We start from the raw sequence: 288,358 nt of genomic DNA, 5'->3' as shown, positions 1-288,358 counted from the left end.
CCTGTGTGTGTGCACTGTATTCATGTGTTCCTTCTGTCCACAGGTCAGCCCTGGCAGTGCTCCTCGCAGCCTCCTGTGTCTGTCTGGCTCAGGTCAGACTCAAAATCAAAGTCAAAACCCAAGAATCACATGCAATTGATGAGATCTCAGGCGATTCAGGTAACTATCTATCTAACGGACACATAACCAACTCCCTGCTTTATGCCAGTACAGGCTTACTTCTTCTGATTTACATTGAAATGTCAACAAAGTGAGAGGGATTAAATGTTCTGAATGGAGAGAGGAAACGCTTTCAAACAAAAACAAGATCAAGGAGCATTGACGCCCTTTCTTATCCCATGTCTATGTTAAGGTGGGTATTGGATACACCACTGATGCAGAATATCGCCAAAAAATATTGGACATGCATGTGCAATTCTTCTATATCCAAAACATATTATATTTGCTGGCACATTCTGACTGGTTCGTGTAAGGATATCACTCACATTTCAATTACACTGTCACTCTAATCGGATGTTCTGAAGCCAATCTTCACTATGGCTCCCCTCAGGCTACTCTGAGCTGAGCAGTCACAAGCTGTTCCTATTCAGCCTGTTGGCCTCTGTAAGAGGAAGAGAATACAGTAGCTGTTCCTATTCAGCCTGTTGGCCTCTGTAAGAGGAAGAGAATACAGTAGCTGTTCCTATTCAGCCTGTTGGCCTCTGTAAGAGGAAGAGAATACAGTAGCTGTTCCTATTCAGCCTGTTGGCCTCTGTAAGAGGAAGAGAATACAGTAGCTGTTCCTATTCAGCCTGTTGGCCTCTGTAAGAGGAAGAGAATACAGTAGCTGTTCCTATTCAGCCTGTTGGCCTCTGTAAGAGGAAGAGAATACAGTAGCTGTTCCTATTCAGCCTGTTGGCCTCTGTAAGAGGAAGAGAATACAGTAGCTGTTTCTATTCAGCCTGTTGGCCTCTGTAAGAGGAAGATAATACAGTAGCTGTTCCTATTCAGCCTGTTGGCCTCTGTAAGAGGAAGAGAATACAGTAGCTGTGGCCAAAATGAGGATGTCACCATCACTTTCAAGTGAGAACCTTGTTAAGTCTCACGGCTCACAGCTATTATCCCGATTATCTTAGAAATCGATTCAGCAGCGACACACATGAGATGACAGGGATCAAAGAGAAGGCAAGCAGGGAAGAAAGAAAGGAGAGATCCTCAGTCTCAGCTTCCTCCAAGCTGAATGGTAAGATATGTCATTAGGAAAATCTACAGAGCATGAAAGCCTTTAAAAGTAAAATACCTCGAAAAATCCACCTCTCATCAAGCGTTTCAAGAAAAATGTTTGAGAAGAGAAACGACACTAATTCCATCCTCATTTAGGTTTCTGCGTATTGTGACCCCCCCAAGGTAATTCTGTGAAAGCTAGCCTTGTCTGGCTCAAGTCATGACAACAGTCATTTTTTCAGATAATAGTAGATGATTTGTTACAATGCCTCCTAGTAGGAGGGAGGTGCAGGAATCAGGAGCAGGAGAGCAAGGAAGTTCCAGTGGCACAAACGTTTATTATAGTAGTCCCTACTCAAAATACAATATGAGGGAAAAACACGCACAAAACGAAGTCGCCACACACAGGGAAACTAATTGCACACGCGGAGGAGAAACCTCGACTCCTAAAACAAAATCTCGAAAACGGTAACACTACCGAATAAAACGAAAACCCCATGGTGCAGACACTCACCCCTAACGTAGAACAAATGCAAACAATCCCGCACAAAGACTAGCAGGCAGCGGGGTGTAAATAAACCCACCGAAATCAACTAAATGAACACAGGTGTGAAAAAACAGACAAACACAAACGAAAAGGAAAAATGGATCCGTGGCAGCTAGTAGGCCGGCGACGACGACCGCCGAGCACCGCCCGAACAGGGAGAGGAGCCACCTTCGGTGGAAGTTGTGACAGATGTATGAATTTACTTAGCATTTGTCAGGTCAAGGTTCCACAAAGCTATTACCAAATTCTGTGTGTATTCAAGTAAATAGTGCTGATTTTAGCAAACTCAAACTCAAACTGAAACTACGGCTGAAATTGTATTGAGACACATTTAATTTTTCTGCAATAATCTTTTACAGTTGTGTTTGAGTTGCACAGCAGTATGTGCTAGGTGGTGCGAGGGAGATGGGGATGTTTTACATATATAGAGATTGTATAGATTGTATACAAATAATGTTGTTGTGTTTCTTGCCCAGACCTGCGCTTCAGGCGTATGGTTGGGGGCACCCTGGCCCCTCATGTCCCCTGGCAGGCCATGGTCTACCTGAGTGAAAACGTCATGAACGGGGGCTTTGCTGGGGAGCTCTAATCTCTGACTGCTGGGTCCTGACCGCTGGCAGGAACTTGTTTGTCAGGAAGAGTAGGCAGGACACCCAGGGGAGAAAACCAATCATCCCCAAGGTGTACCTAGGCATCACGCGATGCTCCCAAGCCAATGCCGCCAAAGAAGTTGCTGTAGAAAAGGTGAGCTAGTATGTCATTACCATCTCTTTCAAACAATATTCAGACAATTCAGTATTTTCAGCAAGCAGAACTGCACTGGGCTCTCTCACCTACATCATCCTTTTCAGTCTTACAGGTAGTTAGAGCACAAAAACAGTAGATCATCAAAAAGAGGTCCTATGAATTATTCCCTTTACCCTTCTAGGTGGTTCTGCACCCAGGCTTCCAGAACGTGTCAGACTGGGACAATGACCTGGCTCTGATTCAGCTGAAGGAGCCATTCACCCATCCCTCTGCCTGAGAGGGGTGAGGACCTGGCTGAGGCAGCCCAGGAGAAAGGCATCATCACAGGCTGGGGCTGGGGGGTCCACTTCACCCCCACTGAGTCACTGAAACACCTGGTGTTGCCTGTGGTATCGCACGGCTTCTGTAAGGCAGAGTACAACCCCAGTGGCCAAATGCTGAACGGGACTCCAACCATAGACAACAACATGTTCTGTACTGGAGCCAGCAAGTACCAGGAGAATGTGTGCTTCGGGGATGCAGGCGGTGCCCTGGCAGTCCAGGACCCCAAAGACGGCAGAGTGTATGCTGCAGGGATCCTGTCCTTCGATAAGGCCTGTGCCAGGGAGAAATACGCTGTCTACATGAAGCTCTCTGCCTACATGCCTTGGATCAACAGTGTCCTCAGGGGTGACAGTGAGACATCAGCCAGTCTCCGCTCCAGTGTAATGTCTGAGATGTATTCGAGGCAGTTGTAGCCTCCACTCAGCACAGTTTCAGATATGAGAGCCGGGGCTCATAATCTCCATTATGCCTTTGCAAACAGTCATTTTCTGCCTTGATCTTGTAAAACTCTCTCAAGTTATGACTTTCATCGAGTGTGTGTCCCCGCCTGATTGAGTATGTCTTCCGATGTTGATTTCAAAGGATTTCCAATAAATTCACCTCTCTTAAGAAGTTTGGTTTCCAATGTTTCACCTTACAACTTTTATTCACATTTTCTTCAACTCATATTAGAATGCTGGGAAACATGTTTTAGGTAATCTCACAAGCTGTAAGATGAGTGCATGTTAGAGCCATTAAAAGAAGTAGCCTACAGCTAGGACATGAGACGATTTTAAAGTTCATTTAAGTGATGGCATTATTAAGGACAAGATGTTATCTGGTCAAGGAGGATATTGTGAGGAGATTCTAGCCACAAATTTTCTACGGCCTTTGTCAACCAGGAAGGATTTTTAAGTGGAATTTTCATGAAAACCGGCCAAGAAGGAAATAACTTGTTCTAAAATAGAGCTGCATAAACGAGGAACTCCATTCCCCTCCCAGCAGGGGAATGGAGGTCCTGTCACTCCTGGTTAGTGACTCATTTAAATACAGATGACAAAAGGCTTGTCATCATAGCCCAACACTAGTTAATAGCTCTCTTGCTTTGGAGCAGCCTGCTGTACCGCAATTTGTTCAGTTTCAACAAGATATATCTCAGATGTTACATGCATAACGTGATGATAACCATATACATTTCATTTCAATGAAGGAAGTGAATTGAAATTCCATTTCGAAAATGGAAAAATCCTCTTAGATGATAAATGGTACCTTATGGTACTTTCCCCATCCCTGATCTCTTGAGTTGTAGAGGTGCCAGCTTGACATAGCATAGCCCTGACATAGCATAGCCTTGACATAGCATAGCCTTGACATAACATATTCCATTATACGTATAGGCTATGCTATCTAGCCCCCATAAAAAACTGAAAGTGAAAATGTTTCAAACTCCTTGTCAAACCTGAAGTGCATAATAACACACATATAGAGTTCCATGAAAGATTCTAGCTTCTGCCAGTCACGAGAAACTGCTTTCATGTGTGTGCATGTGTTGCACAGAAGAAGGGACAGAGAGCGTGAGAGGGAGAAGAAGAAGAGAGAGAGAATCGATTGTTGCACAATTGCTATCCCTTCTGTCTGGAAGTCCAAGAACCTGAGAGTGTTTGTATCGTTTCTGCATTACATCGGAGGGACAGACAGATTGAGCTATCCACTAAACAGTGGGAGCTCTTTGTCATGTCGTTTGTCGCTGTGAAGTTAGTGAGCGGTGGTTCCTCAGAGTATGTGAGGATGGCTGGGGGGTGGTCCGGAGTGGGGCTATGCCCCCCCATCCGGAAGTTGGAACATTTGGGATTTTTTAAACACCTGAAACAGCCTTTACCTGCAATCTAGAGTCAAAATGATTATGCTTAATTCTACAGGTATGTAAAAAATATTTCAGCATATCTGAGCATACCTTCTTGAGCTGTCTGTACCCTGCTGGTTCCTTTTTTTAAGAAACTAAATATGCTTCTCTGCATTTCTGTTCAAATCTGAGTAAAGGATTTAAATGAATGTCTGATTCAGTATATTTAGTTATTGCTTTTTTTTTGAAAGTCTACCAGCCTTGCCAGAAGGCATGCCAGCTAAGATAGTTAGACAAGCTAGCTACTCTAACTTGATTGACAGCCTGAAATGGCTTCTTGGTAGCTAGTTGTGAGGTTGGGAGATTAGGAACCTATCTGGGCTAGCTAAAGCCAACTTCATAATTATTATTATTATTAAACAGGATAAATCTGAGGAGGCATGTGCCCCTGTGCCCCCTATGTGCCTCTGGTTCTGCCCTGGTATCATGTCAGTCTGTCTGTCCATCTTCAGAGCCACAGTTAGAGGCAACAGTTGATAGATACAGATCTTCAACCCTCAACCAATATACTGTAAATTGTACTGTAAGGATATGATTAATTATATTTGTTCTTCATATAAAAAAACTGCTGTGTAGTAACAGGTCCCAGAAAAGAGAACATTGTCACTCAACTGGTATGTTCAGTTTTCCACCAAAATGTCTCAAAAGCCTAGCTTGATAGGAGCAATACCTCTTCCTTGTTTAACAATATACAAGTGACAGCATTTAGGCTATTATTGTGAGATATCAAATTCTGAACTAAATTGAGCTTCTTGATGTTAGTCTAGTGGGATCTGATAAGCAAGACACAGTAGGTGTCACCTTCCCCCCCTACTCACAAGGCAGGCAATACGCTTGACCTCATCTTTACTAGATGCTGTTCTTCCACTAATCTCATTGCAACTCCCCTCCAAGTCTCCGACCACTACCTTGTATCCTTTTCCCTCTCGCTCTCATCCAACACTTCTCACTCTGCCCCTACTCGGATGGTATTGCGCCGTCCCAACCTTCGCTCTCTCTCTCCCGCTACTCTCTCCTCTTCCATCCTATCATCTCTTCCCTCTGCTCAAACCTTCTCCAACCTATCTCCTGATTCTGCCTCCTCAACCCTCCTCTCCTCCCTCTCTGCATCCTTTGATTTCCTCTGTCCCCTATCCTCCAGGCCGGCTCGGTCCTCCCCTCCTGCTCCGTGGCTCGACGACTCACTGCGAGCTCACAGAACAGGGCTCCGGGCAGCCGAGCGGAAATGGAGGAAAACTCGCCTCCCTGCGGACCTGGCATCCTTTCACTCCCTCCTCTCTACATTTTCCTCTTCTGTCTCTGCTGCTAAAGCCACTTTCTACCACTCTAAACTCCAAGCATCTGCCTCTAACCCTAGGAAGCTCTTTGCTACCTTCTCCTCCCTCCTGAATCCTCCTCCCCCTCCCCCCCCCTCCTCCCTCTCTGCGGATGACTTCGTCAACCATTTTGAAAAGAAGGTTGACGACATCCGATCCTCGTTTGCTAAGTCAAACGACACTGCTGGTCCTGCTCACACTGCCCTACCCTGTGCTTTGACCTCTTTCTCCCCTCTCTCTCCAGATGAAATCTCGCGTCTTGTGACGGCCGGCCGCCCAACAACCTGCCCACTCGACCCTATCCCCTCCTCTCTTCTCCAGACCATTTCCGGAGACCTTCTCCCCTACCTCACCTCGCTCATCAACTCATCCTTGACCGCTGGCTACGTCCCTTCCGTCTTCAAGAGAGCGAGAGTTGCACCCCTTCTGAAAAAACCTACACTCGATCCCTCCGATGTCAACAACTACAGACCAGTATCCCTTCTTTCCTTTCTCTCCAAAACTCTTGAACGTGCCGTCCTTGGCCAGCTCTCTTGCTATCTCTCTCAGAATGACCTTCTTGATCCTAATCAGTCAGGTTTCAAGACTGGGCATTCAACTGAGACTGCTCTTCTCTGTGTCACGGAGGCTCTCCGCACTGCTAAAGCTAACTCTCTCTCCTCTGCTCTCATCCTTCTAGACCTATCTGCTGCCTTTGATACCGTGAACCATCAGATCCTCCTCTCCACCCTCTCCGAGCTGGGCATCTCCGGCGCCGCCCACGCTTGGATTGCGTCCTACCTGACAGGTCGCTCCTACCAGGTGGCGTGGCGAGAATCTGTCTCCGCACCACGTGCTCTCACCACTGGTGTCCCCCAGGGCTCTGTTCTTGGCCCACTCCTATTCTCGCTATACACCAAGTCACTTGGCTCTGTCATATCCTCACATGGTCTCTCATATCATTGCTATGCAGATGACACACAAGTAATCTTCTCCTTTCCCCCTTCTGACAACCAGGTGGCGAATCGCATCTCTGCATGTCTGGCAGACATATCAGTGTGGATGACGGATCACCACCTCAAGCTGAACCTCGGCAAGACGGAGCTGCTCTTCCTCCCGGGGAAGGACTGCCCGTTCCATGATCTCGCCATCACGGTTGACAACTCCCTTGTGTCCTCCTCCCAGAGTGCTAAGAGCCTTGGCGTGACCCTGGACAACACCCTGTCGTTCTCCACCAACATCAAGGCGGTGACCTGATCCTGTAGGTTCATGCTCTACAACATTCGCAGAGTACGACCCTGCCTCACACAGGAAGCGGCGCAGGTCCTAATCCAGGCACTTGTCATCTCCCGTCTGGATTATTGCAACTCACTGTTGGCTGGGCTCCCTGCCTGTGCCATTAAACCCCTACAACTCATCCAGAACGCCGCAGCCCGTCTGGTGTTCAACCTTCCCAAGTTCTCTCACGTCACCCCGCTCCTCCGCTCTCTCCACTGGCTTCCAGTCGAAGCTCGCATCCGCTACAAGACCATGGTGCTTGCCTACGGAGCTGTGAGGGGAACGGCACCTCCGTACCTTCAGGCTCTGATCAGGCCCTACACCCAAACAAGGGCACTCCGTTCATCCACCTCTGGCCTGCTCGCCTCCCTACCTCTGAGGAAGCACAGTTCCCGCTCAGCCCAGTCAAAACTGTTCGCTGCTCTGGCACCCCAATGGTGGAACAAGCTCCCTCACGACGCCAGGACAGCGGAGTCAATCACCACCTTCCGGAGACACCTGAAACCCCACCTCTTCAAGGAATACCTGGGATAGGATAAAGTAATCCTTCTAACCCCCCCCCCTTAAAAGATTTAGATGCACTATTGTAAAGTGGTTGTTCCACTGGATATTATAAGGTGAATGCACCAATTTGTAAGTCGCTCTGGATAAGAGCGTCTGCTAAATGACTTAAATGTAAATGTAAATGTAGGTGCAATATGAAGATGTCCATGTGACTACACAGTAGGACATAACATTCTGTAAACTCATCACCACCTAGTGTTGAGAACTGAGGAGAACAGAGGAGAGGGCCATTTTGAGGTAATGAAATTCCAAGAATGAGGAGCGCTCTTCCGTTGCCACATGTACAAAGATGACGCGCTGTGGTTCTTGGTACTTCAACACCCACCTCTGTTGACAGCAGGTTGTCCAATTCCCTAAATAAAACAGTGTGGGGGAAGGGGGGGGGCAGGGCAGAACCATTGAGTTCAGCAGAATAGAGTAGATTACCTAAGATAATAACCCAGTGGCTGTTATGACGTGGGAAGATTCAATTCCTACTTGATCATTGAAAATGTACTCTAGTCACTCTTCTATAATGTAGCTATTTCATTACAAGTGAGTGAGCATAGCAACAGGAAATGGTTAACCAATCCTATTACACTACCAGAATGACTCAACACGATTTCTACACCCTTTTTCGATGAAAACACGACCTTCGTATTTGAGGATTAAGTAGACATTTTTTAAACAATCGGTAAGAGTGAAGTAGTGGGTGCACCTCTGTCAAGTTAAAATATTAATGTCCCTGTCAGGGGTCATTATACTCTGCTAGTCTCAGTGTGTGCACCCTCGCTAAGACTGGTCTTCCTGCTGTGCAGACAGAGTTACATAAATTCCCTCACCCCCGTATCGAGGGGAGGTATCGAGGGCTAGGCCTCATGGTTTCTTGCAGCACATTGGCGCTTACCATTAGGCAGAAGAGGCAATTGCCTCAGGCCTCATATACTGTACCATCAGGGGTGAGCTGGGCATAATTGAAAAAATGATAACTAGTAATAAATAAATAAATAAAACATCTGCTGACCTAAGTTAACTAATTTCTTCATTAAAAAGACAGGTGCTGCTGATAATACTGCCATCGTCGTCGAGGCAGAGGCCATGTGTCTGATGATGCCACCTATCTGATGCTGTCTGATGGTGTCTGGCCAAAAGGAGCATGGCACGTCAGACCTCAGACTGGACTCTGCCTGGAGCCTTCAAATCACTAAGTCTTTGAGGAAGGTTTACAGTTCCATGCATTACATTTCATGCACTATTGCCCTCTTGCACACAGTTGAAAGCACTTCCTCCTACACCTCTGATCCGCTAACTGACCTCTATAACCTTACACAACCTAGAGGGACCAAGATGAGAGAAAGATTAGAGTGGGTATAAAGTGTACTGACACTCTCACTAGTTTCAGTACGGCAGGTAGCCTAGTGGTTAGAGCGTTGGGCCAGTAACCGAAAGGTTGCTGGATGGAATCCACAAACTGACAAGGTAAAAATCTGTCGTTCTGCCCCTGAACAAGGCAGTTAACCCACTGATCCCAGGTAGGCTGTCATTGTAAATAAGAATTTGTTCTTAACTGACTTGCCTAGTTCAATAAAGGTTATAATACCAGCGTATCCCCACTTGTACAATCAGAGGCTAAGCAACCAAGAAAATTCCTCTGTGTTAAGCCACTGACAATTTGGCAATGACATTTTTTTGACATCCTTTAAAAAAATGTTTTACCCTGAACGGTGAGTTTTGAGGGTTGAGAATAGTTTACCAAGTTTATATACAGTGCCTTCAGAAAGTATTCATACACCTTAACTTATAGCAATTTTTTTTTCAAAATGAATAACAAAAATGATAATTCTCCCCCATCTACACACAATACCCGTAATGACAAAGTGAATGCATGTTTTTAGAAATGTTTGCAAATTTATTGAGAATGAAGTACAGAAATATTTCATTTACATAGTACTCTGAGTCAATACATGTTAGAATCACCTTTGGCAGCAATTACAGCTGTTAGCCTCTAAGAGCTTTGCACACCTGGACTGTGCAACATTCGCACATTATTCTTAAAAAATTCTTCAACCTCTGTCAAGTTGGTTGTTGATCATTGCTAGACAGCCATTTTCAATTCTTGGCATAGATTTTCAATCCGATTTATGTCAAAACTGTGACTAGGCCACTCAGGAACATTCAATGCCGTCTTGGTAAGCAACTCCAGTCTATATTTGGCCTTGTGTTTTAGGTTATTGTCACTTTTCTTTTCATCCTAAAAAAATCCCTAGTCCTTCGATGACAAGCATACCCAAAACATGATGCACCCACCACCATGCTTGAAAATATGAAGAGTGGTACTAAGTGGTGTGCTGGATTTGCCCCAAACATAATGCTTTGTATTCAGGACATAAAGTTAATTTCTTTGCCACATTTTTTGCAGTTTAAGTTTTAATTGTATTTTTTATAAGTGCCCTTTTTTGTGAGACATTGGAAAACCTCCCTGTTTTTGTGGTTGAATCTGTGTTTGAAATTCACTGCTCGACAGAGGGACCTTACAGATCATTTGTATGTGTGGGATACAGAGATGAGGTAGTCATTCAAAAATCATGTTAATCACTATTATTGCAGAGTGAGTCCATGCAAATTACACTACAGTATATATATATAGAAGTATGTGGACACCCTTTCAACTGAGTGTATTTGGCTAATTTTGCCACACCCGTAGCTGAAAGGTGTTTAAAATCGAGCACACAGCAATGCAATCTCCATAGACAAACACTGGCAGTAGTATGGCCTTACTGAAGAGCTCAGTGACTTTCAATGTGGCACCGTCAAAGGATGCCACCTTTCCAACAAGTCAAATATCTGCCCTGCTAGAGCTTCCCCAGTCAACTGTAAGTGCTGTTACTGTGAAGTGGAAACGTCAAGGAGCAACAATGACTCAGCCGCGAAGATGTAGGCCACACAAGCTCACTGAACGGGACCGCTGAATGCTGAAGCACGTAGCGTGTAAAAATAGTCTGTCCTCGGTTGCAACACTTACTCCTAAGTTCCAAACTGCCTCTGGAAGCAACGTCAGCACAATAACTGTTTGACAGGAGCTTCATGAAATGGGTTTCAATGGCCGAGCAGCGGCACACAAGCCTAATAATCTGGGTTTGGAGGATGCCAGGAGAACACTACCTGCCCCAATGCATAGTGCCAACTGTAAAGTTTGGTGGAGGAGGAATAGTGGTCTGGGGCTGTTTTTCATGGTCCTGGCTACAGCATACAATGGCATTCTATACGAATATGTGCTTCCAACTTTGTGTCAAGTTTGAGGAAGGCCCTTTCCTATTTCAGCATGACAATGCCCCGTGTACAAAGCGAGGTCCATACAGAAATGCTTTGTCAAGATCGGTTTGGAAGAACTTCACTGGCCTGCACAGAAACCTGAGCCCCGACCTAATCAGCCTAGTCAGGCCTAATCGCCTAACATCCGTGCCCGACCTCACTAATGCTCTTGTGGCTGAGTGGAAGCAAATTCCCACAGGAATGTTCCAACTTCTAGTGGAAAGCCTTCCCATAAGAGTGGGCTGTTATAGCAGCAAACTCCATATTAATGCCCATGATTTTGGAATGAGATGTTCCACGTGCAGGTGTCCACATACCTTTGTTCATGTAATGTATTGTGTGACTTGTTAAGCAAATTTTTACTCCTGAACTTATTTAGACTTGCCATAACAAAGAGGTTGAATACTTATTGACTCAAGACATTTCAGGGCTTTTTTACATTTTAGTAATTTAACAGACGCTCTTATCCAGAGCAACTTACAGTAGTGAATGCATATATTTCATACATTTTTTTGAACCCACAACCCTGGTATTGCAAACACCATGCTCTACCAACTGAGCAACACGGGACTTTACACACAGGACTGTTTTATTAATTTAATAAAATGTAATAAAAATGTAAAAAAATATAATTCTACTTTGACATTATGGGTTATTGTGGACATTATGTGTGTAGGCCAGTGAAATCTCAATTTAATCCATTTAAATTCAGGATGTAACACAACAAAATGTGGAAAAAGTCAAGGGGTGTGAATACTTTCTGAAGGCACTTTACTTCCTCAAAACACAGACAGTAGCAAACATTATTATACCATAGGCAGGAAAATTAAATTGGTTAACCAGTGGAGGATTGTAGGAGGAGCTATAGGAGGACGGTCTCATTGTAATGGCTTGAGTGGAATAAATGGAACGGTATCAAACACATCAAACATATGGGAACCATGTTTGACTCCGTTCCATTGACACCATTCCAGCCATTACAATGAGCCCTTTCTCCTATAGCTCCACCCACCAACCTACACTGTGGTCAACATGCTATGTAAAAACATTAAAAACAACAAACCCCATGTACAAAAATACACTTAAGACACACGTATCCTGTCCAGTGTTTAGGGAAAGGAATGTGCCGCTACCTCGCTCTACAACCAAAGATGATTAATTGAGGCGCAAACTGAAGTGAAGAGGAAATATTGTTCAAACGGGCCTATTGCAACCACAATTGGCCACCGATTTAACACAGGGTCATCCATTGTTAAACCATACATTTGCGCTAAAATCACCCGCACATCTTATCTCCATTGCAACCATTATTGGTCACTGAATGACCGTTCCCTAAACCTGATGTCAGTGTTAACTTTTAGTAGTCTACTGCTTGCCTTTAACATCTTTGAAGAAATGTTCTCCCTCTGGTGTGTATTATCAGCGGTGTAAATTAAACATTTAAACGTGCGTTCGACACTCAGTCTCTCTCTCTCTGTTCTCACAGTCTCACCTGTGTCCTTTAGAAGAGACTTGAGACTTGTATGCAACTTCTGGGGCTATGTGTCCAACACAGAGAGAGAGAGAGAGAGAGAGAGAGAGAGAGAGAGAGAGAGAGAGAGAGAGAGAGAGAGAGAGAGAGAGGAGAGAGAGAGAGAGAGAGACACACACACACACACACACACACACACACACACACACACACACACACACACACACACACACACACACACACACACACACACACACACACACACACACACCACACACACACACACACACACACACACACACACACACACACACACACACACACGCAGCTCATCCCCCAGACATTTGTCTCGTGTTTATGAAATGTGAGGCGCTTTGTACTTTTATGTTGATATTGGGTGATCCCAATGTGTTCTGAGGTCTGATTGGGAGGCTGACTTTAATTTCCTGTCTTCCTGTTTCCCTTCTCATCTGCATCCCCATGTGTTCATACGGGCGTGTTCGTGTGTGTGCGTGCGTGTGTGTGTGTGCAGGTGTGTTTCTGAGAACGTGTATGTGAATAAAATACATTTTATTTCCCATAGGGCCTGTTATCATCGCATTATTAGACGAGTAGAATGTGGCTTTAGAAGGAGCCTTATCGGAAAGCCTTTGATGTTGCTGAACTGACAAATAAAAGTCAAACAGCCATTCAGAGTAAAAGCCATGAATAATATTTGTTTTCAATCGCTCTGATGTTGTGGAGAGCACACTGTATAAACAGCAGTTTGGCTTTGTCTCATGTCCTCCACTGTATCTGGGAAACTAATATCTGCCAAGCTGTAAAGGAAACATTCACAGCTTTTCAACAAGCAACAATATCAGAGATACTGTAGATCCACAGAAGCCTGTGAACTCTACCATAGCAACCCCGTCTTCCACAGAAAATTCACATTGAACTAGTCCGATATTTAATTGTTATAGATATGGCCGGTATACAAGCATTTGATAACGCTAGTACACACTTAGAAAAGAGGGTTCGTCAAGTGTTCTTTGGTAAGGCTAATGGTGTTATGTGGAATCGTAATGACTCAACGAACCCGTCAAGTCCTTCAATGCTTATTGTCCTCCACCCACACCTGAGAAGCTGGGACAGTTCTGACTGGTTGTGGTGACTGTGGCTAACTCTCCCATGACTTAACTACTAGACTAAATGGTGTTGTATGAGTGACAGCCCCTCACTCCAGGTGGGAGCTGAGGGGTAATGTTTTCCCACTGGACAGAATAAAGAGAAAGTAGAAAAGAGAGCTGTATATGGAGTTGAGAGGACTGTATGACAGGATGCCACCAGCAGGCAGAGATCAAGTCACCGAGAGATATGATGTAAGAGAGTACTTTATCATACGGGGCACCAGAAAACTATAACTAGTGAACATTAAATATTGCCCCTTTTGACAATTCTTCCATGTGTCCAAACCCCCTGCAACCTCAATCCCCACCTGTTGAACGTAGCGTTTTATATCACACGTGGTGGGGATAATTGAATCAAGTCACTAATAGAGACAGGGAGTTATCACTGTCTCCAAAAACAGATGCTTATATGTGCATAAGGCCTGAGCAAACCTTCACTCTGAAAGGTAATGGATTTAAATAGATTACCATTCAGTGTTGCAGACAGCACTGCGTATGTGTGACGTATTTCATCTGTCCCTTCTGTGGTTTCTCTGCCTTTGTCATCCATTCTGATTGAGTTTGCAGATTAGGTTATATAACATTACATGTTAAAAACATAGATAAGAAAGATAAGCAGCAAAAAAATGTCATCAAATCACATCAAATAATAACAAGCATTCACTATTAGTTTTGTCTGTACCTGTCGGAATAATGTATTAAGGATAAACGCTTTGTTTAGCTATTATTAGCAGAATCCACAAATGACTTTCCCTTCTGACTTTCAGCCCCCTGATTATGTTTGAGAATCCATTTTACATTCAGATGAAGAACATGATTAGTTATTGACCCATGAGATGGCATTTCAGAGTTGTTACTTAGTTCGCTGCTTCTTAGTTCCTGTACGTCAACATGCTGCCCAGACAAGCTCTGAAGATAATAAGAAAAGAGTTCAAAAACAAGTTCAAATATGATTTTGAAGCCAATTGGCTGAAAAGATCAGGCATGAAATTATGTTTTTGACGGTCTGAATGGCTTAGGGGAAACGTTGTGGTTCTGTTTCAACTGACCAGCAGCCACTGTGCACAAACTCAACTGCTTCACTCTTCATTCGTTTGTATTTTTTCTTCTTGGGGCAGAAAGGCGGTGCTCATTGGCTTTGATGTCATTTGGGAATGCATTCTCGATTAACAAGGTTCCGGCTGACAGAGTTTGATTGCACAAAAAGGCCAAGGCTTAACTTTCTGAGAAGTGGTTGAGATGAGGTTGTAATTGGGCACAGAGGGGAAAGGCAACTTACATGCGACACTCATCTCTAGTCCCTTTGTATGCTGAAGTGAGTAGCACAGTGAACGAGGTTGACTTTTTTTAGGGAAGATCAAAATACTCATTATTCTGCCGGTCTCCCCTTCACCACTATTCCTGATAAGTTTTAGAGATTCAAATGAATAATTCCCCTAATTCACTTTTTTTAAATGTTCCAGGCATCCCATCTTACCTCTTACGGAATATTTTCAATAAATTGATGCAATTTACAGGAACTTCATTCAGAATTGGAAACAGCTGATGATTCATATTACTACACTAGAGCATCCCAAACCTCAGGGTGGTCTGTTTTTACCCAATTGTAAATTATATATTTTTCATACTGAGGTCCTCATAGAAAGCTTTCAAAATGTGCATAGTCATTTTATTTAAACATGTTTCTCTGGCTAAAAGCTCTGGTGTGTGATGATGATAATCATTTGGACAAACAGACAGGGATGCAGACAGGCAGACGTTGTTCCCAGATGGCACAGGAAGCCTGGTTGTCTCAGTGGCTCTTCCAAGACACCCCCTCCACTCAGGAATGAAAGGCTCATTGCTGCCTCAGGCCAGGCTCTAAACAGCTGCCCCATTACAACCAGGGTGTGCCGGACAGAGACACGGTGTGTGTGTATGTGTGTGTGTGTGTGTCTTTCTCCTGGTCATCAGCGTTGAGACAGACTATGGAGTAAGGAGCTGCTGTGACACACACGGTACCCACTCACACTCCATTGCAGAGGAAACTCATTCTGTTGCATGGCCTTTTAAGGGTCCTCTGTCTCTGAGGCTGAACGTCATGGACCAGCAGCTAATTCTAACCATATGTTCTATTCAGTATTCCAGAGACACTCAACACCGTGTGTGCGTGTTAGCGCATGCGTATAATATGCATGTACACATGCATGTGTGCTTTAAAGTACAAAAGGGAAAATAAATAAACATAAAACCTGATTTTGATAAACTCTCCTATCTACTGTGTCTCTAGTATGTATTTACAATGGTGCTTGTTCTTCACTGGTTGCTCTTTTCTTGTGGCAACAGGTCACAAATATTGCTGCTGTGATGGCACACTGGTATTTCATCCAGTAGATAGGAGAGTTTATCAAAATCAGGTTTGTTTTCAAATTCTTTGTGGATCTGGTAATCTGAGGGAAATACGTATGTGTCTCTAATATGGTCATACATTTGGCAGGAGGTTAGGATGTTGCAGCTCAGTTTCCACCTCATTTTGTGGGCAGTGTGCACATAGCCTGTCTACTCTTGAGAGCCAGGTCTGCCTATGGCGGCCTTTCTCAATAGCAAGGCTATGCTCATTGAGTCTGTACATAGTCAAAGCTTTCCTTAAGTTTGGGTCAGTCACAGTGGTCAGGTATTCTGCCACTGTGTACTCTCTGTTTAGGGCCAAATAGCATTCTAGTTTGCTCTGTTTTTTGTTAATTCTTTCCAATGTGTCAAGTAATTATCTTTTTGTTTTCTCATGACTTGGTTGGGTCTAATTGTGTTGCTGTCTTGGGGCTCTGTGGGGTCTGTTTGTGGTTGTGAACAGAGCCCCAGGACCAGCTTGCTTAGGGGACTCTTCTCCAGGTTCATCTCTCTGTAGGTAATGGCTTTGTTATGGAATGTTTGGGAATCACTTCCTTTTAGGTGGTTGTAGAATTTAACAGCTCTTTTCTGGATTTTGATAATTAGCGGGTATCGGCCTAATTCTGCTCTGCATTATTTGTTGTTTAACGTTGTACACGGAAGATATTTTTGCAGAATTCTGCATGCAGAACCTCAATTTGGTGTTTGTACCATTTTGTGAATTCTTGGTTGGTGAGCTGACCCCAGACCTCACAACCATAAAGGGCAATTGATTCAAGTACTTTTAGACAGATCCTAATTGGTATGTCTAATTTTATGTTCCTTTTGATGGCAGTCACTATAGGTAATGGTCTGCTCTGAAGTTTTACAGCTTTAACTGTATGAGACTACACTGAGTCACTTTCTGTCTCTGTCTCTGTCTCTGTCTCTCTCTCTCTGTCTCTCTCTCTCTGTCTGTCTGTCTGTCTGTCTGTCTGTCTGTCTGTCTGTCTGTCTGTCTGTCTGTCTGTCTGTCTGTCTGTCTGTCTGTCTGTCTGTCTGTCTGTCTGTCTGTCTGTCTGTCTGTCTGTCTGTCTGTCTGTCTGTCTGTCTGTCTGTCTGTCTGTCTGTCTGTCTGTCTGTGTCTGTCTGTCTGTTTGTTTGTCTGTCTGTCTCTCTCTCTCATGTTGTTCATACTCAATTTCTGTCATATATTATATATTGCTCTCCCTTCAATAGTGACTGTTCTATAGTTCCTCACTTCTTCACCCCCACCTCTATATCCACTCCCCACCCCTCCAGCAGAAAGATTTCACATGTCATCAGTCTCTCTTTCCCCCTGCTCAGCTTGATATACAACATTCCATTTCTCGCATTCTCTCTATAGTTTTCTTCATCACCTCTCTCCCTCTCTTTGACACACACACACACGTGCGCGCACACACACACACACACACACACACACACACACACACACACACACACACGCACACGCACACGCACACGCACACGGTCATCACCCAGGGCACTGTGGGGACGTTGAGGCTGGATGCCAGGGTATTGTGTTGGCTTCACACCCCAGAGCATGTCACACATTTCCTCTGACACCCCTCCCCCATGTCCCCAGAAGGGTGCAGCTCTGTGTCCTTATGTCACCGTGTCTCTGACACCACAGTCTGGCTTGAGCCACAGCCATGTGTTGCTGCTGGATTTGAAGGAGGAATGATTATGTGACTCACACAACTGTAATCATTTAGCACATATAATTGCTCAAAATCCATGTGAAATGTTGATATTAAGATGGCTGGAGCCAGGTCTGGTCTATAATGGCATGGGTGACATGTGGACCTCAGTAGGGCATATAGGGCTCTTGGATGTGAGAAATATGCTCTTGATTCAACCATGATGAATAATTATAATGGATTGCATATACAGTATAGTGCACAGTGACTAAACACCTTGGTCACACAACAACCAGTGTCATGCTAGTCTCTGAAACCGAGGAGGTTTCACACAAATCACGAGGTTCTACTTCTACAGACGCGTATGCAGGAAAGTTGGTACATTGTGGGAGGCAACCCGTCTGTCTAGAGAGACTATTGTCATGCTACACATTGAAATGTTTTCTCATCTAAAGGTCTGCTGAGATTTGTCTGACTTCACTCTGTTACTTAATCAAATAAGAAAGTGACTCAGTGGAGTCTCATACAGCGAAAGCTGTAAAACTTCAGAGCAGACCAGTACCTATATACACCAAATGTTGCGACAGATATTCCCAGTGACAATTATTTCTCCTCTTAGCCCAGTGCACAGGTGGAGCGGTATGAAGAGGATCCCCACGAGCGCTGTGGGTGTCTCAGTCAGAGCCTAGTAAAACTAAGGTGGTCTCTGGACAACAGGACTCCAGAGTACCTTATCACCTGTGTTTCCAGATCATTGTTTCACTCCGGATAACTTAATTAGCAGTTGTTACAATAACACATGCACTGCACAGTGTGCATTAGCATAGCGATGATAATTCTATGAAGTGAATGTGAGGACGGCTATTGTGATGATTTTAGGCTCACTCAGTTCTACCTGTTTGCTAGATGCAATTCCACGACAGGTTGGCCCAAAGATATTTATGATGTTTTGGATTTTCCTGAAATACAACCATATAAAGTCCCTTTGGGGGAAGGATGTTTTGAATACCTATTGAGAAATAATTGCTTAAAATGTTGAAATTTGTGACACTACAACGATGAGTCTGTAGATACTACAAAGACAGTTTTGGTGTCATTTAAAATATGAGTAGTGTTTAGATTTTTATTTAGATTCTCCACCCTCTCCGAGTTAGGCATCTCCGGCGCGGCCCACGCTTGGATTGCGTCCTACCTGACAGGTCGCTCCTACCAGGTGGCGTGGCGAGAATCTGTCTCCGCACCATGCGCTCTCACCACTGGTGTCCCCCAGGGCTCTGTTCTAGGCCCTCTCCTATTCTCGCTATACACCAAGTCACTTGGCTCTGTCATATCCTCACATGGTCTCTCCTATCATTGCTATGCAGACGACACACAATTAATCTTCTCCTTTCCCCCTTCTGATAACCAGGCGGCGAATCGCATCTCTGCATGTCTGTCAGACATATCAGTGTGGATGACGGATCACCAGCTCAAGCTGAACCTCGGCAAGACGGAGCTGCTCTTCCTCCCGGGGAAGGACTGCCCGTTCCATGATCTCGCCATCACGGTTGACAACTCCCTTGTGTCCTCCTCCCAGAGTGCTAAGAACCTTGGCGTGATCCTGGACAACACCCTGTCGTTCTCCACTAACATCAAGGCGGTGACCCGATCCTGTAGGTTCATGCTCTACAACATTCGCAGAGTACGACCCTGCCTCACACAGGAAGCGGCGCAGGTCCTAATCCAGGCACTTGTCATCTCCCGTCTGGATTACTGCAACTCGCTGTTGGCTGGGCTCCCTGCCTGTGCCATTAAACCCCTACAACTCATCCAGAACGCCGCAGCCCGTCTGGTGTTCAACCTTCCCAAGTTCTCTCACGTCACCCCGCTCCTCCGCTCTCTCCACTGGCTTCCAGTTGAAGCTCGCATCCGCTACAAGACCATGGTGATTGCCTACGGAGCTGTGAAGGGAACGGCACCTCCATACCTTCAGGCTCTGATCAGGCCCTACACCCAAACAAGGGCACTGCGTTCATCCACCACTGGCCTGCTGGCCCCCCTACCTCTGAGGAAGCACAGTTCCCGCTCAGCCCAGTCAAAACTGTTCGCTGCTCTGGCACCCCAATGGTGGAACAAGCTCCCTCACGACGCCAGGACAGCGGAGTCAATCACCACCTTCCGGAGACACCTGAAACCCCACCTCTTTAAGGAATACCTAGGATAGGATAAAGTAATCTTTCTAACCCCCCCCCCCCCCCCCCTTAAAAGATTTAGATGCACTATTGTAAAGTGGTTGTTCCACTGGATATCATAAGGTGAATGCACCATTTTGTAAGTCGCTCTGGATAAGAGCGTCTGCTAAATGACTTAAATGTAATGTAATGTAATGTAGATTAAGAATAGCTAAATGTCTTCACATTCTTTCATCCAAAACATCATAATTATCTCTGGTGTGGAAATGCAAATTCAACATACACTATATACGTAAGTATGTGGACACCCCTTCAAATTAGTGGATTCGGCTAATTTCAGCCACACCCTTTGCTGACAGGTGTATAAAACCAAGCACACAGCCATGCAATCTCCATGGACAAACACTGGCAGTACAATGGCCTTACTGAAGAGCTCAGTGACTTTCAACGTGGCACCGTCATAGGATGCCACCTTTCCAATAAGTCAGTTAGTAAAAATTTCTGCCCTACCAGACCTGCCCCGGTCAACTGTAAGTGCTGTTATTGTGAAGTGGAAATGTCTAGGAGCAACAACGGCTCAGCTGCAAAGTGGTAGAACACACAAGCTCACAGAACGGGACCATCAGGGCTGAATCGCGTAGCGCATAAAAATGAAGTGTATACTCATCCAAAGACCCATCACCATGCCCTATTCTGAAATATGGAATCATAGAGTTATATTTGGGTGGTGTATGAGGGCGGTAGCAGGTCTCCACAGTGGAGTCTGTCTGGCAACACAACCACGTGCCACCCTCCTGGTGGCCAGGTGCAGTACTCTAGCTCTTGCCCCTTCCCCTAATAAACAGCACTTCCCCTGATAAACAACACTTCTCATCAAAGAAACATTCCTGCCAGATATACGCTCTCTGAAGCACCACTTGTCTTGCCGTGTAAGTACTAATCAAGCAGCCGGAGTCTGAGAGCAGCAGATGAAGATCGAAGTCATTAGTTGCTGAGGGGACACTCATTGGATCAGCTTGACACACTGCCTCTCATTGATATAAACTGTGATCAGGAGGATTATGACCTTTGTTAGTGTTCGCATAACTTCACCATAATGTTTCCACTAGAGCTGACAACTTCACAGGCCCAAAGGGTATGGGGACACATGTGACTTGGGACTTACCACCAGTGAAATAATAGACCACTTCCTCTTTGACTAAACCACTTCCGTTTTTACTGTTTTATTTCACCTTTATTTAACCAGGTAGGCCAGTTGACAACAAGTTCTCATTTACAACTGCGACCTGGCCAAGATAAAGCAAAGCAGTGTGACAAGAACAGCAAAATAAATGAAAAATAGAAAAATCTATGTACAGTGTGTGCAAATGAAGAGTAGGGAGGTAGGCAATAAATAGGCCCTAGAGGCAAAAATAATTACAATTTAGCATTAATACTGGAGTGATAGATGTGAAGATGATGATGTGCAAGTAGAGATACTGGGGTGCAAAAGAGCAAAAGGGTAAGTAATAATATGGGGAGAGGTAGTTGGGTGTGCTATTTACAGATTGTCTGTGTACAGGTACAGCGATCGGTAAGCTGCTCAGACAGCTGATGCTTAAAGTCAGAGAGGGAGATATAAGACTCCATCTTCAGTGATTTTTGCAGTTCGTTCCAGTCATTGGTAGCAGAGAACTGGAAGGAAAGGCGCCCAAAGGAAGTGTTGGCTTTGGGGATGACCTGTAAAATATACCTGCTGGAGTGCGTGCTACGGGTGGGTGTTGTTATGGTGACCAGTGAGCTGAGATAAGGCGGGGCTTTACCTAGCAAAGATTACCTTGAGCCAGTGGGTTTGGCGACGAATATGTAGTGAGGGCCAGCCAACGAGAGCGTACAGGTCACAGTGGTGGGTAGTATATGGGGCTTTGGTGATAAAACGGATGGCACTGTGATAGACTGCATCCAATTTGCTGAGTAGAGTGTTGGGAGCTATTTTGTAAATGACATCGCCGAAGTCAAGGATCGGTAGGATAGTCAGTTTTACAAGGGTATGTTTGGCAGCATGAGTGATGGAGGCTTTGTTGCGAAATAGGAAGCCAATTCTGGATTTAATTTTGGATTGGAGTTGCTTAATGTGAGTCTGGAAGGAGAGCTTACAGTCTAACCAGACACCTAGGTATTTGTAGTTGTCCACATATTCTAGGTCAGAACCGTCGATAGTAGTGATGCTAGTCGGGCGGGAGGGTGCGGGCAGCAATCGGTTGAAGAGCATGCACTTAGTTTTACTAGCATTTAAAGCAGTTGGAGGCCACGGAAGGAGTGCTGTATGGCGTTGAAGCTCGATTGGAGGTTTGTTAGCACAGTGTCCAAAGAAGGGCCAGATGTATACAGAATGGTGTCGTCTGCGTAGAGGTGGATCAGAGAATCACCAGCAGCAAGAGAGACATCATTGATGTATACAGAGAAAAGAGTCGGCCCGAGAATTGAACCCTGTGACACCCCCATAGAGACTGCCAGAGATCCGGACAACAGGCCCTCCGATTTGACACACTGAACTCTATCTTAGAAGTAGTTGATGAACCAGGCGAGGCAGTCATTTGAGAAGCCAAGGCTATTGAGTCTGCTGATAAGAATGTGGTGATTGACAGAGTTGAAAGCCTTGGCCAGGTCGATAAAGACAGCTGCACAGTTCTGTCTTTTATCGATGGCGGTTATGATATCGTTTAGGACCTTGAGCGTGGCTGAGGTGCACCCATGACCAGCTCGGAAACCAGATTGCATAGTGGAGAAGGTACGGTGGGTTTTGAAATGGTCGGTGATCTGTTTATTAACTTGGCTTTCGAAGATTTTAGAAAGGCAGGGCAGGATGGATATAGGTCTATAACAGTTTGGGTCTAGAGTGTCTCCCCCTTTGAAGAGGGGGATGACCGCGGCAGCTTTCCAATCTTTGGGGATCTCAGACGATACGAAAGAGAGGTTGAATACATGTCACACAGGGACAGAGTTCATGCTGACCCCCAGAAATAGCTCTGGCACACCACTTTGTAATGGAATCCAGTGGTGAATCCTGACGTCACTGACAGCTGAACACAGGACCCTTGACACACAAGCCTCGCAAGGACAACTTCAACAACCAACCCAGACTGAATAACATGACATGCACTAGGTGGACATTTAGTATGTGGGTGTACATTTTAGCAGCATCAACGAGACAACCGCCGCACTATGATAAAGACACATGACCACAGTCTCTGGTGGATGAGACAGTATCCTTACTGTCACAAATGCTTTCAATACACAACTCACCATCCTTCACATTATTTTAGATGAGCAGCACATGGAATCTGCGATTAGGTAGGCCTAACGATAATATCCGCCTATATGTTAGCATCTGTCACATCGTTTTCCAACAACCTTACTGATGGAAGTACAGTACGTAGCTATGAGCTCTAGATGGGAAATCCAGGTTGTTCGGAGTCAAGCTATGTGACTGACGTAACAATAGCTTTTAATGAACCTGTTAGTCTGTCTGGAGTTAATATATGAGCCCTTCTGCTTGATGCACTGGGAGGTTTTCTAATGCGCCAGTATCAGGAAGTTAAATGTGTCCCTCTCGGATCCCATCAGCAGGCTAATGAGAGGGACAGGCTGACAGCGCTAGCTAGGGAGGAGACATGGTTTGTTCATCTAGCTATTGCAGCACAAGCCAAGATGCAGGAGAAACCTCACTCTCATTCAGTTAACTGTAACATTTAGATTGCTTTAGAGGTGGAGAAACCAAACTACAACAGCAAATAGGCCACACACAATATTTGTTTATATTAGCATATCTATTTTATTATATTATTTTACTATATTGGCTTATGTACGTTATATTTACATTCACAAAAACACAGAGAACATCAGTGGGAGAATCCCAGGGCTTGTATGAAGCGTATCCATCAATCTCCGGCGGCATGGAGGATATGGGCCCTCCCCTGACCCCCAGAGGCCTGTCCTCCTACTCCTCCTCCTCCTCAGGACACTCCCACAGAAAGGTCAGCGGACAGCCTTGCATCTGCTGGCTGTAGACGGTGTCGAAAAAACAAATCTGGTCCTCTGTGAAAGTGTTTCTCCAGTCACCGATTTTACCTGCAAACAGAACAAGGTCTTCATTGTTATGGCCAATCTCTCTCCACAACACTGTGAGTGCAGGGGAGGTCTATGGTACTGTTCTATCCTTCTGGCACTGACTGACACATATCTCTAGTCAGGATTGTACTCCTGTTGAGCAAGGGAGCCTCACCTTTCCTCATGAATTTGCCTTTGCTGTGGTCCATGATCTCCTGTGGGACCAGGGTGTAGTTCACCATGGTGTTGTCTCTCATGCTGCTGAAGCTGCAGTGTCTCAGGGAGCTGGTTAACTCCTCGCCCACTAGGGGGCACTGCAGGAAAGCGCTGATCTTCTCCATCGAGCCTCGCAGGTCCTGAGAAAAGTCAACGCTCTTATTATAGATACAGACAAAGAGGGTTGTTTTCACAAGAGGCTGAATTGATCCTCCATGTCTAGTCTATCAACAACATTTGTGACATACTAAGAGATCAAACGCTCATTAGGGTGGATACAGTGAATATTAATAATGCAAGCAATTCTTTTTCCTAAAACAATGTTCATGTGGTATTTTATGTGCACCTGTTCTCCAAGAATAAATCATAATGTCACTTAAAATAGCATCTCACAATGGTCTATTTATAATCTATGACTAATATTTTCATGTCTGAAGAATAGCCTATTTCTGTAGTTAACACAACCTCAGAAGCTCATGAGACTATAATACAACTGCTGTGATACAAGTGTTGTGTTTTGATGCCCTTAAATTGACATGTCTACAATATGGTTAGGGGTGACACAACTGCCATGAGGAAGAGAGAATGTAATGGGGTGTTTGCAAGTTATGACAACCTCAACAAATAGCAGACAGTAATAGACAAGAGTTCTCCTACCAGCCACATCTCCTCATAAGAGATATAAAGAACATTTGCCAAGACTTCTGCTTGTCTCGTCCAGCCTTTCACATGATCGAACCAGGACCCATAACTCACTGTAAAAAGGGTAAACGTTGGATTAGATCTGACTGTTAACAGGATGATTAAATCCCAGAATTGCTTGAGGTACAAATCATTAGTGTCCACTCACCTGTACCCTCTAGAAAACCATCCAGAAACTCATCAAATGAGTTGGGTTCTGGGAGGAACTTGGCCATTTTATGGAAGTGGTAATATGACACAACAACATCTTTGGGGTTTCTGGCGACATAGATGACCTGAGAGACGGGGTGGAGATAGTGTCACTAACTATCAATATATTATGTCCATGGAGTGGCTTTACAAAATAGGAAATGTCTCACAGCTTTGAGAATAGTCTCTTCAACATAACCACATCCTACCTTAGCTTTGGAACCCTGGAGGGCAGAGGCCAGCAGGTTGTAGGGCAGGTGAGTGGTGATGATTCGGGGCCCTTGGGTGGCCCCCAGCACCTTTTCACTGTAATACTGTTCCAGCCAGGGGGCTCGGGCCCAGTTGGGAACAGTTTTGGAGAGTTGTGGGTCCCCTCTGTTTTTCACAAGAGTGACCACCTCCTGCATCCAGGTAGTCCCTTTAACCAGAGATCATAGACGGAAAGAAAGAATTAAGAAAGAGAGAGAGATAAGAGAGAACTGTACACCTAATACCCCTGTCCTCATTGAATCCCTCCCTAAACCACTACTTCCATAAAGACAGGTGGTCTGAGAGAAGTGGATCTTGAAAGCAATTAATCAATGACAAGTAAAACCAACCGTGACAATACAATAACCTACTGTAGTCTGTACATATACAGTTATTAAAGCCCTGACCGTTTTCTTCAACTGCAAAGTGTGTGAAAGAGGGAGAAGTACTATAGTTGGTTAGTGTTGCAGCATGTCTAATGTGTTGTGACAACGAGCAGAGGTGTGACAGAGCTGTCCTGTCCTTACCTGATTTGGGGTAGGTGGCGATGACAGTGTCCCTGTCCTGGAACTTGAAGTGGAGGGCATAGTTCAGGGAGTCCTGGGTATGAATATGCCCAGGGAATGAGATGTGATGGAAGGTTTCTGTCACGTCCAGCCTGGCCATGTCTGTCTGTCTGCCTGCCTGTCTGACTGCTTGTCTACTTAACTACCTGTCTACCTTTTGGTCTGCCTGTGCCTGTGTCTCTGTCTGTTTGTCTGACTGACAATCTGTGAGGAAGTATGAGATGATCTGGCTTGCTACAGACCTTAAATAGCGAAGCAGTAAGATACAACAGGAACTGTAAGAGGAACTCATTGGAGAAAAGCTGAGTGGGTGTAGCTGTAGAAATTGTTAATCTTGTCTGGATGGAAGGGGATTTCCCAGGAGGAAATGTACTGTATGGTAGGTACTGTAGCTATGGGAATTACCATTTGTATAGAGATTTTTTAATTTTCTTTTGTACAGATGAAGTTGGGGCTGAGTAAAATGATCCGCACTGCCTGTACATAGAAATTGTCTCTGAGCCTGTTGGTCAGGGTCATAAAGCTGGAATCCTTAGCTGCTACATCAATTTTTTGGACTTAGAAATTAATGATATATACTCATTGATGCTTAAGGAATATAACTTTATAAATGCCTCATGAGCTTAGTTCAACTGTCCTACTCCATCAGAACCCAAAATAAAAATTTGATTTACTCCAATGATTGTAAACAATGTAAATGTAAACACTGCATAGCCTCAAAACATGGTTAAAGGCCCAGTGCAGAAATATGTTTTTCACCCATGTTTTATATATATTTCCACACTATGAGGTTGGAATAATACTGTGAAATTGTAAAAATGATGATAATGTTCTTTTAGTGTAAGTGCTGTTTGAAAAGACCACCTGAAATCTCAGCCTGTTCTGACCTGCCTGGTGACATCGCCAGGTGGTAAAATAGTAAGAAAGAGAGTTCCAAACCTCTCTACCAATAACAATTTTCCCCTCCCCACTCAGACCACTCCCAGAAAGTCCTAGCAAAATTCTTGCCTGAGAAATTGCTATTTGCTACGAAGCTATTTTTGTTTCTTTTTGACCATTTTAATTGAAAGCAATCACAGTAAGGTATTTATTTACCCAGGACTTTATATAAATAATTTTGACAAAAATGTCCAAAATGCGCAACTTCATTTTTATGCTGATGATACTGTTATTTACTGTTGTGCCTCATCTCTTACAAAAGCTTTCCAGAACTTGCAAACTGCTTTTTATACTGTTCAACATACCTTGTGTCAATTGAAGCTTATCCTCAATACTGACAAAACTAAACTAATGGTGTTTTCTAAAGCAAGAAATAGACCTCTGAACCTTTCACCTATTACTACCTGTCAGGGAAAGGAGATTGAGGATGTAACCTCATATAAATATCTTGGAATTTTGATTGATGATGGCCTCTCTTTTAAAATGCATATTCAACAACTTACAAAAAAATTGAAGCTGAAATTGGGTGTTGCTATGGTGACCAGTGAGCTGAGATAAGGCGGGGCTTTACCTAGCAAAGACTTATAGATGACCTTGAGCCAGTTGGTTTGGCGATGAATATGTAGTGAGGTCCAGCCAATGAGAGCATACAGGTCACAGTATATGGGGCTTTGGTGACAAAACGGATGGCACTGTGATAGACTACATCCAGTTTGCTGAGTAGAGTGTTGGGGGATATTTTGTAAATGACATTGCCGAAGTCAAGGATCGGTAGGATGGTCAGTTTTACGAGGGTATGTTTGGCAGCATGAGTGACAGAGGCTTTGTTGCGAAATAGGAAGCAGATTCTAGATTTAATTTTGGATTGGAGATGCTTAATGTGAGTCTGGAAGGAGAGTTTACAGTCTAACCACACGCCTAGGTATTTGTAGTTGTCCACAAATTCTAGGTCTGAACCGTCCAGAGTAGTGATGCTAGTCGGATGGGAGGGTGCGGGCAGCAATCAGTTGAAGAGCATGCACTTAGTTTTACTAGCATTTAAAAGCAGTTGGAGGCCACGGAAGGAGTGTTGTATGGCATTGAAGCTATGGGATGGTCCTCACAATAGTCAGGAAGATAAGCTAATGGTACCCATAAAACGATGAATTCAGTCATAAATGAATAAACCAACACTGTGGCCTTGTGTTAGAGTGTCTGCACTGAGATTGGAAGATTGGGGTTCTATCTCTGGTCGAGTCATACCAGGGATTGAACATCATGCCTCTCTGCTTGGCACTCTGCATTAAGGAAATGGATTGGGGTTGAGGTCCTGTGACCGACTAGTGTCATGTCCATGGGGTGTTCTTGCTCCTGCCCCTATGTGTCGTTCTGGCTTGGACAAGGCTTACTTGTCTAAGGCTTTACTATTTATGATTATTAGGAATACCTGTAATGTATTATATGCTATTTAGCAGCAAAAGTTTCCAGGTGTAAACTCAACATGTCTGAATGTTCCTGATCTGAACCCCCTATCTTCCAGATCCCATATAGGCCTGACAACGTAGAACAGTGAGAGGATGAGAGAAAAGGTCTCGAAAATACCACGGAAAAGCCTGGATCAGCTGAGTCAACCGTTCATTATGCCTTAATTCAGAGTGGGGCTCCAGAAACATGAACGTACACAGAACACTGCTCAACACGTGAGCGGGCCACAGTCATTTGTGAACACGAGTGGTCTAGATGAGCACTTATACAGCCAAGGATCCACAAGGGACTTGCGATAGGGTACAGATAAAGGATCTTAATTTGACAAGTTTCTCACAGTGGGAAAATAATCCTGCAGCAACAGGAAATGTGAATTATTATATAGACTATAATTAATGGACATTTTTGTAGGGGTTGATAAAGTTTTAGTAAGGACAAATCAAGTCTGACATTTTTAAGTGGAAATTAAAAACTTCATAAGCCTTTTTAAACCTTGAATACAGTAGAAGTTTGAATTTCCTGCTGTGCTGGACATTTCCTGCAACAACAGGGTGGTTAAATTAAACTGTAGGCAGCTGTAGGCAGCTATAGTCTATGTAAATCTTGGTGAGGCAAACAAAAAAAGTGTTGGCGGATGCATGCCAGCAAAGCCACTACACAACACAACACAACACTAAACAGTACATTAATTGCACTTTAACGGTGACAAAGTTTGACCACAAACTGTTAGGGTCTACATAAAGCTGTCCCAACAGCAGAGTCCCAACAGCAGTCCCAACAAATTACCACTGCTACACCTGGATATCAGCGGAGCATTGTCTGGCAGCGAAACAGTTCATTCAGCCTTTAAAAAAAACATAGCTTATATGGCTGACTTGCTTAAACAAATGTGGTTTCTACTGACAAATGAGATGTACAAACTATGGCATAAGGGGACGACAAGGGTATAAGAGGTAATCAGTAATTTCAATTTAGACATTAATGAGTAAGCTAGGACAGATGTGGTCTATATAACTATTTGTTCAGCACTTTTGAAATGTACAGCAACAGAATTCAGAACATGGGCCGTTCTTAGAGTATTCTCTCTGTACACCAAGTCAGAACCGAAGCATAAATAAAGGGCACATATAAGCAGACAATGAAAGCTCTTACAATATTTCAATGATTACATTTCTCTAAAACAAGTTATAGGCTACATGTGCACCACCAAGTCAGAACACTAGGCAAAATTAAGAGGGGAAAACAGGGCAAATTATTAGGGTGAGTCACATAGGCTACTAACAGCTTACTACATAACATACACTTAGTATTACTTGCTTAGCTCCAGTATACATATCTTCCCTGGCACATTACATCATTTATGCAACAGCGTACAAGACATTTTTGGACTCTTGTTGTGTGGTCCTCACTTGAACAGGAAGGGGTGCGGCAGTCCTTCATGGGCGAATTTTGTCATCAAAATCTGTCATTCTCTGGATTTATGCTGCTTTCAAGACAAATGGGAACTCAGAAAAAACACGGTCAAATCATGATGACTTCAGGGATCTTCAGGTCGTAGAGGCCCGAGTGCCGACTTACAATTCCAAGTTGGATGATCGTTCAAAATGTATTTTCCCAGTCAGAGCTAATTCTTTTTACCAACTTCCCAGTTGTCTTGAACTCACTGAAGTCAGATTTCCCAGTTCTGAGTTAACAGTTGTTTTGAGTGTGGCAGAAATCATGCTGGATTGACAGCATGGCCAATGTTGAATGTTTATCATTTTAAACTTGTTATGGGCAGGTGGGACGGTAGTGTCCCACCTGGCCAACATCCGGTGAAATTGCAGAAAACATTCTTGAAAATATATGTCTTATTCATCAAAATAAAGCTTAATTTCTTGTTAATCCAGCCACGGTGTCAGATTTCAAAAAGGCTTTACAGCGAAAGCAAACCATGCGATTATCTGAGGACAGCGCCCCGCATACAAACACATGAAAATCATATTTCAACCAGGCAGGTGCGCCACAAAAGTCAGAAATAGCGATATAATTAATGCCTTACCTTTGAAGATCTTCTTCTGTTGGCACTCCAAAATGTCCCAGAAACATCACAAATGGTCCTTTTGTTCAATAATGTCCTTCTTTATGTCCCAAAAATGTCCATTTATTTGGCGCATTTGATTCAGAAATACACAGGTTTCAACTCGCCCAACATGCCTACAAAGTATCTAATAAGTTATCTGTAAACTTGGTCCAAACATTTCAAACAACGTTCCTAATCCAACCTCAGGTACACTAAAATGTAAATAAACAATAAAATTTAAGATGGAATAAACTGTTTCTAATACCGGATAAAAATAACGTGAAGCACGGTCAAGTACACGCGCACCAAAACAGTAGAGTCCACCTGGAGTGAAACTCACAATGAATAGGACTACTTTGTCATTTCTCAAAAGAAAAACATCGAACAATTTCTAAAGACTGTTGACATCTAGTGGAAGCCATAGGAACTGCAACCAGGTTCCTAATAATAAGCGTATCTCATAGAAAACAATTGGAAAATCCTTTGATCTCAATTGTTTTGTGGGGGGGATGGTTTGTCCTCGGGGTTTCGCCTGCCATATCAGTTCTGTTATACTCACAGACATTATTTTAACAGTTTTAGAAACTTTTGGGTGTTTTCTATCCAAATCTACCAATTATATGCTTATCCTAGCTTCTGGGCCTGAGTAACAGGCAGTTTACTTTGGGCACACTTTTCATCCGGAGGTGAAAATACTGCCCCCTACCCAAGAGAGGTTAAGCTTGGAAAAGCCCTTAAACCTAGAATTGGGACCACACATATATTCCACTGAATAGCAGGCTAGTGATTGCTTTTCTGTCACAACGTCCACAGAAGGTGGCGCCTCTCCCCGGTCGAGCGGCGCTCGGCGGTCGTCGTCGCCGGCCTACTAGCTGCCACCGATCCATGTTTCAGTGTCTGTTGGTTATGTCTGTTTTAGTCTGCACCTGTTCCTTGTTTGTCATTAGTGGGGGGGTATTTAGTTTGTCTGTTTTCGTTTGGGATTCGTGCGGGATTGTTTCGTGTTACGTTTATTGTAGTAGGCAGGATTTATGTATGTATTTGATTACGCAACGTATTTGGATAGGCATTGGGGTTGCCGGGCTGCGCCCCGTCTATTTGCAGTTTGGAGCTATTCTCCTTCCTTTTGTTGACTGTGCACCCTGCCTTGTCGCCGTATTTGCTCTGGGATGTATTAAACGTTTGTTCAACGGACCTCAGTCTCCTGCGCCTGACTTACCCCTTTCCTGCTATCTTCGATAACGTGACATTTGCAATGCTTGCAGTTCGTCACTGATTCCTTCCAAACCCCTCATTGTTGAATTTGTGATTTCCAACTTGTTGTGTAATGTTTGTCCAATGGCCGATGAGCATGATACGTTTTATCTATAATTTATCTTCATTATTTCTCTTCATAATGACAAGGATTGAGAAGGATTTGCCAGTAGATTGTTGACTTGATTCATGATGATGACTGCTAGCTAAGATTTAGAAAGTATGATGACATGATCAGTCCAATCAAAGCTACTGTACATATAACGTGATTTGACGTAATTTTATCTGTGGCCAATGACCTTGAGCCTTCTTGGATGTGCTCTTCTAATGTAACTCTATGGCAGCACCCAAGGGACTTCAATTTTCAAGCTCTACCCTTAGGTTTGGCAGTGACGTAGAGTCCCCATGAGTGACAGAACACTGAGCCAATCACGTTTATATTTTTACCGGTGTTTATTTTTTATATATTTTGCAATTTAGCAGATGCTCCTGTCTAGACCAATTAGGGTTAAGTGCCTTGCTAAAGTGCACATTGACCGATTTTTCACCTAGTTGGCTCAGGGATTCAAACCAGCAACCTTTTGGTTACTGGCCCAACACTCTTAACCGCTAGGCTACTGTACCTGTTGCCTTGTGTCGTGGAAATTCATACTGAGAAAGACTTTGTCATTTCTTCAAACAATCATCTTTATTTAATATTGATTAATTATTGAAATAATGAGACTAGTCAACCCAACAGTCTTGACCTTTGGGCCCAGTAGCCTAACCGTTACAGACAATGCAGAGTTGTTATATAGCTGACACTAAAGATGCTTAGTCATTGCTGGTTCCACCCCTCCCACATAGATTTAGGGGCAGCATAAGCCACTTTGGGTGTTGTTTCTCAGATGCAAGATGATTGGAAACAATAAGGGTTTTATTCTATTCTTCCAGGCTCTCTTTATCTCAGTTACACCCACCACATCTTATCTATGGAATGCCAGCTGTAGTTTTTAGGCTCCTCTCAGTTCACACAGACATTTAATAGAACATAAATGTCTTACTATTAGTTAAGTATATAATCGTTAACTATTAATATCAAACAAATCAGGTAAATATGTAACTGTTCTATGACATTCTCCCATTTTGAGATTTCTCTCAATTTAAAATATAAATTCCAAGGTTTAAAAAGACATCATTAAGAAATTCTCAGCAATTTAAATCAGAGGACATTTTTTGTCAGTACGAAACAACTCATCATGTTAATACTGATCATACCAATTGGTCAGCATGGTAGAAATAACCATTTCCATCCCCATAGCACCATCTGTAGAAACTCAAATTAGCATATCTTGTTGGACAAATCCAGGTAGTGACTCCCTGTTTAAGTAACATTTCTTCCATTTAGAGGAAGAGGAAAAACCAGTTAGCACTGTTATTTTAATTTTAAACCCTGTCTATATGAACAGGGAAACCCATATCATTATCAAGATATTGCCTAATTAGTGGTCCCACAACGGGGTGTTGTATCCACACTGGGATATTGCCTACTGCGATTACTATGGTATAGATTCTCTTATGTCTATCCAAATGTGCAAAACTACCTACAGAGTACCCATGTCTCCTATCTAAATATGTAACACGGTCCCAAAAAAATCCAACAAAACACTCAAAATAACACTTTACAATAGTAACCCAGTGCATACCGGTTTACCTCATTTATCAAATATTTTATCAAAACATTACACATTATAATTTGAACTTCACTAAGCCAGATGCCCACGCAAGGCATGTTTATATAGCTGACACTAAAGATGCTTAAACATGACTGGTTCCACCCCTCCCATATAGATTGGGGGGACCATAAGCCACTTTGGGTTCACCCTGTGATCATCTGCCTCTGGTGTTGTTTCTCAGATGCAAGATGATTAGAAACAATAAGGGTTTTATTCTATTCTTCCAGGCTCTCTTTATCTCAGTTACACCCACCACATCTTATCTATGGAATGCCAGCTGTAGATTTTTAGGCTCCTCTCAGTTCACACAGACATTTAATAGAACATAAATGTCTTACAATTAGTTAAGTATATAATCGTTAACTATTAATATCAAACAAATCAGGTAAATATGTAATTGTTCTATCACACCTGGCATATGCAGGTACTGTGACTCAAATTTAGATGTATTTATATTTTTAGACATAAAACAGTGACTCCACTCCGAGTAGAGCAAAAGGTTAACCCTTTAGATAGATCTGATTAAACTTCCCCTGACCCCTGATAGACTTCGACCCTCAGCACATATTGTTGATGAGGTGCTATCTACGGTTGAAGTCGGAAGTTTACATACACCTTAGCCAAATACATTTAAACTCAGTTTTCACAATTCCTGACATTTAATCCTAGTAAAAATTCCATGTCTTAGGTCAGTTAGGATCACCACTTTATTTTAAGAATGTGAAATGTCAGAATAAAAGCAGACAGAATGATTTATTTCAGCTTTTATTTCTTTCATCACATTCCCAGTGGGTCAGAAGTTTGCATACACTCAATTAGTATTTGGTAGCATTGCCTTTAAATTGTTTAACTTGAGTCAAACGTTTCGGGTAGCCTTCCACAAGCTTCCCACAATAAGTTGGGTGAATTTTGGCCCATTCCTCCTGACAGAGCTGGTGTAACTGAGTCAGGTTTGTAGGCCTCTTTGCTCACACACGCTTTTTCAGTTCTGCCCACAAATCTTCCACAGGATTGAGGTCAGGGCTTTGTGATGGCCACTCCAATACCTTGACTTTGTTGTCCTTAAGCCATTTTGCCACAACTTTGGAAGTGTGCTTGGGGTCATTGTCCAATTGGAAGACCCATTTGCGACCAAGCTTTAACTTCCTGACTGACGTCTTGAGATGTTGCTTCAATATAGCCACATAATGTTCCTTCCTCATGATGCCATCTATTTTGTGAAGTGCACCAGTCCCTCCTGCAGCAAAGCACCCCCACAACATGATGCTGCCACCCCCGTGCTTCATGGTTGGGATGGTGTTCTTCAGCTTGTAAGCCTCCACCTTTTTTCTCCAAACATAACGGTGGTCATTATGGCCAAACAGTTCTATTTTTGTTTCATCAGACCAGAGGACATTTCTCCAAAAAGTACGATATTTGTCCCCATCTGCAGTTGCAAGCCGTAGTCTGGCTTTTTTATGGTGGTTTTGGAGCAGTGTCTTCTTCCTTGCTGAGCGGCCTTTCAGGTTATGTCGATATAGGACTCGTTTTACTGTGGATATAGATACTTTTGTACCTGTTTCCTCCAGCATCTTCACAAGGTCCTTTGCTGTTGTTCTGGGATTGATTTGCACTTTTCGCACCAAAGTACGTTCATCTCTAGGAGACAGAACGCATCTCCTTCCTGAGCGGTTTGTCGGCTGCGTGGTCCCATGGTGTTTATACTTGCGTACTATTGTTTGTACAGATGAACATGGTACCTTCAGGCGTTTGGAAATTGCTCCCAAGGATGAACCATACTTGTGGGGGTCTACATTTTTCGGTCTTAGCTGATTTCTTTTGATTTTCCCGATGATGTCAAGCAAAGAGGCACTGAGTTTGAAGGTATGCCTTGAAATACATCCACAGGTACACCTCCAATTGACTCAAATTATGTCAATTAGCCTATCAGACGCTTCTAAAGCAATGCCATCATTTTCTGGAATATTCCAAGCTGTTTAAAGGCACAGTCAACTTAGTGTATGTAAACTTCTGACCCACTGGAATTGTGATACAGTGAATTATAAGTGAAATAATCTGTCTGTAAACAATTGTTGTAAAAATGACTTGTGTCATGCACAAAGTAGATGTCCTAACCGACTTGCCAAAACCATAGTTTGTTAACAAGAAATTTGTGGAGTGGTTGACAAACGAGTTTTAATGACTCCAACATAAGTGTATGTAAACTTCCGACTTCAACTGTAAGTGTATGTAAACTTCTGACTTCAACTGTACATATATTTATAACACGTTTTAATATAATTTCTTATTTGAGTGGTCATGCCATCATTGGGTATAGGGCAGTGTCCAACGTTAATCCACATCTATATCATTACTGGGGTTGTCTTGCATATGGATTTCAAACTTGAGGGAGTTGTACTGAACATTACACATTAACCAATATGCTTAACTTCATGTGTTTACTTTACAACCAAAGTGATAATGACAGAGGAACTGAGGAGACATAATAAACTCTCTTTATTTGAGCCTGACCCACAAAGAGACACTTTGGGGACAGAGGAAGAGTGTGGAGGGAACACAGTGAACTGTGAAATCTGAAGAGGCACAAGAGACACCAAAGATGACCTGCCCTGGCAGATGAGGATGAAGTTTAACAACCGGCTGAATACAGTGGATCTGTACACCCTCAACAATACACACACCAACATCCCCAAGATCAGAGAGGGACGACTGGCAGCACAGGTACACGCATGCATGCACCCACGCACGCACGAACGCACACACACAAAACCGACAAGGACTCACAAAAAGACGTATGTGAGGGTGGTTGATAATAATGCATGTATTACATCAGGGATCATCAACTTGATTCAGCCTCGGGACAATTTATTTTCTTGAGCGGATGGTTGGGGGTCCGGAACATAATTACAAATAATTTGTAGACTGCAAATTGACTGCAAGAAGCCCAGATATAAAACATAATATTTGACTAAAATATAATAATTTCAAACCTTGCTTACATCTGTATATGATCACGTGCCTCTCTCTATTATGCGTGGGAATACTTGGGAACAGATTTCCCAGATTAAAATCACTTGGAGCTGATTTCATGGTGCTTTTACAGTTTATGTCCAACAATGAAAATTCAACTAAATTTGTATTTTCTTTGCTCAGAAAACTTGGGGTGGTCAAATAAAACTGCCAGTTGGGGAACTCTGTATTACATGATAACAATAATAATAAACTGATAAGAGAATAATCTAATAAGGGTAAATGAATCAATAATCCATCATTAATTAGTAGTTATGGAGCATGGATGTCACGGTTGTCGTTGGGAAAGGAGGACCAAAATGCAGCAGGTGTGTGGTTGCTCATCTTGAACTTTTATTAACTCAAAATGAACACCAAAATAACAAAAACGAACTCACAATCACTGAACAGTCTTCTCAGGCTCATACACGCTAGACAAGAAACAATCTCCCACAAAACCTACACCAAACAATTACCCATATATAGGACTCTCAATCAGAGGCAACGAGGAAGCACCTGCCTCCAATTGAGAGTCCCAACCCCCCAATTAACCTAACATAGAAATACACTCACTCGACTAAACATAGAAATACCTAAACATAGAACATAAACCAAACCCCGGAAATAATAAATCAAACGCCCTTCAACAAACACACCACCCGAAACCACATAAAACAAATACCCTCTGCCACGTCCTGACCAAACTACAATAACAATTAACCCTTATACTGGCCAGGACGTGACAGTACCCCCCCCCCCCCCCCCCCCTAAAGGTGCAGACCCCGGAAGCACCTCAAGAATAACGAAAACCCCAAACAACAACAACAAAAAATCCCCCTAAACTAAAGGGAGGGAAGGGAGGGTGGCTGCCGTCACCGACGGCACTTGTGCTACACCCCCCCTCCCCAACCCACCTATGCAGGTGGTGGTTCAGGCTCCGGCCTATTGTCCTCCAGAGTGCCGACCGACCCGATCAGCCTCGGACCGTAGGCAGACTCCCCCTGCTCCGGATCATGGGCAGACCTCTTCCTCTCCATCCTGTAGGCAGACTCATTAATTAAACAGTTAATCACTTTAAGTTCTGAATTGTCAGGCTTACTCAGTTCAGGGTTGCTGCTAGACTCCCTTGGTCTTTGGTCATCGGCAGACTCTGGGCAGATGGGCCGCTCTGGCTGATCCTGGCCGATGGGCCGCTCTGGCTGATCCTGGCCGATGGGCAGGTCTGGCGACTCCTGACTGACGGGCAGGTCTGGCGACTCCTGACTGACGGGCAGCTCTGGCGACTCCTGACTGACGGGCAGCTCTGGCGACTCCTGACTGACGGGCAGCTCTGGCGACTCCTGACTGACGGGCAGCTCTGGCGACTCCTGACTGACGGGCAGCTCTGGCGACTCCTGACTGACGGGCAGCTCTGGCGACTCCTGACTGACGGGCAGCTCTGGCGACTCCTGACTGACGGGCAGCTCTGGCGACCCCTGACTGACGGGCAGCTCTGGCGACCCCTGACTGACGGGCAGCTCTGGCGACTCCTGACTGTGCCGACGCACTGGAAGCCTGGTGCGTGGTGCTGGTACTGGGGTTATGAGCCTGGGAACATGCACCTCCAGGCTAGTGCGGGGAGCGGGAACAGGACGCGTCGGACTGGGCTGACGCACTGGAAGCCTGGTGCGTGGTGCTGGTACTGGACGTGCCAGACTGGGAACACGCACCTCCAGGCTAGTGCGGGGAGCGGGAACAGGACGAGTCGGACTGGGCTGACGCACTTCCGGGTCCGCACGAGAGACAGGAACTGGAAACACCGGGCCATGGAGGCGCACAGGCGGTCTTGATCTTACCTCCTGCACAACCCGTCCTGGCTGGATGGAACTAGTAGCCCTGTACGAGCGGGGTGCTCGTGCAGGGGCCTGATGGTTGCCGTGCGTAGAGCGGGAGTTGGGTAGCCTGGTCCTAGGAGGCGTACAGGCGACCAGATGCGCTGCGCAGGCATCCTCCTACCAGGCTGGATGCCCACTCTAGCACGGCACCTGCGATGGGCTGGAATAACTCGCACTGGACTGTTCGTGCGTATGGGCGAGATTGTGCGCTCTTCCGCGAAACATGGCGCCCTCCACTCCATACGCTCCTCCATATAATCACGGGTAGCTGGCTTCTGGCTCTTCCTTGGCCTAGCCAAACTACCCGTGTGCCCCCCCAACATTTTTTATTGGGGGTGCCTCTCGTGCTTCAACGCTAGTCGTGTTCCTCGGTAATGTTCCCGGTCCTCACCCCATTTTCTCCATGGGCCCTCTCCGGCCATAATCTGTTCCCATGTCCATCTTTCTCGTTGGTCCAACTCAATTTCCCACTGCTCCTTACAATCCACCTGTTGCTCTTTCCTCTGCTGCTTGGTCCTTTTGTGGTGGGAGATTCTGTCACGGTTGTCATTGGGAAAGGAGGACCAAAATGCAGCAGGTGTGCGGTTGCTCATCTTGAACTTTTATTAACTCAAAATGAACATCAAAATAACAAAAACGAACTCACGATCACCGAACAGTCTTCTCAGGCTCATACACGCTAGACAAGTAACAATCTCCCACAAAACCTACACCAAACAATTACCCATATATAGGACTCTCAGTCAGAGTCAACGAGGAAGCACCTGCCTCCAATTGAGAGTCCCAACCCCCCCATTAACCTAACATAGAAATACACTCACTCGACTAAACATAGAAATACCTAAACATAGAACATAAACCAAACCCCGGAAATAATAAATCAATCGCCCTTCAACAAACACACCACCCCGAACCACATAAAACAAATACCCTCTGCCACGTCCTGACCAAACTACAATAACAATTAACCCTTATACTGGCCAGGACGTGACAATGGATAATTAATAATTAATGTAATGAACATCTCATAAAGGTCTAGTAGAGGCTGGAAAGGGAGAGAAATGTGTGTGTGTATTTAGAGATACCGGGAGGAGCCTTCAAGGTTCTCCTAATCTATGGGGAAAGGAACAGGCAGTGCTGGAACAGTGGTGGGAGGTCAAGGAAGAGATACTGTTCACCTACTGTCTGTGCGTAAGTGTGTGCATAGGTTATCTACTTTTGGGTGTGGATGTGTGTAAGTAGCGGAGAGAGAGGATAAAATGAACATCTTTGTTATTTGTACCGGAGAACATTATCTGAATAAAATGAACAGACCTTTTGCAGAAAGCTGAGTCCTTGCCTAATTATGATCCCAGTGTCTTACAAACCCTGGGGATTAGTCAAGGCTTATTGATTGTTAATTTATAGCATTAGGATATAAAATTCCATTATCATAAACTGATCAAATGTTTATTGTACCCTTGCAGTTCTGGGCAGCATATGTACCATGTGAGACTCAGTACAAAGATGCCGCCAGACAAATTCTTGAGCAGATTGACGTCATCCACAGAATGTGTATGAAATACCCAGAAGCCTTCATGTTTGCTACCAGCAGCAAAGGTGAGAGTCATCTACAAAAAATGTGATCAAAAGTTAAACAGTAAGGGCTCTATTCAATATTTAAAGCGGAAGTGTTTTAGATTCCGCAATATACATTTAAAGGTCATTTCCGATTGATCCAAACATATGCAGCATTTACCGTGAATGCAGTCTCCGCTAAATTTCAATCATACTGTAGAGCTGAACTTCCGCGATACGGATTAAATGGAGCCATACATTTGTTTATGAGAATGAAACCCCTTTAGAACTCTCCACTGTGAAATACCATAGATAACAAAGTTGTATTCACTTCCCACCTGTATTATCAAGAAATTATTTTATCACAGATATCATGGACAGGACGGCCAGTCTGATCGGGGTGGACGGAGGACACTCTTTGGACAGCAGCCTGGGCACCCTGCGCACCATGTACCACCCGGGGGTCCGCTACATCACCCTCACCCACGGCTGCAACACACCATAGTGAGTAGGCTCTGCTACCCTGCTGACGACAGGGCCACCCTGGTCTGGGGACTAGGTGCCACAGATTATACTTAGTAAGTGACAAGGTGCTCAACATTTTTTTTGTAGTACTTTATAGTTGAGATTCCTAAGTATATCAACACTTTACACACCATATGATGCTCTCTCAAAGAGCACATACAGCTATGATAGAAATGACAAGAATGTAAATGAATGAGACACAACAGGTAACAGCTGAAACTGCTTATTAATAGACAAATTATACTGTATTTCACTGAATTCTGTGGTGGGGAAAAAAGGGGATTCCTGTTGCCACCTGTTTCAGAGGTATCATATTCTGGGAAAGTCGTCTAAACAGATTGGCTAGCTAATCAAACCATGGCCCTGGACAGACTACAGGGCCTAGTGAATCCCCCAGTCCCTCACTGACTCATATCATATTAGCAGGATATAGGAAAGTGGAAGAGAAAGATCACTTCCAGAAGCTGGCCTGGTGTTTTACTGTGGTTGTGTGTGTTTTCCCCCCAGGGCAGATAATTGGCTAGTGGATTCGGGAGCCAAGCCATCGCAGCACAATGGACTGTCTGAGTTTGGAAAGGTTGGTCACACACACACACACACACACATTGGAAATACCCACTCATATCATTGGTCAAATCTACTATACTATTTGGCGCAGCTTGTACAACTTCTGCTTTTGAGTTTACTTGGAAATCAGGTGTAAATGCCTGTCATAAACATAGGGAGCATTCCAAGTAAATTTTTTAATCAAATGGGCAATTCCTCAGAAACTGTTGTCTTACCCTCAAATACTTATTTTCACCTACAGCTTGTTATAGCAGTATTTTATCACTTGTATAAAACACACTGGATGAAAACATATTCATTCTCTTGACAGACTATCCAAGCTACAAACCATATCATTAGGTTTGATAGGCTGAATGAATCACATATAATCGTCTCTATAACACCAGTAGGGTGACACAGTAAGAGGGTCATTTCCCCCAGTCCTGGCAGAAACATTCATAATTGTTTTTCACCCGACAGCAACTTATATTTGAGATGAACCGCATTGGGATGTTGATTGACTTGGCCCACGTGTCAGAGAAAGTGATGAACCAGGTTCTAGACCTGTCCAAAGCGCCAGTCATCTTCAGTCACTCCTCTGCCTACACTGTGTGCCCACACAAGAGGAACGTGCCTGACGACGTCCTGAGGAAGGTGGTGAGTGATGGGCGAGAGGGGCAAGGGGATAGTGGATTACAGAATACATATGAGGAACTTAGTCATTCCTTCTCCTTAGACCTCATCCTTTCCCTGAGGAGGGTGATGAGTCAGGAGAGAAGGGTGAGAGACGAGGGAATAGAGAATTGGGAGTCTGGTAGTGAGAGGAGAAGTACTAGGGGAGTAGGCAGAGTGAGGGGATTGGATGCTGAGGAGGGTGAGGTGTATAAAGGAATTGGACCTGAGAGTGGTGGTGAGTGGACATGTGATAGGATGAAGGGTTATGTGACAGGCGGGATAAGGGGAGGAACATGGATTGAGAAAACAGACAGGGAACAGAAAAGGGGTTTAAGAGTGAAAAGGAGGTGTCTGGGAATATAGGCTGAGGGGAGGATGAGAAAGGGTTTAGAGGAAGGTTGAGACAGGTTGTTTTAGGCAAAGAAAAGTAAGCAATAAGACTGCAAAAGAAACGTGGTAATGTATACAGTGAAATTAAAACTACAATGATATCAAAAGGAAGTTAGAAAAGCCATCAGATCTTTCCAATACTTTTGAAAACAGACACAAACTAAAAGCAGGTTTTCATCAAGGATCTCTACTTTGCTCCGTTCATCTTTGCCTCATTCCTGACTAGTCTCCTAGTCCCTGCCGCTGAAAAACATCCACACAGCATGATGCTGCCACCACCATGCTTCACCGTAGGGTTGGTGCCAGGTTTCCTCCAGACGTGACGCTTGGAATTAACACCAAAGAGTTCAATCTTGTTTCTCATGGTCTGAGTCCTTTAGTTGCCTTTTGGCAAATTCCTAGTGGGGTTTCATGTGCCTTTTACCGAGGAGGGGCTTCTGTCTGGCCACTCTACCATAAAGACCTGATTGGTGGAGTGCTGCAGAGATGGTTGTCCTTCTGGAAGGTTCTCTCATCTCCACAGAGGAACTCTGGAGCTCTGTCAGAGTGACCACTGGATTCTTGGTCACCTCCCTGACCAAGGCCCTTCTCAACACAATCCTGTCTATGAGCTCTACGGACAATTCCTTCGGCCTCATGGCTTGGTTTTTGCTCTGACATGCACTGTCAACTGTGGGACCTTATATAGACAGGTGTGTGCCTTTCCAAATCATGTCCACAATCAATTGAATTTACCACAGGTGGACTCCAATCAAGTTGTAGAAACATCTCAAGGATGATCAATGGAAACAGGATGCACCTGAACTCAATTTCGAGTCTGAGAGCAAAGAGTCTGAATACTTATGTAAATAATGTATTTCTGTTTTTATTTTTTATAAATTAGCATTTAATTTTTTTTTTTTAGAATAAGGCTGTAACGTAACAAAATGCGGAAAAAGGGAAGGGGTCTGAATACTTTCCGAATTCACTGTATATTCACCTTTCTTTTCATATTTAATCTAGATCACTTTGACCACATAAAGACCGTGGCTGGACACAGTATCGTTGGTTTTGGTGGAGATTATGATGGAGTGGGCAGGTGAGTAGAGTGAATTGACCTAGGAGTTATTCACCTAGTTACAATAAAACACCACTGAACTTGATTGAGCAAAGTGTATTATCTTAAAAGTTGCTCATTGTAATATACCAGTAAAAAAGTCTAAAGTCATATGTCTGAGTAGTAATGCATTTCTTTTTTAAAGTAATGTCTGAGTACTAGTAGTAAAACATTTGATAAAAAGTCAAGTAATGTCTGAGTAGTAATAGTAGTAAAACATTTTATAAATGTTTTACGTGGAAAGAAACCCATTCTGTTGGGGGAGGAGTGCAGAAGAATGAGATAATATTGGCTTCAGTTTGACACACACACACCCCTCTGTACCTGTGCTGTCTGTCAGGGTCTCGGAGTTTCTGGAGGACGTGTCTAAGACCCTGCTCTGGTGGCAGAGCTGCTGAGCAGAGGCTGGACAGATACTGAGGTGAAAGTTGCTCTGGTGGCAGAGCTGCTGAGCAGAGGATGGACAGATGCTGAGGTGAAAGCTGCTCTGGTGGCAGAGCTGCTGAGCAGAGGATGGACAGATGCTGAGGTGAAAGCTGCTCTGGTGGCAGAGCTGCTGAGCAGAGGATGGACAGATGTTGAGGTGAAAGCTGCTCTGGTGGCAGAGCTGCTGAGCAGAGGATGGACAGATGCTGAGGTGAAAGCTGCTCTGGTGGCAGAGCTGCTGAGCAGAGGATGGACAGATGCTGAGGTGAAAGCTGCTCTGGTGGCAGAGCTGCTGAGCAGAGGATGGACAGATGCTGAGGTGAAAGCTGCTCTGGTGGCAGAGCTGCTGAGCAGAGGATGGACAGATGCTGAGGTGAAAGCTGCTCTGGTGGCAGAGCTGCTGAGCAGAGGATGGACAGATGCTGAGGTGAAAGCTGCTCTGGTGGCAGAGCTGCTGAGCAGAGGATGGACAGATGCTGAGGTGAAAGCTGCTCTGGTGGCAGAGCTGCTGAGCAGAGGATGGACAGATGTTGAGGTGAAAGCTGCTCTGGTGGCAGAGCTGCTGAGCAGAGGATGGACAGATGCTGAGGTGAAAGCTGCTCTGGGGGACAACCTGCTAAGTGTGTTCAGAGAGGTGGAGCATGTGAGTACTACAGTAAAGGTTACACACTATTTCCACAAGATTGATAAACACACAAGCCTCCATAGATCTATTTAAAAAGGGCTGATGCAATACAAAATACAGTGGCATACACAGAAATTACAGGCATTTTTAATGCACCATTTGTTCCAGTGCTTTGTTACCCTCCCTGACTCCGAACTCCTATCTTCCAGGTATGAGACAGCCTGAGGGGTACGGCTGCAGATGATCTTCCCATCCCTTATGAAGAAGTGAAAAACGACTGCAGGACCAGCTATGGCTACCCTGTCCCCAACCCAGACAGTGCTGGGACAGTTCTCTCCCTCAGCTCTCTGGCCCTGGTACTAACACTGACTCTGAGCAGCCTGCTGTCCTGGTCTCTATAAGCCCCCTCTACATAGACTATGCTGGGTGTGATGGTATTATCACCCCTCGTCTATGGCAGTAGGCTGCCCAAGGCATAGTACCCTACTACTTGAGTTCTGTGTTCACATCTTTCACAAGTTCTATTGGTGATGGAGTCCATGAACTGTGATTGAAGGAAGGAATTGTACATAGAAATGTTAACATTACTAAACCAGTAAGTTATTCTGAAACGGTGTTATACACATCACTGTTGACCTTATACCAAGTAAATCCATGACCAGGCTACTTTACATTTTAGAGTTTAAATTGAATGGTTAATAAATAATCAGGAAAATTGTGTAATCATTAGATTTTTGGGGGATATAATAAGCATCTACTAACTTTACCATGCTGTCTTACACCCTTCACTGCATTACTGCCGTTTTTATTTTAGTGTTGTACCATGAGCCATGTGACAAAGGAAATACTAAACTGACTGAAAAGCTTTCGGAGGCAAGTTAATGGTTGAGACATGGATGAGAGACAACAGTGAGCATCCCAAATGATTGACAGGATGTTCCAGATGTGATTTCCTCAGGCCCTGGCTGAGACGACTGCTGAACTTCAGTCATCTTTTCCCTGTTCCTATACAGCCCTAGAACATTCATGAAACACTGTCCAATGAGCACAATTGAGTTTATTTTGTATATGTCAAAATGAAGTTAATGCCAGGCTAGAACAGTGTGCTTCATTCAACAACAGTGTCTATTATCCCATCTGGCTCAATCATTTTGAGAATGCAGTACAAAAAGACATGAACTAGGCTGTTCGGCAATGGTGTGTTGGGACTAACTCCTAGCACCTGGCCATTCTTATCATTTTATTTACACTCATAACATTTCCAATTCTTCAAAATACAAAAATCAGACTTCGTTGATAATCAAACATAACACCCAGTTAAGAAAGACAAATGGTGGATTTTGTACATTCAATACATAAGAGAACAGCACCATCTTGTGGTAAGCATTGTATCAGACATGAAGAACAGGGCAGAACTCAATACATTTTCAGTTTAGGCCATTCAAAATTGATGAACTGTTTAACGGATTTCATTTTTGAAAAGTGAGGCGAGCAAGCAAATAAAAGTTCAAAATAGAAGTGGATCAGCTTCATAAAAATACTACAGCAACCTTAGTTCAACACCCAGTGACCTCGTTTAAGACCCCGTTGATGTCAAAAGTGTAATAGCATTGTTGAAATTCTATTGGGCGGGTCTGAGGGACATTTCGTTTTCCAAATGATCTGAAAGGAAATACATCTCTTTACTTGAGGACATTTTTATTCTAGTTTTCTATGAGACGTGAAGATGGGCAAACAGTGAATTAACATTGTATGGCCTCAGCTTCCAAATAAATCAAAATGTAACTTTTGTGAGTTAGACAACTTATTCATAGCTGAAAATAATATACTTTGAATATAGAATTATATACAAAGTATCTTCTGAAGGACAGAATATTGTCAGCTGTGGGGTAAAGTTTTTCCAAATAAACTTCCTGTATGGGGGGCTGTTCCCACGCAAGCAGAAGAGAGGGGGATAAAACATTAAAAGAGAATGAGCCGGGATAATAAGAGTAAACATCCTATCCAACAATATAATGTAAAACAGTTCCACAGCCAGGCCAAGAAGGACAACAACGCAAACCTCAAACCACAGTCAAATATCAAAGAGAGCAGTGAAAAGTGGTTTAATAGTTGATAAAATGTATTTTCAGTTAAATTACATAGAATGTTAAGTATAATGTCCTAGCAACTGCCTTTTTTTAAACAGGAAAGTTCACAGTTTAAGGCAGAGAAATGGATGTGACAACTAATATAAGGTAAAGTCTCACTTGAAAGGTTATAATTAAGTAATGGGGGGGGGGGGGGGGGAACTGTTCATAAGCTCGACGCAACGCGGAGTGCCTGGATACAGACCTTAGCCGTAGTATATTGGCCATATACCACCAACCCCCGAGGTGTCTTATTTCTATTATAAATTGGTTACCAATGTAACTAGAGCAGTAAAAATACATGTTTTGTCATACCCGTGGTATATTGTCTGATATGCCACAGCTGTCAGCATTCAGGGCTCGAACCACCCAGTATATAATGACTCAGAGTAGAGGTTCATGACCTAATCACATTTCAATAATCTAAAACAACTCTTTATCTAAGAACTCTGTTCCGGGAGCAAATCATCATGTGACAACACCTCATGTTCTTAACACATGTCCAACAAGTGGACAGGATGGAATGACCTTTCATTGCTAAGGTCATAGCTTCGGTGATATTATCAGTGACTGATACTTCATTGAGTTCCCCACCAAAAATCAAACAATTGGCTACACCACATTCCAGTTTGAGCCAAACGGACGTTTATCTGTGAGTTCCCCTCGTTGAGTCACCAGTGAATGAGATTAAGTAACAGGGCCCTGCTCTCTCTTTCTCTCTGCAGTAATGAAAAGCACAAGTCACCAGTTAAGTGGACAAGCAACGCTTCTCAAGTGAGCCTTTAGCCTTAGTGGTTAATAAAGTCATAGCTCCTTGCTGCACGACCTGGAGAAGAGAGGGTGTTAACACTGTCTTAGAAACAGCAGATCTCCATCAGTACAAAAACAAAGGACTAGCACACAGTCTTTCAGCAGAGTCTGTGCAAGCACACACACACACATCGTTTTTTTGTATTGTTTTTTTGTATTGTTTGAAACATTTGGCACAACAACAAAAAACTGACACAGTAAATACACACCTCATCTCAAACTCCCCTCCCCTTCAAAATATCCAAGAAGACCCGTCGTTCAGAGCGATACGAGTCTGGATCAAACTGTCTCAGTGTGGTGGGGAGAGATATTCAGTGGGTTTGAGGCGAGGTCTCTCTGTGGGAGAGGAGATTGGATGATTGTAGTTAGAGGCTGTTAAGACAAGTCCTCTCTTAGTGCCTCATCCTCCAGTATGCAGTGCACCTCGCTGTTGGAAGGCAGCAGCGGGGACTGGGAAGGCACAACGATCTTATAGGGTAAATTGTCTTTGATGAGCATCTTCCTGGTGGCGGTGACCAAGCGGGAGTAGTTATCAGGGTTGTACTCGGAGGCTCCACGCCGGGTATAGAGCAGGGGCAGGTTGTCTTCACGGGACAGGAAGAGAGGGGGCCGTCGCTGGCTCTCGCCGTCCTTCAGAGAGTCGGGTAGCGGCTTGCGCTTGCTCTCCGGCAGCAGCATGATGGACAGCACCGAGAGGACGGCGAAGGAGGCGAAGATGACGTGGTGGAGGAAGTAACCCCTGTTGTTCTGGAGCTCCATCATAGAGGAAGCAGCCATCCCCATACAGCCAGACGCTAGCACCAGCCCCAGACAACCACCACTGAGACAGAGGGAGAAAGAGGGTCAGGAGATATATAGAGCTCACTGACATTGTCAAGGGCACCTGACCCAGCATTTGGTCCAGACACACAACCCACATTTCATATGCCTCCCTCAGACAGAGATGTCCACATACATGGAAAAACAAGCACAGACAAACTAACGGCAGTTTAGTGTGATCAGGACAGTAGATAGATAATACTTACCGGACTACGGTGGGCATGACCTCGCTGGCAAAGAATGCACTGAGCATGGCCAGGGCCTGGGAGAAGAGGAGCCCCAGCACAGACAGCAACAACACCAGCACTCCACGCAGATCTAGAGAAGGACACGTCTTTCTGATGACTCAATAAAAACGAAGCAAACTAGGAAACGGGCACTTAAAAAAACAAAAATGGACCTGAAATCACCTGAAAAAATGTAATGGCCAATCAGAATCATAACAGTGACATCATTATGAATGGGGTCAACATGGCAAATCTATGGCTACTGTATGAGGAGAATAGTTACTAATGAACCATGTACAGGGGAGAGAAGACTGTATGAGAGCCAGTATAGAGGCATTTAAAGAAAATGTGTGTATAGAAATAGTATCGCAAAATAGTATCATCATAGCACATATATAAAGCAGGTTAAACCTACACTGTGTGAGGGCCAGCAGCAGCAGCGAGGACAGGCCGGTGATAATGGCAGACAGAAGCAGGATACCACGGCGACCAAAGCGGTTGACGGACAGGCAGAGGAAGATGCATCCCAGAGCTCCAGTCAGCACACGCAGGAAGTAACTAAAGTAGAAGTTGTGGGAGTAGCTGTGGAGGTTCCTGATGAAACAGTACTGGATGCCTGTGCCTATGAACCTGGAGGAGGAGGAGAGTTAGGAAAGGTTAGGTCCTTGGCCCAAAACATGAAACTTACTCTGTCCAAACAGTACTGTTAAAAGCAGCTGCGGTAAATGGTGACATTACCATTCCTCGTGGCTGTATTGTTCAGTGGAGGGAGTCATATAGAAGGTCATACAAGCTATGTTAGATACTAACTCACATAGTAAAGCTAAGGATGAGGCAGTTCCTCCAGATCACTCGGGTGGAATGCAACTCCAGGACTGAGTGGTAGCAAGGCTGAGTATCATCTGGGTACTCCGCATCCATCTCTACCGAGAAGAAAAGGAGAGGGAGAGATATGAGCCTACATTCACACTGGAAATACCAAAGCCAAAGGGCACTTGACCCCAACGCTGTTCACTTGGTACAAACATATAACCCACATTCCATAGGGAATTTCTCTCCTCAGAACCAGTGGCTACTATTAAATCACACTAAATGGAACCATTCAGTCAGCCAAGAGGATAAGAGCGTTGGGCCAGTAACCGAAAGGTCTCTGGTTCGAATCCCACAGCCGACAAGGTGAAACATCTGTCAGTGTGCTCTTGAGCAAGGCACTTAACCCTGACTGCTCCTGTAAGTCACTCTGGATAAGAGCGTCCGATAAATTACCAAAACATAAATGTAACGCTTCTTGATTTGGACTAAGGTAATTCCAGTTTGCGATTTAGTACACTACGGTCGCATTGAAACAAAGAGCTCTTATGGTGTCTACCACAGGAGAGGTCATGTGTTGGGTGTGCTCACTCATTAAGTGACTGGCTGCCTGTGAAAGGTGGAGCTGTGAGAGAGCTCAGTTGTCTAGCTGGTACAGGTAACCAGGAACCATAGAAACGTCCTATGCCATGTGTACCTCAAACAAAGTTCACTAATATTGGATATGAGGGAATGCTGTGAGTGGACTGGATGGGTTGTTTGTTATGTGTTGCTGTGCTGATTGTGGATGAGTGAAAACCAATAACATAAAATATGTGGAAACCTGGTCATTTGGATGTATTGCCCAAAGCATTAATTAACCTTGTAGCTTTATTGTTAGAGAGGTAAAGATTAAGATTTTTGTTCGGGCTGCAGGCAGAGAGAGTACCGCTACTATACACACACACACACACACACACACACACACACACACACACACACACACACACACACACACACACACACACACACACACACACACACACACACACACACACACACACACACACACACACACACACACACACACACACACACACACACACACACACACACACACACACACACACACACCACACACACAACCTAGAATGTAGCCTGTTTGCCAGATATCCTTTCTCTCCACTGGCACACCACAGGGGTAATCCAACCAATAATAGGCCTACCTCATACAATAAGGATTAGAGCGACTCATAGGCAATCTACAATAGAAAACCCAGTCATTAACAAATGATTTGAAATACTCTGTATTAATTCCCAGGGGGAAAAGTGCATGGGTGTATGAAATTCTGTGGGTGCAAACACATATCCTAAGTCTCTCAGGCCAGAAAACCATAAGAACCAAAATAAATCACTAGTTCAATCAATAATCCCAAATAATACATCTCAAATGCACACTCCGTTGAACACCACTGTCAAAAATAAGTCCTGAAAGCAATAACAGTCCAACAGCAATGAACATACAATGGCATGCAGCGCAACAAAGAGAAAGTTAGCTCCAGTGTCAAGCACTGAGGGCTACGTTCTTAGCTATAAACTCCAGGCTTTCAGTCGTCTGTCAGTCTGATACACCTGTTGGTTTGTTGGTTTATTTGTCAACGCTTCGCAACAATGTTGCTGCTAATCCATGCGATTAATGACAAGAGCGGTCCAAACATGACATAGAGCGGTAACACCAGCGATCGACTTAAAAACTTTACAAACTAAGCACGCTGAAAATAAACACGACTTCTGCAAAGAGTAACACACAGTCAAAACTGCCACGCCAACCGAGAGTTCTCACACACATGACCCACCACTGCGACCTGTACTCACTCGTTGGTTGGCCCTCGCTTCATACTCGTCGCCAAACCCACTGGCTCCAGGTCATCTACAAGTCTTTGCTAGGTAAAGCCCCGCCTTATCTCAGCTCACTGGTCACCATAGCAGCACCCACTCGTAGCACTCGCTCCAGCATGTATATCTCACTGGTCACCCCCAAAGCCAATTCCTCCTTTGGTCGTCTTTCCTTCCAGTTCTCTGCTGCCAATGACTGGAACGAACTACAAAAATCTCTGAAGCTGAAGACTCATATCTCCCTCACTAGCTTTAAGCACCAGCTGTCAGAGCAGCTCACAGATCACTGCACCTGTACATAGCCCATCTGTAAACAGCCCATCTATCTACCTACCTTATCCCCATACCGTATTTATCTTGCTCCTTTGCACCCCAGTATCTTTACTTGCACATTCATCTTCTGCACATCTACCATTCCAGTGTTTAATTGCTATATTGTAATTACTTCGCCACCATGGCCTATTTATTGCCTTAACTTACCTCATTTGCACTCACTGTATATAGACTTTTTGTTTTCTTTTGTTCTACTGTATTATTGACTGTATGTTTTGTTTATTCCATGTGTAACTCTGTGTTGTTGCATGTGTCGAATTGCTATGCCTTATCTTGGCCAGGTCGCAGTTGCAAATGAGAACTTGTTCTCAACTAGCCTACCTGGTTTGATAAAGGTGAAGAAAAAAAAAATGCAATAATTAAAAAAAAACACAGAGCTGGAAGAGTCATCTTCATTTCCTTCTTCCTGACTGCTGATGCGCTCATAAAGTGGCAGCGCATGATAAAGGCTCCGTGCAGGATTTCGTCGCAACCAATTACACTACCCCAAGCAGCAGACATTATTCATTGACACAGACTAGCTAAAAGGGCCAGGATAGGGTGGGGGATGATGATACCTGAGAGCAGGTTCTCAGCAGGGTAGATGTCCTCACTGAGACACACTCTGTTCCTGGTGGAGAAGCTCTGGAAACACCTCTTAGCCTGGTCGATCTGACCTGTGGCCAGAAGCCAGCGTGGAGACTCGGGAAACACTGATGGACAGCTGAGGTGGATACAACAAAACAAGAATAGAAAACACACCTCTCTCTTTCTCCATCCATGACACTTTCTCTAGTTTCTGCCCTTCCACAAAAATATATAAAAATACATAATAATAATAATAACACATCCCTCTTTCTCTATCCATGCCTCTGTACTTTCTGTCCCACGACATAAACAATATACACTATACTGTGTATCCACAAAATAATGCTTATGACAGACTCACCACCAATAGGAGAGCAGCAGGAGCAGTGGCAAGGTAGCCACTGCTTGAAGAACTGGCCAATCACGACACAGCACCGCCAGCCCTGGTAACAAGAGCTCTGCAGCGATGGCAAAAAAACCACTGACCATTTCAACCATCAGACGATGGGGAGGATCACACAGCTCCAGTCCTGGAGAACACAAAGGGAGATGAAGAGAGGATGAAGAAAGGAGATAAAGGACAGAGAGAAGAAAAATGCAACTAGTAGCCTGAATGACCATATGGCTATTTGTGACCGTTGGTGAAATCCACTCTACCTTGACCTAAACTCCAATGCCCTACTTCTCCTCCTTCAAAACCCCTCAGAGAAAACAAAGGAAAAAAAATATACTCATTTCCTTCTAGTATGTTCTGTCCTGCTATTGTTCCCCCACTCCCCCTTTTAAGAACTCTGGCAGTAGATCACTGAGAGGCAGTCCTCCAGAATTCAGCCTAAAACCAAAAGTCTGGACTCAATTCACCAGTGATCTTAGAGGAATGTAAGAAGAGCAAATATGTATGTGGGTGTGTTAAAGACAGCCTGCAAGGGAGGCCCACCGCAGTCTGTCTCTAGCACCATTACTCCCACACACAGAAGGGTCTGAAAAACACTGAGCACGCCTTGACTGCCTTCACTCAGCAAAGAATTGTCAACAAACAAACACCAGTTCACACAATCACCTCACAATCACAGGAAGGTTACAGCAAGAAAACCCAGACCCCCCCAACAATGGAACAACATCGGGGAGGGGACGACTCTTGGTTCAGGGGTGGCCTAGATATCCTAGCCCACAGAGCCTTGTGTTACCTCACACTCAAGCTATCTCTGAGAGGGAGAGGGGTGTAAAGGGGGGGAAGGTGGGAGTCAGTGAATGAGTAATGCTCAGCTTGGTTCAAGGGTGTGATTCCAACCAGTGCCCTTTGAACCCTAACATGTACAGCAGTGCAACAAGATGGCACCCGGTGACCCAGGTATCCGACCACAGCCCCGACACGCAGTCAATCTCTAACCTGTCGCCTCCCCCTATCCCTTTAACTTCCCCTATTGCTTTTCCCTTCAGTGATCCTTGATGTTTGTTGGCAACAGAGGGAAGCCCCCAAGTGAGTAATCCAGAGGCTAGGGGTTGGTGTGGGATCATGGGGCATAAGCTAAGGACTTTCTAAGCAATAGAGGGCTATGGGCAACCTGGAAGTAACATAAACATAAATCCAGGACACTCCAAATAGTATGACATGTTATGTTTTGTAGGTATTCATTTGTGGTTGTCCATCATCCATTTCATTCGATACGTTACGAATTTGCTGAACTTATGATATGTTACAGATTCCAATTTGTTGTGGCTAATGTTAGCTAGGTGGCTAACGTTTGCTGGGTTAGGGGTTAAGAGTTAGGTTAAAGTCATGCTAAGTAGTTGCAAAATAGCTTAAAATGTAGAAAGTAGTAGCAAATTAGATAAAATTTCAAATTCTGTGATGAATCAAAACACACAACCTTTGGGTTGCTAGATGTTCGGCGTTCACATTATATGCCCACCCATCCACCCTGATTTATTTTGCCTTAAGTAACCATACAAACGTAACATATCATATGAGTGTCTCGGATTTACATTTACTATGTTAAGTCTAGTCTATGAGACCACGTTGCTATGGGAAGTATGGGGGAATACCATGTCAATATGTATTTGTTCTCAATGTTTTGACGTGAAACTGGTGAAAGTTGTGAAAAAAGTTAATTGAAAATAATGCCATTGTTGATTAGATGCTTTTTTAAATTAATTAGGCTATTTTCTCTTGAACCATATGGTGTATCTGCTAGAAAGTCATGGAGAATATGGACACATAAATGAAAAATATGAATTTTTTAAAATAGTTATCCAAGTATAAATTACCAGAGCAATGATTGCCATATATTTTCTATCTATTAATTATCAAAATTACTGAAGATTCCCGTAACTTCGGAAAAACTACCAGTAGCTTTGCCCTACTTCTAGAAGAGTGCAAATGACATGTAGTGGCAGCGAATTGTCCCAGTTCCATTGATTTCCATACAATATTGACGCGATTGATTAATCTGCTCACGCTATTGACTAAAGTAGAACAAGCTAATCAATTTCAGTCTGGAGTGCCACTTGGTAAATGTTGATGCGTGAGCAGTTAAGGTACTAATTTAGCAAAATACACTGAACAAAAATTTAAAACGCAACATGTAACTTCAAAGATTTTACTGAGTTACAGTTAATAAGGAAAATCAGTAAATAAAAATAATTAGGCCCTAATCTATGAATTTCACATGATTGGGAATACAGATATGCATTTGTTGGTCACAGATACAGTACCCCCCCCAAAAAACAAAAAATAAATAAAAGTAGGGGCGTGGATCAGAATACCAGTCAGTATCTGGTGTGACCATAATTTGCCTCATGCAGCATGACACATCTCCTTCGCAAAGAGTTGATCAGGCAGTCTATTGTGGCCTGTGGTATGTTGTCCCTGTGAAGTTTCTGGATATTGGCGGGAACTGGAACAAGCTATCACACATGTTGATCCAGGGCATCCCAAACGTGCTCAATGGGTGATGTCTGGTGAGCATGCAGGACATGGAAGAACTGGGACATTTTCAGCTTCCAGGCATTGTGTACAGATCCTAGCGACATGGGGCCGTGCATTACATTCTGAAATATGAGGTGATGGCGGCGGATAAATGGCACGACAATGGGCCTCAGGATCTCATCACGGTACCTCTGTGCATTCAAATTGCCATTGATAAAATGCAATAGTTTGTTGTCTGTAGCTTATGCCTGCCCATACCATAACCCCACCATGGGGCACTCTGGTCACAACGTTGACAATAGCAAACCGCTCGCCCACGCAACACCATCTGTCCAGCATAGTTGAAACCAGGATTCATATGTGAAGAGCACACTTCTCCAGCGTGCCTGTGGCCATCGAAGGTGAGCATTTGCCCTCTGAAGTCGGTTACGACGGCAAACTGCAGTCAGGTGAAGACCCTGGTGATGACGAAGAGCACGCAGAGGAGCTTCACTGAGACGGTTTCTGACAGTTGCAGAGATTCTTCAGTTGTGCAAACCCAGTCTCATCAGCTGTCCGGGTGGCTGGTCTCAGACCATCCCGCGGGTGAAGAAGCCGGATGCTAGACGGGGCATCATATATTGTTAGCTTTCTTCCGTGTTTGAGAAGTCAAAGCCCTTTTGATGAGTTCTGTACAGCTGCCATCTTGATTTCCTAGCATTTTTTTCTCCTCTTCGTTCTCGTACTGTCTGCTATTACTTTTACTAATTTAGTTAGCATTCTGGTAATAGACGCCTAACGGGCTTTTTTGCATTTTTTGGGGGTACTAAACCAGTAATACCGTTAATCCCGGGATGAGAGAAGGACGGTATGACGATATGAAAATCTGGATCCCGCCCAACCCTAAACTGCCCCATTAAGTGTGTACTCTGGAGTGAGCGGTATTAGTAGGGTAAGTCAAGTGTACTTACTGGCGAGGTAAGAGGAGAGGAAGACCCCAGCCAACATGGCGCCCTGAGACAGGCGTAGCAGCAGAAACACTACAGGGCTGTTGGACAGACACACAGCTACTCCTAACAGACCGGACAGAGACACAGACAGCAGGAAGCCCTGTCGACGACCCAACCTGAACATAGAGAAAATACAGTTAGAGGTACATAGCTTCTCATGCATACATATTAAACACTCATAATAGCCTAATAACAGAAACATGAAATATGTATGGTGAAATTAATACAATTGTAGTTTACAATTATACAAACACAACGGGGGGGGGCGGGGGGGAAGAGTTACCAGTCACACACTGTGCCCAGGAGGACATATCCCACAATCCACCCTGTCATGAAGCAGATGTGCTGCAGAGGAATCTTCCAGTAGTCCCTACACACTAGGTTCCACTGTGGAGCAGAGAGACAGAGCGAGATGTTGAGTCATTCCACCTCAAAAAGAACAATAAAGAGGATTGACACCCACCATCTCAGATTGTTCTGAAATCGTTTCTGTAGTTAGAAAAATATAAGATTGTGGCCTCCCGAGTGGCACAATGGTCTAAGGGACTGCATCGCATCACTACAGATCCGGGTTCGATCCCGGGGTGTGTCGCAGACGGCCACGATCGGGAGACCCATGAGGCGGCGCATAATTGGCCTAGCGTCGTCTGGGTTAGGGGAGGGTTTGGCTGGCTGGGATGTCCTTGTCCCATCGTGCTCTAGCAATTCCTTGTGGCGGCCGGGCGCATGCATTTCCTCCGACACATTGGTGCGGCTGGCTTCTTGGTTAAGCAAGCAGTGTGCCAAGAAGCAATGCAGCTTGGGGCGGGGTTGTGTTTTGGAGGACACATGTCTCTTGACCTTCGCCTCTCCCGAGTCTGTACGGGAGTTGCAACGATGGAACAAGACTAACTACCAATTGGATATCACAACATTTGGGAGAAAAAGGGGTAAAGAGTACCAAAAAAAATGTAATAATAAAGATTAGCATTCCTTAAACATTATTTGATCTCTGAGGAATTAAGCTAAATTATTTAACCTAAATTGGCAATTTTAAATGTATAGGATTAATTTACTGTAGTAACTACTTGGGTGCAATCAATTAGCTTAATTTCTCAGAGATAAAATGTTGTTTCAACAAAATAATGTTTCAGGAAGGCTAATCTCATCTGTTTCTAACTACAGAAATGATTTCAGAACAATCTGAGATGGCGGGTGTCATGGCTTTCTGACATGACACAGAAAGACCCTTTTGCCACATAGTCAGGAATGGAGTTCAAGAGCCAAGTCAATGGAGCCACTGAAATAATGTGAAGGAGGAATTCAGCTGTGTGATAGATATCATCTCCTGAGTGAATAAGAGTGACTGCAGATAGGTTTATGACATTAGAGCCACTGCACTTTGGTTTCCAGTACCTTCCACCATTCCTTACCCTACTCCAATGCTTTCTTCCTCCCTCCCTCCCCCATCTATTCATTTCATTTGCTCTCTTTCCCTCCCTTGATCTGTACCCGTCATCCCACCCCTTAAAATCAGGGCCAGAAGGACCTCCATTCCTGCTGTATGATGTTTATACCCCACTAGGAACAGGAACAAATGTCCTGTGACATCATGGAGAAGGGAAGCCAGGAGTGTGGGGGGGGGGGGGGGGGGGGGCAGGGCTGGTTGCTTCCTATCGCCAGGGAAACATGTGAGAGTAAATACTCCACATCAGGGCCACTGCCTCCCTTGTTGATTTCCTGTACAGCCCGCACACACTGTCTCTCTCTCACACACACCAGTATTTGCTTTGTGTCTAAACATTTCAGTAACTGCTGATACTTTTGTTTACCAAGATCCCTTTCCAGTATTTGCACAGTGGGATGGGCCTGCCCATTTTTTGATATTATAATGGCCTGGTGAAATTAGTCCAAGTGCAATAAGTCAACATTTAGTTAACTTTTCCCTAGAAGCAAAACAGGACAACTTTAGAGAGGCATTGATTGTGCTGGTCTGAAATAAGAATATAAGCCTGGTAGTAAGAAATAAGAAAAAGGGTTCCCTTAGAGCCAAATAAATTCAGTTTATGAGATGGCTAAAGGTCAGTACAGAAAGATGAATGCTCATCCTAAGAGTGACCCTCTCATGTGCTCTGTTGAGGACAGATCGTCCCTGGAACTCCATCAGGGTGGAAGAACACTGTTGTCCCTGCATTTCCTGTTGTGCTGCTTTCATCACATAAACACCCATATTGCATGGCTCTGCACAGCAGTCACGTAATGTAATTATTATATAAACAGACTAATGTGATCTGATAAAAAAAAATATCAGCACTGTTTATCTGGTAATCAAATTCAGCACATAACCAAAACAACATGTATCCTAAAAACTCCAAAGCATGTTTACCAACGACAGATTTGAGCAGTGAGTAGGCCTAACAGGGCATCCCGTGTCATCTATTGATGTTATCTTGTAGGCCTATTGATGACCAGCCCCAGCAGTCTGTCTGGGACAATATCAATTAACACACGGGAATTTAAAAATTAAAAGTTACAAACCCCGAAATTATAAACTAAACCCAAATCTCCTCTGAGTAGCCTACGCTGAATGGATGAAGAACATTTGACAGGGCTTGGCAAAGATATTCACACATTAGCCTGAAAAACGGCTCCTTGTAAACCAAATTAGGTAAGGTAAATGCGTCGTCACAAAAACATCCCTTGCACATGAATGATTGCTAATCTGGCAAAAACACAAACTCTCCAAAAACAACCACAAACCATCGAATCCAAGTATATATATAAATCCGTTTACCTCTGTAACGTAGTTGCTTTGAAGCGCTGCAGCTTGGTCGTACTCCCATCCACTCGTACATGGCACTATCTCCTTTGGAATGCTGTCTATGAAGTTGGAGACGTTTCTAGGGTACTTATAAAGTTCACAGTGACTCAGTCCAGAGCCATTCACCCACGGTATGGTAAAATTGAGATACCCTTGTCTGGAATAATTACTGAAAAGAAAACCTGAAGGTAAAAGAGTCGGGTCGGGTTTACAGTGGTACGACCCGGGAATCAGAGTGTAAAAAACGTCGCAAAAAAGGTTCAGCATCACAGCAAAGTTCGGAAACCAGCTGAATATGGAAATAATTCTGTTATATCGTCCATATCCACCGATTCTGGAATAAATCTTCGTTTCAAAGTCCATTGTTAGAGACCGTGCCGAAACCGCTGTTGTCAGTGGTGCGGGACATCCACACACACCGCAGGGCATGGCAGGATAGGCTAGATAAGGAAGCACAACTCCAGTCAAGTGGGCAGGTCGGTAAGTAACCGAAATGTCATTGGTGGGAAGTCTATCTGCTCGTAGATCTGTGTTCGTACGCACTGTAGCCTAGGCCTACTTCGCACTGACAGATCGCCATATTTATTAACTTAATTCAGAGGATGGCAGAAGGGATCAATCAGGTTGTCAAATCTATTTTTACTGTGTCATTCACTTAACATGGTCACCAAACACTGCTCGGGAAGTCAGGTAACAGGGGAGGTGAATAGAGGTCTACTGGAATTAGATTTTGGAGTGGACGTGTCACTGTCAATGGAAACGCTTGTATGATTTCAAATGGTTACCTCATCATACCTGGTTCATGCGTAGCCTACTATAAATACTTGTGTCAACAAATATAATGGCCTCCCTCATGATCATAGATCTAAATATCAGCCAAAAACATTCACTTTTCCAGGCGTCATCCTGCTGGCAAAGCAAGAGATAGCCGCCAGTGTTCTCCTACCTCTGTACAGACAGTTTTCTAATTGGTTTCAGTTGACCACTTTGGTGCCACAGAAGCCTGGATGTTGCCTTGAGGGCCTTTGGGACAAGTTAGGTATTAAATATAGGGATGAAATTAAAATGTAAATTAGCGGTCAGCGAAATCTGGTGCAACACATCCCTTCTCATACTGAGACTGATGATTTGTTGTACATTGTCCCTGTCAAATAAAGTATACATAGGTGTAAAGTGTTACACATGTGTATACTGATTGGTATTCTATCAATTTAACTTGCCTGTGATAAATGTGCTAATCAATCTTAATTCATAAAAATGAACTGTTGTTAAAATTCCTCATTTAGCTCGGAAACTGTACGTGCGTGTTGGCATGGTGCTAAAATAGATGTGCCCATCTCCCGAATGACAAGGCATATTTAAGAGTGCATGAATGAGAACAAAGTAAAAGCAGAAAACAATAAATATTTCAAAATTTTATTTACGAACATAATCTCTGAGGAACAACAGCAGTTCTCGCGCTCTCTGTACATGCAACTGTAGAAAATAACAATTTAGAATTTTTACTTCTCCGTTTAGTATTTTTTATTTTCTCGCCTTTGTTTTTGCAGGAAATCAACACAGCTAGAGGTGAAAGTACTGGATCTTTTACAGCACTGACGATAGCATCAACAAACCCCTTCCCCCATAGCTGCTCCAACAATATGTACACAATTCAACTACATTGTACAAATAAAAAAAGTTACATTGTTACATCACCTGCAGCGAACGCACTGTCTCGTTGCTGTTAGAACCCCACATTCTACGCAAGTTTAGACTAGTACAAAGAGGAGGGTGCAAAACGTCCTGGGATATTTATTTACAACTATGTACAATGTCTCTAACGCATTACAGGAGGAAAATTTACACAGCGGAGACCTTTAACTGAAACATACCACAGGTGTCAGAAAGATAATAAATATGTTATTTGTTACCATTTAAAGAGTAGTTCTCCATGCTTTATTAGTCATTTCCCATTCTAAAGAATCAGCTACTGTCTTGTTCAATAAAGGAGAAAAAGAAAAGTAGAAAAAGGCTTGAAATTGTGATTCTATTGTGTAAAATAGCAGTATGTCCAGTTAAAATGAATATTAAATGAACACTCAGATGGACACAGTAGAAGTAACTTGTTGCAGACTGATGAGAGGTCACAGGGTAATCTAGGGCATGGCCAAGTGGTTCACTGTAGGGGGGAGATGGGTACGAGACAGTTTGTTACATTTCCTAATAGAAAGGATTCTTCACTGGTGTGTCTTGGAAAGAACATTTGGACATGTGTAAGAGACACCAGTGTCTGGACAAAAATCACAGGGGATGTCGTCTTTATCAACCAAATGTATATATATAAAAAAAAATGCTAATGAAAAATACCAATTTTAAAAGGTTAAAACTATTGCTCTGGATGTTTGCTGCAAGCTTTGAATACCGAGGTTGGATTTGACACTGTAATTAGCCATCACAATTTCAAGCCTTTGTGGTTCAATAAATGATGAAATAAAGAAATCAAGGCAGGGCTCAAACCGTTAAGGTGAGAGAGACGAAACCGAAACACACTTGATGTCTTGTAAACAATATTGAGGGTGTGAGGGTGTAGTAACGGTATACATTCTGCCCATAAGAAGTGATTGACATGCCACTGTTTTTTTTCTTATGTACGAACCATAAAACACAAGACAAAAAGACAACACCCAACACTACATACACGGATCTAAAACACACAAGGATTCTGTTGACAAAACTCCCTCTTCCCCCTCAGAAAAAAAGCTAAAAAATATATATATATAAATAAAAATAAACAATTGAGGGCTTTAATCAAACTGCTGAAGTCTACACGACCCTGACTACCTGTGCTATGACATTTATTTATCCTTTTACTGCCTTATGACTAGATTTTCCGCTTTCAAAATGTCCAGGACTACAACTAGTCAACTGCCTGTACACTGGAGTAGCAACACCCATTGCACTTGAATAGACACATCATACACAGCTATGTTGAACGTGTGTACATAACGCCACAAAATGTCACTTAATATTGCCATTAGGATGAATGTGCAGATCAGACTGACAGGCATCCTAATGTGGTAGGTCAAAAAATATTTGTAAAATCAGAAACATCCTTAACTATCACTTTTGCACCATTCTTCCCCCCTTTGTGTACGAGTTAACTAAGTCTGCTTTTTGGTTCATGAAATTGAGGAGGTCAAAGTTTAATAATTGTCTAGTCTAGGCCTTACTCTTAGCATGGTAAACAACACAATAGAGAAAAGTATGATGTTCTACTGAATATGAATCAAACAAAACATTAAAACTCCCAGAAACCCCTGACAAATACATACACCTACACTTGGTACAGTTGAGAAGCTATAGTGAAACAAACTACCTGCCTGTTAATATCTGTCCACTAAATAGTTCTGAATAAACTATGATGTAACTCGCTTTTAGGGTGATTGGTCATAGAAAGGATTTCCGAGTTGAATAAAAAAGGATTTTGATTAAAAGGAAAATTAAAAAAAGATCTCATTCATGGGCATGTAAGTCAAACCTAGTTCTTTTAAATCAAAAGGAACAATTTACTTATGTTATGCAGAGGAGTATCATCTTTACTTTGGCTCCACCCTTTGAGTATTTGAAGAGCAGCACCTTCTACTACTGTAAACTTATCTCCACTACTGTACAAAACTAGATAAATAGAGGGGGTCCATACTTGCGAACATTAGAAAAAGTTTGCGTTTAAACTCTGAAAATGTGCATCAGCCAATTCAAATCATGACATAGTTGAATGTGACAATGTTACGTTAGCTGTTCCACATTGCATAACCTGGCACATTTAGCCCTATGCTAACCTGATCAGTTGGCAGTGATTATTTCCTGTAACAAATTCCACATCAGCCTATCAAAGATCTCAGACTTTACATCCACCAAGCAATGGCATTTCTTAATATAGGTCAACTAAGCCACCAGAGGGATATTGTAAGCCTCCAAATTCAAGGTTTACTTTTGTTCCACTTGGTCTGTAAAGTATAACATCCCAACATTGCATGACGCATCCTTGACTATGCTTCTACTAGCTACTAACGAGACAAAATTCACAAGGCATGTTTTTGCATATATGGCAAAGTTTTTGCTTATCCGTTTCACACACATCCATGTGCTTTTACGGGAAAAAGATAAAGGTCATTTAAGTTAATCGTACATTGCTAAAAAAAAAGTTGAAGAGCCTTATGGTCTTGTCAAATAGCCGTCATGTACCCCTATTACCATCGCTGCGAGGAGTCATATAGTCAAATAGCCGTCATGTACCCCTATTACCATCGCTGCGAGGAGTCATATAGTCAAATAGCCGTCATGTACCCCTATTACCATCGCTGCGAGGAGTCATATAGTCAAATAGCCGTCATGTACCCCTATTACCATCGCTGCGAGGAGTCATATAGTCAAATAGCCGTCATGTACCCCTATTACCATCGCTGCGAGGAGTCATATAGTCAAATAGCCGTCATGTACCCCTATTACCATCGCTGCGAGGAGTCATATGCCGCTAAGGCGGTTAGAGGCCCCTTCATGTCAAGCTTTTTTGTTAAAGGTCCAATGCCAATATTTTTATCTCAATATCTAGGTAACAATTAAGTACCTTACTTTGATTGTTTTCAATTAAAATTGTCAAAAATACAGTAGCTTCTAAAAAAAAAAGTTGCTTCTCCAGCAAGAACTTTGCTAGGACTGTCTGGGAGTGGTCAGAGGGGCCTAATTGGAGGAACCTAATGGGAGGGATGTGTAACCTGAAAACTAAATTATTGGCCTATTAAACTTATACTGCTTGGTGATGTCACCAGGCAGTCCAAAAACCCCACCCAGCTAAACAAGCTGAAATTTCAAGCAGCTCTTACACCTAAAGTGCATTATCAAAATTTTCATATCCGTATTATTTCAACCTCAGTGTGGAAATATATATAAAACACAGGAAAGTGATGTTTAACTGCACTGCCCCTTTAAGGAAATCACTTCACCAGTGGTCCTCAAAGCTCGACTCAAATAATCAATTTGTGACCAAGTGGATGATTCTTATAATGCATATAAAATGTTGTAGCCTACATAAGAAAATAAGTGGTGATTTTGGTCTAACAGTAGAGTTATACTATGCTATTATATTCAGTATGTTAGGCCTATGTAGAATACTAATTAATTATTAAGTGATCTTGCGAGACATTGACTCCGCTTTGATCTAAACTTTATTCAAATCCTTAAGTCTATTGACGTACCTGTGCGACAATCTAATTAACATTAAAAAAAAATCACCATAAAAATCTGTCAGTTTAAGTTTGAGATATGTTGTTTTGCATGGGATGCATGTCAATCCACTGCATCCGCCCATGTTGGCCTTCCGCATCTGCGGTGGAAAGTGGCAGAGCTACAGCACTGTTTGTCAGACCAGGAGACATTTTGAAAATCAGTCTTCTCACGAAACTGTCTATAGCGTCCAAACGGTTGGCCTACTAACTAATATGACCATTCTATGGAAAGATGAGACTATCAAGAACACAATGGGGTTTTGGTTTTGCTCTATGACCCCCACAACTGTCACGGGACATATAACCCTGGTACCGGTTTTAAAACAAATGAAAGGAAGTATGGAGGTAGTTTTGTGCCAGAAAAAGGGGTTAAATATGTGTCCAAATATATATATATACACATTTCCTGATCTCCTAGATATAGGACAGACACTTCAAAACCTTATTCCTTATGATTACATTTTTTGAACTGTCTGTTTTTCCATTTATGAATGTGTTATTCAATTTGTTTCTATGGGCTATAGTAGTAAAGCCAAAATTCACAATTTTATCCCCAAAAATGTGTATATTTTTTCATACCTAGAGGGGTCCTAAAATTCTAAATCAAATAGCTAAATGATCCATGGTATGACCATATTAAAACAATTCCATATGTCAGCTTAGGAGAACCCCCACCCCACCTACCTCCAAAGGCTTTTAGAGGTTCAACAAGCACCATTCTGAGAAGTGGCAGACAGTTGCAAATGGAAAGAATGACCAGGAGCCAGGCTCGCTACATTGAGCTATTGGTCCAGTTGAAACTTCATGTGTGTTTTTATAACTTTGATTAGCAGATGGTGCCGGTTGACTTCTGTTAAGGATGCTCTCATGGAAAAGGGTTCTATTATGTCCATCTTAAGTCAAGATTTGAAATTGACTGATGCAGAATTTGTAACCCGACAATCACTGCCGTCGGGTCAGGTTAGCATAGGGCTATGTGTGTCAGGTTATGTAATGGGAACAGCTAACATGTAGCATTTTATCACATGCAACTATGTCAACGATTTGAATTGGCTGATGTGCATTTTGAGACCAGAATTTTTTTTACCTTAAAAAAATATATCTTATGTTCACAAGTATGGACCCAGGGAGTTTGGAAGCTAACACATTCCATAATTAAAGCAAGAATACATTTTTAAAACCAATATGGAATGTGGCCTGTATCTTTGCTAAAAAGGAGTAGTTTAGGTGGTATACAGAAGAGATCAGGAACATTCATGTCAATCTGATGCGGCCTGAAAAACGGTTAACCCGTATATGATGCCTATGACAGTGACATTCAAAAAGGGAAGTTAAGGATTTAAAATATTCAGCTGGCTATCAGATCCCTAGTCTTGTGGCCTGAAAATTCTCTAACATGATGAATATTATTCATAAAGACCCACACATACAATTAAAGTCAAAATAATGGGTAGATTAAAGAAAGAAAAAGGCAAAAAGAAAATCCCATCCAGAATTATAAATGAATGTGATGCTTTTTCTTGTTAGTGGCATTTCTTTCTTGACCAATCCAGATGAACCCTTGTTTGAATTGCCCAACACTGAGTAAATTAAAAATATTCACTGTAAAAAGGCATTTTCTTGGTTTAGATTTTTTTCAGATATAATTGTGTAATAAAGCAATGACTAATATAACTATTCTATTCTTTAAATCATTTTATAACCATTTTGCTACATCTGAGGACTATAGTTGTGGCCCTTAATTTGGGCATTGTTCAAAACGGTGGGGTTTTGTACTACCTATGTACGTTGTGGTGATTCCAACACAGGTAACTCATTTTGACCAGCCCTGGACAGAATCTATAGATGGGAACATTACAACTGTGCACTGGAGTCTTTAAAATACTGACAACGTGTACACATTTTGGCCCATGGGTATGAGGGGGAAAGTGCTGCCCGAAAGTGAACTGTACATACAAAGATAATTTTTATTCATTTATTTTTTTACACTTAACTGAGTGATGTTACAGTACATACGTTATTTACAACTGTGCAGTAATGTGTGGCAAAATAAATTATCTAGAAGGCAGCAAGAATACATTGGTTAACGAATATAAAAACTGTACATCATTTACGGAATACAATTTTTTTTTTCAGTTTTCTTTTTTCCCATTAAACTAATATTGGCTCTGTAGTGTTTCAAGTCACTTCCTCAGAAACAATTAAATGCCCAAGTAAAGAAACAGACAAAAAGAAGAATATTCTCCTCTAAACCACCATCAGTTTAGTCTTGAATCTTTGAATCGCAACATTCTTGTATTATTCTTTTGTCCTGTTTTTCCATTTGCAGTCATAGTTGCAGGTGAACAGGTGTGTGTGTGTTCTACCTAGCTTGGCAGAGTGTCAGAGGCTGGTTCTTCCTGCATGCAGAGCCAGGTGACCAGACTCTGGTGGGGATGCTCCGGTTCATCCCCATTCTCTGCCTCACTCCTCTGCCCAGGCCATGAGGCGGAAGATGCCGTCTCTGCCCCTCCGACATTAACCCCCTGACACACTCTATGGACCCATGGCTGTACTCTGCTCTGCTCCGGGGCAGGATGCTGGTTCTACCGGGTGTGGTGGTGGGCTGTGGACAGAGAGGACTGAGGCTCTCTGACTGAGTGTGGCCTTATGGTCCCGACCAGAGAGACAGCGTCCACACAGACTCTCCTGTCCTTTCAACAGGAAGAGGCTGGAGGTCCCGCAGATGCCACATGTTGCACCACCACATCGCGCATGCATGCCCTTCTGGCCATGTGCTGCTTTCTCCTCTTTAAGGCTCACCTGGAGCTTTGTGTCCACTGTGGTGCCTCATCCCCATCCACCAGAGATGATCCAGAATGGTGGGAAGGCTCCTCTCCAGCGTTCCTTTGTGGTTTCATTTACGGGGACCAAAAAATTCAGAAAAATATTTCTCCCCTATTCTCTGTCCAAACATCACCTAAAAGGGAGGTGGTGTTGGGTGCTTCAAAGCAAAGCCGTTTTTGCTTTTTATATTCTGAACAAAAGCATAAAAACTTGAGGGATGAAAGTGCAAGTTGTGTTTTTCCCCGGTAAAAAGATGCTTCCTCCTCTCATGGAAGGGAATCATTAGCAAGTTTTTTTTTCTTTGAATTTTTTCTATATAATATATAGGTTTTATTCCTCTTCAAACCGGCTAGCCCTTACCATACGTTCTGTTTGATGTCTCTTTGAAAAGTGATGATATTTGACCTCTAACTCTGTGAACGAGTGCATGTTTCTGTCACGCGGGCAACAGCACAAAGTCATCGTTGACGTCAACCATTGGCACGTAGAAGGAGGGGACCTCGTTGACGCACAGAGACTTGTGTACAGCAGGGTCCAGCTCCTGCACCTTCAGTTGCCACTCCATCCTCTGCACTGCGTTCAGGGCAGCTGCCTCATGCTGCTGCCGCATTAACAGACACGTCTGAGAAGAGAAGAGAGGCCATTATGCTACCGCCATACACAAATACTACTGCCATACACAGATACCCCGCATATCAACCAAATAGCAAATGTGCCATAAAAGATGTATAGTCCTTCATGCGGTCATATTTACCTTCATGCGGTCATATTTGTCATCCACATCCTGGATCCAGGAAATGAACTGGCGAGCGTTGAAGCGATCTCTCACTGACTTGTTCTCATCACCCTGAGTTAAAGATGACAAGAGTTAAAGCATGTCAGATGTTATTTTTATATGTATATAAAATATTAAGAGTAATTGGAAGAGCTGGCTAAATAAAATCCCATGTGAATGGCCCTGTCTGTCAACTTTTTGCCCACCTTTTTTACCACCCACAGACGCACCTGACTCTCTGTTGGCATGTTGTACACCTCAGAGTCCAGTAACATTGTGCAGGCACTGAATGGGACGGCCTGATTGGCTATCGTCCTTGCCGCTCTGCAATGGACCCGCAGTACTTCTTGCTCACACGAGACAATAAGCTTTTCCTGGAAGGAAAGTCAATACAATAACATTGGAGAGAGAGAGAGAAGACAGACTGGAGTTTCAACTTCACTTCAAAATCTGATAAGTTTAATGTGAAACGTCACATTTTTTACAATGCTTGGTTGGAGAAATGCATATTGCAGTTGCATTTCTATTACATAGCAGCTTTGAACATTCATCAAAGGATCGTTCAAAGCACTCCTTCTCAGTGCGACTTCAGAAGTGAGATGGATAGATATTAGGGAGGGTACAGTGAGCCTGTGTTCTTACCCTCTCTATGCTGTGCTGCAGTCTCAGCTTCCCCCTCACTGCCTCCTGCTGTCGAAAGAGCTCCTTCAGGGGCTCCGATAACGATGGAGGTGGAGCAATCTGCGAAACCAGGGCAATGATTATTTGAGGTCATGATGTAACAAATCTTTCCATTGCAACAAATTTCAAACTTTTGTGGTAAATGTGCTGGTGCGGTTATTATAGGTCACAGAATGCAGTTAATTGACGTTTATCACTAACGAAATAAAATCTAGGAATCAACAGAAGTGTGAACATTTGGAGGGGAAGGGAGGTACTCACCACTGGGATGTGCAGCTTGCTGAGAGGCTTGCCATCCAGCAGGTAGGAGCCTGTATAGGTCACGTACTCAGCGTAGCACTGAGGGGCCTGTGGTGTGATGTAGCACAAGATCTTCCTCTTCTCCTCTATTTTCTTCCGTATCTGCAGGTATTCGAAGTAAGGGTTGGAGCGGTCACTGTGGTAGGGTTCTATGTCATCCAGTTTGATGGCGTTGACAATGACAGCCAGCGTCTGTTGAATCATCTCCCTGGTCTGCTGCATGGCTGTGTTGACCAGCTGAACCTGCGGTTTCGGGAACTTCCTCTTGCGTGGATGCTGCGTCTGGGATTCCTCTTCCTCCACAGGCCGCCCTTTAGTTTTGCTGACCACTACAGGAGGCGGCGGCGGGGGAGCCGGGGTAATGGTTGGTGTGGTGGAGATGGTGGTGACAAGTTCCTTTTCTTTCTCCAGAACAACAAAGGGGGCAAAGGTAGGGGTGGGAATAGGGGTGGTTGTGGTTACAGCCATGCTCATGGTGACAGGGGTAGGGACAGGTGGAAGTATCACACTAGCAGGTATAGTGGTGGTGGTTGTACTCTCTGCTACTACTCTACTACTCTGCTTTTTTGTGGTGGTGGTGGTAGTATTCTCCTGTTTTGCCAGCATCTGGGCTCTGTTTCTGGTCATCCTCTGTGGGATCTCCTCCACCTTCTTGGGAAGGTCAGTTGACAATGTTGTCAGAGTGACCGTGAGCTTAGACGTTGTCTCAAGAGCCTCCGAAACATGGACTGTGCCTGAAATCGTGACAGCAACTGGCAGAGGAACTGAGGGGACTGGACTGCAAGTTGGCCCAACAAAGGGATCTGATATCTGCCCACTTTGTTCTGGTTTAACAGTTGTCAAGGAGTCCATACATGGAGTAATTACAACTGATAAAGACTCGGTCAGTGACATCTGCCTGTGATGCTGAGTATTGTTTGTATCAACAGCTGAGAACATCATGTTTCCATCGCTCTCATCAGTCTCTTCATATGTGGCTCTGTTTTCGAAGACCTGTGGTTTCACAAAGTTATTTTCAGGGACATTCTGAGGTTCAGACTCAAATTCTGGTTGGAAATTGTGTTTTGGTGAGGGCACAACCAAATCCTGCAAAGAATCATTGAGTGGTAGGACCGCGGCAGGGCACAGGGGTTTGGCCAGGATAGGCAGGTCAACTTCCATAAGCTCTTCGCCCGCTATTGTTTCAATAGCAGGAGGCCTTATATGAGCAGGTGGAGGCTTGTAGTCGGCAGGCTCTGCATCTCTGACATCAAGCTCTGGCATCTCTTTGTCTGGCAGAGAGGTTGGGAGGGAGAGAGAAGGGAGGTCAGGTAGAGAGAAAGGGCCAAGATCATCCAGCTCATCCACTGTAGCTGAGAACGGGTCTGTCCAGGGCACCACTGGCTCGTTGCTTACTGCTAGAGGCATATGGCTCTCAGAAATAAAGCCATGGGAGTTGTGTCTGCTGTCTTGTACTGCACAAGAAAGCTCTGAGTCCATCTGGTGATTATCCTCCAAGTTTGGCTTGCAGTCTGTGAAGAAAGACTCTAACCTTGTGGAGGATGAGGTGGTTGTCAAGTAGTTTGGTTCCATTTCCATGGGTGTCATTTCAGGTCTTGCTGGAGAAATTGGAATGTCCTCCACAGCCTCTTTTTGCTCGTCAAAGTCAGGGTCAGGTACATAAGACCTGTAAGCAGCATATGGAGGGGTCACTGATGGATGGCCAGGTATGGCAGTAATGTGCTGCAAATCACTGTCTGAATGCGAGAAGGGGCTGGTTATCTTGGAGACAGCTGCCTCTATTTCCCCATAAGTCCTTTGAGGAGATTTCAAGATCATCTCAGAGTTCCAGCTGATGGTATGATCACTGGAGTTCTCCACCAGGTTGGGTGGTGGATGTGGGGGAGTCAACTGATGCACCTCTGCAACCCTTCTCTCAGGAGATTCAGCCCAGCTCTTCCTCAAAGGCTCTTCAACCCTTGGAGGAGAGAATGAGCAGACATCCCTCGTCTCCTCAGCAGCATGATGATCAGCATCTGTTGGTTCTTCAAGATCCCCTTCCTCCTCTTCTTCGTCTTCCTCCTCCTCCTCTTCGTAATCCTCTTCTTCCTCCTCCTCCTCCTCCTCTTCCTCAACAACAGGGGGCAGATACTCACTGCCACTGACTGGGTCAGATGGAACAAGACTGGGCTCACTTTGATGAGGCTCAGAAAGGTCATCAATATCCAAGGGAGGAAGAGCAGCAGGTGCAGGGGTGGGTGGAGCAGCAATGTCCAGACACGGCTCCTGGGGGTCAGGTCTGTGGACTGGTGTTGAGGGCTTCATCAGGAAGTTATTGTAGACACTCTCAGGTAGGTGTTCACAGGACTCTGTGCCAGCCATTGCTGTGGTGGCCCCATCTAGTGCAGGCTGGGCAAGTTCCAGCCCGGGAGACAGCATTCTAATAGGTGAGAAGTAAGGAGGAGACAGGCATTCAAGTCTCTCCACTGATGCTGCCTTGTCTTCTGGAGGCTGGGAGGCTGCCAAGTCAAACTCAGAGGCGTCTGGCAAAATGTGTTGTAGAAACTTGCCAGCTTCAGCTTTGAACTCATCTTCCAGGGGTCTTCTGACATCAGACGAAGCCGATCGACTGACAAGGGGCAACTGGAGATTCTTAGCCGGAGTTACACAAGTCCCTTCTTGGAAGGTGTGTGATGAGTTGGAGTACCTGTCAAAGAAGGATGGGGAGCAGGCATTCATAGACATGGCCATGGCTGATGAGTTCTGACAATCTAACCCATCAAACATTATATCAGGGTAGTCCTCTGCACTGCAGGATGGAGTCCGTGGCGTCTGCATGATTTCCTCATAGCTGGGACAAGAGATTACAGATGTGGGGGTGGGAACACCCGTTGGTCTATTCTGATCTTGCCTAGGTGAGGCAGGGAGATTCTCTTTCATCTGATGGCCTCCAAGCCAGTCCTTTGAATTTTGAGTGTCAATGGGTTGTGGCTTTCTTTCCGGAGACATAATTTGGGCTGGGAGACCAACATCTTTGAGCTTCTTCTCTTTCAATGCAGATTCTAAACTATTCGATTTTTTGGATGATAGTTCATTGCGATTTTTCTTTATTTCCTCAGTGGACTTCGTTTTATCCCTAAGTTTGGGATCCCCTGATCTGTGTCTTAGTTTCTCCATCTGCTTCATCCTCTCCTTATGCTTCTTATGGCGTTCTTCAATCTCCTGGTCTTTTAAACCTAACATTTGCCCAAAGCTGGTTAGTTTGAGATCTCCATCAACCAGAAGCTTTGAACGTGGACGGTTGTCTTTGCGAGCTGTGTCTTTAGATTGAATTACTTTTTCATTTTCTTCTTTCACCTTGGACTTAACATGGTCCGCCCTACTGTCTTTGTCCAAAGAGTCTCGGTTTCTCTCTTTTTTCACATCAAATTTGGGACTGTCTTCCTTTGATCTTTCCTTCAGATTGGTAATTTGAGGGCTCTCTTTCAATCCACATTTGATATCCTCCTTGGAGTGTTTAAGTGATCCAAAGCCATCCGTGTACTTGTGCTTCTCCTCTTTGACTTTCTCCTTATGTTTCTCTTTTTTCTTTTTGTCCTTGATCTTATCACTGATGACAGTACTCAATTTGTCCTTGTCAGCTTTTTTAGACATCTCCTTTTCAAACTCCAATGTCTTCTCAAAATCATCTTTATCACCCTTAGACCCAAATGGAAATGTGTAAGGGTCCGCTTCTAACGGCATAGGCTCTTTCTCGAAGGGCAGACTTTCTCTGCGTCCATAGGATTCTCTTATTTCCTCTATCTTGTCTTGTTTATCCCCCTTTTCCTTCTTGACTTTGTCCTTCTCCTTGTCATGACTCTTTTTGGAGGATGATGAAGATGAATGCCGGTGCCTCTCTTTCTCTCTGAACTTGTCTTGAGGATTAGATATGGAGAGTGAGTCTCGTCTCTCATCAGTAATGTCTGGCAGGCTGATGTTGGAGGAATCATAGTAGCTGCTGAGCACTGGCTCATGACCCTGATCAGTGAAGCTGTCTGAGGATAACTCACTGTTCTTATCATTGGAGTCATCCTTGTAGTCATTCATGGCCTCTTCTTCCAGTTTCTCCAAGAGCGACTTCTCATTTTCCCCACTCCCCTTTGAGGGCTTTCTGTCGTTAACATGATCTTGCTTGTCTTTATATTTACTCTTGGTCTTTTCCTCACTGGCTTCCCTCTTGTCCAACAGCTTCTGCTTGTTTTTCTTCTCTTGGTTTGAGTCCACAGACATTCTGTCTTTGCGTTCTTTGTGTTTTGCATCAACAGAATCCTTTACTTTCTTATCTTTGTTGTGTTTCTCTAAGGAACCCTTCCTCTCTTTCCCCATATCAAATGTGGTCTTGTCTTTTTTCTTGTGGTCTTTTTCTTTCTGTTTTTCTGTTGTGTGTTTGGCCTCAGCAGAATATTTTCTGTTTTTTTCCATTTGGAAGTGATCAAGCTCATCCCTGTCAGGTGTGGAGTCTTTCCTGTGAGAATCGGACAACCCAAGGGAATCACTTAACTTGGCCACACCCCCATTGTAATTGTCTTCTTCATCCTCACTTTCATCTGTGAAAATGTCTGCGATCTTGTACCATGTTTTCTCAGGTTTAACTTTCTCAGGTTTTCGCTCCTCCTTCTTCACCTCAAGGAGATCTTTATCCCGGTCAGCATGCTTGTCCTGTGAAGCCTTTTCTTTCTTGTCCTTAGTTTGTTCTGAAGACATCTTCCTTTCCTTGTCTTTGCTGTGTGTGTCTTTGTGTTTGTCTTTAGCGCCCTCCTTCTTGTCTTTAGAGCCTCTATCTGTGTCTTTTTCCTTCAAAAGCTTCTCAGTTGAGGTCCTCTCAGGCTTCTCCTTATCCTGTTCTATGGATCGGTCTTTAGGCTTTTCCTTGTGTTTGTCAGCTTTTGTCTTTTCTCTCTTTTCCACTCCATCTCCCTTTTTCTCCTTCTCTTTTCCAGAGTGGTTCCTTTCTCTAATTTCACATGGTTTGCTGACAGTTTCAATTTCTTTGAAGGAGGCATCGTTCCCATAATCGTCTCTTATGGACTCCTGTTTGATTTTCAAGTCCTTTCTTTCTTTAGTGAATTCATATGAATCTTTTCGGTCTCTGCTGCTGTCCGTGGAGTCCTTCTCTTTCTTCTCTTTGACAGTATCTGCAGATTCCTTTCGCTTCTTCTCCTTTTCTACAGAGTGGCTGGAGTTGAGTTTCTGTTTTTCGGTCAAATCCTTTTTCTTGTCACAGATTCTTTCTGAAGAGTCTTTCTCTTTCTTCTTGGAGGTAGGCTCTTTCTCTGACCGTTTGTCATTATGATCTAGTTTCTTGTCTTTGATTTTGTTCTCCTTCCTCCGGTCTCTGCTCTCAATTTTTTCAGTTTCAACGATCAGCTTTACAGTGTTGTTTGCTTTATATTCTTTGTAGTCCTTCACAGGAGGAGCATCCCAGCTGTCATCTCCATATAGGTCGCAGTCAGAGGAAAGGTCTGACGCCCATCGGTCATGGTGGTCGTCTGAGGCACTGAGCTTGGTGTCTTCTAGGTTTAAGAAACGGTTACTGACATCATAGACTTCATAATCAGGATCTTCCTTCTGAACCTTTTCTTTCTTAGATTTTTCCTTCTCCTCCCTGGCATTTTTCTCCTTATCCACCTTTATATGTTTTTCTTCTTTTTGCTCACTGCTCTTCCTGTCTGGTTTAGATGTCTTGTCCTTTGACTTTTTCTTCTTCTCCTCTTTATGAGTCTTTTGTTGTTTCTCCTCCTTGGGCTTCTCTTTTTCCTTGAGGCTCCTTTCTTTTTCAGTTTTCAAGGGCTTTTCCCTCTCCTCCTTGCTAGGCTTCTCCTTGGTGGACTCTTTTGTTTTCTTGGATTTCTCCTCCTTAGCAGTTCTTTGCACTTCTTTTCCAGAAGACCAGTCTCTGTCCTCAGATTTGCCCTTCGACAACCTGTCCTCCTTTTTCAAATGCTCCTTTTCATGTTTAGACAGCTTGACCTTGCTTTCAGCTGGGGACTCAGTCTCAACAAGGAGTGACTTCTGCCTTGAATCATCAAAATCAAATGAGAAGCTTTTAACAAATTTCTCGTTCATGTCTTGATTGAGCACTAAACTGGGAGCCTTTTCTTTCTCTTTGTTTTTGTGCTTGTGTTTTACTTTATGCTTTTTCAACACTTTGCCATCTTTATCCGTTTTGGAGACCGTACTGTCTGTGTTGGAGTTCTTGTGAAAGTCAGAGTTCTTTTTGTCTAGTGCATTGGTGTGCACATTGTTTTTCTTTCTGTTTTCCTGTGCTTTCTTTCTCACCTGTTTCACTGACTCGACACTTGAGTCTGCAGAGGAGTAGTCCGACTCACTGGAAAGCCTTGTTCTAACCGAGTCAGAGAGGGAGCTTACATCTGACCACACAGGAGATGATACAGTCTTCCAGCCGTCTGTTCTCCACTGTTTTGGGTTATGCTCTGTCAACGAGGGTGTCAGTTTCTGAGAGCTCATGCTTCCATGAGAAGAGGAGGAAGAGGATGCAGAGTGAGTACTGAACACAGAGGATTCTTTTAGGCTCATTGTGGAGTCCTTTATACAGTTCGAGCTCTTCATAGAGCATTCATCATCCTCACTCCCTATGTCCCCACAATCAGAGTCAGAAGTGCAGAATTTGTCATTGACTTTACCAAATCTGACCTCCTTACTGACATTATTTTTTGTTTCCTTCTTCCTCTTCTTCTTAACTTTAGTCTTCTCTTTCTGCTGTTTAGAGCTCAGTGTAGCAGAGTCCCGGGCCTTGGTATTAGTAGGTGGCGCTGGTTGCCGTGGTGTGGGCATAGGTGTGAAACACAACGTCCCACCATCCTCGTCTGAGCTGTCAGAGAGAATCCGTCTAACAGCCTTCTTTGGTGTGAGCGAGTTGCTTTTGGAATAGGTTTTGACCACCTCCCCCTTCGGTACTGAAATTAAGCCGCTAGCCTTAGTGACACTGGGAGACTCCTTGCGGAACTCTTTCTTGAGCAAGTGCTTGTCGTCCACCGGAGGGACGCGCTCTTCCTCATCATCCTCGTCAAACTCATACTCGTCCTTGACGGGGGTAGTTGTTGTGGACAGGGGCTGATCCAGCCCTTTCTTCCCTTTCAGCTTCAGGCCCTTCTCAAACTCTGAGTCTGTGTTATTGCCATCAACAGAACTGGATGGGGCAAACGATGGGGCATCTTCTTCCTCTGAGGATTCTGAAAAATAGATAAATAAATAACAGTTAAAGAACAGCAAAAATCTGTCACACCCAGTGGTTAAAAGAAAAGCAAGGAAGTTAAAATACAAGTAACAAATGGCAGAGTGAAGGTGTTCAGAGCTACTCATGGTATAAAATGCCACACACCTGACGAGCTCTCCTCACTGGAGGTATACGTGCCTTTTCCAAGCAACAGATTGAGCATCGTTGGGGAGTTAGCAACCTTCAACGCGGTTTCACCCCTTCTGTTGCTTTGTCGAGGGTCCCCTCCATACCTTAAAAGCAACTTTACCACCTACAAAGAAACATAAACATTGGTCTCAGACCTAAACACGGCAATTGACTATATCCATGAGCAATCACAAACGTAACGCTGAAGTTACCTTGAAGTGCCCGTTGTTTGATGCGTCATGCAGAGGGGTGTCATCGTCCAGGCCCTTGGTGTTGACCTCTGCACCGGCTGCCAGCAGCTGCTTGGCCACGTCGTAGTAGCCTCGGTTGCATGCTTCATGCAGTGCAGTCCAGCCTGTGAATCCCAAACACAGTTAAATAACGGCTCTAATGTTTCTCAAATGTCGGATTCAAAATTATTATAGCACCCAATTCTGAACATTTTAGATTGCTAGAGAAGCAAAGAAATGGGCAACTATTTACATAAATATAAAAAGTAATACAGAGGTATGGAGATATGAGGTGAAAGGCAGGAGCATGCACTAGCGGGGGGGGGGGGGGGGGGGGGGGCAGTGCCCCTGTGACAACAATTTTGGACCCCCTTGTGGCCCCCCTAAATGTGGAGTATGAAATAATTTTTACATAACAAATTTTTGCTATCGTACTTTTTTTTACATCCGTTATTAGACAGTGGCAACGCAGAACATGGTCTTTTGCCTACAATGCAGTGAAGAAAACGATATGACAACAATAACGTCTAATGTAACTGGCCCCTCTAACAGTACAACTGGCCCCAGCTTGGCCCCCCCAGTTGAAATGGTCTAGAACCACCACTGGGAGCATGGAGGAGGAGAAGAGGAGAGAAGAGAAGAGAAGAGAAGAGAAGAGAAGAGAAGAGAAGAGAAGAGAAGAGAAGAGAAGAGAAGAGAAGAGAAGAGAAGAGAAGAGAAGAGAAGAGAAGAGAAGAGAAGAGAAGAGAAGAGAAGAGGAGAGGAGAGGAGAGGAGAGGAGAGGAGAGGAGAGGAGAGGAGAGGAGAGGAGAGGAGAGGAGAGGAGAGGAGAGAGAGAGAGAGAGAGAGAGAGAGAGAGAGAGAGAGAGAGAGAGAGAAGGAGCAGAGAGGAAGAGAGAGGAGGAGCAGAGAGGGAGAGAGAGGAGGAGGAGCAGAGAGAGAGAGGAGGAGGAGCAGAGAGAGGAGGAGCAGAGAGAAAGAGAAGGAGGAGCAGAGAGAGAGAGGAGGAGGAGCAGAGAGAGGAGGAGCAGAGAGAAAGAGAAGGAGGAGCAGAGAGAAAGAGAGAGAGAGGAGGAGCAGAGAGAGTAAGATGACCACCAGCCTGCAGTGGCAGCGACGCTCACCTGCAAAGTCTTTTACATTCACGTCAGCTCCCTCACTGATGAGCTCCTTGATGCGGCGTGCCTCTCCGCGGATGGCTGACCGGTGCAGCCTCGTCTCGCCCCTCTCATTTCTCTTGTTTACTTTGTCTTTGGTTTTAGATGCAGAGTTTGGCGTTCCCTTCTGGCCCAGACTTGACTGTGACTGATGCTTTGGTGTTGTGTCTACAAAAACAGGACAAAAACAGAGTTTTAATAGAATTGGCATGATTCATTTCTATAGTAAAAACATGAGCCAAATGAGCATATGGCTACATATTACAGTACCATTACGTAACAGTGCAGAATATTTAATTGAAAAACAACTGTTACAACTCCATCGCCTGTAGGTGGCGCTCTTGCTCAAAACATCAAAAGAAGAACTCCAAGACTCCCACTTGCTTGAGTTCATTTCATCACATTTAGTGGATTAAACCAAAGCCTTAACCACGTGTACATTATTGAGTTTGCAGAGCGTGGTCCTGAATGCTATTTGAAACTCACTTCATCTGGGTTCTGTCTTTAAGGAACAAAACTCAGGCACGGATGTTTTTAACAGTAGCAACCCGCCAAATAATACTAACAGGAAACATATAACCCAAATCAGAAGCACGACATAATTACCAACACACAGATCAGAGCTATTACTTAATAAGAGGAAATAGCCTACTAAAGCCTACGTTTCCTAAACGTTTAATCGCAATGTTTTAACGACAGAACATAAGTACAGCACTTGAAGAGGAAATGCTAGATCCGACTAATCTAAATACAGATAACAGATATGAAATGAACAAAAAGCCTGGGTCTGGATATTCTGTGGTTTGGCCCAGATCTGATATGGCACTATTAGTCCCCTCAGACTCAATCCCTGGGGTAAACGACTTTCATTTCCCTCATGGTTGAACGCTACATCCTAAAACAAAGCAGCAACAATTGACCGTACAGGAATGTGACACCAACTTCTAGAGCCCAAAAATCTCCCCACAACCAGCCAGGCCCAGAAAAGAACAGTGGACTAAGACAGCAGAGGTCCATTTCACTGCAGTAATGGAAATTGATGAGGGTTATCTTGTATAATTGAATTCTAATTAAGCAGTGTGGTCTGTTCTTTAATGAAGCATGGAGCAAAAGTGTGGCTGGGACGCTAAGCACCAGGGACACAGCACCCCCATCCCCCCCCCTCCCCCCGAACCCTCAGAGACGTGGCACCCATGACAAACACGCACCTGGACTGTTGACTGACTCTTCAGCCGTCATCTGCATGAGAAGAGCCACCTGCTGCCGCTCAGAGAGGGGGTACCCGGCCCGGATCCCTGGCATGCCCATCCCAAACGGCAGGCCTGACTTCCTGGTGTTGGTGGGCTCCTTTTTAATGCGCTTCCGTTCCGGACCTTGCTTTTCTGCGAGGAGAGAGGGAAACGGACAATGTGAGGCCTATGGGTAGCACAGACACGCATACAAACACAGGATAGCACATTGCTCAGGTTATATCGGCGTCTACTTCAGCATGTCAAATTGAAGTGATCTCCTTTCTGACCACAACAAGTCATTGATAACACTCATTCAACATCTCCATGGCAACAGGTCAGATAAGTGTCCTCGGTGACGTTCTAAGGAACCCCCCCCCCCCCCAGGTAAAACCCCTACGAACTTCTAGTCTAGTTTAGCCCGCATCCATCTTCTGAGGCAGCGGATGGTGGTGGGCATAAAAACCCAGGTGCCCCATCTGATGTTATGGCTCTCTCAGGGGGTGTGACTCGGCAGAGCGACAGTGATTACAAAATGTCCGGTGTTCATTTCAACGTGGCCGAGCCAAGGTCATCACAATGGCGACTTGCTGCTGGACAAAAGCAGCTGCTCCTCAAAGACACGCCCCATCAATTATTTTCAGTGCCATGAGGAATTATCAAAATCTCCACAGCAATGTCAGTCTTACTTTACTATTGAGACACATGAATACATAAACACTCTACATTTGCAACTGCTGGACGATTTGGTGGTATGCTCCGACAATGTTTGAACAAACTGTGCTAGCTACAAGATCCTTCCAAAACGTTTTGCCATCAATAAAAACAAATGACATGGCCTTCAACTGTGTCCATGGAGACATCAACACATGCCATCTAATCAAAGGGGAGATCTACAAGCCTGCTCGCTGTAGCTCTCAACAGGGTGGATCGCTCAAGGCCACAAACACAATTAATAGGAGTAGGAAACATGGCAGCTCACGCTTCCGGTCACAAAACCCTTTCCAGAGATTTTCCATAGTCAGAGCTGATGAACTTTCACTAACATCTGTGAATACTTATGCCTAATGTACCCCCCCACCCCTGATACACACTCACATTCTGAAAGGAATTTGCCATTTAGACACATTCCTTTTATTCAGACTTAAACAGCATGAACCACAGCAGTGGATGTTTCAGACGGTGGATGTCGAGGACTGAAAACGCTACAGTTGCTTTTCCAAGCCTTTACAGTGGGCCCCAGTCAGTAATGAGCCCACTTCAGTACTTGAAAAGGGCTGCTATCAAACCACATACAAGCCTCTAATTACAATGACTTTTTCTACCAGATTTGGACATGCATTGAGTAGGCAAAGCGGCACGCAAACATGTGTGATCCATTTTCAATGTAAATGAGATAGAGTGGGAAGACAGGAAAAACAACAAAACAGCAGGATAACCCTCACACACATCCCACATGGATTACAAGGATGGAATTAAGACAGAGGCATCTGAAAATGCAATGTAAGCCCACAGATATCCATAGCTGCTTCTAATTAAACAATTAAATAAGTTATGAAACATTTTAGACTATATATACACATTGGCAAAAGGCCTATGTATACAAAGTAACTTCAACTAGGTTGATCCCTCAATCTCCCACTCTCTCCCTCTCCCACACATACAAGCATGCATGCATGCATACATATACATACATATACATACATGTACACACACAGTGAACAGTCATAGAGAAAAGTGTGCAGTCGTTTAAAAGTGTTTAGCTTGTGGAAAAGAGCCCGTTACTCTCTGCTTTCAACTGAACGATTCAAAGATCGGCTTCAAGGAAAAAAACTCAAAAACGACATTTTGTTCATTAGTCTACTGTTGATACAGTCCCAAAATGTTTTGCATGTCAGCAGTCACATTCTCAAGACATTGGAATTTCAAGAAGCAAAGTATCACTTGCGTTTTGCATCATCATGATGATGTGGCATTTGACTTTTCCTTTAACTTGAGAGATCTGATGGGAAAGTTGGAGGGAGATCAAGCTACCTCACTGTTCCCAGGAACGCCAGCCTAGGCCAGGGGCGGGGGCCACAGCAAGACAACAGTCAAGTTACAATGGGCCCATGACGCCATTGTGTTAGCCTATTGTGGAAACTTCACTATCAGCTTCCCACAGTGGGGGCAGGCAAAACCAGAACCAGCCCAACCAGAGGAACCAGGTAGGCCTAGTCCGGTTGTGGTGTCCCCAAATTCAATAGGACAACAAAGACAAGCTCGTTTTTCTTTCATTCCACTTGGGACATCAAACATGCTAACATCCTGTCTTTCTCTGAGTGACAGCTACGGATATAGTCAGACCAGTTCTGTCAGTTGGGGTTCCTGCAGCGTGGGAGAGTTATTATTATTAGAGGTAGACCTGGTGAGCTTTGTTTGCTTTACTGCAATGTGTATGTAGGACTGGCCTGTGTTATATTACGTACAACATGGGAATCAACTGTGAAGACACAAGCGAGGCGACTAGGCAGGCTGAGATCTCATGGTCAACGTGTAAACACATTAGCACCACAACTCAGTCTTCCTTCTCAGACTGAGATTGAAAACAAAGCATGAACACTACTAGCGCTTACTACCACACATGCCAACACCACCACCACCACCACCACCACCGCCGCCTAGTCACACAGCAGCCAGACATGTTCATGCTCATGTATGAAGATTACCTTCAGGAGAATGTCATGGCGTGGGATAGTGAGAGGTAATTCCCTCCTACTCAGAAGACAGGGAGAGAAGAGAGAGCTCCGTTGTCAAGCAGCCCAGTCAGACACAGCCGGCAAACAGGAAATGACGGAAGAGACCGGAAGTGGCCACAGGATGTTGTGTCACTGATTTGTTTTGTGCTTGGCTATGATGACGAGAGCCGATGGAAAGTGTCGGTGCAGAACAACAGTCTTCAGTGGTGGTAATGACAGAGAGCGAGACAGATCGGCAGAGTACCAAAGGGCTTTCTCTCACACTGGCCTATTAAAGAGCTGCCGCTTACTGCTTGACCTCCTTATCTCCATGTACAGTGTACACTGGGCCATCCTGATGTAGGGTACCGTACACAAGGGGTCAAAGACGGTCTGGAGAAACAATGGAACCTTTTCAGAACGCCTGGACAGAGTGCAACTACTAGCCTATCTAATATTCCTAGTGGAGACCGTCAAGCTCCAAAACAACTGAACCCAGACCAAATCTGATATCAAGTCAAGTAACAGTGAATAATTCATGGATCTTCCAAAGGATGGGAGATGAAATATTACAAAAACATTTCTCCCTCCAGGGATCTGAATAATGGTGGTGTGCAGCAGACAGACAGGGATGATTTGGGCTGCGGGGGAGAAGACCTCAAGCCAGCAGCCCCCCGTCCCTACTGAAAGCAGCACCTGCTGCACCTGCTGATAAGACAGGCATCCTGTATTCCTGCCATATCGTGAAGAAGATGATGTGTGTGCTAGCCTGGCAGCAGCTGATCTGCACTCATCACAGTCTTGGATCCTTCTCCCACTCTTCATAGCCTTATCCAGAGCAGTCTCCTCGCTGAGGAGCCCTGGCCATGACTCCTACACTCCCGCTGCAAGGCCTGTCGATGGTCCCCACGCCAATACAGGGTACAACAATGATCTGCTACACAAGCTACCATCTCTAGAAGAATGCCTTGCAAACTGTCAAAACAGTGTGTTCAAGATGAGAGCAAATCACTGCAATCAGCTACATCATTCATCTAACAGATGCCTCGGGGAGAAAACTTCCAGTAGAGATCGAGTGCCCAGTTAGAACCATACAAATGGATGTTATGCACACAAATAAGGCTCCACCACACACACTGACTTCACGTTATGTACTGACAGGGCAGTACTAGGCCTAGATAACTAAAATCATAGAACACTGTCATCTTGTGGGTTTGGAGCAAAGACAACAAATGCCGAATGCAGCAAATCCCTGGTAAGAAAATGACCGACAGCATGAATTCCACAATTCAAATGAAGTATGTAGCCTAGTCTACGTTAGATGAGTTCCCTGTGTCCCTCTACTGCCGGTTTCCATCAAAACTAGCCAAATAATAAGGGGATGTGAAGGGTCTGACTTGCTCATCTTTCATAGCTGAACAATACAATCAAAAATAGTCACACCGTACATTTCTCAAAAGCCAATATGTTACGAATTCAACACCATCTTTTTGTTTAGCTGCCTCAAGCTATAGCTTCAAAACATTATCTCATAGGCCAATTATGGTAATTTGTGTTACGGATGCCATGCAAAACCACTGAGTACATAGCATAGCCTCAGTCTGAACTCTCCATCAGCACACTAGCACTAGGACCTGGAAGCACAGGGGTGTATTCTCCCAGCAGCCCCGCAGCACAGTGAAAACAACAGACAAGTAGTTCCTTTTCTGAGCAGAAGAGGAGCCACGCTGGACTGACTGCCATACCCTCAGACAGATTGAGAAAGAGATAGAGAGACCGAGCGAGGAGGGCGAAAGAGAAAATAGCTATGAAGTCATTAAGGAGGTTTCTGTTTCATCACTCGCTCTCTCTGTGTTGTTTTTTTCCACTCAGGATGAGGGTGGAGAAATGTGAAGCTCTCTCTCCTTCAGGGGGTCATATGAAGCCCAGCCCACTAGGAGAGGACTGTACAGCCTGCACTTTCCTCAAAGTTCACTACTGGAATCCCTGTGGCGGTTTTTCCCAGGGTTCAGAATCCCTCTGTGGTCTCTTGACATTCATCTCCACCAGACATAAGGCCTGCAGCAGCACAGCCGGACCAGACTCCTCTAGCAGAACCTGGGTGGCAGGACCACCTCTGGTCTTTTCTGCAGGCACAAGGGAGCAGGCCAGGGGCACACAACCCCTCCATACACGGGCCTACTGGGCCACAGTCTAGACTCTATCCCCACAATGAAGGGCTAAAGAAAGAGAGTTCACCATATCAAGGGGAGATACAGGATCATTAGAAAGACACCAATGTCAGGGGGAGGGGACAGCTGCAAAGTGCTTAACAAATTCCTTAGGGTATAGACTACAGGTCAACCGATTAGGATTTTTCAACGCCGATGCCGATTATTGCAGGGCCATAAAAAGCCGATACCGATTAATCAGCCATTTTTAAAAAATGTATTTATATAATATATATTATATATGTAATAATGGCAATTACAACAATACTGAATGAACAATTATTTTAACTTAATATAATACATAAATAAAATCTATTTAGTCTCAAATAAATAATGAAACATGTTCAATTTGGTTTAAATAATGCAAAAACAAAGTGTTGGAGAAGAAAGTAAAAGTGCAATATGTGCCTTTAAGTTCCTTGCTCAGAACATGAGAAGATATGAAAGCTGGTGGTTCCTTTTAACATGAGTCTTCAATATTCCCAGTTAAGAAGTTTTAGGTTGTAGTTTTTATTGGAATTATGACGGGTCGACTATTTCTCTCTCTATATCATTTATATTTCCTATACCTTTGACTATAGGCACTTTAGTATTGCCAGACTAATCTCAGGAGTTGATAGGCTTGAAGTCATAAACAGCGCTGTGAATCAAGCATTGCTAAGAGCTGCTGGCAAACACAGTAAAGTTTGAATGAATGCTTACGAGCGTGCTGCTGCCTACCACCACTCAGTCAGACTGCTCTATCAAATATCAAATCATAGACTTAATTATAATATAATAGACAGAGAAATACGAGCCTTTGGCCATTAATATGGTCAAATCCGTAAACTATCATTTCGAAAACAAAACGTTTATTCTTTCAGTGAAATACGGAACCGTTCCGTATTTTATCTAACGGATGGCATCCCTAAGTCTAAATATTGCTGTTACATTGCACAACCTTCAATGTTATGTCATAATATGGAAAATTATTTCGCAACGAGCCAGCCGGCCCAAACTGTTGCATATACCCTGACTCTGCGTGCAATGAACGCAAGAGAAGTGACACAATTTCCCTAGTTTAATATTGCCTGTTAACATGAATTTCTTTTAACTAAATATGCAGGTTAAACAAAATATACTTCTGTGTATTGATTTAAAGAAAGGCATTGATGTTTATGGTTAGGTACATTCGTGCAACGGTTGTGCTTTTTTCGCGAATGTGCTTTTGTTAAATCATCCCCCGTTTGGCGAAGTAGGCTGTGATTTGATGATAAATTTACAGGCACCGCATTGATTATATGCAATGCAGGGCAAGCTAGTTAACCTAGTAATATCATCAACCATGTGTAGTTAACTAGTGATTATGTGAAGATTGATTGTTTTTTATAAGATAATTAGTGCCGATTAGTGCGCTAGAAACTTACCTTGGCTCATTGCAGCCACAAGGTCATTTTGACGCTGCACTCACATAACAGGTGGTCAGCCTGCCACGCAGTCTCCTCGTGGAATGCAATGTAATCGGTGTCCAAAAATGCAGATTACCGATTGTTATGAAAACTTGAAATCAGTCCTAATTAATCGGCCATGCCGATTAATCGGTCGACCTCTAGTATAGACAATAATACAGCATGAAAGGAACTAGCTATCAAGGCCAAGACAACAGAAGAGGGGGAGTGTGTGTGTGAAACCACACACAAACACACCACATGGAGACAAAACTAACATAATGAAGGATGAACCATTTAATGAATGTTTCCATTGTGCAGCCAGGTTTAAGACACGTGAATGGAGAAGACACTGAGAAGGATAACAGGCAGGGAACACGAAGACATTTCCACCCAGAAAGTGTATAAATTACAGGCAAAGCCAATGAGTGAATTATGGTCTAGTTAATGTGAGAGACTGACAGATATCCAGCCTAGTAGTAGAGGCAGAGACTCCACCCTAACATCAGCATGACAACGGACAATCAGGGCACTGTTCTAGACAGGGGGAGGGGAGAAACTGAGGTGGGAGGCAACCTTTCTCTGCCAACAGCCTGCTACCAGGTTACAGAGTCACTACCACCTGCAAACACACAACCAAGCCACTATAGTAGTGACTAACAAGGGGAATTGACTACGCTCCTGATTTGGTCACTAAAGCTACACTGAGAACACAGGTTCTATATTCAATATATCTTAAAAATAGAGAAGTACAATTTTCTAACTTTTCCTGCAAAAAGGTCACTGAAACAAAAAGAGAAATGTACACAATGGTTTGGACACCATATTACCCAAAGAAACAGCTGAAGTTCACAGCAGCATATCAAACCAACCCAATAACCCAGCACACAGATGTGGGTTCCATTACCGTACATGTTATTACAGACCATCATCAACAAATCATTTCAAGATCCTCAAAGCTCAAGCCAAACAAGCTGGAACAGTAGTTCCCCCTTTCTCTCTTATTAAAGAATAACACAAGTGAGTGTCTCACCCCAAACCTTTTCAGGCCCTCGTGATTGACAAATCCTCACTTAATTGGCCCATGTTCCGTGTGGCCTTTTTCTCTTTTTCCCAATGATGGACAGTTGAACCAAGTTAAACCAAGGCTAAACAAAACACACAGCCCTCTTTGAGGTTTTCTTCTTTGAGGTTAGAAAAAAAACAGCCTGCAGGAGCTTAACCATCACACCTCACAGCCCAGCGCCTCTTCAACCTCAGGAGGCTGAAGAAATTTAGCTTGGCTCATAAGACCCTCAAACTTTAACAAATGCACCATTGAGAGCATCCTGTCGGGCTGTATCACCGCCTGGCACTGCAACTGCACCGCCCTCAACCGCAGGGCTCTCCAGAGGGTGGTGTGGTCAGCCCAACGCATCACCTGGGGCAAACTGCCTGCCCTCCAGGACATCTACAGCACCCGGTGTCACAGGAAGGCCAAAGAGATCATCAAGAACCTCAGCCACCTGGGCTACTGTCACTAGCTGGCTACCACCCGGTTACTCTGCCATGCACCTTAGAGGCTGCTGCCCTATGTACATACTGAAGTCTTGGAATACGGGTCACTTTAATAATGATTACATACTGTTTAATCCACTTCATATGTATATACTGTATTCTAGTCAAGGCCTATCCTATTTAACTACTGCTGTACATATACTATTCTTCAGATATACTACATATTCTATCCATATACTGTCTATATGATCTATACATTCCATCCCATCCACCCACACACACACACATATTTATACTCCGGACTCCGACATCGCTCCTCCTAATATTTCTATATTTCTTAATTTCATTCTTTAACTTTTTAGATTTCTGTGTATTGTTAGATATTACCTAACTTTTGGCGCTAGGGAACACAAGCATTACGCTACACACGCAGTAACATCTGCTAAATATGTGTATGCACATATAGGGGCGGCAGGTAGCCTAGTGGTTAGAGCGTTGGGCCAGTTGGGCCACTGTCGAATCCCTGAGCTGACAAGGTAAAAATATGTCGTTCTGCCCCTGAACAAGGCAGTTAACCCACTGTTCCTAGGCCGTCATTGTAAATAACAATTTGTTCTTAACTGGCTTGCCTAGTTAAATGAAGGTTTAAAAAATCTTTAAAAAAATGTAATTTCATTTCATTTTCCCAGCATGCACAGGAAGTGATGTAACATCCCCTCCCCCTCCAGTCTTACCTGAGTCAGAATCTTTCTGGTCTCCATTGGCTCCAACAGTGAAGGGAAGCTTCCTCTTGGATGCCTTCTCTTTCATCTCTTTGACGCCATCGCTGCGGTCCAATTTAGGAGTCTTGTTTGACAATACTTTATCCTGGCAAATAAAAAAAGAAAACATGAACACCATATTGCACAGCTATAACAGTAAAGACACACAGATGATCATTTATGAGGTACACTACTAGCTACTAAAACTGTAGTTTAAAATGAAAGGGCCGATGTGGAAGGATATTTATAGAACTTCCTCTAGACGAGTGCCAAGCTTCAGCCTAATGTTTGAGACTTCCCTTAGCACTGGGAGAAGACAGAGCCTGAACAGACAGAGGGACACAGGCCATCCAGGCCAGCACACATTGACAGAGGCACACAAAGAGACAGGCAGGCGGCAGCTGTGTTTCCCAAAGATTTACACTGCAACGTGCTTCTGTCTGCCGAGAGACTTCCAGCGATTAGGGGATTTGCAGAGCGTGACTTTTCCATGGAATTTCCTCTCGGCGTTCCGGCAGCAGAGGAGCAGAGGCAGACAGTCCCAAATGGAAAGAGAGAGATGGAAGGAGCGGTAACACTGCCGGGGTCTGTGGTCCACGGCAACTGGAACCCATCAGAAGCTCCCGTCCCCCCGTCTGCAAGCGGCCTGCTCCGGCACCAACGGCTCCCTATGGCTGACGTTCTGTCTATACAGCACAGTGCTGCCTCTCCCTCGGCCTGCCTGGCCCAAAAGACTGCTGTTAAAGGGCCATGCAGCAGCTCTGATCGGGGCCTGTCTGCTCGGCTCTCACACGAAACACCCTCACATTTAGCTCTAAGGAGCAGGGAGATCTGGCTAACACTTCATAAGAAAAGGGCACAAGGATTTTAGTGTAGTGTTCCAAAAACAGGAAAATATCTCTCTCCTCTATGCAATATACTGCTTATATATTCAAATATCAGGCTATTAACTGCAACCTGATGGTTTTAGTTTGTAGTCAAAGTTAACAGAACTCTGTGAACCCAGATTTGAATGATTGCTATAATTAAAAACATCGCAAACCATTATAAAACCTTATGTAATGCCTCTTTTTCTAAACACTAGATTTACAGGGCCAGAGCAGCTGGGTTGTCGGCCGGGTGCTGTCTGTGGTAAGGAGGGCTAATTAAAGAGCTCTGTGTAGGTGGCTGTTTACCACAGAGCGGAGACGCAGGATCCGATCAGGTCAGATAAGAGGTGGAATGTAGCAGCAGAAAGCTCTCTCTTTCTCAGGCTAGTTCCCACTGCTGTACAGTGGCTCACTCTGCAGCCCGCCCTGGCAAGACCCAGCCCTCCTACAGTCATGAGACTATGATGTCACCCTCACAGTACAGTGTAGACACACAGCAAGCTCATCCTGCTTAGAGCTGGGCTTAGCAGTAACTCTGTACACCAGCGAGAGAGAGGGAACGAGAGACAATATACATAGCTCTACATGTAGGAGGAACTTCCCAACAGAAAGACAGTACACAGTATACAGACAGCTGACACAGGCACACACATACACAAAACAACATGTCAAGACAGACAGAGGCGTTAGCGCTAGGCAGAGCTAGTCTTGCTGCAACACGCGGAAAAAAGAGAGCTGAATTAAAAGACAGCTGTGAGCCACTGCTTCAAGGCTGCCTTCATGAGAGACCGTGTTTACTGGTCGACTAGCAACGCTCTCGCTCCTCCTCTCCCTCCCAGAGTCTGATGCAATTCTGTGCGGAAGGCTGTACATAGCAGACTCGCGTAAAGCTGCTCCTCTGGGTTGCTGCTGCTGACCCAGTGATTACCATGACATCATCATTCTGCGTCTAAGCCCACTGTGGCTGTCCATGCTGGCAACACGTCCACAAAAACACAAGCTGGCTTTAGCTGCCATTTAAAGGGACAGCTCTCCCCACTACCTAGGGGAAAACCCCACTGAAATGTCTCCCTAATCCCTAGTATCACAACCATGTTGAGAAACAATAACACAGGAAATGACACCTGTTATTACGTTACCATTACAACTCTGCTCACATCTAATTAACAGCGCCATTCATTAGAATCCACTTCTGGGAAATTATATTCAGTGGTCTAACCTAGAACCTGGAGAGAAAATCTCTAGGAACTTATCTCATGTTTTGTCTGAGTGTCTCAGTGTCAGGCTGACTGCAGCAGAATGCCCTGGCCTGCCTGCCCAGCAACGTAATGCTGCGTTTGATGCATGAGGATCTACATTTGCTACACAGTGCCCGCAGCCTCCACTTCATTGGTCAAAAATAAAGAAGATTAGTTCATAGATAAAACCTGGACTACCTACTCAGATGAGCCATATATAGCTGGCTGGCTAAAGCACATAACCTATGCTATATCATGAGTTATTAAGCTGATGCAACACTACATACAGCCATTTCCCTGGCTCTAGGCTACATCTAGAAACACAGAAAGCATGTGTGTATTTAAAGGGGAGGGTTGTGTGATGGTATTCGTAGTGCATTCAATACAGTAGCAAGGAACGTTTCAGAGAGCGGGACATGTGTATAAGTTGCAAGTGTTGCAATAATTCACGTCGGTAAAAAAACTAAATAACAAGTTTGACATACAAGTTTGCAAAATGCACGATTTTAAGTAGGGATGCACGATATATCGGTGAACATATCGGAATCATCAAGTTTGCAGACGACACAACAGTAGTGGGCTTGATCACAAACAACGACGAGACAGCCTATAGGGAGGAGGTGAGGGCACTCGGAGTGTGGTGTCAGGAAAACAACCTCTCAACGTCAACAAAACAAAGGAGATGATCGTGGACTTCAGGAAACAGCAGAGGGAGTACCCCCCTATCCACATCGAAGGGACAGCAGTGGAGGAAGTGGAAAGTTTTAAGTTCCTCGGCGTACACATCACAAACAAACTGAAATGGTCCACCCTCACAGACAGTGTGGTGAAGAAACTCAGGAGGCTGAAGAAATATGGCTTGTCACCTAAATCCCACAAACTTTTACAGATGCACAATCGAGAGCATCCTGTCGGGCTGTATCACAGCCTGGTACAGCAACTGCACCGCCCTCAACCGCAAGGCTCTCCAGAGGGTGGTGTGGTCTGCACAACGCATCACCGGGGGAAAACTACCTGCCCTCCATGACACCTACAGCACCCGATGTCACAGGAAGGCCAAAGAGATCATCAAGGACAACAACCACCCGAGCCACTGCCTGTTCACCCCGCTACCATCCAGATGGCGAGGTCAGTACAGGTGTATCAAAGTTGGTCAGAGAGACTGAAAAACAGCTTCTATCTCAAGGCCATCAGACTGTTAAATAGCCATCACTAACTCAGTGAGGCTGCTGTCTATACTGAGACTCAGTCATTGGACACTTTAATAAATGGATCACTAGTCACTTTAAACAGTGCCACTTTAAATAATGCCACTTTAATAAATGTTTACATATCTTACATTACATGTATATACTGTATTTTATACCATCTACTGCACCTTGCCTATGCCGCTTGGCCATCGCTCATCCATATAATTATATGTACATATTCTCATTCACCCCTTTAGATTTGAGTGTATTAGGTAGTTGTTGGGGAATTGTTAGATTACTTGTTAGATATTACTGCACTGTCGGAACTAGAAGCACAAGCATTTCGCTACACTCGCATTAACATCTGCTAACCACGTGTATGTGACCAATTACATTTTATTTGAGTCGGCCGATATTAGCTAAAAACGCCAACGTTGGTATCGGTCTAGTTTAACGACGATTTTAAAAAATGTCAAAGCTACCGTTCATACCTACACAACGTAGGTACATGACGTAATGACGCCACGTAAAATGTATCGCTACACGTGCAACACAGTATTCCTAACCTAGCCCACAATGTCTGCTGTGTGGATCGAGCAGTCATTTGAAAGAATAAGAACATTTCAGCAAGACAACGCAAAGGCGAAATCAATTAACGCCAAGATAATGGAATTCATTGCCCTTGACAATCAACCGTTCTCTGTCGTGGGTGATGTTGGCTTTCGCCGACTGGTCACGTTGCCCTACCGGAGTACCACAGTAATAGTGTCGCTGCTATTAGCTTCACGACATACTATGGAACGCCGTTTGGGTCTTTGCGTGTCAAAAAATATAAAATGTCAAATAACACAGTTCTATTATAGAATATTGTGTGTTCTGAATTTGCACGTGCAAGCCAAGCGCCACCACTACTATCAGTAGCACTGTCAAAGCTGTACAAAAAAAGTCTGCAAACAAGCAAACACTGGCCACGAATGATGTGTTTACAATACCACATTGGTAATAAAGCATTTTTTTGTTCGACCGCAACTTCTGGGGTAGCTAGCTTCAGCCTGGCACCTAGCTAGCACCAATACAACCAGCCTGAAAACAATGACCAGTAGAAACTGCAATCATTTTAATTATTCTTAGCAATGATTTAGGAATCCTTGTGAGTAAGTATTAGCTAGGTAGCCACTTGTTGTTAACCTATTGAAATTGAACTTCAGTTCATGAAAATAAATAGCTAGCCAGCTACTTAGCCTTGTGGCCCAAAGCTAACGTTAGAAGCAGCCTGCTAGTTCTTCTTGCTAGTGAGGTTTGACCGGACCGGGTTACGTGTTGTGAAGCTAGCCACAATAAGGATTAGGCACAATAGTGGAATTTGCGGTTTGTCTTCAAAATAAAAGTAACTCTTTGAAAGTGATGCAGAAGGTTACAATTGGTGGAATCATGCCATATTTAGACTAGATAATGTTAAACAAGGTTGGAATGTGAAGCAATGAAATGGGGTATCAGTCTACTCGGAAACACCCACAGAACACAATTGTTTAGAGTAAACGCAAATATAAGTGTTGTAGATCTTATCACGGGACTGTGACTATGTGAAATCACCTCCCCTATAGTGTGTATTGACATTCATACCGCACTGTACAGCTTTACCTAAGGATTGGGGATTGGTCTACTCAATACCCAAGATATTTTTCCCAATGTCCTCCGAGTTATCAGACTCCAAAACATCCACACAGTATTGTTTTTCCTCGGGAATAGTGTTCAATACATATAGGTTGACAATAAACGTGGCTCAATTCACAGTTGTTTCAGAGTCCCATATTAAGAGCTACGACGATAATGTTCTCTGGGTGTCACTGAGTAGACTGATACCCAATGTCATTGATCCACAATCCATAGCTAAGGCTGTACAGTGAAATAAGTATGCTCCCAATGCAATTCTAAAGTCTAATACATCCAGTGTGATTTCAACAGATTTTTGTCAAATTAACAAATTGTCTTTTGTTGATTTTATATAACATTCCAACCTCGTTTAGCATGATCTATTCAATTATGGCATAATTCTACTATTTGTATTGATTTGCATCACTGTCAATGTCATACTTTTATTTTGAAGGCTAACCGCAAAGTCCACTATTGTGGCTAATCCTTATTGTGGCTAGCTTCACATAGATGGGTCCGACCACCATTAATCAAATAAGAAATGTCTTATATACAGTTAGCAAGCAAATTATAGCTACTGAAACAGATTGTCGTTTTGCTGTTTTTGGGGAAGAACATTGTTTGTATCCATGAGCTAGCGAGCTTTTCTTTTTATGACCAGCACTGTAGGTGTGTGAGACAACTTTACCAGCATCATAACATACATATTGATTAATCGTTGTGACATATGAAATACGAGTGATAATGTAATCAATGTGCAATAACTACGTGAAAAATGTATATTCAGGTCCTGATTGGTCAACAAGCTTATTTGACATGTCAAGTAGTGTATTTTGACACGCCAAGACCCAAACGGCGTTCCACAGTATGAGACATCCTGGTTGAGAATGAAACGAATGAACAACCAAACAGCACAGCAACTAAGTGAAAGAAATAGGTTTTAATCATGTTTTACTGGTAATGGGGACAAACGTAAATGCCAACATTGGTCAGTGTGTATATGTGTAACGTTTATTTAACTAGGCAAGTCGGTTAAGAACAAATTCTTATTTACAATGACGGCCAAACCCGGACGATGCTGGGCAAATTGTGCGCCTCCCTATAGGACTCCCAATCACGGCCGGATGTGATACAGCCTGGATTTGAACCAGGGACTGTAGTGACGCCTCATGCACTGAGATGCAGTGCCTTACACACATGGACGCAGCGGTCTGTTTTAACTATTTAACTGTACTAGAATGCTTAAAAGGCCGCTAAAACTGTAAATATCAGTATCGTTTTTTTTGTTGGCGAGGAAAATATTGGATATGGGCCAAAAATGTCATACGTCACGAATTTTAAGTGTTCTCAACAAGCATTTTCTTTCACTGTAGAAATGTTACCATAGCCCACGCCCAACATGGGACCTCAGTCATAAGAAATAATCCTAAAAAAAGCGACAATGGGCTCTTAACCAGTTGAATGGCAACTCCCATGGAGCTGTTTATTAAGTCCATAATGATTTTTACTGTGTAATGAGGACATGACCCCTAGATGCAGGACTCAGCAGCGGGAGCGGTAAGGGGCTAGTGTGTGTGTGTGTGTGTGTGTGTGTGTGTGTGTGTGTAGATTTGTGGTGTGTTAGTATGTGTGTGTTTCTTACCTTCTTCCCACTCTGCTTCTCCACCATGTCAGTGTTGAGTGGGAAGTCTTCCAGCTGGGGGGTTTTTGAACCCCCACCCTTGGGCATCGTTCAGCTATCGCCACGCCAAACCTCATTCACGCTTCCATCGCATCGTCATCGACCGTCTGCCAAAGGAGAGAGCGAGAGAGATAGAAAGAGACATGTTAGCACCTGGTCACTCGCCTCCACAGAAAACACATTTCCCCCCTGCCACACAATGCTCCCATTAGCAGTACATCAGGCTCCCCATTTTCAACAATTACACCTGCATTCTGGTTTCAAAGGTGAGGAAGTGTGCATAATAATGCCCCTGCTCCAGACCCACTCTCTGCACAGTAAGTGTAGGGTGTTTCATTGCCATATCCATAAGGTGAGAGAGATAGTGGTCAATGTGGGTGAAAGACAGGCCTACAGAACCGAGTCTAAGCAAGTTTTTACTACCATCCTGTAAAGTAGCTAATCCCTTATTCACACACAATACATTCCTAATTGAAACCAATGTCTTGATGTCAATAACATTAATCCATCTCGAGTACAATAAACATGGAGAGAATTACAGGTTTTGCTATATTGTGCAATGCCAGTGAAACAGTGTTTACTGTGGGACAGGAGACAAACATCTCTGCTTCATGACTCTCGGTAACAGCTGAGGAATGTCTTCAGGTATATGGCACGTCTGGACAACAGCCCTGCTGCCCTACCCTACCCAACATACATACTACACAGTGTTGGTGTCATGCAGGGAATGGTGTGCTGCAGGGAGTGGTGTGCTAGTGTGATGCAGGGAGTGGTGTGCTAGTGTGATGCAGGGAGTGGTGTGTTGCAGGGAGTGGTGTGCTAGTGTGATGCAGGGAGTGGTGTGCTAGCAGGGAGTGGTGTGCTAGCAGGGAGTGATGTGCTAGTGTGATGCAGGGAGTGGTGTGCTGCAGGGAGTGGTGTGCTAGCAGGGAGTGGTGTGCTAGTGTGATGCAGGGAGTGGTGTGCTGCAGGGAGTGGTGTGCTAGCAGGGAGTGGTGTGCTAGCAGGGAGTGGTGTGCTAGTGTGATGCAGGGAGTGGTGTGCTGCAGGGAGTGGTGTGCTAGCAGGGAGTGGTGTGCTAGTGTGATGCAGGGAGTGGTGTGCTAGCAGGGCGTGGTGTGCTAGCAGGGAGTGGTGTGCTAGTGTGATGCAGGGAATGGTGTGCTGCAGGGAGTGGTGTGCTAGTGTGCTGCAGGGAGTGGTGTGCTGCAGGGAGTGGTGTGCTGCAGGGAGTGGTGTGCTAGTGTGATGCAGGGAGTGGTGTGCTAGTGTGATGCAGGGAGTGGTGTGCTAGTGTGATGCAGGGCGTGGTGTGCTAGCAGGGAGTGGTGTGCTTGTGTGATGCAGGGAATGGTGTGCTAGCAGGGAATGGTGTGCTAGCAGGGAGTGGTGTGATAACAGGGAATGGTGTGCTAGCAGGGAATGGTGTGCTAGCAGGGAGTGGTGTGCTAGTGTAATGCAGGGAATGGTGTGATAGCAGGGAGTGGTGTGATAACAGGGAATGGTGTGCTAGCAGGGAGTGGTGTGCTAGTGTGCTAGCAGGAAGTGGTGTGCTTGTGTGATGTAGGGAATGGTGTGCTTGTGTGATGTAGGGAATGGTGTGCTAGTGTGCTAGCAGGGAGTGGTGTGCTAGCAGGGAATGGTGTGCTAGCAGGGAATGGTGTGCTAGCAGGGAATGGTGTGCTAGCAGGGAATGGTGTGCTAGCAGGGAGTGGTGTGCTAGCAGGGAGTGGTGTGCTAGCAGGGAGTGGTGTGCTAGTGTAATGCAGGGAATGGTGTGCTAGCAGGGAGTGGTGTGCTAGCAGGGAGTGGTGTGCTAGCAGGGAGTGGTGTGCTAGCAGGGAGTGGTGAGCTAGCGGGGAATGGTGAGCTAGCGGGGAATGGTGTGCTAGCGGGGAATGGTGTGCTAGCGGGGAATGGTGTGCTAACAGGGAGTGGTGTGCTAGCAGGGAGTGGTGTGCTAGCAGGGAGTGGTGTGCTAGCAGGGAGTGGTGTGCTAGTGTGCTAGCAGGGAGTGGTGTGCTTGTGTGATGTAGGGAATGGTGTGCTTGTGTGATGTCGGGATTGGTGTGCTAGTAGGGAGTGGTGTGCTTGTGTGATGTAGGGAATGGTGTGCTTGTGTGATGTAGGGAGTGGTGTGCTAGTAGGGACTGGTGTGCTAGTGTGATGCAGGGATTGGTGTGCTTGTGTGATGTAGGGAATGGTGTGCTTGTGTGATGTAGGGACTGGTGTGCTAGTAGGGAGTGGTGTGCTTGTGTGATGTAGGGAATGGTGTGCTTGTGTGATGTAGGGACTGGTGTGCTAGTAGGGAGTGGTGAGCTAGTGTGATGCAGGGAGTGGTGTGCTTGTGTGATGCAGGGAGTGGTGTGCTAGTGTGATGCAGGGAGTGGTGTGCTAGTGTGGGAGGCCTTTCTGAACCCAATGTTAGGTGCTAGCATGAAACCCTCTAGACACTCTGCAGTGATCTATCTAGTGATGCCTTGCTAAACCATCTGCAACGTTTTCATAGTGAGGCCTATTCTGCTGTAAGCTTAGTATGGCCTCTCTCCTGCCCAGTTCCCTCCTGCTGAATCTTCATGCAGCCATGCTACTAGATTAGCCCTATTCTCTTTAGTATCCACTTCCCCGTCTGCATGTGGAGAGGTTGCTTCCGAGCGCCCATGAATAAATGATATGTAAAGAGTTTCTCAATATTTTTCTCCTCCATAATGCATTTTTTTTTTTTTTTTTTACCAGAGTGTGTGCAGAGGGCTGGGCTGGAGCTTGCCCCTCTTCCTGCTATCCTCCCTCTCTCTCTCCACTACCCGTGAACGCTGCCTGGCACTCAGCTCTGCCCTGGCGCCATGGCCCTCCCTCTGCAGCTCTCCTACTCAAAGACAGCTATTTATATCCCAGAGCCAGCGACGCACACCGACAGAGGAACATTGCTCCCCTCTCTTCCTGGCATATGGAAAGTGAGACGCAGCAAACCTCTGCTCTGCCTGCCTCCACCCCTCTTCTCTGGCCCCGTCCCACAAAACCTCACACACTCCAAGCTCACATTACGCAGCACAAAGTGGCAAAGGGGTCAACAACTAACAGAGACAAAGATTCTATGATACACACATTGTGCCGACCTAGTTTGAGCTATATTGAACAATAAACTCCACACTATTTTAGGGTAACTCCAAACTCGTAAACTCACACATCGTGATTGTATCCAGCCTTTGATGTTAGTGGTGCGAAACAGTTTCATATTATATTGAGATAACAATTCTTTTTTATAATAACAACCAAGTCCAATTTCCCCTCTGCTATAACTTTCTGAGTGTGTATGTTGCTGCCTGTATGCGCATGGCAGGGTATATAAGAACCTATTAAGTTCTCCTATATAGTTTCCAATGTGTACCATACCAGTGACTGACTTAAACTTCAATAAATAGTGGTATATCTCTCCCTTTTTTACATAATGTAATAACTATGGTATATAATACCATAGGCCTATATTAGTATAGACAACATCACTATCCAGATGCTGTGCTTCTTGACGTAATTGTGTTATTAGGTTGTCTTCAAGGATTCTGGGGTGGTTTTGGCACAGGGGCTAAATAAGTGTATTATGTTATTGAGGCCTCAGTCAGTTCCTCTATAGGGGTTTTTGGCAGAGAGACTTCAATGTATTATATGTGTGTTCTGAGCTTTCATCTCCTAGTGGGGAGAGGAACACACACACAGAAACAGAACCCCAAGAGGTAACACAATAACATCCATTCTAAAACACAGGCCTAATTTCCTCTGCCTTCCACCCCGTTCAAAAGCTGTACAGCATCTGCTATCAGTGTGTGTGTGTGTGTGTGTGTTACACAGAGGGGCTTCTCTCCACAAGCCAGCAGTTCTAATTCATCACATATGAGTAAGTCTATGCACTGTAAGGTACAGTAGAGAGAAGCCGAGGCCTTGGTCCAATGCTGGATCCTGCAGCATCCGCTTCCTGCTCCTTTACACTGAAAACAACAAATCCTGGCTCTCTCTTCCAACCCCCCAAACACACACCATGTGTGCAGTCTGTCCACACTCCCCCAGGGGTCCCTCCCTGCCACTCTGCAAACAGGCTCAGCCATGGGGGCTGTCAGATTTTTTTCCCAAAGCTGTATTGATGAAATGTCGTACAGTTTTTGTCTTGCATCAGCATCACCTACATAAGTCATGAAATGACATCACCGATTGAGTTTCACTTTGACATTGTTTTGTCTGGGAGGCTCGGTAAACAAAGCCCACGTCATCCTCACAGCACTGTTTACAGTGGAAAAGCAGCACACCAGGAGACAAATTGCAAATGCTAAAGGCCTATTGGATCTGAAAATCATGGAACAGCACAATTTCAATAAGTGTGGTAAGTGTAAATTTGGCATTTTCAGGCAAAGCGACGTATGTTCCTTATTTTGCTTGCAATACCGTATTGGAAATGCCTTATCCGTCCAATTTCAACAGCATAAGCATGACGCACATGGCAGCCATGTTAAAAGGTCTATATAAACAGTCTTTGATGTGTGTTGTTTTGCTGACAGCCCTTCCAGGCACCAATGTCACCTGACAGCAGTGATTGGTCATGTAACTACGCACTTGAGCCATTAGACAAAGCATTGGCTTGCTGACTATTCTCAACTACGATTGGTGGTTGGAGAGGGTGGGTGGGTTCACACACAGGTTAGAGCTGTTACTCTTAGCGTGAATCACACTATCCCAACAGAGGCAGAGCCTTGTGGGTTCGTCGCACTGAGCCAGTAGATGAGTAAAAAATGTGGTCTTTCATGGGTTCCCAATGGGGACGTTTTTATTGAGACTGACCCCAGGTCAGCAGAGCTGGAGGTTAGACTGAAGCGCTTTCTCCTGCTTCTACACTACACAGAGCCCTCACCTCTTTCTCCTGCTTCTACACTACACAGAGCCCTCACCTCTTTCTCCTGCTTCTACACTACACAGAGCCCTCACCTCTTTCTCCTGCTTCTACACTACACAGAGCCCTCACCTCTTTCTCCTGCTTCTACACTACACAGAGCCCTCACCTCTTTCTCCTGCTTCTACACTACACAGAGCCCTCACCTCTTTCTCCTGCTTCTACACTACACAGAGCCCTCACCTCTTTCTCCTGCTTCTACACTACACAGAGCCCTCACCTCTTTCTCCTGCTTCTACACTACACAGAGCCCTCACCTCTTTCTCCTGCTTCTACACTACACAGAGCCCTCACCTCTTTCTCCTGCTTCTACACTACACAGAGCCCTCACCTCTTTCTCCTGCTTCTACACTACACAGAGCCCTCACCTCTTTCTCCTGCTTCTACACTACACAGAGCCCTCACCTCTTTCTCCTGCTTCTACACTACACAGAGCCCTCACCTCTTTCTCCTGCTTCTACACTACACAGAGCCCTCACCTCTTTCTCCTGCTTCTACACTACACAGAGCCCTCACCTCTTTCTCCTGCTTCAACACTACACAGAGCCCTCACCTCTTTCTCCTGCTTCTACACTACACAGAGCCCTCACCTCTTTCTCCTCCTTCTACACTACACAGAGCCCTCACCTCTTTCTCCTCCTTCTACACTACACAGAGCCCTCACCTCTTTCTCCTGCTTCTACACTGAGAGCCCTCTTCTCCTGCTTCTACACTGAGAGCCCTCACCTCTTCACCTGCTTCAACACTACACAGAGCCCTCACCTCTTTCTCCTGCTTCTACACTGAGAGCCCTCTTCTCCTGCTTCTACACTGAGAGCCCTCACCTCTTCACCTGCTTCAACACTACACAGAGCCCTCACCTCTTTCTCCTGCTTCTACACTGAGAGCCCTCTTCTCCTGCTTCTACACTGAGAGCCCTCACCTCTTCACCTGCTTCAACACTACACTGAGAGCCCTCTTCTCCTGCTTCTACACTGAGAGCCCTCACCTCTTCACCTGCTTCAACACTACACTGAGAGCCCTCTTCTCCTGCTTCTACACTGAGAGCCCTCACCCCTCACCTGCTTCAACACTACACTGAGAGCCCTCTTCTCCTGCTTCTACACTGAGAGCCCTCACCTCTTCACCTGCTTCAACACTACACTGAGAGCCCTCTTCTCCTGCTTCTACACTGAGAGCCCTCACCTCTTCACCTGCTTCAACACTACACTGAGAGCCCTCTTCTCCTGCTTCTACACTGAGAGCCCTCACCTCTTCACCTGCTTCAACACTACACTGAGAGCCCTCTTCTCCTGCTTCTACACTGAGAGCCCTCACCTCGTCACCTGCTTCAACACTACACTGAGAGCCCTCTTCTCCTGCTTCTACACTGAGAGCCCTCACCTCTTCACCTGCTTCAACACTACACTGAGAGCCCTCTTCTCCTGCTTCTACACTGAGAGCCCTCACCTCTTCACCTGCTTCAACACTACACTGAGAGCCCTCTTCTCCTGCTTCTACACAGAGCCCTCACCTCTTCTCCTGCTTCAACACTATACAGAGCCCTCTTCTCCTGCTTCAACACTGAGAGCCCTCACCTCTTCACCTGCTTCAACACTACACTGAGAGCCCTCTTCTCCTGCTTCAACACTACACTGAGAGCCCTCTTCTCTTCTCCTGCTTCAACACTATACAGAGCCCTCTTCTCCTGCTTCAACACAGAGAGCCCTCACCTCTTCTCCTGCTTCAACACTATACAGAGCCCTCTTCTCCTGCTTCTACACTGAGAGCCCTCACCTCTTCTCCTGCTTCAACACTATACAGAGCCCTCTTCTCCTGCTTCAACACTGAGAGCCCTCACCTCTTCTCCTGCTTCAACACTATACAGAGCCCTCTTCTCCTGCTTCTACACTGAGAGCCCTCACCTCTTCTCCTGCTTCAACACTATACAGAGCCCTCTTCTCCTGCTTCAACACTGAGAGCCCTCACCTCTTCTCCTGCTTCAACACTATACAGAGCCCTCTTCTCCTGCTTCAACACTGAGAGCCCTCACCTCTTCTCCTGCTTCAACACTATACAGAGCCCTCTTCTCCTGCTTCTACACTGAGAGCCCTCACCTCTTCTCCTGCTTCAACACTATACAGAGCCCTCTTCTCCTGCTTCAACACTGAGAGCCCTCACCTCTTCTCCCAACACTATACAGAGCCCTCTTCTCCTGCTTCAACACTGAGAGCCCTCACCTCTTCTCCCAACACTATACAGAGCCCTCTTCTCCTGCTTCTACACTGAGAGCCCTCACCTCTTCTCCTGCTTCAACACTATACAGAGCCCTCTTCTCCTGCTTCAACACTGAGAGCCCTCACCTCTTCTCCTGCTTCAACACTACACTGTGGCAGAAAATAGACCTTTAACTGTGCGGCTATAACTTACTTTTGTATCTTCTTTGATGTCTGCAGGGTTCTCTCCAAAGAATGTAAAAGGGGCGCCTTGCCACATTGTGGACCTGGCTGCGCCACTATGTAAGAAAATAATAATGTGTGGCTTGTCGTTCTGTGTAAGAAAGAGATATTCCAAACTGACTCTGGGAAAGATGTGGGATTATATATCCCAAAATCACACCACTGTACATACATGTATTTTTTTAAGCAATAAGGCTGATGCAACAGATCAGAACGTTGAACTTAAGAAGTTGATCAACAATTATTAAAGTTATCAATTGTCGCTATGGACGTTACTGTAGCTGCGTTGTGTGTCTGTGAAGAGTCGCAGTAGATAGAACGTCATTGCCCTACAATACACATGTAAGAGGAGCATTGTTCTGCATTGTAAATTGACATGGAATTTTAAGATTTTTCTTATAGTTTTAACGGAAAACCAATAAAAACGTGGCAGGTTAATAAATGTTAAAATCAAAAAAAATGTTCAATTTGTCACATCTCCCGTTTTAATGGCACATGTGGATGTTATAAAATAATTCCATAATTTCTATAACGCATGCTACCAGAAGTTGTTCATCATTAGTGTATGTGCATTATGCAATAACAACAAGGGGCATTTTCATAGACAGACTTGAAAGCCAGATCAGTGAATATTGCAAAAAGCAGGTTAAACTGTTTTGATTAGTGGCCTCCCGAGTGGCGCAGTGGTCTAAGGCACTGCATTGCAGTGCTAGCTGTGCCCCTAGAGATTCTGGGTTCGAGTTCAGGCTCTGTCGTGGGCCGGCCGCGACTTGGAGACCCATGGGGCGGCGCACATTTGGCCCAGCGCCGTCCAGGTTAGGGGAGGGCTTGGCTGGCAGGGAAGTTCTTGTCCCATCGCGCACTAGCGACACCTGTGGCGGGCCGGGCGCTGTGCACGCTGACACTGTCGCCAGGTGTACGGTGTTTCCTCCGACACATTAGTGTGGCTGGCTTCCGGGTTAAGTGTGCATTGTGTCAAGAAGCAGTGCGGCTTTGATAGGTTGTGTTTCAGAGGACGCACGGCTCTCGAACTTCACCTCTCAATGTATTTTGATAAAATAATTAGTGGGTCTTATGGTTGTAGGCTTATATTTAGCCTAGGTATAATTTGACAAAGCCCTGAATTCATTAGAATATTCCCAACTGCTTCAAATGAAGTGTATTTATCTCTAATTGTGTAACAAAGTTTATTTTGAGAAAATGTTTAAGCCAAATCCATCCGCCCTACCCTAAAATCGCCAGGCCTGGTGACACACTGATTTACTCTTGCCCTCATGGTCCCAGTTCTGTTGACCAGTGAAAAATGAAATTACCAGTATAATTCTAGGAAAAATGATGTGGAAAAGTGTATTTAAAGCACTGTTTGTTATTATTTCTTATAATTTTAGGCTCTAGATTGCAGGAAATGGCAGTTTCAGGTGTTAAAAGACGCAAAAATCTCTGAGTCAAAACGAGCCTCACCTCAATAATCAGTATCACCTTGCTAAAAAATCCTGGGGAGAACCCTGGTCTGGAATATCATGGTAAACATATTCCATGTTAATTACATACTATCATGGCTAACAGATGATTATGTCGCTGCAAAAAAAACCCATTTCATTCTGAGACAGCACTTTGTGTTGTTCGCAGGTATCTCCAATAGGATCCACGGGGTCTGTTGTGAAGGACTCCCTGTCCCCCTCACTGTCCACTGACATGGTAGGACCCATGAGGGGACACACTGCTAATAGTCTCCAGTCTCCACTCGCAAGCAACTGCATCTGGCTTACAAACACATTTACTGGACACGCTGCTTATGAACATGAAACAGTCTGGATACATAACTACCGTAATTCCATTGGGATGATAAAACAAATAAACAAGCCCCTAAAATTATGGCAAGCCTTAGTAAACAGATACAGTCCTCTGGGAGCTTGTGTGCAGCGGTGGGGGTGAGTTCACTTCTTCCACTGCGTGGGCCGAGCCTCTCCATACATTTAACAGTATCATATGATCAGCTAGCACAAAAATACACACAGAGAGAGAGAAAGCGCATATCTACTACTCCGCCATGAGCTGCAGGTACTACAGGTACACACAGCGAAGTGAAGTTTTCAATGAAAATCAGAGGCGGGGTGAGGAAGCCATCTTTCCCCATCGAAAGCAGTTCAGCCAAGACGCTAATATAAAACTGGATAATAGATCACGTCCAAATGTGGTGAGAAACACACACACACACACACACACACACACACACACACACACACACACACACACACAGTGAGGGAAGAAAGTATTTGATCCCCTGCTGATTTTGTACATTTGCCCACTGACAAAGAAAGGATCAGTCTATCATTTTAATGGTAGGTTTATTTGAACAGTGAGAGACAGAATAACAACAAAAATATCCAGAAAAACGCATGTCAAAAATGTTATAAATTGATTTGCATTTTAATGAGGGAAATAAGTATTTGACCCCCTCTCAATCAGAAAGATTTCTGGCTCCCAGGTGTCTTTTATACAGGTAACGAGCTGAGATTAGGAGCACACTCTTAAAGGGAGTGCTCCTAACCGCAGATTGTTACCTGTAAAAAAGACACCTGTCCACAGAAGCAATCAATCAATCAGATTCCAAACTCTCCACCATGTCCAAGACCAAAGAGCTCTCCAAGGATGTCAGGGACAAGATTGTAGACCTACACAAGGCTGGAATGGGCTACAAGACCATCGCCAAGCAGCTTGGTGAGAAGGTGACAACAGTTGGTGCGATTATTCCCAAATAGATGAAACACAAAAGATCTGTCAATCTCCCTCGGCCTGGGGCTCCATGCAAGATCTCACCTCGTGGAGTTGCAATGATCATGAGAACGGTGAGGAATCAGCTCAGAACTACACGGGAGGATCTTGTCAATGATCTAAAGGCAGCTGGGACCATAGTCACCAAGAAAACAATTGGTAACACACGTGAAGGACTGAAATCCTGCAGCGGCCGCAAGGTCCCCCTGCTCAAGAATACATATACATGCCCGTTTGAAACTTGCCAATGAACATCTGAATGACTCAGAGGACAACTGGTGAAAGTGTTGTGGTCAGATGAGACCAAAATTGAGCTCTTTGGCATCAACTCAACTCGCCGTGTTTGGAGGAGGAGGAATGCTGCCTATGACCCCAAGAACACCATCTCCACCGTCAAACATGGAGGTGGAAACATTATGCTTTGGGGGTGTTTTTCTGCTAAGGGGACAGGACAACTTCACCGTATCAAAGGGACGATGGACGGGGCCATGTACCGTCAAATCTTGGGTGAGAACCTCCTTCCCTCAGCCAGGGCATTGAAAATGGGTCGTGGATGGGTATTCCAGCATGACAATGACCCAAAACACACAGCCAAGGCAACAAAGGAGTGGCTCAAGAAGAAGCACATTAAGGTCCTGGAGTGGCCTAGCCAGTCTCCAGACCTTAATCCCATAGAAAATCTGTGGAGGGAGCTGAAGGTTCGAGTTGCCAAACGTCAGCCTCGAAACCTTAATGACTTGGAGAAGATCTGCAAAGAGGAGTGGGACAAAATCCCTCCTGAGATGTGTGGTAACCTAGTGGCCAACTACAAGAAACGTCTGACCTCTGTGATTGCCAACAAGGGTTTTGCCACCAAGTACTAAGTCATGTTTTGCAGAGAGGTCAAATACTTATTTCCTTCATTAAAATGAAAATCATTTTCTAACATTTTTGACATGCGTTTTTCTGGATTTTTTTGTTGTTATTCTGTCTCTCACTGTTCAAATAAACCTACTATTAAAATTATAGACTGATCATTTCTTTGTAAGTGGGCAAACATACAAAATCAGCAGGGGAGCAAATACTTTTTCCCCCCACTGTATACACAAACACACATATACACAAACACATATACATACACACATATACACATATACATACACACACACACACAGCTCAAAAAAATAAAGGGAACACTTAAACACAATGTAACTCCAAGTCAATCACACTTCTGTAAAATCAAACTGTCCACTTATGAAGCAACACTGATTGACAATACATTTCACATGCTGTTGTGCAAATTGAATAGACAACAGGTGGAAATTATAGGCAATTAGCAAGACACCCCCAATAAAGGAGTGGTTCAGCAGGTGGTGACCACAGACCACTTCTCAGTTCCTATGCTTCCTGGCTGATGTTTTGGTCACTTTTGAATGCTGGCGGTGCTTTCACTCTAGTGGTAGCATGAGACGGAGTCTACAACCCACACAAGTGGCTCAGGTAGTGCAGCTCATCCAGGATGGCACATCAATGCGAGCTGTGGCAAGAAGGTTTGCTGTGTCTGTCAGCGTAGTGTCCAGAGCATGGAGGCGCTACCAGGAGACAGGCCAGTACATCAGGAGACGTGGAGGAGGCCGTAGGAGGGCAACAACCCAGCAGCAGGACCGCTACCTCCGCCTTTGTGCAAGGAGGAGCAGGCGGAGCACTGCCAGAGCCCTGCAAAATGACCTCCAGCAGGCCACAAATATGCATGTGTCTGCTCAAACGGTCAGAAACAGACTCCATGAGGGTGGTATGAGGGCCCGACATCCACAGGTTGGGGTTGTGCTTACAGCCCAACACCGTGCAGGACGTTTGGCATTTGCCAGAGAACACCAAGATTGGCAAATTCGCCACTGGCGCCCTGTGCTCTTCACAGATGAAAGCAGGTTCACACTGAGCACATGTGACAGACATGACAGAGTCTGGAGACGCCGTGGAGAACGTTCTGCTGCCTGCAACATCCTCCAGCATGACCGGTTTGGCGGTGGGTCAGTCATGGTGTGGGGTGGTATTTCTTTGGGGGGCCGCACAGCCCTCCATGTGCTCGCCAGAGGTAGCCTGACTGCCATTAGGTACCGAGATGAGATCCTCAGACCCCTTGTGAGACCATATGCTGGTGCGGTTGGCCCTGGGTTCCTCCTAATGCAAGTCAATGCTAGACCTCATGTGGCTGGAGTGTGTCAGCAGTTCCTGCAGGAGGAAGGCATTGATGCTATTGACTGGCCCGCCCGTTCCCCAGACCTGAATCCAATTGAGCACATCTGGGACATCATGTCTCGCTCCATCCACCAACGCCACATGGCACCACAGACTGTCCAGGAGTTGGCGGATGCTTTAGTCCAGGTCTGGGAGGAGATCCCTCAGGAGACCATCCGCCACCTCATCAGGAGCATGCCCAGGCATTGTAGGGAGGTCATACAGGCACGTGGAGGCCACACACACTACTGAGCCTCATTTTGACTTGTTTTAAGGACATTACATCAAAGTTGGATCAGCCTGTAGTGTGGTTTTCCACTTTAATTTTGAGTGTGACTCCAAATCCAGACCTCCATGGGTCGATAAATTGGATTTCCATTGATTATTTTTGTGTGATTTTGTTGTCAGCACATTCAACTATGTAAAGAAAAAAGTATTTAATAAGATTATTTCTTTCCTTCAGATCTAGGATGTGTTAAGTGTTCCCTTTATTTTTTTGAGCAGTGTATATATACACACATACATATATATACACACATATACACACATACATACATATATACACACACACATACATATATATAATTATTGTGTTACTTTTCATTATTCGTTTTTATTTTAGTCTACTTGGTAAATATTTTCTTAACTCTTCTTTAACTGTTGGTTAAGGGCTTGTAAATGTCAGCGTTTCACAGTAGTCTTCACTTGTCGTATTTGGCGCAGATGACAAATAACGTTTTTTTGTTTTTTTTACACATACATATATACAGTTAAAAACGGAACTTTACATATACCTTAGCCAAATACATTTAAAGTCAGTTTTTCACAATTCCTGATATTTAATCCTAGTAAAAATTCCCTGTCTTAGGTTAGTTAGGATCACCACTTTATTTTAAGAATGTGAAATGTCAGAATAATTGTAGAGAGAATGATTTATTTCAGCTTTTATTTCTTTCATCAAATTCCCAGTGGGTCAGAAGTTTACATACACCCAATTAGTATTTGGTAGCATTGCCTTTAAATTGTTTAACTTGGGTCAAACGTTTGGGTAGCCTTCCACACGCTTCCCACAATAAGTTGGGTGAATTTTTGCCCATTCCCCCTGACAGAGCTGGTGTAACTGAGTCAGGTTTGTGAGGGCCACTCCAATACCTTGACTTTGTTGTTCTTAGGCCATTTTGCCACAACTTTGGAAGTATGCTTGGGGTCATTGTCCATTTGGAAGACCTATCTGCGACCAAGCTTTAACTTGTGATAACAGTGAATTATAAGTGAAATAATCTGTCAGTAAACAATTGTTGGAAAAATTACTTGTGTCATGCACAAAGTAGTGTGGCTGAAAAATGAGTTTTAATGACTCCAACCTAAGAGTATGTAAACTTCGGACTTCAACTATACATATACACAAATATACACACACACACACACACACACACACACACACACAAATATACACACACACACACAAATATATACACAGATATATAAACACACACACACACACACACACACACACACACACACACACAGTAAGCAATTAAGGTCACAGTTATGAAACTTAGGACACTAAAGAGGCCTTTCTACTGACTCTGAAAAACTGCGTGAACGTGCCTTAGGCATGCTGCAAGCAGGCATGAGGACTGCAGATGTGGCCAGGGCAATAAATTGCAATGTCCGTACTGTGAGATGCCTAAGACAACGCTACAGGGAGACAGGACGGACACCTGATCGTCCTCGCAGTGGCAGACCACGTGTAACAACACCTGCACAGGATCGGTACACCCGAAACATCTCACCTGCGGGACAGGTACAGGATGGCAACAATTGCCCGAGTTACACTAGGAACGCACAATCCCTCCATCAGTGATCAGACTGTCTGCAATAGACAGAGAGGATGGACTGAGGGCTTGTAGGCCTGTTGTAAGGCAGGTCCTTGCCAGACATCACCAGCAACAACGTCGCCTATGGGCACAAAACCCACAGTCGCTGGACCAGACAGGACTTGCAAAAGGTGCTCTTCACTGACGAGTCACGGTTTTGTCTCACCAAGGGTGATGGTCGGATTCGCGTTTATTGTTGAAGGAATGAGCGTTACACCGAGGCCTGTACTCTGGAGCTGGATCGATTTGGAGGTGGAGGGTCCGTCACGGTCTGGGGCGGTGTGTCACAGCATCATCGGACTGAGCTTGTTGTCATTGCAGGCAATCTCAACGCTGTGCGTGACAGGGAAGACATCCTCCTCCCTCATGTGGTACCCTTCCTGCAGGCTCATCCTGACATGACCCTCCAGCATGACCAGCCATACTGCTCGTTCTGTGCGTGATCTCTTGCAAGACAGGAATGTCAGTGTTCTGCCATGGCCAGTGAAGAGCCCGGATCTCAATCCCGTTGAGCTGGATCGGAGGGTGAGGGCTAGGGCCATTCCCTGGGAACTTGCAGGTGCCTTGGTGGAGTGGGGTAACATCTCACAGCAAGAACTGGCAAATTTGGTGCAGTCCATGAGGAGGAGATGCACTGCAGTACTTAATGCATTATTCCATGTCTGTTAGTCACATGTCTGTGGAACTTGTTCAGTTTGTGTCTCAGTTGTTGAATTTTGTTATGTTCAAACAAATATTTACACATGTTAAGTTTGCTGAAAATAAAGGCAGTTGACAGTGAGGACGTTTTTTTTCCTGAGTTTTTACACACATACATACACACGTACGTACGTACGTACGTATGTGCGTGCGTGCGTGTATGCATGCATGCATGCATGCATGCATGTGTATAAACTCATCAAAAAAAATGTCCTCTCACTGCACTGCACACACACACACACACACACACACACACACACACACACACACACACACACACACACACAGTCGTTTACAACATTAATGTCTACACTATTTCTTTTCAATTTTAATGGACCATTTTTTTTGCTTTTCTTAACAAAAAAAAAAAGGATATTTCTAAGTGGCCCCAGACTTTCGAACGAAACATGCTCAATGGGTGATGTCTGGTGAGCATGCAGGCCATGAAAGAACTGGGACATTTTCAGCTTCCAGGTATTGTGTTCAGATCCTTGCGACATGGGGCCGTGCATTATCATGCTGAAACATGAAGTGATGGCGGCAAATGAATGACACGACAGTGGACCTCAGGATCGCGTCACGATATCTCTGTGCATTCAAATTGCCATCGATAAAATGCAATTGTGTTTGTTGTCTGTAGCTTACGCATGCCCATACCATAACTGCACCCCCAACATGGGGCACTATGTTCACAAAGGTTGTCCACACAACGCCATAAACGTGTTTTGCGGTTGTGAGGTCGGTTGGACGTACTGCCAAGTTCTCTAAAACGACGTTGGTAGCGAAATTCAATTCTGGCAACGGCTCTGGTGGACGTTCCTGCAGTCAGAAAGCCAATTGCACGCTCCCTCAAAACTTCAGACATCTCTGGCATTGTGTTGTGACAAAACTGCCCATTTTAGAGTGGCTTTATTGTCCCCAGCACAAGGTGCACATGTGTAATGATCATGCTGTTTAATCACCTTGATATGCCACACCTGTCAGGTGGATGGATTATCTTGGCAAAGGAGAAATGCTCACTAACAGAGATGTAAACACATTTGTGCACAACATTTGAGAGAAATAAGCTTTTTGTGCATATGCGCAATTTCTGGGATCTTTTATTTCAGCTCATGAAACATGGGACACTTGACATGTTGCGTTTATATTTTTGTTCAGTGTATATTCATGTCGTAGTTACCAGTCAACTCCATTTCACTGAAAAAGTTATTTCAACTAGTGAATGCTAGCGATGGCTAGCTATGTTAGCTATTCTACCAGTCTGTCTTAATGAGTGTTATCATGCTAATAGCACACACTGCACACAAAAATACACAAACATTCCCAGCTAATGAGAAAAGAGCGATGGCATTTAATTGACGAGAATGAACAAGATTTAACAAGGCAACCTCTGGGTTAATTTGAATTGGCACCAACGGCAGATTGTGGTATTTTTACATCCGTACCCCAGTACGACCCATGTGACCACAGCGAAACGTCAAGACGTGAGGACCTACTGGTGAGCCAAAAACATCCAGCGGAGATACCTGGTAACCCAACACCAACCCTCCAGTGATGGGAGGAGGACCACGTCAGCATTCTGAGTGTGGCAAGCCCTGTAGGGATAGGGACAGAGACCCCAAGGAGAAGACAGGGAGGAGGGGTCTGCCAGACTGGATAATAGCTCAGTGAGACGCACACACAAAAGACAACACTCACACACGCACAAGATGGAAATAGAGTCAAATAAATGCTGTGCTTTGATGCGGTTTGGATGATGTCACTCCTTCTGGCACGCTATACCATGTGACAGAGTGTAAGAATTGGACGCGCAAAAAAACAAACAATTACAGGCAGAGAAATGGGAAAGGTGGTAGAAATAAGCAATCTCTGTTTCTGCCTGAGGTGGTGGAGAAGAGGTGGAGAGGCCACAGCCAGGATGAAGACACATCCTCTCTGCGTCATATCACTCTCTCTCTCCCTCCGCTTCTCTTCATGCCTCCCTCTATCGAGCCACTCCCTCTGCGGTCAGACAGAGGCCAACGCTTCAGCTCACTGCGGGAAGTCGTTCTTCCACACACACACGCACGCACGCACGCACGCACAGCGCCGATGAGGGGTATTCTGAAGTCCCCTGCTGCTACAGCGAAGATAAAAAGCAGATCGGTAGACCCCCACCCTCTCCCCTCCCGCCACTCCTAAAAGTCAGGCCTGTCATCAGGTCCACACCACTGCATTTTCCACTACAGCAGCTGCTCTTATTCTAAAAATGTAGAAAGCTAAACTGCCACAGACCCTGCAGCTGCACGTAGTCATTCTGCATGGCGGGTGTATTTAGGGACATTTGCCATATTATTCTCTCCATGGCTCTCTACTAGATACGGAAACAACTGCACAGTCCCTGGCATTCCATTTCTAGTGCTGTAATGTCTGTTATGGTTATAGTGTATGATCAGTCACCAGCCTACACTGTCCGTCATTCATCGTTGTCATAATCATGGTTTGCTAGATCACAGGAGTTATTGAGAGCTACCCAATGAGGGGAGAACAGGAGCAGTGAGGCCCTTCCTGCTGTGTGTACCATCCCGGCTGCTGTGCAGTCTATTTACATTTCATATAGGAGAGGGGCGCAGCAGCTAGCCCTGTTTAGTGTGCAAATAGAGCCAGCCTGGCCCACTCCAGTATCCAGGCAACCAGAACCCAGATTGGCGGTGCAGCCCCTGACCCGCACAAATTCATTTCATTAGAGGCCTTTGTAGGGAGGGGGAAAGACAAACAAGCCGAGTAGAGATCCATTAAGGTTGTGATGAACGGAGTGGCCTGGGGGGAGGAGATGGGATGGAGGGGGCTCTGTCTCATCTCTCTCACCTGAGAGATCATAGGCCAGACAGACAGGACAGGGCCTCCATCCAGACTGGACAGCGCCACCTGTCCACCCAGCAGTCTCTGGTCTGAGAGCAGGGGGCTGGAATCCAATAAATTCATCTGATATTCTGAGCATGATTGCTTTCCCCTACACCTCTCCCTCTCTCTCTACCGTGGAGAGAGCACTCTGACCAATGCAGCTCAGTGCTGCTGCTAGAATGCGTCTCTGGTAAATCATCTCATCTTTCTCTGCCAGTGACGTAGGCGAAGTGAGGTTGTGCCATATATTCTGCCATGCGCCAGGGAAAGCTAGGGAGGCTGGGAAGAAAAAAAACGGTATATTTTCTACCCTCATATCGGAAGCCTTCATCTCCTCGTCGCTGACTCACTCATCTTAGTGCTCCTCCCCCTCCACGCATCCTTCCTTTCCTCATCCTCTTTTCTCTTCTCCTATCCAAAAGCTCAGCATCTGATCCTACCATCTCCTGGTCAAACAGAAATGAGAGAAAGGCAGAGCGCCTGACATAGCCACAATAATAATACACACTGGGCTTGTTGCCTGGCAACGCGGGGACAGGGCACATGTACCGAACGAGCTGGCGGAATGAGAGAGCGTGTGAGAGGGGGGAGGGATGGAGAGTTGGAGGAATAATGGTAATGTGTGCCTCTGCATACTAAGCCAAGCCAGCGATGAGGATCCATTTCTGCCCTTCACCTTCTAAAAGAGTAAGACTATTTTCCCTGTGCAGTCTCTCCACCCTAGTCTTACAGAGATGGGGATATTCCACAGTAAACACCATGGATACACAGACCTCCACGCAGTCACAGCGACACGTCCGGGGCACATGTTGTGCTCCAGTTGTCCGGGCTCCAGAGATGCTCGAGGTGTCCCTGTCGTCAGGCTGCCCAGTCCTAACTAGCCTCACATCAACGGAGAGCAACAAGGAGACCGTGTCCTTCTCCCTAGCAACCAATGCTAGCCAAGTAGCTACCTAGTTTGTTTTGATTCAAAGAAGAGCTAGATGGCTGATTATTATTGAGTAGCTTGTATCTAGGAGCAGGATGGGCATGGTACTGTTAACCAGCTATACTGCACACGGAAATGCCACCATCCTGTTGTCAACAAGCAGGGTACTGGGATTGGTGACAATTGCACACCCTTATTTACCTTGATTGATTCCTTTTAAATAAAGTGAACGGATTTAGAGGCACTTAAGCTAATTAAGGGCTCTACCAGTGATGCGGGGAGGCCCCTGATCCGAAGGAGGGGAACTAGGGTAGTAGAGCAGGGATTGGGCGGAGACAGACGGATTTAAGGAACAACTACAGTAAGGCGAGGGAGGGCAACACACGTTACTCTAAAAGTCACACGGTCTCTACATACGCCTGGTAGATTTCACCCTCTAACTTACACTAACATAAAACATCGAGGCTAGGCTGGAGCTTTAAATCATGAATTCAGGGGGCACGTGCAGGACGAATCCCCCCCAAAAATCTGAAAATGGGCCAGTCGGCTACTCTGCCCGCATGTACACATCACACACACAAAGCACCCAGCTAGCTTCATACCTGCAGCCCAGCAGGCTATCTCCATAATGGATAGTAAATCTGCTTTTCTCTAACATAGCTCCGACATCACTAGTAGGTTGCTCTGAATGGTTATTGGATTTCCACCTAGTAGCACACACGCATTGGCCATATATAAAAAAAGTCATTTCATAATGCATATTCATACAGATCAATGGAGCGTGTAACAGGGAGTCCATCTAATCAGAAGAGCATTTACATTGGGCCTATCAGCGGCTAGGAGGCCGGTGCTATTGCCATGGCAGCGAGCTAGATAAAGCCATGCTAGACGAGGATCCCAGAAAAACAAAGCCTTGCTCACTGTTACAATGGCACTGCTATACTATTTACTTACTTCCATGGGACCTGTTTAGTGTCATTACTGTAACTCACCAGGGGCCATCATCCCACCTAATCAGACGTGCATTAACACACAAATCTGCTTCTCAAAGACCTAGAAATTAATCTCAGTGGATCCCAACGATGACAAACAAGACTGGCCAAGACTGAGCCGTCTCTCTCTACTTCCTCTGAATGTAGAAGGCAGCTTGGGGTAACTGCAGTTGTTCCTCGGAGCTCAACAGCCAATCAGGAGGGCCACGACGGGATTAGCCCCGAGCAGCTTCTCACAAGCTCCCTTATGCGCATATAGTCTAATACACAGAGTAACATGCCTCCGCACCTCACTCAACAACCCCCTACACATACACCTCACTCAACAACCCCCTACACATACACCTCACTCAACAACCCCCTACACATACACCTCACTCAACAACCCCCTACACATACACCTCACTCAACAACCCCCTACACATACACCTCACTCAACAACCCCCTACACATACACCTCACTCAACAACCCCCTCCGCTCTACAACTAATGAGCTGAAGCCTGAGCCTGGACCCACAGCCCTGAGAGGGGGAAGGCCTGAAGACCTGCCGTGCCTCAGTGGGGGAAGAGAACATACACACACACACACATGTAAATAATGTAGGATTACACGTGTGCGTAGCCAAACATGTGCCTACGGAGTGCAATGAGCAGCACACCATTGCAGGTCTAGGCCTGCTTGCAGAACGTAGAGCACTCAGAAACCAAGCTCTGTTCCATTTATAAATCGCTCAGCTGAAGCACTGCCCTTTACAAGGCGCTGTGAACGGCGACAGCATCTTAAACCCCTTAAACAAATCAACCGATCTCACGTAGGCAACACAAAAACACACCCACATTCACAAAGCTAGGCAACTTAAACAACCTGTTAGCGCGTGACACACCCATACACCCACATCTATGGAGGGAGCAGTGTGTTGTTCTCCCTCTTGCTGTTACGTTTATACGCTTGGCGTATATAACTGTGGCGTCGGCGTGGTCCTTCTAGGAATCAGTGAGAATAGCCGTGACACGCAGACTGATAACAATTGGAGTCAGAGAGCTGTGGCCAGCCATGCGGCACTGGCAGAGGTGAGGGCTGCAGCTCCTGCCAAGCCAAATCTTGTCAGGATGAGACTGCAGCCAAAGAAAGGCGGGGGAACGGCAGAACGACCCCCATCAAACATGCCCTTACTACCTCACACTGGAAATGAGGCCCGTCAATTATATCACAATCTCTAATCAAAACGCTAGCATTAAAGAAACCGGGGTAATACCAACATGGTTTGTGCAGGCATGGCGCCAGGATTCTCTCTCTCACGGGGCTAAGGGGGGCTTGACCAATACCTGGGGGGGGGGGGGGGGGGCTAAGAAAATAGTTGCTTCTCATGACTTCAGAGTTATAAGGAAGTAACTTTTTTTTCTTCAATAGAAGCAGATTTGGCACACAGCACATTCAATATTCATGTAGTATTTAATTGAATTGGGCCAAAGCGGGAGCAGGCGTGACAAAATAACATTCAACAAAATAGCTATAAGCCTAATACAAGTGACCACAAGGCAATGACAAAATCGTCTTTCAGCAAAAACAACACGATACATCCAAAATGCGACAACAAGAAGTGCATTTATTCCATATGCATAATCAGACAACTGTGCATTGGTAATAATGTTTCGGATGAAAGGGCTATCAACAACGTCAGAAATGACATAATATCCACAGTGCAGCCACAACGAGAAGTACAATACATTTAGCCTGCAAACACTTATAAAACGAACTGGCTATCATCACAATCTTAGTGATTTCATTTCTATTGCAAATAAAAATAACTTGTAGGCCGACGATTTATATGCGTCTTGCTGTGCATTGGTTATAATGTTATGGATTAAACGTCTATCACAACGTCAGAAATGAAAGCAATAATATCCACAGTGCAGCCACAACGAGAAGTGCATTTATCCTATGCCTGTGCACACATGGTGTAAAACAATCTCACCCAAACCGGACGCGCGCGTGCGCAAATTGATTTTGTCCCCCCCTACACCAAACACGATCACCACACACAGGTTGAAATATCAAAAACTCTCAACCAATTATATTAATTTGGGGACAGGACGAAAAGCTTTAAACATTTATGGCAATTTAACTAGCTAGCTTGCAGTTGCTAGCTAATTTGTCCTATTTAGCTAGCTTGCTGTTGCTAGCTAATTTGTCCTGGGATATAAACATTGAGTTGTTATTTTACCTGAAATGCACAAGGTCCTCTATTCCGACAATTAATCCACACATAAAATGGTCAACAGATTTGTTTCTAGTCATCTCTCCTCCATCCAGGCCTTTTCTTTTTTGGACTTTATATGGCAATTGGCATCTAAACTTTCATAGTATTACCATGACAACCCACGAACTCAGTTCGTCTTTCAATCACCCACGTGGGTATAACCAATGAGGAGATGGCACATGGGGATCTGCTTCTATAAACCAATGAGGAGATGGGAGAGGCAGGACTTGCACCGCGTTCAGCGTAACAAATAGAACTGACTTCTATTTTCTCCCTTTGCAACGCAGACGCTCGTTGGCGCGCGCGAGTAGTGTGGGTCCAATGATTGAATAACATGTATGTGTACATTTATTTTGCAGTGCGCGAGCGGTGTGGTCAGCAGGTTATAGAGATTATGTTTCTATTGCAAAAATACTTGTAGGCTGACTGCTAAAAAGCTTGAGGGGGCTTAACTAGGGCTAGGCAGATCAGTGACGGTACTATAGCCCCCCCTAGCCCCGGTGTAGCGCCGTGCCTACTCAGGTGTTTCCCCATTTACTGTGCTACAGATACATCAAATGAAAGGAGAGAGAGAAAGAAGACATAGCTAACATGGTTTCACAGATAACACTCAGCAGGAACGTCACTGCGTACCACTCAGTGTGTATGTGTGTATAATCAGTGTGTGTGAATTAGTGTGTGTGTGTGTGTGTGTGTGTGTGTGTGTGTGTGTGTGTGTGTGTGTGTGTGTTCGTAAGAGAGATAAATGTGAGGCGCTGTGACTAGGGCTCCATTAATTAAGGATTATGGGAGGAGGTAAAAATAACCGTGGAGCGGAGCTGGGTAATGAACAAAGCACGGGGGAGGAACACAGGGAGATGGGATGTGACCTTTACTAACGTGAATATGAAAACATCATCAAAACAATACGCCATCAAGCGCTGCCTGCACCCATCTTGTCGTGCTAGGATGAAGAAGCTGTCAAAACCTTTCCCCGACGTAACGTGACTACGCAGTCATGTGTGAAAGACACTCAGTAGATTACTGATGGGATGGGAAGTGTGGTGCTGGCAGGTTTACCAGAGAGAACATGGCTGGAGAGGTTTCTCAGGCCTCTCAGCCTTACTAGTGTTGTAAATGTCTGCCACTACTAGGTTAGATCCTCGTGGGTCAGTAGCCTAGATCTAACTGGGAGAGTGTGTGTGTGTGTGTGTGTGTGTGTGTGTGTGTGTGTGTGTATGCGTGTGTGTTTCTGGGGCTCCTAAGAGTAGGCTGGGGCGCCAAGACAGGCCGGGGCCCCAGAGCCCAGACCACAGGCAGGCTGACACGGGACAGTTGGCAGGGCTGCCTGAGACAACAGCATAAACAACCATGAGGAGTGGAAACCCGATCCCTCACAGTGGAAAAACCCTCAGCGCACCAGGCAGGCAGAACAGCAGAGAAAAAACTGCCATTATACCACCTCATTCCACATGGAGCCTCTCTGGCTGGGGAGCAGATTCACAGGAATCCTGGCCTGACAGACACACACACACGTCCTCTCTTGCTCTATGGGAAGTTGATTGGGAGCATTCCGGGGACCAAACAGAATTCTAATTTGTCCTGGTTCAGCAATAGCAGAGGCATGAGAGGAGCCGCTCCCTCAGATCCCAGATGAATTATATATCAATGAGCAAGATGAAAGGCCTCTAACAGCACAGCACGGCAGTCTGAGAGCTGGGGCGGGGCCTGAGGTGCTGCTATGCACCCCCAACTGCCCACTGGGAGGTGGCTGGCTAAAAAGGGTACAGCCAGGGATCCACCGTGTGTGTGTGTGTGTGTGTGTGTGTATGGCTGGACGAAGGGAACCAATGAGCTGGAAAACACTGAGCGCTTGGCCAAGGTGAACGTCACATTCTAACGAGCTCAGAAGTTATTTCCCAGCGCCCACGCCCCCCTGGGGATCTCTGTATAACTTCGGAACATGTTCTCCACCAAGCACACCAGCAATTACAGCCACAGATGACCTGGAGCAGGCTGGCTCCACTAAATATGCTCTTTCCTTCTGAATACATTCCACCTCCAGCTCTGTCGTTCAGTCACTCCCTGGTTTCCCCTTTCTATCCTCTCTGCAATGTTTTCCTCCCATACATGTATTCTCATTGCTACTAAATGAAATCCCCATCGGCCACCACTGAGCCCCACATATCCAGGGCAGTCCCCTCCATCATACAGATACACTGTGTCCACAGCCGGCCAGCCCTGAACCACACAATGGAACAATCAATACTCTCATTAGACAAAGTAGACCTGCGCCAATTAGTGGTTTGGACTAGTGCCATCCAAGAACCCTTCCACTGAATCAATGACACTGGTCAACAAATATGGCAGTTTCCAATGACTAGGCTACCTGCATGGCTAGTCACAGGGGATGTGAATGGATTAGTATGGAGTGTTTCTCTCTGCTGCCTGCAGTGGATGCTAATGCAGGTCTGTTATACCCAATTCACATAGGACTTGTGGTACATTGCTTGAAAAAAATAATTGGGCAATGTTTATATGGTCCCCTATGAAACAGCCAAATGTTTACCACATTCTTGTCACCATTCGCCTTTCATATCGCCATTGCTTTTGCCAGGAGGAAGCAAGAGGCATTACACTTTGACCCTGTTGTTGTGATCATCTAATCAAAGTTTATTTGTCACGTGCGCCGAATACAACAGGTGTAGACCTTACAGTGAAATGCTTACTTACAGGCTCTAACCAATAGTGCAAAAAAGGTATTAGGTGAACAATAGGTAGGTAAAGAAATAAAACAACAGTAAAAAGACAGGCTATATACAGTAGCGAGACTATAAAAGTAGCGAGGCTATATACAGACACCGGTTAGTCAGGCTGATTGAGGTAGTATGTACATGTAGATATGGTTAAAGTGACTATGCATATATGATAAACAGAGAGTAGCAGCAGCGTAAAAGAGGGGTTGGCGGGTGTGGGGCGGGACACAATGCAGATAGCCCGGTTAGCCAATGTGCGGGAGCACTGGGTGGTCGGCCCAATTGTCATGGTAACCTGAGTGACAGCAAGCCCGTGAACGCAAACTCCTCCGACAGGAATATGATTACTACGTCGTTCCGTCTGTGATACCGGAAATACCTTTCAGACTGAGAAAATGCGTTGGCGGTATGGTAAAGTTGGTGGGAAAATGTCTTGGTATGAAAGGGATATTATTCCGTCCTCGGTGAGGCTGAAGTGTCACTGGTTGCCCATGTTGTGTGTGTCACAGGGCAGTAAAACTCCACACGTGTAAGGGGAGAAGAGAATAAGAAAAATGTATTACGAGACAGAGGATGTATCCCGTTTGAATAATAAATGTTGATGCACAAGCAGAGAGAGAGAGAGCAAGAGAGAGATGGAGAGGAGAGGGAGAGCAAGAGAGAGCAAGCGAGAAAAAGGAGACAGAGTGAGAGAGAGAGCGAGAGAGAGGCGAGAGAAAAATCGAGAACAAGGAGAGGAGAGAGAGGAGACGGAGAGGAGAGCGAGAGAGGGCAAGAGAGGAGAGGCGGGTGAGAGAGAGAGGAGAGAGAAAGAGAGAGAAAAAGGAGAGAGGAGAGAGAACGAGAGATGGAGAAATAAGCCTACTAGCTATAAGCTCACAACATGAGATGGAATAAAAACAGTCTTCCTTCCCCCTCCTCATAGCTGACTACTAGACGATGTGAGAGCAGCAGCCACTCTGAATTCAGAGCACATAGCCTCACGCTACAGTGCATTCTGGGAAGCCCTCTCCATTAGCAGCGCTGGAGCGGCATACACACACAGGCCTTGTTCAAGGCAGCAGATGGAATTGGGAGGAGGTGGGGGAAGGAAAGGAAGCCCCACTACCTTCCAGTCAAGATGACCTCTTCCTCCTCAGGAAAGCAGCTTGGCGAGAGACAGCTGCACACGACAGAGTTATATATATATTTTTAAACATTTTTATTTAACCTTTATTTAAGTAGGCAAGTTAGTTAAGAACAAATTCCTATTTACAATGACTGGCTACCAAAAGGCAAAAGACCTCCTGCGGGGACAGGGGCCTGGGATTAAAAATAAATACAATAGAAATATAGGACAAAACACACATCACGACAAGAGAGGCAACACAACACTACATAGAGACCTACGACAACAACATAGCAAAGCAGCAACACATGACAACAGAGCATGGTAGCAGCACAACAACATGGTAGCAGCACAACAACATGGTAGCAGCACAACAACATGGTAGCAGCACAACAACATGGTAGCAGCACAACAACATGGTAGCAGCACAACAACATGGTACAAACATTACTGAGCACAGTCAACAGCGCAAAGGGCAAGAAGGTAGAGACAACAATACATCACGCAAAGCAGCCACAACTGTCAGTAAGAGTGTCCATGAATGAGTCTTTGAATTAAGAGATTTCGATAAAACTGTCCAGCGAACTGAAAAGACAAGCGACCCAGGGATGTGTGTGCTTTGGGGACCTTTAACAGAATGTGACTGGCAGAACGGGTGTTGTATGTGGAGGATGAGGGCTGCAGTAGATATCTCAGACAGGGGGGAGTGAGGCCAAAGAGGGTTTTATAAATAAGCATCAACCAGTGGGTCTTGCGACAGGTATACAGAGATGACCAGTTTACAGAGGAGTATAGAGTGCAGTGATGTGTCCTACAAAGAGCATTGGTGGAAAATCTGATGGCCGAATGGTAAAGAACATCTAGCTGCTCGAGAGCACCCTGACCTGCCGATCTATAAATGATATCTCTTTAATCTAGCATGGGTAGGATGGTCATCTGAATCAGGGTTAGTTTGGCAGCTGGGATTGAAAGACGAGCGATTACGATAGAGGAAACCAAGTCTAGATTTAACTTTAGCCTGCAGCTTTGATATGTGCTGAGAGAAGGACACCTGTGGACAGAGTTTTAGCCTGCGCTAGGCAGTGGAGACACAATGGCAACAGACTCCCATTCTGAGCTTGTACAGATCCGTGGACATCTTGGAGAGCAGCATGGCCGTATCATTCCCTGGGGCAGCACTGAACCAGACAAGCACCATTTGCCCTGGTGCTCCCTCCCCCACAATGACTGCAGAGCAGAGCAGGCCTCGAGGCCGGCTGGCACAACGCTCCTGGAGTAAATATCAGTAAATTGGGAAAAGTAATGACTGCAATAAAATCACTTCAGTGAGCCTCGCTCCCAGCAGCCAGTATTGGGTCTGAGTGCTTTTAAGAGGCTCCGAGCAGAGTTCCTCACTGACTTTAATACAGGCCTTTAATGCCTTTAATGCAAGTGTTAACATAAAGCCAACCCGTTCACCACTTTAACCCAGGCCTCCTCCATTATTGTGACTCTGGCAGAATGTACTATGTGGAATACCATACATCTGTACCCAGTGAGAGACTGTCTGGCCCTAGTATTACAGAGGTAGAACGAGAGGGAAGGCTGACACGGTGATATCACATCATTTCTCACAGGAGCTATTTGTATTCAGCAAGGAGGCGCAACGGTCTTCTGTTCACTGTTTACGTCAGTGCAATGCCAACAGGGCACAGCTCTGCTGTATGGCGTGCTGTATGGTTCCCTATGGGGGTGGCTGGCTGGGCTGAAATGGCTCCAGAGTACTGAAGCCAGTGAACCAGGGCTGTGTGGGCGGCTTTAGCGGGATATCAGGGTGTTTGGGACACACTCACTCCAGCTATGAGCGGAGCCCTCTGAGTCACAAGACTTGCCCGGCGGAGTCGGTCAGCTGAACATGGCAGTCTGTCCACACACACACACACACACATAACACATGAGGGCTTCGTGTCAACAATCCAGACCAATATTTTCCTTTGACAACCATACACCAAAGAAATTGTTCTCTTGCACTCCGGGCCAAGAAATGTGCTTTCCTTCAATCTGTTCCTTGGTTGACTGTGGTGGAAAAACACTTGTATAGCTGTGGCTGCTGTTCCCCCTTCACATAGTGTCTGTATTTGAGGCTTGCGCCTGCTCCTGGTCCCAGGCAGGACAAAGAGCCCTGGCTATTGAGCCCTGGCCTGATTTAGCCCAGGCAGGGAGCAGCAGTGTTTGGCCCCTATTGGGTTTCAGCTCAATGTATGGACAGGCTTCTCTGTCACAAAGGCCACTCTGTTCTGGAGCCTCATTGGGGGAGTGGGAAGGCCGTGACCCCTCAGACTCAGGGAGGGGGTTGATGGGGAGGGTAAAAGGGGGGGGTGACAGACCATTTGGCTCAAACCAGTGCATTGTGGATCTCCTCAACTTATTCCTCTCTCCTCTTTTCCATGTCAATAATACAAATGAATGACCTGTCCAGCAGAAACCAGGTGACAGTACTTAACACTAGAAAGGCCTTGAGGGACACCCCTTTCAGCCAATGACGTGTCTTTTGGACATCAACATTTCAAGCTGTGCCTATCTCTTCATACAATTTGACAATTCATAGTATCGTCACGGTCAGACTATTGTCAATTTAATCTTGTCGTTAGGCTAACTCTATTAATATGTGTGAAATTTGTTTCAATATAGTTTAGGTAAAGTTTTGATGGGCCATCTGCGCAGGCTGGCTGGCTGGCTGTGAATGACTGGTGGTGAATTGGGGGGGGGGGGGGGGAGTAATTAAACATGTAAATGAGTTGAGTCCACATGACGTTGTCAGCTTTTCCAGTGCTAGAAGCACACACTTCCTCAGTCACATGGATTCTGTAGCTTGCACTTTTACACACCCTGCTATGGCCTGTGTTGACCAAACTTTTACCCCCATGACCTCAAATATAAAGTGAGTCAAAACACCAGCCTGACTTATCACATCAATGCAGGGAAGAGACATGAAAACACCAGTCACAACACCATTTCCCTGTGTAATTGTGTCTGTGTGATTGAGTGAGAGCGTAAATCTGTGAGTGTGTGTGTGTGTTCCAGCTCTGCACTCCTCTGAATGGAAACTGCAGTATTGGACAGAGGTGCAGACCTGAGGGGGAAAGTTCTTCCCTTTTTCACAGGGCATCACCACTCTGTCTGTAATCAAAGCAGCAAGACACTTCCAGACACCAACTCCAACCAGATGTATGCAATTTAAACAATTAAAGCTTTCCCCTAACATTCGGCAGTTCTACCGCAACACAGGCACTTATCAGCCTGACATAGTCCCTGCCTAACCCAGTTAGCAGAAGGGGGGGGGAGACATCAGCTCTCTCTCATTCTGTACCTGTGTCTATGAAACATCCAGCCCCTCTAGTATGTCTGAAAGCTTTACACAGCAGAAAGAGTTAAGAGACAGGCAGGCCTCTCCTGAAGCTATAAGCTCTCCCTCTCCTGCCGTGCTCCCTCTCTCCTTCCCTCTTTCAGCCTGGAATTTCCTGTTGATGGCCCACTGCTAACGCCCCACTCACTCTCATGGAAAAATTTGACAAGCTGCAAACATTTTCTCTCCACGAGCAGGAAGGCAATCAGCGAAGAGAGGGAGGGAATGACAGAGTGGAGAGAAAAATGAGAAACGTGTCGTTGAGGGTTTTGGCGTACCAGGAGTTGCACCACACCGGCCCAGAGTCCTAATTACCCAGCCAGAGACAAGGCCTGGTAAGGCTGTAATGATACACCACTGCTCGTGATAGACACCTCTTGATAGCACAGAGATTAGGCCTCTGCTGGTCTGGTCAGGCAGCCTGCAGCATGTGACTGGGCCAGCAGACATGTTGAATATCGAGAGAGAGAGAGAGACAGAGAGAGAGAGCTGCTGATATAATACAGCTCTATCAGATAAGCCAGGCCAGGGAGAGAGAGGGGGACGTGGGGAGGAAGGCAGGGAACATCAGGTAGGCTGGCCTGGGCTGAGATGGATAGACATGTGGGCAACAGATTGGATACGTTAGCTAGTGTGGTGGTAATTGGTTTTTGTTTGGGCTGGGTGGAGAAGAGAGCCGAGGACGGCGGCCCCTGGTCTTACCAGTTGAACAGCAGGGGCACGGGATCCACGACAGCCTGGGCGCTCACAGGACAAGGGGTGCATTGAGACTGGGGAGAAGGGAAAGATGATACACGCATGAGAATGTGCAGACTGCAAACCCAGCCACTCATGTTCCCTCCAAAAAGCTCCCATTTTCCCGCAACCTCCCTAGTGGTTTCCTGACGCTCTCCCATCGCCCTCTGCATATATCTCTCTTATGTTCCAGTACAGCGTTGCCCCTAAATGGACTTGGCCAACACTGTGAAAGGTAGTCTAATACATTTCAGCCCAACTGAGGATGTAACGACGGGATGTTTTTAGAGAGGGAGGGGGGCTGTAGTGTTGTCTATTTTTTCCTCCCATCGTTCCCTTAGTCGTTGCGCGGTTGAGTGACTCATCAAAATCCTCAGTATGCTCCTTACATCAAGAGGCACGCTCACACTGCCATAAAAGAAGACATAGAAAGGGGAACACAAAAGGACACACGTGCGTACGCTAACGGCTCCGAAAAGTAGGCCAGGGCATCTAGCTGTTCTTCAAGGCCTCTGCGTCATTTCTAAACACCTGTGACAGGCGTCTGCATCCAGCCAGCCTTCCATCCCCCACCATAAGACTCCTGTTTAGTGTTCCCCTGACACACATCTTTCCAGGCCTTCCCTCTTCAGTGTCATAACACACACACACACACACACACACACGATTGCATAACAGCATGTGGGGAGCGGGGGCCCCTGTGCTGTGAGTGGGGGGGGGGGGGGGGGGGGCCAAAGGGAGAGGGCTGGGGCTCCACTCAGTCTCTGAGCAGAAGGCCACATTCATATGCAGATACTGGGGGCCATGTGTGGAGAACAGGAGAACTGCCTTCCCACACTGGAACCAATCACTCGTTCACAGTGAAGCCTTCCAGGAAAACAGAAATGGAAACAAATAAAAACAAAGCAATTACACACCTTCTTTCCACCCTTTGTGTTACTTAAATAGGGCTGCCTTTATAAACAGTCCCAGACACATATGAAGAGGGGCTTAAAGCAGATTTAAATCTCATCTGCTTGGCCTCAGCAGCCAATGGGTTAAAAAAGATTGGGGAAAGTTGCATGGAGGCTCAATCTCAATTTGGCATAATGGTCCCATTTTGAAACTGTCATTTTGTCACTAAGATGGCAACTTTAAGAGCAGAGCACATCCACCATGGATAGCTCGGTGGGTAGCGTCAGTGCTAAACTAAATAGCAGTCAGAACCTTTCAGAACAAAGCGATTTTCAGGGGGTGGTGTCTTTTTTTGGTTTAACTCGTGATATAAACCTGGGACGGGCAGTTAGGACTGGGCTAGATAAATGTAGAGCCTTGGGATGCCATGGCTATTAACTTGGGTTTACAGCCAAAACACAAAAGATTACTACAAGCTCTACGCAGATGCAAGATTGCAACACTCAATGTCGTTGTTCGACACAAAAGGGGGCAGCTCCTTGTAATATGCTCTGGCATTCTACATCCTTTTTTACTACCTGAAAATTGAAAACGCGCTGTATCATTCTTCCACAGCCGTGGGGGCAGTGTTGTTTGGTTCCTTGATCTGATCTACAGGCTACATAGACTATTCATAAAAGTAGTCCTTTTGGCATTGATTATCAAATATAATCTCAGCAACTGTTCAAACAGTAAACCAAACAACAGGAATCCACCCCCAACCGTATTTTGTTTAGAAGCCTGTAATAACTGATTACACAGACAGTGTAGTGAAGGCGGCGCAAAAGTACCTGTTCAACAAATTCGGCTTGGCACCTAAAACCTTCACAAACTTTTACAGATGCACAATTGAGAGCATCCTGTCGGGCTGTATCACAGCCTGGTCTGACAAATGCACCGCCCGCAATCGCAGGGCTCTCCAGAGGGTAGTGCGGTCTGTACAACGCATCACCGGGGGCAAACTACCTGCCCTCCAGGACACATACAGCACCCGATGTCACAGGAAGGCCAAACAGATCATCAAGGACAACAACCACCCGAGCCACTGCCTGTTCACACCGCTATCATCCAGAAGGTGAGGTCAGTAGAGGTGTATCAAAGTTGGTCAGAGAGACTGAAAAACAGCTTCTATCTCAAGGCCATCAGACTGTTAAATAGCCATCACTAGGTGGCTTCCACCCGGTTACGTAACACTGCACCTTAGAGGCTGCTGCCTATATACTTAGACTTGAAATCACTGGCCACTTTAATAATGGAACACTAGTCACTTCGATGTTTACATATTTTGCTTTAATTATCTCATATGTATGTACTGTATTCTACTGTAGATTTATATACACTGCTCAAAAAAATAAAGGGAACACTAAAATAACACATCCTAGATCTGAATGAATGAAATAATCTTATTAAATACTTTTTTCTTTACATAGTTGAATGTGCTGATGTAACAGTGTAGGTTCCGTCCCTCTCTTCGCCCCAACCCGGGCTTGAACTAGGGACCCTTGCACACATCAACAACTGACGCCCACGAAGTATCGTTGCCACAAAAGCCGCGGCCCTTGCAACGCAAGGGGAAACCCTACTTCAAGTCTCAGAGCGAGTGACGTCACTGATTGAAACGCTATTAGTGCGCACCACCGCTAACTAACTAGCCATTTCACATCGGTTACACTGAGAACAAAATCACACAAAAATAAATCAATGGAAATCCAATTTATCAACCCATGGAGGTCTGGATTTGGAGTCACACTCAAAATTAAAGTGGAAAACCACACTACAGGATGATCCAACTTTGATGTAATGTCCTTATAACAAGTCAAAAATGAGGCTCAGTAGTGTGTGTGGCCTCCACGTGCCTGTATGACCTCCCTACAACGCCTGGGCATGCTCCTGATGAGGTGGCGGATGGTCTCCTCAGGGATCTCCTCCCAGACCTGGACTAAAGCATCCGCTAACAGTCTGTGGTGCAACGTGATGTTGGTGGATGGAGCAAGACATGATGTACCAGATGTGCTCAATTGGATTCAGGTCTGGGGAACGGGCGGGCCAGTCCATAGCATCAATGCCTTCCTCTTGCAGGAACTGCTGACACACTCCAGCCACATGAGGTCTAGCATTGTCTTGCATTAGGAGGAACCCAGGGCCAACCGCACCAGCATATGGTCTCACAAGGGTTCTGAGGATCTCATCTCGGTACCTAATGGCAGTCAGGCTATCTCTGGCGAGCACATGGAGGGCTGTGCGGCCCCCCAAAGAAATGCCACCCCACACCATGACTGACCCACCGCCAAACCGGTCATGCTGGAGGATGTTGCAGGCAGCAGAACGTTCTCCACGGCGTCTCCAGACTCTGTCACATCTGTCACATGTGCTCAGTGTGAACCTGCTTTCATCTGTGAAGAGCACAGGGCGCCAGTGGCAGATTTGCCAATCTTGGTGTTCTCTGGCAAATGCCAAACGTCCTGCACGGTGTTGGGCTGTAAGCACAACCCCCACCTGTGGACGTCGGGCCCTCATACCACTCTCATGGAGTCTGTTTCTGACCGTTTGAGCAGACACATGCATATTTGTGGCCTGCTGGAGGTCATTTTGCAGGGCTCTGGCAGTGCTCCTCCTGCTCTTCCTTGCACAAAGGCGAAGGTAGCGGTCCTGCTGCTGGGTTGTTGCCCTCCTACGGCCTCCTCAACATCTCCTGATGTACTGGCCTGTCTCCTGGTAGCGCCTTCATGCTCTGGACACTACGCTGACAGACACAGCAAACCTTCTTGCCACAACTCGCATTGATGTGCCATCCTGGATGAGCTGCACTACCTGAGCCACTTGTGTGGGTTGTAGACTCCGTCTCATGCTACCACTAGAGTGAAAGCACCGCCAGCATTCAAAAGTGACCAAAACATCAGCCAGGAAGCATAGGAACTGAGAAGTGGTGTGTGGTCACCACCTGTAGAACCACTCCTTTATTGGGGGTGTCTTGCTAATTGCCTATAATTTCCACCTGTTGTCTATTCCATTTGCACAACAGCATGTGAAATTTATTGTCAATCAGTGTTGCTTCCTAAGTGGACAGTTTGATTTCACAGAAGTGTGATTGATTTGGAGTTACATTGTGTTGTTTAAGTGTTCCCTTTATTTTTTTGAGCAGTGTATTTATTAACTCCTTTCTTTTACATTTGTGTGTACTGTTGTGAATTGTTAGATATTACTGCACTGTTGGACACCCGCAATAACATCTGCTAAACATGTGTATGTGACCAATACCATTTGATTTGATTTGCTAGGCTGCCAACTAGGTAATACTACTAGCAAGGGAAGGCGACTCCAAAGTGTCCGCTAGTCCAAATATCCCATTCCGCCCACGGAGTGAAGCTTGTAGTAACCTTTAGGCCTGGCTACAAACAAGAACATACCTTTGGGGGGCCTCTTATCCTATGATGTACATTTCCTGACATCAAACCGTTGGGTTTAGGTGTTAACTGTGCCAGCTAGGCAGTAAGAAACAAAATGTATCGGAGAAGGATGTGATTCCCATTAGAAGAAAATCATTTCCCATTAGACAAGGAGAATGAAAGATGGGTTGTTTCCTGGAGTCAGGAGGTCGCATTAACGCGTATTTCTAGAAGTTATCAAAATGCAGACCATCTGCGTTTGAAACCATGTCACCTGCATTTTATATTGAAAGTCAACAGTGTTCATTTTGCTTCAATAGATAGATCAGGAGAAAAACTACACCGGAGAAAAGTACTTCAGTCAAAGCGTTGACTGCTGATCGAATGCCCGTTCGCGAATGCAGGAATCGGATTTATTAAAACCTCTTGGGTAGGGGGCAGTATTTTCAAGTCCGGATAAAAAAACGTACCCGATTTAATCTGGTTATTACTCCTGCCCAGAAACTAGAATATGCATATCATTTTTTGATTTGGATAGAAAACACCCTAAAGTTTCTAAAATTGTTTGAATGGTGTCTGTGAGTATAACAGAACTCATATGGCAGGCCAAAACCTGAGAAGATTCTATACAGGAAGTGCCCTCTCTGACCATTTCTTGGCCTTCTATAGCCTCTTTTCTTCTTTCAGTCTTTGAACGAAAACAACATCTTCCGGTCGGAATATTATCGCTATTTTACGAGAAAAATCGCATAAAAATTGATTTTAAACAGCGTTTGACATGCTTCGAAGTACGGTAATGGAATATTTTGAATTTTTTTGTCACGACATGCGTCCGCGCGTCACCGTTCGGATAGGGACCTGAACGCACGGACAAAACAGAGGATATTTGAACATAACTGTGGATTATTTTGAACCAAAACAACATTTGTGGTTGAAGTAAAAGTCCTGGGAGTGCATTCTGACGAAGAACAGCAAAGGTAATCCAATTTTTCTTATAGTAATTCTGAGTTTAGTGAACGCCAAACTTGGTGGGTGTCAAATTAGCTAGCCCGTGATGGCGAGCCATCTACTCAGAATATTGCAAAATGTGCTTTTGCCGAAAAGCTATTTTAAAATCTGACACCGCGATTGCATAAAGGAGTTGTGTATCTATAATTCTTAAAATAATTATGTTTTTTGTGAACGTTTATGGTGAGTAATTTAGTAAATTCACCGGAAGGTTTTCGGTATGTTTGCTAGTTCTGAACGTCACATGCTAATGTAAAAAGCTGGTTTTTGATACAAATATGAACTTGATTGAACAAAACATACATGTATTGTATAACGTAATGTCCTAGGAGTGTCATCTGATGAAGATCATCAAAGGTTAGTGCTGCATTTAGCTGTGGTTTTGGTTTTTGTGACATTATATGCTAGCTTGAAAAATGGGTGTGTGATTATTTCTGGCTGGGTACTCTCCTGACATAATCTAATGTTTTGCTTTCGTTGTAAAGCCTTTTTGAAATCGGACAATGTGGTTAGATTAACGAGAGTCTTGTCTTTAAAATGGTGTAAATAGTCATATGTTCGAGAAATTGAAGTTATAGCATTTTTAAGGTTTTTGAATATCGCGCCACTCAATTCCACTGGCTGTTGACTAGGTGGGACGATTTCATCCCACATACCCGAGAGAGGTTAAGACTTTTTTTTTTAACTAGGCAAGTCAGTTAACCTCTTACATCTAGACGTTCCGCTAGCGGAACACCTGCTCCAATATCCAATTATAGGCGTGGCGCGAATTACACATTTCTCAAAAATACAAAAACTTCAATTTTTCAAACATATGACTATTTCACAGCATTTTAAAGACAAGACTCTCCTTTATGTAACCACACTGTCCGATTTCAAAAAGGCTTTACAGCGAAAGCAAAACATTAGATTATGTCAGCAGAGTACCAAGCCAGAAATAATCAGACACCCATTTTTCAAGCTAGCATATAATGTCACAAAAAACAAAACCACAGCTAAATGCAGCACTAACCTTTGATGATCTTCATCAGATGACAACCCTAGGACATTATGTTATACAATGCATGCATGTTTTGTTCAATCAAGTTCATATTTATATCAAAAACCAGCTTTTTACATTAGCATGTGACGTTCAGAACTAGCATACCCCCCGCAAACATCCGGTGAATTTACTAAATTACTCACGATAAACGTTCACAAAAAACATAATTATTTTAAGAATTATAGATACAGAACTCCTCTATGCACTCGATATGTCTGATTTTAAAATAGCTTTTCGGTGAAAGCACATTTTGCAATATTCTCAGTAGATAGCCCAGCCATCACGGCTAGCCATTTAGACACCGACCAAGTTTAGCCCTGATCAAACTCCGATTTACTATTACAAAAGTTTCATTACCTTTGTTGTCTTCGTCAGAATGCACTCCCAGGACTGCTACTTCAATAACAAATGTTGGTTTGGTCCAAAATAATCCATCGTTATATCCGAATAGCGGCGTTTTGTTCGTGCGTTCCAGACACTATCCGAAATGGCAAAGAAGGGTCGTGCGCATGGCGCAATTCGTGACAAAAAAATTCTAAATATTCCATTACCGTACTTCGAAGCATGTCAACCGCTGTTTAAAATCAATTTTTATGCCATTTTTCGCGTAGAAAAGCGATAATATTCCGACCGGGAATCTCCTTTTCGGCAAACAGAGGAAAAAAAAATCACAAAGACGGGGGCGGTCAGGTCACGCGCCTAAGCCCAGAGTCCCTTGATCGGCCACTTGAGAAAGGCGATAATGTGTTTCAGCCTGGGGCTGGGATGACGACATTCAGGTTTTTCCCGGGCTCTGAGCGCCTATGGACGACGTAGGAAGTGTCACGTTAGAGCAGAGATCCTTAGTAAAAGATAGAGATGGCAAAGAAGTTCCAGAAATGGTCAGACAGGCCACTTCCTGTAAAGGAATCTCTCAGGTTTTGACCTGCCATTTGAGTTCTGTTATACTCACAGACACCATTCAAACAGTTTTACAAACTTTAGGGTGTTTTCTATCCATATATAATAAGTATATGCATATTCTAGTTACTGGGTAGGATTAGTAACCAGATTAAATCGGGTACGTTTTTTATCCAGCCGTGAAAATACTGCCCCCTAGCCATAAGAGGTTAAGAACAAATTCTTATTTACAATGACCGTCTAGGAACAGTGCCTTGTTGAGGGGCAGAACGACAGATTTGTACCTTGTCAGCTCGGGGATTCGATTTTGCACCCTTTCGGTTACTAGTCCAATGCTCTAACCACTAGGCTATGCTGCTAGTAAATATTTATCAGCGTGAAGTACAACCGAAGCGCACTAAATTAGTCATTTTACATCATGATTTGGAGCAAAGTGCGACTGAAGCCGAGCAGAAATTACAATAAGAAGCATTACAGATCTGCGTTTGAAAAAACGCAGCAAAATATAGTTAAAATGTTTTAAATTTTCTGCGAGAAAAACACAGAATTCCTCAAGTTAACGTAACCCCTGGGAGTTACATGAGTGTTAGCTGGAGACATTGTAAGAGCTACGACCTACTGTAGGCATGGTTCTCCCTCCAGAATGAAACAGCTGAGCTGTGCTCCCTTCAATAACAAACCTCTGCCTCTCCTCTTCCAAAATACAACCCACGGTAAAAACAAAAAAAAATCTTGGTGTTTCTAATGAATGAGACACTCAAGGAAAGTAAGTGCAAGATATTATGTCTGCACACTACTTTTCCACTTCACATAGGCCTAAACTCTGCACCCCAGCCTGCTAAACAAATTAGGGAAAAATCTAATGAATTTAAAATGACATTAAGTCTGTTAGTTTCGACCAGATAAGGTGCGAGCAGAGGCAGAGAGTGGGCCAGAGCTCTCTCGGGTAGGCCAGAGTCTCAGCTCCAAGTCTGTCACAGACGCAGTCAGCTTAGATCAGAGCAAATCCAAACTCACTGTACCGTGCCATACAGCCCCTGCCCTGGTCTACACAGCCCAAATCCCAGCTGGGGAGACAAACACACAGAGAAACTGTCCTATAATACGTCGGCCAGTCACCCACTTTACTAGAGTGCATAAGTAAACACACAGCCAATGACCATCGTTTCACACTCGGATTCTTGGAGATCTAGCAGACAAGATTGGCAGTAAGTTACAGTACATTAGAGCAGCACAAACTAAGTAACAAGCTTTTCTGCTCCCATGTGATTTTAAGCCATCAACCATACAACACCCAGTGGAGAAGATCCCTACATTTCTAAAACAGGATATGTAGCCTATGCTTTCTGGTTGGTTGGTGGTGGATTTCAACAATTAGGTCAGAGTGAAGGCTGTGAGGGCTGTGTTGAGGAGAAGGGTTGTGTTTAAACATGACATGTTCCCTCTGCTTTGCATTCCTTGATTTTAGTTGTAGTACATTGAAAGGCCAGGTGAACATGAAACTCTGGGACAACACCATAGAACTTCACATGGGGACTGGCCTGGCAAATTTCACACCAAAACAACACGCTGCATGACGACATCATGCAGCATAATTCCAAAATGAGACGACAAATAGCTCACAAATCACACAGATACTTGGTCAAAATAAAAGGCAGAGAAAAACGTATTCAAATTAAATAAAGGTACACTAGCCCAATCCAAACCACATTCATTTTCTCTCTTTCTTGCCTTCTGAATGTGAGAATCTGTGGAGTGTAAAAATCCGTGGGCATGTGAAACGTAGAAAAATGAGTCATGGTGACCTACATAGGCAGTGTGTGGAAGAGAGGGTTGTGCTTCCGCATAGAAAAGTATTTACTTGGCTCCCTTCTGCATGCACCTTCATAGGGGAGGGGAGGAGAAGAAAAACAGAGGAAAGAGAGAGGGGAGAAGGGGCTATGAATGAAGAGAAGGAGAGATGGAGAGAGCAACAGAACTGCAATAACATTGCAGGGTAGAGTATTGAGATGACATTTGGGAGAGAGAATGGAGTGAATCTCTGTGTTCTTTCTCCAACAGAACAGCTTGAGGAGGAGAGGACAGGGAAGTTTTCATTTATTTTATTGAATAACCGAAACATACAATCTACTTGCAGTGAAGCCGCTCAACAACTACACCACACCAGTCATCCAACAGACTCCCATTCAGAGCGACACACAGAAGCATCCAGGGTCAATGCCCTGCTCAAGGGCACGTTGACAGATCTCCCACCAGGCCAAAAAAATTTGAACCCGAACCCTCCAAGATCCCCCCCCACAGTTCCCCAATAGCTGTCCCTCAACCATCCCAGACCCCTCCCACAGCCCCCTCCCTCAAGAAGAAATAAAAAAACTAATTCCATTCCCAAGAACCCCCCCAATGCACCAAAAACCAAGAACACGAACTAAAGAGAAAAAAGAAAAGACAGAAGAAAACCGCAAAAAATGCAAAAAAACACAAAACGGCATCAGCCTCAGGTAAAAACCGGCATTCGCTATAAAAACACTGCCACTCAGTGTCATTCAAATGTACTTTTTATTATGTTTTATTTTGACTTTTTTTTTTTTTTATACTTATCATTGACCATTTCCCGCACAGCAACTCCACTCCCACTTGTCTCCAATTCCAATTCCACATCCCAACCCTCAGCTTCCCTCAGCCCATCCCACCTATCTCTGCTGGCCACCCACGTCGGGTTTCTACGCAACACATATCTTTCAACTATGCTGTGATGTTTAACATACAATTTCAATCTATCTAATCGAATCCACAGATTGCGAGTTGAAGATAAATAATTTTACTAAGAGTATTAGTATACTAGTAATTGACTGACCCGGTCTCTCCAGATCTCCTAACAGTACTATTTCTAGGGTCAATTTTAGATCAATGCTATGCATTTTCAGCCATTCCTGAACCTGAGACCATAAACAGGCTACCTGAGGGCAATACCAAAATAAATGGTCTATTGAGTCTGTATCCTCACAACAAAATCTGCAGAGCTTCGAGGATTTTATGCCTTAACTGACTTGCCTCATTAAATAAAGGTAAAATAAAATATGCCACAAATATTAAACATTTTTTGGTGGCAAAAACTCGATATAATAATTTTAGCTGAAAAGCACAAAGTCTTGAATCTTGCGTCGTTTTATTTATTAACTCATGGAATCGGTACATCAAAAATCTCTTCCCAACTATTTTGCAATCTGCGTGGCACAGTTGTCAACATCCTGGTCCTCAAATGAAACTGATATACTTTGCTATTTATGCTATTTTTATTCCTCTGCCAGTTCTGATCCTTTATATTGGGCAGACAGACCAGTTCCCTACCTCCTTCCGCTGCCACCTGCCTCCTCTATTTTTGGGGTAATGCTGTAATCAATTGGTTGTACTCTTGGATTGAGCAGACCTTCCCGTACAATTCTCCTAACTCCATGAAGGACATAACTCTCCCATTCCAATTTACAATATAATTTAAGAACAAAATACCCTTTTCAAACATCTTTCCCATAAATACAGGTATTTTATCAACCAGCACATTTGAGTTCAGCCATAATATTTGTTGTAATATTTTGTTCCATCTTTTCAGGGGGATGAAATTGAAATTGTAGCCAGCTCTGTAATGCTCATTTGAAAAACAGAGATGCTTTGAAAAAACTATCATTTTCAAATAATCGAAAATGAGGACAGGGAAGTTAGTTGGAGACGGAACAACGAGGGGGAGGAAGTCATCTTTGATACAGCCATTATTACTGGACCTTCCTGACTGCACCCCGGCCCAAATCTCTAGTCCGTTCCCACTCTCAGACACAGCACTCGATCGATTCAAAAGACAGACAGACACAGGAGCCAAACACATTCCCCACAACACGTAAACACGCACAGACACACAAAAACACTTCAGGCAGGGTCCTGGTAGGAAACAGGTCTGCACTCTCTCCTCTCAGAGACCACACATAGGAAAAGATTCCCAAAAGACTTCCCTGGCTGCATTCACAATAACCCACTCATACTTTTAAGGAAAGCATAGCACCATTAACTGGGGAATAAAAGTAGATTCATCTGCTCACTGCCTTGGATCTATAGGCACATATATATATATATATATATATAGAACCTTTCCTAGTATAAGCCTATTGAATTGCCTCTGGAGCACATGAGGGCAACAGCATTCCATGTTTAATCAATAGGCTCTGCAGAAGTATTCAGTTCCCTTTGAAGCCCAGCCCTGGATCTGGTTTCCTAATCACATCCCCATCCCCCCAGCCTTTCCAATACAATGTAGCTGTTTTCACACACTGCATGAGGCCGAGCTGTGTCAGCCTGTTTAGGGAGAGGGAGGGGGAAAGGGGAGAGAGACCTGTCCCAGGCTAAAACACAAATTGACAAGATTGGACAAAATTCCAGACTAGGGCCAGAATTCAACACAACTAGCATCCTGCACACTGCTAGCTAATGGTGGAATTATCTTCCTCCAATGGTGGGCCTGCTTTTCAGAAATAAATTATACAGCTCTCATCCAATCACAACAGCGGGAGAGAGGTTCTGTCTGATATTTGAGTAGCCAACAACATTCTATGCAACAGTGTGTTGAGAATGAATAGCTTTTCTAAGGTGTCATGTAGGAAAATATCCTTATACAAAGAAACAAAACAACAATAAAACGTCTGGGTTTGTGTTATGCAGGGGGAAAAAAACTAAAACCAAGGGTCTTAAAGGGATACTTTGGGATTTTGGCAATAAGGCACGTTATCTACTTCCCCAGAGTCAGATTAAGGCATGGACACCATTTGTCTTTGTTTCCAGTATGAAGGAAACTAGAGGTAGTTTTGTGTACCAATGCTAACTAGCATTAGCGCAATGACAGGAAGTCTAAGAGTATCGACCAGCATGCTAGCAGATACACATAGAATTCAAGTCATTGCTATCTACTAGCATGCTAAAAGATACCAATAGACTTCCAGCTGCTCACTGCTGCGCCTGACTCCAGCAGCGCTACGCTGTAGCAACTTCCTTCAAAGTGCTCGCAGGGACATAAAAAAGGTATCCACAAGTTCATCGGACTCTTGGGAAGTAGATAAAGGGCCTCAGTGCCAAAATCCCAAAGTATCCCTTTAAGAGTGGTAGCGGGTTAGCTCAAAGGAAACACCATATGGTGAGGGAGGAATTGCTCAGCAAAAGGCAAACAGGCTAGTTAGTGAGCTCATCCCCATATAGACCAAGCAGAGGCCTAATTGTTCAGCATTTCCCGACAGAGCTAATTAAAAAAAAGAGAAGAGGTGGAGGAGGAAGCAACAGAAACAGGGCATTGATCAGCCAGGAGGGGAGGCCTAACAAACCCAGCAGGAGCTGCAGTGATACACACTCCAATATTGATGGGCCTACAAACAAAGCATTTAACAGATACAAACCAAACACATGGGTTGTTATCAATGATGTGTATAAACCCTGGATTGCAGATGCTAGGTATTGGCCATAGAGATGCTTTGAACCCACTGGTCGGCCATATTGGTACTCCCCAGTAGTAGCAGTCCTCCAATGGAATTCTACAGTATTTCAATTAAATGTTTCAAAGACAAAATTACATGTATTTAAAGTATTTGTTTTTGTCGTAGTAGTGGGACAGGACAGTTACATTAGTTCTCCAAAAATATCAAATTTTAAAAGTATGCATTAAGGTGTCTAATATAATAAACATGTCAAAAACGAATATAGATCTCAATAAATGCAGTTCTACAGCTTCCAAAATCTTTTCTTTTTTACAATGGTGGAGTACCACCAAGAAGGCTGTGCGGTGGCTTCAATACAGCACACCCATGTCAGTCATCCAGGATTTATATACATCATTGGTTGTTATTGCCTAGTACTCTGGTTTAGCATTGTGCAGAGTGGAGCCGGCCAGTTAAGTGTTGTTCTGGGTCAGGATTCTCCAGCTTGTCTTACTGCATTAAGAAGGGAGGGGAGGGGAGGAGACTGTGTTCTGAGGAGATTCAGCTTTCCTCTCCTCTGTGTGTCTGGTCTCTGCTGCGTCACCACTAAAGCTGTTGGGTCTGATCACTGCCAGAAACCTGAGGGATCACACAGCCTCAGCCTGAGAGCACAGCCAGCCCCAAAACCAACTCACTTCGTAGACGCACGCACACATACACATGAACGCACACACACCGCTGTAGAACTAACACAACAGTGCACAAGTAGGACGGAGCCTAGCTTAATCCCTGTAAAACCAAAGACAACTGGCTTTGACCACCCAAGAAACAGGAGCAACATGAATACGTGTGTATTTCAAAGCAACGTCAAAGTAGAAGTGTCTGGATCAGGCCCAGTCAAATGCTAGGTCTCTGTCACTGACAGCTTCAAACGTGTACCTGCTGGTTCCAACCTACCAACACCACAATCATCTTCATCAGCACCCATTGGGTGGTAAATTGGAGACGAGACAGCTCGTCTCATCCCAGTCAGAATGGTGAGAATTGAGGACAAGCACATGGAGGCCCAGGCCTGAGATCCAGGATGTCTGCTTTCAATCACAGCCCTCTTTTAAACAACCAGCCTCTGACACGGTCTCCTCTGAAACCCTCTCCTCTGCCCCCTTTCCCCTAGATAACCTCTGACACAGTCTCCTCTGAAACCCTCTCCTCTGCCCCCTTTCCCCTAGATAACCTCTGACACAGTCTCCTCTGAACCCCTCTCCTCTGCCCCCTTTCCCCTAGATAACCTCTGTTGCAACAGGCAGCGGTGGAAGACTTCATTAAATGACAGTGGTAGTGTAGCGTCTAGCCCTAATACGGGGTTTAACATTTCAGGCTATTCTGTTAAAACAACCAGAGCCCATCACACGTCGTAATCAAAATGTAAAATCTTCATTGTCGCATTTCAAAACAGTCTTTTTGTGAGGTGCAGGCAGGATCTACGTCTGTCACGATGGCGAGTAGTGGGGTGGATAAACCAGGAGTCGCCGCCATCATTTAAAATCTCCAGTTTGGGAACAGTTTGGCTTCCCAGATAAGGGCGATGGACAGAGAGTTGGGGATAAAACGTTAACAGAATATTGCCACTGCTCAATGAGAAAAGCCTGTGTAGCTGTCAACACCTCAAACATGTCGACACATTTATGCCGAAATTACCCCAGTATTCCTACCGGCGGAGTAAGACGAAAACACAAAGAAACTAATTTCTCTCCGCTCTGCATTCAAGCAGCTGATTCTGACCGGGCCAAAGAAATTACACGAGCAATAGGGGGTTTATAGCCGCAAACATGCACCCATTCTCGGCGGTTGAGAATAAGGGGTTTCATTCAGCACCTCGTGAAAGTGCTCGAGCCACATTACCAACTCCCCTCTCGTACCCATTTCAGCAAACCGGTAGTGCCTGCTCTATATAAGCAAGCTAAAGCCACAGTTGTCAATGAAATGGCCAATGCACCCCGCGTTGAGCTAACCACAGACGGATGGACCTACAGAGAGCTACTGAAAAAGGAAAGATTCACCCATTTTGAATGTTATATTGTTTTGTGCATCTCTGAGCGATGTTCTATTGGTTCCTGGGGTCATTTCATGCGTGTCTGAGCTTTTGCCGTTCAAGCAGGCAGGAAATTGGCCGGTATGACATAGCATTGCAATAAAGCTGCTCACTACACTGGAAGTTAACTTTTAGATCACGATAACGTCTATCATACATGTCAGATTTCAACACTGGCCAACGTCATAACGCGGGAGGTCGTCTTCTCTCGAATGAGCCATTGATCGTATTTTAACGATATTCCTCGAGAAATTTGTCATTTAAGAGTCCACCACATTTCTCCCGTGTCTGCCTCTTCATGCATCCTGGTGCATTGCATGATGCCGTGGCATCCACTCTGCATGGCACATCGATCTGCAGGTTGAACATAGTGAGATTGTACACTCCTACATTGATAGTGCAGTTTGTTTGGGAGTTTTACAGCCAACTAGCTACTTACTTCACATGCTGACATTGACTTTGGTATTATAGTGTGTAGCTAAGTTTGCTAGCTAGCTACACTTAATGACCAAATGTATGTGGACACCTGCTCGTCGAACATCTCATTCCAAAATCATGGGCATTAATATGGAGTTGGTCCCCCCTTTGCTGCTATAACAGCCTCCACCCGTCTGGGAAGGCTTTCCACTAGATGTTGTAACATTGCTGCAGGGACTTGCTTCCATTCAGCCACAAGAGCATTAGTGTGGTCGGGTCCTGATGTTGGGCGATTAGACCTGGCTCACAGTCGGAGTTCCAATTCATCCCAAAGGTGTTTGATGGGGTTGAGGTCAGGGCTCTGTGCAGGCCAGTCAAGTTCATCCACACCGATCTCGACAAACCATTAAATGTATAGACCTCGCTTTGTGAACGGGGACATTGTCATGCTGAAACAGGAAAGGGCCTTAGCCAAACTGTTGCCACAAAGTTGGAAGCACCGAATCGTCTAAAATGTCACTGTACCCCGTAGCATCAAGATTTGCCTTCACTGGAACTAAGGGCCTAGCCCAAAACCTGATAAACAGCCCCAGACCACTACTCCTCCAGAGAACACATTTCCACGGGTCCTGAGTCCAATGGCGGCGAGCTTTACACCACTCCAGCCGACGCATGGCATTGCGCATGGTGATCTTAGGCTTATGTGGGGCTGCCCGGCCATGGAAACCTATTTCATGAAGCTCCCGACAAACAGTTCTTGTGCTGATGTTTCTTCCAAAGGCAGTTTGGAACTCGGTAGTGAGTGTTGCAACCGAGGACATACGATTTTTACTCACTCCGCGTACCATTTTGCGCTGAGCCGTTGCTGCTCCTAGACGTTTCCACGTCCCAATAACAGCACTTACAGTTGAACGGGGCAGTTCAAGCCGGGCAGACATTTTTACAAACTGACCTGTTGGAAAGCAGGCATCCTATGACAGTGCCACGTTGAAAGTCACTAAGCTCTTCAGTAAGGCCATTCTACTGCCAATGTTTGTCTATGGAGAGTGCATGGCTGTGTGCTCGATTTTATACACCTGTCAGCAATGGGTGAGGCCGAAATAGCTGAATCCACTAATTTGAAGGGGTGTCCACATACTTTTGTAGTGCAGTGTACCTAGCTAGCCAGCCCATAGAGAAAGGGAAAGGAGAAACTTAGTCAGTTGTACAACAATGCATTCAACTGAAATGCGTCTCCCAGCGAGCACTGCATTGTGGGTTTTGTAGTCGACTTGAGCTGCAACAGATTGCCACAATGATTGAGTTGCTACCAACCTTAAAGTAACGATAAAATGAAACATTTGTTCACCAGAAATGTAACAGTGTAAATGGGAATTGGTGGTTTGGGGTGGATTTTTCCTTTAACGGTGACAGCTCATCACTTTACCCCGGAGTCGGAGGATAAATACCGTGCTGCAGCATCTTTTCCTCTATGGAAGAAAAACATTATAGCACAGGCCTATACAATGTCTGAACCATATTCACATGCATATATCACTTTATTTCAGTGTTTTTGATAAGTAATCATGTGTTTTCACAAAATCAGGAATACCAACACTTTGCATTTTCTTTAATAAACCAAAATTAACTAGAGTAACTGTTGGCATTTAACTCTGCCGCTGTACCAAAACTGAACCTTAATCCCAAAATCTAAATACGTAGGGAAAAGGTGGGCTTGGTGAACCGTTACACTCCTAAGCCCTAGTGTAAGGTAAGCACTTACTAAGGAGCTGATTGGACTGTGGTGTGGCCGTTTGAATCTTAATTCGCAGGTCCCCTCAGGTCACGTCTGTCCTCAATTTTAATAGGAGCCTAATCATCTGGCATCAAAACCAGCTGGTAGGAGGTGTGGAGGGGGCAGAAGATGGAGGAGAGGCGGAGACAGGAGAGAGGCCTGACTGGCACAGGATGTTGACTGGGCAGCGGCAGGAAGCAGCACTGAGGTGTGACCAGTGGAGGGGAGATGCACTAAAAGGAGCATGTGAATTATTGATGATTGAGCCAGCAGGCCGGGCCACAGTGCTAACGCAGAGAGCCTCTTCATAAAGCAGCCTGGATACGGTTACACATTACATCACCCCTCCCTGCCACCAAACTCTCCTCCCCCATCCGCAGCACACAGTCTTTGGGATGAATTATTAATCCGGCCTGGGGATTGCACCGGCCTGCTGAATCGAGATGCACTACATTTCTCTCTCCCCTCTGTTTTTCTCTGTCTCTCAAACACACACATACAGATAGATCAAACAAATGCTTGACCAGTCAGGAATTACGGAGGAGAGGAGGGTGTGAGGGTAAGTATTGAGAATAAAGAATGAAAAACAGAAACTATTACAGAAACGTATATGGGTTCACGCAAGGGCTATGTCACGTAGCCCCAGTGTCGCATTAGCTTTTAGAAATCGGCATTTTCAAAATGTAGACCATCCCCCCCAAAAATCTTCCTTTTAAACCATTTCAACTGCGTTTTACATTGAAAGTCAACAGCGTTTACACAGTTAGCCTAGCGGTTAAGCACATTGGGCCAGTAACCAAAAGGTCTCTGGTTCGAATCTCTGAGCCGGTAAGGTATAAACTCTACTGTTCTGCCCTGAAAGCAAGGCAGTTATATCACAAACAACTTCTCCCTGAGCACCAATGACGTGGACCAGCGCACTCGCAAATGTTGTATTTTGCCATCATTGTAACCCTGCCACACACACACTACACGATACATTTATTAAACATAAGAATGAGTGTGAGTTTGTGTCACAACCCGGCTCGTGGGAAGTGACAAAGAGCTCTTCTAGGACCAGGGCACAAATAATAAATCAATCATTTTGCTCTTTCTTTAGCTATCTTACATATACAAGTATTTGTTCATCGAAAATGGTGAATAACTCAGCACAGGTTAATGAGAATGGTGTGCTTGAAAGGATGCACATAACTCTAATGTTGGGTTGTAATAGACTCTCCAGTCTTAAATAATTTCCCACACATAGTCTGTGCCTGTATTTCGTTTTCATGCTAGTGAGGGCCGAGAATCCACTCTCACATAGGTACGTGGTTGCAAAGGGCATCAGTGTCTTAACAGCGCGATTTGCCAAGGCAGGATACTCTGAGCGCAGCCCAATCAAAAAATCTGGCTGATTAAATTAATTTTTTTTACAGAACCGCTTGTTGCAATTTCAATGAGGTTCTCTTGTTCAGATATTGTTAAGTGGACTGGAGGCAGGGCATGAAAGCGATAACGAATCCAGTTGTTTGTGTCATCCGCTTCGTGAAGGTACCTGCGTAATTGCGCACCCAACTTTCACTGAACACTAGATGGTTTCATTTTATTTTTGGCAGTGAAACGAGGCTACTCAGGTGTTAAAAAGACCTCACCCAAATGTATAGCCCCTTTGGAAAACATAAATGGAATGTTTGAAAATGTGATGTAAAAAAAAGAAATATATTTTTTTATGTGAATCACATTTTTATTTGGCGTACCCCCGACAGCATTGCGCCTACATACCCCAGTTTGTGAATACCTGCCTTAGAGTGATCAGGGGCACGCAACGGTAGTTCTCCTTCAGACAAAACATTTATGCAACACATTCTGCAGAAAATAGCCTTGTTTTCATTAGTTGACAACAGAAGTGCAACACTATTTGGCTAACAGCCACACATAAGTAAATTAGCTTACAATTTCATGATTTGGAGCGAACTGTGAATGAAGCAGATGCTTTTTATTGTAGTATTTTAGATCTGCGTTTACAAAACGCAGCATGACTCTGCGTTAATGCGACACCTGGTAGCCTAGTTCCCAAACAACTTCAGAGAGTAGCGCGGAGGAGAGCAAGACAGCTGGACTGAGCCATTCCACACCATGCTTAGGTAGGAGGACTGAACCCCCCCCCCCCCCCCGCACATAACTCATGTGAGCTCTGTGTGAGCGTGTTTGCCTCCTGCCAGCACCGTGTGGCCTGCAGGAAACGGTGGGAATGAGACTGAGGAAGGAAAGAGGAGGCCTGGAGGAGAAATGAAGTGGAGGAACGAAGGGACAAAAGGGAAACAGGGAAAGAGGGTGAGATAAGGAGTCGGATGGACCTGGGACCTGTTTACACTGAGATTTTAAGACTGTTGGACAACGGATGGGACTCGATGGATATTTATGAAGCGTGTGTATCATGAAAACCGTTGTATAACTGGTGTATTACCGTGTTGGATTAATGTGCATCCATGACGTTCACTGAGTAGGAAGGCACCACCTGCACACTTCTCTCTGTTTTTGGGGAGACTATCACACAAGTAGTTGGCTAAATATCGCACAACAACAAAAGTCTTCTTCGTGAGTCGGTTGCCAAAGTGTAACCTAAGCTATACCACTGGAGACACGACGCAAACCAAAGCAAACAAAACAACGGCTACAGAAAGCAGTACAAGGCTTGTGGACACACAACATGTTATTCCCAACCAGTATCGAACCAAATCACAGCTGAAGCCTGGAAGTTGTTTCAGTGTATTTACCAAGCAGACCTCCCACCCTCCTTATGCACACAAACTACAAACATGTAGAGTGCTTGCTTGGCTCCATCAAACATAGATTGCAAAACCCGTTGGCCACTGCTCTGTGCCTCTCCCACAGTGAAAAGTGCATGGGCTCATGTTTGCGAAAAGAGCGAGGGAGACAACAGGAAGCGCAGAGGAGAGGAGGAGTGGGGGGCAGCCTACAGCCTCAGACCAGGAAAGAAAAGAAAGGAGAGAGAGAGAGAGAGCACAGAAATGAATAGAGGCAGAGTGAGATGTTTCTTCAGTGTGCTTCAATCCTCAAGGCCACACATTCTGAGCTTTTCAACATGGAAATACAATTGTTTGAAAAGAAAAACAAGCCAGGGAATGTGTGTGTGCATGTGTGTTGACCAGCATCAGTCTGTTTTGGTTAGAGAGGTGTGTGTGTGTGTGTGTGTGTGTGTGTGTGTGTGTGTGTGTGTGTGTGTTTCTGCTGCAGCAGTTAGTCAGTTAACAGAGCCTGCACACAGCAGAGCACTATGAGCCTGAGTTGCTGCCACAGCCTCCAGATTTTCATTGTTGCCTGTGGAGCCTGAGCCGCCAGCCCTGGCCTCCCCCTCCCCTCCCCCTCACTGCGGCAGCGCAGATGGTAGCTCTGTGACCTCGCCGTTCCTGCCTCCTTGTTTTGATCCTGCAGTCCTGATTGTTCAGGCTAATCCCACACTCCCAGAGTCCTTGGCAGAGTGCCAGGACTGTTATTAAGCACACAAAGGTTTTTCGTTCCGGCTTCCGTCATCACTGCCCCTCTCTCTCTCTCTGGTTCTCCCTCTCTGTGTAGCTGAAGCCAGCTTGGCCAGCCTCTACCTCCGTGGATCTCCACAAGGCGTGTCAGATCAGAGAGCTCCACCTCGCCTCAGCATCTCCCCCTGCCTACAGTATAAACAACACAGAGACCTTCCTCTCCCTCTCTCCCCAATTCAATGGGCTTTATTGGCATGAGAAACGTGTTTACATCTCGCTCTGTCATGTTGTTCCCTTCCTGCCCTTTTTACACCTAGCTTGGTGAGAGGGGTCATTTATCTTTTGCCTAGATGACAGATGGAAATTGATTATGTGAAGTCAAAAGGCTTAGGCCTGGACTGTTACACGGCACGACAAAACCTATTCCCCCTCAGGAGACTGAAAAGATTTGGCATGGGTCCTCAGATCATCAAAAGGGTTCTACAGCTGCACCACCGAGAGCATCCCTGATGGGTTGCATCACTGCCTGGTATGGCAACTGCTCGGCCTCCGAACGCAAGGCACTACAGAGGGTAGTGCGTACAGCCCAGTACATCACCGGGACCAAGCTTCCTGCCATCCAGGACTTCTATACCAGGCGGCGTCAGAGGAAGGCCCTAAAACTTATTAAAGACTCCAGCCACCCTAGTCATAGACTGTTCTCTCTGCTACTGCACGGCAAGCGGTACCGGAGCGTAAAGTCTTGGTCCAAGAGGCTTCTACCCCCAAGCCATAAGTCTCCTTAACATCTAATCAAATGGCCACCCAGACTATTTGCCCCCCTACATTGCTGCTACTCTGTTATTATCTATGCATAGTCACTTTACCTCTACCTACATGTACATATTAACTCAGTTACCTCGACACCGGTGCCCCCGCACATTGACTCTGTACCGGTACCCCCTGTATATAGCCTCCACATTGACTCTGTACCAGTACCCCTGTATATAGTCTCCACATTGACTCTGTACCAGTACCCGCTGTATATAGTCTCCACATTGACTCTGTACCAGTACCCGCTGTACATAGTCTCCACATTGACTCTGTACCGGTACCCTCTGTATATAGTCTCCACATTGACTCTGTACCGGTACCCGCTGTATATAGTCTCCACATTGACTCTGTACCAGTACCCGCTGTATATAGTCTCCACATTGACTCTGTACCGGTACCCCCTGTATATAGTCTCCACATTGACTCTGTACCGGTACCCCCTGTATATAGTCTCCACATTGACTCTGTACCGGTACCCCCTGTATATAGTCTCCACATTGACTCTGTACCGGTACCCCCTGTATATAGTCTCCACATTGACTCTGTACCGGTACCCCCTGTATATAGTCTCCACATTGACTCTGTACCGGTACCCCCTGTATATAGTCTCCACATTGACTCTGTACCGGTACCCCCTGTATATAGTCTCCACATTGACTCTGTACCGGTACCCCCTGTATATAGCCCCGCCGGTACCCCCTGTGCCCTGCTATTGTACTGCTGCTCTTTAATTATTTATTTTTCTTATCTCTTACTTTTTTGGGGCTATTTTCTTAACTGCATTGTTGGTTAGGGGCTTGTAAGTAAGCTTTTCACTGTAAGGTCTACACCTGTTGTATTCGGTGCATGTGACAAATACAATTCGATTTGATTTAACACAGCTCTGCCCCCCTCCTTCCTACCTTCTCAGGCTCTGAAATGAAAGATATCCAAACATGAGAATACTAAAGCAGCATGTTGCTTAGCAACCTACGCTAGCCATACTGCAACTGTCCATGTAAGGGGCTGGGCAGAGAATGATGTGCACGCACACGCATATACGCACACACGTTCAAAGTCCTGGCTGTCAGGCAGGTTCAGAGTCCTTGCTGCACACGCGCCTAAGTACACTGCCAATATCAAGTCCATTTGCTTGTGCTTTAAAGCATAACAGAAACGAAGAACCCTGTACAGCCAGGTTGCATAAAACATAACGCTGCTGGCAAACTGTTGTGGCCAATTTACCTTTGATTGATGTGCTAAATTAACAACATAACATTGACTCTAAAGCAGCTTGCTACAATCACAGCTCTTCCAGACGGAATATATACTTTCTACTCAGCTTGGGAATTACAAAAACAAGAGGTGAGCTGCACAACAATGTTTCTGATACACCTGGCTGCAACATCACGGTCAGATTAGATCATTAATGAACAGGCTGTTCCTATAGGTGTGTGTTAGTGATCTGTGGGTTGTATGGCTAGATGGCTGCAGCTTTTGGACTACAGGAAACGGAGGGCCGAGCACGCCCCGACCACATCGACTGGGCTGTAGAGGAGCGGGTCGAGAGCTTCAAGTTCCTCTGTGTCCACATCACTAAGGACCTATCATGGTCTAAACACACCAACACCGTCGTGAAGAGGCCATGACAACGCCTCTTCCTCCTCAGGAGGCTGAAAAGATGTGTCAAGGGCTCTCAGATCCTCAGCTGCACCATTGAGAGCATCTTGACTGGCTGCGTCACCGCTTGGTATGGTAGCTGCTTGGCATCTGACCACAAGGCGCTACAGAGGGTTATGCGGACAACCCAGTACATCACTGGGGCCAAGCTCGCTGTCATCCAGGACCTCTACCAGGCGGTGTCAGAGGAAGGACCTAAAATTGTCAGACTCCAGCCACCCTAGTCATAGACTGTTCTCTCTGCTGCCCCACAGCAAGCGGTACCGGAGCACCAAATCTGGAAACAGGATCCTGAACAGCTTCTACCCCCATGCCATAGGACTACTAAATAGTTAGCTATTTAACTCTTTTGACGCTGCTGCTACTGTTAATTATCGATCCTATTGCCTCGTCACCTTACCACTACCTGTGTCTACATTACCTCGTACCTCTGCACATCAACCCAGTACTGGTACCCTGTGTATATAGCAAAGTAATCGTTACTCTGTGTATTTATTCCTTGTTATTTAAAAAAACTATTTTTCTCTGTTTATTGTTGGGAAGAGCCCGTAAGTAAGCATTTCACTCCGCGTGTCCACGAAGCATGTGACAAATACAATTTGATTTGATTGAGCCAAACAGCTGTGGCGTTAGGTGGGTTTGCTAGGCGAGGCATGTCAGGAAAGGGGTATAAAAGGTGTGAGGTGCTCAGCAGCAGGAAGAGAGCAGACAGAGAAGGAAACGAGAGGCAGACGCAGACTGAAGACGCATAGTAAAGGAGAGCAGTTTTACAACACCGCCGTATTTACCAACACAAAAGGCCCGGTGCAGAGTACTGCCCACTTACCCAACAGCTGTCATTTACAGAGCCTGACTAACATCTACGGTGGCCCTTCTAGACCAAAATACCACTCCATACAAAACAACCTGTTTTTCCTCCCCTGAAAATATACAGGAAAGACTAATTTAGTTTGTTGGAAGGCAGGGATAGGGTCCATGTGAGATTGTCTTGGAGGTGGTGGAGGTGGGCTATAGCCAACCGCCTTCTGTACTTTAAGAATCAGGTTTTACGATCAATATGAAGAGGGCACTTCTTTGTGCTGCCGCATTGCAATAAAAGTCTGGGCCTGATATGAAAGCAGCTCGGCTGATAAAAGCTTGGGTCCCACAGTACAGCACAGCTAAGACACTCACTTTCACACATCAGTCACACACACACACTCACAAAGCCCTCAGTCACATTATGATCCCACTTTACAGTTCAGTCACATGCACACTAAGCTCCAACTCCCCTCTTTCTCGCTTTCTCTCACACATGCGTCCGCTGACAGTGGGGCATAAAGAGCACTAATAGCATAAACAAGTCTCTCTGGTCGGTGTTAAAATAGGCCTGTGGCTGATGAGAGGAGCTGGGTGTCAGGCAGCTGCCCACACGCCCGCAGCAGGATTTGGACTCAAGTCCCAGGCTTTTAGACACTATCCGATTTCAAATTGGAAAAGCTTTATGAAAGAGCTAGGCTACATGACGACTACGTGAGGTAATGCTAGTAACGACTGGATGTATATCATGAGTTAAACACTCATGCAACTAGTGTGCAACTAGTGTGATGTGTGTGGAGGTGGGAGAGCATGTCAGGGCCTGATGATGGAGAGGAGCCATCACTGGGCCACAGGTTATGGAGGTGGGAGAGCACGTCAGGGCCTGATGGAGAGGAGCCATCACTGGGCTACAGGTTATGAAGGTGGGAGAGCACGTCAGGGCCTGATGATGGAGAGGCGCCATCACTGGGCTACAGGTTATGGAGGTGGGAGAGCACGTCAGGGCCTGATGATGGAGAGGAGCCATCACTGGGCTACAGGTTATGGAGGTGGGAGAGCACGTCAGGGCCTGATGATGGAGAGGAGCCATCACTGGGCTACAGGTTATGGAGGTGGGAGAGCACGTCAGGGCCTGATGATGGCGGAGGGCAGGACCCAGCCAACACCTGCTCCAGCAATGGGCTACAGGGTATGAAGGTGGGAGAGCACGTCAGGGCCTGATGATGGAGAGGAGCCATCACTGGGCTACAGGTTATGGAGGTGGGAGAGCACGTCAGGGCCTGATGATGGAGAGGCGCCATCACTGGGCTACAGGTTATGGAGGTGGGAGAGCACGTCAGGGCCTGATGATGGAGAGGAGCCATCACTGGGCTACAGGTTATGGAGGTGGGAGAGCACGTCAGGGCCTGATGATGGCGGAGGGCAGGACCCAGCCAACACTTGCTCCAGCAACAGCTGCTCTCTACCTCTGACACAACAAGGAGCTAGCTGCTCCCAGTAGCATTGGCCAACCCTCACACCAACCAACCAGTCAGTCAGTCAGTCAGTCAGTCAGTGAGTCAGTCAGTCAGTGAGTCAGTCAGTCAGTGAGTCAGTGAGTCAGTCAGTGGGCAGCCTGTGTAGTGTGCTGCTCCCTAGTCCCACTGTAGAGGTCCTGACAGCCAGGCAGGACTCTGAACTTTGGCGCCTTACTCAATGCCAAGCTGGCTCGTGTTGACTGCTGTTGGGTCAGAATGACCCCACCCCACACAACCCATTGTCCTCCACACACACAGAGAGAGAGACTGGACCTTGGATCATAATGAGGTGTGATCCCAGACTGAGCGTTTGGACCACTGGCAGAGAGCAACCGTGCTCTGTTAGCCAACTCGTGTTAAGAGTGAGTGCACCTGCAACGCTCCTTCCTGTCCTTGAGGAAGCAGCAGAGTTTCGGTTGTTGCGTCACTCTTGGGTCAACAAGACTCATGTCAGCAGCACTGCCTGACTTCATATAGGCCTGCCCTAGAGATTGAAATAGCATCCTCTTTCACGCCATGCAACACGCACCGATACATCCCTTAATCCACACCCAAACACCCTTCCCTTCACAATAACATCACCAGCTGACACACACACACACACACACTTCCTCTAATCAGCATGAGCTGTCAGGGTGATGTTGGTTTGACCTGAATTGAGTAATATAAGACAAGCATTTAGAGAATAAAATACATCCAAGTTCTAATCCTTATTTTTCAAAAACAAACATTTCTCAATACAAGCTTGCCAACAGCCTTTGCCAATCGGTTTCCTTTCATTTATCTAACAATCATTTATCCGTGTCTCAGAGCTGACGGTAAAACGCTGGGCAACTGAATTCAGCAGCGCTCCACCTCTCCTCTGGCCCATGACATCACTCCTCCAAAGCAGCTCTATATTTAGCTGCTCACCTCCTGCAGCGTCTCACTACTCTGCCAATGCCTAGGCCTGGCTCCCTCCCTCCCTCCCTCCGATGGCTCATCTCTCAGCCAGGAGGAGGATGGGCAGCTCGTAAAAGGATTGAGGGGGAAAGGGAGAGAAGGAAAAGGCCATGGTTGAAAGAAGAGATAAGAGGGAGGCATTGAGAAAGGGACCAGGGAGGGGGGGCTGGGATGGCGTGAATAATACAGCTGTAAATCAGGCTGTCTATAAACTCTGTTCCATCTCTGTGAAGCCCGCTCACACGTTCCCTCATTACGTTTCATCACAGCGCCCCACTGTCCCCGTATACCCATCCACATGACTTCGAACAAAGCATGCAGAGCACTGCTCAGCTCTGGGCTCTGCTACGCTGCAATACTACGCTCTGCAACAGCGGTCCGCATGCTCAGAGAGGAGCTGCTGGGTTAGGGGCAGGCAGGAGCAGTGTGTGCCATGTGCCTGGCTGTGACTGGCATTTCAAACATCCTCCCTCCACAGAATTACATCCTGTGAAGCTAACCTGTGTGTGTCACAATTTATTCAGGATCACATTTTTGCCAGTAGAGTGTGAAAACCATTGAGCAGGAGGAAGTGCAGGAGACGAGCAGTGCTTCTTCTGTCTAGCGACTCCACATTCAGAGCAGTACCATTTAAAGATGTGGACCACTTCACCTGCACCTCTATTATTGTGACACTTCGGGTAACGAGCATCAGAGAGCGTTTGACTCCAAGTGTGAGGTAGAACAGATTCCCAAAGCAGCTGCTAGAGAGGGAGGGGCGAGGCTGATAAACCTCTTCTGTCCACATCTCCCGGAAGCCGATCCCCATGGAGGGAGGCCGCTCCCCCCGTGCCTGAGATGAAAGGCTGTCATGCAAGGCACCAGGAAACAGCAGCACTACCCCCTGTAGTCCCCAGCAACCTATAGGCTTCCAGCCACAGGGCTCCCAGAGAGCAGCCTGAGAGAACCAGCCAACATAAACAAGGCCAAGAGACAAGCTACCAAGCCACAGTCAAGGAGAGAAGAGAGAGAAACTGGACATTTTCTCCCCAAACAACATATATTCACTCCCTCAGATCTGACAGCTTTTTTCAGCTGTGCTCCCAATGAGTCAATTAATAAATTGGACGTGGTGAAAGGCTAGAACTAGCTAACCTATATTTATGTTCTCCTGCAAAGTACCCTTATTGCCAATGGATAATTTTACCATCTAAAAGAATATCAGTTTGAGTGGTGCATCAAAATCCCTCACCCATCTCACCACTTCATTCCCTACGTGGCCACAGCCTGCAGTAAAATCTCCCATTACTCAACAGGAAGTTTTCTCCTGGAGTGAATGGCTCCTCACTTCGTGGTCATGCCCAGCAACAGTGACAAGCCATGGGCTGTGAAAGCCCAGCAGCTATGGTCAGAGCAGAGGCCTGGAAAAGCCCAACTCCTCCAGTGAAGTCTTTGGAAAGGTCGTCCTGACCAGACAACACGGGGCCTTTCATTCCCCGCTCCAGCTCCTCGATCTACACCACCATGAAAACCATGGAGCTTGGACAAATGAGCAATTGAATGAGCCATTCGAGCAGCCCCACGTCTCTCCTTTAGCTCCGTGTCCGGAAGGGCCACAGCACGAGGCCTCTCAGGGCAGAGGGAGAGAATGAAACATGTTCAGGAAACACATGCATCACCATGACCCAACAACACGTCAAGTGTTAGCATGAAGGCCCTATTATGAAAAGCAGTGCCTAAACCAGGGGGCAGAGCGAATGTGTGGTGCAGAGTGAAGGAGTGACTCGGAAGATATGCTGCAGCCTGCAAGCAACACACATAATAATGTGTAGCCTAACCGCAAAGGCACGTCCATTCCGTCAAGCAGAATTCTTTGATGTATGCATATGCAGAATTTACAGTCGCAAATCCCAACACATCCACACTGACCTAATCTACTGCTTTACTCCCAGGCAGCCAATTCTACCCGTCTATTCTCATTCCATGAATTCCCCATGAGTCACTGGTGATATGAGAAGAACCACCAAGAACAGCTGCCCTCTCTCACCTCTTCAAACACAGACACACCACATGTCCACGCTCCCATCTCTCTACTGTGTTAGTCATTGGGATTGGGGACTTGGGCCGCAGTAACAGGTGGGCTTGCATGCAATTCGGAGCTTATTAGATTATCTGGCCGAGGCTCCGGAGAGTCGGCGAGAGGGAGGCCTGTTCTGCTGCTCCTGTGAGTCTGTCTTCCTGCAGGGTAGGAGAACAGCAGATCCGCCTCATCTCATTCCCTGTCACGTACAGCGCCAGCGCTCACTACATTACCCCCTCGCAACACCGTGCGCCGTCCACCAGGCAGTTGCCATGGCAACGCCCGTCGGGTTAACCCGTTGGGGGAACGTGGAAGCGAGGAGATGGAGGGAGAGGGATGTGTGGCGCTGCCTGCCAGCCTGCCTTGGACCCATCACTGTAGACAGAGGTTCTGCAGAGGAACTGAAAATCTGCATCTCCTCAGAGACTGGGAAGAGGGAGATGGAAATACCTTACAACCCACTGTCTTGCTAACTAGGTTATCTTCTAAATAAAGACGGAGGACGGAAAGGCAACATGATGAATTGTGATCATTGGCTCTAGGAGAAGCCAGCCTTCCTTCCCTTTCCTCTCTCAGGCCTGTGATGGGGGCTGCTTTCCACTGTGACTCACTGTAATGAGGAGAGCACAGCACGAGATGGACACCCACCTGGTGGACAGGTCAGCATACTGAACATCTCCAATGCAGGAAATAAACCAGAGTCAAACCGGTCTGAAAAGAGATCCATGTAGATAACAATGCAGGCAGTTCCACAGTCCGATCTGAATGTCACAACTGAACTCAATGACTCATCATCCACATTAGCCCGAGCCTCAACACGCACTCACACAGTCCAAACAGTATTAGGCCACCACCACACCATCTCCACCTTCCCAAACAAGAACAGTAGGCTAATTACAAAGACAAAATACACCCATTACAGCTGTCTGTCTCAGCAGAGCTGCTGTGTGGCTGGGAGTTGACTACAGTAAGAACATCATCTCATAAAGAGACCAATTAAATCATTGACATAATGACTATTATTGAATAATTGTTAGCAGTGATGCCACAGCCTTCATCATAGCTGAAGCTGTGGGACTTTCACTGCTATGGGAGTAAAGAAGCAATTCTGACTATTTGGGTTTACAATTAAAACCCTATGGCTAGGTCTTATAGCAATGTCTATAAAATGCCTGATGTCCTATTAGAATTCAAACACACACCAAATAAGAAGTACATGCAATTACGGCCTGAATATTTTCAACAGCAGGAATGGCAGGATACTGGTGACTCAAACATCCCTGCGGGTAGCTCTCCAACAGAGCCATGCACGTGTAATGCACTCTCCCTGAGCTCCCCAGGGCCCCACTGCACCAACAACTGGACCCTATTGAGGCTCCAACCCAGGCTGAGCTCCGAGCACTAAGCCCTGATCGAACGTGTCAGCCGCTCTTACGCTGATGATAGTATCGATCAGCTCATTGCGTTTCTTTTACACCCACCCAACTAAGACAGTCTGGGATCACACACACACACAGGATTCCCCAAGATCATCATCCCCAGAAGAATAGACCGATTTGTTTTCATTATGAATCACCTTAAAATATCACTTTTTACCCTTTGACCTCGTCTACGATTATACTCCCAGGCAGTCAATTCTACCCAACCATTCTCAGTCCACGCAGTCCCATTTTTATCCTTTGAAAATATTTAATGATGATATTAAAACGGTCCACTAAAAACACAACATATCACACTGATCATCGTACCAATGGCATCAATAAGAAACCCAGTGTAACCAGATCCTCCTTCCTCCCAGCACTGATGGTATAGCTTATAGCCGAGCGGGGGGATTACATCACTACGTGCATTATACACTATCTGAATATTCACTGTGTGTTCTGTTCTCTATGAGTGGAAAACAGTCATGATGCAACTAGCTTATGTCCTTTAATCAACTGCTGCTTTCTGCCTGATGAGCAGCACCATCGTGAATATGGGGATATGAACAGTTAGGAGAGAGGGTAGATTAGACTGGCTGTTGTTTACCTTCATTTATATGGCTCAGAGAACCAAGGACGGATTATTACCAAGAAGAAAAATGACAGCAATAGGAAAATCACCGGGGGAACCGAGAAAGGGGGGAGGAGAGCGGTGGTCTAGAAGGGATGGGGAGAGGAAGAAGTGACAGGAGAGGGAGAACAGGGAGAGTGGAGTAGCCGCTATACTCTAGGAATTTACAGCGAGAGTTAAAACCACTCAGCTGAAATAGTACAGTGCATGTCTAGACAGCATTAACAGCAAAACCCTGCTCCATCAATCCTGGGAGCTGCAGCTCTCAGTCTAGAAAATGAACAGGCCTAATGACCTTCATAGTTATGATTGCCACTAGGGTTGCACATTTTGGGGAATATTCCGAGGTGGAAACTTTCTGTGGGATTTAAAGGGAATATATGGGAAATAACGGAAATATATGCAAATTAATATGAATACCATATAAATGTAGATGTTTTTTGCATTGGATATATTTACCATATCCTATGGAGACAGAAACATAAACCTTTTACCTCGTCATAAGTAGACATAATAGCAAATTATTAAATGTGGGGAAAAAAGTACAAATGTAGTTACGAATTGAACTTTAATTAAATGAGTTCTCTTCACATGGGATGATTTCACTGAACAACAAAAGGGAATATTGAATGATCCCAATGATCCATCGCATCTCCCAAAAACGTTTTTCAACATACATCTGTAAAATGATAGTCTAGAAACTAAAGCTTTGGTTGTCTTCCTCTCAGGCTTCCATGTCTTCTCCCTGGAAATCCTCAATGTCCACCTCGAACATCGGACTCTGAGGCCTCATCTTCACTGTCACTTTCCAACCTGGTTGAGGATGGCTCGTTGTCAGGCTCAAAAAGCCTCAAATTTGCCCAAATGGCCACCAATTTTTCAACCCTTGTATTGGTCAGCCTGTTGCGTTCTTTGGGGTGTGTGTTCCCAAACAAGGTCCAGTTGCGCTCTGAGGCGGCTGATGTTGGTGGGATTTGGACGATGATGGAAGCAACAGGGGAAAGAGCCTCAGATCCACAAAGTCCCTTCCACCAGGTGGCTGATGTTGGCACGACTGACATACTGCACCTCCATCCCAAAGCCCTTGCTTGGAAGTGTACTTCGCCAGACTGCCAAGAACCTTTCCCTCATCCAGGCCAAGGTGGCGAGACACGGTAGTGATGACACAATAGGGCTTGTTGATCTCTGCACCAGACAGGATGCTCTTGCCAGCGTACTTGGGGTCCAACATGTTCACTGCGACGTGTATGGGCTTCAGGCAGAAGTCTTCACGCTTTTTGGTGCATTTCAGAAGTGCAGTTTTCTCTGCTTGGAGCAACAGTGAAGTGGGCAGGGCAGTACAGATTTCTTCTCTTACATCAAGCAGTCTGAACATCAGACAGGATGGCATTGTCTCCCTCAATCCGTGCAATGGCTACTGCTATAGGTGATATGGCCATTTCTTGGAGAGACTACTTCCCCACTAGGAGACTGTCAAACATGATGACAACACCACCCCAACGGGTGTCGCTGGGCAGCTTCAATGTGGTCCTCTTATTCTTCTCACTTTGCTTTGTGAGGTAGATTGCTGCTATAACCCTTCACATATCTAACCATTTCCTTGGCTCCCTTGTAGAGTGTATCAATTGTTTTCAGAGCCATAATGTCCTTGAGGAACAGATTCAGTGCATGAGCAGCACAGCCAATGGGTGATGTGAGGGTAGGACTCCTCCACTTTAGAGCAAGCATCCCTCATGTTCACAGCATTGTCTGTCACCAGTGCAAATACCTTCTGTGGTCCAAGGTCATTGATGACTGTCTCTACAATGTAGAGACCGGTGTGTCTGTTGTCCCTTGTGTCTGTGCTCATGTAGTTAATTATTCCTTGTCCATGAACATTCGACCACCCATCAGAGATGATTGCAACAGCCAGCTTTCTCTAGGATTTGCTTGACCGTCGCTTGAACTCTGTTGAATTGCATCCAGCAAATGAGTAGCTAAAGCATGCCTGGTTGGAGGGGTGTATGCTGGGCGAAGAACATTCAGAAATCTCTTCTAATACACATTGCATTTGAGCATCAGAGGTGAAACAGTTGCACACGCAGCTCGAGCAAGACATTCATCAGCATGTCTCTGACTACGTTCCTCCATTGAGCCAAAAAAAACTTTGATTCCAGGAGGACCATGAGCTGTTGCTATCGATAAGGTGTCTGATTCATCATTTTCACCTCTAATAGAAGTAGAGGGACTTTGTCAGAGGTTGCTTGTTGTGAGCACTGAGGGAACTTTATGCACTTGGCCAGATGATTCTGCATCTTTGTTGCATTCTTCACATATGATTTGGCACAGTATTTGCAAATGTACAGTTTTTCCCTTCTACATTAGCTGCAGTGAAATGTCTCCACACATCAGATAGTGCCCATGGCATTTTCCTGTAAAGTTTACAAAAAAATGAGTAAAAAAAACAAACGAATACAATTCCATGTACAGATAAACAGGTGAATTAACACTCATCAATTAGCAGGCTCAGTCAAGCTAAAACCCTGGTAGCCAAAACTGACTTGTTTACAAGTTAGAAATGATTTAACCTGTTGGGTCTAGGGGGCAGCATTTGCACGTCTGGATAAAAAAAATGTACCCGATTTAATCTGGTTACTAATCCTACCCAGTAACTAGAATATGCATATACTTATTATATATGGATAGAAAACACTCTAAAGTTTCCAAAACTGTTTGAATGGTGTCTGTGAGTATAACAGAACTCATTTGGCAGGCAAAACCCTGAGACATTTTCTGACAGGAAGTGGATACCTGATGTGTTGTATTGACTTTAAAGCTATCCCATTGAAAAACACAGGGGTTTAGGAATATTTTGGCACTTCCTATTGCTTCCACTAGATGTCACCAGCCTTTACAAAGTGTTTTGAGTCTTCTGGAGGGAGATCTGACCGAACAAGAGCCATGGAACGGTGATGTCCCATTAGACACCTGGCGCGCTACTTCATGTTGGGTACCCTCGTTCCAATACGTTATAAAAGGCTATGCATTCGTCCACCTTGAATATTATTCATGTTCTGGTTAAAAAAGGCCCTAATGATTTATGCTATACAACGTTTGACATGTTTGAACGAACGGAAATATATTTTTTCCCCTCGTTCATGACGAGAAGTCCGGCTGGCTTACATCATGTGCTAACGAGACGGAGATTTTTGGACATAAATGATGAGCTTTTTTGAACAAAACTACATTCGTTATGGACCTGTGATACCTGGAAGTGACATCTGATGAAGAGAATCAAAGGTAATGGATTATTTACATAGTATTTTCGATTTTAGATCTCCCCAACATGACGTCTAGTCTGTATCGCAACGCGTATTTTTCTGGGCACAGTGCTCAGATTATTGCAAAGTGTGATTTCCCAGTAAGGTTATTTTTAAATCTGGCAAGTTGATTGCGTTCAAAAGATGTAAATCTATAATTCTTTAAATGACAATATAATATTTTACCAATGTTTTCTAATTTTAATTATTTAATTTGTGACGCTGACTTGACTGCCGGTTATTGGAGGGAAACGATTTCCTCAACATCAATGCCATAGTAAAACGCTGTTTTTGTATATAAATATGAACTTGATAGAACTAAAAATGCATGCATTGTCTAACATAATGTCCTAGGAGTGTCATCTGATGGAGATTGTAAAAGGTTAGTGTATCATTTTAGCTGGTTTTATGGTTTTGGTGACCCTGTCTTTGACTTGACAAAACATTACACACAACTCTTGTAAATGTACTGTCCTAACATACTCTAAATTTATGCTTTCGCCGTAAAACCTTTTTGAAATCGTAAAACGTGGTTAGATTAAGGAGATGTTTATCTTTCAAATGGTGTAACATAGTTGTATTTTTGAAAAATTTGAATTTTGACATTTATTTGGATTCAAATTTGCCGCTCTTGAAATGCACCTGCTGTTGATGGAGTGCACCACAGGTGGCACGCTAGCGTCCCACCTAGCCCCAAGAGGTTAAACACACTTTGCTGTAGGCTACTATTTACAAGTTAACAAAAAATCATGTATGTCATAAAACATATTCACCCCACCCAGTATTGTAATCGAAACTTACCAGAAAGCATGAAGTCCTTGGCTCAGACAGTGTAGTAGTGTGGGCTCAATAGCATCTCATTAGGAAGAATGCACTGAGCATGCAGAGGGTTACAGTTCCATTGAATTATGGATATTTTAACCAAAATATGCCACAAGACCTAGAATTGCCTTATGTGTATCCCATAAAAAAGATTCACCGTTAAAAGCTAACTTTGATGAATTTAAGCAAAATTCCCGGGTTTAACTTCCCATGGAAATTTACCGGAAAGTTTCAGACCCTTCGCAACCCTAATTGCCACATATCCCAATGGCACGATCTCCAGGCAATCGATTGGATTTCTGCTTAAGCTTCTACTTAAGTAAAAAACTGCTGAGAGGAAAGAACACAGAATTATTCTTTACACAGTCCTTTGAGCAGAGGCAACCAATATCCCAGGTGTCCCACTTGACCCCAGTGCTGCCACATAAGCCATTCTATTTGCTACCGTTGGTGTGTGTGGGTGGGTTGATGGGTGAGTGAGTCACTCCTAACAACTGTCCTTGGCTTGGATGAAAACGGAACGAGGAGGAAAGGTTTAGGATTAATTCTGTAGTGCCATTTCAGAATTCAAAATTAAATGACAAACGTGATCTCATATGTGACATTTGGCCTACACTACGAGGACCATAAAGTAAACAAAGTGTGAGATTGTAAACTAGAATATTTGCAGCCTAGGAAACCTCTACACCTAAACATGGCATGAGTGCTAGTAGGAATCATGCATTGTGTTTCTCAGCACGCAGTTCCTCCAGACAGTGATCAGCGTGAGCTGGGCCGTGCTGCAGACAGGACTAAGGCCTCACACGGTGGCTGTCTGCTGCAACCTCTCTGACATATGGCGCTCTCCTTCACGACCAAAGCCTCATTTAATAAAGGTAAGGAAAGAGGGGGTTATTATTAAAAATATGTCTGTCTAAAAACCATGGGAGTGGGATTCATTCATGGTGCAGATCAAGTTACTTATCTCAGAGCATCCCAGATGAGTATCCTCTGCCTTAAATAAGGCTCACAGGTGCGAGGCCCAGGACTCTCAGCTCCTCTCCTTCCGTCTACAGAATGGAGAAATGCCCCACAACAGATCCTGTTTCCCCCAACACCACCCCCTCGTTTCCTCCCTCCTGCAGAATCCAGAGCCCAGACCACAGATCGGTGGAGAGATGAGGAGCCCAGCAATAAATCTGGCTGATGCAATCTAATGGAACATTGTATTAGGGCGGGCTCAGTGCTCTGCTCGGTAAATAATGGAGTTCTTGCAGCCAGGAGAGATAATGCTCCCACCCAGGGGAGAGAGAAAGCCTCAGGAACACCATTATGAGTTTCAATGGAAACTCAAAACAGGCAGGCGCTCCTGGATGGCTGGAGGCTGGCTCAGTCACGTCACGTCTGCACGGTTTGCTCACCACTGATACAAATCAAATCGAATTGTATTTGTCACATGCACCGAATACAACAGGTGTAGACCTTACAGTGAAAAGCTTACTTACAAGCCCCTAACCAACAATGCAGTTAAGAAAATAGCCCCAAAAAAGTAAGAGATAAGAAAAATAAATAATTAAAGAGCAGCAGTAAATAACAATAGCAGGGCTATATACAGGGGGTACCGGTGTCGAGGTAATTGACATAATATGTACATGTAGGTAGAGTTATTAAAGTGACTATGTATAGATGATAACAGAGAGTAGCAGCAACATAGAAGGGGGGGGGGGGGGGGGGGGGGGGGCAAATTGTCTGTGTAGCCATTTGATTAGTTGTTCAGGGGTCTTATGGCTTGGGGGTAGAAGCTGTTTAGAAGCCTCTTGGACCTAGACTTGGCGCTCCGGTACTGCTTCCCATGCGGTAGCAGAGAAAACAGTCTATGACCAGGGTGGCTGGAGTCTGACAATTTTTAAGGCCTTCCAGGGACTGATACAGGTACTAAGGCTTGGGCAGGAGCAGGAATGAAGGATAAACTAACATAGAGAAAACCCTTGAAGAAACAGGGCTTACGTGGCCAAATAAATGTACACATATGTTATTCAATCCAGGCTGTATCACATCCGGCCGTGATTGGGAGTCCCATAGGGCAGTGCACAATTGGCCAAGCGTGATCCGGGTTTGGCCGAGGGTAGGCTGACATTGTAAATAAGAATTTGTTTTCAACTGACTTGCCTAGTTTAAATAAAGGTTTAAAAAAAACAATTTCAATAATTTCATCCAAACTGCTTGGGAGCCTTCACGTAGCCAGGTGCTAAACAGAACTTTGTTCTATTTGAGACGCTTGAAGTGCTGCAAGTCGTTGGTGACTAACTGTGCTGCTGGAAACAATATAATTACGGGGTTTTTTTTGCCAACGTTTACTGACACCGGCCATATTCTACGAGTGTTGAGCGTTCGTAAATTCATCAGTTATTCTGCGCGAGAGTTCTCTGAAATCGGAGTAGATAGACAGAATTAACAATGTCCATTGAAACGCACCCATGACTAAACCACTTAGCTTAGAATGATGTGAATAATCAAGTCAATAAATGTTGGGTTACATTGCAGATAGTTAATATACTGCCTGGCAAGTTCGATGTATTAGTAGCCAACTAACATTAGCTAGTTACCTAACATACCGGTACATACTGCTGTAATACTATGCAGTTCGTAAGGATAGCGTAGCCAATAAATTGTCAGTCAACATAACATGTAACACAACTAAGTCATTACTTTATTACATTGCTCAACATTTTCTTAACATTTGTTATGATTAGTTAAAGCAATGAATTTCTATCCGCTCTCCCCGGACGTTGGCTGTATATTTTCCGCCATTTTCTTCAAATCTGTAAATGTGAAGCCACGACCATTTTCAGAAGAATTGCATTATGGGCCCTAAAAGCACAGAAATAGTGTAGAGTGCATGTGTATTTCGTATTTTGGCGAATTTAGTACGACACCCAGGAACTTTTAACTATATCCATCCAGGAACTTTTAACTATATCCATACTTTTACCAATAAGCATACTATATACTCAATTCGCGTCACAAATAGTACGGTTAGTATAAGTATTCGAACACAGCTTTATCTGTGGATTAATTGTTGGAGAAGAGAACACATGATTTCGTAAGAGTCAAGACGTGTCAAAACTCTACAAAGTTCCCGCAAAAAAAGGACCATATGGATTTCAGGTAAAACAACAACCCAATGTTTATTTTCCAGTACAAATTACAAAAGCTAAATAAACGTCCATTAATATTTCATGTGAGTTCCGACCTGTCTCCAATTTAATATAGTTGGTTTTGCTATTTTAACCTGTGTGTCATGAACGCTCTGGTGGGGCTAGACAAAATCAACATGTGCACGATGGCGGACAAGCGCACGGAGCCGGTTTGGTCAGCGTGTTAGTATAGTATACAGTAGAGGTCGATCGATTAATCGGAATGGACAATTAATTTGGGAAGATTTCAAGTTCTCATAACAATCGGTAATCGGTATTTTTGGACACGGATTTGCCTAAATATTATATATAGATTTTTTTTTAACTAGGCAAGTCAGTTAAGAACTGAACAGTTATTTTCAATGACGGCCTAGGAACGGTGGGTTAACTGCCTTGTTCAGGGGCAGAACGACAGATTTTTACCTTGTCAGCTCGGGGATTCGTTTTTGCAACCTTCCGGTTACTAGTCCAACGCTCGAACCACCTGCCTTACATTGCACTCCACGAGGAGCCTGCGTGGCAGGCTGACTACCTGTTACGCGAGGGCAGCAAGAAGCCAAGGTAAGTTGCTAGTTAGCATTAAACTTATCTTATAAAAAACAATCAATCGTAACATAATCACTAGTAAACTACACATGGTTGATGATATTACTAGTTTATCCTGCGTTGTATATAATCGATGCGGTGCCTGTTTATTTCTCATTGAATCACAGCCTACCTCGACAAATGGGTGATGATTTAACAAGCGCATTTGCGAAAAAAGCACCGTCGTTGCACCAATGTACCTAACCATAAACATCAATGCCTGTCTTTAAAATCAATATACAAGTATATATTTTTCAAACCTGCATATTTAGTTAATATTGCTTGCTAACATGAATTTCTTATAAATAGGGAAATTGTGTCACTTCTCTTGCGTTCCGTGCAAGCATATGCAGCAGTTTTGGCCGCCTGGCTCATTGCTTACTGTGTGAAGTCCATTTATTCCTAACAAAGGCCGTAATTAATTTGCCAGAATTGTACATAATTATGACATAACATTAAAGGTTGTACAATGTAACAGCAATATTTAAACTTAGGGATGTCACCCGTTAGATAAAATATGGAACGGTTCCGTATTTCACTGAAAGAATAAATGTTTTGTTTTCGAAATGATAGTTTCAGGATTCTACCATTTTAAATGACCAAAGGCTCGTATTTCTGTGTGTTATTATGTTGTAATTAAGTCTATGATTTGATAGAGCAGTCTGACTGAGCGATGGTAGGCACCAGCATGCTTGTAAGCATTCATTGAAACAGCACTTTCGTGCGTTTTGCCAGCAGCTCTTCGCAATGCTTCAAGCATTGTGCTGTTTATGACTTCAAGTTTATCAACTCCCGAGATTAGGCTGGTGTAACCGATGTGAAATGGCTAGCTAGTTAGCGGGGTGCGCACTAATAGCGTTTCAAGCGTCACTCGCTCTGAGACTTGGAGTAGTTGTTCCCCTTGCTCTGCATCGGTAACGCTGCTTCGAGGGTGGTCGTTGTCGATGTGTTCCTGGTTCGAGCCCAGGTAGGAGCGAGGAGAGGGACGGAAGCTATACTGTTACACTGGCAATACTAAAGTGCCTATAAGAACATCCAATAGTCAAAGGTATATGAAATACAAATCGTATAGAGAGAAATAGTCCTATAATTCCTATTATAACTACAACCTAAAACTTCTTACCTGGGAATATTGAAGACTCATGTTAAAAGGAACCACCAGCTTTCATATCTTCTCATGTTCTGAGCAAGGAACTTAAATGTTAGCTTTTTTACATGGCACATATTGCACTTTTACTTTCTTCTCCAACACTTTGTTTTTGCATTATTTAAACCAAATTGAACATGTTTCATTATTTATTTGAGGCTAAATTGATTTTATTGATGCATTATATTAAGTTAAAATAAGTGTTCATTCAGTATTGTTGTAATAATCATTATTACAAATAAATAAATAAAAATTGTCCGATTAATCTGTAGCGGCTTTTGGTCGTCCAATTATCGGTATCGGCGTTGAAAATCATAAATCGGTCGACCTCTAGTATATAGGCCTATACACAAAGAGAGTAATAATGAACAGTTGAAACATTTACATAATTGAAGAGCTGCAGTCAGATCTCACATACAGTGCATTCAGAAAGTATTCAGACCCCTTGACTTTTTCCTCATTTTTTGCGTTACAGCCTTATTCTAAAATGTATCAAATAAAACCTTTTCCTCATCAATCTGTACAAAATACCCCATAATGACAAAGGGAAAACAGCTTTTTAGAATCACACACACACATACATACACACACACACACACACACACACACACACACACACACACACACACACACACACACACACACACACACACACACACTTTTTTAAGTATTCAGACTCTTTGCTCGACTCGAAATTGAGCTCAGGTGCATCCTGTTTCCATTGAGATGTTTCTACAACTTGGAGTCAACCTGTGGTAAATTCAATTGATTGGACATGATTTTAAAAAGGCACATACCTGTCTATATAAGATCTCACAGTTGACAGTGCATGTCAGAGCAAAAACCAAGCCATGATGTCAAAGGAATTGTCCGTAGAGCTCCGAGACAGGATTGTGTCGAGGCACAGATCTGGGGAAGGGTACAAATAAAATTCTGCACATGACAGCCCGCTTGGAGTTTGACAAAAAGCACCTAATGGACCGTGAGAAACAAGATTCTCTGGTCTGATGAAACCAAGATTGAACTCTTTGGCCTGAATGCCAAGCGTCACGTCTGGAGGAAACCTGGCAGCATCCCTACGGTGATACGTGGTGGTGGGAGCATCGTGCTGTGGGGATGTTTTCAGTGGCAGGGACTGGGAGACTAGTCAGGATTGAGGGAAAGATGAACAGAGCAAAGTACAGAGAGATCCTTGATGAAAACCTGCGCAGGACCTCAGACTGGGGTTAAGGTTCATCTTCCAACAGGACAACAACCCTAAGCACACAGCCAAGACAATGCAGGAGTGGCTTCGGGACAAGTCTCTAAATGTCCTTGAGTGGCCCAGCCAGAGCCCACACTTGAACCCGATCGAACATCTCTGGAGAGACCTGAAAATAGCTGTGCAGCGACGCTTCCCATCCAACCTGATAGAGCTTGAGAGGATCTGCAGAGAAGAAATGGGAGAAACTCCCCAAATACAGGTGTCCCAAGCTTGTAGCATCATACCCAAGAAGACTCGAGGCTGTAATCCCTGCCAAAGGTGCTACAACAAAGTACTGAGTAAAGGGTCTGAATACTTAGGTAAATGTGATATTTCAGTTTTTATTTGTAATACATTTGCACACAAAAAATAAAACCTGTTTTAGCTTTGTCATTATGGGGTATTGTGTATAGATTGATGAGTGGGAAAAACGATTTAATCAATTTTAGAATAAGGCTGTAACGTAACAAAATGTGGAAAAAGTCAAGGGGTCTGAATACTTTCCGAATGCACCGTATCTATGCTTAACATATAAACAGCCTCCAAACTACAGCAGTTCTCAGGCTACGTGGGTGATTATGCCGATGTAAAGCAATTTCACACGAAGCATTGATAAACCACGTTTTCTTCCAGAGGAAGAGAGAAGGAGAAAGAAAAACACATGGAATGAAAATATGATAATTGCCGTACTATTTAAGTCCAGAATATATCAGCTATTCCTGTGTTGTGAGTCACTCCTGGGACTTCTATGACAAACAAGGCGAATGTAGAGTACTCTGAACCCAGGGCTCTGAGCCGACAGGGACCTGCCATTTTGACAGGAAAACATTTCTGGCTGAGCGAAATAGGAAGAGATAGGCAAAAAGCTGCTGGTGAAAGAGAGAGGCAGAGGGGAAAGTCCATTATTTTCTAGAACCAGAATTTTTAGATTTGAGCATCTTACTACTACTAGGCTTCAAACATGGTAGTTTCCCCAACAACGCTACACTCAAAATGACCTTGCACAACTGTTATAAATAGCCTACTGAATAATAAAGCACATGATGCTCTGGATGGAATGACGGGGAGTTTCTGGTTTAGACAAAAAGAAACAAATAATTCCTCTCGTGGGCCATGTCTATGGCAAAGGAATCCAAACGAGGTAAACCGAAACTTGGTACTTGGCAATGCCACTCTGTATCCTTACAGAATGCGAGACTTAGCATTCCTTATTAACCTGTTTAGGATAGGGGGCAGTATTGACACGGCTGGATAAAAAACATACCCGATTTAATCTGGTTACCACTCCTACCCAGTAACTAGAATATGCATATACTTATTACATATGGATAGAAAACACCCTAAATTTTCTAAAACTGTTTGAATGGTGTCTGTGAGTATAACAGAACTCAAATGGCAGGTCAAAACCTGAGAGATTCCTTTACAGGAAGTGGCCTGTCTGACCATTTCTTGAACTTCTTTTCCATCTCTATCATTTACTAAGGATCTCTGCTCTAACGTGACACTTCCCACGTCGTCCATAGGCGCTCAGAGCCCGGGAAAAAACAGAATGTCGTCATTCCAGCCCCAGGCTGAAACACATTATCGCCTTTCTCAAGTGGCCGATCAAGGGACACTGGGCTTATGCGCGTGACCCCGACCGCCCCCGCCTTTGGGATTTTTTCCTCTGTTTGCCGAAAAGGAGATTCCCTGTCGGAATAGTATCGCTTTTCTACGAGAAAAATGTCGTAAAAATTGATTTTAAACAGCGGTTGACATGCTTCGAAGTACGGTAATGGAATATTTAGAATTTTATTGTCACGAATTGCGCCATGCGCGCCACACTTCTTTACTATTTCGGATAGTGTCTGGAACGCACGAACAAAACGCCGCTATTCGGATATAACGATGGATTATTTTGGACCAAACCAACATTTGTTATTGAAGTAGCAGTCCTGGGTGTGCATTCTGACGAAGACAACAAAAGGTAATCAAACTTTTATAATAGTAAATATGATTATGGTGAGTGCTAAACTTGCCGGGTGTCTAAATAGCGAGCCCGTGATGCCTGGGCTATGTACTTAGAATATTGCAAAATGTGCTTTCACCAAAAAGCTATTTTAAAATCGGACATATCGAGTGCATAGAGGAGGTCTGTATCTATAATTCTTAAAATAATTGTTATGCTTTTTGTGAACGTTTATCGTGAGTAATTTAGTAAAATGTTAGCGAATTCCCCGGAAGTTTGCGGGGGGTATGCTAGTTCTGAACGTCACATGCTAATGTAAAAAGCCGGTTTTTGATATAAATATGAACTTGATTGAACAAAACATGCATGTATTGTATAACATAATGTCCTAGGGTTGTCATCTGATGAAGATCATCAAAGGTGAGTGCTGCATTTAGCTGTCTTCTGGGTTTTGGTGACATTATATGCTGGCTTGAAAAATGGGTGTCTGATTATTTCTGGCTTGGTACTCTGCTGACATAATCTAATGTTTTGCTTTCGTTGTAAAGCCTTTTTGAAATCGGACAGTGTGGTTAGATTAACGAGAGTCTTGTCTTTAAATGGCTGTAAAATAGTCATATGTTTGAGAAATTGAAGTAATAGGATTTTTAAGGTTTTGAAAATCGCGCCACAGGCTGGCAGTGGCTGTTACGTAGGTGGGACGAATTCGTCCCGCCTAGCCTAGAGAGGTTAACTTCAATTAACGTTGTAGTTCTGATTAGCTAGAATACTGCTGTATCAGTCTAACAAAATCTACAGCACAAGACTCTGAAGCCCAGAAACCATCAAGAGGGGCAGGCCAGCCTGTCACAAACACCAACTCCATGCCAGCATGGGAGAGAGTCCAGTCCGTCTCTTCAGAACCTCTTACAAAAAAACAAACACATACACAATCCCCTCTCTCCCCTTCACTGCTTCTTTCAGAGTGGAAGTCAAAATTCCTGCCTTCACTAAGTCCAAGTCAAACACAAGAGGCGGTGACAAGGGTACCGAACCATGTCCAAGACAGACACTGTAGGTTCCTGGCAGGCACCATTGCACAGAAGCAGACAACTTACTCTGAAAAGTAAACCACACCAAAACAGAAACCCTTCAATCTGGGGCTAATGTGAGGCCTTCTGTCCTCTGGGTTCTGGACTGGAGGCTGTGGAGATCCATTCATTTAGGCCCTATAGCAATGGGCTCCATGGCCCAAGTGTTCCACCTCATCAGTCACACCATGCATCATCAACAGCTCCAGCCATCACCATTCCAATCCAGGCCTCAAATGAACAGAGACCGAGAGCTGCTTTCTGTTCCCCAAACAATAACAGAATGTGGGAGGACATAAAGCCTCCCTGGCGATCATTGGGAGGTCATTAAGTCTTTGCCAGAGGTCAGCAGAAAAGCCAGAGAGCCTTGAGAAGTGAAATGAGAATGAAAGCAGGACAATGAGAGAGAGGAGAGAGCCCCCCTACTGCCCTGCATCAGGTTGGGTCAGGTTGAATAATGCACAGCCTCCCCTCCCCACCAAACAAAAAGGAGAAGCCAAGCCTAAACAGCCCAGAGGACACTGTGGATAGCTAATCATTTAGGCCCTTTTCCTTGGCCAAAAGGGTGAGGTTGGGGCCTCAGACGGGCCTATAGCATGACCCTTTGTTAAGAAGTATCAAGAGATGGTATCACAGACTATAGTTTTCTCTAAGATTAAGCCATGGATTGAAATGACTGTTTTGCTGCTATTCTCTTCACTGATGAGTAAAGCTAGTATTCATTACAGAACCAGAAAGAGCTGCTGCCAGATAACAGCATTGGTCATATGGCAGTGCAACAGATGGAGACTATCTGGAAAGGGAACACAATCTTAGACACAACCTTGAATTCCCTGAAAGAGAAAAGTGGATCCAACTAGCTTTCCAGGCAGCGGACACCTACAGACAGAGCAACACACTGGGGCTTCTCCAACAGAGAAAAATTAATATGCATGTGATGAAACCTGCTTTCCCACCTTGTAATCTCCTCCGGTTCCCACTTGCAGGGTGCAGGTCATCACAGAGCCTGCCTCCTCATCAATTACCCTGGAGTTTGTATCGATCCTCCCAGGGGGGCTTCTATTTAAAGCACTGGGGCCAGGAGGGAGAGGGAAACCATCCATAAAGTTGGTTGAGCAAAAATGGATTAACAGGTAACATTGCTAGATCTGCATTTGGAGATAGCAGGTGAGCATGTTATATGCGTAGACCAGAGATTCTCAGTAGCAGAGTGGTCAGATTCAAACTAAGCAGACCTGTCACTCACAGACAGCGGTCATCTGACCGAGTTGGCAGGCAGCCAGTGGTTATCACAGGGGTGTGTTGTGTCTTCATTTCCATAAACCTGGAGCAGCAGTACACCAGGCCCTTTCTCAGCAGGGGAGCGGGAGTGTGAGAGAGCGGGATAGGGGGACCGCGAGAGAGGATGAGGGAGCACACTGTTGTCCCCAACGGAGACAGCCATGTGTCATCCTGACCACTTCTCATCAGACACCGATGGTGCGCCATAGTGGATATGACATGAACACTGAGGTGGAGAGAGCGAGCCATGAGAGCGTTCCTTCCTTCCTGCCTGCCTGCCTGCCTGGACAGACAGGCCCGCGAGAGGCATGGGAAGGGTTAAGTCTGAGAAGGCCCATCTGCTGTCTCGTCTGTTCCCCTGCTTGGCTCCGTCAGAGAGCATGGACACACAGAGACGCTCAGTGACTCGATCTCTCCCCCCGCTCTTTATCACCATCTCTGTGAACAGCTGAACAACAACAACTCAGTCCAAAACATCAATCTACTGCTCTGTTTCTCAGGATCTATCCATCTCGCCATGATACCAGCCCTAAGGGTATACTACAAAGCAGGAGCAATGAGTTAGCCAGATAACGTGCCTAACTATTCTGAAGTAACTCGTATTTTTAGAAAGATACGCTTGAAATGGGCATGGCCTAATTGACTCAACCAAAAACACATATGTAAGTCAAACCTTCTTAATGAACCATAAAAACAGCTATTTCATGGTTGTTTATCAAAGTTAGAAGCTAGCTCATTGATCCTTCTTTGTCGTACCCCCTCTGTAGTGAGAAGGTTCACTCCATCCAAGGGCACCAAGAGCTTGACAGGGCAACACATTGTGTTTACATAAGAGGTATATGGAAAGCACAGATCTTTACATTCCTTTTATGTAAAGAGTTTTTGTATAAAAAAAACAAAAAACAGACCCAGTCTAGAAATCATGTTTACATAATATAACAAAGCACTTTAAGCGATAACCCCCCATTTGCAAAAATGGAAACTTCAAGTGAGGGGGGGGGGGGCGGAACACATCTTCACATACAACAGCAATTACAATTTCAAGCATGAATTCTCCCCAGCATACAAGCCTGGGCGGATTCAGAGCTGATTCCAGTCGACCAGCTGGAGTGAATCAAAGCCAGGAGCAGGGAGGGGGCACACACACAGGGCCCACATTAAGTATCTGCTGTCTGTCGCCGTGAGGCCACTGATAGAGGAACACCTGGATCCGGAGAGAGAGCAGAGAGAAGCCCAGGCCTGCTTAACCCTCTATGTTTCTCTGCATGCACGGGCCAGGACACAGCGCGCAGTACAACAGGCAACAAAAACAAAATGCCTTGCACCCCTACACGCCTCGCAACAGAACAGGAAACACACACAAACACATTCTTGTAGGTTTCATCCAGATAGCACTAAGTCGTTTAAAACAGGCAGGCACACTAACATTGTGTGGGTGGGTGGGTGGGTGGGTGGGTGGGTGGGTGGGTGTGTGTGTGTGTGTGTGTGTGGTGTGTGTGTGTGTTTCTGCTGCAGTGTGAGGGTAAAAGTCCAATGTGTGTTTGTGCGCAGTCAGCGCAAGAGTGTTAGAAAAACACAAAAAAAGGGTCAATGCAGGCAATCCGAGTAGTCATTTGATTAGCTATTTTAGTAACCTTGATTAACAGTCATATGGCTTGTGGGTAGAAGCTGTTCAGGGTCCTGTTTGTTTCAGACTTGGTGCACCGGTAGCGCTTGCTGTGCGGTAGCAGAGAGAAGTCTATGGCCTGGGTGGCTGGAGTGCAGAATTGCTCAGGATCCCCTAAGACTGCTGCTATCCACTTCAGCGCCATCATGATTTAACAGGACGCTGACGAGAGACCGGTCCAGCTGCTGAACTATAGGTCCTTGTTGTTCAGTCAGATACACTGCTAGTACCCACTGGCTTTACGTTAAGGCTTTACCACTCTGTGACAACAAGCATGTGGCTCACTAACCAGCACTGGACAACAGTGATTTGGCACAACCCAAACAAACCTCAACCACAAAAGAAGCCATAGGATTTCACTAAGAAAGCATATCAGTTAGCCTAGCAACTGAGCAGTTCCGTTCATTCAGACAATAAAGCCATTCCATCCCTGTACCAGCGACACGACACAAACCCACTGATTGGCCAGGGCTCCAATCAGTTGATTGAAAAAGGGGGAAAGTAATTTCACAGTTCCAACCAAGCCAAGTGGCCAAATGACAGGTGTACTAGAGGGAGCTCATTTGATGCTGACGTAACAGTCTTTTGTTGTAGCCCACACAGGGAACCACATAAATAATCACATAAGACAGATAGCTCTGACTCCGAGCAGAGCCCAGGACAGGGTAATACGACATTCAACAGCCTTTATGCAACCACAAGCAGGACAGGCCCATTGACCAGCCAATGACTCAATTTCTTGTTTTCGCATTGAATTATCACAGCAAGCAAAGGTCGCCCCTTCTGCCAAAGGGGGGAGAGAGGCATGCAGACGTACAGTGGGCTGGTGAACAAGGTCACACCATCCCAGGAGTGGTATTGGCTTACTACCAAGCCAGGGCTACTTGAAACCAAGGTCACAGTGCTCTGGCTGCTGGAGTGACAGCGGACTGAACCAAAAAGCAGAGAGCAGGATTGGGTTGCCACTGCCTGCAAGTGGGCTGGGCTGCCGTGCTACAGTTCTGTCCGCCCAGGCCCGAGCACTTTGCTCCAGGCTCCCCTGAGAGGTGGGCTGGGTGGGAAGCACAGGGAATTCAGATTACTGGAAGAAGAAAAAAAACAGTGTTTCCTGAAATCAGATCCTGCCTGACATAAATCAGAAACGGAGCCATTATGGCTGCCATTATGGTGAGAAACCAGAGACGAGGGAACAAGCTACTCCACTCATTCAACCTTTAATAAGTGGCTCCCTAAAATAGGCCCGTCTACTACCAGAGCACTCAGTGCAAGAGATTAGGCTGTGTGTGTATTTAATACAAACTCAATACATTCCATTCACCACTACAAGGGTATAGCTTACCCTGACGCTGTCAGGCTCCCCCCCCAGCACAGCCCAGGCCCAATGTTAGGGGTTCTGCCTAGTGTTGTTCAGCAGGCCCAGGCCCCATCACTGTGGCTGTCCGTGCCTCAGCTTCTGCTCTCCCACTCAACACTACATTAGCCTGCTAATCTCCAGCCCCATGCAAACAGCTCAGTCATCATGATCCCGAGAGGAGCGAGAGGGAGGGAGAGACCTGGCAGCAGTCAGGGGAAAAACCACAGCGTCACTCAGGGACGGGGGAGGGAGGGGATGGGGGAAGGACAGAGAAGAGGATAATGGTTGTTGTGGCTCCTCTTTCTGCCATCTTTCCCGCTCGCTCACTTCACCGATTTCTACATGGACACAATCATCTCAGAAATTGTACACAATAGCTGCAACTGAAATAGCAAGAAAAGTAATGCTATCCAAGCATATCTCATTGAGCTAATGTTTAGAGATAATTATTGATGGTGTTCTATAGATTTTAGAGCGTGATTCTCTATTTTCTCCATTGGTCATTTTAATATGGAGTACTTAATTCACACAGACATTGAAAGTAAAGTCAGAAATATATGAAAACCCTAGTGTTGTGGATTGAGAAGTAGGCTAGCTGCCCTGGACTTGGGCTGACCAGTCTGGTGACGTTGACAAATTAAGAGGTGAAAGGTAAGGCAGAAATAACCAATTTATCTGCACTAACTCCCATCACTCATATCAAACTGTCCTTTCCCATAAATACAACACTAACAAAGTGCAGAAGAGAACTGTGGTGTAGGCCTATTCACAGTCAGGCTGCTGAGCTGACACTGTACTCTACCAGTCAGATATAGCAAACAAATCCTTCATATTTCCATTCTCGCTCTACAGAGAAAGAGATGAAATGCGTTACACTACAAATAATCCAATTACAGTTTGAGCTGAAAGGGTCAGATATAGAAATAATGCACAATGTCTCCATGGCAATCCATGTTCTTTAAACCACCCAGCCAGAGTTCTAAATACCCTAGCAAACAGGCAGAAACACAGGCTGCCAGGAGACGCTGTGGGAGGGCCCCTTTAACTCACATTAGAACAAACACAATCATTTGTTCCACTGGGTTTTGCCCCCTCCCAGATTTGATGGGGGACTGTTTGATCCTGTGAGGAGACAAGGGGTGGAGGAGGTACAGTAGAGAGGCCCAGAGAGGGAGACACTGGGTGCCTGGCGGGTACATAGCACTGTTCAGAGGTTATTGTACTGGAGGGAGAGAGGCAGAGGGACAGTGAGCAGGCTAGGACCAGTCAATCTGGTCTCTTGGACCCTGATTGAACAGAACCACGTGAGGCCATTGTCTAGTCTTGTCTAATGCAACGCCGCTGTCATAGCTATTGGTTAAAGGCAAAGTAAAGAGGCTACTGTTATCCTGTTATTCTCAGCACTAAGCCAAAGCTCAGCTCTAAAATTAGACTTAAGATCTAAACACAGACTTAGTGTACGGACGACTCACTGATGGGAACTTGGCTCTGGAGAAGGGGAGGTAGAACATTTTAAAACATTCTGTCCCATCTACAAAACACCCAGCCAACTCCTCAGCATCCAGACACACACTGCAAATCTGACCATTTCAGAGTAGCATTGGCTATCTATCATCACAGCCAGTCCCCTCTACTCTGCAGTCAGTGTGTTGCTGTGGTGGGTGAGCTTGGTTCTGACAGTGTGTGTGGGAGTGGTGGGACAAACACTGGCCTGCCTGGCTGTCAGCAGCTCTGAGCCATACCCTTGAGCAGAGCATGAGAATCAACCCTGACCTCCGAGCAGCACATTCTTTTCAAGCCAGCAGCATAACATCTCTTCATTAAAAAATGGATACATCCTGTTCTCCGCTTACACACAAACTGCATTCAAAGCAATGTTCTCTTTTGACATATTGAAGATTGAAATATTTTTCCTTCCCATCTCTTCTCCCCATCACTTCATACCTCACGGGAGAGCGCCCTGTAGTCGGCACTTACAAACTATTTTCTATGTAGCTGGCACTATTTGTCCTTTTCATTCTCACACCTAGATAGTAATTTCCAAAGCCCAGTGTGCCGCTTGCCCAACCTGCCATCAAAAACCATTTCAGTGGCAGAGTCGGACGTGGCCCCCTGTACCTTCCTATTACTACGGCTACCTCCAACTCCTCCAGCAGCAGCGGGGCTTCGCCTCTAAACCTGTGCCATCTGCAAAGACAAACACACAATACAACGTTTCTGCCATCAAGCCATGCCCAAAGGTCAGTGTTTCAGCCCGTTTGTCAAAGGGGTTATATTTGATTGGAGCTGGTGATCGCACACTTCCGAAATCCGCATTTATAGTTGTGTCCTGTGAGTGGACAGACAGAAAGACAGCTGAATGCTACCTGCTGCCTAGCTACCGTGGGTATCGCCGATATGTAATGACTCCAAATCGGCATTACGGTCTTGCTAATGGAAAACGCTGCCATGTATCTTTCAACTAACCTGCATTTGGCCATACTTGGTTCTCGATTCGGGAAATATAGTATCTTATAAACACTTGTGTCCAGCTGCATGTGGTTCTACCCCCCAAAAAAATCGGAAAGTTTTGCGCTGCCCGAGTAGGTTCCTCGCCATCTTAGCTGCCGCACATCTAGCATTTCCCAGCATCTTGGCTAGGAACTAGGATCTCATTTGTTCTGGAGTTCCAAATTGAGCAGCAGCTGCTGAAAAAAAGAGCTCCTACAAATATTGAAATTTACATGTTTTTTTTTGAGTTTCTTAGAGTGAAGTACATTGGAGAAGAAAAGCTAAAGAAAACTGCAAGACTGAATTGGAGACAAAACAAGCAACAAACAATGATAGGCTTTTGAAAAAGTAACTATTTTTCATAAAGTTTTACAGTTATCTTAGCTAGCTGAATTGTTTACCAGTTGCTAAGCAGTTGCTAGGGACTCTCCTGGAAGAAGCTAGCTAGTTAACAAAGAATATCTAGTTAACAGAAGACAAAATAAGCACAGAAGAAAAAGGACATCAAAGTAAAGCAGTCCTCTAAAGACACAAGAGACAATAGTACAAGAAACAACGTTTCTATTGCGTTTATATTCTATTTCTATAGCTTCTTCAAGGTTTCCAAGATGGCGTAGCAGTCAGACGTCCTGTGTCCTCGTCTTGTCCCGTGTGTATGTATTTTATGTCTTTTTGTCTTTTTCTTCACATATCTTTTTGTATATTTTTTCTAGAAACTCAACTTCAAAACACTCTCCTGCAACCCGCCTCACCAAATGTGGTGCTGATCTGTTATTTTTTTTCTGTATATTTTTTTTTAAATGTCAAAATTATTATTCACCTCGTAAAGCTATCGCCAGTTTTGTACAACGCGACTCAGACCAGAGCATACCGGACCTATTTTCTCTCTATATCCCCGAATTACAACCGCAAGCTCTGGACATTTACACCTGGATCTTGCAGTGTCGATTCCGGAGCAAACACCAATTATCCCGGAGCTAGCCAGCTGAAGAGTTCCATCAGCCACTCCCTGGGCTACAATCACCTATCCGGACCCGTTTTACTGCCGATGCGGAGCCCCACCGGGCCTTCACGACTGGACTACCGACGTTATCTGCCCGAGGGAGTTATTCAACTGGCCCCTCCATCGCAACGTAACCTGAACGCCCATCTGCTAACTGCGGCCCATTAGCTGTCTTGAGCATATCGGCTGCTATCTGAACAGGTCTATCGAACAATCTTCTTGGGCTACTATAACTATTTTGACAATTGGATCGGTCCCCCTCTACCACACGGAACCCACTAATCTACCAACGGAAACACACGGGGTGGCTAAAAACAGTCCTCCATCTTCTGCTAGCTTGCTACCCATGGCTCGGATAGCTGTATGAATCGCCGTGACCCCAACCAACCTCACTACTCACTGGACCCTTATGATCACTCGGCTAAGCATGCCTCTCCTCACTGTCGAGCCTCTAGCCCTGCTCATTATACCTTATCCAACCTCTCAGTTCCACCACCCACACATGCGATGACATCACCTGGTTTCAATGATGTTTCTAGAGACAATATATCTCTCATCATCACTCAATGCCTAGGTTTACCTCCACTGTATTCACATCCTACCATACCTTTGTCTGTACATTATACCTTGAATCTATTTTATCACCCCCAGAAACCTGCTCCTTTTACTCTCTGTTCCGGACGTCCTAGACGTCCAATTCTCATGGCTTTTAGCCGTACCCTTATCCTACTCCTCCTCTGTTCCTCTGGCGATGTAGAGGTGAATCCAGGCCCTGCAGTGCCTAGCTCCACTCCTATTCCCCAGGCGCTCTCTTTTGATGACTTCTGTAATCGTAAAAGCCTTGGTTTCATGCATGTTAACATTAGAAGCCTCCTCCCTAAGTTTGTTTTATTCACTGCTTTAGCACACTCTGCCAACCCGGATGTCCTAGCCGTGTCTGAATCCTGGTTTAGGAAGACCACCAAAACCTCTGAAATCTCCATCCCTAAATACAACATTTTCAGACAAGATAGAATGGCCAAAGGGGGCGGTGTTGCAATCTACTGCAGAGATAGCCTGCAGAGTTCTGTCCTACTATCCAGGTCTGCACCCAAACAATTTGAACTTCTACTTTTAAAAAGCCACCTCTCTAAAAACAAGTCTCTCACTGTTGCCGCCTGCTATAGACCACCCTCTGCCCCCAGCTGTGCTCTGGATACCATATGTGAACTGATTGCCCCCATCTATCTTCAGAGCTCGTGCTGCTAGGTGACCTAAACTATGACATACTTAACACCCCGGCCATCCTACAATCTAAGCTTGATGCCCTCAATCTCACACAAATGATCAATGAACTTACCACGTACACCCCCAAAGCCGTAAACACGGGCACCCTCATAGATATCATCCTAACCAACTTGCCCTCTAAATACATCTCTGCTGTTTTCAACCAAGATCTCAGCGATCACTGCCTCATTGCCTGCATCCGTAATGGGTCAGCGGTCAAACGACCTCCACTCATCACTATCAAACGCTCTCTGAAACACTTCAGCGAGCAGGCCTTTCTAATCGACCTGGCCTGGGTATCCTAGAAGGATATCGACCTCATCCCGTCAGTAGAGGATGCCTGGTTATTTTTTTTAAATGCCTTCCTCACCATCTTAAATAAGCATGCCCCATTTAAGAAATGTAGAACCTGGAAAAGATATAGCCCTTGGTTCTCTCCAGACCCGACTGCCCTTAACCAACGCAAAAACATCCTGTGGCGTTCTGCACTAGCATCGAACAGCCCCCGTGAAATGCAACTTTTTAGGGAAGTTAGAAACCAATATACACAGGCAGTTAGAAAAGCCAAGGCTAGCTTTTTTAAGCAGACATTTGCTTCCTGCAACACAAACTCAAGAGTTCTGGGACATTGTAAAGTCCATGGAGAATAAGAGCACCTCCTCCCAGCTGCCCACTGCACTGAGGATAGGAAACTGTCACCACCGATAAATCCCCTATAATTGAGAATTTCAACAAGCATTTTACTACGGCTGGCCATGCTTTTCACCTGGCCACCCCTACCCCGGTCAACAGCACTGCACCACCCACAGCAACTCGCCCAAACCTTCCCCATTTCTCCTTCTCCCAAATCCAGTCAGCTTATGTTCTGAAAGAGCTGCAAAATCTGGAACACCACAAATCAGCCAGGCTAGACAATATGGACCCTTTCTTTCTAAAATTATCTGCCGAAATTGTTACAACCCTGCTCAACCTCTCTTTCGTGTCGTCTGAGATTCCCAAAGATTGCAAAGACGCTGCGGTCATCCCCCTCTTCAAAGGGGGGGACACTCTTGACCCAAACTGCAACAGACCTATATCAATCCAACCCTGCCTTCCTAAGCCAAGTTAACCTGTTAGGGCTAGGGGGCAGCATTGACACGGCTGGATAAAAAACATACCCGATTTAATCTGGTTACCACTCCTACTCAGTAACTAGAATATGCATATACTTATTACATATGGATAGAAAACACCCTAAATTTTCTAAAACTGTTTGAATGGTGTCTGTGAGTATAACAGAACTCAAATGGCAGGTCAAAACCTGAGAGATTCCTTTACAGGAAGTGGCCTGTCTGACCATTTCTGGAACTTCTTTGCCATCTCTATCATTTACTAAGGATCTCTGCTCTAACGTGACACTTCCCACGTCGTCCATAGGCTCTCAGAGCCCGGGAAAAAAGAGAATGTCGTCATTCCAGCCCCAGGCTGAAACACATTATCGCCTTTCTCAAGTGGCCCATCAAGAGACACTAGCTTATGCGCGTGACCCCGACCGCCCCCGCCTTTGGGATTTTTTCCTCTGTTTGCCGAAAAGGAGATTCCCTGTCGGAATATTATCGCTTTTCTACGAGAAAAATGACGTAAAAATTGATTTTAAACAGCGGTTGACATGCTTCGACGTACGGCAATGGAATACTTTGAATTTTATTGTCAGGAATTGCGCCAAGCGCGCGACACTTCTTTACTATTTCGGATAGTGTCTGGAACGCACGAACAAAACGCCGCTATTCGGATATAACGATGGATTATTTTGGACCAAACCAACATTTGTTATTGAAGTAGACGTCCTGGGTGTGCATTCTGACGAAGACAACAAAAGGTAATGACATTTTTATAATAGTAAATATGATTATGGTGAGTGCTAAACTTGCCGGGTGTCTAAATAGCGAGCCCGTGATGCCTGGGCTATGTACTTAGAATATTGCAAAATGTGCTTTCACCAAAAAGCTATTTTAAAATCGGACATATCGAGTGCATAGAGGAGGTCTGTATCTATAATTCTTAAAATAATTGTTATGCTTTTTGTGAACGTTTATCGTGAGTAATTTAGTAAAATGTTAGCGAATTCCCCGTAAGTATGCTAGTTCTGAACGTCACATGCTAATGTAAAAAGCTGGTTTTTGATATAAATATGAACTTGATTGAACAAAACATGCATGTATTGTATAACATAATGTCCTAGGGTTGTCATCTGATGAAGATCATCAAAGGTGAGTGCTGCATTTAGCTGTCTTCTGGGTTTTGGTGACATTATATGCTGGCTTGAAAAATGGGTGTCTGATTATTTCTGGCTTGGTACTCTGCTGACATAATCTAATGTTTTGCTTTCGTTGTAAAGCCTTTTTGAAATCGGACAGTGTGGTTAGATTAACGAGAGTCTTATCTTTAAATGGCTGTAAAATAGTCATATGTTTGAGAAATTGAAGTAATAGGATTTTGAAGATTTTGAAAATCGCGCCACAGGCTGGCAGTGGCTGTTACGTAGGTGGGACGAATTCGTCCCGCCGGTCCCATAGAGGTTAACAAACAGATCATCGACCATTTCGAATCCCACCGTACCTTCTCCGCTATGCAATCTGGTTTCAGAGCTGGTCATGGGTGCACCTCAGCCACGCTCAAGGTACAAAACGATATCTTAACCGCCATCGATAAGAAACAATACTGTGCAGCCGTATTCATTGACCTGGCCAAGGCTTTCGACTCTGTCAATCACCACATCCTCATCGGCAGACTCAACAGCATTGGTTTCTCAAATGATTGCCTCGACTGGTTCACCAACTACTTCTCCGACAGAGTTCAGTGTGTCAAATCGGAGGGCCTGTTGTCCGGACATCTGGCAGTCTCTATGGGGGTGCCACAGGGTTCAATTCTTGGGCCGACTCTCTTCTCTGTATATATCAATGATGTTGCTCTTGCTGCTGGTGAGTCTCTGATCCACCTCTACGCAGACGACACCATTCTGTATACATTTACGTCAAATTGGTGCATTCACCTTATGATATCCAGTGGAACAACCACTTTACAATAGTACATCTATATCTTTTGGGGTATGTCACCAGCCTTTACAAAGTGTTTTGAGTCTTCTACTGTGAGGTCTGACCGAACAAGAGCCTTGGAACGGTGATGGCCTATTAGACTCTGGCGCGCGAGGTCATGTTGGGTACCCTCGTTCCAATGCGTTTTAAAAGAGAATGCATTCGTCCACCTTGAATATTATTCATGTTCTGGTTAAAAAAGGCACTAAGGATTTATGCTATACAACGTTTGACATGTTTGAACGAACGTAAATATATTTTTTCCCCTCGTTCATGAAGTGAAGTCCGGCGGGCTTAGATCATGTGCTAACAACACGGAGCTTTTTGGACATAAATGATGAGCTTTTTTGAACAAAACTACATTCGTTATGGACCTGGGATTCCTGGAAGTGACATCTGATGAAGAGAATCAAAGGTAATGGATTATTTACATAGTATTTTCGATCTCTCCAACATGGCCGTTAGTCTGTATCGCAAAGCGTATTTTTCCGGGCGCAGTGCTCAGATTATTGCAAAGTGTGATTTCCCAGTAAGGTTATTTTTAAATCTGGCAAGTCGATTGCGTTCAAGAGATGTAAATCTATAATTCTTTAAATGACAATATAATATTTTACCAATGTTTTCTAATATTAATTATTTAATTTGTTGTGCTGACTTGACTGCCGGTTATTGGAGGGAAACGATTTCCTGAACATCAACGCCATAGTAAAACGCTATTTTGGGATATAAATATGAACTTGATAGAACTAAAAATGCATGTATTGTCTAACATAATGTCCTAGGAGTGTCATCTGATGGAGATTGTCAAAGGTTAGTGCATCATTTCAGCTGGTTTTATGGTTTTGGTGACGCCTGTCTTTGAATTGACAAAACATTACACGCAGCTATTGTCAATGTACTCTCCTAACATAATCTAACTTTATGCTTTCGCCGTAAAACCTTTTTGAAATCGGACAACGTGGTTAGATTAAGGAGATGTTTATCTTTCAATGGGTGTAAGATAGTTGTATGTTTGAAAAATTTGAATTTTGACATTTATTTGGTTTCAAATTTGCCGCTCTTGAAATGCACCTGCTGTTGATAGGGTGCACCACGGGTGGCACGCTAGCGTCCCACATAGCCCCAAGAGGTTAAAGAGGTGGGGTTTCAGGTATACTTCTGGACCTTCTTTGGACACTGTGCTAACAACCTTCCAGATGAGCTTCAATGCCATACAACTCTCCTTCCGTGGCCTCCAACTGCTCTTAAATACAAGTAAAACTAAATGCATGCTCTTCAACCGATCGCTGCCTGCACCTGCCCGCCCATCAAGCATCACTACTCTGGACGGTTCGGACTTAGAATATGTGGACAACTACAAATACTTAGGTGTCTGGTTAGACTGTAAACTCTCCTTCCAGACTCACATAAAACATCTCCAATCCAAAGTTAAATCTAGAATTGCCTTCCTATTTCGCAACAAAGCATCCTTCACTCATGCTGCCAAACATACCCTCGTAAAACTGACCATCTTACCGATCCTCGACTTTGGCAATGTCATTTACAAAATAGCCTCCAACACTCTACTCAACAAATTGGATGCAGTCTATCACAGTGCCATCCGTTTTGTCACCAAAGCCCCATATACTACCCACCACTGCGACCTGTACGCTCTCGTTGGCTGGCCCTCGCTTCATACTCGTCGCCAAACACACTGGCTCCAGGTCATCTACAAGACCCTGCTAGGTAAAGTCCCGCCTTCTCAGCTCGCTGGTCACCATAGCTGCACCCACACGTAGCACAGGTTCCAGCAGGCATATCTCACTTGTCACCCCCAAAGCCAATTCCTCCTTTGGCCGCCTCTCCTTCCAGTTCTCTGCTGCCAATGACTGGAACGAACTACAAAAATCTCTAAAACTGGAAACACTTATCTCCCTCACTAGCTTTAAGCACCAGCTGTCAGAGCAGCTCACAGATCACTGCACCTGTACATTGCCCATCTATAAATAGCCCAAACAACTACCTCTTACCCTACTGTATTTATTTATTTATCTCCTTTGCACCCCAGTATTTCTACTTTGCACACTCATCTACTGTCAAATCTACCATTCCAGTGTTTTAATTGCTATATTGTATTTACTTCGCCACCATGGCCTATTTATTGCCTTTACCTCCCTTCTCACCTCATTTGCTCTAAATTGCATATAGACTTATTTTTCTACTGTATGTTTGTTTTACTCCATGTGTAACTCTGTGTTGTTATATGTGTCGAACTGCTTTGCTTTATCTTGGTCAGGTCGCAGTTGTAAATGAGAACTTGTTCTCAACTTGCCTACCTCGTTAAATAAAGTTGAAATAAAATAAATAAGTTGTCTATGTGGCTCGGCCAAGTGTAGAAGATGACAGCACAGTGTGACCATAACAAAGATCTACAGATGCAAGAGGCATTTATCACTCAATACAAAACATGGATTTAATATATTTCGGGAATTGTCTCTGGTTTTTGTAACCACCTGCACAGTTATAAGATAAACCTTTTCTGATTTCGAGAACAAAGAAAGTGTCAACAAGTGCAGGTAAGTTGAAAAATACATGTAGGCGTTTTCCATCAGCCAGACCGTAACGCCGATTGGAGTCGTCACGTATTGGCGATACCCACCACGGCTACCAACATCCCTCCCTCTGCAGTGGGGTGAGAGAGCTAGCTGACACTTCCTTTCAGGATGTGTTCGAACATGAACCTCAGCCGATCAGCAGCTGCGCTGATTAATGGAACAATGACATCACACTCTTGGATATTATCTTAAAGAATGGATCCTCCTCGGTGCTTAGCTCTAATGACTTGGAACAGAATGACAAGAAAAACCTTGGGCAAAGGCACCATTTTATCCCCTACCAATCCTGCTCTTCACATTATGCAACAAGCCTACTAATGTACAAACCTTCAAACTTCTGCTCAAATAAGCTATAGAATCACGAGGCATGGGCCTATGCCACAGAACAATATAACTACAACAATACAGGTCTGCATCCTAAGTGGTTAACGGGGCACACTAGTCTAGTCAGAAGGGAGAGAAAACCAATACATTTGACACGCCAACACCGCAAAGGTTCAATCCGTTGGACGGTCCACAACCTCCTATATTATCTCATCATTCAACGTGCTTACAAGAAACACAACAAAGCTCCCGCTCCTTCTGCCTTGAGTTCACATTCCTCAGCTAAAGATATGAGTGAAATGCCAATATGCAGGGTAATGATGCAGAGTTTCTCTCCTCCCTGGCCACAGAGCCATGCCTGTTTGGAGCACACAGACTCTTTCAATAGAGCATTAGCATGTGGCCTGCCAGGAGGAGAGGTAGGCGGGTGGGAGTGGGGTCTTGAGGAACAAAGCCCCTATAGTTGTCTCAAGCCAGGCTATGAGAGTTATGTAATATGACTGGCAGGGCCCACTTTCCTGTTCAGAGTGCTGCAGCCTAATCCCATTGAAGAACAGGCTTACTTTGGAAAAGGGGAGGAGGGAGAGAAGAAGAAAAAACAGGCTGGTAATGAGCAGAGGCAAAACGGTGCAGGGAGAGTATTCACAGGGGAGACACCCTTTCATCTGCACTACCGTCCAACACAGCACAACTCCCAACCAGCAGATAACGCTGACAATAATATCAGCACTGCCGGGGGGCTGGAAGCAGGCTACACACAGAGAGCGAGAGACAGAGAGCGAGAGACAGAGAGCGAGAGACAGAGAAAGGACGAGTGGAGAGAGCATGAGACAGGGAGTGGCAAAGAGTGAAAGAGAGGAGAGGCAACAGAGCATGAAACAGAGGGAGAGAGAGGTACACCGTAACCTACGTCTGTTTCTGCTAACCATTGGCAAAGTGGAGGATGTAGAGCAGTTAAAAATAAAATCTGATTCTGATTTACTCTACTGGTGCCTGGAAACCATGTGACTGGCATCAAATGAGGAGAGGTGGGGGTGGGGAGGAGAGAAACAGTACTGGCAGCAAAATGAGCTTTTTTGATCAGTTTCCTTGGTTTCCACTGACAGTAAGCAGATCCAGAATGATTTCAGGAGGTAAACATCACCAGCTCCCGTTGCACAGAGCGTCTGGCTAAAGAGAAGGCTACAGAAGGAATAGGAGAACAAAATGAGAGTAGGGAGAGAACGAGAGGGGAGATGGATTGTACAGCGCCCATGCTGAAAGTCTGTGTGCCGTGGGGAAAAGGCAGCCGTCTCTTCAGAGGCGTGGGCTGCCACTACTTACTGATCGAGCAGCACGATCACATGAGTCGCATGCAGGAGAGGGACACTTCATTAGTGACACTGAGCTCTACGGGAGTGGTGACCTACTTTCCAAACCAAGTTGCTCGCCACACAAACAACCGTGTGCACACACACACACACACACACACACACACACACACAAAAGCCCACACCAGCTAAAACACAGAACCCCTTTAACAAAGGGACAGGAAGGCAGGGCCTGGGCATGCACTAAGCCCTGCTCTTAATACACACATTCCAGTTGAGAGCGCAGGGCTTTAAAGCTGCCAGCTGGTACTAGCACTGCTCCTGTCTGGCCCTCTCCCACTCTCTCTCTCTCTCTCTCTCTCTCTCATAGCTAGAGAAACTGGCTCAACCCATGGCTTGAAATGATATAAGTCTATAACCACACACACAGACCGATACGCAGTTCCACAGCAAACCCTCTCTATGGTGCCATATGAGTGTTGTTTATTTAGCATCTGAGACGGTTTGGAGAAATCTGACGAGTCAAAACAACAAGACTGCTGGAGTACAGGAATACGGGCCTTAGAAAACAACCCCCTTTCTGTAAACAATGTTTCAAAACATTATACTGCGTGTTCAATCCTTCAGTACGTCGTGACAAACACAGGGACAAGAAACAGAGATGGCTCCAGAGACAAAGTGGAGAGAATGTAGCGATACATACCGATTCCATGGCTGTCTGCGGATGGGTGGCGTTAAAATCCTGCTTAAAAAAAGGGCTGCAGTAGGGAAGTCCAAAGAATCCTACAAAACAAAAGAAAACCGAAGGATTAGTTACAGAGATGTTAGTTGGCGTTCAACATTCCTAATGAGATCTGGTGTAGGTAATCATCTTCCCCACTCAGGTTGTCCTCTTCCCCCAACACAGTATCTTAGTGCAACCTTTCAAAGGTCAAAGCCCCCACACCATGTCAGCCTCTCCTACCCCTGTAGATAGCCCCTCATAACCCCTCCCCAGCCACAGCCCCTCATAACCCCTCCCCAGCCACAGCCCCTCATAACCCCTCCCCAGCCACAGCCCCTCATAACCCCTCCCCAGCCACAGCCCCTCACAACCGCCTGCCTGCCCGCCCAGCCACAGCCCCTCAAACCCCCCTCCCCAGCCCCTCACAACCGCCCCCCAGCCACAGCCCCTCAACCCCCCAGCCAACCCCAGCCCTAGCTTTGTCCCAACTGAGGGCAGGGGTTTATCAGGATTTGAAAGATAGAGGGGCTGTTCAAAGGCCTTCAGTTGTGCCACATCGGTTACATTCCTGTGTCGCTGTCACCTAGCCCCTTCTCTCACATTTGTTCCATGGCAGTTGTTCAAATAACATTGAGAGTCCACTAGCACAAATGGTGATAACAAGTTGACTCAAGAGGACCACACACCCCAGTTGTTAGGCTCAGTGGTATTGTGGAAAAGTATGTGTGTCTAAGGATGGAGAATAATATGATTTCAGTCTTAGAGGGCGTTATTAACCAAGAGTTTGACCTTTTCAGAAATTAATGAAACATAAAAAGGGCTTCTGCTTGTATCTTGCCCTCTTTCCTTCTGAAGAGAACAGGTGCAAAGCTTACCAAATCTGTCAGACTGCCATTATTCTTGTGCGCGAGGCCATGAAAGCAAAATCGCATTCCACTAGTAGAGATGTTAACGGTTAATCGGTTAGCCACCGAAAATATAGTCGACCGGTCATCCTTATCAGTCTACAGGTTCAGGTTTAGTGGAATTAAATTGCAGCGCGTATTTTCGTTAGTCGTCATGCATCTTATTTACCACACGCGCAAAGCACACAGAGCCTAGTTTGAGGAGCGGAATAGCCATCACCTGTCAGACAGCGCAAGGCGAGCACCTCCAAAAAGCTGGTCCTGAAGTGCTTTTATAAGCAGAGTCATTACACAACAAATAAGTTCTAAGTGCAATCACATGTAAAAAATGTTTTATAATTATACATGTTTTGATAGATGCGATTAAAAACAGCTGGTAATTGTATTTCTCAATCTCAACTGGTAATTAAAGCGCGCCTCTGAATCGCCATTTGAATGCATAGGCTATAGTCAACATTAGGCAGGCTGTCAGCGTGTCACCCACCAATTTGCAATGTGAGCTTGAGGCTGCATAATTGTTCGAAACCTGAACGTTTTACTTTACTTCAAATGAGAAATGTCTTACCTTGCTTCAAAGTAGCCTCGCCAAAATCCAACCATAGAAACGTGGAGGCAATTATTTTATAAAGACTTCCTGCTGTCATTAACCAGCATTTCTCTGCTGTTCTGTTTTCATATCAACTTTCATTGTCGAGAAACCAAAAGACCAATCCTAGTCATATTAACAACACATCCTAGTTGTTGTTATTAGATTCCCCCTATAAGTTTCTAACTGAGATTTTCATCTGTCACTTTCTCATTATCTCACATTTTTCAGCTCGGCTGGCATTAGGTGCTCTGTTCAGAACAGTGTTTTCAGCTCGGCTGGCATTAGGTGCTCTGTTCAGAACAGTGTTTTCAGCTCGGCTGGCATTAGGTGCTCTGTTCAGAACAGTGTTTTCAGCTCGGCTGGCATTAGGTGCTCTGTTCAGAACAGTGTTTCCCCACGAATGGCATTTTGGCAAATGTTTGAAAATGATGTTTTATTAGCGGCTTCATTACAGGAGTTGCATGTTCAATAGTATAGTCTTTTGACTGTAAGATGATAGGCTTCTACTGTTGCATGTTTTCATTAAACTCTTAACGAGAAATGTCAGTTCCTTGTATGCATGCATAGCAATTTCTGTAGGTCACGTCATTTTACTGTATGGGAAAAATGTAACCGTTTGTTGACCGGTTACTGAGGGTTGGTTAGTCGGCAGCAACATTCACCGAACTGTGCATCCCTAGCCATTAGAGCTAGCAATAGTCATAGATTAAGAAAATATATGTTACGTCTGCAAACCATTTTATGTCTGTCAATCTTAGCAGCTAGAAATGGGACAGCAAGAATCTCAAGTTAACATACCGACTGAAGTGGATGGCACTAGAACCCAGGCCAGGCCAGGCCAGGCCAGGCCAGGCCAAGGGCTGGAGGTGCCAGGACAAAACAGGAAGTGAAGCCAGATTAAGGGGCCAGGCCTCACTGGGATGGACGGGAGGGGTGGTGACGTGTCTGTTAAAATCAGAACCCTGTTGGTTCTCACAGCAGGAATCCAGGGATTGGACTAATCCAGAATGGAGAGCAGAGCACTCCCTCTTAAATGGGGCTTGAATACAGGCTTGTAATCTTACTAAGAAAATCCCCCGACCGCACAGTGACAAAGTACACTCACTTTAAGCCGGGCCATGCTAAAACACACAAGACATCACTCATGGGTAACACAGATCAGTCTCTGGCAGGGTAAGCTCTTGGTTGGGTAGACTACGGACATCTGAGGATATCATGCCAGGGTTAAATTCAACTTGAATGTGAAATGTCGTATTTAGAATCCTTACGGAGCTTTAAATTCTGATTGAAATAAAATAAAAACATCAAAGCGATTAACGCCAAACTCACTGATCTCCCTTTGTGCACCTATGATCAAATGAGCGAGACATGTTTCCTTTCAGTCACAGATAAGAGCCCTTACTACTAGCAAACGCACTGCACATTAAAACTCCATTATCTGTCTGTGGAGGATATCTCTCCCTCTAGGGCTGGTCGGAGGTTTTCCTCCACTCGCAAGGTGCACCATATGTTGACCTTAAAAGGGAAACGTTGAGCCTGAGAAGCCAAGCTCCAGAGTTTTGCCACAGCTCTTAGGGAGATGGTTATATTCCTCTTGAAAGAGGATGCTTCCACAATGATTCATACACTGGAGGGATTACCAAAGACAGGACTTCAGTTTCACCACAGGGCATGGGCCAGGCTCTGCTGACCTCATGCCAACATAGTTGAGACTGTTCAAGCTACCAGTCATTGCAAGGCACCCAAGCCCACACTTCTCAAACATCTCAAGAAGGATGACTCGGCCAAAAACACATGGCTCCTACCTTGTGGTAATGTGGTGGCCCCCTCATGCCCCCAGGGCATGCACAAGACTCAACGAGACAGCTCTGTCTGAAGGCAGGGGGAGGGAAGACCAGGTATTTTAAGAACGCCATAACAAGTTCATCCTGTGTCAGTATGTCAGTATTTGAGGCTTCCTGTAAGTGTGTTTGCCCTGGCCATAGTGAGGCAGAAGCACACAAATGCTCTTGTGCAAATATCCATAGTCCCGCCTGCCAGGGGCAGCTGGGCAGGATGTGACATAAGTTTGGCACCTCGGCTCATGTGAACACGGCAGAGACAGCCTACTGGTTTAAAAAGAAAAATAGCACACCAATGAGGTAATTTACTACCTGCTGAAGTTGAGCTGGACTAGAAGTCACCCGTTCACACACAGAGGCAGGGCAGGGAGCTGCCAGTCAGTCCAATGTGTCCAGGAATTGTACATTTATGACTGGGGAAGTAGTAAAGTCTAACAGGACCAAACTGGACCTTTAATCCCTGCCACATGGGGGGACAGACAGCTGGGAGCACCAACACACCACCATAGGTGTGGCCATTCACAGTCAAACCCAGACATCTTAGTTACTTAGAATTAAATGAAGGTTTGCTAGGCATGTGGAGAGCCTGGGCTATTTCTGGCCCATTTGAAGAGCCTCTTTGCAGGGGGTAGTGAGGCTTGAGTGAGGCCTGTTTGCAGAGAGAGGAACAGAAATGCAGAAGTTTGTGTCTGCTTCTCATTTTCTTTCCCTTTTGGTTCTGTGCTGCAGCTCTGGGCCCCTCCAGGGTCTCACACCAAAGAGGGTGCTGCAGCTCTGGGCCCCTCCAGGGTCTCACCCCAAAGAGGGTGCTGCAGCTCTGGGCCCCTCCAGGGTCTCACCCCAAAGAGGGTGCTGCAGCTCTGGGCCCCTCCAGGGTCTCACCCCAAAGAGGGTGCTGCAGCTCTGGGCCCCTCCAGGGTCTCACCCCAAAGAGGGTGCTGCAGCTCTGGGCCCCTCCAGGGTCTCACCCCAAAGAGGGTGCTGCAGCTCTGGGCCCCTCCAGGGTCTCACACCAAGGAGTGTGTGTGTGTTTGGCCTACAGTGGCCCTCCAGGCGCAATGCCTCCAGTTACTACTCCAATGTATTTCTGTGTGTTAATAGACATGTTTAGCAGGGTTCTCTGGTGAATGACACCGGTTCTCCAAATCCAGCCGTGTTTACACGACTTGTGTTGAGCCACTCTGGGGGGGCTTCGACGTGCTCATTTGTAACGGCTGCATCTATCCTGGCTAATTAGGTTTGACTCGATGGGAGATTGAGAAGGCAGGCGACACGTAAAAACTGCTGATTGAGGCACAAAACCTGGCACAAAAGCTTCACAAAAATCCAGAGATGCTAATCAGCACGGCTTTTAGGTGAGCCTACCAGAAAGACCAGGCTTAAAGAGCACAGTCAGCACACAGACCGACATGGGCCAACTAGCCTGTAGCTTCACATCCAAACACACTGCAGGACACAGGCCTACAAGTACTAGCTAGCTCTCTCTCCTTCTGGCTAACATCCCTGTTGTGCTCATACAGGGGTTAGGTTTTATGATATGGCCAAGTTGATGAGAAGAAATACAAGTACAACAGGATATAGGAGTTGACCTAAAGATGCAAAAGGTCAGAGGTGAGAGTTCAAGCCTCCCCCTCCAGACAGTAAGCAGGGGCAGCTCAGGACAAAGGTGTTCTTTTCGCATGTTTGGCTATTTGAAGTGAATATACTAACACCATCTTTCAACACAAATCCCTACTAGATGTGAGGCATTTCAACATCAACAGGAGAAAGCCAAACACTGGACTTTGTTCATGAGGAGTGGTGCACACATGTGCATGAGAAGGCAAGTCATACTTCTGACACGTTTGAGAACCTGGCCAGTGTGGATTTCAACTACAGTCTGTAGACTCTTGAGTGCAGCTTTGAAGCCCAACGCCCAGGGTTTGAGATCCAAGAATCTCCTTGGAGTTGGGAGAGCAGTCACGGCCAATCCTAGGACCTAGCCTCAACAACAGACAATGGCTGCCAGAGCTGCTCTGCTACAAACATAGCATACTGTGTCCAGATAACTGCCTGAGGGAACACACACACAACAACAACTGCTAACACTCAGACCCACGATCTCACACACAAAACAATTCCACATGCCATAGAGCCATAGCTATTTAATGAGTATATTTCCGGAGATTAGTCCACAACATGTTGCAATGGTGATAGGGCTGAAAACACTGGCTGTGTCTGCAGGAGCGAAGGGAGAAAAAAAATACTGGACGCAATGGTGTATACACATGCTATTCTGAAGCCCAAAGCTCAAAGCAAAGACTGGAAAATGTGTAAGAGAGCCGAGCTACTGAGAGAGACAGAGCGAAGGGAGGAGAGTAAGAGGTCAGCCCCTTTTGAGCTTTAGTAATATGGCTGGGGGAGGGTAAAGTGAGTGGAGCTCTAAAAACAACTGGCTGGACTGTGTTGCTTCAGCCCGGGCTGCCACTGCGTGTCTGCGGCCTGGCCCGTGGCTTGTGCGAACATGCAGGCCTATGTGGGGCACCAGTGCATTGTGGGATTACGGAGGAGACGGGTGGTCTAATGGTCGCCTGAGGGCAGGCACAGCCATCCTCTATCGTGCCTCTTTTCTGTTATCCCCCCCCCCCCCCCTCTATTCCGCTCCCCAGAGCATCGGATTACAGGAAGCGCCACCATTTTCACAATCTGGTCAGCTCCATTTATCTGGGAAATCTGGACAATGAGGCAGACCCCTCCATCCCCCCCTTTCTCTCCATGTGTCCCTGGGATACAGAGCACCTCTCCAGTCCTCTCTGGCTGCCCTATCAGAGAACACATCTGACTGAGCTGACAGCAGCCTGGGACTGGGACACTAGCTCCGACCTTTATGTCTGAATACTGAACATGCATCACAGAGCAGACACGGACACATGGGGACAGGGAGAGTCTGCACTGTTCACCTACAGAGCAGCATGCACACAGACAGCATTTCCCTCGGCTCCATTTTCTTGTAGGCAGGGCACCAAGCTACTCAGTGTAGCATTGTTATTCAGCACTTGTTTGTGAAGTGCATTTTTTCAAATCTGCCCCAAAATACAAATATTACTAAATAGAATACAGGAATAATAGACCTACTGTTGTGAATTATTCTTGAAAGCAATATGTTAACCAAGTTACCCAAATAGCTGGAGTGTTGGGTACCAGGGAAGAATATTACACATTTCAAGTAGTCTCTAAAACAGCAGGAGCGCTGTAAACCCAAACATAAGCTGAAAACAATGAGACTAAATGGCAATTGAGGTTTCAGTTATTTAGATCAGTTGTGTTTATTCCGTCAACGACTCGCTAGACCAAATCCATCCGGCATACCAGTCCACAACGACCTAGCAAAACCTACTTGAAGGTAACAGCGCTCACGGCTGCCCCAGTGGCCGGTTTACTTGTAATCTCCCGACGTCCTCAGACATGGATGGACGTCGAATACTGACTTGTATCACATGGGACCGGGCTGCAAAAACGAGTAGGCGTTGAAAGCAATTCAAAACATGATAAGTAAGAAGTATAGCAGGAGTGTGTGTCTGTGTGTGAGGAGTCAATTGTGTGTTGGCAGCCTGCTATTCTAGCAGCCTTAATTTATTTATTTATTTATATATATATATATTTTTATTTTTTATTTTATGCACACAGCGACGTTTTTTGGCTTCTATTTTTTATGCGGTGGGACCGCGGCATGGAACCAGTTGCCTTTGGGCTCGCACCGAATGTGCATCTAGCATTTGGGCACAGGTCTGTCTGACAAGTTTTGTCAGGATTATTCAGAAACTATTTCACACCTCGACTTTTTCCACATTTTGTTGTGTTACAGTCTGAATTTAAAATGGATTAAATTGATATTGTGTGTCACTGGCCTACACACAATACCCCATAACGTTAAAGTGGAATTCTTTGTAGAAATGTTTACAAATTCATTTAAAATGAAAAGCTGAAAATGTCTGAACAATAAGTATTCAATCCCATTGTCATGGCAAGTCTAAAGTTCAGGAGTAATACACATCTTAACATGTCACAGTGTTTAACATGATTTCTGAATGACTACCACATCTTTGTACCCCACACATACAGATAATTGCAAGGTCCCTCAGGTCGAGAAGTGAATGTGAAACACAGATTAAACCAAATCAAAATCTAATTTTATTTGACACATACACATGTTAGGCAGATGTTGCGGGTGTAGCAAAATGCTTGTGTTTCTAGCTCCTACAGTGCAGTAATATCTAACAAGTAATATTTATCAACACACACAAAGTAAAGGAATTAAGAACATATAAATATTTGGGCGAGCAATGTCAGAGGGGCTTAGACTAAAATACAGTAGAATAGGACAGAACAGTATATACAAGAGGCCGACCGATTAATCGGAATGGCCGATTAATTAGGGCCGATTTCAAGTTTTCATAACAAATCGGTAATCGGTATTTTTGGACACCGATTTTTATTTTTAACACATTTATTTAACTAGGCAAGTCAGTTAAGAACACATTCTTATTTTCAACGATGGCCTAAGAACGGTGGGTTAACTGCCTTGTTCAGGGGCAGAACGACAGATTTTTACCTTGTTAGCTCAGGGATTCGTTTTTGCAACCTTCCGGTTACTAGTCCAACACTCTAACCACCTGCCTTACATTGCACTCCACGAGGAGCCTGCGTGGCAGGCTGACTACCTGTTACGCGAGAGCAGCAAGAAGCCAAGGTAAGTTGCTAGCTAGCATTAAACTCATCTTATAAAAAAAAATCAAATCTTAACATAATCACAAGTTAACTACACATGGTTCATGATATTACTAGTTCATCTAGCGTGTCCAGAGTTGCATATAATCGATGCGGTGCCTGTTCATTTCTCATCGAATCACAGCCTACTTCGCCAAACGGGTGATGATTTAGCACCGTCGTTGCACCAAACCTAACCATAAACATCGATGCCTTTCTTTAAAATCAATACACAAGTATATATTTTCAAACCTGCATATTAAGTTAATATTGCCTGCTAACATGAATTTTTGCGTTCCGTGCAAGCAGTCAGGGTATATGCAGCAGTTTGGGCCGCCTGGCTCGTTGCGAACTGTGTGAAGTCCATTTATTCCTAACAAAGGCCGTAATTAATTTGCCAGAATTGTACATAATTATGACATAACATTGAAGGTTGTACAATGTAACAGCAATATTTAGACTTAGGGATGCCACCCGTTAGATAAAATACAGAACGGTTCCGTATTTCACTGAAAGAATAAACGTTTTGTTTTCGAAATGATAGTTTCCGGATTAGACCATATCAATGACCAAAGGCTCGTATTTCTGTGTGTTATTATGTTATAATTAAGTCTATGATTTGATATTTGATAGCGCAGTCTGACTGAGCAATGGTAGGCAGCAGCAGGCTCGTAAGCATTCATTCAAACAGCACTTTCGTACGTTTGCCAGCAGCTCTTCGCTGTGCTTCAAGCATTGAGCTATTTATGACTTCAAGCCTATCAACTCCCGAGATTAGGCTGGTGTAACCGATGTGAAATGGCTAGCTAGTTAGCGGGGTGCGCACTAATAGCGTTTCAATCGGTGACGTCACTCGCTCTGAGACTTGGAGTAGTTGTTCCCCTTGCTCTGCAAGGGCCGCGGCTTTTGTGGAGCGATGAGTAACGATGCTTCGAGGGTGGCTGTTGTCGATGTGTTCCTGGTTCGAGTCCAGGTAGGGGCGAGGAGAGGGACGGAAGCTATAATGTTACACTGGCAATACTAAAGTGCCTATAAGAACATCCAATAGTCAAAGGTATCTGAAATACAAATGGTATAGAGAGAAATAGTCCTATAATTCCTATAATAACTACAACCTAAAACTTCTTACCTGGGAATATTGAAGACTCATGTTAAAAGGAACCACCAGCTTTCATATGTTCTCATGTTCTGAGCAAGGAACTTAAAACGTTAGCTTTTTTACATGGCACATATTGCACTTTTACTTTCTTCTCCAACACTGTTTTTGCATTATTTAAACCAAATTGAACATGTTTCATTATTTATTTCAGGCTAAATTGATTTTATTGAATATTATTATATTTAATATTAAGGTAAAAGAAAAGTGTTTATTCAGTATTGTTGTAATTGTCATTATTACAAAATAAATAAATAAAATAAAAATTGGCCGATTAATCGTTATCTGCTTTTTTTTGGTCCTCCAATAAATCGTTATCGGCGTTGAAAAATCATTATTGGTCGACCTCTAGTATATACATATGATATAATGCAAAATATGTAAACGTTATTTGTGACTAGTGTTCCAATTATTAAAAATGGCTAGTGATTTCAAGTCTATGTATATAGTGCAGCAGCCTCTAATGTGCTAGTGATGGCTATTTAACAGTCTGATGGCCTTGAGATAGAAAAACAGCTTCTGTCTCTTGGTCCCCGCTTTGAAGCATAAAGACCAGGGGAGATTTTCAATTCATTGCAAAGAAGGGCACCTATTGGTAGATGGGTAAAAATAATAAAAGCAGACATTGAATATCTCTTTGAGCATGGTGAATGTATTCATTACACTTTGAATGGTGTATCAATACACTCAGTCACTACAAAGATTCAGGCGTCCTTCCTAAATCAGTTGCCGTAAAGGAAACCGCTCAGGGATTTCACCATGAGGCCAATGGTGACTCAAAAACTGTTAGATTTTAATGGCTGTGATAGGAGAAAACTGAGGATGGACCATCAACATTGTAGTTACTCCACAATAGTAACCTAAATGACAGAGTTTGCAATAAGACACTAATGTAGAACTGCAAAACATGTGGCAAAGAAATTAACGTTATGTCCTGAATACAAAGCATTATGTTTGGGGCAAATCCAGCACACCACTTAGTACCACTCTTCATATTTTCAAGAATGGTGGTGGCTGCATCATGTCATGAGTATGCTGGTCATCGGCAAGGGAGTTTAAGATAAAACATTTAAAAAATGATGGAATAGAGCTATGCACAAACAAAATCCGAGAAAACCAGACTGAACTATGTCTCCAACAGACACTGGGAGACAAAAATGACCCTTTCAGCAGGACAATAACCTAAAACACATGGCCAAATATACACTGCTTGTTCCCGTGTGGCCTAACTACAGTTTTGACTAAAATCTATTGCAAGAATTGAAAATGGCTGTCTAGCTATGAACAACAACCAACATGAATGTTGTTTATAATAATGTGCAAATGTTCTACAGTCCAGGTGTGCAAAGCTCTTAGAGACTTACTTAGAAAAACTCACAGCTGTAAATCACTGCTAAAGGTGATAACATGTATTGACTAAAGGTGTGAATACTTAGGTAAATGTGATATTTCTGTATTTAATTTAAAATAAATTGAGCAAAAAAAATCTAAAAGCATGTTTTCACTTTGTCATTATTTAAACAAACAAAAACATTTAACTAGGCAAGTCAGTTAAGAACATATTCTTATTCACAATGACGGCCTGCCCCAGCCAAACCCAGACAACGCTGGGCCAATTGTGTGCCACCCTATGGGACTCCCAATCACGGCCGGATGTGATTCAGCCTGGATTCGAACCAGGAACTGTAGTGACGCTGCGCCACACGGAAGCCCATTATGGGGTAGTGTGTCATTTATTTATTTAATCCATTCTGAATTCAGGCTGTAAAAAAAAAAAAGTGGAATAAGTCAAGGGGTATGAATACTTTCTTCAGGCGCTGTACATGCAAAAATCGGTGCCCACTCGGCCTAACAAATTACACTTAGAGATGCTAAGTACTCTCGGCCAGCATGCTATTGGTGCGTCTGAGCCCTTACAGAATGCCTTATTTATGGAGTTCATATGCAGGGTGCAAACCTTCATATAAACTCAAAATACACACAAAATGTCTAAAGTGCCTAATGTAACAAAGCATCTTCACCAAAATAACTGGTAAAACATGTTGCCTAAACTAACATTGCTAAATACTGTAAAAACTTACGTGAACGCATTCACAAAAGCATAGCCTCCATCTACCCTCTTTGACGAGACACAGGCACTTACTATTGAGACGGGTCGCATTAGAGTTCAGAAATCAGCATTTTCAAAAAGCAGACTGTCAAAAAAAGTGTTTTAAACCGTTTCAACTTGCGTTTTATATTGAAAGTCAGTGGGTTTTTTTGCTGACCAGGGGCGTGCACCTATAGTTTTCTACAGAAAATACATTAGTGCAGCACATTCAGAAAATAGCTTCATTTTCATCAGATAATAACAGAAGTGCAACGCTACTTGGCCAGCAGCCACACAAGTTAATGAGTATACATTGAAACATCAAGGTCTTTTTTTTTCAAAAACTATGCATGGTCATCATATTTCTAAATGTTTATCATAGAAAGAATGTAGTCAGTTACATTTCCTAATGTTGTGCTTAAAGTTAATCTTGCATTTTACCAGAGAAAAGTAGGCTACACTGAGAAAAGTACAGGAGAAAAGGTAGCTACACATCAGTTAGAGTGCTGTCTGTTGATAGAATGCCCATTCCTGAATTCTCATCTGAGGGGAGAAGTGCAACTGAAGTATGAAATTAGTCTGATGCCGAGAAGAAATTACAATAAGAAGCATTTTACATCTGCGTTTACAAAACATGTTATTGCATGTTATTTTCCACCTTATCCAATATCTCACCCTGTCCGCCTCTCAAAGTCCCCACAATAACTTACAGCTCTAAACAACAGCAGCTCAATATGACAGACACCAGAGTCCAGTGGCAGCCTGATCTATTTCGAGCATCAAGTATCAGCAGCACACTTATTTTAATATCTTACTGAGGCAAATTAGATTCAGCCATCCTATCTGTTCTCTACATTGGAGAGGAACCTGACACTGCCACCTGAGAGAGGGGGGGAGTAGAGGGATGTGTGCTGCGTGTGAGAGAGACCTGCACACTGCCCTTCTTCAAAAACATCTACATTATTGATCGGGCTGGCTTCTGCAGGGACCATGCTAAACCTCCTCAGCTCCAGAGAAGCAGTCAGCCAGGCAGAGGCAGGCAAGCAGGCAGGGGGACTGAGAACAGAGCCAGGCAGGCAGCACCACAGGCCCTTTCACACTGCGAGAACACAACACCACAGGCACAAACACACCTTGCTGTTTGCACTGATGTGCACATCCATGTACATGTTTTGTATTCTAAAGATTGCAGTGAAATGGGAAATTACCTCAAATTTACTGATTATTCTTGAACAATAACATATAGCCTATCGGCCTTTGATAGGTTCTTAGCAGAATAGAAAATGTTCAACAAGGTACTTAGGCTACACACTGAAATAGGGCCAAGTTTTAGTCCTGAACATGATAATGATGACAGCTTGACTACTGCAACAACAAAAAAAGCTATTAGCATATGGAAAAGATAAGCTTGTGCCTTCAACTAGGCCCCCATAACAGGCATTCCCGCTAAATGACCATTGCACTTCGACCACAGTTCAGACATATGGATTTCTATCCTGGAATCCAATTCAACACGATTTTGAGCCTCCCCAAAACAAGCGATTCCATTAAAATGCAAATATCCATCTGAAGGGATGTGCATTATTACCCCCAGGTCCACATAGAGAAGGCTTCTAACATGACCAGAGTAGGTTAAGGATACAGGGTCCATCTGTCTAATACTATAGAAAGAATTATAGTCCTACGACTCATGGTAAGGAAGATAGATAGGTGGGACAACCACATTCCCTCTGCATTGTAACTAAGTCGCAGTGGATTTATTATTTTTTTTACCTTTATTTAACGAGGCAAGTCAGTAAAGAACAAATTCTTATTTATAATGACGGCCTGCCGGGGAACAGTGGGTTAACTGCCTTGTTCAGGGGGCAGAACGACAGATTTGAACTTTGTCAGCTTGGGGATTCGATCCAGCAACCTTTCGGTTACTGGCCCAACGCTCTAACCACTAGGCTCCCTGCCGCCCCAAGAGCGTCTGCTAAATGACTAGAATATAAACGTAAACAGGATGAGGAACAATTATGAAAGGAAGATAGGCAGAGTGATACAGCCAGATAGTGAGAGGAAGATAATGGTAGAAAATAAAAAAAGGATGAAATTAAGCGATTTTATCAAATGAAGGAAGGAAGAAAGGAAGGAAGAAAGGGAGGAGAGAGGGTTGAATTGGGAATCAGCACCACTCCTGCCACAGTTACCAGTGCTTGTTTGTTCAGCACAGCCACCATCCACACTGGCCTCACACACTCCATGGCAAAACACCCAACATTCTGCTGTTGTCAAGGTAACCGTTTCTCCGTATGGCGAAACCCACATTCCAAGTAATTCAAAACACTCACTGGCCCGAATCTAAAACGTGTGCTTAAACGTATGTGCTTTCTCCTGGAGAGAGTTTCTGCTCCCTTTTTAAAAGAAATAAGAAAACCCTTTACAGAATTCAAGAGGAAACGTGAGTATGATAAATGGAGTGAGTTTTGTGGACGAGGAGGTCGATAGGAAATCAAACCTCGCCTCAGGGGGGCAGACACATCCCTGGTCTCCTGTTGATACGGTCTTCTGAAATAACAGACAATAACACTGCCATTTCAAAATGGCCCCTATTTAAACCATAAAGACTTTCTAAATGTCAGGCAGACAGCAGACATGCACACACATCTTCACTACCATGGCTGAGTGCTTGTTTGTGACTGACTAGCTCACAGACACAATGGGAGGGGTTATGCGCCCCCCCCCCCCCCCGGCCGTCTACCACATACGCATGCCCTAGTGCAACAGCAGAGGTGGATTGAGGGTCAGTCAGAGAACACACATTATCCCTCCCATCTTCAGCTCCCTAACCATCACATTTTAGAAGACCCAAAAATGGAGACTTCAGAACTGTCACCAAAACAAATCTAAACCAACCACAGTCTTTCCTAATCTAAAACACAGCAGCACATTTCACAGTACCAAATCCAACCCCATCTCATTCTACAGCTCATCATCGCCATCACCATGGTGATGTGTACATTGATATTACATCTACCCTCCTCTGCAGAAGCAAATCAGAGGCTGAATGCCAGGTTGTTAGAATGCCTGTGCAGATTTAGCCATGACATTTAAGACAAATTATTTTCAGATTTTACTGTATTATTCATTGGAGAGTAGCGGTGGAAAGGAAGTTAAACTACAAAGAGTACTTCTCCCATAGAATAATATTCCATGTCTTGACAGGATGTGTGGGTAGCTCTTTACATTAACAATTAAGGGGTTTTAATCCATTTGAACCCCAGGAAAGACAGTGAGAGGTCTATCAGAATAATTAACACTACTATTATTAACAATATTTCATCATTTGACATTGATATGCCCAGAGGAAACCAATAGGTAGAACACACCTGGTAAGAGACGTGTGGGAGAAAGCATTTTAAAATGTGCATTGTCCTCCACCCATCTCCAGCCCTCATGTCGGAGCTGTGATGGCCGCACTGAAATAGTGAAGTAAACATCTGACTGAGTCACAGCAGAAATGGAGGCAGGGAAGGGAACAGCAGTGTGTTTCTGTGGAGCAGCTCACTGCATAAGCAGCCTCACGCACTTAAGATTCTGAGACGAACAGGGCTGCAGAAGCCTTGGCTGGTGCACTGACACGGTCTTCCAATGCAGAGAGAGAAGGCAGCGAGAGAGATACAGAAAGAGTGGTGAGTAAAAATGGAATAGAGAACACGGAGGAGATTTACTGGAGGACGAGCCCTGAAGGATAAAGGAGTCAGCATGCTTCAAGTCGGCTGGAGCCTAGCCGAACTGGGCTTGCATTCTCCCTTAAAAGACCTTCAATTGAAAAACATCAATAGTACTGTTTCTCCAGATTGAGACGCCATAGCCAGTATAATTCTGACTATTTTGAGGAATTAATCTAACAAATCAAGAAATTTGGTCTTTAATTGAAGTTTTTGCCAGGGAGATCTTAGTCGCGCAATTTTTCATCTGACAATGGTGTTTGGTGCAGTATTTCTCAAGTTAAAACATTTGCATGAGGACGAGTTGTCTCTCATTGAATGACAACACACACTTCGTTAAAAACTCCCTACAGACTTCAGTTTCCCTCGAGAGAAAAATGTGTGCCCAAACGTCCGAAAACCTTATTGAAGTCCAAAACAAACAAAAACATAAAAATGGCATGGTAATATACAGTTGAAGTCGGAAGTTTACATACACTTAGGTTGGAGTCATTAAAACTAGTTTTTCAACCACTCCACAAATTTCTAATTAACAAACTATAGCTTTGGCAAGTCGGTTGGGACATCTACTTTGTGTATGACAAGTAATTTTTCCAACAATTGTTTACAGACAGATTATTTCACTGTATCACAATTCCAGTGGGTCAGAAGTTTACATACACTAAGTTGACTGTGCCTTTAAACAGCTTGGGAAATTCCCGAAAATTATGTCATGGCTTTAGAAGCTTCTGATAGGCTAAGCTAATTGACATAATTTGAGTCAATTGGAGGTGTACCTGTGGATGTATTTCAAGGCCTACTTTCAAACTCAGTGCCTCTTTGCTTGACATCATTGGAAAATCAAAAGAAATCAGCCAAGACCTCAGAAAATAAATTGTAGTGCTCTACAAGTCTGGTTCATCCTTGGGAGCAATTTCCAAATGCCTGAAGGTACCACGTTCATCTGTACAAACAATAGTACGCAAGTATAAACACCACAGGACTAGGCAGCAGTCATACCGCTCAGGAAGGAGACGCATTCTGTCTCCTAGAGATGAACATACTTTGGTGCGAAAAGTGCAAATCAATCCCAGAACAACAGCAAAAGACCCTGTGAAGATGCTGGAGGAAACAGGTACAAAGGTATCTAAATCCACAGTAAAACAAGTCCTATATTGACATAACCTGAAAGGCCGCTCAGCAAGGAAGAAGCCACTGCTCCAAAACTGCCATAAAAAGGCCAGACTACGGTTTGCAACTGCACATGGGGACAAAGATCGTACTTTTTGGAGAAATGTCCTCTGGTCTGATGAAACAAAAATAGAACTGTTTGGCCATAATGACCATCGTTATGTTTGGAGGAAAAAGGGGGAGGCTTGCAAGCCGAAGAACACCATCCCAACCATGAAGCACGGGGATGGCAGCATCATGTTGTGGGGGTGCTTTGCTGCAGGAGGGACTGGTGTACTTCACAAAATAGATGGCATCATGAGGGAGGAACAATTTGTGGATATATTGAAGCAACATCTCAAGACGTCAGTCAGGAAGTTAAAGCTTGGTCGCAAATGGGTTTTCCAAATGCACAATGACCCCAAGCATATTTCCAAAGTTGTGGCAAAATGGCTTAAGGACAACAAAGTCAAGGTATTGAAGTGGCCATCACAAAGCCCTGACCTCAAATCCTATAGAAAATTTGTGGGCAGAATTAAAATGCGTTTGCGAGCAAGGAGGCCGACAAACCTGACTCATTTACACCAGCTCTGTCAGGAGGAATGGGCCAAAATTCACCCAACTTATTGTGGGAAGGTTGTGGAAGGCTACCCGAAACGTTTGACCCAAGTTAAACAATTTAAAGGCAATACTACCAAATACTAATTGAGTGTATGTAAACTTCTGACCCACTGGGAATGTGATGAAAGAAATAAAAACTGAAATAAATCACTCTTAACTATTATTCTGACATTTCACATTCTTAAAATAAAGTGGTGATCCTAACTGACCTAAAACAGGGAATTTTTACTAGGATTAAATGTCAGGAATTGTGAAAACTGAGTTTAAGATGTATTTGGCTAAGGTATATGTAAACTTCCGACTTTAACTGTATGCAAACTCTTCTGAACTGTATCGGCTGGGAAGCATGCGGGCGCCTTAAGAGTGACATTAAGATGAGAAAGGAAAGTGACGTGAGGGAAACTGTGACAAGCTTCTCAGAAACCCAGAAGATGGCCTCAGTATGATAGGTTATAGCAGCAGCAATCAAAGACTCCCCTCACCCAAGTATACAGGAGCTGAGGTGGCCAATTACCCTAAACAGACACCAAAGTAAAAAGAAAATTGGGAAAAAAAGATTATTCCTCAAAGTCGAAGATTTCATTTTCTCACTGATGTAAGATCTGCTGCTAGAGAGCCGACCTGACTGTTTCAAGGACCATTTTGTTTGCCATTTCCTGTTCCCATGGCAGCAAAGGCAGAGGGGTTTCAATGATGGCCGAGTGAATCTGAAGATGGGAGGGAGGTGCAGGCAGCAGCACATGGCACATCATCCCCATACAGCCACCCTAAATAAATTCTGCATTATGACTGCCCATAGTCATCCACCCACTCACCAGCTCTCTCTCAGCCAGGCAGCACAACCACAACCAATCTAATCTGCTGCTACACCAGCCTACTTACAGGACATGGACATAAGTATTATGGTTGTTTAAGCACAGTCAACACTTCTCCCTCATCAAGGCAGTATTGGTTGTGTGGTGATGTGCTCTGAAGGGGATTTCCATTCCCATAGCTTTGAGAGACACGCCGTCTCTGGCCGGGGTCTCACTGTAACGGGAGCTGACCACCATGGCTATTGGCTAGCAGTGGGTGTCAGGTGTTTGTGTGGTGGGGAGGCATTTCAGAGGATCTCGGTCCTCTGTGTCACTTCCAATCCTCTCCCATCAGCCAGGAGCCAAACTACCAGCCGACCAACCCCCCCCACCCTCCCCTCTAACAGACACGGTCCCTGTGATTTCTCATTTTCTCATCGGAAACCTGTCTGCCCAGGAGAAGTGGATATGCATGAATAAAGGCTGGGCAGAAATTACTGCCAAATCCACAGAGGGGATGGGGAACATTTGTGTGGCAGTATGTGTGTACATGCATGTGTGTGGAAGTCTGTGTGTGTGGTCCCTACTGAAGGGTCTATTTAGTTCTGCTTCCCAAGTACCACCTGGAAGATGAAGCACTGAAAACATCAGATTGTAGCTACAGCCAACCACACAGCTGGGCTGTGTTCCTCTATGCAACCAGCCTTAACAGGGCTCAGAATAACACTATGAAGTGTTACCACACAAACACTCATTCACACACAGACATAGAATCACACAGGATTCTAACAGGCAGAGGCCACGCTTAAGGCCGTGGTGGTCACTCTCACTTCCCCACTAGAGCACTGATGGTGCTGGGCATGGGGCCTGGTGCCTGGTTGTGGGACAGATGCATCAACTTCCTGTTCTCACAGGCAGGGCTGGCGTGCAGCGCTGTCCAAACACCACAGCTAGGCTTGACAGGCTGTCATTAGAGAACTCAATAACCCTTCTTAACAACCCTCTCCAATATCATTCTGTGCTCATACCGCCTCGCTCTCCCTCTTTTAAGGGTACACACACACACATTCAGATTAATACACGTTTACGCTTGAATCGTATGTCAACATGATGTTCCTTTTTTAGAGGGAAATCAATTGTGACATCCCAAAATGACAGGAGAACAGCATGTCAACTGCCGAAGAAAAAAAAAACGCTTTAGCCAATATAGAATATTTTTAATGTTGCAGTCTTTTTCACACAGCAGTGTCAAATGAAAAGCGAAGAGCTCACAGCAGATAGCAGGCTGAGGCCTGAAGAGTAATAGGCCATTTCTTCACAATCTAAGTCCATATGTCATCAGCAGCACCATGACCCCTTCTTCTAAACCTTCCGCTGCCAGGAAACACACACACATGCGCACGCACGCGCACACGCACGCACACGCACGCACTACACGGCTGCAGCATCCCAATGAGCACAGATGAATCCGAGGTTGGCGCATGTGTTTGCTAAAGAAATGCTTAAAGCGCACACTGCAGAGGCTTTGATCACCCAGATGAAGAGACTGATGTCTCTCCACCTCACATTCGAGGTGACGCATACCTGGCATTCTCTCACTGAAGGAGAAGTGAACTTTCACAGCCTTTCACTCATTATAGAGCATTTACATGGTGCAGAGACACCGTAGGAAACCTATGACTTGGCAAACCAAGCTTTGCAGAAACAGTGGGGAGGGAAAAACGCTAGTACCGCATAGCCACTCCCCCAAACACAGACACGCTAGTGTGTGTGTCACAGTGATTTACTCAATGAAGGAAATGAGGCAAACAGTTAGCTCCAACGCCCTTCACTTCCGGTGAACAGCGCTTCCTGAAGAACTCGAGCTATGCATAGGTAGAGTGCCTTGCCAACTGCAGAGACACTAGCTAGTTAAACCATCCTGAGCAGAAAATGTGTTTGCAGTGATGTGACTCCAAGTATCGATTTGTGAAGTTGAAAAAGCAGGGGGGGGGGGGGGGGTAGCTTTAGTCGGCTGTACCTGCATCAAAAGTGCAGTATTTCACCCTATAGCTTGTTCTCAATCTTGAAAAAAATAGCCAACATGTTTTCATTACTTATTTCCATGACTGATCAAAACTAATTTTCTCATTCTCTCTCGTGTCTATGCAGCAGACATACACTACTGGTCAAAAGTTTCAGAACACCTACTCATTCAAGGGTTTTTCGTTATTTTAAAATGTTTTATATTGTAAAATTATAGTGAAGACATCAAAACTATGAAATAACACATATAGAATCATGTAGTAACCAAAAAAGTGTGAAACAAAACAAAATGTATTTTACATTTGAGATTCTACAAAGTAGCCACCCTTTTCCTTGATGACTGCCAAGAGTGTACAAAGCTTTCTCTCAAGCAGCTTCATGAGGTAGTCACCTGAAATGCATTTCAATTAACTTAAAAGTTCATTCGTAGAATTTCTTTCCTTCTTAATGCATTTGAGACAATCAGTTGTGCTGTGACAAGGTAGGGGGGTAAACAGAAGATAACTCTAATGAACTACCAAATAGGGCTACCAACCTCAGAAATTGCAGCCCAAATAAATGCTTCACAGAGTTCAAGTACCAGACATCAACATCAACTGTTCAGAGGAGACTGCGTGAAATCAGGCCTTCATTGTCAAATTGCTACAAAGAAACCACTACTAAAGGACACCAATAAGAAGAGACTTTCTTGGGACAAGAAACATGAAAAATGGACATTAGACTGGTGGAAATTTGTCCTTTGGTCTGGAGTCCAAATTGGAGATTTTTGGTTCCAGCTGCCATGTCTTTGTGAGACGCGGTGTTGGTGAACGGATGATCTCCGCATGTGTATTTCCCACTGTGAAGCATGGAGGAGGAGGTGTGATGGTGTGGGGGTGTTTTGCTGGTGACCCTGTTTGTAATAGAATTCAAGGCACACTTAACCAGCATGGCTGCCACAGCATTCTGCCGCAACAAGCCATCCCATCTGGTTTTGGCTTAGTGGGACTATCATTTGTTTTTCAACAGGACAATGACCCAACACACCTCCAGGGTGTGTAAAGGCTATTTGACCAAGAAGGAGAGTGATGGAGTGCTGCATCAGATGACCTGGCCTCCACAACCCCCCAACCTCAACCAAATTGAGATGGTTTGGGCTGAATCGGACATCGGAGTGAAAGAAAAGCAGTATTCAAGTGCTCAGCATATGTGGGAACTCCTTTAAGACTGTTAGAAAAGCATTCCAGGTTAAGCTGGTTGAGAGAATGCCAAGAGTGTGCAAAGCAGTCATCAAGGCAAAGGGTGGCTATATGAAGAATCTCTAATATAAAATATATTTTGATATGTTTTACACTTTTTTGGTTAGTACATGATTCCATAGTTTTGATGTCTTCACTATTAGTCCACAATATAGAAAACAGTGAAAAAGAAAAACCCTTGAATAAGGTGTTCAAATCGCAATAACAATCCCAGAATCAAAATACATATAGAATCATGAGAATCGCAATATCTTATTGTGAGGTCCCTGGCAATTCTCAGCCCTCGTTGTTGGTGTGGGTGTATGTGTGGTTCAGGAGGGTGTATGTTTAGCTAGCATGACTGTGCATGACATGGCCACACCTGGCTGTCCTGGGGCCAGCCAGGAATGCAGATAAGCATGACTGACAGAGAGTAGAGAGAGGGGGAGCAGCAGGCATCGACCCTGTGAAGTTTCTCAGTGGGTGGCTGGTCTGGGCTCTTACTGCACTTTCAAGTGCTCCAAAAATAACCCTGTTACGCACAATTGAATAATTAATTATGTGAAACATTCATAATAGAATGGACTTAAATAGACAGCAATAGCCTTAAAAAAGATGTCAATGTGGGCCCTGCAACTGGAACGGTTCTCTAAAAGTGCACTGAAAGTGCCACCTGAAATTTCCGGTTTTCAATTTCACACCATCGGACTATCCAAGATTTTCAAAATCTCCTGTGGTACGTTCAAAACAAGACATCATTCCAAGAAATTAGCATGGAATTTCAAACCTAAGGCAGAGTACAGGCATGTTAGGCTTTCTACATGGAAAATAACAGCTGTGCCATAATTGTAGGTGAAAAATAACCCCTTGCATACATAATTAGCAAGTAATAAATTGTTCTGTCCTACATACTCCAGCAAGATAAGGCTGGCGTGTTTCTATAAAAAAGCAACACTACCGAGTGAAGTCTGACACACGTAGGACAAATAATGAAAGTAGGCCTACATTTGGCAGTAGGAGCATTAGTGTCCAAACACATGCATGACTAACATTCTTAAGTTTGGAACTACCAAGACGCTTCCTAGAGCTGACCGTCTGGCCAAACGGAGCAATCGGAGGAGAAGGGTCTTGTTCAGGGAGGTGGCCAAGAACCCAACGGTCACTCTATGGCGATGGGAGAAGCTCGCTGAAAGACAACCATCTCTACAGCACTCCACCAATCAGGCCTTTATGGTAGAGTGGCCAAATGGAAGCCACTCCTCAGTAAATAGGCACGACAGCACGCTGGGAGACCTAAAGGACTCTCAGACCATAAGAAACAAGATTCTCTGGTCTGATGAAACCAAGATTGAACTCTTTGACCTAAATGCCAAGCGTCAAATCTGGAGGAAACCAGGCACTGCTCATCATCTGGCCAATACCATCCCTACAGTGAAGCATGGTGGTGGCAGCTTCAGGCTGTGGGGACGTTTTTCAGTGGCAGGGACTGGGAGACGTGTCCGTGCGCGGCCCAGCCAGAGCCCGGAAATCTCTGGAGTGACCTGAAAATAGCTGTGCAGCGACGCTCCCCATCCAACCTGATAGAGCTTGAGAGGATCTGCAGAGAAGAAATGGGAGAAACTCCCCAAATACAGGTGTGCCAAACTTGTAGTGTCACACCCAAGAAGACTCGAGGCTGTAATCACTGCCAAAGGTGCTTCAAGAAAGTACTGAGTAAAGGGTCTGAAAGCTGTCATCAAGGCAAGTGTGATATGTTTTTAATTTGAATATATATGCAAAAATGTCTACAAAACTGTTTTTGCTTTGTCATTATGGGGTATTGTGTGTAGATTGATGAGGAAATGTGTTTTTTTTAAATCAATTTTAGAATAAGGCTGTAATGTAACAAAATGTGGAAAAGGTCAAGGGGTCTGAATACTTTCCGAATGCACTTTATGAGACACTTTAGGAAAAACAGGTGTATCAGCCAGCACCTTAGCCAGCAGGTGTTGACTATCTATAGACTCAAACACCACTAACTGGTTTGAAGGGCAGTTGGCTTGGCTGCAAGAGGAAATAGTATTTGGGTGCAAAACAAACTGAAGCATGCTTTAACCTTAGTAGGAAATATGCAAGGCAATCTCAACAGTCAGGTGAAGGTGCCCACATGGCAAGTAGGACAAACATAAACCTGTCCAAACAAACAGCTCAGCACATGTAGAAAAACACCAACCCAACCAACCCAACACAGGCAAACCCACCCCCCACCAGACAGAGCCTCTAAATCAGTGTTACACTTCACAAAAGGAGCTCAAAGCAATCCTGGAAAGCTAGCTATATGAACCTAGTCATATGACACACTGGCCTCATTTGTCTGAAACACAGTTGTCTATCAAACCCTAATGAGTAACAGAAAGTTCCTGTGTGCAGGCTTAGGTTTAACATCCAAGATCACAGTGTGACACCCATTAGAACTGGGAAGGACTGAATGCAATGCATAATAACAACCAGAGTATAGGCTAGTGGAAACAAGCCAGAGAATATGGTGGAAACAACGTGATAAAAGAATCATACCAAATGTGTGGTTAAAATACATTGGCAATGTGCAAAGCAAACAAAAACTTCAGCTGCTAATTGTTGTAAAGAGATTGACCAACAAACTCACTCCACAAATCAAAGCTTGGTTGTATATATATTTTTTGTTATAGGGGAGTGGTGAAAATGTCCTTGGTGATCAAAGGAGGGTGCTTAAGGCCTTTGTGTGATGTATATGGCACCATGGCTGGTGAAAACAAAGTGTCATAGCCCAGTGGTGGACGTCCTCTTTGGTCTTTGGTTAGGTCTGCTTTTCTGTCACGCACTGCCCCACGTCCCCCTCCCCCTTCCTGTCGCTGCATTTCAATGTAAATGGACCGATTGAATGGCTGCAGCTGCCCCATCAAAAGGGCAGCAGAGCTGAAGGCCCCAGTGATTGAGATTCAGCCAGGCCACACTCCCCCACCCACCCCATCACCACAAGGACAGGGGAGATACAAGCCCACAACAACCCACAGGAAACTCAACTGGCTACTGCTCTAATTCTCTGGCACAACTCTAGCCAGTAGCTTAAACCCATTTCTAAAATGGCAGTCCTCCTCCCAAGCATGTTTTTTGTGATCGAGAGGCATTTCAAACGCTGGATAAAACCCTGCTCACTTAGAACTTGAGCAGCTGAGAGGGAGAGGGAAAAAAAAGAGAGTATGAAACATTTAAGAGTGAGGAGGAGTGATTGAGGCAAGGCAAGCGTTTCCATGTGAGCTGAGCTTGGTCTCTCTCCACCCAGACAGGACAGAGCAGCAGAGGACACGTCAGAGCTCTCCTCTTTCAGGGGCTCACAGGCAGCGACTGAAGAACTGGCCGGCCAGGCCAACTACCAAAGGACATTCTCAGTGCCACGTATGGATAATAAATCACGCAGTGTTCAGCACATCCGATCAAAACACCAACTGTTGTCTTCAGCTTTACACCCCCCCCCCCCCCCGTGATATTTCCCAGCTCACATCTGCCCACGTTAGCAAAGCTGAAGCCTCCCCCACACTCGATACAGTAACAGCTCTCTCACACGCAAACAACTTATTCAACATAAAGTTCTGGACCTTTTGGGAGGAAATACACAAAAGTACAAACAAGGAAGCAAAAGCCCATCATTGAAGCGTTTGCTTCATGACAATGTTTGGGAAACAATAACACTGCGGGCCTCTCACCTAAAAGCAATAACAAAATGTTCCACTTGAAGTGTGCCCTTATCAAAAGATCAAAAACAAAACTGTTAAAAGTTGTTTTAAAAATGCAGCAAACAAGAGGATGCGAGACCCGTTCCCTTTGATCTATAAGAGTCAGGGAAGAAATATGATCAAAAGTGCTGCAGTGGAAGACGTGGGCAAAACCTGTGACCAGTAGATGAGGCGGACACAGGACTATCCAAACCCCAAATGAGGCTTCCCTGTCCGTGGAGCAGAGCAGGGAGAATGGAACACAGCCATGTTGTTATCTTTTGCGCACGCGTGCGTGCATGTGGAGGGAAGGGAAGCAATTTCAAAGGGGTTTAAATGGCATTTGACAGTCCAGAGAGATTGCGCTAGTTGGGAGAAGGCTATAAAAGATTTATACTGCAAAGAAAAAAAGTGAACACAAGAGAAGCAGGAGTAGACATCCTTGTTTACCGACAGACCAACACTCAGCACTGGGGGAGAGTTTGGTAGGAAGGAACCAGACCGTGTGAGGACTTTGAGCTGTATTCTCCCTGTGCCTACACACGATGGATTCTTCTTTCCCCATTTCAACTAGAAAAAGTAGGTTACCGCAACAACACGCACCCTACTGCTGCTTATGTCAGGCACTGTCATTACGGTGGATCCAGAATGTTGCATCAACAAAATGCAAAAGCGAATGCTAGCCCCATTCTATGGACACAGAAGCTTCTGGAACACTACTGCTCAATGTGGAACACAGGCTATACCCTAATGCTATCCACAGTACTGGTGGGGCCAGCTAAACGACTAGGTTTCTTATCAGCTCATAACACAAAACATTCCTTCCCACATTCTGGTACCAGAGTAAACAAAAATAAAAAAACATTGCGATTCAAGATCCAACACCTCGTCAGAGCTATGACTCAATCCAATGGAAACGGTTGCCTGGGTATAAACATTGGTAATCTTTAGGTGAGCAATCTCTAAGCCCTGCATGCCACAACAAGTGTGGGGGCAATGCAGCTACTGCACACTGACCTCAGGGCAAAAGCGTAGAGAGAGGATGTGGTGGGACGAACCACAGACAGTCGCAGTACAGGCGTTATGCTGCGTCTTTCCTGCACTGCAGGTTTAGATAGTCGCACAGAGCAGCAACGTAAACACAGTAGAGGGCTGCAAGATGGAGGATGCACAGACTTGCGGAAGCCCTGCCACTCTCCTCTACACAAGACATAACATGCCAAACCGAGCAAGGCCGTCCAATCCAGACTGCCAGAGAGGCATTGTGAAGGGACACTCAATATTCCCCACTGAGATTTATATTTCTGCCCTGTTATTAGCCTGCCTGAAAGTGCTGAAGGTGTCACGTTACACACTGTGTAGGCAGGAGAGGGCACAGAAGGACCATGTCAAATAGTGGCACTGCCATGACCACAAATAGGCTAAAACTCAGGAGACTTGGGCCAGGACACAACAGGAACCACAGTCTCTGAACCTGTGTAAAAGAGGCTCACTTAGACAGCTGAAGACAGGGCACACCGGATGGCACAGATTGGCTGCCTTGAACAGGAAATCCCAGCTCCCAACACAGCTCCTGACCTCACTGACCCAGGCAGGACACAATTTCCTGTCTCAGGCTTACACACTACAACAGGACACTGTGGTGAAAATCTCCTTCTAGGCCATAAAGTTCTACAAAACCTCACCCTAAAGCTGAAACTACCGTGGGAAGTGTACCAAGCGTATACATCGCGTAATATGTGTTGTACCAGGGTACTTATTGATTTAATACATCCAGAGGCAAGTCGTATTTACATCAAAAAATGAAGAGGCAAGAAGTTGCAAAATAACTACAGAAACTAAGACATGAAATTGGCGCTTCCAACGTCTTGACAAAGGTGGTGGGGGATTACATGCATTGCTGCGTCTGCAATGAATTTCAACGTGAACGCCCAACAAGCTGAAGAGCTCAGAGTATCTCTGTAAGAAAATACAGCCAGCAGCTCCACTGCAGTGTTTTCAACAGAACTGATACTGCACCAAAACGTTATCAACCACAGTCTACTCCAAGTACAGTAGTCGTCTGTTAGGATTCTTGCCCTTCTTTTCATGCTCTCCCACAACCAGAAGTCAAAGCCTTACTGTTGTGACTTCTTGTTGACTTCATTTGCATACCATTCCGCAGCCACTCAAATGATAGAGCCTGTCAAGCAATGGTATTGGGACTACTATAGGAATTAACTCAAAAACACTGCACACCTGTATTACTTTGATGACAACCATAATGATATTCTTGTTAGGACAGAGTAAATGACACATTTCACAGTAACTGTGTTAATACATTACAGCAAAATATTCTAATCAAATGACAAATCCTGGATCTATGGACCATGAGTCGACTAGAAAACAAACACAAACACATTGCCAAAACGAGGAGAAGTCAAGCAACTTTGGAGAGCATTAATGGTCAATTATTACGAGGCAAGTCTTAGCTAATCTCACCACTGCATTACACATCAACATAACCAAATATTTCATTCCATCTCGGTGTATTTTTCCAAAAAGAAATATGTAGATGAGTTTCATGAAATAACGTCACTGGCAGTGATGCATCATCCCTTGAACACATGGTGTTATTCTTTTTAAACAACAACATAGATCAATCGCCTGAAGAGAAGTGTAGGCTATTACATGGATGGCACTGAAGCGTTTCAAATACATTTCAGAGTATATCCCAACTACCTATGCAACGAAATATCTAGCTATAACATCAACAGGATCTGTAGGTCAACAAACTACTCGCAGGCTAGTTGGCTAGTATGCCACGGTTTTCGCCTAGATTAAGCCCTTACTTGTCATCTTGCAAGTTAAACGCGTACTGTTACGCAGTTAGAATGCTGGACTGGGGGAGGGGTCAGCTAGCTTCATAACACATTTCTTCGACTCGAGCATGAAGCCATGTTATCTAGTTAGCTAGACAGCTATGGCTAACGGCATAACAAGCTAGTATATCTAGTTCACTAACAAACACAGCTAGCTAGCCAACTAATGTTATTGCGTCTTACCTTCAACAGAATCTGAGTTACGTCGACAAGCTTATCCCAGATATTCCTGTCCGATGCTTGTTTTTCCCATTTGAGGCCCTCTGGTTCAGCAATCTGCCGTCCGTAGACATCCAAGAAATACTGCAACCATCTCAGTTGAAAATCAGACAACTTGAAGCTAACGTTAGCAAGCTACGCTAGTTAGCTAGCTAATATTTGTAGGCTAGTGCTAAGTAACGTTCGCTTGCTAATTCCTGTACACCAACAATCGACACATACAGCTTAAAATCTTCTCGAAAACGTCCTTGTACAATTTTATTTTGTGACCATGGTCTGAAATGAAGCTTTGTATGCCCAGTAATCAAAACTGGAGCCTTGAAAGGTCAATTTAAAGTAGCTAAAAACGATATTTTGTTTCGGCTTAATCTTCATTAACTACCCCTTACAAACTGTTTCCAGACGGGCTTTGGCTTCGATATGGGGCTGAAGGAAAGAGAAAGATGCCAAATGAAACACTGATTGTGATTGGCTCTTGAATGTGGGCGGGTACTATTTGTGCACCGATGAAACTGGCGCCATTATGGATCAAATCAATGTACTAAATCTACATTGACACAATAATCTGAAGGCGCGAACATGGTTGACCGAGTACTTCAGTTTCCATGTTTGGGGACCCATCTCCATTATACTGATGGGAGAAAAGCAAAGGAAATGGAGTACGAAGGCTGGGTGCACTTGATTGACCTCGCCCAGCGTGATGGAGTAAGACACCTCTTATCGTATTATTATTCACGTGAACAAACATATTATTGCACACTTAAATCTTATCGTACTCCTACTCATGATGTCAGTTGAACCATAGCACCTTTACAGATAACTAGCAGCCTAGTATGACCCAAATGTCCTGATCACAGGTAGGACAGGTCTGAATAGCCTATTTCACTTCCAAAACACTTTTTCTCAGTGCAATCATCACTACATGATTTCTTAACAACAGTCTCAATGTCATGTTGTTGTTGTTGTTGATGATCTCTGCACACTTTCAAAGTCAGACAGGTTTGGGTTGTTTGGTAATGCATATCGATTGCACCGATAGAATAGCGACCTCTGCTGGGCGGCAACATGACATGCACGGAGATGTAAGAAGAGCTATCATTGGTTAAGAGAAAAAATAAATATCTTGAATCTGTTTTCTCATTGGCTTATATAAATGTTCGTCACGGTGATGGGGTGAGCCTTTATTTTGACTCTTTCAGAGCATAATTTGTTTTTAGGTCCTCTACAATATTAAATGGACATACACGTTGTACTGCATGCTTTTAGGAGTTATTTTTGTGACATGCTTTGTAAACAACAGGTGTGGACTAAAAGTGAAATGCTTGCTTACTAACGGGCCCTTCCCAACAATGCAAAGAGAAAGAAAATAGAAAAATAATAGTAAATAGTAATGTAAAACACATAATACAAATAATAGATACACAATAAGTTGATGTGCAGGGGTACGAGTTAATTGAGGTAGATATGTACATATAACTAGAAATAAAGTGACAGATAATAAACAATAGCAGCAGTGTATGTGATGAGTCAAAAAAACGTTTGTGCAAAAAGAGTAAATGCAGATAGTTGGGTAGTTATTTGGTTAACTATTTAACTAATCGGTACCGCTATTTGGTTACCAATTTAACTAATTGTTACCACTTGTTGTATGGTAGCAGAGAGAACAGTTTATGACTTGGCTGGAGTCTTTGACCATTTTTAGGGCCTTCCTCTGACACTGCATAGTATAGAGGTGCTGGATGACAGGGAGCTCGACTCCAGTGATGTACTGGGCCTCACGCACTACCCTCTGTAACACCTTGCGGTCGGATGTCAAGCAGTTGCCATACCAAGCAGTGATGCAGCCAGTCAAGATGCTCTCAATGGTGCAGCTGTGGAACTTTTTGAGGATCTGAGGGCCCATGCTAAATCTTTTCAGCCTCCTGAGGGGGAAGAGGCGTTGTCGTGACCTCTTCATGACTGTGTTGGTGTGTTCAGACCATGAAAGATCCTTAGTGATGTGGACACAGAGGAAGCTCTCAAACCGCTCCACTTCAGCCTTGTATTAGGCTACCACCGAGTATATCATTTTTGGTATTACCTTAGTCTACCAGGCTATCAGATTGTATCAGGTATTTCTTAGGCAGGGCAGCTTTTGCAATCACAATGTCATGCACCAACCTTTATGAACAAGAAAACAACAACAAACCTTTCCAAGCTGTTTCACCATGATTTTACTGCTATAAGTCAAATATAAACACAATGTATCCTCTGGTGGATACTTTTGTAACTACAGCAGATAAGTCCATATAGACTTTATTTAACATACACGAGAGGCAGATACAGTAAAATACAATGATTTATCAGCGCACATAGCCAATAATACGTTTATTTTTGTATTTTCTGACAGTTAGCATCTATTCTATGGGCCATTTTATTTCAATGAACGTGTTTGCTGGATGTAAAAATTCTGCGCAGGTAGAACGCTCATGAAGCAACGTCGTGACGTAATCAGACAAGGGTTCAGTAATAACTTTTCTATATATATATTTAATGACAATAAATGAGAGATTTTCCGCAAATTGAAAGTTATGTCTATCTCAGCGTGAATATATATAATCAAATCAGATATATACATTATCTTTGGTCAAACGAACTATAGCTCTTGGGGTTAAAGTTCGAAGTTCAGCAAATACTTTTTAATTGCGTCAGGATAGGTATGTGCTTATCTGTTCTCGTGGTCAGCTGAACAAGGGATTTGACCCATTTAATTCACTGACCTTGCTGTAATGGTACAAATTCGTACCAAAACAGAATGATGGGTACATCTACATTTCAGAGCATATCAGAGGATTTGTGAACGAAATCTTGTCGTATAAGATGCAGAGACAGTTGTACATATACTGAGGACGGATCAGTGTGCGGAGTGATATGTCTTTAATGTAGCAAACCATCTTTATTATACTTGTGATGTTGAATAACAACAGTTAGCTAACTATTTAGTTAGCTTTTTTTGATAATAAAATACCGCGCTGACCACTACTGCAATCTCGAGCTCGAAAGCCCAATGTCATTACTGACGTTTGCTAGCCAGGTAGTGAATGCACTGTTAATGGTGACCATGTCAGTTTTTATTAGCTAGCCAGCTGTACTGTGGTTGTATTTAACCTGTGCGAACGTTAGGTAGGTAGCCTAGCTTTCAGTGTAATGGCAGCTCTGCGACGTGCCAGTTCTTGTAGAAGTTACAAGACCATAATATGGACCGTGTCAGGACGCAGCAACTGTCAATTTGTCAACAAGCGTCCAAACAACGATGGCGCCAAACTGCAGCAATCGACATGTATGAACTGTAAAAGATTATCAGGCTCACTTCGTCCATTTGTGACTCAACCACATAATGGCCTCAACCCTGGAATCATTCAGGTTAGTTGCCTGTCTTTGTTTCCACCATGACAATAGCTGACTGTCATTCATATCACAATGGTCATGCCAACCCCTCTGTTTATCTACTGTAGCTACTGTAACTGTGAACAACAGAAAAAGGTCCTAGTCTAATATTATGTTACAACTTATTTCTCCAGCAACTGCTACACAGACCCATGAGTCCCAGATTGACAGCAATAAGTAAACTACTGATCAAAAACAACTTGTTCAAAAACCCTGTTGGCCTGTGGAATGTTTTAGGTAAGCATCCTCCCCACCCGCTGATTTCGAAGATGGTCTAATATTTCCCAGTCTGATGACACTGACTTGTAGTCTATCATTGCAGATTCCACAAATAATTTCAGTACATCTCAGTCTAACCAACAAGATAAAAAGAAGAGTGATGGGCCTAAGGGAAAAAATCCAGAGGAAGATGACGGTCAGTAAGAAACCTCAAGTTCAGTAAGAAACACAGTAGTTGTTAGCTGCTCCTCTTAATTCCCCATTGTCTTTCAGACGAGAAGAAGCGGCGGGAGCAAGAGGATCAGATGTACAGGGAACGCCTGCGCACTCTCTTCATCATCGCCCTCATCATGAGCCTCCTCAACTCCATCAATACCAGTGGGGGAAACATCTCCTGGAATGACTTTGTCAATGAGATGCTGGCCAAGGGTGAGGTGTCTCGTGTGCAGGTGGTCCCGGAGAGCGACATCGTGGAAATCTACCTCCACCCAGGAGCAGTCATCTTCGGAAGGCCTGTACGTTCCATTTCCTCATTACAGAATCTGGACACTGATGTAAAGTATACTACAAAGCAGAGTTAACTTGCCTAAGTATTACATTTATTTTTTCTTTTTTTGAAAGATGAGCTTGAAATGGGCATGGTCTAATTGATTAAACAAATGAAAATGCATATCTAAATTTAGCTTTTTAAAGAACCAGAAAATCAATATTTATTTCTAGTTGCTTATCAGTGTTAGCTGGCTAACTCATTGATCCTACTTTGTAGTATACCCCTCAGCTTTTAGTGTTGATACATTCCATCCCCACTTTAATGTTGTGATGGCCATGTCACCTATTTATAAGCACAGGTATCTAGTAGAGGTCGACCGATTATGATTTTTCAACGCCAATACCGATTTATTGGAGGGGGGGGGCCCCCTCCCAAAAGAAACCCGGTGCCGATTAATCGGCCAATGTTTTTTATTTTTATTTTTTTGTAATAATGACAATTACAACAATACTGAATGAACACTTATTTTAACTTAATATAATACATCAATAAAATCTATTTACCCTCAAATAAATAATGAAACTTGTTCAATTTGGTTTAAATAATGCGAAAACAAAGTGTTGGAGAAGAAAGTAAAAGTGCAATATGTGCCATGTAAAAAAGCTAACGTTTAAGTTCCTTGCTCAGAACATGAGAACATATGAAAGCTGGTGGTTCCTTTTAACTTGAGTCTTCAATATTCCCAGGTAAGGCGTTTTAGGTTGTAGTTATTATAGGAATTATAGGACTATTTCTCTCTATACGATTTGTATTTCATATACCTTTGACTATTGGATGTTCTTATAGGCACTTTAGTATTGCCAGTGTAACAGTATAGCTTCCGTCCCTCTCCTCGCTCCTACCTGGGCTCGAACCAGGAACACATCGACAACAGCCACCCTCGAAGCAGCGTTACCCATGCAGAGCAAGGGGAACAACTACTCCAAGTCTCAGAGCAAGTGATGTTTGAAACGCTATTAGCGCGCACCCGGCTAACTAGCTAGCCATTTCACATCGGTTACACCAGCCTAGTCTTGGGAGTTGATAGGCTTGAAGTCATAAACAGCGCAATGCTTGAAGCATTGCGAAGAGCTGCTGGCAAAATGCACGAAAGTGCTGTTTGAATGAATGCTTACGAGCCTGCTGCTGCCTACCATTGCTCAGTCAGACTGCGCTATCAAATATCAAATCATAGACTTAATTATAACATAATAACACACAGAAATACTATCCTTTGGTCATTGATATGGTCGAATCCGGAAACTATCATCTCGAAAACAAAACGTTTTTTCTTTCAGTGAAATACGGAACCGTTCCATATTTTATCTAACGGGTGACATCCCTAAGTCTAAATATTCCTGTTACATTGCACAACCTTCAATGTTATGTCATAATTACGTAAAATTCTGGCAAATTAGTTCGCAACGAGCCAGGCGGCCCAAACTGTTGCATATACCCTGACTCTGCGTGCAATGAACGCAAGAGATGTGACACAATTTCACCTGGTTAATATTGCCTGCTAACCTGGATTTCTTTTAGCTAAATATGCAGGTTTAAAAAATATATACTTGTGTATTGATTTTAAGAAAGACATTGATGTTTATGGTTAGGTACACGTTGGAGCAATGACAGTCCTTTTTCGCGAATGCGCACCACCTCGATTTTATGCAACGCAGGACAGGCTAGATAAACTAGTAATATCATCAACCATGTGTAGTTAACTAGTGATTATGATTGATTGATTGTTTTTTATAAGATAAGTTTAATGCTAGCTAGCAACTTACCTTGGCTTCTTACTGCATTTGCGTAACAGGCAGGCTCCTCGTGGAGTGCAACGTAAAGCAGGTGGTTATAGCGTTGGACTAGTTAACCGTAAGGTTGCAAGATTGAATCCCCGAGCTGACAAAGTAAAAATCTGTCGTGCTGCCCCTGAACAAGGCAGTTAACCCACCGTTCCAAGGCCGGCATTGAAAATAAGAATGTGTTCTTAACTGACTTGCCTAGTTAAATAAAGGTGTAAAAAAAATATATGTAAAAAAATCGGCCCAAATTAATCCGCCATTCCGATTAATCGGTCGACCTCTAGTATCTAGATGATGTTCAGTGAAATATGCCCCTCTTCACACGATTCGTCTGTCCGTCTGTGTGCAGAGGCTGGCTCTGATGTACCGTATGCAGGTGGCCAACATTGACAAATTTGAGGAGAAGCTTAGAGCTGCTGAAGAGGAGCTGAACATTGACGCCAAGGACAGGATACCAGTCTCCTACAAGCGCACTGGCTTCTTTGGAAAGTGAGTTCCCTGACTCTCAACCAAACCAACACTTGCATCTGTGATGTGATCATGCATAACTGAATATCACATTCATGCCATGGTTGGGTAACATGTTTATACCTCAATCACATGTAATGTGTGTTTCCATGGCATTGGTTCAGTACTGCTTTTGTCTCTGTTTCTGTCACAGTGCACTTTATGCCCTTGGAATGGCTGCCATTGGAGTGGCAATCCTGTGGTATATTTTCCGCCTGGCTGGCATGGGTGGAAAAGAGGGCGGCTTCAGTGCATTTGTAAGTAGGGGCTGTTGAACTGTTTTTCCTTTGCTAGTGGTCTTAGCCATTTTGTTGTGTTTCTCATGCTCATATGTAATGTGATCGACAGAACCAGCTGAAAATGGCCAAGTTCACTATCGTGGATGGCAAGTCTGGGAAGGGTGTGAGTTTCAAAGATGTAGCGGGCATGCACGAGGCAAAGATGGAGGTGAAGGAGTTTGTTGACTATTTGAAGGTAAGAGGGAAAATTGTGAAGAGGTGATTTGTGTGACGGTTATTAGCAATGTCAACAGGTACATCAGTGTCTTACTGACCCCTGATCTCTCTTGGCAGTGCCCAGACAGGTACCTCAACCTGGGGGCCAAAGTCCCCAAGGGCTCCCTGCTGCTGGGGCCCCCAGGCTGTGGAAAGACTCTGCTGGCCAAGGCTGTGGCCACAGAGGCACAGGTGCCCTTCCTGGCCATGGCAGGCTCTGAGTTTGTGGAAGTCATTGGGGGTAAGATTTGCACTGCTTCCAATCAGAAGTCAAGTCAGTAATCAGTTGTCCAAAGAAGACTGCAAGGTGGACAAAAAGTCAAATCAATAAAGTATCTTTTGACTGTAAGTGCAGGTCTTGGCGCTGCCAGGGTGAGGAGTCTGTTCAAAGAGGCGCGTGCCCGAGCTCCCTGCATCGTCTACATAGATGAGATTGATGCTGTGGGAAAGAAGCGCTCCAATAACATGTCTGGCTTCTCGAACACGGAGGAAGAGCAGACCCTCAATCAGCTGCTGGTGGAGATGGATGGTGAGGAGGGGGTCTGTTCTGACTTAACCCAGATTAGGGTTACACAAATAGCTTCCCACTACTTCGTCACGGTTATCAATCTCTTTATCATAACTGACATGTGAAGCTTTAAGTATTTTTGGGGGGTAACATAATATACATATCTCATGTCTTTTTTGGCTATTCAATAACATTGTTTGCACTTATATACTGTTTATTATCATTCTCCAATAGGAATGGGCACTACTGACCATGTGATAGTCCTGGCCTCCACAAACCGGGCGGACATTTTGGACAATGCTCTCATGAGACCAGGGAGACTGGACAGGCACATATTTATTGACCTCCCCACTCTGCAGGTACAGTGCCCTGTCCTCTGAAGGTATCTATGTCCAGAAGATCTCCAACATATTAAGTGTGCATGAGCTGTTTCCTTCTCCTTGTGCATTTCAGGAGAGGAAGGAGATCTACGAGCAGCACCTGAAGATACTCAAGCTCACCCACCCAGCCAGCAGCTATTCCCTGCGTCTGGCAGAGCTCACCCCAGGGTTCAGTGGTATGTACACACATGGCTGAAGTTACTCAGTGGGTCTCTCCCACACACTCTCCCACGTGTAACTCTGTGTTGTTGTTGTTGTCGCACTGCTTTGCTTTATCTTGGCCAGGTCGCAGTTGTAAATGAGAACTTGTTCTCAACTGGGCTACCTGGTTAAATATAGGTGAAATAAAAACGATAATAAACACACAAATAGACTATTATAAACTGGGTGGTTCGAGCCCTGAATGCGGATTTGCTGACAGCCATGGTATATCAGACCGTATACCACGGGTATGACAAAACATGTATTTTTACTGCTCTAATTACATTGGTAACCAGTTTATAATAGCAATAAGGCACCTCTGGGGTTTGTGATATATGGCCAATATACCACGGCTAAGGGCTGTGTCCAGGCATAAGAACAGCCCTTAGCTGTGGTATATTGGCCATATACCACACCTCCTCGGGCCTGTTTGCTTAAATAGCACCCCGCTAAAACAACTATATTCACCTTCTTGTATGCTGTCGCTGAACATAGGCTCACAGTTTTCAGAATACACTGATTTACTAACGGGATTGTGTATTACTCTCTCAGGGGCAGACATTGCTAATATCTGTAACGAAGCTGCCCTGCACGCTGCCAGGGAAGGCTACAAGTCCATCGACACCTTCAACTTTGAGTACGCTGTGGAGAGAGTACTAGCCGGTACGAGGTCACGACGATGACTATCAATGTCTGCCACCATGGAACTCGCCCGCCAAAGTTGTTGTGGTAGAGATTGATTTCGGGTCCCTTATTGACTTTCTCCATTTGTGTGTCCAGGAAGTGTGAAGAAAAGTAAGATCCTGTCCAAAGAGGAGCAGAGGATTGTAGCGTTCCATGAGTCTGGCCATGCCCTGGTTGGATGGCTGTTAGAGCACACCGAGGCACTCATGAAGGTGACACACCACCTCCATAGCTGTCTATCCACTACTGTCAGTGTCTTTGCTCATGCGATATTGTTGAATACTATGGAGAAATGAACAGGACCAAAAACATAGTAGATGGCCATATATTGTACAAAGGTGATATATTCGCTGGTTGTCTTGTTTGCCAGGTGTCCATTGCCCCCAGGACCAACGCTGCCCTCGGCTTTGCCCAGATCCTGCCCAGAGACCAGTACCTGTTCTCCAAAGAACAGCTGTTTGAGAGGATGTGTATGGCTCTAGGAGGAAGAGCCTCGGAGGCCATCACCTTCAACAAGGTCACCACAGGTAGGCTGTCTGACCATTCATCACAACATACACACACCTATAGCATTCAGTGTGTGAGACGTGTTGGTCTCTGCGCTAGGTGCTCAGGATGACCTGCGGAAGGTGACTCGTGTGGCCTACTCCATGGTGAAGCAGTATGGCATGTCCTCCAGTGTGGGTCAGGTGTCCTTCCCCGAGACGGTGGAGCAGGGGGCTGTCGGACGCAGGCCCTTCAGTCAGGGCCTCCAGCAGCAGATGGACCACGTATGTCTGCACCTGCCCAAATACACTTTAGAGACGAAACAATACTAGTAGTAGATTTTCCTGTTGTAAGTTTACCTGTAGTTCTGTTCATTGGAGATAACCTTGTGAAGTATGCCTTGCATTTTGGTTCTTGCAGGAAGCTAAGCTGTTGATAGCACGTGCCTACAGGCAGACCGAGAAACTGCTTCTGGATAACAGAGACAAGCTGATAATGGTAAGATCCTCATTCCACATTTGTTTGTCATATTTTTTGTGTGATATGGTGTCTACATAGCTACCATCTTTAAACACTCATCATGCATTGTGTTCCATTGTCAAACATGACCTTGCATTCACAGTTGGCTAACTGTCTTTCTCTGTGTGTATTTTCAGTTGGCTAATGCTCTTCTGGAGCGGGAAGTGGTGAACTATGAGGACATCGAGGCTCTGCTGGGACCCCCTCCCCACGGGCCCAAGAAGATGATCGCCCCTCAGAGCTGGATCGAAGCGGAGAAGGACAAGCAGGACACAGGGGAGGATGATGAGCCACGTCCACCTCCTCGTAGGAAGGACGATGATGAGGATAATGATGAACATCTGAGACCTGTATGACCCGGTCAGTCTCAACACTCCTCTGCAGGAATCTGTACACGCACTCCTCCAGCAATATAATGTAGGAGGACCAGAGCGCCTCTCTGTGGGGCTGCACGTTTCCAGTATACAAATCACTATAAACAGTTAAGTGCCACCTCACCTGCTTTTCCTGGTGGCTATCAGTTCATTTTGTTGATCAATATCCATTCACTACAGAGTGAGGTGTACCGTAATTTCCGGACTATTAGCCGCAACTTTTTTCCCAGGCTTTGAACCTCGCGGCTTAAACAATGACGCGGCTAATATATAGATTTTTCCCGCTTTCACATTTTTTTTCTCCCAAAAAACACATTCTGTTACGTGCTCAGTTTTTTGGCGCCATGAAGCTTTCATTAGACTAATGAAATTGCCGAACGGGTTAAGGTCAAACAACTTTTTTGTTTACTGTTAAGATTAAATCGAGCGCTCTCAAACTTCCCATCATTCTGATTACGGTAGTCATTTTGTCACCCTCATCATGGCAAAGACACGGAGAAATGCATATGATGCAGCTTTCAAGTTGAAGGCGATTGATCTGGCTGTTGGAAAAGGAAATAGAGCTGCTGCACGGGAGCTTGGTCTTAATGAGTCGATGATAAGACGTTGGAAACAGCAGTGTGAGGAATTGACTCAGTGCAAAAAGACAACTAAAGCTTACTGCTAATTTTAAATTTTTTGTTACAAGCTGTGTTTCGTTAAAGCCTATTTATTTTTGTTACAAGCCGTGTTTCGTTAAAGCCTGTGTAAAGTTAATTTGTTTCAATGTACCGGTAGGCACCTGCGGCTTATAGACATGTGCGGCTTATTTATGTTCAAAATAATAATTTGTTTTAAATTCAGTGGGTGCGGCTTATATTCAGGTGCGCTTAATAGTCCGGAAATTACGGTAACTAGACGAGGTGGATCTGTTAGTATTAGGACTGTTATTGGTGAGGAACAGTGAACTTGTAGACCTTCCTCTTTCAGTTCCTTAGAGGGAACATTTGATGGGCCTTTTTTAGGTTTGAAGAGTATTTCAACCATAGTCAAAGCTTCTGTTTGATTAACTTGGTCTGGGTCAGCCTTAGCATGGCATAAATGCTGTACCAATAAAGATTGCTCATTGCTGCAGTGGATATTGTCATTGTATTAGGGCAGAATCCTGGGCAGAATCCTACCTTGAGTTGTAAAACTGCGCTCCAAAATCCCTGTGATGCTCAGGGGTGTTTAAATAAAGCTTCATTTGAACTGTCCTTGAGTTGCCAGCGCCGTCTTGTGTTTCTATTTACCAAACTTCAATATGAAATTGTCCTTTATTTTTTTGAGTATTATAAAGGAATAGTAATATGAGACAACTGCTTTGAAACATTTTTATGTATTATGTAAAGATGTCAGTAAAATCTAAATTGTAAACAATTTATACATGTCAATCAAGAAAACAAAAATGTCACACCCAAACCATTGGTTCTCACAGGAGTTTGAGTATTGCGTATGTTGGAAGTAAAACTGTCCACCATATCTCCTCAAATGTAATGGAATTGCTTATTGGCTTCAAATGTTATACATGTAGGTGTCAAACTGAAATGGCAGGAGAGTTAATTAACAAACTATCAAATGCGTGTATAGACCTCCAAGTGAATTTTGATTTAGGAGTTGAGGATTCATGTAATATTGTTAGGAAAAAAATTTGAGATAAATGGAAAATGTATGTACAAAATATTTATAAAAAAGGAAAACATTACACATTAACATCACTTAGAAAATCAAAATGTTTTCAAGTGGTAGTGGTCACACACAGTATTAAACTTAATACCAGACATGGGTTTAATCCCACAGATGTTCTGTCTCCCTTATAGCAGGCTTAGCCCTTTTTGCTATCACTGTTCAATACATGGTCAACCTTTCTCTACATTCCTCCCACATAAAAAAATGTTCCACAAACCAAAAACGATTAGAGAAACCTCCAAGACAACACACCTGACTGGTAACGCCACTGTGGTTAAAGTGGCTCTATGGTTGAACTGACTGACTGGAGGACTACAGTGCATATTTCTCTTCTCTCATTGGTATGCTCTACCATGTTTCCTTCCCTTCCTTCTCCATTCTGCAGACACACACACACACATCCCACTCAGCAAAAGGTGAACCATTCATATGCTGCAGAATGCTCTCTGGTTGTCTCATCAAACCTGTCAAACTCACTGAACTTGTGAGGAGAATATCAACAGTACCCAGGAAAGTCCCTCAAATGACAACGGTGACCTGTTACAGTAGCAAAGAGAGGGACAATATGTAATGTCACAAGAGCCTGAAGAATTGAGCTAAAGCGCTGCTGGAGACAATTGGAAACGTGAGAAGCAATAGGAACACAGAGATCTGCTCTAAACCTCTGCCAATCATTCAAGATCTTACCCTGTCCTACACCGAGAGGATGATATCAGGTTTCAGCTTCACGCAGAAGAGGGAGGATGTATGATTATGAATAGGGAGTTAGGTAGAGTTTAGGAGAAAATGAATGGCATCTGAGGTGAAAGCTCAGTAGGGCAGTCTCCTTAGCGTGGGTCGTACATGTTGGCCAGTTTCTTAAAGCGTGGTCCCCAGTCGTTGAGGTAGTCATAGTCCTGGTCGCCGTCTGAGCTGGCTGAGGCGATGGAGCTCAGGCTGCCTGCCAGGGAGCCATCACCCTCGTAGTCATAGATCAGAGCTGTGTCGTAGGGAGGGACGTTGGGGTCATGGTCTGCTGCCTCCAGGCCCTGTGGGGAGACACAGGCAAGAAATACATTAGTTTCTCTCTGGGGATTTGGACCGTTCTTATTTCAACTGACTAACAACAGGCCAGGGCCATGATGGAATCCTCTCTCTCACGTCATTGATGAAGTCCTCAATGTCAGTGGGGTCCGCTGGGGGTTTCCGTGGATACGAGGGAGAGGGCAGGTTATCTGGGTAGTCTTTCCTGAGTGGCTGCTTTCCCCTGGGGATGCCAGAGATGGGAGGGTAGAAGGATGTTGGGAGTGGTCCCACATCCACTGGGTTCCTCAGTAGGTCAATGTTGAAGGCATTCTAGTGAGAGAAAAGGAGGAGTATGAAGTGTCTATAGGACAAGAGAGGCGACGTCACCAGATAACTGGCTTCTGCCAGCTGTAACGTGTTATGTTGTCTGACCTCATCCTCCTCTCCACCACCCTGCTCGTCATAGTTCAGGACGTTGTCACGAATGTCTTCGTCTGACTCCCCCACCAGCAGCCCCTCTCCTTTCTTCATATGATGCCGTCTGCAGTTACCCACGGCTACAGCCAGGAGCAGCAACACTGAGAACACAGAGACCCATCTCACTGCACAGAAACATTTGGGAAAATGTGTGTGTTCATGTAGCGATGTGCTTTGTTCAGGTGTTGTGAGGGTTTACATGAGGTATAGCTTACAGAGCAGGAGTGCGATGCTGGCCATGATGACCAGTAAGGCGATGAAGCTGACGCCAACTCGTGTTCCGAATATGGCAGCAGCTTCGGTCTTACATTCACCGTCTTTCCCACACAGACACACAGTCACATTGACCTGAGCATATGCACCGAGACTAGGGGTGCCGGAGTCAGTCACCAACACAGTGACAGCATATTCCTCTGTCTCCAGCTCTACCAGGGGTCGCAGCACTGCATGAGTCTCTGGAGAGAGAGAGAGAGAGAGAGAGCGACACAAACACAGAGAGCGAGGGAGATGGAATGAGAAGACACAGCACACTACTCCAAAACCCATCCTGCATGGACTTCAGGAGTGTCTAGTCCTGTCCTTGCTATATAGAGTCCTTACCATTGACCTGTATGATGGTCCAGTTGGCAGACACATTGATGTCTTGCAGTTGGAAGGTGAAGGGTTCAGCATGAGGGGGCAGGTCCTCATCCACAGCACTCAGGAACAGACCAGATGTCTCCCGGCCTGACTCGCTGCACACCGTCCCCATCAGGGGGAACAGCTGAGGGAAGAAGTCATTGGTCTCCCGCAACGTGATCACCAGAGACGCTGTGGTCGAGATTCCACCAGCATCTAGGAGGAAAGGACATCATTATTCACTGTCACTTCCTGCTTGACCTCATGTCTCTAGTTACGTGAGGTGAAGCAGTGGCTAACTCAGGATACTCACCTGTGTCTGTGACTCTGATGACTGCATTGTAAATGTTGTTCTTGACGTGAGGGGAGCGGACATTGAACGGTGTCCTGGCTGTGATTTCTCCAGTCTCGTGATTGATTATAAGCCATCCCTCAGGATCTCTGAGTATGTCATACCTGATGGAAATGACAGTAATGTTTTAGTTTCCTTTTTGATACACATACAGTACACAAACATATACACTGCTCAAAAAAATAAAGGGAACACTTAAACAACACAATGTAACTCCAAGTCAATCACACTTCTGGGAAATCAAACTGTCCACTTAGGAAGCAACACTGATTGACAATACATTTCACATGCTCTTGTGCAACTGGAATAGACAACAGGTGGAAATTATAGGCAATTAGCAAGACACCCCCAATAAAGGAGTGGTTCTGCAGGTGGGGACCACAGACCACTTCTCAGTTCCTATGCTTCCTGGCTGATGTTTTGGTCACTTTTGAATGCTGGCGGTGCTTTCACTCTAGTGGTAGCATGAGACGGAGTCTACAACCCACACAAGTGGCTCAGGTAGTGCAGCTCATCCAGAATGGCACATCAATGCGAGCTGTGGCAAGAAGGTTTGCTGTGTCTGTCAGCGTAGTGTCCAGAGCATGGAGGCGCTACCAGGAGACAGGTCAGTACATCAGGAGACGTGGAGGAGGCCGTAGGAGGGCAACAACCCAGCAGCAGGACCGCTACCTCCGCCTTTGTGCAAGGAGGAGCAGGAGGAGCACTGCCAGAGCCCTGCAAAATGACGGCCAGCAGGCCACAAATGTGCATGTGTCTGCTCAAACGGTCAGAAACAGACTCCATGAGGGTGGTATGAGGGCCCGACGTCCACAGGTGGGGGTTGTGCTTACAGCCCAACACCGTGCAGGATGTTTGGCATTTGCCAGAGAACACCAAGTTGGCAAATTCGCCACTGGCGCCCTGTGCTCTTCACAGATGAAAGCAGGTTCACACTGAGCACTTGTGACAGACGTGACAGAGTCTGGAGACGCCGTGGAGAACGTTCTGCTGCCTGCAACATCCTCCAGCATGACCGGTTTGGCAGTGGGTCAGTCATGGTGTGGGGTGGCATTTCTTTGGGGGGCCGCACAGCCCTCCATGTGCTCGCCAGAGGTAGCTTGACTACCATTAGGTACCGAGATGAGATCCTCAGACCCCTTGTGAGACCATATGCTGGTGCGGTTGGCCCTGGGTTCCTCCTAATGCAAGACAATGCTAGACCTCATGTGGCTGGAGTGTGTCAGCAGTTCCTGCAAGAGGAAGGCATTGATGCTATGGACTGGCCCGCCCGTTCCCCAGACCTGAATCCAATTGAGCACATCTGGGACATCATGTCTCGCTCCATCCACCAACGCCACGTTGCACCACAGACTGTCCAGGAGTTGGCGGATGCTTTAGTCCAGGTCTGGGAGGAGATCCCTCAGGAGACCATCCACCACCTCATCAGGAGCATGCCCAGGCATTGTAGGGAGGTCATACAGGCACGTGGAGGCCACACACACTACTGAGCCTCATTTTGACTTGTTTTAAGGACATTACATCAAAGTTGGATCAGCCTGTAGTGTGGTTTTCCACTTTAATTTTGAGTGTGACTCCAAATCCAGACCTCCATGGGTTGATAAATTGGATTTCCATTGATTATTTTTGTGTGATTTTGTTGTCAGCACATTCAACTATGTAAAGAAAAAAGTATTTAATAAGATTATTTCATTCAGGTCTAGGATGTGTTATTTTAGTGTTCCCTTTATTTTTTTGAGCAGTGTATATTGTTATGTATTCAGAGTTCTCCAGTGCACCAATCTTACTTGAGTTTTGCATTATCAGGATCGTAGGCGATGTTACTGGCCAGCACGGTGCCAGGGACCACAGATTCAAGAACCACCATCTCTATGGGGTCTTTATTGAAGCGTGGGGCCTCGTTCTCATTCATCACGGTCACCACCACTGTGGCACTGCTTACGGGGTCCCTGGGGGCCTTGATGCTGAGAGGGTTCACATTCTCCACTGTCAGAGTCAAAGTATACACCTCTTGGGTCTCGTAGTCCAGAGTCTGCAACAACAACAAAAAAAGGCAGAGGTTTTGATAGACAACTTGGATAGCGTGGGTTTGGCATACATTTAGAGAAATAACTAAACTACATACCGTTCCATATATTTGTTGTATCCGTTTTATGCGTCAGTCACATCCTTGAAAATTCCAGCTACAGCCAGTGATATGTCACAGCACAGGACTCTAACGGAATGTAATGATGTGCCCGGTGACTTGCAGCTCAGTTAGTCACCACTAGATGGAGTAACAGTGTCATGTTTCAAGGCCCTGACCACTGTGTGTGATCACTTACTGTATACAGGCTCTATATAGGCTCTATATAAACTGGATGACCTGATTGTCATGTTTGTCATTCTAACATGGAGCCAGAATGTCCCCCACACATTCCCTCCTGTCCCCCTGCCGGATGGAGAATAGCTTACCTTCACCACTGACAGAATACCCTCGTTGGTCACAGGGTCTGTGCGAATGGCAAAGTTCCTAGAGGGGTTGCCCTTGGCGATGGTGTATTTGGTCTCCCAGTTTCCTGTCCCTGGCTCATCATTGTCTGTGGCGTTGACCCAGCCAATCACGAAGTCTACTTTGTTCTCCACAGCTGACATAGTGTACTGTATTCAGGAAACAGAGACACAAAGTAGTTGTGTTTAGTTTATTTAAACACATGTGAATGTGCATGTCTATATTTTGAAGCTGGTCTGAATGATGTGTCCATAAAGTAAATGAATGGAAGGGAGCTAACAGCTTCTGAGAGATTAAACAGTGAAACTCACCAGGAATGGGGAGAATCGTGGGGGATTGTTGTTGATGTCAGTCACATGTATGACTGCATTGGCAAGACCGGTTAACCCCATGCCTGACATGTCAGCAACCTGCAGTATCAACCTAAAACCTTTAACCACCTGTAAAGAATGCACAGATGTTCACAGTCATTTATGGCACATACAGTATATTATTTTACATGAATTAGTTTCTCCTTTCAAACACCTTTCAAAATATTGTGCTTCTGTTGAACCAGAAAGGGCATGACCTAAATAATGGGTCAATGAAAAGGCAAAGGAAGAGCCCCTACCTCCCGGTCTAGCCCCACGTCTCGTGTGTAAATGGCCCCTGTCTCGTTGTTGATGCCAAACATGGTCTTATTGACGCGGAGAGGCGGGATGCTCTCCTGGCCAACGATGGAGTAGCTCAGGATAGCGTTGTCTGTGGTTGGGTCGTCAGCATCAGTCGCAGTCACAGACATCACAGATGTGCCTGTTAAAACAACATCAATCACTCTCTCAGTTCACTACCCAAATCAGTTGAGATTTTGTGTATCGACTGTGTGTACATCCACAGTGTGTGTAGGTGACGCATGTGTTTACCTGGTACGGAGAATTCAGAAACGGATCCAGCAAACTCTTTCTGGGAGAAGTTGGGCCGGTTATCATTTTGATCCAGCACTACGATCTCAATGGTGGAGGGATTCTCCAGTCTCTCTCCACTGGGCGACAGAGCAAAGGCTTTCAGCTATAGAGAACAGAAACAGGACGTTACTCATATGTTTCTAGACATCGTCTTTCCATTCATAGTGTTTGCTGTTCTTACACGATTCTCAGCTTATTGACTGTGATTGATTTGGGTCTATATTCAGATGCTCATGTAGGCCTACGAAGAAAGCACCCCACTATAGTAACAGACTGGTGCGCAACTTCCCTTCTCACTCAACCATGACAGTCAACTTAATCAAATCGCAGTGGTAGATGTTTAGTTGAAAAACATTGAATGACATACTACCATTGATATTATGTCATGTGACATTCCTTGTTACCCAAACAAAAGAAGGGGTCTGGCTGACATAGTATAATTGACATGTCAAAGGCAATGGTGCTTATGTCTCTCCTGTGAGTTGTACCGTGAAGCTTCTGTATTTCTCTCTGTCCAGGGGAATCATGCTCCTGATCCAGCCCGTTTTATCGTCTATCTCAAACAGGTCCTTAGGGTCCTGGTCAACCCCTGGTCCTTCCAGCTTGTAGATCACTTCTCCGGTGAAAATCTTGTCTGATTTGATCTGGAGGAGCAAACAACACAGGAGGATGTCTGGGTGAGAATCTCCTTGGAAGGGTGAGAGGAGAGTGAACAGAACAGCACATAGAGTACCAGATGAAAACGTGGTCACTGATGGGAACAGAGAGGGAGAGCAACAGCACATGATTGGTCAGTGGTTCTGGAGGTCAGAGAGGCCAGCGTGGCTCTTTCATGCTCAGTTAAAAGGGCTGTCTGTCTGGACAATAACCATGTGACTGATCTTACATACCATGTTTCGTAAGATCAATTTCACTGGACCAAAAAGTGCCAGTGTTACCCTAACATTTACATCTTAGTCACTTAGCCAACACTCTTATCAGTTAATGTATGTATAGAGGCCCTACCATCAGTATAGATATGAGATGAATGATTCAGTACCTGGACCAGGTTTTCGGGGACCAGCTTGCTGTTCTCCAGCACCCTGATTGGAGGGATGATCCAGTCCCTCTTCACCCTGCTCAGACCCCCACTGCTCCTCTGTCTCCATGGATACAGGACCGCTGGGTTAAGGTCCTCCCTGCCCGCTTGGCCGCTGCTCCCGGCCTGGGGGCAACAGAATGGGATTCATTTAAGAGCTCCATTATACACGATTCATTCAATGGCAATTTCCATGTAGATGGTCTGAGTAAGGGCCATACATTTCTGGATGAATGAAGTCATTTAAATCATGATTCATATTGTTCATGTCAAGGAGTACAGAACCCAAATACATTTTTATATTTTTAGTAGTCGTGTTGTGGCTACTAATATCAGTTGGTGAGGGGTGCAGCAGTTGGCCTCTCTCTGTGGCCTGGTGGTGGTTGAATGGTGACCCCACTGCCCCGTCTCTAATGTGGAATCCACTGGGCTGGGGCAGGTGAGGGGGTGGAGAGTCATGGGTTCAAGTTTCACACACTACATCTCCAGTGCTTAATTTGTAAATTGGGAGGTGCCGGAACAAAAAGTGAGCCCGGCAGGGGGGGGTGGCATTGTTGGGAGGAGGGCTCTGAGGTACCGGAACACATGAAAAGAAATCACCTTTGTAATAAAGCAAGGTGCTGCATAAGTTGCACACATGGGGATTTGTTTTTGTAGCCTGGGGCCCGGGAAAAGGTTGGCCTTTTATAAGCGCATTTCATGCAATTCTACATCATAGTAAATGTAAATCCTGGACACTCAAATGAGTATGATATGTTACCGTTTGGCAGATGGTTACTTTAGGCAAAAACGAAAGTAGGGTGGGTGGATGGGTGGAAAAACCTTAAAATGTAGCTAATTAGCTAAAATGCTAACTACTTACTACTTTTTAGCTACTTTACAACTATTTAGCATGTTAGCTAACCCTTCCCCTAACCTTAACCCTTTTAGTTAACCCTAACCTTAACCCTATAACCTCACTTTTAAACTTGACTCTAACCTTAACCCCTAGCCTATCTAATGTTAGCCAGCTAGCTAACATTGGCCACCTAGCTAGAATTCGTAATATATCATACTTTTAGCAAATTCCTAACATAATGTGCATTTTACAAATTCGTAACATATAATATGAATTGTAATTCATAACATATCATACGACATAGGTGATGGACATCCACAAATAAATACATACCATACGAAGTGTAATATGCCATACTAAATGGAGTATCGCGGATTCACGTATATAATAATATGAAATGGTCTGAGACCAGGTTGTACTACCATACCCCATTCAAAGGCACTTAAATCTGTTGTCTTCCCTATATCTTCCCTTTAAAAGTGCTTTCCTCACAATCTTAAATAAGCATGCCCCATTCAATAAATGTAGAACCAGGAACAGATATAGCCCGTGGTTCACTCCAGACCTGACTGCCCTTGACCAGCACAAAAACATCCTGTGGCGTACAGCATTAGCATCAAATAGCCCCCGCGATATGCAACTTTTCAATATACACAGGCAGTTAGGAAAGCAAAAGCTAGATTCTTCAAACAGACATTTGCATCCTGCAGCACAAACTCCAAAAAGTTCTGGGACACTGTAAAGTCCATGGAGAATAAGAGCACCTCCTCCCAGCTGCCCACTGCACTGAGGCTAGGAAACACTGTTACCACCGATAAATCCACTTCTAATTGAGAATTTCAATAAGCATTTTTCTACAGCTGGCCATGCTTTCCACCTGGCCACCCCTACCCTGGTCAACAGCCCTGCACCCCCCACAGCAACCTGCCCAAGCCTCCCCATTTCTCCTTCACCCAAATCCAGATAGCTGATGTTCTGAAAGAGCTGAAAAATCTGGACCCCCTCTTTCTAAAATTATCAGCTGAAATTGTTGCAACTTCTATTACTAGCCTGTTCAACCTCTCTTTCGTATCGTCTGAGATCCCCAAAGATTGGAAAGCTGCTGCGGTCATCCCCCTCTTCAAAGGGGGAGACACTCTAGACCCAAACTGCTACAGACCTATATCTATCCTACTGTCACGGCTGTCGTAGGAATGAGCGGACCAAAGTGCAGCTTGCGTGTCGTTCCACATTTTATTTATACTGTGAAACTATGCAATACATAAATAAACTGAATGACAAAAAACAACAAACTGTTACACAGAGGTGAAACATACACTACTCAAAATGAATCTCCCGCAAACCCAGGTGGGACAAACACCAACATAAATATGACTTCCAATTAGAGACAACGATGACCATCTGCCTCTAATTGGAGATCATCTCAAACAAAGCCCAACATAGAAATACAAAAACTAGAACAACCCAACATAGAAATACAAAACTAGAACATAACAACATAGAAAAACTAAACTAGAAAACCCCCCTGTCACGCCCTGACCTACTCTACCATAGAAAATAACAACTTACTATGGTCAGGACATGACACCTACCCTGCATTTCTAGGGTCTTCGAAAGCCAAGTTAACAAACAGATCACCGACCATTTCGAATCCCACCGTACCTTCTCCGCTATGCAATCTGGTTTCCGAGTTGGTCATGGGTGCACCTCAGCCACGCTCAAGGTCCAAAACAATATCATAAACACCATCGAATAGAGACAATACTGTGCAGCTGTATTCATCGACCTGGCCAAGGCTTTCGACTCTGTCAATCACCACATTCTTATCGGCAGACTCAACAGACTTGGTTTCTCAAATGACTGCCTCGCCTGGTTTACCAACTACTTCTCAGACAGAGTTCAGTGTGTCAAATCGGAGTGCCTGTTGTCCGGACCTCTGGCAGTCTCTATTGGGGTGCCACAGGGTTCAATTCTCGGGCCAACTCTTTTCTCTGTATACATCAATGATGTCGCTCTTGCTGCTGGTGATTCTCTGATCCACCTCTACGCAGACGACACCATTCTGTGTACTTCTGGCCCTTCTTTGGACACTGTGTTAACTAACCTCCAGATGAGCTTCAATGCCATACAACTCTCCTTCCGTGGCCTCCAACTGCTCTTAAATGCAAGTAAAACTAAATGCATGCTCTTCAACCGATCGCTGCCTGCACCTGCCTGCCCGTCCAGCATCACTACTCTGGACGGTTCTGACTTAGAATATGTGGACAACTACAAATACCTAGGTGTCTGGTTAGACTGTAAACTCTCCTGCCAGACTCACATTAAGCATCTCCAATCCAAAATTAAATCTAGAATTGGCTTCCTATTTCGCAACAAAGCATCCTTCACTCATGCTGCCAAACATACCCTCGTAAAACTGACTATCCTGCCGATCCTTGACTTTGGCGATGCCATTTACAAAATAGCCTCCAACACTCAGCAAATTGGATGCAATCTATCACAGTGCCGTCCGTTTTGTCACCAAAGCCCCATATTCTACCCACCACTGCGACCTGTACACTCTCGTTGGCTAGCCCTCGCATCATATTCATCGCCAAACCCACTGGCTCCAGGTCATCTATAAGTCTTTGCTAGGTAAAGCCCCGCCTTATCTCAGCTCACTGGTCACCATAGCAGCACCCACCCGTAGCACGCGCTCTAGCAGGTATATCTCACTGGTCACCCCCCAAAGGCAATTCCCCCTTTGGCCGCCTTTCCTTCCAGTTCTCTGCTGCCAATGACTGGAACGAATTGCAAAAATCACTGACGCTGGAGACTAAATCTCCCTCACTAACTTTAAGCACCAGCTGTCAGAGCAGCTCACAGATCACTGCACCTGTACATAGCCCATCTGTAAATAGCCCATCCAATTACCTCATCCCCATACTGTTATTTATTTTGCTCCTTTGCACCCCAGTATCTCTACTTGCACATTCATCTTCATCTATCACTCCAGTGTTTAATTGCTAAATTGTCATTATTTCGCCACTATGGCCTATTTATTGCCTTACCTCCCTTATCTTACCTCATTTGCACACACTGTATATAGACTTTTTTTCTATTGAGTTATTGACTGTATGTATGTTTATTCCATGTGTAACTCTGTGTTGTTATTTGTGTCGCACTGCTTTTCTTTATCTTGGCCAGGTCGCAGTTGTAAATGAGAACCTGTCTCCTCCCCTTCATCCACACTGATTGAAGTTATTAAGTGACATCACTATGGGATCATAGCTTTCACCTGTATTCACCTGGTCAGTCTATATCATGGAAAGAGCAGGTGTGCTTCATGTTTTGTGTACTCAGTATATATTGTACACTGAACAAAAATATAAACGCAACATGCAACAATTTCAAAGATGTTACTGAGTTACAGTTCATAGTTCAAGGAAATTAGTCAATTGAAATAAATTCATTAGGCCCTAATCTATGGATTTCACATGACTGGGAACACAGATATGCATACAGTGCCGTGAAAAAGTATTTTCCCCCATTCTGATTTTCTGTACTTTTGCATATTTTTGATACTGAATGTTATCAGATCTTCAACCAAAACCTAATATTAGATAAAAAGAACCTGAGTTTACAAATAACCCCTAAAATATGATACTTATTTGATTTATTTAATTAACAGCTATGCAACACCCAATTCCTCTGTGTGAAAAAGTAATTTCTCCCTTACACTCAATAACTGGTTGTGCCACCTTTAGCTGCAATGCCTGCAACCAAACGCTTCCGGTAGTTGTTGATCAGTCTCTCACGTCGCTGTGGAGGAATTTTGGCCCACTCTTCCATGCAGAACTGTTTTAACTCAGCAACAGGGTGTTCAAGCATGAACTGCTCGTTTCAAGTCCTGCCACAACATCTCAATTGGGATTAGATCTGGACTTCGACTAGGCCATTCCAAAACCTAAAATTTGTTGCTTTTTAGCCATTTTCATGTAGACTTTATTTTGTGTTTTGGATCATTGTCTTGCTGTATGACTCAGATGTTCTATGGTCCGAAGAGTCAAAAGTAGAACTTTTTGGACGACACCGGTTTCATAATGCCTGGCGAAAACAATTACTCTCATGTTCATTCTCATTCTCTATCACGCACGCTCTGCATTTATCTTAAACACACACTCAGAAACACTCAGACACGCACACACCAGCTGTCACCTATGGATTTAGCTCCCGTGCTTTCCCACCCTCTCTTACTCACACTTACAGACTCCCCTGTATGTTCAACTCTGCACCTGACTAGGGGTTGGGGGGTCACTTTACAAATCCGCTCTGATGACAGAATTCCTCACACACACTCAAACACACATTCCTTAAGAGAAAAAGCTCAGCATTTAGTGGTAACAAGATGATCACAGATATTGGCAGATACGTTTTGTCTATATACAAATTTGCCTGCTAAAAAGATACAGAAAAGATAACACCTTTTGTTCTCATTCAGCTCTTCATCATCAATCATGAAGTCTGTAGTAACAACTTGTAATTACAGAGTAATAACATGCTAATACAACTAAACAGAATATGGAACATTGACCATAGCCCATTCCTCACATGGCTCTTTCCATACATAAAGACACTTATATGAGAAATACATTATTAGATTGAATCACTATTGTGTATTGGGACATGGTGGCCCTTCCCTGTCCCTTAGGCCTGGGGATATGGCACACTGGCACTTTGTCACGCTGCTGTAATGTACCGTCTGAGGAGAATGTCAACTATGAGTGCCCTGTGCAGGCTGAGTTAGGAGCCGACTAATCTTCGAGTGCTCTATATTCCTGACCCCGACCCTAAGCCACTGGTGTAGTCCTCCCTACGCTCATACAGAGATGTTTACACTCGCATACCAGGCTAGACAGCAAAGCCTTCTCACCTTCCACTACCGCTCTGATCACAGATCAGAGATCAAGCTACGGCCAGTCAGAGGCCAAAGGCCCTGTTCAATCAAAATCTGTAACTGGATGAAGCGGTTAACACTGAAACAACATTCCTGTTGAATTCCTGATTCAACATCTCTACTCAACAAAAAAACTTACTCTGCAACTTATGAATTCAAACTGGCTTTTTTTGTTGTGGGGTTACTGGTTTTGATTGAATACAACAACAGCTCAGGCAGAATAACTAAAGTAAAATAATAGCATATGCTATCAGAATTAGAGAAATAGATGTTGCGGTCTAGCCTTGTGAACCAGGACTGACCACTGTGCTCCTGTTTAGTTTTGTGAGATCAGGTTGTTGAATGGGGCATGAGGTCTTATTTGGAAAGAGCCTGCTATGTTCTGAAGAGGATCGGAAGACAGACCCAGTTAACATCATTGTGTTGATCTCCTGTGGTCTCAACTCCATCTGGGTGGCAAACAAACCCAGGAGGGCTCTGTAATGTCTTAATCTCTTTTCCAGTTCAGCAGGGACTGGGCTACACCTAGGAGTCATCTTACCAATTAGTATCAGTCACCTCTGACAGCTAGGGTGAAGGACAGCACACCTCCTCTTTCTTCTCATATATTAACTGTTTTAGGGATATTAACTGTTTTAGGGACTTTTTCCCAGATACTTTTACACCTTGGCCTCTCACCCTGTGGCCAGCAGTTGCATGGTGCCTCTTGGGGGTCAACACCCCCGTTAACACAGTGAGGAGAACTGCGCTCTGAAGTAGGTAGGACTGCGCTCTTAAGTAGGTAGGTAGGACTGCACTCTGAAGTAGGTAGGTAGGACTGCACTCTGAAGTAGGTAGGACTGCACTCTTAAGTAGGTAGGTAGGACTGCACTCTGAAGTAGGTAGGTAGGACTGCACTCTGAAGTAGGTAGGTAGGACTGCACTCTGAAGTAGGTAGGTAGGACTGCACTCTGAGGTAGGTAGGTAGGACTGCACTCTGAAGTAGGTAGGACTGCGCTCTTAAGTAGGTAGGTAGGACTGCACTCTGAAGTAGGTAGGACTGCGCTCTGAAGTAGGTAGGTAGGACTGCACTCTGAAGTAGGTAGGACTGCGCTCTTAAGTAGGTAGGTAGAACTGCACTCTGAAGTAGGTAGGACTGCACTTTTAAGTAGGTAGGTAGGACTGCACTCTGAAGTAGGTAGGTAGGACTGCACTCTGAAGTAGGTAGGACTGTGCTCTGAAGTAGGTAGGTAGGACTGCACTCTGAGGTAGGTAGGTAGGACTGCGCTCTGAAGTAGGTAGGTAGGACTGCGCTCTGAGGTAGGTAGGTAGGACTGCGCTCTGAGGTAGGTAGGTAGGACTGCGCTCTGAGGTAGGTAGGTAGGACTGCGCTCTGAGGTAGGTAGGTAGGACTGCACTCTGAGGTAGGTAGGAAGGACTGCACTCTGAGGTAGGTAGGACTGCACTCTGAGGTAAGTAGGTAGGACTGCGATCTGAGGTAGGTAGGACTGCGCTCTGAAGTAGGTATGTAGGACTGCACTCTGAAGTAGGTAGGACTGCGCTCTGAAGTAGGTAGGACTGATCAACACCTAGCTTGATATACAACTATGCGTAATACCTAAATAAATTGTATTTCAAAATCAGTGTGTATTTCACAATAAATGCATCCAGGATCTTGTTCGCAGTGTTAGATAACGTTTACAGTCAAAAGGTTTGGGGCAACATTTCGACATAATAATCAATTGCTGTGACGAAAATACTGCTCAGACTCACCCCACACTGAGGAGCTGAAGCAAGACTGTCACACTTTCATTGGCAAGGAACCCTGGGAACTCTCTCTAACGGTTGTGTCTAAAATTAGCTTTGAAAGTGTGCCAATCATTTTGTGAATGAAACTTAGCTGCTAAGAGACCAACATCTGTCCCATGGAGTGGACAATTATTTACTGAAGCTTGGTAGATAGAACATTATGCTGTTGTCTACTATAGTATCCAAGGATTAAATTATTCAAATTCATGCTGTTGAGTCAAGGGTACTCAGTCTCTCTCTCACACCCACCCATCCACCCACCATGGGTGGGCCATGGAGGGGGATCATGACTGATGCCCTTCCATAGAGTGAGGGTTTTATATCTTCAGAGCTATTACAAGCTTGCACCAACTGTATGAGGTATGTCATGAGAGTAGTAACTCTGTTTGAAATGTGTATTTTTGTTTTACGGTAGTAGCTGCTGTGTGATATAACATTTATTTTTGCTTAATTCACTCCATTTACCGCAGCAGGTCATAGTCAGTGCAAGATACACATATTTACTGTTACTCATACATATCTAGACAGAAACATAAGGCTTTTACAATTAACAGTAAGTCATAGCTTTAGAGACGTGCCTCTCTAAAATAGAATATAAAATAGACCCCTGAGTCAGCCATGTGCAAGTTGAGTGGAGGTACAGTGTGTCTACGTGAGCCAGCCAGACTGCCACAGCATGAGCAGGAGGGGAGAGGGAGAGAATGCAGGCAGCATGCCTGACAATCCCTCAGGCCATGGGGTGGAGGGTCAGACAGGTGCCCCTGTTCCCCTCATGGTCCTCCTAAGTCACTGTTCCAAAGGCTCTAAATGAAAAGCTATCTACCTCACTATCCACCCCTCAGCTATGGCTGCTTGGGCCTCCTATTATTTGGGGGTGCTAGCCAGGGTTTCACAAGAGAGATGTCTGAGCTTCATGACTGCTGACCTAATGGGGACGATGAGAGTTACTTAATTTGGCGTGGAATTGTATTAAAGCCTGAGGGAGGTTGTACCAGGACCGAAACCACTTCCTCATCTCATCATGTCACCTTTCTTTCTCTCTCCCAGCTCTGGCTCAGGAGTCTTCCCACCACCACCACCATCACCACTCCTACCACCACCCCTACCACCATCACCACCAAGACCATCACCACCACCCCTAATACCAACGCCACCCCAACCACCAGCACCACCCCCCCTATCTGTTGAAGGGTCCACCACCACCACCACCTCTACCAACATCACTACCACCACCACCACCCCCACCCCTACCACCACCCCTATCACTACCACCACCACCATCACTACCACCCCTACCACCTTACCACCACCCCTACCACCACCACCCCTCTGAGCTTCATGACTGCTGACCTAATGGGGACGATGAGAGTTACTTAATTTGGCGTGGAATTGTATTAAAGCCTGAGGGAGGTTGTACCAGGACCGAAACCACTTCCTCATCTCATCATGTCACCTTTCTTTCTCTCTCCCAGCTCTGGCTCAGGAGTCTTCCCACCACCACCACCATCACCACTCCTACCACCACCCCTACCACCATCACCACCAAGACCATCACCACCACCCCTAATACCAACGCCACCCCAACCACCAGCACCACCCCCCCTATCTGTTGAAGGGTCCACCACCACCACCACCTCTACCAACATCACTACCACCACCACCACCCCCACCCCTACCACCACCCCTATCACTACCACCACCACCATCACTACCACCCCTACCACCTTACCACCACCCCTACCACCACCACCCCTCTGAGCTTCATGACTGCTGACCTAATGGGGACGATGAGAGTTACTTAATTTGGCGTGGAATTGTATTAAAGCCTGAGGGAGGTTGTACCAGGACCGAAACCACTTCCTCATCTCATCATGTCACCTTTCTTTCTCTCTCCCAGCTCTGGCTCAGGAGTCTTCCCACCACCACCACCATCACCACTCCTACCACCACCCCTACCACCGCCACCACCACCCCTACCACCCTTACCACCACCTTTACCCCTACCACCACCACCACCACCCCTACCACCACCCCTACCACCACCACCACCACCACCACCCCTACCACCACCACCATCACTACCACCCCTACCACCACCACCACCCCTTCTACCAACCCCACCACCACCCCTACCACTAAGACCACCACCACCACCCCTAATACCAACGCCATCCCTACCACGAGCACCACTCCCCCTATCCGTTGAAGGGTCCACCACCACCACCACCTCTACCAACATCACTACCACCACCACCACCCCTACCACCACCACCATCACTGCCACCCCTACCACCACCCCTACCACCATCACTACCACCACCACCACCCCTACCACCATCACTACCACCACCACCATCACTGCCACCCCTACCACCACCCCCATCACTACCACCACCACCATCACTGCCACCCCTACCACCACCCCTACCACAACCACCACCTCTACCACCATCACCACCACCACCACCACCACCACCACCCCTACCACCCCTACCACCACCCCTACCACAACCACCACCTCTACCACCATCACCACCACCACCACCACCCCTACCAACACCACCACCACCCCTACCACCATCACTATCACCACCACCACCACCACTACCACCACCACAACCCCTACTACCACCACCATCACTACCACCCCTACCACCACCACCATCACTACCACCCCTACCACCAACACTACCACCACCCCTACCAACAACACCACCACCCCTACCACCAAGACCACCACCACCCCTACCAACGCCACCCCTACCACCAACACCACCACCACCCCCCCTACCACCAACACCCCACCCCCCCTACCACCAACACCACCATAACCCCTACCACCAACACCACCATAACCCCTACCACCACCTCCCCCACCTCTACCCCTTATTTACTCCAGGGTCAGTCCTCTTTCAGAGGGTCATGATAGAACTACAAGGAGAGACCATTACCGGGCCCATTAACACTTTGCTTTTGTTCCGTCAGCCTTGTCTGCCACTGCTATTCCCTTATCTCATTCAAAAAAAATACATTACCTTTTGTGTCAGAGAGAAAACATCCTTTGATGCAAGGCATAAGGTGCTCTGAATGAGATGGGATAACAAGTGTCCAATTTCAAAAATGTATTTTCCTGTTCATTTCCATGTAATGTTTGTCACATCTGTTGTGACTGGAACATGAACACAAAGACTAAATGGAACCTGTTTTCTAACAACATGAAGAGAGAGACCCTATCCGTTGAAGGGTCCACCACCCCCACCACCGTTACCACCACCCTTACCACCCCTACCTACCACTACCACCACCACCACCCCTACCTACCACTACCACCCCCACCCCCCTTACCACCACCACCCCTTCCTACCACCACCACCCTCACCCCCACCACCCTTACCACCACCCTTACCAACACCACCACCATCACTAACACCACCACCAACCCTACCACCACCACCCTTACCACCACCCCTACCTACCACTACCACCCCCACCACCCCACCTACCACTACCACCACCACCCCCCTTACCACCACCACCCCTTCCTACCACCACCACCCTTATCACCACCCTTACCAACACCACCACCATCACTAACACCACCACCACCCCTACCACCACCACCCTTACCACCACCCCTACCACCACACCTACCAACACCACGCCTGCCACCAACACTACCACCACCCTTACCACCAACACCACCCCTACCTCCACCACCCTTACCAACACCACCACTCCTACCACCACAACCCTTACCACCACCCCTACCACCAGCACCCTACCACCAGCACCACCCCTACCACCACACCTACCAACACCACCACCACCCCCACAACCCTTACCACCACCACCCTTACCACCACCCCTACCACCGCCACCCTACCACCACCACCACTCCTACCACCACAACCCTTACCACCACCCCTACCACCAGCACCCTACCACCACACCTACCAACACCACCACCACCCCCACTACCCTTACCACCACCACCCTTACCACCCCTACCACCACACCTACCAACACCACCACCACCCCTACCACCAATACTACCTCCAACACCACCCCTACCACCAACACCACCACCCCTACCATCAACACCACCCCTACCACCACCATCACTACCACCACCCCTACCACCAAGACCACCCCTACCACCACCTCCCCCACCTCTACCCCTTATTTACTCCAGGGTCAGTCCTCTTTCAGAGGGTCATGATAGAACTACAAGGAGAGACCATTACCGGGCCCATTAACACTTTGCTTTTGTTCCGTCAGCCTTGTCTGCCACTGCTATTCCCTTATCTCATTCAAAAAAAATACATTACCTTTTGTGTCAGAGAGAAAACATCCTTTGATGCAAGGCATAAGGTGCTCTGAATGAGATGGGATAACAAGTGTCCCATTTCAAAAATGTATTTTTCGGTTCTTTTCCATGTAATATTTGTCACATCTGTTGTGAATGGAACATGAACACAAAGACTAAATGGAACCTGTTTTCTAACAACATGAAGAGACCCTATCCGTTGAAGGGTCACTAATTGGTCAATGACTCAGCTGGTGAAAATGGAGGTAACACCAAAGCCCGTTACAACAGTGGCTCTTTCCCAATTTGTCTTTCCTTCATCTTCGTGTCCTTTCTCCTCACCTCAAATTGGAGGAGAAGATCCAAGGCCCCTCCACTCAGATCTTTGAGAAAAAGGTGAGGCGAGTGGATGCCAGCAATCAAGAAAATAGAATTGGGAAAGAGTCATTTGGAAAGATAATCTCTGGTAACAGTGCACTGGCAGAGTGGTTTTAATGTTGAGTCTGCCCCTGTAGTTGAGGCCCTTCCTGTTCCTGAAACGCAAGTCTGTGTAAAACAGAAAGCATCCACACAGACAGAACAGGCCTGTGTTTCAGACACTGAGCATCTGTACTGAGTGATTTCTTCCAATGAGCATGAACTCAGCACCAGCTGCTGCTTTATGTACGTATTTGTCCCTAATTTCATGGTTTAGGGAGTGGCCTACTCCTCTTTCCGCAGCGGGAACTACTGAGTGGGACAAATGGCATCAAGTACGCATCTGGGAACAGCTGCTGGCCAACATGACCGCCTCTATGTACAGAGCCCACGCTCTCTAGGCAGGGCAGTTCAATACAACCGTCTTTCTTTCCCAGGGATATTCTCAAAAACAACACAGCCTTCCACCCATAGGGGTATACTGTATGTAGTTGGTGTTCGTGAATCCTCACCAGCCACTTTCCACTCACTGAGTTGTAACATATCAAACTCACATAGGTTAAACTTACACATAAAACTAAAATAGTTATCTGATGTACTGTATGTAACCAGAGTAACTAGGATCTCAGGTTTTAAGGATCTTGTTCTGTGGTTTTAAGTCTCTCACATCGGTCCATTTACAAATAGATTACTGGAAGTCTATGGATAATCCAAATCATGAATGTGAATGTATGGGCCTTCAAGTGTAGAGTGGGCATTGGGCTATAGTCTATTGTTGGTGGTCCGGGGGTTTGTGTTCTTTGGTACGTGTTTGTACTTAAAGTGTATTGCAGTTAAAGTCGGAAGTTTACATACACTTTAGCCAACTACATTTAAACTCAGTTTTTCACAATTCCTGACATTTAATCCTAGTAAAAATTCCCTGTCTTAGGTCAGTTAGGATCACCACTTTATTTTAAGAATGTGAAATGTCAGAATAATAGTAGCGAGAATGATTTGTTTCAGCTTATATTTCTTTCATCACATTCCCAGTGTGTCAGAAGTTAACATACACTCAATTAGTATTTGGTAGCATTGCCTTTAAATTGTTTAAGTCAGGTTTGTAGGCCTCCTTGCTCGCAAGCGCTTTTTCAGTTCTGCCCACAAATTTTCTATAAGATTGAGGTCAGGGCTTTATGATGGCCACTCCAATACCTTGACTTTGTTGTCCTTAAGCCATTTTGCCACAACTTTGGAAGTATGCTTGGGGTCATTGTCCATTTGGAAGACCCATTTGCGACCAAGCTTTAACTTCCTAACTGATGTCTTGAGATGTTGCTTCAATATATCCACATAATGTTCCTCCCTCATGATGCCATCTATTTTGTGAAGTACACCAGTCCCTCCTGCAGCAAAGCACCCCCACAACATGATGCTGCCACCCCCGTGCTTCATGGTTGGGATGGTGTTCTTCGGCTTGCAAGCCTCCCCCTTTTTCCTCTAAACATAACAATGGTCATTATGGCCAAACAGTTCTATTTTTGTTTCATCAGGCCAGAGGACATTTCTCCAAAAAGTACGATCTTTGTCACCATCTGCAGTTGCAAACCGTAGTCTGGCTTTTTTTATGGCGGTTTTGGAGTAGTGGCTTCTTCCTTGCTAAGCGGCCATTCAGGTTATGTCGATATAGGACTCGTTTGACTGTGGATATAGACACTTTTGTACCTGTTTCCTCCAGCATCTTCACAAGGTCCTATGCTGTTGTTCTGGGATTGATTTGCACTTTTCGCACCAAAGTACGTTCAGCTCTAGGAGACAGAAGGCGTCTCCTTCCTGAGCGGTATGATGGCTGCCTGGTCTTATGGTGTTTATACTTGCATACTATTGTTTGTACAGATGAACGTGGTACCTTCAGGCATTTGGAAATTGCTCCCAAGGATGAACCAGACTTGTGGAGGTCTACAATTCTTTTTCTGAGGTCTTGGCTGTTTTATTTTGATTTTCCCATGATGTCAAGCAAAGAAGCGCTGAGTTTGAAGGTAGGCCTTGAAATACATCCACAGGTACACCTCCAATTGACTCAAATTATGTCAATTAGCCTATCAGAAGCTTCTAAAGCCATGGCATCATTTTCTGGAATTTTCCAAGCTGTTTAAAGGCACAGTCAACTTAGTATATGTAAACTTCTGACCCACTGGAATTGTGATACAGTGAATAATAAGTGAAATAATCTGTCTGTAAACATTTGTTGGAAAAATGACTTGTATCCTGCACAAAGTAGATGTCCTAACCAACTTGCCAAAACTATAGTTTGTTAACAAGAAATTTGTGGAGTGGTTGAAAAATGAGTTTTAATGACTCCAACCTAAGTGTATGTAAACTTCTGACTTCAACTGTACCTGTTCCTCTAACTCACAGTAAGACACATGGCCGCAGGGCCGGCTGCAAACTGTGACTAACTGGCATTCCCCACGGCTGTTTCAATGATCTATTACGACCGTCTTCTACAGCTGATGTCATTTACCATGTGGTTCTCGAATTGGATACACTAATAAAGAAAATGTGACTCAGATAGTTGCCCTTACCCATTTCAGAACTTCGTCAGCATAAAAACGTATAGTAGGCTACACACTTTGCCATCATAAATTCAAAGTCATTGCTTAAAAAATGGTTTGAAGTCTTTCTATCCATACTATTGGAAATTAATTCAGCCGCAAACCTGCAACATCTATAATAATTTCAGGCCATTCAACAGAAGAGGTTACAGAGGGACAATTGTCTAGGTCTCCAATCTGGGTTCCATTACATGTATAAACAGCCCTAGTGACTGAATGAGTTTTGAAGTTATGTTAGTAAAATGTCTGTTTACAATTTCATCCATTATGTGTCTTATAATGGTGTTGATGACAAGCCTGCTAACAGTGGAGCCCCGATTTCCGCCTGATGTATAAAACATCAGCATTCGTTGGTCATTTACAAGAGTATTCATCATCTGATCTACAACGGTTCTGAAATGTTTAGATTAGCCAATAGCCACGTTCACCTCTTCACATGATGTTTATCACTTCTATGGATGAACATCTGTTTATGTTATGTTAAACAAAGCATATCATTCAAATTAAAACATAAACTATAGATTTACTAAATAAACTGTTAAAAATGTGTCCCAACACAGCCCTAACTCCTGCACTGTGGAAATATAGGACAAACACAGCTAAAACTACTTCCACTTAAATCACATTTAAACTGCTTTAAATAACACATATACATCCAAGTTAAAGTCTGACAAGCAGACCGTGAGAAAATATCAAATGTATCCCTTTGTAGCTCAGTTGGTAGAGCATGGTGCTTGTAATGCCAGGGTAGTGGGTTCAATTCCCAGGGCCAGCCATACGTGAAATGTATGCACGGATAACTGTAAGTCGTTTTGGATGAAAGTGTCTGTTAAATGGCATATATATTATAGCCTGAAGTTGAAATGGCTTCAGTTCTGTGTGATTTAAGAAAGTGTAGGCCATAAAGTATGTAGAGTGACACCAGAGTAGTATGATATTTCCTACCTGACCAAGGCCAGCCACCAGCACACACAGCACTGCCAACCCCCTTGATGCCATCTCCTGTGCCAGCATATGATCTTCTCAATGAACCCCAACACGTACTGTACCCAATGACCACGGTGGCACCTCTTTCTCAAACCAGTTTTAAGAGAAGCTTAGGGTTTCTCAGGGTATTACCAGAGTAATATGCAATGGAACCAAATGTCTCAAATCCAAACCCTCTGTGTGTGTCTCTCTCTCTCTCTCTCTCTCTCTGAGCAGTGAGTGCAGAGGCGATTGAGTGACAGCACATGTGCGCTGGGGTGCATGGGAGGGCTGTAGTCTGAAATTCCAACCCCTTAGCCCTCAGAGTCTCCAACTGGGACACACCCCAGCTATGGGCAGGGAAGTAGGGGGGGTCACTGGATGCAGAGAGAGAGAGAGACAGAGATAGAGAGAGAGAAAAGGCGAGAGAGAGAAAGATGGATATATTGAGATAGAAGGGGAGATAGCAAGAGAGAGAGAGAGATGGATATATTGAGATAAAAGGGGAGATGGCAAGAGAGAGAGAAAGAGGAAAGGAGAGATGGAGAGAAACAGAAAGATAGAACAAGAGAGACAACGATATAGTGAGGGAACGAGAGCGCACAAGAGAGAAAGAGGGAAATAAAGGAGTGTGGAGAGGAGAGCGGAAGAGCAGCTGGTGGCTGTGATGTGTTGAGAGAGCCCTGGTGAAGGTCAGTCCTCAGCAGCAGTGTTCAGTCTGTCACGGCTCTTCTCTGGCCTGACTGCTGTACCTGACCTCGGCCACACAGCCCAGGAGGAGCCTCTACTGTATGTACAAACTCACACTCAACACTGCACTCATCCTCAACGTACTAATAAAATATTCATTGTTGCAAACAGAACACATGTCCAAAACTACGTCATCTGACTGAACTCCCTAAATTCAGTTCGTGAAAGGTCCTCTCTCTACCGTTCTGAACAGGTCATCTGCTTTTCACTAACTCTGTCACAGACACAAGCCTGTTTCCCAGCTGGAGGTAATTAAATGTCCTAAGAGTGCCAACCTTTACTGTCCATGCAGTTCTGTTATGTGTATGTCGGGCCCTCAGAAATACAGACCATTTTCCCAACACCCTTTCATCTTCAGCTGTTTGGAACACCATGTCAAAACAGTGGGTGAAGAAGATCTACTGCTTTCTGTGCATTATAGTATGGCACTTCTTTTACGGCAGTGAGGAATCTTTCAACGTGCTGAATCTCTCAAAAAAAGCATCCTTGAAGGGTGCTTGACTCTGCTGTTATGTGGAATCTTTAAAGAGCAGAGAGGAGGAGGTAGTGTTGTTAAGTTTGTAGAGATGTGGAGCTAGATCTCTCACCCAGTCCAGACTGTTGTTTTTCTCCTCAGGGATTGCTGCTCACTTACTGATCTCTGTTTTTCACCCTCTGCGCTGACTGCTGATTGATATGAGGCGGCCAGAGGTGAGGAGAGGGGAGACTGAGGGAAGAACTGGGAAGCAGCGTGGGATCTGAAAACCACACTGTTCTCCACGCTACTCTCAATGTTCATCACCGCTGTTTCTGCGTGTTCTCTAGGGTCTCAGGTTAAAATGGGTAGCTGGGAGTAAACACCATTACGACTTTACACCAGGCACTTGCACAGATAGTAGTCCACCTGTGCCCAGCACATGCCCCCTTGTCCTCCCACTCGCCAAGTGTCCTTTTGGGTGATGGTATAATTTTTTTTGTATAAAGTTTTGTCGTTGTTCTTCTGAACCCATTGCCCACAAGTCGTTGTAGCGTTGTCAAGTTCGCAACCCCTCATCACCCACCCCCACCTCATCCGTTGGTTGCGCTTAATCTGCACTGTACTGAAACATGCATGGCTTGAGATACTGTCACCGGTCGAGTGTCGCTAGCTACCTAGTTTACATATCAACAGTACTGTCACAGCAGAATAATTAAGTGATAATGCCCGAGACGCCGGTGTTTGGCGGATATATTGTTCGTCAAGGGCCTCCAAACACCGGCTTCGAGGGCATTATCACATTTATAGAATGGCTTACCAACATATTCAAATAATGATTGGCATATTTTCATTAAAAACGTTATTTTGATGAATTTATTCATCTAGTCCTGACACGAATCTAGGGTTGCTACCTGAGCCGGCTGGTCATTTGTTTGGTTGCTAGAGTTTGGTTGCTAGAGACACGACCCAGTCGTTCAGTCTTTTTGTTCTGTATCTATGGACGTGACCCAGTCGTTCATTCTAAATGTTCCATTGCGATACTGGCTGGAAACATTCTTATCCCTTGCTTGCTAGCTAGCCAACTACGGCTAACTTATTCTGCAGCTAGAATAACAGCAAAGTAGCTGCATTTGCATTTGTTTAAGCAGTCTTCTAGTGGCATTTATTTGGATACAGTGAGGGAAAAAAGTATTTGATCCCCTGCTGATTTTGTACGTTTGCCCACTGACAAAGAAATGATCAGTCTATAATTTTAATGGTAGGTTTATTTGAACAGTGAGAGACAGAATAACAACCAAAAAATCCAGAAAAACGCATGTCAAAAATGTTATAAATTGATTTGCATTTTAATGAGGGAAATAAGTATTTGACCCCTCTGCAAAACATGACTTAGTACTTGGTGGCAAAACTCTTGTTGGCAATCACAGAGGTCAGACGTTTCTTGTAGTTGGCCACCAGGTTTGCACACATCTCAGGAGGGATTTTGTCCCACTCCTCTTTGCAGATCTTCTCCAAGTCATTAAGGTTTCGAGGCTGACGTTTGGCAACTCGAACCTTCAGTTCCCTCCACAGATTTTCTATGGGATTAAGGTCTGGAGACTGGCTAGGCCAGTCCAGGACCTTAATGTGCTTCTTCTTGAGCCACTCCTTTGTTGCCTTGGCCATGTGTTTTGGGTCATTGTCATGCTGGAATACCCATCCACGACCCATTTTCAATGCTCTGACTGAGGGAAGGAGGTTCTCACCCAAGATTTGACAGTACATGGCCCCATCCATCGTCCATTTGATGCGGGGAAGTTGTCCTGTCCCCTTAGCAGAAAAACACCCCCAAAGCATAATGTTTCCACCTCCATGTTTGACTGTGGGGATGGTGTTCTTGGGGTCATAGGCAGCATTCCTCCTCCTCCAAACACTGCGAGTTGAGTTGATGCCAAAGAGCTCCATTTTGGTCTCATCTGACCACAACACTTTCACCCAGTTGTCCTCTGAATCATTCAGATGTTCATTGGCAACTTCAGACAGGCATGTATATGTGCTTTCTTGAGCAGGGGGACCTTGTGGGCGCTGCAGGATTTCAGTCCTTCACGGCGTAGTGTGTTACCAATTGTTTTCTTGGTGACTATGGTCCCAGCTGCCTTGAGATCATTGACAAGATCCTCCCGTGTAGTTCTGGGCTGATTCCTCACCGTTCTCATGATCATTGCAACTCCACGAGGTGAGATCTTGCATGGAGCCCCAGGCCGAGGGAGATTGACAGTTCTTTTGTGTTTCTTCCATTTGCGAATAATCACACCAACTGTTGTCACCTTCTCACCAACTTGCTTGGCGATGGTCTTGTAGCCCATTCCAGCCTTGTGTAGGTCAACAATCTTGTCCCTGACATCCTTGGAGAGCTCTTTGGTCTTGGCTATGGTGGAGAGTTTGGAATCTGATTGATTGATTGCTTCTGTGGACAGGTGTCTTTTATACAGGTAACAAACTGAGATTAGGAGCACTCCCTTTAAGAGTGTGCTCCTAATCTCAGCTCGTCACCTGTATAAAAGACACCTGGGAGCCAGAAATCTTTCTGATTGAGAGGGGGTCAAATACTTATTTCCCTCATTAAAATGCAAATCAATTAATAACATTTTTGACATGCGTTTTTCTGGATATTTTTGTTGTTATTCTGTCTCTCACTGTTGAAATAAACCTACCATTAAAATTATAGACTGATCATTTCTTTGTCAGTGGGCAAATGTACAAAATCAGCAGACATCCATAACAATGAGCTAATGAGGCGCGATTTCGGCCTCGTTTCGTTTGACCTTTTTTCAATTTACATTTCTTTGTATATATCCTTAAAAATTATGCCAGCTGATTCATGATTTCGACTGTCTGAGAAATGCTGCCTGCCTGTCTGTCTCATCCTGTCTCATCCCGACTCCCCACACATTCATTACTATGGGACAGCTGGAGATCGAATTTGAATATTGAAACAATATTGCAAATGTCACAGAGACAGACATGCTTTTTATAGTGGAGATCAAGTTGAGACAGTGGATTGCGCAGTCAGATGGAACAGAGTAAATAGGCATTTTAACGTCATAGATTTAGCTGGTGGTAACTTGTGGAATAGACACCGGCTGGAATGCGGTTTTAACCAATTAACATTCAGGATTAGACCCACCCATTGTATAACATTTGATTAAGACTTAATATACTGTACATCATCATGAACATTTGATCTGGTTGGCTGATATGTTCAGCAGAGAACCAGAATGACCAGCCTGGTCTCATAGACTAGATGTAACATAGTAAATGTAAATCTGGGACAGTCAAATTAGTATCATATATGTTACGTTTGGTTGGGTTATATAAGACAGAAGGTTACTTAATTTACTGCAGCAGGGTAAATCAGGGTCACACAGAGTGTTTATTAGTAGTCTTAAACAAATCTACTTGGAAACAAAAGTATACACCTCACAGACATGGTCATGGACAACAAAAAATAAGAAGACACTTGTACCATGTCAGATATAGAGTTGAAATGTATTCCATTTTTTGTTTGCATCCCAATATAACACTCTATATGCATCACAGAAGACAGAAATATAACTAAACCATTTGACATAGAAACACCAGATTTTCAGAGTAAAAAAAAAGAAGAATATTTATTAATTATGAAAAAATGTATAACATTCCACCCATGAGGCCATTAGAGGGAGATTTGGTCATTTGACTGCAAGAAAGGGCTCCAGCAAAAATGAAAGGCGGTTGGCTGGTGTGGGTGGATTGGTGGACATATAACGCAAACGTCTAGCAACCCAAAGGTAAGTGTTAGCCACCTAGCTACCTAGCTAACATTAGCCACAACAAATTGGAATTCATAACATATCATATGTATTTCAAATTCGTAACATATTGTACAAATTGTAATTCCTAACATATCATACGAGATGGATGACGGACATCCACAAATGAATACATAACATACGAAATGTAAAATATCATACTAAATGGAGGCAGACAGATTTACATTTACTATGTTACATTTACACCTGAGTCCAGGTTCCAGCGACAGAGGGGAGCGGCTGCATCAACGACCCTCCCTCCGACCCAACTCCATCCCTTCCTCAGTCAGCAGCAGCAACACAGGTAGGCCTAGTGTATACTAAAATATCCACACAAGACACTAACCAGCCAGCCATATATCTTGAGTTAAATTATTAAGTTATTATTTAAAAGCATTGAAGATAAATCCCAATTATTAAAAAAAAATAAAAAAAATAGAGCTAGCTAAGATTTACATCAATCATCAACATCAATGATCAGCTGATAACCCACCCTCTTTTCCCAATGTCAATCATGTCTTTAGGAAGCACTGTTACTAGCTTGCTTACAATTTGTGATGAGTGTGTTGTTGCTGAAATAAATAGGCCTATGCCCTTTTTTCAGTTTGAGCACCTGTCCCCTGAAAGGTCTGTGCACGGCCCTGCATTACACCATGTTTCCCAATGTACTAAAGCTGTCCATCCAGCATGGTTCTGGGAGGCAAGACCCACAGCTACACTGTGGTTTAAAGGTTGTTTAAATCTACTTGTGTGGAGCAATGGAATTATTATGGAAGAAATAAGGTGAATAAAGTGTGAAACACAGACTATTGAAACTAATGTAAAAGTTGAAGTGTGTTAAAGTTTAAGTATATACTGGGCACACTGGTTGAATCAACGTTGTTTCCACGTCATTTCAATGAAATTACTTTGAACCAAAGTGGAATAGACGTTGAATTGACTTCTGTGCCCAGTGGGTACAGTAGGCCTATAACAAGAGTGAAGATAGCTGGTGTGTTGGCTAACCCTGGTATGTGTGATGAATGAATGTCTGTCCATGAATGTGTCTCTATGTGTCTGTGGAAGTACCTGGGCTGACTGAGGGATAAATGTGCAGCACCTGTCTCTGTCACGTTAGTGGAGCAGCTGGCAGGAGCCGTCCCATTTCCCATTCCTCCACCCCCGCATGCCCTTCATCATGCCCACAACACAAACTCCATCCCTCCATTCCTCAGCCAGACCGGGGGGGTGGGGTGGAGAGGAGGTGGTTGGATTCCCCTCTGAACACAGGGAAATAGTCTACTGCCCACTTCTGGCCATCCATGGTCTCACACCAACTCTACATTTCTCGTTGCACTAGCTGAGTTCCAATGCTTTCTCATTGTACAAAGTATAACCCCAATATGCCTGTTATTGTCACAGATAATTAAACAAATGTTATTCTTTATTTGACTATTTTCTACATTGTAGAATACTAGTAAAGACATCAAAACGATGAAATAACACATATGGAATCATGTAGTAACTAAAAAAAGTGTTAAACAACATTCTTCAAAGTAGCCACCCGTCGCCTTGATGACACTCTTTGCATTCTCTCAACCAGCTTCACCTGGAATGCTTTTCCAACAGTCTTGAAGGAGGTCCCACGTATGCTGAGCACTTGTTGGCTGCTTATCCTTCACTCTGCGGTCCAACTCATCCCAAACCATCTCAATTGGGTTGAGGTCTGGTGATTGTGCAGGCCAGGTCATTTGATGCAGCACTCCATCACTCTCCTTCTTGGTCAAATAGCCCTTACACAGCCTGGAAGTGTGTTGGGTCATTGTCATGTTGAAAAAGAAATGATAGTCCCACTAAGTGCAAACCAGATGGGATGGTGTATCGCTGCAGAATGCTGTGGTAGCCATGCTGGTTAAGTGTGCCTTCAATTCTAAAAAAATCACAGACAGTGTCACCAGCAAAGCACCCCCACACCATCACACCTCCTCCTCCATGCTTCACGGTGGGAACCACAAATGCGGAGATCATCCGTTCACCTACTCTGTGTCTCACAAAGACAAAGAACCAAAAATCTCAAATTTGGACTCATCAGACCAAAGGACAGATTTCCACTGGTCTAATGTCCATTGCTTGTGTTTCTTGGCACAAGCAAGTCTCTTCTTATTATTGGTGTCCTTTAGTAGTGGGTTCTTTGCAGCAATTCGACCATGAAGGCCTGATTCACGCAGTCTCCTCTGAACAGTAGATGTTGATGTGTCTGTTACTTGAACTCTGTGAAGCATTTATTTGGGCTGCAATCTGAGGTGCAGTTAACTCTAATGAACTTATCTTCTGCACCAGAGGTAACTCTGGGTCTTCCTTTCCTGTGGCGGTCCTCATGAGAGCCAGTTTCATCATTGCGCTTAATTGTTTTGCGACTGCACCTGAAGAAACTTTCAAAGTTCTTGAAATGTTCTGTATTGACTGACCTTCATGTCTTAAAGTAATGATGGACTGTCATTTCTCTTTGCTTATTTGAGCTGTTCTTGCCATAACATAGACTTGGTCTTTTACCAAATAGGGCTGTCTTCTGTACACCCCCTCTACCTTGTCACAACACAACTGATTGTCTCAAACGCATTAAGAGGGAAAGAAATTCCACAAATTCACTTTTAAAAAGGCACACCTGTTAATTGAAATGCATTTCAGGTGACTACCTCATAAAGCTGCTTGAGAGAATGCCAAGAGTGTGCAAAGCTGTCATCAAGGCAAAGGGTGACTACTTTGAAGAATCTCAAATATAAAATACATTTTGATTTCTTTTACACTTTTTTGGTTACTACATTACTCCATATACACTGCTCAAAAAAATAAAGGGAACACTTAAAGAACACAATGTAACTCCAAGTCAATCACACTTCTGTGAAATCAAACTGTCCACTTAGGAAGCAACACTGATTGACAATAAATTTCACATGCTGTTGTGCAAATGGAATAGACAACAGGTGGAAATTATAGGCAATTAGCAAGACACCCCCAATAAAGGAGTGGTTCTGCAGGTGGGGACCACAGACCACTTCTCAGTTCCTATGCTTCCTGGCTGATGTTTTGGTCACTTTTGAATGCTGGCGGTGATTTCACTCTAGTGGTAGCATGAGACGGAGTCTACAACCCACACAAGTGGCTCAGGTAGTGCAGCTCATCCAGGATGGCACATCAATGCGAGTTGTGGCAAGAAGGTTTGCTGTGTCTGTCAGCGTAGTGTCCAGAGCATGGAGGCGCTACCAGGAGACAGGCCAGTACATCAGGAGACGTGGAGGAGGCTGTAGGAGGGCAACAACCCAGCAGCAGGACCGCTACCTCCTCCTTTGTGCAAGGAGGAGCAGGAGAAGCACTGCCAGAGCCCTGCAAAATGACCTCCAGCAGGCCACAAATGTGCATGTGTCTGCTCAAACGGTCAGAAACAGACTCCATGAGGGTGGTATGAGGGACCGACGTCCACAGGTGGGGGTTGTGCTTACAGCCCAATACCGTGCAGGACTTTTGGCATTTGCCAGAGAACACAAAGATTGGCAAATTCGCCACTGGCGCCCTGTGCTCTTCACAGATGAAAGCAGGTTCACACTGAGCACGTGACAGACGTGACAGAGTCTGGAGACGCCGTGGAGAACGTTCTGCTGCCTGCAACATCCTCCAGCATGACCGGTTTGGCGGTGGGTCAGTCATGGTATGGGGTGGCATTTCTTTGGGGGGCCGCACAGCCCTCCATGTGCTCGCCAGAGGTAGCCTGACTGCCATTAGGTACCGAGATGAGATCCTCAGACCCCTTGTGAGACCATATGCAGGTGCGGTTGGCCCTGGGTTCCTCCTAATGCAAGACAATGCTAGACCTCGTGTGGCTGGAGTGTGTCAGCAGTTCCTGCAAGAGGAAGGCATTGATGCTATGGACTGGCCCGCCCGTTCCCCAGACCTGAATCCAATTGAGCACATCTGGGACATCATTTCTCGCTCCATCCACCAACGCCACGTTGCACCACAGATTGTCCAGGAGTTGGCGGATGCTTTAGTCCAGGTCTGGGAGGAGATCCCTCAGGAGACCATCCGCCACCTCATCAGGAGCATGCCCAGGCGTTGTAGGGAGGTCATACAGGCACGTGGATGCCACACACACTACTGAGCCTCATTTTGACTTGTTTTAAGGACATTACATCAAAGTTGGATCAGCCTGTAGTGTGGTTTTCCACTTTAATTTTGAGTGTGACTCCAAATCCAGACCTCCATGGGTTGATAAATTGCATTTCCATTGATTATTTTTGTGTGATTTTGTTCTCAGCACATTCAACTATGTAAAGAAAAAAGTATTTAATAAGATTATTTCTTTCATTCAGATCTAGGATGTGTTGTTTAAGTGTTCCCTTTATTTTTTTGAGCAGTATATGTTATTTCATAGTTCTGATGTCTTCACTATTATTCTACAATGTAGAAAATAGTAAAAATAAAGAAAAACCCTTGAATGAGTAGGTGTGTCCAAACTTTTGACTGGTACTGTATGTATTAAGTAAGAAGTAGTCGAGCATTTGAGAAGAACAGAAAAAGTCCATCAAAAAGCTACAGAGAAAATGTCAAGCAGAAATGATGAGAGCAGCCGTTTGAGGTGTTAATCACGCTTGATAACTTTATTAAGAGTACGGCTCACCTCTACTCTCATCTGTCTTTTTGGAGCTCTTACATGCAATGCCCATTGAGGTGATAATAGTAAGAGCAGCCTGTGGTGGTTTGGGGCTCATTCTCTATGTCATTATACTCTACCGGGGTGACAGGTGGCTCTGACCATTCTGAAGCAGCAATAAGAACAGTAACAAGCATAGCAACCTGTCTCCCCGTCAGGCCCAGAGATAATGAGACAGCCAGTACAGGGGTGTCTCATTAGGAAAACACTCTGGGTGTCCTCATTATAATTATACTGCCTTAGGTGGATATGATGGTGCTGGAAGTAAGAAGGCTATGTGAATGGACACTATGGTTTTGTGTCTGCTCTCTGGATTGATCTCTAGCAATTGTTCAATAAAACATGTCTTATCGGCATAGAAAGTATTTTATGTTCTTCCATCCCTGTATATTTAATGTATTACCAATTCATATTCTGTGTTGTTATGATTAGGGGAGTTTGTACTAGTTGGCGTGTAAATAATAAAGGAGGAGTTCATACTCACCAGAAGAGGGCAGTAGAAGACTGTCTAACAGACACATTAGGCTTGCAGAGACGCTCCTTCACTGGTCCTAACACATCTACTGCCTCCTTTTGCTTGTCATTAAATCTGGATCTTCTTATTCCCTCCTCTCTTTCTCAGTGGCTATGAAGGATAATGTTAATCAGTGGTAATCTTCATCACCCCGTTTAGTTTCTTGTTTCACCTCAACTATGAGATACGATATCGAGGTTCAGCATGCCCCATTTAGGATGAATGATGTGACCATTCATCCACAGCCTGTTGTAAGCATATACCCTAATGATCCTGAGTTACTACATTCAAAATGTGATAGGAACAACCTCCATCTGTCTGCTACAAATTGGTATTGGTATTATCTCTCTAAATCAAACAGACAAGGTGTGACTTTGTCTCAAATGCAAGGAGTGAAATGTTACAATTTACGCCACCTCATGGGTCAGCTGTAACAGGGCTTGGGGTGAAATGTAACAGTTTAAATCATGAAATGCAACAAGAAATTGAAAGCCTTTATTGAGAACATGAGAACAATATTGCCATGTTTAACGTTTTGTGTTGCAAAAATAAGGTCATAATACAAATCCTAAAATGTATATTATTTTTACACTCCATTAACTGGCCCTTCTCAACTAAACAACAACATCTGTACTAAACAACTGAATTTGTGTGTGTGTGTGTGTGTGTGTGTGTGTGTGTGTGTGTGTGTGTGTGTGTGTGTGTGTGTGTGGTGTGTGTGTGTGTGTGTGTGTGTGTGTGTGTGTGTGTGTGTGTGTGTGTGTGTGTGAGTGATTTTGAGAGAGATAGAGTGGTGGTGAGCGTGTGTGAATGTTGGACATGTTCACTCAATCAGAGTCACAGTTGTGACAGTGGGATGGTAGTCCTGGGGCATATGCTTGGTGAAAATTACTTTCTTACTAAATCTGATATTTATCAATAAAATCTGCAGAGTTTATCGAAGGGTCTTGCTTCTTCACATGAGGGTTGAGGAATAAACTGAGCATGTGCACAGTGGGTCACATGATTTTAGCTTGTTCCTGATTGGAGATATTTAGGGTGTTACAACCATCCCCGGTCTTCCCTACAGTACTTTTTGAGAGGTCCGGTCACACAGATTTCTTAGGTGGCAAAGGTCTGAATGGATATTGTCATTTATCGGCGTAGTAACAAACCCTCACCATGTAACCCCAAACTGTTCACACTTCTTTTGTTAGCAGAGAGAAAATCTTGCAGATTTAAAGCAAATTTCCTGCAATTCTACACATTTTGCATGGGGCTGTGATTTTTTTTTCTTCTGTTTAAAGCACATTTCTGGCAATTCTACAAGTTTTTCCATGTCTTATGTGTGTGTTTATATGATACTAGGGGTCAAAGCCCGACCAAGGTTTTGTAGTCGGGAACCGCAGTCCGTATTGACCCCGTTCTGCCAGCTGAGTATGGAGGCAATAGAGATGTGATAGCTCACCAATAAATTCAGTTAGAGATTTTTGGCAAAACCCAACAGTTAAAAAAGAACAATAAAGTGTTAGAATTCTGCAGATTCATGTTGCTGAAGTTGAGTCCATTCTTAGGTTTCCAGGAAAATCTGCCCGTTGACACTTATCTTTGTTATGAGAACCCATTTAGGTCTATGGTCCTGAATGAGCTTAGCCGAGGTGCTGTCAATGTCTTTGTTAGATTCCCTTTTAGAAATTAACTAACGTTATAATATCGGTCCGCATTATACATAATTATCATTATCAGCATTAATTTGAGTATGGTCTGTCATTAGATTTTTTTCTCCAATAATTGTATGATTTTATAACATGATAATAAAGACTAAAAGGTAAAAAAATAACAAAATATCATATGCCACAGATCTTCAAGTTAATATATATTGTTGAGAACTAGAGGAGCCTCCAGTTTTGGAGAATAATTCATAAATGAATTTCAAATCATTCCTGCTCTGTGAAGTGTCAAATCCAGTGTGTGTGTGGTGCAGAAAAAAATATGGTTTCTAGCAGTGAAACTAGATCAAAGTCTGTTTGTTTTGCTTTTTGATTCATCTCTTGCGTTCTCTGTATTCCAACTCTCTCTCTCACTCTTTATAAGACAGACAAGGCTATGCTTTAAGGGGTCTGAGAGTAGCCTACCCATCAGACCCCCTCTACCCCCGCGCGCAAACACACAGACCAACCACAACACAAACGGAGCAAAGACGGGTGTTTCTAGACTGGCGAGGGTTAACACCTACAGCCACCTATCCAACCAGACATGGAATAGAGACACCCAGACCCAGGAAAGATCGGTCCATTCTGACACTAATCACTACCCATCTGAATAAGATCAGTCAGGATCAGGAGGGTCAAACAGCTATGGGAATTAAACACATGTAATAGCAAACTATTAACAATGACATGGGATGAAGCTGTGGGTTTTGAAGAGGGAGCACGGTTTTATTGAGAGTCAGTGTTGGGCAGACAGACAGGGGAGGTTGAGCTAGCTGGTGCTCCACTAGCTAGAGCCAATTAGAGCTAACACGTATGACACACTTGACTCCCCCGTTTGAACCGTGGGCAGGGATAATGGGCCTCTTCCTGTAGCTCAATCGATGACACCGAGTCCCTGGGCGGACATCTACCTCACTACACCACACACACACACACACACACACACACACACACACACACACACACACACACACACACACACACACACACACACACACACACACACACACACACACACACACACACATAAACAAACAATAAATTGTATGAAAACAGATGGACACACAAATACTCACAGATAAACATACACAAATAACACAAGAGCCTTTCAGAAAGATGTTCCATTCTACAGCCAGCCATAAGCAACAAAGCATGCCTCCATCTATCCCCAGAGGGGGTTCCTGGACTGTCTGAGGGCAGCTATGTCATGGGGATTACACAAATATTAATGCATATGTAATATACTGTATATAAGCCTACTGCTATAGACAGGCCTCTGTCTGTGAGATACTGTTACTGACTGGGATCAGATACCTCTCTGTTGTTATTAGTCAAGACGTCAAGATGCCGTCATATGGTAATGTAGTACTATAGAGTAACCATACCATGCATACTCATGAGTCATTTTGAAATAGGCAAAATGAGAAGAAAACTAACCAAATCCAACTGAACCAGTGGTCAGTTTTTCCACAGTAACTCCAGGGCTGGCTAACAGTATTGTGAGAGCAATGTGACAGAAGAGTTGATTTGGGACTGGGGAGGTGTGTGTGTGTGGTGTATGTGTATGTGTTTGTGTGTGCGTGTGTGTGTCAATGGAGGACCGTCCTCCTGGGTGAATTTCATAAAAATTAAAATAGAGAAATATAAAAAAAGATAAAACTAAATATATTCATATGTCACCAAATAATTGATTAAAACACACTGTTTGCAATGAAGGTCTACAATAGCCTCAACAGCACCGTGATGTAGCCGGAGGACAGCTAATTTCCATCCTCCTCTGGGTACATTGACTTCATTACAAAACCTAGGAGGCTTGTAGTTCTCACCCCCTTCCATAGACTTACACAGTAATTATGACAACTTCTGGAGGACGGCTTCCAACCTATTAGAGCTCTTATAGCATGAACTGACATGTTGTCCACCCAATTAAAGGATCAGAGAATTAATCTAGTACTGAAAGCATAAGCTACAGCAAGCTAGCACTGCAGTGCATAAAATGGGGTGAGTAGTTTACATTACATTTACATTTAAGTCATTTAGCAGACGCTCTTATCCAGAGCGACTTACAAATTGGTGCATTCACCTTATGATATCCAGTGGAACAACCACTTTACAATAGTGCATCTAAATCTTTTAAGGGGGGGGGGGGGGGGTTAGAATGATTACTTTATCCTATCCTAGGTATTCCTTAAAAAGGTGGGGTTTCAGGTGTCTCCGGAAGGTGGTGATTGACTCCGCTGTCCTGGCGTCGTGAGGGAGCTTGTTCCACCATTGGGGTGCCAGAGCAGCGAACAGTTTTGACTGGGCTGAGCGGGAACTGTGCTTCCTCAGAGGTAGGGGGGCCAGCAGGCCAGAGGTGGATGAACGCAGTGCCCTTGTTTGGGTGTAGGGCCTGATCAGAGCCTGAAGGTATGGAGGTGCCGTTCCCTTCACAGCTCCGTAGGCAATCACCATGGTCTTGTAGCGGATGCGAGCTTCAACTGGAAGCCAGTGGAGAGAGCGGAGGAGCGGGGTGACGTGAGAGAACTTGGGAAGGTTGAATACCAGACGGGCTGCGGCGTTCTGGATGAGTTGTAGGGGTTTAATGGCACAGGCAGGGAGCCCAGCCAACAGCGAGTTGCAGTAATCTAGACGGGAGATGACAAGTGCCTGGATTAGGACCTGCGCCGCTTCCTGTGTGAGGCAGGGTCGTACTCTGCGAATGTTGTAGAGCATGAACCTACAGGATCGGGTCACCACCTTGATGTTAGTGGAGAACGACAGGGTGTTGTCCAGGATCACGCCAAGGTTCTTAGCACTCTGGGAAGAGGACACAAGGGAGTTGTCAACCGTGATGGCGAGATCATGGAACGGGCAGTCCTTCCCCGGGAGGAAGAGCAGCTCCGTCTTGCCGAGGTTCAACTTGAGGTGGTGATCCGTCATCCACACTGATATGTCTGACAGACATGCAGAGATGCGATTCGCCGCCTGGTTATCAGAAGGGGGAAAGGAGAAGATTAATTGTGTGTCGTCTGCATAGCAATGATAGGAGAGACCATGTGAGGATATGACAGAGCCAAGCGACTTGGTGTATAGCGAGAATAGGAGAGGGCCTAGAACAGAGCCCTGGGGGACACCAGTGGTGAGAGCGCATGGTGCGGAGACAGATTCTCGCCACGCCACCTGGTAGGAGCGACCTGTCAGGTAGGACGCAATCCAAGCGTGGGCCGCGCCGGAGATGCCCAACTCGGAGAGGGTGGAGAGGAGGATCTGATGGTTCACAGTATCAAAGGCAGCAGATAGGTCTAGAAGGATGAGAGCAGAGGAGAGAGAGTTAGCTTTAGCAGTGCGGAGAGCCTCCGTGACACAGAGAAGAGCAGTCTCAGTTGAATGCCCAGTCTTGAAACCTGACTGATTAGGATCAAGAAGGTCATTCTGAGAGAGATAGCAGGAGAGCTGGCCAAGGACGGCACGTTCAAGAGTTTTGGAGAGAAAAGAAAGAAGGGATACTGGTCTGTAGTTGTTGACATCGGAGGGATCGAGTGTAGGTTTTTTCAGAAGGGGTGCAACTCTCGCTCTCTTGAAGACGGAAGGGACGTAGCCAGCGGTCAAGGATGAGTTGATGAGTGAGGTGAGGTAGGGGAGAAGGTCTCCGGAAATGGTCTGGAGAAGAGAGGAGGGGATAGGGTCAAGTGGGCAGGTTGTTGGGCGGCCGGCCGTCACAAGACGCGAGATTTCATCTGGAGAGAGAGGGGAGAAAGAGGTCAAAGCACAGGGTAGGGCAGTGTGAGCAGGACCAGCGGTGTCGTTTGACTTAGCAAACGAGGATCGGATATCGTCAACCTTCTTTTCAAAATGGTTGACGAAGTCATCCGCAGAGAGGGAGGAGGGGGGGGGGGAGGGGGAGGAGGATTCAGGAGGGAGGAGAAGGTAGCAAAGAGCTTCCTAGGGTTAGAGGCAGATGCTTGGAATTTAGAGTGGTAGAAAGTGGCTTTAGCAGCAGAGACAGAAGAGGAGAATGTAGAGAGGAGGGAGTGAAAGGATGCCAGGTCCACAGGGAGGTGAGTTTTCCTCCATTTCCGCTCGGCTGCCCGGAGCCCTGTTCTGTGAGCTCGTAGTGAGTCGTCGAGCCACGGAGCAGGAGGGGAGGACCGAGCCGGCCTGGAGGATAGGGGACAGAGAAAATCAAAGGATGCAGAAAGGGAGGAGAGGAGGGTTGAGGAGGCAGAATCAGGAGATAGGTTGGAGAAGGTTTGAGCAGAGGGAAGAGATGATAGGATGGAAGAGGAGAGAGTAGCGGGAGAGAGAGAGCGAAGGTTGGGACGGTGCAATACCATCCAAGTAGGGGCAGAGTGAGAAGTGTTGGATGAGAGCAAGAGGGAAAAGGATACAAGGTAGTGGTCGGAGATTTGGTGGGGAGTTGCAATGAGATTAGTGGAAGAATAGCATCTAGTAAAGATGAGGTCAAGCGTATTGCCTGCCTTGTGAGTAGGGGGGGAAGGTGAGAGGGTGAGGTCAAAAGAGGAGAGGAGTGGAAAGAAGGAGGCAGAGAGGAATGAGTCAAAGGTAGACGTGGGGAGGTTAAAGTCACCCAGAACTGTGAGAGGTGAGCCATCCTCAGGAAAGGAACTTATCAAGGCGTCAAGCTCATTGATGAACTCTCCAAGGAAACCTGGAGGGCGATAAATGATAAGGATGTTAAGCTTGAAAGGGCTGGTAACTGTGACAGCATGGAATTCAAATGAGGAGATAGACAGATGGGTCAGGGGAGAAAGAGAGAATGTCCACTTGGGAGAGATGAGGATTCCAGTGCCACCACCCCGCTGGCTCGATGCTCTAGGGGTATGCGAGAACACGTGGGCAGACGAAGAGAGAGCAGTAGGAGTAGTAGTGTTATCTGTGGTAATCCATGTTTCCGTCAGCGCCAGGAAGTCTAGGGACTGGAGGGTAGCATAGGCTGAGATGAACTCAGCCTTGTTGGCTGCAGACCGCAGTTCCAGAGGCTGCCGGAGACCTGGAACTCCACGTGGGTCGTGCGCGCTGGGACCACCAGGTTAGAGTGGCAGCAGCCACGCGGTGTGAAGCGTTTGTATGGCCTGTGCAGAGGGGAGAGAACAGGGATAGACAGACACATAGTTGACAAGCTACAGAAGTGTTGTTTCTTGTATTATTGTCTCTTGTGTCTTTAGAGAACTGTTTCACTTAGTTGACTCAAAGAGAGAGAAAAACAATAGAGAAAGAGAGCTAGCTATATTTCATTTTATTTTTTTTACTTTCACTTACTTAGCTAGGGAATGCAGCTGGCTTGTTTAGCCTACTCAAACACCTAGCTCAAACAGAGAGGGATGCTGTGTTAGTTAGCTAGCTATGGCTATCCAACACTGGAACTTTTCCAAGTCCGGGACAAGGTAGAACCTCCAGTGAACAGGTCAGGGTTTTATAGCCGAAGGCAGAACAGTTGAAACTGGAGCAGCAGCATGACCAGGTGGACTGGGGACAGCAAGGAGTCATCAGGCCAGGTCGTCCTGAGGCATGGTCCTAAGGCTCAGGTCCTCCGAGAGAAAAGAGAGAAAAGAGAGAAGAGAGAGAGAGAGAGAGAGAGAGAGAGAGAGAGAGAATTAGAGGGAGCATACTTAAATTCACATAGGACACCGGATAAGACATGAGAAATACTCCAGATATAACAGACTGACCCTTGCCCCCCGACACATAAACTATTGCAGCATAAATACTGGAGGCTGAGACTGGAGTGGCCGGGAGACACTGTGGCCCTGTCCGACAATACCCCCGGACAGGGCCAAAAAGGCAGGATATAACCCCACCCACTTTGCCAAGGCACAGCCCCCACACCACTAGAGGTATATCTTCAACCACCAACCTTCTACCCTGAGACAAGGCCAAGTATAGCCCACGAAGACCTCCCCCACGACATGAACCCGAGGGGGGCGCCAACCCAGACAGGAAAATCACGTCAATGACTCAACCCACTCAAGTGACGCACCCCTCCTAGGGACGGCATGGAAGAGCACCAGTAAGCCAGTGACTCAGCCCCCGTAATAGGGTTAGAGACAGAGAATCCCAGTGGAGAGAGGGGAACCGGCTAGCCAGAGACAGCAAGGGCGGTTCGTCGCTCCAGTGCCTTTCCGTTCACCTTCACACCCCTGGGCCAGACTACACTCAATCATAGGACCTACTGAAGAGATGAGTCTCCAATAAAGACTTAAAGGTTGAGACCGAGTCTGCATCTCTCACATGGATTGGCAGACCATTCCATAAAAATTGAGCTCTATAGGAGAAAGCCCTGCCTCCAGCTGTTTCCTTAGAAATTCTAGGGACAGTAAGGAGGCCTGCGTCTTGTGACCGTAGCGTACGTGTATGTACGGCAGGACTAAATCGGAAAGATGGGTAGGAGCAAGCTTTGTATGCTTTGTAGGTTAGCAGTAAAACCTTGAAATCAGCCCTAGCCTTAACAGGAAGCCAGTGTAGATAGGCTTGCACTGGAGTAATATGATCCAATTTTTTGGTTTTAGTGAAGATTCTAACAGCCGTGTTTAGCACTAACTGAAGTTTATTTAGTGCTTTATCCGGGTAGCCGGAAAGTAGAGCATTGCAGTAGGCTTATCTAGAAGTGACAAAAGCATGGATTAATTTGTCAGCATCATTTTTGGACAGAAAGTTTCAGATTTTTGCAATGTTACGAAGATGGAAAAGAGCTGTCCTTGAAATATTCTTGATATGTTCGTCAAAAGAGAGATCAGGGTCCAGAGTAACGCCGAGGTCCTTCACAGTTTTATTTGAGATGACTGTACAACCATCAAGATTAATTGTCAGACCCAACAGAAGATCTCTTTGTTTCTTGGGACCTAGAACTAGCATCTCTGTTTTGTCCGAGTCTAAAACATTTGCCGCCATCCACTTCCTATGTCTGAAACACAGGCTTCCAGGGAGAGCAATTTTGGGGCTTCACCATGTTTCATCAAAATGTACAGCTGTGTATCGTCTGCATAGCTGTGAAAGTGAACATTATGCTTCCGAATGACATCCCCAAGAGGTAAAATATATAGTGAAAACAATAGTGGTCCTAAAACGGAACCTTGAGGAACACCGAAATGTACAGTTGATTTGTCAGAAGACAAACCATCCACAGAGACAAACTGATGTCTTTCCGACAGATGAGATCTAAACCAAGCCAGAACTTTTCCATGTAGACCAATTTGGGTTTCCAGTCTCTCCAAAAGAATGTGGTGATCGATGGTATAAAAAGCAGCACTAAGGTCTAGTAGCGCGAAGACAGATACAGTGCCTTGGTCTGACGCCATTAAAAGGTCATTTACGACCTTCACGAGTGCAGTCTCAGTGCTATGATGGGGTCTAAAACCAGACTGAAGCATTTCGTATACATTGTTTGTCTTCAAGAAGGCAGTGAGTTGCTGCGCAACAGCTTTTACATTTTTTTGGAAAGGAATGGGAGATTTGATATAGGCCGATAGTTTTTTATATTTTCTGGGTCAGGGTTTGTCTTTTTCAAGAGAGGCTTTATTACTGCCACTTTTAGTAAGTTTGGTACACATCCGGTGGATAGGGAACCGTTTATTATATTCAACATAAGAGGGCCAAGCACAGGAAGCAGCTCTTTCAGTAGTTTAGTTGGAATAGGGTCCAGTATGCAGCTTGAAGGTTTAGAGGCCAAGAGTATTTTCATCAATGTGTCAAGCGATATAGTATTAAAAAACTTGAGTGTCTCCCTTGATCCTAGGTCCTGGCAGTGTTTTGCAGACTCAGGACAACTGAGCTTTGGAGAAATACGCAGATTTAAAGAGGAGTCCGTAATTTGCTTTCTAATGATCATGATCTTTTCGGCAAAGAATTCATGAATTTATCACTGCTGAAGTGAAAGCCATCCTCTCTTGGGGAATGCTGCTTTTTAGTTAGCTTTATGACATTATCAAAAATACATTTTGGATTGTTCTTATTCTCCTCAATTAAGTTGGGAAAATAGGATGATCGAGCAGCAGTGAGGGCTCCTCGATACTGCACGGTACTGTCTTCCCAAGCTAATCGGAAGACTTTCAGTTTGGTGTAGGGCCATTTCCGTTCCAATTTTCTGGGAGCTTGCTTCAGGGCTCGGGTATTCTCTGTACACCAGGGAGCTAGTTTCTTATGACAAATGTTTTTTGTTTTAGGGGTGCGACTGCATCTAGGGTATTACGTAAGGTTAAATGTAGTTCCTCAGTTAGGTGGTTAACCGATTTTTGTACTCTGACGTCCTTAAGTAGGTGGAGGGAGTCTGGAAGGGCATCTAGGAATCTTTGGGTTGTCCGAGAATTTATAGCACGGCTTTTGATGATCCTTGGTTGGGGTCTGAGCAGATTATTTGTTGCGATTGCAAATGTAATAAAATGGTGGTCCGATAGTCCAGGATTATGAGGAAAACATTAAGATCCACAATATTTATTCCACGGGACAAAACTAGATCCAGAGTATGACTGTGGCAGTGAGTAGGTCCGGAGACATGTTGGACCAAACCCGCTGATGGCTCCAAAAGCCTTTTGGAGTGGGTCTGTGGACTTTTCCATGTGAATATTAAAGTCACCAAAAATGTTTATATTATCTGCCATGACTACAAGGTCCAGTAGGAATTCAAGGAACTCAGTGAGGAACGCTGTTTATACGGCCCAGGAGGCCTATAAACAGTAACTATAAAAAGTGACTGAGTTGGCTGCATAGATTTCATGATTAGAAGCTCAAAAGATGAAAACGCAGCCATTTTTTTTGTAAATTGAAATTTGCTATCATAAATGTTAGCAACACCTCCGCCTTTGCGGGATGCGCGGGGGATATGGTCACTAGCGTAACCAGGAGGAGAGGCCTCATTTAACACAGTAAATTCATCAGGATTAAGCCATGTTTCGGTCAGGCCGATCACATCAAGATTATGATCAGTGATTAGTTCATTGAATATAACTGCCTTGGAAGTGAGGGATCTAACATTAAGTAGCCCTATTTTGAGATGTGAGATATCACAATCTCTCTCAATAATGACATTAATGGAGCAGGTCTCTATTCCAGTGAGATTGCTAAAGCGAACACCGCTATGTTTAGTTTTTCCCAATCAGACACTGTCTCAATGGGGATAGCTGAGCTGACTACACTGACTATGCTAGTGGCAGACTCCACTAAACTGGCAGGGTGGCTAACAGCCTGCTGCCAAGCCTGCACCCTATCTCATTGTGGAGCAAGATGAGTTAGAGCCCTGTCTATGTTGATAGATATGATGAGAGCACCCCTCCAGCTAGGATGGAGTCCGTCACTCCTCAACAGGCCAGGCTTGGTCCTGTTTGTCGGTGAGTCCCAGAAAGAGGGCCAATTATCTACAAATTCTATCTTTTGGGAGGGGCAGAAAACATTTTTCAACCAGCGATTGAGTTGTGAGACTTTGCTGTAGAGCTCATCACTCCCCCTAACTGGGAGGGGGCCAAAGACAATTTCTCGATGCCGACACATCTTTCTAGCTGATTTACACGCTGAAGCTATGTTGCGCTTGGTGACCTCTGACTGTTTCATCCTAACATCGTTGGTGCCGACGTGGATAACAATATCCCTATACTCTCTACACTCGCCAGTTTTAGCCTTAGCCAGCACCATCTTCAGATTAGCCTTAACATCAGTAGTCCTGCCCCCTAGTAAACAGTGTATGATCGGTGGATGATTATTTTTAAGTCTAATACTGCGGGTAATGGAGTAGCCAATGACTACGGTTTTCAATTTGTCAGAGCTAATGGTGGGAGGCTTCGGCATCTCAGACCCCGTAACGGGTGAAGGGTAGACCAGAGAAGACTCTTGACTCCGACTAGTTGCTTAATTAATGGGGAGAACCGTTTGAACGTTTCTTTCGGCTGAATGAGCGACACCGGTTAAGCATTCCTACAGCATATCCTTCCAGAAGCCATGAGAAAATTGTCCTGCTGCGGGGACTGAGTAACACATTCAATATTCGGTTTGGGTGGGAAACTTGTTTACTTGTTTACGTGCTGCTGTGCGGTTTGTTGCTAACGTTTCTTTGCTACCTGCCAACTTTACAGGTTTTACCCTTTAATTACCGCTTTATATTTTTTATTTTTCCCTCGCTCAACTTTTTTCATTCAACTTTTTCACCCCGGATTCTGTATCTGGACAGAAGCTAAGAAGTGACATTAACATAATGCCTTCTAATTGCAGTCGCTGTACTCATAATATACAGGAGAACGATCGCCTTATGGCGAGGATTGCCGTGCTGGAAGCCCAGCTTCAGACGCAATCATTAGACAATGGTAATTTAAGTGTAGGAAAGGATGAAACAGCGTCTGTGCCACCAATAAGTACAGATAGTAGTATATATATCCCCTCGCACAGTCTGTTACCTTGATTACTACCATTTTTCTCTTGACCTGTGCACCTACGTTGTAAACTTTTATTATTATTGTAGCAACCTCATGATGGGTAAATGGAAAAATAGAGTATCATGTAGTAGCCTAAACCTAGTGATGTTACATTGAGCTGGGTGAATGGAATATGAATGACAGTCATCCAATATGCTGTAATAGAAATAAGGCCATGCTTTTGTGTGTGTGTGTGCGTGCGTGTGTGTCATCAGTCACTGATTCTTGCGAGTCTAGAGACTGCCATTTTACCTGATATTTATATTATCAGCATGCCTTGTTATTTTGCCATCATCTCTACTTACGAGAGCCTTTCACTCAAGTGAGCTGTGTGTTACAAGGATTGCATTCGCCTAATTTCTGACATCCTCATGTGTGAAATTGAATTGCATTAACTATTTGCTCACTTGCATGGTGTGCTGTGATCTCCCAGATAGACATGAACTACATTGACTGGAGACAGCTTGTGCCAATTCCCTAACACCTCTTCCCTCCCCAAACTAATTGCTATACAGGCTCAGAACTAGAGTTAAAAGGAACTGGAACTTACCTTCCGGCGTCATTCGGACCGGGGACCTCTGAACTTGTGGATGTCCACATTGTTTTGCAGCTGCTCCTCTCTGCCTGCTGTGGGGAAAAATAAACAAATCACAACGCTTTCTATAGCACTACTAAAGGAAAGTGCTTGTTTCAAATGTGTGAGTGTGACTCCAATTGTTAGGCAGTACATTCCGTAATTGGATGTTTTGTGTCCCCCATGACTGCAGACACAGTGGAAACTGCAAGAGGCTACATCCAACACTAGAACCCAGCAGGCCCGGCACAAATCGAGAGACAGACCAGCAAGCAGCCACCGGCAACCGATCCAGGCTACCAAGAGCTCAACTCTTAACGCTCTCCATAGCACTACTAAAGGAAAGTGCATATTTGGCCAGTATATTTGGCCAGTGGCCAGTACATCCTCTAATTGTATGCTTTGTGTCCCCCGCGACTACACACTACATGCCCGACACAGCTGTGAGAGGTTGCACTCAACGCTACCACACAGCCGGGCTAGTGTGGAGCGAGGGACAGCCAGCGACCTGCCATTGACCACTGAACCGGCCATCGACTAATGACCCCTGTTCGGAAGGAAGAACCGAACCCTGCTTGGGTAGAGCCGAACAAAAGAACCCTGCTCAGAAAGAGACGAATGAACGAACATTGGCCTCTGCTCTGTGAGTGAATCGACAACTGTTGCGTTCATTTTCCCCAGTGCTCATAGTTACCCTACAGCCCTAAATCCTAGCCCTTCGCCGACGCAACACGGAGTGCCTGGATACAGCCCTTAGCCGTGGTATATTGGCCATATACCACAAACCCCCAAGGTGCCTTATTGCTATTATAAAGTGGTTACCAACGTAATTAGAGCAGTAAAAAGAAAAGTAGTCATGTCTGTGGTTGGGCTCAGGGCTCGAACCCCCAGTTTATAATTGTATACAGTGCCTTCACAAAGTATGCACACCCCTTGACTATTTCCACTTTTTGTTGTTACAACCAGAATATAAAATTGATTACATTTCGATTTTTTGGGGTCACTGGCCTACACACAATACCCCATAATGTCAAAGTGGAATTATGTTTGTTTGTAGAAATGTTTATAAATTACAAGCTGAAATGTCTTGAGTCAATAAGTATTCAACCCCTTTGTTATGGCAAAATAAGTTCAGGAGTAAAAAGTCACATAAGTTGCATGTGCAACAATAGTGTTTAACATGATTTTTGAAAGACTACCTCATCTCTGTACACCACACATACAATTATCTGTAAGTTACCGCAGTCGACCAGTGAATTTCAAACACAGATTTAACCACAAAGACCAGGGAGGTTTTCATATGCCTTGCACCTATGGCACCTAAGGCACCTATGGGTAAAAAAAAAAAAAAAGCAGACATTGAATATCTCTTTGAGCATAGTGATGTAATTAATTGCACTTTGGATGGTGTTTCAATATACCCAGTCACTACAAAGCTACAGTTGTCCTTCATACAGTGAGGGAAAAAGTATTTGATCCCCTGCTGATTTTGTACGTTTGCCCACTGACAAAGAAATGATCAGTCTATCATTTTAATGGTAGGTTTATTTCAACAGTGAGAGACAGAATAACAAACAAAAAATACAGAAAAACGCATGTCAAAAATGTTATAAAATGATTTGCATTTTAATGAGGGAAATAAGTATTTGACCACTCTGCAAAACATGACTTAGTACTTGGTGGCAAAACCCTTGTTGGCAATCACAGAGGTCAGACGTTTCTTGTAGTTGGCCACCAGGTTTGCAGACATCTCAGGAGGGATTTTGTCCCACTCCTCTTTGCAGATCTTCTCCAAGTCATTAAGGTTTCGAGGCTGACGTTTGGCAACTCGAACCTTCAGCTCCCTCCACAGATTTTCTGTGGGATTAAGGTCTGGAGACTGGCTAGGCCACTCCAGGACCTTAACGTGCTTCTTCTTGAGCCACTCCTTTGTTGCCTTGGCCGTGTGTTTTGGGTGATAGTCATGCTGGAATACCCATCCACGACCCATTTTCAATGCCCTGGCTGAGGGAAGGAGGTTCTCAACCAAGATTTGACGGTACATGGCCCCGTCCATCGTCCCTTTGATGCGGTGAAGTTGTCCTGTCCCCTTAGCAGAAAAACACCCCCAAAGCATAATGTTTCCACCTCCATGTTTGACGGTGGGGATGGTGTTCTTGGGGTCATAGGCAGCATTCCTCCTCCTCCAAACACGGCGAGTTGAGTTGATGCCAAAGAGCTCCATTTTGGTCTCATCTGACCACAACACTTTCACCCAGTTGTCCTCCGAATCATTCAGATGTTCATTGGCAAACTTCAGACGGGCATGTATATGTGCTTTCTTGAGCAGGGGGACCTTGTGGGCGCTGCAGGATTTCAGTCCTTCACGGCGTAGTGTGTTACCAATTGTTTTCTTGGTGACTATGGTCCCAGCTGCCTTGAGATCATTGACAAGATCCTCCCGTGTAGTTCTGGGCTGATTCCTCACCGTTCTCATGATCATTGCAACTCCACGAGGTGAGATCTTGCATGGAGCCCCAGGCCAAGGGAGATTGACAGTTCTTTTGTGTTTCTTCCATTTGCGAATAATCGCACCAACTGTTGTTACCTTCTCACCAAGTTGCTTGGCGATGGTCTTGTAGCCCATTCCAGCCTTGTGTAGGTCTACAATCTTGTCCCTGACATCCTTGGAGAGCTCTTTGGTCTTGGCCATGGTGGAGAGTTTGGAATCTGACAGGAAAAACGTTTTGTTTTCGAGATGATAGTTTCCGGATTCGACCACATTTAAGATAACCTTGCATTGTATGTCTGTGTGTGTTTACGGTTATTGATGAAAAGCTGTATAAGATAGCTTAGCAGTACATGAATAAACCCTCTGTCAACCATATCACAATATGAAAGTAAGATAGGTAGATGCAGTAGAATGAGGTCTAGAATGGAGACCTCTCCTCCCCTCCTTTCCAGAAGATGCACATTTCTGCTACAGAATGCCACTGAGCTGTCTAGGCTTGGTGGTGTGATAGTTGATCAAATATTGGTTAACATCTAAAACACCACATGAATGTGAATTGTCCTAGACAAGGACGTGACCGTGGCACTGCTGCAGGGAGCATGATAACAGCATGTAGTGACACGCTACACTGCACCTTTCCAACACGCATGATGCATGGGATTACTTATTTCAACATGCATGTTGAGACAGAGATGTTGTGCTCTCCAGTAGGCACATATACGCTACATATGGCTACAAACACATTATCAGGGCATATCTGTGTCTCTATCCCAGGCTCATATGTAATGAGTCACCAATGCCCTGTGCACTGAAGGAGGGGCTCTGCATGTGTTCTGTGTGATTGACACTGCTTCCTTTACCCCCCGTGGTTGGTGCTGGGGGCAGTTCACTGGGGCAGCCTCAGCCTTAGTCAAATAACACAGACATATGCCCTTCTGCTGTCATTGGTATATGGGCCTTCCTGTTATTTAGGACACAGACTTACCGTTTATTCACAAAGGCGAGAGCGAGCAGCCGCGTTGGAGCATAGAGGAGATGAGTTCGGAGCGACAGGAAAAAGACTGATGCTGCCCGTGTCCCCATGTCTCCCCCACATCTCCCCCAGTGCAGACGAGCATATGTGGGATGACAACATGACATTGCCGGTGGAATGAGAGAGCGAGGAGAGGAGGCGAGGAGTGGAGCCTCCCTGGCCCTGACGTCCCGTGCTCTGACAGCTGATGGAGGAGATTAGGCTCATACTCGCTGGCAACTGTCAACCCCAAAAAGCCGCTCGCTGCCCCCTCCACCTGCCCTGCAGCGAGATGGGAGGGGTGTGCACTGACCCCCAAACTGTCTTCTGTCTCCCCATTTCAGCACACAGGCAGCCACACGCTTACAGTGCCTTCAGAAAGTGTTCATACACCTTGACTTATTCCACATTGTGTTACAGTCTGAATTCAAAATTGATTAAATATAGGATTTTTTTTCACAATAACCCATAATAATTTTTGTAACTTTATTGAAAATTATATACAGAAATCTCATTTACATAAGTATTCACACCCCTAAGTCAATACTTTGTAGAAGCACGTTTGGCAGCAATTACAGCTGTGAGTCTTTCTGGCTAAGACTAAGAACTTTCCTACATTTCCCCATTATTCTTTTCCAAGTTCGTCAAACTCTATCAAATTGGTTGTTGATTATTGCTAGACAACCATTTTCCGATCTTGCCATAGATTGATGTAGATTTAAGTCAGAACTGTTACTCGGCCTCTCAGGAACATTCACTGTCTTCTTGGTAAGCAACTCGTCTAGATTTGGCCTTGTGTTTTAGGTTACTGTCCTGCTGAAAGGTGAATTCAACTCCCAGTGTCTAGTGGAAAGCACATTAAACCAGGTTTGCCTGCGCTTAGCTCCATTCCATTTCTTTTTAATCCTGAAAAACTCCCCAGTCCTTAACAATTACAAGCATACCCAGAACATGATGCAGCCACCACTAGGCTAGAAAATATGTAAGGGGTACTCAGTAATGTGTTGTATTGGATTTGTGCCGAACATAACACTTTGTATTCAGGACAAAAAGTTAATTGCTTTGTCAATTTTTTTGCAGTATTACTTTAATGCCTTCCTTCTTTTCACTGTCAATAAGGTTAGTATTATGGAGTAACTACAATGTTGTTGATCCATCCTCAGTTCTCCTATCACAGCCATTAAACTCTAACTGTTTTAAAGTCACCATTGGCCTCATGGTGAAATCTCGGAGAGGTTTCCTTTCTCTCCGGCAACTGAGTTACAGTGAGGGAAAAAAGTATTTGATCCCCTGCTGATTTTGTACGTTTGCCCACTGACAAAGAAACGATCAGTCTATAATTTTAATGGTAGGTTTATTTGAACAGTGAGAGACAGAATAACAACAACAAAAAATCCAGAAAAACGCATGTCAAAAATGTTATAAATTGATTTGTATTTTAATGAGGGAAATAAGTATTTGACCCCCTCTCAATCAGAAAGATTTCTGGCTCCCAGATGTCTTTTTGTAAGGGCTGTCTTCGTAATAAGACCAAGGTGCAGCGGAGGATGTGTATTCATTTTAAATATTTAATAAAAATGAACCACTACAAACAAAACACTCGATAGCAACGACAGCAAACAGTCCTGTCTGGTCCCAAATGAACAAAACAGAAAACACTAGACAGAAACAATCACCCACAAAAACCCAAAGGAAAAAAAGGCTACTATTGTGTGACTCTCAATCAGCAACAACAAACTACAGCTGTGCCTGATTGGAAGCCACACGGCCAAAATCAACGAAACAAACCAACCTGGAAAAAAGAACATAGAACGCCCACCCAATGTAACACCCAGGCCTAACCAAAATAAAGAACAAAAACCCCTCTCTATGGCCAGGGCGTTACACTTTTATACAGGTAACGAGCTGAGATTAGGAGCACACTCTTAATGACCTAAGGCTCGTATTTCTGTGTGTTATTATGTTATAATTAAGTCTATGATTTGATAGAGCAGTCTGACTGAGCGATGGTAGGCACCAGCAGGCTCGTAAGATTCATTCAAAACAGCACTTTTGTGTGTTTTGCGAGCAGCTCTTTGCAATGCATTGCGCTGCTTATGACTTCAAGCCTGTCAACTCCCAAGATGAGGCTGGTGTAACCGATGTGAAATGGCTAGCTAGTTAGCCGGGTGCGCGCTAATAGCGTTTCAAATGTCACTCGCTCTGAGACTTGGAGTGCTTGTTCCCCTTGCTCTGCATGGGTAACGCTGCTTCGAGGGTGGCTGTTGTCGATACTGTTCCTGGTTCGAGCCCAGGTAGGAGCGAGGAGAGGGACGGAAGCTATACTGTTACACTGGCAATACTAAAGTGCCTATAAGAACATCCAATATTCAAAGGTATATGAAATACAAATCGTTTAGAGAGAAATAGTCCTATAATTCCTATAATAACTACAACCTAAAACTTCGTACCTGGGAGTATTGAAGACTCATGTTAAAAGGAACCACCAGCTTTCATATGTTCTCATGTTCTGAGCAAGGAACTTAAACATTAGCTTTTTTACATGGCACATATTGCACTTTTACTTTCTTCTCCAACACTTTGTTTTTGCATTATTTAAACCAAATTGAACATGTTTCATTATTTATTTGAGGCTAAATTGATTTTATTGATGTATTATATTAAGTTAAAATAAGTGTTCATTCAGTATTGTTGTAATTGTCATTATTACAAATAAATACATTTTTTTAAAATCGGCCGATCAATCGGTATCGGGTTTTGAGCCCAATAATCGGTATCGGTATCGGCGTTGAAAAATCATAATCGGTCGACCTCTAGTCTTTTATACAGGTAACAAACTGAGATTAGGAGCACTCCCTTTAATATATTTTTTTTATTAGAAATGTAGCATATATTTTATGGGGTATATGTTACGAATCCAATTCATACAAAATGTTACAAATTTGTGCTTAAGATGCCAGACGTCATCTTAAAGGGACCCCCCACCTCAGAGGAAGTTGCAGCCACTATTTCAACATAATTTCCTGTCCTAGAGATGAAATGCACATTTAGGTTCCACCTCTCCGATGAATGACAAAGGCTACTTGTACATAGTCACCATTTGGGTCTGAGAATTTCCACGTGGCGTTGATAAACATCAACATATAGGGCGCTGACAGCTGTCAGTACGGCTAGCTAGCATGCTAACCTTATCTAGCTAGCTATCTTGCTAACCTTATCTAGCTAGCTAATGTTATCTGTAGTTGCTGTTGTACACCGTATTCAAAAGATTAGCCAGCTGGCTATGGCTGATTCTGGAGCTGGATTTGTTGTAATTGATTTGGGGAACACTTCGACACAGATGTATAAGGGCACAAGGCGAGACCCAAATGCAGACACAAGAGGCAGATGGTTGAGCTCCAATATTTATTACACCTAAAGGGGTAGGCAAAAGGCAGGTTGGGGACAGGCGAGAGTTCATAAACCAGGTCAGAGTCCAAACAGTACCAGGGGATAGGCATGCTCAAGGTCAGGACAGGCAGGTGTTCAGTGAACAGGTCCAAGTCCAAACAGTACCAGGGGAAGGCAGGCTCGAGGTCAGGACAGGCAGGTGTTCAGTGAACAGGTCCGAGTCCAAACAATACCAGGGGACAGGCAGGTGTTCAGTGAACAGGTCCGAGTCCAACCAGTACAAAGGGATAGGCAGGCTCGAGGTCAGAACAGGTAGAGTGGTCAGGCAGGCAGATTCAGCGTCAGGACAGGCAAGGGTCAAAACCAGGAGGGCTAAGAAAAAAAAACTCAGACTGGGGAAAAATAGGAGCTAGGAGAAACACTGGTTGACTTGGCAAAACAAGACAAACTGGCACAGAGAGACAGGAAACACGGGGATAAATACACCGGGGATTAATGGGGAAAACAGGAGACACCTGGAGGTGGTTCGAGACAATCACCAAGACAGGTGAAACCACAAGATGGAAACCACTGGCCTATCTTTGACTTCGCCATCTATTATTATCTCAAGTTTTGGAATCTTCCATAAATTACGTCTGCAAATATGCCATAGAAATAGTTAGAAAGAATAAGGTGAAGCTCCGCTAATGTGGATAAGAATAACTATTGGAAGATGGCTGATATGTGTTTTTTTTTACATTGTAATGGGCAGGGTGCAACCTTTGGTAGGCTGCTGGCAGGCTTCGGCTGCTGTACAGCAAAGCCAAGTCTGCCTGTGCTCATGGTTTTCATAGGGGAAGTGAAATGATAGACTACAATGACTTTGCTCATGATCATGCCGCACATGACATATATAACTATAAGCAGTGGTGTAAAGAACTTAAGTATATTATTTACAGTAGTTTCAGTTTTACAACCATGTTGTTGTCATGTTGTGTTGCTACCATGCTGTGTTGTCATGTTTTGCTGCCTTGTTAGTCTCTCTTTATGGGCTGCAGGTAGCCTAGTGGTTAGAGCATTGGACTAGTAACTGAAAGGTTGCAAGATTGAAAGACTGTCCCTGAACAAGGCAGTTAACCCACTGTTCTTAGGCCGTCATTGAAAATAAGAATTTGTTCTTAACTGACTTGCCTAGTTAAATAAAGGTAAAATAAATAAATGTAGTGTTGTGATGTGTGTTTTATACTATATTTATATTGTATTTATTTTTATCCCAGACCCCGTCCCCGCAGGAGGCCTTTTGCCTTTTGGTAGGTCGTCATTGTAAATAAGAATTTGTTCTTAACTGACTTGCCTAGTTAAATAAAGGTTAAATAAAATTAAAATCAATTCAGTTTTATACTGAACAGAAATATAAATGCAATAATTTCAAACATTTTGCTGAGTTACAGTCCATATAAGGAAATGTCATTTGAAATAAATTCATTAGGCCCTAATCTATGGATTTCACATGACTGGGCAGAGGCGCAGCGATGGGTGGGCCTGGGAGGGCATAGGCTGACCCACTTGGGAGCCAGGCCCAACCACTGGGGAGCCAAGCCCAGGCAAGCAGAATTAGTTTTTTCCCCACATCTGTGGTATTGTGTTGTGACAAAACTGCACATTTTAGAGTGGCCTTTAATTGTCCCCAGCACAAGGTGCACCTGTGTAATGATCATGCTGTTGAATCAGCTTCTTGTTATGCCACACCTGTCAGGTGGATGGATTATCTTGACAAATAATAAAATGCTCACTAACAGGGATGTAAACAAATTTGCAGTGGTGGAAAAAGTAACCAATTGTGATACTTGAGTGAAAGTATAGATACCTTAATAGAAAGTTAAGTAAAAGTGAGTCACCCAGTAAAACACTACTTGAGTAAAAGTCTAAAAGTATTTGGTTTTAAATATACTTAAGTATCAAAAGTAAATGTAATTGCTAAATTATACTTCAAAAGTAAAAGTATAAATCATTTCAAATTCCTTCGATTAAGAAAAGCAGATGGCACCATTTTCTAGTTTTAAAAATGTACAGATATCCAGGGTTTTTGTGTTTAGTGAGTCCGCCAGATCAGAGGCACTAGGGATGACCTCATGTTATCTTGATAGTGCGTGAATTGCACCATTTTCCTGTCCTGCTTTTCCTGTCCTGCATTCAAAATGTATTGAGCACTTTTGGGTGTCAGGGAAAATGTTTGGAGTACATTATTTTCTTTAGGAATGTAGTAAAGTAAAAATTGTCAAAAAAAGAAATAGTATAGTACAGATACCCCCCCCCCCCACAAAATACTTAAGTAGTACTAAGTATTTTTACTTAAGTACTTTACACAACTACAAATTTGTGCCCAAAATTTTAGAGAAATAAGCTTTTTGTGTGTATGGAAAATTCCTGGGATCTTTTATTTCAGTTCATGAAACATGGGACCAGCATGTGTTGCGTTTATATTTTTGTTCTGTGAAGTTTTAGTATTAGGGACAGAAAGAAACCTATGCGTGGGAAGCTCTCAGGAGCCAGTTTTTGTGTTTTTTGGAATGTCACTTTTTGCCACTGTGGGGTAGTAATGCATAAGGTGATGGGTCAGGCCATAGGGTAGGATAGGTTAGGTTTAAAGAGTGACTGCCCCTAACAACCAACTAATCCCTTTGAAAACGGCCCATGTGGCATCGATATGAGTCAGAAACATTTATTCTAGTGTCAAAATTGAGTACAAAGTGCAAATATGATAATTTTGGTCACAAAGCCAGTCTTGTCTAAAATGGAATTTGGAACCTTAGTGCGTCACAATTAGTAAATTAAGGTTGCGTTTGGTTACAATTATGTCAACAAATCGCTCCTTCACGGGCAAATCGCCCCCTCCGCCCCACTTCACGTCCCTAAATGGGACGTGATCACGGCCGTTTGAGATCACGGCCATTTGAAACTGAAAAGCCCTATACGGATTGATAATGCAGTGCATGCTTCCAGAAGGATGCATATCCAAGAACTATGGCATGCCCTGCCGAAGGAACCTATCACGTGGAATAGGTGGTTGGAGTTTGTTGGTCCCCAGTGGTGGTGAATATACCAGTAGTTAGACCATAGACTGCTGGTTATGTATATTGATAATCATTATCACTAACATCGCTAGCTAGCTGACTGTTAGCCTACCTCAATAAAACTCGGATTTGGCTTGGAAACACGATAACATTTCAAAAGAAGGCAAATAATTAGTAGGAAAACCTTTTGTCATGATTGTGCTATGGTGGTACTAGCTAACTCATGTCTGACTACAACAGTGTACTACCTAGCAGCAACAAACTCAAACCAACCCAGGGCCATAGCAAAACATGTCACAGTTGGTTGCATAGTGTAACGGCGTCACCGGCCTGAATCTAATCTAATCTGGAACAAGTCAGTCTACATCTGTAAAGCATAGAATTAGTTTCCAAGCGAGATTACGTTATTTCTCGAGCTATGTTTATAATTGAGGGATGATGACAATCATCAACCCTGTTTTTCTATTAGACAAAGTGCACAGTTGGGTGCCAGACCGATCTCCTGGTCATGAACAGATGCCAGAGGAAGCAAAGGTGGGCATCATAACATGTCCAGCAATGTGATTGCAATGGTTTAGAAACCTCCGAAAGTCCTTTAATTTACTGTTCACTTGCTGTTTTCACAGCTTGTCAGGCAAGACCTCAAAATAAAAGTTTGTCATGCGACACAAGTACCCTTAACTCCTATGAAAGTCTCCCTCGACTTCTATTAAAAGGACACGCAATCATGAGGCCTCTGATAGTGACCCGAGTTAATGCCCTGATTACACAGATGGCTTCATCAACAATGAAAGGTAATGTGTGTTAAAATAGTAGGCTAATTCCCCAGCCAAGCAGATACAAATGACTAGAGTCATTTTGGTTGGGAAGTGCATTAGCAAAAAGCTTTGTCCTTTCTTTAGAACAAAATGCAATTTACCACTTGGCTGCCTATTATATCACCCTGTCACAGGCCCTCCCAGTCAACACCACCTTGTAAGATTGCCTACTGCAGGGCCTCCCGAGTGGCGCAGCGGTCTAAGGCACTGCATCACAGTGCTAGAGGCGTCACTACAGATCCGGGTTCGATCCCAGGCTGTGTTGCTGCCGTCTGTGACCGGGAGACCCGGTGTTTCCTCCGACACATTGGTGTGGCTGGTTTCCGGGTTAAGCAGGCAGTGTGTCAAGAAGCAGTGCGGCTTGTCAGGGTCGTGTTTCGGAGGACGCATGGCTCTTGACCTTCACCTCTCCTGTGTCCATACGGGAGTTGCAGCGATGGGACAAGGCTGTAACAATTGGATTTCACGAAAAATTGTTTAAAAAATGTAATAATAAAAGACTGTCTGCTGCAGTTGTTTGAGAGATGTCCACAGTTTGCAGCCAAACATGCATTATAGAGAAGACCAGCAAGGGGCCCTTATCAGCATCATGCAGACAGGCCCTTGCTGTGAGCATTCCTAGTCAGCCACATGTTAGCAAGTATCCAGCCAGCAACCTTCACCTGTCAGTGGCAACAGCTTTCACAGGTTCACCATTTGTTCAAATACATAAGGTACCCCTCTTCATTACTTTGATACATTTGATAACCCAATCGTGAATTTTAAATTATGTAACCTGACATTATTAGTTGCTTATTTTCTACTTCTTAGTTGCGTATAATGTCCAGGGCATATATTAGCCTGGTGGAACCAGCCTGATCGCTGTGTTCACCATTCTATTTCACTTCACATTTTATGATATCTGTAGTAAAATAAAAAGGTGAATGCAGCGATCAGGTTGGTTACATCAGGCCAATCATAACCACCATTGATAATGTAATCAGTGCTCTCTCTGTGTGTGTGAGAGAGAGGGGAGACACAGAGAGCAGGGGCGGAAATCCCGGGGGGGACGGGGGGGACACGACCCCCCCATCCTGGGAAAAATATGATTTGTCCCCCCCAATATATCACTGAAACATAACTATGTAATTTAAATAATATTAATAATACGCAATGAAAGCAATTGTGCTGATTATAGACACTTAATAGCGCGTTTTTAAGTTTCAAAAGATTGCGACCCCCCCACCCTTTGCCTCACAATGGTTTGATCCACTGCCAGTTCCTTAGCTTGCTAGGTAACAGAGAGGTCGTATCTACTGTCTGAAAGGCACTCAATGCACGTAACTGACGTGAGGTTAATCCAGTCAATCGCGCACACACACTAGCTGAATATGCAGAGCTAGCGCGCAAATATGAACTATTAAGCTAGCTAGTACCTATTCCATTTATGTGGCGTCGTCAAAGATGGAATCTTTGCTATCGTCAATTTATTCCAAGATCAGCATGCAGATGATGTAAGTTAGTGCTTCAAAGTCCCTGTGATAAGGTTAGCGATAAACTGAAATCCAAACTGAACAGAACTACACTCTCTTCTACCATTGTCTTAAATATATTTAATGGTCTCGTTGCAAAAGCTAAATTGTCGCAAGGGAACTTTTATTTATTTATTTATTCAATTTCACCTTTATTTAACCCGGGTAGCAAAGATTATAGCAAACACCACTGAAACTGAATTGGTGCTCGCTAGCTTTGCAAATTCAGCTATTGTTGGAAGCCAGCCAATATGGAACAAACTAATAAAATTACAAAAGGTTGCAGCATATGTTGTGTAAATGGTGAACTCATACAGCTGTCAACTCTTGTCATTTTAATCCGTTTCACATTTGCTAGCTACCTTTTAGATCGAAGCCCAAATAGAATGATTGAAGATGATAGAAGCCCATCTCCTACTGTAAATAACCTACACACTGTGTGTGTAGCCAGCCAGCCAGCCAGCCAGGTAGAAAAATGGCAGAAAAATAAAAGACGGACATCAGAGTATTTTTCAATACACCAAATGCATAGTAAGAACCCTAGTAGCCTAATATCTCAAAGACTAGTTGATAAAATGTTCATAAGAAAGAAATGAAATTCTAATGGAAATGTTTCACAATGATGTCATTAGGCAGAGCAGGCAACAGATGGCACACAGACAGCAGAGTTGGGGACAGATATGCAGGGACAGACTGGCAGAGACAGGGAGTCTCAGGTAAGTTTGTTGAGTCTTTGTTTGGCAACATTATGAAAGGTTCTCAATTTTTTTGACTTGTAAAATAGGAACATAATTGGAAAATGCCATGCATACCCCCACTCTCAACTTAAACTGGTGACTGAACTAAGATTTGTTAAAGGCAATGGTATTGCTGTTGTGATTAGTTGTGTAGTTTTGGGTACCGGTAGTTAGGAGTACGGAAAACACCTTATTTCTTTGGTTCCTCAATATACATTTACCATATTACAATGTAGGCTATGTGTTACAGCACAACTTTTGGTGTCCCCCTCAGGAATTGCTCTTGAGAAAATTTCATGTAAATGTCCCCTCCAAAGTTGATATCAGATTTTCGCCCCTGACAGAGAGAGAGAGAGAGACACGGAGAGTGTGTGTGTGTGTGTGTGTGCGTGCGTGCGTGCGTGCGTGTGTGTGAGAGATTGACCAGTATCTTTGATGAGGGGCCAGGAGCTGATTTACGCTTCTATGGCTCTGGCAAAGACCTCGCCAATTTCCTGCTTACCAACGATCGTTGAATAGGAGAACATAATTAGGTAGGTTTAGTCTGACCTGTTCAAACTTCAACATAGTACCTGTTTGTGTGTCAGATATTACCGTACCTATCCTAACTGCCAATGGTAATAGAACAGTGACTGTGTTCACAGAAACATGTATAGAGCCAGCACAGCCAGACTTGCAAGATGAAGTCCAGACTGACAGACAGGCTTGATACTGATGTCTCTGAATGGAGAGATAGCTCGCACTCTGCATTAAAATTTTACTAGACACAACTTTTATTATTGATTAGTATCAGTCAATATGGGGAGGGAGAAACCCTGTGAATACTGGATCAGGGAACTGCTGTTGTATATGGGACTCCACACAGGTACAGTTGAAGTCAGAAGTTTACATACACCTTAGCCAAATATATTTAAACTCAGTTTTTCACAATTCCTGACATTTAATCCTAGTAAGAAATCCCTATCTTAGGTCAGTTAAGATCACCACTTTATTTTAAGAATGTGAAATGTCAGAATAATAGTAGAGAGAATGATTTATTTCAGCTTTTATTTCTTTCATCACATTCCCAGTGGGTCATAAGTTTACATACACTCAATTAGTATTTGGTAGCATTGCCTTTAAATTGTTTAACTTGGGTCAAACATATCGGGTAGCCTTCCACAAGCTTCCCACAATAAGTTGGGTGAATTTTGGCCCATTCCTCCTGACAGAGCTGGTGCAACTGAGTCAGGTTTGTTGGCCTCCATGTTCGCACACGGTTTTTCAGTTCTGCCCACAAATTTTCTATAAGATTGAGGTCAGGGCTTTGTGATGGCCACTCCAAAACCTTGACGTTGTTGTCCTTAAGCCATTTTGCCACAACTTTGGAAGTATGCTTGGGGTCATTGTCCATTTGGAAGACTCGTTTGTGACCAAGCTTTAACTTCCTGACTGATGTCTTGAGATGTTGCTTCAATATAGCCACATCATTTTCCGTCTCATGATTCCATCTATTTTGTGAAGTTCACCAGTCCCTCCTGCAGCAAAGCATTCCCACAGCATGATGCTGCCACCCCCGTGCTTCACGATTGGGATGGTGTTCTTTCGACTTGCAAGCCTCCCCCTTTTTCCTCCAAACATAACAATGGTCATTATGGCCAAACAGTTCTATTTTTGTTTCATCAGACCAGAGGACACTTCTCCAAAAAGTACAATCTTTGTCCCATCTGCAGTTGCAAACTGTAGTCTGGGTTTTTTATGGCGGTTTTGGAGCAGTGGCTTCTTCCTTGCTGAGCGGCCTTTTAGGTTATGTCGATATAGGACTTGTTTTACTGTGGATATAGATACTTTTGTACCTGTTTCCTCCAACATCTTCACAAGGTCCTTTGCTCAAATGATGTCAATCAGCCTATCAGAAGCTTCTAAAGTCATGACCTCATTTTCTGGAATTTTCCAAGCTGTTTAAAGACACAATCAACTTAGTGTATGTAAACTTCTGACCCACTGAAATTGTGATACAGTGAATTATAAGTGAAATAATCTGTCTGTTAACAATTGTTGGAAAAATAACTTGTGTCATGCACAAAGTAGATGTCCTAACCGACTTGCCAAAACTACAGTTTGTTAACAAGAAATTTGTGGATTTGTTGAAAAACGAGTTTTAATGACTCCAACCTAAGTGTATGTAAACTTCCGACTTCAACTGTAGGTATGACCACTCTGACATGTTTGCCCAGCCTGGTCTCATAGACTAGACATAACATAGTAAACATAAATCCGGACACTCAAATTAGTATGATTTGGTATGGTTGCATAAGACAGAAGGTTACTTAATTTAAGGCAAAAACGAAAGGAGGGTGGTTGGACAGGGAGGGTGGGCATATAAAGCGAACGTATAGCAACCCAAAGGTTGCATGTTAGAATCTCATCACGGACAACTTTAGCATTTTAGCTAACCCTTCCCCTAACTTTAACCTAACTCCTAACATTAACCCTAACCCCTAGCCTAGCTAATGTTAGCCGCCTAGCTAATGTTAGCCACCTAGCTAGAATTAAGAACAACAAATTGGAATTCGTAACGTATCATATGTTTAGCAAAATCGTAACATATTGTACAAATTGTAATTAGTAACATATTATACGAAATGAATGTTGGACATCCACAAATTAATACATACCATACGAAACGTAACATGTCATACTAAATGGGATATCCCAGATTTACGTACAGAATAACACAAAATATTTTGAGACCAAGTTGGTTTGCCAAAGTAGCCCATTACCACCAGGCAAAATGCCGACAGGCACAGTACCTGTATCGGCTGGGAATGACAATGAAAGATGAACGGTGCACATTGTTATATTAGCAGAACACTGCTTCTATGGTGTTATGTAAAGGGTTGTTTATTTTATGTGGACCTGTTACTACATTTGAAAGTTATCAAAACACTTAGTTTAGATATCTACAGTACCAGTCAATAGTTTGGACACACCTACTCATTCAAGGGTTTTTCATTATGTGTACTATATTCTACATAAGTTGTTTTGAACACCGCATTCATCCTGCAGCCATTTCCTGCATTGTGGGAGGCTCTATTGTCAACCAATCATTTGGGTGTTTTTGTTTGACCTATGTGAACGTGACCAAAGAGATGACAGAAACAGGACCTTTGTGATTTATGTGCAGTGTTGGAAAAAGTACTAAATTCTCATAAATGACTCAAGTAAAAGTGAAATTCACCCAGTAAAATACTACGTGAGTAAAAGTTTGAAAGTATTTGGTTTTAAATACATATAAGTATCAAAAGTAAATGTAGTTGCTAAAATAGACTAAGGTTCAAAAGTAAAAATATGAATAATTTACAATTCCTTATATTAAGCAAAACAGACAGCACACATTTTTTTGTTTAGTGAGCCAGATCAGAGGCAGTAGGGATGACCAGGGATGTTCTCTTGATAAGTGTGTGAATTGGACCATTTTCCTGTCCTGCTAAGCATTCAAAATGTAACGAGTGTTTTGGGTGTCAGGGAAAATGTAGTAAAACGCACACAACTTTCTGTAGGAGTGTAGTGAAGTAAAAATAAAAGTTGTCAAAAATATAAATAGTTAAGTAAAGTACAGATACTTTTACTTAAGTACTTAACTACAGATATTTTTACTTAAGTACTTTACACCGCTGTTTGTGTGCAGTTTGTCTGATTTATGTGCAGGGGTGAAAGTATAATTTAAGTTAAGAGACCTCATGGGCCTAATCATAGAACTACTTATAGAACCACTATTAATTCAATATGATCTCTGTGGGCCTAGTCCTAAAGATTTGTCATTTCACTTTTAAAATGTATGACCTTTTATTGTGGCATAAACACAAATGGTCATAATGTTTTCATCTGATTCTCAAACATTCACTTCAAAGGGCTCCTTTACTAGACTACTCGCGCACATTCACCCACTCGCAACATATTTCCAGCCTCCAAACAGTAGTGAATGGAAAGAGACATACACAAAACACACAAAAATTGTAGTGACATTTGGCTATTGTCATTAGGCCAGAATTTATGCGTCAACTGCTGTCTCTGTAGCCACTCATCTCTGCCTTGGAAAAATGTCAGTGTTCTGGCGGAACCACAGCGTATTTTGGAGCGTAGGCTATTCCACCTGTTTTCAAGTCCATTCCCACATTTTTCATGCATCTGACATGCGGTAATGATAAAACGTGGTGTAATAGCCTACAGTTTTCGAGACATTTTGTTTTAATTATTGTGATAGGCTCATGTTTTACCGATACAGTGTATCCCCACTATTTATTTTGCCGGGACGCTGTACCAGACCATACCGCCTTACTTTCACCCCTGTTTAAGTTGGGTGAATTTTGGCCCATTCCTCCTGACAGAGCTGGTGTAACTGAGTCAGGTTTGTTGACCTCATTGCTCACACACACTTTTTCAGTTCTGCCCACAAATACCCAATTAGATTTTTGCCCCACTCCAAAAACGTAACAATACATAATTCATGATGGTTTTTATTTTTGTTAGGTTTGGAGTCAAAGTTCATAGTTTCAGTATAGTTTTTCAAACGTGTTGTTTATTATTTTATTTCAGTTTTCTAAATTGTCGTGATTCGTTTTCCTTTCAGTTTTCATTTTTGTTTACTATAATAACCTTAACACACAGACAGAAACGTGCACACACGGATGGGCCCTGACTATGAGTGCCCTTGCCCTGGGCCTGAAAACACTGCCTGCTGCCTCCTGCAGCCCTTCTGCTCCCAGAGATAGTGGTCTCTTTGGTAGGGAGGCTGTCTAAATGCTTTATGTGTGCTATAACAGAGTAATCATTGTCAAAGTGAAAAAGATTTGTCAACATGGTGATACCCAAGGCAATTTTCCGGTATATATGGATATTGGCCCATCCTGGGCCTATTTGTGGTTTCCTTTCTGGGAAACGATAGTACTCCTGTTGATTTCTCCCCCCTCTCTTAGATTGCCTCGGCTCTGTTTTATCCCCCTCCATGTGGTTTGAAAACAATAAAAGAAAAGTGATGTGTCTTGTTCAGCCACTAAATAGCTGTCTCGTTTCCCCACCTGAGGTGGCTGCACATCACTGCCTGCCCCATTTATCAGGTCCACGCAGGGCCCTCAAACTTCCAGGAATAAAGATGATAAATACCTCACCCACTTCTGCCTGTACAGAGGTAAAGGGCAAGGAGAGATGGAGGGAGAGAAGGAGAGTGGGAGGGAAAGAGAAACGGAGATAGAGAGAGACCCTGAAAGTGGAACTAAAGTGTCCTTAAAGCCCACCTGCCTCCCCAGCGCTCAGCCTCCCTCTTCCTCCCCCTCCTCCCCCTTTTGATTAAATAGCATTTTCTCCCTCCTTATCTGTCGCTGTTCCTGCATGAGCGAGCTATCTGCAGCCTGACTGACAGACGCCTGGCTGCTTGCTCTGATAGGATTCCACTTTGGTTAGATAAATAGGAACTTAACTGAACTGAAACAATTTAAACAGTCTAAATGCAGAGAGATTAAAACTGGTCAAACAGTGACTGAGCTCACGGCAGCATCATTTTCAAGGCGGTTGCAGCATTGCCCGAGAGAAACACAAACATAGATACACTCTGACAGAACCAATACCAGAATAGCCTGGGAGACCTTGGATGTTTTTGAGGCCCTAGTGCCCCCTGATCCGGGTCCACTCCAGTTCATCCCCATGCCTGTCCATGTCCACCACCCCCATGCCCAAACACACAAAGGGAGAGGGGCAGGCAGGATGGACCGCAGGACAAGTTTCCGCTTGGACGCCCCACCACAGCCAGCTCTACCCAGAGGCCTTCCCAGGCAGGCCACTCGAGTGAGCAACCTACCCTGACTCTAACACTGTGTGGCAGGGGGACCGAAAGACAGATGTTCTCTGCCACTGGCATGGTACTGGAGAGGAGATTTCAGCATGTGTGAGTGTGTGTGTACATGTGTGTGTTATTGGCT

General features: G+C 44.6%; 5 protein-coding genes and 1 pseudogene across 9 annotated transcripts; 2 read left to right on the top strand and 4 right to left on the bottom strand.

The window, feature by feature from the left end:
* Nucleotides 1-23,760: 23,760 nt before the first annotated feature.
* LOC106562189 (sulfotransferase 2B1) lies at nt 23,761-26,213 on the bottom strand. Its single transcript, XM_014126882.3, has 6 exons — nt 25,943-26,213; nt 25,376-25,584; nt 25,126-25,252; nt 24,933-25,030; nt 24,235-24,415; nt 23,761-24,080 (listed from the first exon to the last, which is right to left on the bottom strand). Exons 1-6 carry the CDS (start codon nt 26,079-26,081, stop codon nt 23,950-23,952), a joined length of 885 nt encoding a protein of 294 aa, XP_013982357.1. The 5' UTR covers nt 26,082-26,213; the 3' UTR covers nt 23,761-23,949.
* A 2,357-nt stretch (nt 26,214-28,570) lies between these two features.
* LOC106562176 (dipeptidase 1-like) lies at nt 28,571-44,692 on the top strand (annotated as a pseudogene).
* Nucleotides 44,693-45,325: 633 nt separating this feature from the next.
* LOC106562160 (putative solute carrier family 22 member 31) lies at nt 45,326-58,884 on the bottom strand. 3 transcript variants are annotated; one of them, XM_014126842.3, is made up of 9 exons: nt 58,400-58,881; nt 55,910-56,013; nt 55,588-55,742; nt 52,070-52,238; nt 51,699-51,844; nt 48,938-49,046; nt 48,539-48,753; nt 48,103-48,241; nt 45,326-47,897 (listed from the first exon to the last, which is right to left on the bottom strand). In XM_014126842.3, the coding sequence occupies exons 1-9, from the start codon at nt 58,853-58,855 to the stop codon at nt 47,453-47,455; spliced, it is 1,938 nt and encodes a 645-aa protein (XP_013982317.1). In that variant the 5' UTR covers nt 58,856-58,881; the 3' UTR covers nt 45,326-47,452. The 3 variants fall into 3 exon arrangements, with proteins under 3 accessions (XP_013982317.1, XP_013982318.1, XP_082813880.1); XM_014126843.3 differs by having other exon boundaries at nt 48,103-48,214; nt 58,400-58,879; XM_082957754.1 differs by lacking the exons at nt 51,699-51,844; nt 52,070-52,238 and having other exon boundaries at nt 58,400-58,884.
* Nucleotides 58,885-59,828: 944 nt separating this feature from the next.
* Nucleotides 59,829-212,273, bottom strand: LOC106562161 (ankyrin repeat domain-containing protein 11). Of its 3 annotated transcripts, none has more exons than XM_014126845.3 (14): nt 211,808-212,273; nt 184,167-184,246; nt 123,461-123,528; nt 93,483-93,628; nt 86,864-86,996; nt 78,258-78,431; nt 77,017-77,217; nt 75,875-76,017; nt 75,639-75,786; nt 68,237-75,489; nt 67,937-68,035; nt 67,501-67,668; nt 67,274-67,366; nt 59,829-67,141 (listed from the first exon to the last, which is right to left on the bottom strand). In XM_014126845.3, the coding sequence occupies exons 4-14, from the start codon at nt 93,567-93,569 to the stop codon at nt 66,956-66,958; spliced, it is 8,685 nt and encodes a 2,894-aa protein (XP_013982320.2). In that variant the 5' UTR covers nt 93,570-93,628; nt 123,461-123,528; nt 184,167-184,246; nt 211,808-212,273; the 3' UTR covers nt 59,829-66,955. The 3 variants fall into 3 exon arrangements, with proteins under 3 accessions (XP_013982320.2, XP_013982322.2, XP_013982321.2); XM_014126847.3 differs by having other exon boundaries at nt 67,525-67,668; XM_014126846.3 differs by lacking the exon at nt 123,461-123,528.
* Nucleotides 212,274-214,529: 2,256 nt separating this feature from the next.
* Nucleotides 214,530-223,207, top strand: LOC106562177 (mitochondrial inner membrane m-AAA protease component paraplegin). Its single transcript, XM_045689073.2, has 17 exons — nt 214,530-215,245; nt 215,404-215,506; nt 215,592-215,684; nt 215,762-216,003; nt 218,169-218,308; nt 218,481-218,583; nt 218,675-218,800; nt 218,899-219,061; nt 219,176-219,349; nt 219,563-219,687; nt 219,782-219,884; nt 220,462-220,572; nt 220,690-220,805; nt 220,964-221,120; nt 221,200-221,363; nt 221,500-221,577; nt 221,736-223,207. The coding sequence occupies exons 1-17, from the start codon at nt 215,030-215,032 to the stop codon at nt 221,952-221,954; spliced, it is 2,433 nt and encodes an 810-aa protein (XP_045545029.1). The 5' UTR covers nt 214,530-215,029; the 3' UTR covers nt 221,955-223,207.
* A 103-nt stretch (nt 223,208-223,310) lies between these two features.
* On the bottom strand, nt 223,311-246,733 carry LOC106562164 (cadherin-15). Its single transcript, XM_014126849.3, has 14 exons — nt 246,469-246,733; nt 230,606-230,770; nt 230,055-230,210; nt 229,525-229,669; nt 229,233-229,414; nt 228,934-229,062; nt 228,586-228,771; nt 227,919-228,163; nt 226,093-226,235; nt 225,762-225,995; nt 225,377-225,616; nt 225,117-225,262; nt 224,820-225,014; nt 223,311-224,707 (listed from the first exon to the last, which is right to left on the bottom strand). The coding sequence occupies exons 1-14, from the start codon at nt 246,535-246,537 to the stop codon at nt 224,507-224,509; spliced, it is 2,436 nt and encodes an 811-aa protein (XP_013982324.3). The 5' UTR covers nt 246,538-246,733; the 3' UTR covers nt 223,311-224,506.
* Between the last annotated feature and the right edge of the window lie 41,625 nt (nt 246,734-288,358).

This window comes from Salmo salar, chromosome 11 (genome assembly GCF_965601325.2).
Source record: "Salmo salar chromosome 11, fSalSal1, whole genome shotgun sequence".
Classification (NCBI taxonomy): Eukaryota; Metazoa; Chordata; class Actinopteri; order Salmoniformes; family Salmonidae; genus Salmo; species Salmo salar.
The sequence above is the reverse complement of the archived record's forward strand: the minus strand, read 5'-3'. Positions and strand labels throughout refer to the sequence as shown.

Coding starts and splice junctions, on each gene's coding strand:
- LOC106562189 (XM_014126882.3), bottom strand. CDS start 26,081: ATGGCCAGGCTGGACGTGACAGAAACCTTCCATCACATCTCATTCCCT. Junction 25,585..25,942: donor CGCCACCTACCCCAAATCAG/GTAAGGACAGGA, acceptor CTCTGGTTAAAG/GGACTACCTGGATGCAGGAG. Junction 25,253..25,375: donor TCCAGGGTTCCAAAGCTAAG/GTAGGATGTGGT, acceptor CCCGTCTCTCAG/GTCATCTATGTCGCCAGAAA.
- LOC106562160 (XM_014126842.3), bottom strand. CDS start 58,855: ATGCCCTGCGGTGTGTGTGGATGTCCCGCACCACTGACAACAGCGGTT. Junction 49,047..51,698: donor TGCTGAGAACCTGCTCTCAG/GTATCATCATCC, acceptor TCTTCTCGGTAG/AGATGGATGCGGAGTACCCA. Junction 48,242..48,538: donor GCTGCTGGCCCTCACACAGT/GTAGGTTTAACC, acceptor GTTTTTATTGAG/TCATCAGAAAGACGTGTCCT.
- LOC106562161 (XM_014126845.3), bottom strand. CDS start 93,569: ATGCCCAAGGGTGGGGGTTCAAAAACCCCCCAGCTGGAAGACTTCCCA. Junction 75,490..75,638: donor CAGTGAGGAGAGCTCGTCAG/GTGTGTGGCATT, acceptor TCTATTTTTCAG/AATCCTCAGAGGAAGAAGAT. Junction 67,142..67,273: donor ACAAATATGACCGCATGAAG/GTAAATATGACC, acceptor TTCTCTTCTCAG/ACGTGTCTGTTAATGCGGCA.
- LOC106562177 (XM_045689073.2), top strand. CDS start 215,030: ATGGCAGCTCTGCGACGTGCCAGTTCTTGTAGAAGTTACAAGACCATA. Junction 216,004..218,168: donor CAGTCATCTTCGGAAGGCCT/GTACGTTCCATT, acceptor GTCTGTGTGCAG/AGGCTGGCTCTGATGTACCG. Junction 220,573..220,689: donor TGTGGAGAGAGTACTAGCCG/GTACGAGGTCAC, acceptor TTGTGTGTCCAG/GAAGTGTGAAGAAAAGTAAG.
- LOC106562164 (XM_014126849.3), bottom strand. CDS start 246,537: ATGCTGGCACAGGAGATGGCATCAAGGGGGTTGGCAGTGCTGTGTGTG. Junction 229,670..230,054: donor AGAAATACAGAAGCTTCACG/GTACAACTCACA, acceptor TGTTCTCTATAG/CTGAAAGCCTTTGCTCTGTC. Junction 229,063..229,232: donor ACGTGGGGCTAGACCGGGAG/GTAGGGGCTCTT, acceptor CATTCTTTACAG/GTGGTTAAAGGTTTTAGGTT.